Source organism: Podarcis raffonei, chromosome 16 (assembly GCF_027172205.1).
Source record: "Podarcis raffonei isolate rPodRaf1 chromosome 16, rPodRaf1.pri, whole genome shotgun sequence".
Lineage (NCBI taxonomy): Eukaryota > Metazoa > Chordata > Lepidosauria > Squamata > Lacertidae > Podarcis > Podarcis raffonei.
The window spans coordinates 23,554,831-23,839,042 of record NC_070617.1 but is presented as its reverse complement, the minus strand read 5'-3'; the positions used below and the strand labels follow the sequence as shown (position 1 = coordinate 23,839,042).

General features: G+C 48.5%; 7 protein-coding genes and 2 non-coding genes across 23 annotated transcripts in view; 4 read left to right on the top strand and 5 right to left on the bottom strand.

Annotated features, from left to right (window-relative positions):
• Positions 1–44,378, top strand: part of LOC128403545 (EMI domain-containing protein 1-like) — a 70,494-nt gene extending 26,116 nt beyond the window's left edge. For 2 of the 6 annotated variants that reach the window (XM_053368396.1, XM_053368399.1), the window contains exons 4-16: positions 2,608–2,694; positions 5,008–5,069; positions 5,728–5,872; positions 10,629–10,682; positions 11,400–11,507; positions 16,515–16,652; positions 19,371–19,451; positions 28,012–28,055; positions 28,495–28,557; positions 29,873–29,917; positions 31,371–31,415; positions 41,513–41,603; positions 43,063–44,378. In XM_053368396.1, coding sequence (XP_053224371.1) covers positions 2,608–2,694; positions 5,008–5,069; positions 5,728–5,872; positions 10,629–10,682; positions 11,400–11,507; positions 16,515–16,652; positions 19,371–19,451; positions 28,012–28,055; positions 28,495–28,557; positions 29,873–29,917; positions 31,371–31,415; positions 41,513–41,603; positions 43,063–43,202 — 1,103 coding nt within the window. In that variant the 3' untranslated portion in view covers positions 43,203–44,378. Of the gene's footprint in view, positions 1–2,607; positions 2,695–5,007; positions 5,070–5,727; positions 5,873–10,628; positions 10,683–11,399; positions 11,508–16,514; positions 16,653–19,370; positions 19,452–28,011; positions 28,056–28,494; positions 28,558–29,872; positions 29,918–31,370; positions 31,416–36,648; positions 36,734–41,512; positions 41,604–43,062 lie in introns of those variants that run through there. The other 4 variants (XM_053368397.1, XM_053368398.1, XM_053368401.1 and 1 more) reach the window with 4 other exon arrangements.
• Positions 44,379–44,655: 277 nt separating this feature from the next.
• On the bottom strand, positions 44,656–53,833 carry RHBDD3 (rhomboid domain containing 3). 4 transcript variants are annotated; one of them, XM_053368403.1, is made up of 6 exons: positions 53,411–53,646; positions 51,531–51,691; positions 48,787–49,179; positions 48,466–48,640; positions 46,955–47,237; positions 44,656–45,830 (listed from the first exon to the last, which is right to left on the bottom strand). In XM_053368403.1, exons 2-6 carry the CDS (start codon positions 51,685–51,687, stop codon positions 45,576–45,578), a joined length of 1,263 nt encoding a protein of 420 aa, XP_053224378.1. In that variant the 5' UTR covers positions 51,688–51,691; positions 53,411–53,646; the 3' UTR covers positions 44,656–45,575. The 4 variants fall into 4 exon arrangements, with proteins under 4 accessions (XP_053224378.1, XP_053224377.1, XP_053224380.1 ...); XM_053368402.1 differs by lacking the exon at positions 53,411–53,646 and adding an exon at positions 52,707–52,981; XM_053368405.1 differs by lacking the exon at positions 53,411–53,646 and adding an exon at positions 53,671–53,833 and having other exon boundaries at positions 45,566–45,830; positions 46,920–47,237.
• A 3,414-nt stretch (positions 53,834–57,247) lies between these two features.
• On the top strand, positions 57,248–82,065 carry EWSR1 (EWS RNA binding protein 1). Of its 5 annotated transcripts, none has more exons than XM_053368390.1 (18): positions 57,249–57,370; positions 63,205–63,241; positions 63,459–63,510; positions 64,475–64,601; positions 67,984–68,170; positions 68,907–69,071; positions 70,374–70,585; positions 71,443–71,626; positions 74,457–74,491; positions 75,046–75,078; positions 75,616–75,734; positions 76,507–76,636; positions 77,603–77,725; positions 77,813–77,984; positions 78,551–78,648; positions 78,727–78,789; positions 81,183–81,435; positions 81,635–82,065. In XM_053368390.1, exons 1-18 carry the CDS (start codon positions 57,358–57,360, stop codon positions 81,672–81,674), a joined length of 2,043 nt encoding a protein of 680 aa, XP_053224365.1. In that variant the 5' UTR covers positions 57,249–57,357; the 3' UTR covers positions 81,675–82,065. The 5 variants fall into 5 exon arrangements, with proteins under 5 accessions (XP_053224368.1, XP_053224365.1, XP_053224364.1 ...); XM_053368389.1 differs by having other exon boundaries at positions 74,454–74,491; XM_053368392.1 differs by lacking the exon at positions 78,727–78,789 and having other exon boundaries at positions 57,250–57,370.
• A 19,360-nt stretch (positions 82,066–101,425) lies between these two features.
• Positions 101,426–151,320, top strand: GAS2L1 (growth arrest specific 2 like 1). The gene is made up of 6 exons (XM_053368381.1): positions 101,426–101,687; positions 108,979–109,653; positions 137,385–137,492; positions 140,906–141,002; positions 144,973–145,351; positions 149,181–151,320. Exons 2-6 carry the CDS (start codon positions 109,003–109,005, stop codon positions 150,850–150,852), a joined length of 2,907 nt encoding a protein of 968 aa, XP_053224356.1. The 5' UTR covers positions 101,426–101,687; positions 108,979–109,002; the 3' UTR covers positions 150,853–151,320.
• Positions 151,321–153,081: 1,761 nt separating this feature from the next.
• Positions 153,082–166,593, bottom strand: RASL10A (RAS like family 10 member A). 2 transcript variants are annotated; one of them, XM_053368379.1, is made up of 3 exons: positions 165,259–166,593; positions 155,938–156,092; positions 153,082–154,865 (listed from the first exon to the last, which is right to left on the bottom strand). In XM_053368379.1, the coding sequence occupies exons 1-3, from the start codon at positions 165,472–165,474 to the stop codon at positions 154,595–154,597; spliced, it is 642 nt and encodes a 213-aa protein (XP_053224354.1). In that variant the 5' UTR covers positions 165,475–166,593; the 3' UTR covers positions 153,082–154,594. The 2 variants fall into 2 exon arrangements, with proteins under 2 accessions (XP_053224354.1, XP_053224355.1); XM_053368380.1 differs by having other exon boundaries at positions 155,938–156,062.
• An 11,869-nt stretch (positions 166,594–178,462) lies between these two features.
• Positions 178,463–231,726, bottom strand: AP1B1 (adaptor related protein complex 1 subunit beta 1). Of its 2 annotated transcripts, XM_053368287.1 has the most exons (22): positions 231,623–231,726; positions 219,736–219,797; positions 216,420–216,525; positions 211,338–211,473; positions 208,516–208,761; positions 206,982–207,172; positions 205,103–205,324; positions 202,819–202,939; positions 202,031–202,126; positions 200,924–201,039; positions 199,618–199,783; positions 198,478–198,576; positions 196,864–197,123; positions 194,412–194,613; positions 192,595–192,615; positions 191,724–191,864; positions 189,628–189,773; positions 187,092–187,221; positions 184,964–185,048; positions 183,115–183,201; positions 181,672–181,826; positions 178,463–179,215 (listed from the first exon to the last, which is right to left on the bottom strand). In XM_053368287.1, the coding sequence occupies exons 2-22, from the start codon at positions 219,770–219,772 to the stop codon at positions 179,141–179,143; spliced, it is 2,838 nt and encodes a 945-aa protein (XP_053224262.1). In that variant the 5' UTR covers positions 219,773–219,797; positions 231,623–231,726; the 3' UTR covers positions 178,463–179,140. The 2 variants fall into 2 exon arrangements, with proteins under 2 accessions (XP_053224262.1, XP_053224263.1); XM_053368288.1 differs by lacking the exon at positions 192,595–192,615.
• Positions 189,430–189,531, bottom strand: LOC128404539 (small nucleolar RNA SNORD125). Its single transcript, XR_008328136.1, has one exon. It is a non-coding gene; the product is annotated as a small nucleolar RNA SNORD125 (small nucleolar RNA).
• A 10,494-nt stretch (positions 231,727–242,220) lies between the features above and the next one.
• TRNAA-UGC (transfer RNA alanine (anticodon UGC)) lies at positions 242,221–242,289 on the bottom strand. Its single transcript has one exon. It is a non-coding gene; the product is annotated as a tRNA-Ala (tRNA).
• Positions 242,290–257,457: 15,168 nt separating this feature from the next.
• On the top strand, positions 257,458–276,771 carry NEFH (neurofilament heavy chain). Its single transcript, XM_053369546.1, has 4 exons — positions 257,458–258,402; positions 269,173–269,372; positions 272,870–272,994; positions 274,146–276,771. Exons 1-4 carry the CDS (start codon positions 257,517–257,519, stop codon positions 275,806–275,808), a joined length of 2,874 nt encoding a protein of 957 aa, XP_053225521.1. The 5' UTR covers positions 257,458–257,516; the 3' UTR covers positions 275,809–276,771.
• Positions 276,772–284,212: the final 7,441 nt, after the last annotated feature.

Genomic DNA, 284,212 nt, shown 5'->3' with positions numbered 1-284,212 from the left:
GCATTCTAAATAAAGGGTTGCATTAAATAGGAACATAAGAAGCAGCCTTGTACCAAATCAGACTATGGGCCCATCTAGCTCAGTGCTGTCTACACTGACTGGCAGCAGCTCTGCCCCTAAGCAACGGCCCTTCTACTGTGGCAGGTGGCACTGTGGTCTAAACCACTGCGCCCATTGGGCTTGCCAATCAAAAGGTTGGCGGTTCGAATCCCCACGACGGAGCGAGCTCCCATTGCTCTGCCCCACCTTCTGCTTACCTAGCAATTTGAAAGCACACCAGTGCAAATAGAAAAATAGGTACTGCTGTGGTGGGAAGGTAAACGGCATTTCTGTGTACTCTGGTTTCCGTTACGGTGTCCCATTGCACCAGAAACGGTTTAGTCATGCTGGCCACATGACCTGGAAAGCTGTCCGTGGACAAACACCAGCTCCCTCGGCCTGAAAGCGAGATGAGCACCCCATAGTCGCTTTTGACTGGACTTAACCGTCCAGGGGTCCTTTACCTTTTACCTTCCACTGTGTGATCAGGGTTTGGGGGAATTTGCAAATTCCCTGGCCGGGCTAACTTCACGGAAACCACCCTAGGAATTCTTTTCCTCCTGGGGATCTCAAACGGCAAAAAGGCTTTGTTACCAAGCAGAGTTGGAGATACAAGTTTGGCTCAGAGAGACAAACCAGACGGCAATCTCGGGCAATCTCGTTCCTTTCCCACCCCATCCCAGCATGGGAAGCCAGCCCTCCGGACCCGTGTAGGAGACAGACCCCCATCTGGAGGAAGCCAACTGCAGTTCCAAGTGATTCAGACAGCGGATTTCCTCAATGACTCCCCATGCCAACAGGAACCTCATTCAGAGAGCCATACAGCTGCTGTCCTAACCCCATCTTCCCTTGGAATAAGCCCCACTGAATCCAACAGGGCTTACTTCTGAGCAACTGTGGTTAGGATTGCGCTATAAACTGTCTCTGATAGTGGCATGCAACAGCCCTATGGCTACATCTACACTGTATTTATTTATTTACTCATGTTTCATTTTTGTTTATGATTTTCGATTTTATACATTACAATAATTTTACCATCGTTTTAACATTTCGAAGCACGACGTCCTTCCCCGCCCTCTTTCTGCGCTTCCTTAAATTTATTTTTTTACATATTTTCTGCATGTTCCAAATTAACTTACTCATTTATTCATCTGCTTTAAATATATACTCTTATAAAACTGCAGGTTATTAAAATAATCCTGCCAATGTTCTTATCTGTTTACAGTTTGTTTGTTTCTTTGGTAAATATTTAATAAACCATTTCCATGCTTTTATAAAAAGTTTGCTATCTTGATTTCTTATATTTCCAGTAAGTTTTGCCATTTCAGCATATTCTGTAAGTTTTTTGTATCTGTTCTTCTTTCGCTTGGACTTCTTCTTCTTTCCATTTTTGGGCAAGTAACATTCTTGCCGCCGTAGTCGCATACATGAATAAATTTCTATTCAGTTTGGGTAATTCTGTTCCTATAATTCTTCCCACACAATATTTAAAGCAACCAGGATACCTCCTTAAACAGCTGTGGCTTCCCTCAAAGGATTCTGGGAACTGTAGCATGTTAAGGGTGCTGAGAGTTGATTGGAGACTCCTGCTCCCCTCACAGAACTACAATTCCCAGAGTGGTTAAGCAGAGATCTGGGAACTATAGCTCTGGGGGAGGAACTTGTGACCTCCAGACTACTCCCACAGCCCTTAACAACATCTCCCAGGTTTCTTTGGCAAAAGCCACAATTGTTTAAATTCATGGTGGGAATGTGGGAAGAATAATGCCTAGCTTAGGGTCAAACGACTCAATGATGTGGTGTGTGTATTTTTTAAGTGTGCTTAAGTTTGGGTGGCATGGGACATGGATGGTGCTGTGGGTTAAACCACAGAGCCGAGGACTTGCTGATAAGAAGGTCGGCGGTTCGAATCCCCGCGACGGGGTGAGCTCCCATTGCTCTGTCCCTGCTCCTGCCAACCTAGCAGCTCGAAAGTACATCAAAGTGCAAGTAGATAAATAGGTACCGCTCTAGTGGGAAGGTAAACAGTGTTTCTGTGCGCTGCTCTGGTTCGCTCTGGTTTGCCAGAAGCGGCTTAGTCATGCTGGCCGCATGATCCGGAAGCTGTATGCCGGCTCCCTTGGCGAATAAAGCAAGATGAGCAGCGCAACCCCAGAGTCGGCCACGACTGGACCTAATGAGAGCCAGTGTGGTGTAGTGGTTAGGAGCAGTAGACTCGTAATCTGGGGAACTGGGTTCGCGTCTCCGCTCCTCCACATGCAGCAGCTGGGTGACCTTGGGCTAGTCACACTTTTTTGAAGTCTCTCAGCCCCACTCACCTCACAGAGTGTTTGTTGTGGGGGAGGAAGGGAAAGGAGAATGTTAGCCGCTTTGAGATTCCTTCGGGTAGTGATAAAGCGGGATATCAAATCCAAACTCTTCTTCTTCTTCTTCTTCTTCTTCTAATGGTCAGTGGTCCCTTTACCTTTACCTTTAAGTTTGGGTGAGCTCTGATCTGGCCCTCAGGCTGAAATAGGTTCCTTGCCACAACCCTGAACAATTCTCCCCTATCTTTTTCTTCCTTTTCAGAGACTGCTGGCTACCAGAATCCTCAGGACGCTGCTCATGGGGCTGCCCCTTTACGCAGACTGCCAGCCCGGCCTGCAGCTTATTCTGGTGAGGGTTGAGGACCTAAGACGAGTCAGGCCAATGGCTCAGCATCCTGTGCTCATGGCAGCCTCCTCAATGGGAAACCATCAAGCAGCACCCAAGCCCTAGAGCAACCCTCTTCCCTCCTCTGGCTTTTAGCAACCGGTATTCAGAAGCATTGGGATGCAGGTGGTGCTGTGGGCTAAACCACAGAGCCTAGGACTTGCCGATCAGAAGGTCGGCGGTTCGAATCCCCGCGACGGGGTGAGCTCCCGTTGCTCGATCCCTGCTCCTGCCAACCTAGCAGTTTGAAAGCACATCAAAGTGCAAGTAGATAAATAGGTAACGCTCCGGCGGGAAGGTAAACGGCGTTTCCGTGCGCTGCTCTGGTTCGCCAGAAGCGGCTTAGTCATGCTGGCCACATGACCCGGAAGCTGTATGCCGGCTCCCTCGGCCAATAAAGCGAGATGAGCGCCGCAACCCCAGAATTGGCCACGACTGGACCTAATGGTTAGGGGTCCCTTTACCTTTACCTTTATTCAGAAGCATCACTGCCTCCTACCGTGGAGGCACAGCATAGCCGTTGTGCCTAGTAGCCGCCGAGAGCTTTTTCCTTCAGGAGACCCTCCCCAAGGGTTTCTAAGCAGAGCGCCCTTGCCCTTGGGCTGGTGTATGTTGTCCTACCCAAACTGCACCGTTGCTTTCCTCCCCTTCACTCTTGGCATTTTGGGCAGACAGCCAAAATGGCAGATCCTAGCACATCTTTGACTTGAGCTGAAGGCTGGGGTACATCTTTCTCACCTTATTCAGTCCCCACAACAACCGTGCGAGGGAGGTTAGGCTGAGAGGCAGCGACTGGCCTGAGAGCACACAGTGAGCTTCGTGGCCGAGCGGGTGATTTGAACTCCAGTCTCCCAGCTCCTACCAGGGATGCGGGTGGCGCTGTGGGTTAAACCACAGAGCCTAGGGCTTGCCGATCAGAAGGTTGGCGGTTCAAATCCCTGCTACGGGGTGAGCTCCCGTTGCTCGGTCCCTGCTCCTGCCAACCTAACAGTCTGAAAGCACATCAAAGTGCAAGTAGATAAATAGGTACCACTCCGGCGGGAAGGTAGATGGCGTTTCCGTGCACTGCTCTGGTTCGCCAGAAGTGGCTTAGTCATGCTGGCCACATGACCCAGAAGCTGTACGCCGGCTCCCTCAGCTAGTAAAGCGAGATGAGCGCCGCAACCCCAGAGTCGTCCGCAACTGGACCTAACGATCCCTTTACCTTTACCTTTACCTCCCAGCTCCTAGTTCAATACTCTAACCACTACGCTGGCACGGGTATAGAGTGTTTGAGATCTCTTTCATGGCTTTCAACTCTTATTTGCTTGTCAGTTCCAAAGTCACGTTTCAAAGTACCTTCTGTGTCTCTCTGTGTATGCGCTCAGTTCTGATTCCCATTAGTTGGATCTCAGCGATGAGTGAAAAATCCTTCTCTTTCCACTCCCCTCCAATAAGGACAGCAGGGATATTTGTCATGGCTGCAGCACCTCACCAGGGAGCTAATAGAATTGGTTCTACAATGCAAGGCACTAATCTGCTCTGTGTGGGAATTGGCTGAGCTGGCTTGGCAGAGCGCTGGCAGCCCTTTGCAGGCTGAGAAATTCCTGGTTGTCCCTCTGGCACTGCTTTCGCAGTAGTGTGAATTTGCCTTCCCCAACCTGGTGGCCACTCAGATATCATCATCATCAATAATTGTTAATAATCATCTTCCACACAATGGCCTCAAGGCAACATGTGAAAAAAACAGTGGGAAACAGTGGAAAGCACAAAAGAACAGCCTCTATATTTGAGACAAAACTTAAACAATACAAAATAGACACTCTGCACAAAGACCCATTTATCCAGCTGGGAAAGCATTAATACAGTCGTATACCGGAAGTCGAATGCCTTGCGACTCGAACGTTTTGGCTCCTGAACGCCACAAACCCAGAAGTGAGTGTTCCGGTTTGTGAACGTTCTTTGGAACCTGAACTTCCGACACGACTTCCGTGGTTTCCGATTGGCTGCAGGAGCTTCTTTTTACCCAGTAAAAAGCCTTTTACCCAGTCAGACCATTGGTCCATCTAGCTTAGCATTGCCTGCACTGACTGGCAGTGGCTTTCCAGGGTTTCAGAGAGAGGATGCTTGCCGGTCTGACCTGGAGATGCAGGGGTGTGTGAGAGTGGGGTGGCCACGCCCACTGATGGCATGTGGTCCTTAGAGAATTAACCAAGGGCGAATGTGGCCTCCAGGCCAATAAATAAATAAATGTTAGCTGCCCATTTTAACTACTCCCTGTCTCACCTGATTCCCCAGGTTGTTTAAACTGCAGCAAACTCTCAGAGCTGCTGGAGAGGGTCAACTTCTTAGAAGCAAAGGTCAGTCTCTTTCAATATAATTTTATATACTCTTGAAGGGGCAGTGGGGTTGGGGGGGTCTCAGCTGGGCTGCTTTATCCAATACCTCTCCTCCACCTCTCCAGCCTTGTCAGAAATCATTATTTCAATGTGGCAAGTTTGGAACTCCCTGCCTATTGATATCAGACAGGCGCCTTCATTGTATTTTTTCCTCCCGGTACCTGCTTATTTTGTTTTCATTTAGGCAAGCCTCTCCAGAAACATGAATGTTAATGTTGTTCGCCGTTAATTATTTTTTTCAGATGCTTTTACTTGTTTTTAACTGTTTTTTAATTGATAATTTTAATATTTCTTGTAAACTGCTTAGAGGTCTTAGTTCAATCAAGTGGCATGTAAATGTTAAAAAAAAAAAAGATATGCAATTTCATCAAAGACCAACAGCATCAGAAGGGAAACAGCTCTGCATGCGGAGGACACAGAGTAGAATGAAAAGGATGCCTTCTTGCCTTTCTAATCACATATGGTAGTCAATATAGCTAGCATACTGATCTGAACACACAACCCTCACATACTCAACCCCAACCACGCTACTTCTGGAGCCGCGCCTCCCTGCCTGTGCATGTGTCAGGGGTGAAGACCTTTTGCCTCCTTTGCTGGAGATGTTTCCCCTTGTCTTCAGGTAGCGACCCTCTCTGCGGCTGAATCTGTGGACTCTCTGGTGCCCGGCAGACGACTTCCTCCTAAGGGAGGCGACTCTCCTGATTCCGTGGCCCTGTGGGGCTCTATGGCTGCTCAGGGGAGCCCTGGGGATGAAAGCGCAAAAGGTAAGCAGGGAGGGAGGCAGTGGATCTTCGGTGGTCATCTGGGGTGTGGCAGGGTGGGCACAGGAGATGTGGCCTTTTCAGTGGTGGCTCCGCCTGTGAATTCCTTGCCTGGTTAGCTCCCGCACTTCCTTCATGCCTTTCGACTTTGGCAGGGAGTGGGAGCTTCCTCATTAGGGCTGATGGGGCAATGCCCCATGAACCTCAGTCTGGCCTTGGCCAGCTCTCACCTGCCTGCCTTCTTACATACAAGCAGTCCAGGGGGTGGCCCTGCCTAGCGGCTTCCTCCCTGCCAGGGAACGAGCCAGCACTAAATCACACGGAGTAAACGAAACAAGACCTGCTCCAGGGAGTGAGGCCTAATCAGCACAGCAACTCTTCTGGGTAGGCAGTTGTGGAGGCTGAAGGTCCCTGCCTTCCCACAGATGCCTAAATCTCCTCCATCCCCAGGTCCTTCCCAAGCAATCTGAGACTACGCTGACGTGCTTGTCTCTGCTCCTCCCTGAACATACCTCTTCTGGTTCTGGGAGTCCAGGGGGAGTGGGGATTGTCACAGCAGGAGGGGGAGACACCAGCCTGACTTGTCTCTGCCTCTTGGCCCCCCTCCCCTCCTGCTTCAACATCTGCCTCTGATTCTGGACTTCTCTCTGACCTAGACTCCCCCAGCTCACTAAACCTTGTAACCTTTTTAGCTTCTGGCAGTTCCTCTTCCCATTCTGCTCCTTCTTCTCCCTCTGACCACCCATCCTCTGTGTCCAGCCAATCTGTGATGCTCCTCCAGCTCAATCTCAGTGGTTGCCCTGATAGGGTGCAAAACTAGGATTAGTTGGCTCCATGTAGAATTGTACAGTTGGGACTCAATAGAGTCACCTAGTCCAGTGGTTCTCAAAGTGGGTGGTACTGCCCACTGGGAGTCAGTGGGTTTACCTAGGAGGCAGGGGGCGCAGAAGGTGTAAATGACCACCAGACTTTGAAAAGCTGCTGGATCAAGTTCATCACCTTTGTTGAATTAATTAAACTAAATAGTTTTAATTGGATTTTGAACAAATGTGTAATTAATTGTTACTCTTTTAAATTTTATTATACTATTATCTTCTGTAGTGGGTTGTCAAAACTGCTAAAGAGAGGGCTATAGCTCGAAAAACTTTAGGAACCACTGGTCTAGTCCAATATAGATATAATCTCTGGCGCCCCCTGCTGTTAGCCTCCCTACTTTCCACTCTACCAGTCCTATCAGCTACCATTTTGGCGCCAGGTTAAGACGCTGCTGTCTGGATGTCCTAACAGATGACAGTGTAGGTGTGCATTTTGTGTGGGTGGCCATTGAGAAGCCTCAGCTTCTTTGTTTGCCTTGTCTGTCCTTTTCTGGGACCTGAGTTTGGGGCTTGTTTTGATGGTGACTAGCCACACTGTTGGCAAATGTTTTAATAAATAAAAGCAAGATGGAGCAAGAAGCCAGTTTGCTCGGAGACGGTGTGTGTGTGTGTGTGTGTGTGTGTACGGAGCCTAAACTCAAGGAAAGTCTGAGAGAGTATCCTTTTACCCTTTGCTTCTTCTTCCCTGAATGAACCGAAGTGGATCAGTTGAGGCCAGGGCCTTGCCTACAGGCCCTCACTAGTTCAAGGCAACTGTCCTTGACATTTAACAATGCCCCCCAAAAGAACATTTTCTCTCAAGAGGGGTGAGCAACCCAATTGCCTGCTTGGCCTCATTTCATGTGTGTAGGAAGCAGGCAGGAAAGGGATGCAGGAGAAGAGAAGAGATGAGAGAGAAAAGGTATTAAGTTGTGGGTGAACATATCAGACAACACAGCGATTCTCCAAACAGCTCTTGTTTATTCACAGGCCAGAACAGAACTGAACTGAAGGGTTCAGCCAGCCTGCTTATATAGAGCTCCACTACAATGCAACAGTAACCACTTTCTGTAACTATCCAATCACTGAAGGTCACTTTCAATCCCTTATTTGCCTATGTGAAACTATCTACCGTATCCCCCTGCTGGCCCAGGGTGAAAACTTCAGTACATAACCAAAGGGAGTGGGAAGAGAGAGAAGGAGACAAAGGGGTGTGGCAGAAAAGAGGAGAGAAAAGGGGAGGCTGTCCTTTTTGACTCCAGCACTGCCAGGGGGACGAAGCACTTCAATAGCGCACACCGAAATTTCTGGGATGCACTTCCATCGCTTCTGCAAATTACTTGACAGTCTGGAGGTGACCAAAGTCTGGAGGCTACTTTGCCTCTGCAAAGACACCATGCATTGGCTTTAGCAAAGGGATCACATGTTGCCTTTTCAAGCACACGCTATTTATTTTATTTATTGCATTCATATTCCACCTTTTCCTCCGGGGAGCTCAAAGTGGTGTGCGCAGTTCTCCCCCTGGTCCTCTCAATTAATCCCCACAACAACCCTGTGAGGCAGGTTGGGCTGAGAGGCAGGGACTGACCCCCGAGGTCACCCTAGTGTGAGCTTCATAGCCGAGTGGGGTTTTGAACCCTGGTCACCTGGATTCTAGGCTGACACTCTTAACCACTAAATGATGCATTCGATTTTGATTTTAAAGTAGGACAGTGTGGGGGAAGCTGAGATTCTTTGAAAGCAGAATTCTGCGTGGATTTTCTGTGGAATCGTAACTGACCTGCAGCAATTCGGTTTGGGCTGGCTGGCAAAACTGGCTGAAGTTTTCACAAACTGGGCAGCAGCATCCTCAGACTGGCCCTGCCTTCTCCAGGATTGAAGCAGGGACAATGGAGTTTTGCTTCTGATTATCAGCTCCAGCCTCTTCTCTTCCCTCTCCTCCTACCACCCGCCATCTCCTTCCTCCCAAGTCCGCTGCCAGCATTGCATCGGAGCTGGTGAGAAGCACACCAGGCAAGGGGGCCAAAATTGAAAGCAGCTGGCTGACGGGGACTGTCCCGGGGCCTGGCGAAGCTTCCTGGCTTTGGCTGGAGCTCTCTGCAGCTGGAAAGGTTTAGTGGTCCTTCCCTCGCTCTGACAGAACATGTGTTTCTGGTTTGGGCGAAGAGAGGGGAGGAGAAGACGGGAATAATTAATGATGGAATATTTCTCTCCCCTCTTTGCACAAGTTGCAAAAGGACAATGGGCAGAAAGGGTGGCGAGATGTTCTTTCCTGGCAGGGACGTGCAAGGGCTTCCCTCGTCGCTTGGTCATTCATTACACCCAACAGGAAAGGTGTGCTGAACCCTGAACATGATGCGCCGTGAGCAACTGCTGTTGTTCCTCTGTTGCGTTTCTGCTTTGCAGAGAATGTCCCACATTGACATATGCAGGGTTTTCGGTGCCTCAGAGATGGGTCTTTGGCCTGATTCAGCAGAGCTCTTCTTAGGGGACACGGGCGGTGCTGTGGTCTAAACCACTGAGCCTCTTGGGCTTGCTGATCGGAAGGTTGGCGGTTTGAATCCCCACAACGGGGTGAGCTCCCATTGCTCTGTCCCAGCTCCTGCCAACCTAGCAGTTCGAAAGCATGCCAGCACAAGTAGATAAATAGGTACTGCTGCGGCGGGAAGATAAACATGATGGGGGACCTCAGAGTCACTTCAAGATTGTTGTGTGGCAAAGGGGTCCTTGTTCTAGCGCAGTTGTAACTTGTGGCATTGCAGCCCTAAGAGGTAAAAAAGAGTAAAGAACCCCAGGTTACATACGCTTCAGGTTACAGACTCCGCTAACCCAGAAATAGTACCTTGGGTTAAGAACTTTGCTTTAGGATGAGAACAGAAATTGTGCTCCGGTGGCATGGCGGGAGCAGGAGGCCCCATTAGCTAAAGTGGTGCTTCAGGTTAAGAACAGTTTCAGGTTAAGTACGTACCTCCGGAACAAATTAAGTACTTAACCCAAGGTACCACTGTATTATTATTATTATTATTATTATTATTATTATTATTATTATTATTATTTTGAATTTATATACTGCCCTACACCCTAGGGGTGACTGAATCTCCCACTTCCTTCTTGGTGGTCCAGTCATGCCCTCATGGGAGCACTGAGTTCAAATTAGAAGGAGTCATCATTCAAAGGGTTGCTGTGTGTTAGATTTTCCAAAACTTCTGGATCACAGAGGGTGGGATGGGGAAGAGAATGCCCCATGCCTTTGTGTGCAAATGGCGTCTGGCTTAGTTTTCTCTCTCTGTCTCTGTGTGTCTTGTCTGTCTGTCTGTCTGTCTGTCTGTCTGTCTGTCTCTCTCTCTCTCTCTCTCTCTCTGTGTCTCCAGGCTTTTCATCTCAGGGGTCAGTTCTGCCCTTGATTTAATCCATGTCTAGGGTTTAAAGTCCTTGTGTCTCCTTGCAGCTGGTAGCAGGGTCACTTAAATACCACAGATGGAGTACAGAGAGAAAAGCAATCCTGATAACAACTTACTGAGCAGAGAGCAGTGTATGATCTGAGGAGAAAGGAACAGGGAGGTTTCTTCTTACTTACGTCAGGCCTTGTACATAGCAGAAAGAGATTTGAGCAAACATACAGAGCAAAACTTCCTCAGAACTACACGGCCAATCGGAGCACATGCTGCCTCAGTAAAGATCATGTCACTTTGCCTAGTTGCTAAGCAACACTCTTGGCCACTTGACTTTAACACGAGCAGAATTAACCCTTACATTACAAATTGAATGATCTCTGCTGCTGCACTTTCAACAGCAGCATTCCACAGATCCTGAAAGAAGGAAGACCAGGGACACTGTGTGTTACACTTTTAACATAGCCTTGCTTGTAGGAGCTCCAGGTAACGTCTTGCCCCCTCGGTATTCAGCAGGTTCTCCAGGCCCCAGAGAGAGGCTGAGGACCACCATACCTGGACGGGATGGTATGTACTCAAGCAACTTACAATATTTTAAGGGGAAAAAGAAAACGTACATATACATTAAAAGCAGCATTAAAAATAAATTATGAAAGACTCTTCTGTTTTTTAAAAAGCAAACAAACTACATCGAAACATCCCACCCATGCAGAAAGGCCATAGGTGGCTTAAAAAAGAATGTTTTTGCCTGGGACCAAAATATATGTAACTAGTGTCAGGTGAGTCTCCCTGGGGAGGGTGTTGCATAAGTTGGGGAACCACTTCTGGAAAAGGCCGTTTTCATTTTGAGGAGGGGCCGCGTGAAGAAGGGTCTTGGATGACGATTGATAAAAGGAGACTGTGAATTTCTGTGTGAAATGTTCATTTTACATTCATCTTTTCTTTTCCTGCTGTAATTCGACGTCTTCAAGCATTTCCCTTTACTTTTGCTTTCTCAAGGACTGAAATTCTCGCTGCAACACACCATTCGCCGTGAATCTCAGTCTCAACACATCCCTTTTTAGCTATGGCCGCTCCATATATCTGAAGCAGCAAAAGAATCCTGGCAACTGTAGTTTCTCCCCACCACAGAGCTACAATTCCCAGCACCCTTAAACTGTTTGTTAACTACAGTTCCCAAGCTTCTTGGGAGGAGGCTGTGTGCTTTCAGTGTATGTTGTGATCTTGTGAATGCGCATCTTCCTCGACTGTTACCGCCTTCCCATTCCAAACCTTTTGTTTCAGGGAGGCTGGCCCCGCAGGGACCCCCAGGCCCTGTGGGTCCCAAAGGAGACATTGGCATCCGTGGCCCGTCAGGCGTACCTGGCGTCAAAGGCCCTGCTGGACCACAAGGTAAGCCCCCGCTGCTCTACAGGTGCAACTCTGCCTTCTCCTTGCATGGTTCAATCCTCTGCATTTCCAGCTAAAAACAACTTACCGTATTTTTCGCTCTATAAGACTCACTTTTTCCCTCCTAAAAAGTAAGGGGGAATGTGTGTGCGTCTTATGGAGCGAATGCAGGCTGCGCAGCTATCCCAGAAGCCAGAACAGCAAAAGGGATCGCTGCTTTCGCTGCGCAGCGATCCCTCTTGTTGTTCTGGCTACTGACATTCAGAATATTTTTTTTCTTGTTTTCCTCCTCCAAAAACTAGGTGCGTCTTATGGTCTGGTGCGTCTTATAGAGTGAAAAATACGGTAGTTTGGTGTTTCGGACTACAAATCCCATCAGACCCAGTTCAGGGGTGGGGAACCTTTAGCCCTCCAGATGTTGCTGAACTACATCATCCCCTCTGGCCATTGGCCCTGCTTTCTGGGGTTGATGGGAGATGTAGGTCAACAACATCTCAGCAGCATCTGGAAGGCCAAAGGTTCCCCACACCTGACAGTCCAAAACACCTGGAGGGTTTAAGGGGTATTGCTTGGGTTAGTTCTGGGGGTGCATCCTCTAGATTAGCTTCATGCATTTTATTGTTAGACCTTATTATGCATTGGCAATGATTTGTTTAATCGTATTCTTGATCCCTGTGAGATGTTCTCATCAGCCCATCCGTTTATCTGGCTGTTTAAACTTCCTTTAGATCTTGCAGTTGTTAGCGAATAATGAAAGAAAGCTTTCTGATGTTGTTGCAAGTTGCTTTGAGCTTGCCTTGCCTTGCAAAGAAACGGCAAGACTAGGCCAGGGGCTCCCAATTAGCTAAGTACCATATTTTTTGCTCTATAAGACTCACTTTTTCCCTCTTAAAAAGTAAGGGGGCATGTGTGTGCGTCTTATGGAGCGAATGCAGGCTGCGCAGCTATCCCAGAAGCCAGAACAGCAAGAGGGATTGCTGCTTTCGCTGCGCAGTGATCCCTCTTGTTGTTCTGGCTTCTGAGATTCAGAATATTATTTTTCTTGTTTTCCTCCTCCAAAAACTAGGTGCGTCTTATGGTCTGGTGCGTCTTATAGGGCGAAAAAATGTGGTGCTTTTGAAAATGTTAATATCTCGCCATTAGTTTTTGTTATGTAAATGGTGGCACACAAACCCTGGGGTCCACGGAAAACCAATAATATATTACTACGTTTATATACTGAATTCTTCCTCCAAGGAGCTCAACATGGCCTACATGATTCTCCCCCTCCTCATCTAATCCTCACAACATCCCTGCAAAGTAGGCTAGGCTAGGCGGCAGTGACTGGCCCAGGGTCACACCCCAAGGTGAGCTTCATGTGGCTGAGTGGGGTTTTGAACCCTGGTATCTCCCACGTTGTACTCTCATGCTCTACCCACTGCACCACACTGTCTCTCATTCCAGTGACTTGGTGGTGTGCGCCATGGGTTCCTCTGCAGGACGAATGTTTGTTCTCTCTCCTGGTCTAAAACCTCTTTTTTTGGGGGGGGGGGGACACGAGAGTGAAGCGTGTCTCCGATGTTAAATCGGGGAGGGGATGGTTTGGAAGTTGGCCTCCATGATCAGAAATCTGAGGAAAACACAATCATTGTAGGATATCTTGAAGTCTCTCGTAGTGGGTTTTTTTGTGGGGGGGATTTGCTGGGGTGGAAGCACCCTCCCTGGGCAAGCAAGGCTGGGGATCTGAGCTCACGTGGAGCTGTGGTCGTACTTGGCCGTCTCTCTGGGTCTGCTTAATGTTTATTGGGTTTGGAAAGCGTCCCAGAGAAAGTTGCCTCTGGCCGTTTGGAGTTAAAACATTAACCAGCCAGCCCAACCCCACACAGACCCCATTCACCACCCTCTCCCCCCTCCCACTCCTAGGCCTAACTCTCCTCTGTAAATCCCACTTCTTTGTTCTGGACCTCCCTGAGCTATTTTTTTTTTTAGGGGGGGGAGCAGGGAGTGAGTGGGAAGGGGTTGCCTTTGCCAAATCCAGTCTCCCCCTTCGCTTCCTCCGCTCCCGTCTCTGCACGCTCCCGGTCTTCAGCTGCAAGCCACTCGGAGCCAAAAACCTGCCTCTGAACTCCTTAGCGATGGGATGGGGAAGCCTGTGGCACCCCAGATATTGTCAAACTCCAGCTCCCATCGTCTGACCTTTTGGACGTGCTTGCTGGGGCTGAGGAGAATTGGAGTTTCATCTGAAGGGCCACAGGTTCCCCATTTGCGCCTTATAACAAGAAGATCACCTCTAATCAGGAGAAGGAGTGGTGTCACCTTTTTTCAGACGCCAGCTATTTAGTTCCCATGGCAACATATTGTCCAAGGTTACATGGCAAACAGGAGTTCTCAATAAAGCTGGCTAGGGCCTATTGACTTAGCGAAAGGAATTGGGTTGACTATTTATTTATTTATTTATTTATTTTATTTAGAATTCAACAATAACAAAGGAAAAAACCACAGTAATTGCTACATCAGTTGGCTAAGCAGTTGGCTCCTTATCTCTCTCGCCCTGACCTAGCCACTGTGATCCACGCGACGGTCACCTCCAGACTGGATTATTGTAACTCACTCTACGTGGGGCTGCCCTTGAGACTGACCCAGAAACTCCAGCGGGTGCAGAATGCTGCGGCGAGACTCCTTATGGGGTCTTCGCTGCGAGATCATATTCATCCGGTACTATACCAGCTGCAGGGACGCGGGTGGCGCTGTGGGTAAAAGCCTCAGTGCCTAGGGCTTGCCGATCGAAAGGTCGGCGGTTCGAATCCCCGCGGCAGGGTACGCTCCCATCATTCGGTCCCAGCGCCTGCCAACCTAGCAGTTCGAAAGCACCGCCAGGTGCAAGTAGATAAATAGGGACCACTTACTGGCGGGAAGGTAAACGGCGTTTCCGTGTGTGGCTCTGGCTCGCCAGATGCAGCTTTGTCACGCTGGCCACGTGACCCGGAAGTGTCTGCGGACAGCACTGGCCCCTGGCCTCTTAAGTGAGATGGGCGCACAACCCCAGAGTCTGTCAAGACTGGCCCGTACGGGCAGGGGTACCTTTACCTTTACCTTTATACCAGCTGCACTGGCTCCCGGTGGAGTACAGGATCAGGTTTAAGGTGCTGGTTTTAACCTTTAAAGCCCTATACGGCCTAGGACCTTCGTACCTACGGGACCGCCTCTCCTGGTATGTCCCACAGAGAAATTTACGGTCTGCAAATAAAAGCATCCTGAAGATCCCAGGCCACAGAGAGGTTAGGCTGGCCTCAACTAGAGCCAGGGCTTTCTCGGCTGCGGCTCCAATCTGGTGGAACGCTCTGTCACAAGAGACTAGGGCCCTGCAGGACCTGACATCTTTCCGCAGGGCCTGCAAAACAGAGCTGTTCCACCAGGCCTTTGATCAGGGCGCAGCCTGACCCCCTCCTCTGGCAATCTGCACAGAATGTTGCTTAATGGTTGCCATTAATTTGATTTTAATTAATTTTATAATGAATGTTTTTAGAGCTTCGGCTGGGGAGGGCGGGATATAAATAAAAATTTATTATTATTATTTATTATCAATTCATTACAATTAACCAATTTTAACAATATATAAATAATAATAGAAAAATTACACAACATCACTTTTAACTTACTGAAGTTTTCAGATTACACTTTGATATCATTATCTCTTTCTTAAGAAATCAAAAAGAAAAAGACCAAGAAAGGAGGCACAAAGAAGAAAAGCAAAGAGGAAGAAGAAGGGGGGGAGGGGGTAAAGGAAAAAAGAAAAACAAAACAAAATAAACACATTTGACTTCCGATTAGACTCATTGTATTATTATTTCTACTATTTTTTCACACACAGTTCCAGATTATTGCATTTCTTTCTTTGTTTTCGTCAGATATCGAAAAACATTATATTTGTTGTTTTACAAGGATCATTCTATTTCTGCCAGGAGGTATTTGTTACTGGGTTGACAGTTTTAGCAGCCGCCCTCTTCTGCAGACCCCAGTCTTACAGCTACAGAATCCCACGGTTGCAGGGGATCCCCAGAGGACATCCATCCCAACCCTAATCCTCCTTAACAACATAACGACGACGTGGAGTTTGCCACATGAAGCAGAGCCTTCTCAGTGGTGGCGCCCTGGTTAAGGCATTTCCTCTTTATTGAAACCGGACTGTCTGCCCATGTTCTTTTCGTTCAAAATTTCCCACAGGCCTTTGCAGCATTATACCTAATTTGTGTTTGTATCATTTACTGCTGACCTATCTGTGATTTTACTTGGGAGCTGACTGCAGTGCTAGTGCTAATCAGAGTAAGCCCATTGAAGTTAATGGATACCACTAACTTAGGTTCGTGCACGCATTTCAACCCTTTGTTTTGGGGCATCAAAAGAAAGGGCATCATATGGGAAATGTCACAATAATTTATCATCATCGTAATTGATAACGATAGATGTGCTGATAAATTAAATCAAGCAGGCCGAATTGTGCCCAGTTGCTGATTCAGGAGTAGCAACACAAGAGGCGAAACTTGCTTCCATTTTTAAATGAAAGCTGAGGTTTTCCAGAAGCTGGATTTGGTGCTGCCCTTGTGCACAGTTCTGACAACCATGCAAATCCCTGCTTGTACAGCTCACATTCTGCTGTTCCTCATGCTCAGCATGAGAGCCAGTGTGGCATAATAGTGTCGGACTCGAATCTGTGAGAGACCAGGGTTCGAATCCCCGCTCTGTTCTGAAACTCACTGGGCGGTGTGACCTGGGACTGCCCACCGTCTCTCAGCCTGACCTACCTCACAAGGTTGTTGTGAGGACGAAATGGGAAGAATGGGGAACCGTGTGCACCATGCTTGAGCTCCTTGACAGAAAAAAGTAGCGTATAGATGTGATAAATAACTAAAAAGGTGGCACCCTGAGCTTTTGCCCACAGGTGCTGGAAGAAACCCACCTTTCCTGGCTCAGCTCTCGTTGTTCACCGTTGTGTTGTTTTGTTTTGTTTTCCCCTCCCACCATTTCATCCAGGGCCTCCGGGGCCTCCTGGTCCCCCCGGGCGGGACGGCGCAAGAGGTTTCCCTGGAGAGAAGGGCCTTCCAGGACCTCCTGGACCACCAGGTCCACCAGCCCCTGTGGGACCAAAGATATCACCCATTCCAGATCAAAGTGAGTACCCTCCCAGGCAAGGGAAGTGTCTTGTCCACAGGGGTAGGGAACCTCAGGCCTGTGAGCTGGATACGGCCCTCCCGGCCTCACTATCTGGCCCTTGGAACTCTCCTCAGGCCACGCCCCCTTGGCCTCACCCTCTCTGAGTGCTTTGCCCTGAGGGGAATGTCTCCTTGAACTCGGATCATGCTGCCCTAGATGGAGGACTAAGAGGGCTGTGGCAGTGTAGAAGCTTGCCTACTGCACAAAGGTTAAATTATTTCAATTTCAACTAAAGTGTGGTGCGCTGCCCTAAAACATTGGCTCAGGATTTCAGTGTTTGATCTAGGGAAGGGTTTGTACCAACACGTGACCAATGAGGAATTTGTCAGCAAATGGCAGAAAACCATGGCTAAAAAAGCCACCTCTATTGGTCTGTCACCCTCCCCCCAACTGTATTACCTGGGTTATGAAGGCGCCCTAAAGACGTTAAAGCAAAGATTATGGGATAATGCACACAGTGACTTGCGATCTTGATCACACGCAGTCTGTAGTCCGCTGGCAGTAGGAGTACAATATGGGCATGTCTTTAAGTTAACATCTTACATTAAAAACCTGACAGTACCAAATTATTGAAGGCTTTTCACCAAAGCCAGACTAAACGTCTTTCCTTCTGCAGTGTTGGATGGCAGGTTGAGAGGAGTTCCCTACCAGGACACACTTCGCTCATGTGTTCAAGACATCAATTCCATAAAACATATTTTGTTGCACTGTGCAAAATATGAGCAAGCCAGGGCTGAACTTATATTACCCTTGCTGGTACCTTTCCCGGGCAAATCAGAGGCTCACTATGTCAGGTTCCTATTGGAAGACCGGACAAACACTAGAACATTAGCAGTGGCAAAGTTTTTATCGGTGGTTGCAAGAACTAATGATCCCTATATTCTGAACAAAATGCTTGTTTAACTTGGAGGTAGGATGTATGAATTGTGTATTGCTTTGTAACGATTTGTTGGGTCTCTGGACCGTAATAAAGGTTGATGATGATATAAATTATTTAGATTCGTTGCCCTGCCCACTTTTGCCTCTGGCCCCGCCCACCACTGGCGTGTGGCCTTTGAGAGGTTGCCCGGAAGGGAATGTGGCCTTTGAGCTGAGAAAGGTCCCCTGCATTAGCTGCTCATTTCCTGGTCTGTTTTTGTGAGGTGAAAGATGCTTAATTCTCTTGGTCCAGGATGGTTTTGCCCATTCGCTCTCCCCTTGATCTCTCTACTGCAGTCTCCTGTTCAAACTGCTGTTTTCTTTTAAGGCAGCCTTGGCCAAACTGGCACCATCCAGATGTTTGGGACTCTATATCTCCCATCAGCCCCAGCTAAATCTTTGTTTAGAAAATGCCTTTGGGGCTCTTCAGTTCCAAGAAATATCTCCGCAAAAAATGCAAATACGGATAAAAGACGGAGGATTTGGGATCCCAGACTTAGAATTGTATCACCAAGCATATTTACTGTCAGGTATACAATTCTGGAGACCCATAACTGAAAACAACTGTCCAAATTGAGCTACTTTGCAATATTCCTATGTAGCACCTTTAGAAAGATGGGCTGCACTTGGGTTCTTAATACATTAATGCTCAAGATGCTATTGAAACAATAACATCAGTTCGAACAATGTGACACCACATGTCCAAAAAAATATAAATTCGACCTTTTCTCCCACAACAAAATGACTTTGTGGGGAAACCCGTCTTTAAAAATCAGGAAAGAAATGGTCGTATGGAAGAGGTGGGTGAATTTTGGTATACAGTGGTACCTCGATTTAAGCACAGCTTAGTTTAGGAACAACTTGGATTAAGAATGCCGCAAACCCGGAAGTAGGTGTTTTGGTTTGTGATCTTTGCCTTGGAATAAGAACATGTTCCGCTTCCGCTTCATTTGTAAATTGAGTCCCCCGCTGCTATGGGAAAGCACGCCTCGGTTTAAGAACGCTTTGGTTTAAGAAAGGACTTCCGGAACAGATTAAGTTCATAAACCAAGGTACCACTGTATTAACGTTAGACCAGTTGATAAATGAAGAGGATGAATTTTATACATATTCCGTCTTAAGAGTCAGATTACCTAGAAATGCTCAATGGCAATATCTCCAGATAAAACACTTGCTAACCACCATCTATGGAGCAGCAGCTTTTACAGCCTCAGAGACCCCCAGAGATATTGAAGCAGTTGATTAGTTCTTACGCAACAACAACAAAAAATGGTCATCAACATATATAAATCTTTGTTACTAGCTAACTAAGGGAGGATTGGAATAAAGAATTAAGAGATCACATCTGGAGGGTGCCAATTTACCAAGGCTGTTTCATGGGGGATGGTTTGACTGCCTATTATAATAGCGGAGGTTTTATATTTTGAGGGATTTTAAAGCTTTGCAAACTGCTCAGAGGCTTATTTTGGCATTAACTGGTACAGAGGATGGTCTGCGCATGCACGGGTCACGATTCGGCGCTTCTGTGCATGCACAAAGCGTGATTTAGCGCTTCTGCACAAGTGCAAGCACCGAAACCTGGAAGTAACCTGTTCTGGTACTTCCAGGTTTGGCGTGGTGCGCAACCCGAAAATGCACAACCTGAAACGTCTGTAACTCAAGGTATGACTGTATAGAAATCAATACTTTGAATAACCAGCCTGGTTTCCAAAGGAGAGACACCCATTCCCTGGTCTTTCTCTGCTTGTGTGATTTCAGGGGACCCACTTCTGTCAAACACCTTCATTGAAACGGGGGTCACTGGGCCAGCTGGGCCGCCTGGCCTTCCGGGACCAATGGGTAAGTCTCTTTTTGGCGCTGTATCTTCATCCAGGGATGGGGGAATGACAGGCAGCAGCTCTATGGGGTTTCAGGCGGCATTGTCTGCCAGCCCTACCTGGAAACTCTTTTGGGGATTGAAACTGGGACTTTATTTTTATTTTTTAAATAAATTTTTATTTGATTTTACATTTTCCCCCAGTCATATTACAACATATCTGTCAGGGAACTGCCATCTGAGACTAAGGAGGTGAAAGGGCTCATGGAGGGTGAGAGAGACCATTCAGCGGAGGAGGGGACCAGCAGGGGGAGAAGTGGAGTTCCAAGGGAAAGTGAGACGGAGGGAGGGCTCAGAGACACTTCAAGCGGGAGCAGCGGGGAGATTTCAGGACCTCCTGTAGGGACACCCACTCCTCGCCGGAAACTGTCACGCCGAGAGTCCAGAAGATGCGTTTCCGTTAAGGAGCTTTTATGCTGGAAGAAGTTCCGTAAACGCCCACTGTCCGATTCAACGAGCGATTGATGGAGTCATGTTTAAGGAGCTCCATCACAGACAGAGGTTTGGGGACTTAGCCAAACTCTGAGGGATTAGGATTTTACGCACAAGCAGCTCATCATCCCATCACAGCAATCGGACAGTCCCTGAAAGCAGCTTGTGCAGAGAGGCATCATGAGTAACCCAGCCGGAGCCGGAGGAGCAGCAGGAGCTGGAGAGGGTCCAAGCCTGGAAGAAAGGTACAGAGTGTTGGAACTCCAGCTAGCAATGCAAACGGCGAGGCTAGAAGAAAGGAGGGCGCAGGATGCAGAAAAGGCAAAAGGCGCTACACTAGCAAGAAAGATGCCAGGAATGGTGCAGAAGTTTGGGGGGGACCCCAGGAACTACCAAGCCTTTAGGACAGAGATGCAGTATGCTCTCGAACTGCAGTTTAATGACTTTCCCGACGAGGCATCGAGAGTGGCGTTTGTGATTGGCCATCTCGAAGGAGGGGCGAGAGATTGGGTCAGACCCCTGATGGCAGGGAATAGTGACATGCTGAAGGACGCGAGGAAGTTTTTTCGCGCCATGGATTTGATGTTTTCCAGCGAGATTGAACAGGGGCTGGTGCGCAGACAATTGATGGCGTGCAAACAGGGGAGCCGATCGGTTCGTGAGTACTGGACTGAGTTTACAATGTTGATACATAGATTGGGGTGGGACCTTTCGGCGGAACCCATTCAAATGCTCTTTGAAGAGGGGCTTTCTTCGGCGGTGAAAGATGAACTTTCCCGGGCGCCCAGGGCGGAGTCTATGGACCAGCTGACCAAATCAGCGCTGACCATTGGAGCACGCCAGGAGGCAAGAGCCTTGGAGAAGCGGGAGGGGAAAGGAGAGCGTTGGAGGGATTTCCGCATTCCAGAGATTCCAGAACCAAGTTTCCCGCCAGGAGAGCCGATGGAAGTTGGAACAGCGCGCGCGCGCGCAGTTTCAAATCCCAGTGAAGGGAGGAAGAAGGAGGGAAAGAGCGCCAAGAAATGTTATCTCTGCCAGCAGCCAGGTCACTTTGCCAGAGTCTGCCCGCAAAGAAAGGAATGGCAAGGGATGGCGGGAGCTGTTGGGGGGAAGGAGGAGGAAGTCCAGGAGCCAGTAAAAGCCAACGCCTGTCTGCCTCTGTCAGGGCACTGCAGACAGGCCAAGGAGCAGTAAAAGTGCCCACTCCGGAACCTCCAAGACCAGCCCTAGTAATAGAGGTGTTGCTAGAGCTGGCAAACGGATACCCACTAAAGACTAAGGCGCTGCTGGACTCAGGCAGCTCCTGTAATTTTATGAGCAAGGAGTTTGCAGCTGAACACCAGATACAGACACTCCCTTTAAGCAACCCCCTGCAGGTCACCACGATCGATGGGAGGGAGCTGCTGGGAGGAGAAGTCAGCCTACAAACCGTCCCAATGGTTATGAGGGTGGCCAGGCACACTGAGAGGATAGCGTTCAATGTGGCCACCCTGGGAGGGGCTCCAGTCATTTTGGGAATGAGCTGGCTAGCGTTGCATGACCCGCTAGTGGGCTGGCATCAGAGAGTGGTCTCCTTTGGGTCAGCACATTGTCTGGAACACTGCAGAGAGGGAAAGGTGCCAGAAGGGGCAAAAGCCTCTCTAGCAGGGACGGAAGTGGCGGACAAAGGGAAGGTGCCCAAACAATACGCTGACCTGAGCAAGGTCTTCAGTGAAAGGGAAGCAGATAAATTACCACCGCACAGAGACTTTGACTGCCAAATTAATCTGGTCCCTGGGGCCCAGCTCCCCGTGGGCAAGCTGTACGCCATGTCAGACAGGGAAATGCAGGAGTTAAGGGAGTTTATTGATAAAAACCTGAAGAGGGGCTTCATCAGAGAGTCCAGAGCGGTGGGGGGGAGCCCAGTGTTTTTTGTGGACAAAAAAAACACGGATAAACCGAGATTGGTCGTGGACTACCGGGCCCTAAATGCCGTGTCAGAACCAGTGACTTTCCCCATGCCCAGGATTGATGACATTTTGACCAGGGTGAGGAAGGGAAAGATATTCACGAAACTGGACCTGAGAGGAGCATACAACCTGATACGAATAAAGAAGGGGGATGAATGGAAAACCACCATGTTCACCCCTTTGGGGGCGTTTGAATATCTCGTTATGCCATTCGGATTACAATCAGGCTCCGCCTGTTTTCAATCGCTCATGAACCACGTACTGGGACCTTTGCTCTACAAGAATTGCGTGGCCTTCCTCGATGACGTGCTGATATATTCAGAGAATGAGGAGCAGCATGTAAAGGATGTCAGGGAAGTGCTGAGCCAGCTGCAAGCAAACCAGTTGTGGGTGAAATTGGAGAAGTGTCAGTTCCACACCAAGGAGGTGGAATTCCTGGGGTACCGCTTATCAGACAAGGGATTAGCCATGGATCCAGGCAAGGTCCAGGCGGTGCTGGAATGGAAGACACCGAAAACGAAAAAAGATGTGCAAAGGTTCTTAGGGTTTGGGAACTTTTACCGTAAATTCATCAAGAACTTTGCCCACTTAACGGCTCCCATCACGGACTGTCTAAGCAGCAAGAAGAAATTCGTTTGGACGGCGGAGGCGGAGCATGCTTTTGAGGAATTGAAAAGGGCATTCGCTTCGGAAGAACAGCTCCTGCATGTGGATTTACAAAAACCCATGAGAGTGGAAACTGATGCCTCAGACCGGGCGGTGGGGGCGGTGCTGCTTCAGCCAGGGAGCAATAAGTCGGAATGGAGACCGTGTGCCTTCTTTTCGCGTAAGCTGAACAAATCCGAGAGGAACTACACGGTATATGACCGAGAACTACTCGCCATTCACGAAGCGTTCCGGAGATGGAGACACTTACTAATTGGCGCACAACATAAGGTGCAAGTGTGTACGGACCACAAGAATTTGGAGTATTGGAGAACGGCACGGGTGCTCAACCAACGACAAGTGAGATGGGCCCAGGAGTTCTCCAAATTCCATTTTGAAATTTGCTATGTGCCAGGTCCAGAAAACATCAGAGCGGACGCTCTCTCTCGCAAACCTGAATATTTGGAGGGGGAGGGAGCGCCGGAAGAGAGACATATTATCCCAGAGGACCACTGGGTGTGTGGTGCGGCCTGGGTGGGGCAAAGAGAACTGGTAGAGGGAACGGTAAATGATGAGTACGCCCAGGACAAGCTCAGAGGTCTAAGGAGAGAGGGAGAAGACCCCGGGGGTTTTGAAGAAAGAAACGGGGCATTGTATTACAGAGGGGCGCTATATATACCCGAAGGGGAATTGAGGGGGAGAGTACTCAAACAGCTGCACGACAATCCCACAGCGGGGCATTTTGGGCAACACAAGACCATGTGGTTGGTGACCAGGGAGTTTTGGTGGCCCAAGGTGAGGGAGGATGTACGGGAGTATGTGAGAAGGTGTGACCAATGCCAGAGAGCCAAAGGAGAAAGGCGGGCACCAGCGGGGTTATTAGAACCGTTACCCACACCAGAACGACCGTGGGAGGCGGTGTCGATAGATTTTATGACTGATCTGCCCAAATCCCAGGGGAAAACCGCCATACTAGTCGTAGTAGACCTGTTAACTAAGATGGGTCACTTTGTAGCTTGCTCACATGCAGTCACGGCGGAAGAAACAGCGAAATTGTTTGTAGAACATATTTTCAGACTGCATGGCGCCCCCTTGAGGGTGGTTTCCGACAGAGGGAAACAGTTCACGTCCAGATTCTGGAGGAAACTTATGAGCTTATTGCACGTAGAGGTCAACTTTTCGACTGCCAGGCACCCTGAGACCAATGGGCAGGCGGAGAGAGCAAACGGTATTCTCCAACAATACCTGAGGTGTTATGTCAATGACAGAGAGAACGATTGGGTCAAAAAGTTGGCACTAGCGGAATTTGCTTACAATAATGCTGAGAATGTGTCCACCGGGATGAGCCCCTTTTTGGCTAATTATGGGTGCCACCCCAGGGCGTTTCCAGGGGAAGGAGGGGAAAGATGGAGTGTTCCGGCCGCGGAACTTTTTGTAGAAGAAATGGAAGCGATCCATCGTCAACTCCAACTCAACTTAGAAAGGGCCAAGGAAGAATATAAGAGGCAGGCAGACAAGAGCAGAAGGGAAGGTGAAACAATTAGGGTGGGAAGTCGGGTCTGGCTATCAACCCAAGGGTTGCCGTTCAAGGGGGGTTGCAAGAAATTGAGACCCAAAAGATTGGGACCATTTGAGGTCATCCAACAGGTCAACCCAGTGGCGTTCAGACTCCGGTTACCGAACCACATGAAACTGCACCCAGTATTCCACAGGTCATTACTGTCACCATACAGGGGGGAAGGTGAAGGGGTATCCACACGGGGGCCAGCCATAGAAGAAAGGGAAAGCCGCAACCATGTGGCGGAAATCATCGACTCCAGGTGGAAGGGTAATCAGGTGGAGTATTTGGTCGCGTGGGAAGGGGAACCGGAGTCGGAAAACACCTGGGTGAAGGCAGAGGAGGTCCGTGACGAGATCTTGATCGAAACGTTCCACCAAAGGTTCCCCAGGAAACCTCAGCCAGTAGCGAGGTTTCGGAGGGAGTACTTTGGCACCACCGACGATGAGGAGGAACTGGAGGGATTCAGGGAATCGGAGTTGGAAGGAGGAACAGACTCCGATGAGGAGGAGTACTTGGAAACCGGAGACAGCAAAAGGTGGAGGGAAGTGTTCGAAACTTCGGAAGATGAGGGAGGTTCCTTCAGGGGTTTTGCTCCCTCGCCTCCCGCAGAGGAGGGGAGGGAAGGGGGTGAAGGGGGCCCTGGAGGGGAGGTGGATGTCAGGGAACTGCCATCTGAGACTAAGGAGGTGAAAGGGCTCATGGAGGGTGAGAGAGACCATTCAGCGGAGGAGGGGACCAGCAGGGGGAGAAGTGGAGTTCCAAGGGAAAGTGAGTCGGAGGGAGGGCTCAGAGACACTTCAAGCGGGAGCAGCGGGGAGATTTCAGGACCTCCTGTAGGGACACCCACTCCTCGGCGGAAACTGTCACGCCGAGAGTCCAGAAGACGCGTTTCCGTTAAGGAGCTTTTATGCTGGAAGAAGTTCCGTAAACGCCCACTGTCCGATTCAACGAGCGATTGATGGAGTCATGTTTAAGGAGCTCCATCACAGACAGAGGTTTGGGGACTTAGCCAAACTCTGAGGGATTAGGATTTTACGCACAAGCAGCTCATCATCCCATCACAATATCAAATCGTCAAATAGAAACAATACATTCCCCAAAATTCCCCCTCCCTGCCAGCTTTCCTCAACTTCCTCCTCTGGTTTTGAACATATTGGCTTCCCCTGCTTGCTATATTACATCACACCTAAATTTTCTATATTAATTGTTATTATCTCTTATCATTTTAACATCACCTTTCTAATTCTTTGTACTTATTTTTGTTGCTTGTAAGTGTTTACTCAAACCCTGCTAGTGAGTCTGTTTCTTTACATTGTTTCTGTAGATACAGCATATATGGTTCCCAATCTTTTAAAAAATCTCTATTGTCTTTATCTCTGAGTCTTTCTGTTAGTTTCGCCATTTCAGCATATTCCATCAGTTTTTGAAGCCATTCTTCTTGTTGGTATTTCTTCGCTTTTCCATCTTTGGGCTAGTAATATCCTAGCCGCCGTCGTAGCACACATAAAGAGTTTATTCTTTTCTCTTGGCAGTTCTTGACCTGTAATGCCTAATAGAAAAGCTTCAGGTTTTTAAATAAAAGTTAGTTTGAACATTTTTGAACCTGGGACTTTAGATGCTCTGAGCTCTGGGCCTTCCTACAGAAATAGCAAAATGTGAATCTTCCTCAGGCAGACCATTGTTCCATCTACCGCATTTTTCGCTCTATGGGACACACCCGACCATAGGACACACCTTGTTTTAGAGGGGGAGAACAAGAAAAGAAATTCTCCTCCTCTCTGCTCAGCGCCCCTTCAGCGAAGTGGCAGGAGAAACGGGGCCCCTTCCATAACTCCTCCCGCTTGGCTGAAGGGGCGCTGCGCAGCTCTCCCTCTCTGCTGAAGCCAGGAGAGTCTTGCTCTCCCGGCTTCAGTGAAAGGAACCTGAAGCCTCCGGGGCGCAGCGGGAACTTGTGCTGCGCTCCGAAGGCTTCAGGCGGCTATCCCTGAAGCCTGGAGAGCGAGAGGGGTCGGTGCGCACTGACCCCTCTTGCTCTCCAAGCTTCAGCGAAAGCAACGCGACGCCTCCGGAACGCGGAGGGAGCACTCCCTCTGCGCTTCGGAGGCTTTGCGTTGCTATCGCTGAAGCCAAGGAGCCTGCATTCGCTCCATAGGACACACACACATTTCCCCTTAATTTTTGGAGGGGAAAAGGTGCGTCTTATAGAGCGAAAAATACGGTAACTCAATATTGTTCACACGGACCGGCAGCAGCTCTCCAGGGTTTCAGGCAGAGGGCATTCCCAGCTGTACCTGGGGAGATGCCATCAGGGACTGAATCTGGGACCTTCTGCCTGCAAGGCGGATACATGCCCTACCTCCATGTTCGGCCCTTCTCCAAAGGGAGTCTAGGAAGAGACAGGAGAACCACAGGAGATATTCCAGATGGTGTCGCCATGCACATACCTGTCAAAAGCCGGGTCTGTGAAATGTGGCCATTCCACCCTGAACACTTGAAGTGCCCCTCACCATAGTATCTGACTGCTGAAATGAAATTTGTGGCTTGCCAACGATCCAGAGACCATGAGAGCTGTGTGGAGTCAATTTGCCCTCTGAATGTTTTGGACTTCCACCAAGCCACAGCCGGTCTTTGCAGACCTGCCATTTCCAACCAGCACAACAGCTTTCTCGTGCTTTTTTCAGCCTTTTCTGTGAGTGTCCTGGTAGAACCTGCAACCTGTTGCCATCCATGGCTGATGGTTCACTCAACTTTAGGAAGGATTTGATAGCTGGCGTTCTATTGGCCTCTGGTGGCAGGTTTGATTATTGCACTTTCCGTTCCAGGAAAGTTGTTGGAAGTTTTCTGACCGTGGTAGGAATTGTTTTCCTCTGCCTAGACTAGAGCACGAGTCTGCTAGGCCCAGCTGGGAAAGGGAGTTGCACAGTATTGTTGTAAACAAAAATTGCCCTTTTCCCTTATGGGGTATCCAAGAGCCCATATAGAGTCCTTACATAGGTTCCCTATTGGTAGGAGAAAATAACAGAGGCCAACCAGAGACTAATGAGAAGCAATGCAGCTAGTAAGCTTGAACTTTATTGATCTGTTGCAACAGGGTGCTCCCCTCACCTGCAGGAGAGAGGAGGAACCCAGAAAAATGGCATGCAGGGCCTTATAAAGACTTTTGAAATTGCCACCCTGTAGATCAAGACTGGACCTAATGGTCAGGGGCCCCTTTACCTTTAGATCAAGACCACCCCCAGAAACATCATACATACATCACAGAAGGGGTGTAACCTAACCTAAGACCACCCCTCAGACCTACATCACAGAAAAGGCGGTCTAAATCTAAGGCGGTCTAAATTTGAATGTTGTTTTTCTCCTGTCGTTGTTTATCTCCTGTCTTGCAGGTTACTTGATTGGATTTCCTGGGGAGCCTGGCTAGTCTTTTGTAATGATAAATACTTAGTTCCTGGGCCAGGTCACAGGATCACACCCTATTCATATCTTAAATGTGCCCTTAAGACAGGATTTGTGAGGAAAGAGACAATGGGGAGGTTTCCCACTTTGACCTTGCAGAGAAAACATTTGCTCAGTTTAGGAATCAAAATGGCTTCAGGTCGGTCTTCCTGTGCTGATCTATGTACGTGCTTGGTTGGTACACTTATGAACACTACCATATATCTAAGACCTCAAAATTCCTGTCACAGTATTAAGTGGGAGTTGCAACAGATCAGGGCCAAATCCTGCCCCCTGGGGGTGGGAAGCAACAGCCACAACAAAATTCAGGGTGGGGTGGGAAGGTTGTAGTTACAGCGGCAGCCTTGTGGGTGCTGCTGGTTGGCCAATTTGGAAAAGGAGGTTGGGGGGGGGCTTTTGCCCCTCCCTCCAGCTCCTCCCTTCTCAAAGCAGCAAAAACTAGTTGCTGACCAGGGGTGTGAAACCTCTTTCTCCCTGTAGGTCCTCCAGGGCCAGCTGGAACCCCAGGTCAGCCGGGACGTGATGTAAGTACCCCTAATCTTTGACGGGAGGAGGCAAGGGTTTCTGGGAGGGGCAGCACTTTTGCTGCGGAAGCAGCCCAATTGCATTTTGAGCTGATGATTTGAATAGGAGGTGGTGTTTTTCCAGGGCCTGGAACCTCCCAGTATTTTGGGACTAAACTGTAGGTAACACTTAGCTGCCACCGTATTTGGGGTGGGGAGAGATCCCTTGCAACCGACTTGGAATAATTTTTATTAAAGATTTTCTTGAATTGCAAAAGAAGGGTCCCTTGCAACTGAGATCCATTGTTATATTATTAATATTATTATTATTATTATTATTATTATTAATCGCGTCTTATGCAAGTTGTGTTATGTTGCTGTTTATTTGTACATCGCCTTTCATCCAAACAGGCTTATTATTGTTGTTGTTGTTTGAAGCTACAATGGTTCTTTCTTTCAGGGGAGCCCCGGAACCCCAGGTGCCGACGGGGCAGCTGGTACCCCTGGAGAGAGAGGAGAAAGAGTGAGTACTGCCCTCCAGCATCACGTGCTCTCAGGCTTACATCCAAGTTTTATTGCATCAGAGAATTCTGTGGTTGGATACATGCAGGAATCACAGCTAAGAATCAGCTTCCAGCTTGGTCGATCTCCTTAAACTGCGGTGTCCTTAACTCGACCAACCAAACTGGTTTGACTTGCAGCCGCCAGCAAGAAATTCCTCTCCACAAGATATACAGTCATACCTTGGGTTGAAGTAGCTTCGGGATGAATATTTTCAGGTTGTGTTCTGCAGCGACCTGGAAGTAATGGAGTGCGTTACTTCCGGGTTTCGCCGCTCGCGCATGCACAGGCATTCAAAATGACGGCACGTGCATGCGCGGAAGCGACGAATTGCGACCCGCGCACGTGCGGACGCAGGTTGCGTTCACTTCAGGATGCGAATGGGGCTCCGGAACAGATCCTGTTTGCATCCAGAGGTACCACTGTAGAGCTGTTATTACCCCTGCTGACATCTGCACATCAAGCAGCTTTCGAAAGCGTATCTACATTGGCTGGCTGGAAGATGGCAACCCTCCATCTGCCAGAACAGGAAACCCAGTGGAGCGCTCAGAGCTCTTAAAGCACTGTGGGACTGGAGGAACTACCCCTGTGGGATTTCACCCTGAGCCAGAGACATATAAAGAAGCAGGCGCCTCGCTCCAGGTCAGGATCGGGCATGGGGGTGGGCTCTCGTGTTCGTATACTTGCCCGGAGGATCTGGGTTCAAATCCTGCCCTCTTGCTTTAGCACTGTGGGGAACCATTGGCCCTCCGTATGTTGCTGATCTACAACTCCTTCCAGCCCCAGCAAGGGGTTGATGGGAGTTGGAGTTTAGCAAATTCTGGAAGGCCAGAGGTTCCCTGCATTTGCTTTAACCAGGGCCTTCTTGGTGGTGGCGCCTGCCCTGTGGAACGCCCTCCCCTCAGATGTCAAGGAAATAAACAACTATATGACTTTCAGAAGAGATCTGAAGGCAGCCCTGTTTAGGGAAGTTTTAAATATTTGATGTTTTATTCTGTTTTTAATCTGTTGGGAGCTGCCCAGAGTGGCTGGGGAAACCCAGCCGGATGGGCATGGTGTAAAGTAATTATTATTATTATTGGCAGAGGATGAAGACCAAAAAGGGGTTTTAGGCAGGTCCCTGGAGGGCTGGTGGGGCAGGAGAACTGAAGCATATAGCCATGGACTGCATTTTCAGGGGGTTGGACTAGATGACTCTTGAGGTCCCTCTCAACTCTACAGTTCTATGATTCTGTGACTCAGGTTTTCTTTTTTCTACTCCTTCGTCTCTCTTGTAGGGACCGCAAGGATATCCTGGCCGCCAAGGTCTCGATGGAGAACGCGTAAGTGTGGCAGAGTGGAGGAGGAGAGAATACCCTGCTAGGGTGGGTGTGAGAAATTTGGGTGGCTAGTGGCAAACTCCAGCAACCAGGGAAGTTCTGCACATTCTGAGAAATGTCTCTTACACTACATGAGAACTTCCTCGGTCACCATTCTCTATGGGACTTTCATTCATTTGCTTGTTCATTCATTGATTCGTTTGAAGCAGGGCTGGGGAACCTGAGTTCCTCTGGAGAGTTGTTGGAGTCCATCTCCCATCAGACCCAGCCAGCAAGGTCAACGGTTGGGGATGATGGGAGTTGAGTCCAGTGACATGTGAGGCCTGCACAGGTTCACCATCCTCGATTCAAAAGCATTTATACCCAGCTCTTCAGTTCCCAGTTCTAATAATCCCTTATACTTCTCCCAAACTTTAAAAATTGCTTTCCTTATAATATGATTTCAAAAACTTTGATGTACTCTTGCCTTTTCGTACCACAAGCATGCATGCCAGCCAAATCTATTGTCATATCCTTCCAAATCTAATAGATCTGTATTTTTTAGTTTTATCCATTCCCGGATCCAGCAAATACAGGAGGCTTCAAAATATAATTTCAAGTCTGGCAGGGAGAGGCCTCCTCTAGGTACTGGATTCTTAACATTACACAGTTATTATAATGGCTTGTCTCCATGCCCAAGACAGCATCCATAATCTGCCTTTCCCAGTGGGCCAAGCCTACCCCCTCCCCTCCCTGCACCACCCTAACCCTTGGAAAGAAAAAAGCTTTGGTTTTCCCTGACACCCGTATGAAGCTTTTTATTGTATTACATACGTCTTACATCTAAGGTCACTAATACGGGTTCTGTGAGCTCATAAGCCTCTGTGGAGTCCTTCCCATTCTCACTGAAATTTGGTTTTTGCCTGAGGTTGCAAATTCTTTATGCTGGGTTGGTTACTAATTTCCAACCGCTTCCAGCTTACGGAAACCTTTCTCCATCTCTAATCATGACAATGAGATGTTGCGATTCTCAAATGCTCCCAGAGTTATCTTAATAAATCCATCTTATTAGGTTCCCCGTGTGCTTTTCCAAAATGTTGCATGTAAGATTCTCCCTGCTGTTACAGTACGTGGCTCTTGAATTTGGTACTTCGGCGTTATATGCTGTTTTACACAATTCAGCAAGGGGGCAAGTGCAGTATCTGGAGCATCTATCTGCCTTGCATGCAGAAGGCTCAATTCCCAGCAGCTCCAGGTAGGTCTGGCAATGTCCCCATGTGACTGCTGCTGCCAGTCAGTGTGGGCAATACTGTGCTAGATGGACCACTGGCCTTACACTCTGTGTAAGGCAGCTTCCTAGTTTCCAACAACAGCAGAAGAGGGTCTAATGCAATTTCCTATTTGAAGATTTCTTTTGCAATAACCACGGACTCCCCCAAACCTTTGTTTTCTCATGCCTTTTCTCCTTCCGCTTCAGGGTGAGCCGGGGCCCAAAGGTGAACCAGGCGAGAAAGGCACCTGGGTAAGCTTGTGGGGTGGGGCGGTGGGGACCCTCCTTTTCTCTCCTCTTCCCCCACCCCAGACACTCACTATCTCAACCAAGGGACACTGAGTCTTGGGAACCAGCTAGACCTGCAAAAATCTGCCCCGATGCCCAGCTCTCTGCCCCCATTGTACCCTCATCAACAGAAGCCCATTTCCACTACTCAGACGTGAGCCAAGCTGGCAGGCTTCTAGGGGTGTGCAAGGGATATAAGGGGTACTGAAATGAAGTCACTTTCCTATTGAGACCTCCCAGGGTATGCAAAACAGCCAAGAGCCTCGCTGCGCCTTGAAAGCAGCTTCCCCATCAGCACCCACTGATTTTGGACCGCAATTCCCATCAGCCTCAGCCAGCACATCCTTTTTCCCATCAACCCCAGCAACACGAGACTGAGGCTGATGGGAGTTGAAGTCCAGAACCATCTGCAGGGAGGCCACATTGGGGAAGGAAGGCTACCCTAAAGGTTTATTGTGTGACACGAGCCATCGTGAGCCAAAAGCTGCTCCACCAGACATTTTATTTCTCAGAGATCTGCGTATTCTGCATGAACAGACCATTTTTGTTGTTGTTCCCCAAAATAATCAAAGTTCTTTGCCAAGAAAAACCACATGATGATCTATATGGACTGTGTAAATCTTTTGTGTCCACATTTTTGTGGGCTTTTAAGCCTATTTCCACAGCCTTAAGAACTAGAAACTTGGTTTTTTGTTTTAAAAAAGAGAGCTTCCCACCTTGGAGATGCTGAATTCTTCCTTTGCATGATACAGTGGGAGCAATAAGCTCAGCTTTCTTGCCGCTGGCCAACGCAATCTGAAACCAGGACTGGACGTGTGAGGCTGCCTTTCTCCTCCCATAGGCAAGAGAACGGGAAAACTCTGGCACGATCCCAACTAGGATTGCCAACTCTTCAACCAGCTGCTGCAGCTCTGCCTTTTAGGAGCAGCTTGGTGTGCAGATGTTGGCAACCGATTGTGGCTCCATACTGCGAAAAGTGTTGTTGGCTGATTTCTGCAGATCGGAGTTTTTTTGAAAGAACAGAGTGGGTGGGTCCATATTTTCTTCTTCCTCATTTCTAGCCGTTTGGCAACCCTAATCCCAGTCTCCCCCCCCCCCCCCGCAAAAGTCTCCAGGAGCTTTTTTGCATTGTGCTCTGTTTCATTGCTGCCCCTTGAAATAACATCTGCTCCAATCATCAAAACGCTCAGGTCATCACCCATCCCATCCATTTAAAGCAGTATCATATCACTCTTAACAATCCTGGCTTGCCCCCAAAGAATCTTGTGAGCTGTAGTTTGTTACGGGTGCTGAGGGTTTTTTTAGGACCACCCCCAAATTCCCCATTCCCAAAGCTACAATTGCTAGAGTGGCTAAGCAATCACAGAGTTGTAGAGTTGGAAGACTCCCAAAGGTTCACTAGTCCTACCTTCTGCAGTGCAGGAATCACACCTAAAATAAACCCTTGTTCCCAGACAATTCTGGGAATTGTAGCTCTGTGAGGGAGAATAGAGGGTCTTAACTCTCTGCATTTTAAAGGCGAACCTACCATGATTTGCATTTTTCAAAACAAGACATGAAAACAAAAATGCAGCCCCCCCCAAAAAACTTTCACATATCCAAATTTTGCAATGCAAAATTTTCTTCCTGGAGAGTGAGCCCAAATGAATGCTAAGGAACTGGGGGGTGGGAATTGGTTTGGTTTGGTTTGCATATATCTGGGGTAAGTGTCCAGAAAAAAGTGGAGGAAAGCATAAAAAAAAGCCTAAGTATTACTACTGTTATTAAATTTGCCATGCCAAAATAGTCTTCTGAGAAATACGTCAGGGAGAATTGAATGTAAAACTCTGCACATGTAAGGAAAAAAATGAGTGCAAAACTCTGCACGTTAGGTGAAAGCGAGTCTCAGATTGCTGTGGACTTAAAAATTAAATTGTAGAATGACAGGGAAAGTGAAATTAAGTTTGAAGAAACACGAAATGGAGGGAATTTGCCCATGCCTCATGAACGATCTGGGATTGTATTGCGAGCTCAGCCAGGCCAGAAGCAAAGGCCATAAAATGAAGCATGGAGACCAGTTTTGGGGGCACCTTGCGCCCTCTGGATGTTGCTGCTGGACTACAACTCCAATCAACCTCGGCAAACGTAGCTAACGGACAGGGATGATGATGATGGGAGTTGTAGTTTAGCAACATCTGGATGGCTCAAAGTTCCCCACTCCTGACTTGGAATATGGCTCAAATTCTAGAGATGGGGGGAAATATCCGGGGATCCTTGTCTGAGGGCTCTCTCCTGCCTGTCTCTTTCCCTGGCCGCCACCCCCACTGAACCCCCCCTCACCCCACTCTACCCAGGGGCTTGGTGTGCTGGTGCCAGAACTCCTGTGTTCCGTCTGTTCCTCTGAGGCACAGAATTGGGACCCTTTTCTGCTCTAGGGGACCACATACTAGTGGTGGGTGTGGCCAGAGGCGGGGCAACACATGTAAATTCCACCTTTGTACAATAGGCCAGTTTCTCCCCCGTCCCCCCACTCCATCCTGGGAAGCCAGAGACCTGGTCAGATTTCAACGGTACATTTTCAGCCAGGCAGAAACTACGCTTGTTCTGGGAGGAGGGCAGATCTTAGCCCTCTGCTCTGTTTGTTGTTACATGTGGTGCAAAATTGTGAGGGGGGGAAGTCCGCTTTGCATTACCTTTGTCACTGGCCGGGGCTGATGGAAATTGTAGTCCAAAAGATCTGGAGGGCACTCAAGTCTGAGTTAAATGGGGAAGACTTGGGAAGGGCTGCAGCTCACTGGTAGAGCATCTGGTTCACTCTCCACCTGTGGATGGGAAAGACCGCCTGTCTAAAAAAACAACCCCAAAGAGTTGCTGCTGGTCAGTGCAGACCGGGCTTCTCAACCCCCTGACTTCATGGACCCCTTTCGTGAGCTTAGGAAGTCGTCACCGACCCCCAACCCAAGTTCTTAGGAACATGAACGAGATAAAGTCAAGAAAAATCAATCTGTAATGGACATTTATTAATCCCCATTGTTAGGAATCACAAACTGAAGGATAAGGAGTATTGTTGCATTGTGGAATCGTCTTATTAGATGCAAAGGTTCCTCATTGGCACTCTGTACATGCTCGTGCCCTTGATTTCTGAGACTCCTAATTCCCACTACAGTCATTCCTTGCTTTTCGAACAGCTTAGTTCTCGAACGTTTTGGATTCCGAACATCACAACCGTGGAAGTGACTGTTCCGGTCTGCAAACTATTTTTTGAAGCAGAACGTCCAACAGGGCTTCTGATTGGCTGCAGGAGCTTTCTGCAGCCAATCAGAAGCCGCAATTTGGTTTCCAAATGTTCTGAAAGTCGAACGACTTCCGGAACAGATTATGTTTGACTTCCAAGGTACGACTGTACCCCCTCTGAGAGAACCCCCTCTGCAGACAGCGCTGAGTGAGATGGACGGATGCTCTGATTTGCCGGCAAGCAGCTTCCACTGTGCCTTTGCTTGTAACTGGAAAGATGTTCCTGCTTTTAGGTTCAGCTGTCTCGCTCGCCCCAACTTGGGACGTTGCTTTCCTAGCTCTCCCTGGGATAGTTTCCCCTCAAGGACTGTTCTCCCCTCGCCCCAAACATTTAAATCAGCGTCATTCCCGTTCACACAGTCGCGGCTTCCCCCAAAGGATTCTGGGAGCTGTAGTTAGTTAAGGATGCTGAGACCCCTCTCCCCCTCCTAGAGCTGCAGTTCTCAGAGTGATTTAACAGTCATTGAAGAACTCTGGGGACTAAGCGGAAATAGGGGGTCTCGCTTTTGCTTAGCCGCCATAACAAACTACAGCTCCCAAAAGGCTTTGCGGGAAGCCCTGACTGTTCCGAACGGCATCAAAGCACTTTAAAAAGGATGGTGGGAATGTGGCCTCAGGGATATAGCTCTGGGAATCTGGTTACTGCATCTGTCTCTCTCTCCACCTCCATGCCACTCTCAAGGTTGCTGCATTTGGGGCCGCCCCTGCTACTAACCACCCATGCATGTGCTTCTGCTGTCCTCATGCCCACACACCTGACTTCCTGAGCAAGGAGGCAAAGCTCATGTCTTCTCAACACCAAGCCCAGGGGGCCCTATCTGGGGCTCTGTGCCATTGTGGTTCTTCCGTTCATTTTCTTTGCTTTGGTTTGGCATCCTTCCTGCGGGAGCTTCTGGTTGGACCCAGCAGCCTGCTTCTCTATAACCCAGCTTTCTACATTTGCAAAAGCAGCACAGAAGGTCTCCCGCGGCTTTATCTATTTTGCATTTAAAGCCCACCTTTCTCCTCCAAGCAGCTACAGGGTCCTCCCCCTCTTCATTCAACAACAACCCTGCGAGGTAGGTTAGGCTGAGAAGGAGGGACTGGCCCGAGGTGAGCTTCACTGATTTGATCTCTCTCAGGTCCTAGTCCGACACTAACCACTGCACAGCGCTGCCTGACAGTGGGTTAACCCTCTGCTTGCTGGAGCTTCTGGATCTGTTGGGCAGTCCACCAGCGCTGCTTCCTGGGGGTTACGTCTTCCCAAGCCATTTGCCGGCCTGCAACGATGCAGAAGGTGGCATCCAGCTGCCACTGATGCCAAGACAGCATCTTCTGTTGCACCTGAGGGCAGCTGGCTAGCTTAGCGGGCAGAGGGCGGGCACCTGGAGTGAGGGCAGGGAATCTTGGGTGCCAACACAGCCCTGGCTCAGGAAGATTTCTGATGGTGTAATCCAGGGGTGAGAAACCTTTCTCCAGCCTGAGAACCACATTCCCGCTTTTTTTGGGGGTGGGGGAAATGCCTGGGGTGGGCAGGGCCACAGGCAAAATCAGCGACAAGGCAGCTGGTCCAGGGTGCGAGGTGAAGCTGCCTTAGTTTCAGGACGAAACACACTTTCCCTCTGATTATATCTTTCTCTCCCTGCGAGCTGCGCCAACTGAATGATACTGTTTGCTCAAACTCCTTAAAGGACTGCACATGCATGATAGATACTTGATAGATGCTCTGTTTGCATTTGTGCCCCTTGGGTGTGTGGGTGTGTTGTTGTCATTTCTGATGGCTGAAACAAATGCGGACGGGAGGGAGGGTTAGGCATGCCAAGCCTCAGCTCACACCCCCCCACCTCCCTCTCCTTTTTGCACGTATTTGTGCGCATGCACACACACACACACCCCTGCACGTGCGTCCCCTTCACGGCCGTGTCTGTCTCTCTTTCGTCCGCAGGGGGAGGGTTTGCACCAGCTGCGAGAGGCTTTGAAGATTTTAGCTGAGAGGGTTTTAATCTTGGAAACAATGATTGGGCTGCATGGTGAGTAGAGACAGACAGGAGGACAAAATCCCCCCCCGCGGCCCCCCCAAGGCCAGGAGGGGTCAGGGAAAAGGGGCCCACCATGGGGGAGGCCCCGCCCAGGTCTGTATGGTGATCTGCTTAGGGCGGTTTGACCGGTTCTTGCAGCCTTTTGCAAAATCCAGGGGTTCAATTGCGCCCTTGGCTGGCTACCGGACTGACACTCTGGGTCCTATGGGGAGCAGGCCTGGCACAATGCGTTGAGGGTGGCTCAGCCATGGCACAGTCTCCATGGCAACGAGCCACTGTATAAGCATGGGGACACCAGGAAGTGGTTGCACAGGGTCTGCTGGCAGAAGCAGATTCCACCCCCCCAAAAAAACCCCAATTGTTTTTGTTGGCATCTGTCTGTCTCAAGAGACAATGGAGTGCACCTCCAGAGGTGAACCTGAACTTCTGTGTTAGCAGCACCTAAGTGACCTCCCCGGGGCGCAAGCCTGGGCAGTGTGTAGGGAGGTCCTGGGCTGCCCAAATGACAAGACCCCCCCTCTGGGCTTCTCTGATGTGGTCCAAAGGAAAACAGAGCAAGACGTTTGGTACCACCTCGGCTGCAGCAGTTGCCAGGAGGAGGCACGCAAGGCACCCTCCAGCCGTCTTAGGGACTCCATTCTGGATTTGTGTAGGGTTTACTCCATAGCCTTTTCTTCTCCCAAAGATATCCCCCAAGGCAGCGGAGGTTTAGGACCAGAGCTATCCTTCTCCTGAATGGGATACCTTCCCAGATAGACAAACCTCATCTCCCCTCACTTGCCTCTACAGCACATATAGAAACTGTCTTGGCGCCGTTGAGTTACGGACTTCTAAACCTACTGTCCTTCAAAACATTACAGTAGTACCTTGGTTCTCAAACTTAATCCATTCCAAAACCAAAGCGTTCCAAAACCAAGGCAGCTTTCCCATAGAAAGTAATGCAAAATGGATTAATCTGTTCTAGACTTTTAAAAGTAACCCCTAAAACAGCAATTTAACCCCCCCAGCAATTTAACATGAATCTTACTATCTAACGAGACCATTGATCCATAAAATTAAAGCAATAATCAATGTACTATAAAATAAATAAGTATTGCAGATGATAAAAATTAAAAATATTTTTTTTTCTTACCTGCACTGATGATAGTCATTGTTTGGATGGGGGTTTTTTTATCCATTTCCCCAGTCACACAATCAATCAATCAATCAATCAATCAGTAGCTGAACTGGGTTCCACACAGTCACAAAAACAAATTGACCTAAAAAGCCTCAAAAACAAAAACGCAAAATAAATAGCAAAAACAAAAGCGCCAAACTTAATCCATTCCGGAAGTCCGCTTGACTTCCAAAATGTTCGAAAACCAAGGTGCAGCTTCTGATTGGTGCAGGTGCCCCAGAAACAATAGACAACAGTCACATCGGACATTCAGCTTCCGAAAAACATTTGAAAACTGGACTTCTAGGTTTTCGTTTGAGAACCAAGGCGTTTGAGTACCAAGGAGCCACTGTACTACTTTTTGTCATATGTTGAAGTTTTACTAGTCACAATGGTAAAGAAAGTAAAGGACCCCTGGACAGTTAAGTCCAGTCAAAGGCGGCTATGGGGTTATGGCGCTCATCTCACTTTTAGGCTGAGGGAGCCGGTGTTTGTCCACAGACATCTTTCCTGGTCTTGTGGCCAGCAGGACTAAACTGCTTCTGGTGCAATGGAACACCGTGACAGAAACCAGAGTGCACAGAAACGCAGTTTACTAGTCACTTGCTATATAGAGAGGCTCTAAACAACTCAACAAAACTTGTAGAGTGTCATGGATTTCAAAACACATGCAGAGAAAGATTTCTCAGCCTGGTGTTAGTTTTATTTGTGCTCGTACAATCAGTGGTCATGGGAGAAGAATAGAAAAGGAACTCTCCAAACAGGGGATCCTTATAGAAAAATGTACTCTTACAGCATCAGGCTCAGATAAAACTTAGTCAAATTGCCCTCCTTCCTTGTACAGGGATGAACTTTTCTGCTTCTGAGCATGGTTACGAGACAGATAGATAGATATGGACTGCAGATCTCAGGAAGACCAGTTCTTCTTACGCTTGGTTCAAGGCAGAGAGAGGAGGCCTTTGGGGAACACATTGGAGTGGGACATATTTTCCCCTCAAGCATAGCATAAAATCAGGGGGGATATACAATAAAAAACAATTCAAAGAATATTGCTGACCAAAAGCGATTTTCCAATCAAAGCACTCAAACAAGGCAGGTGGGGAATCAGGACCAGGGTGGGGCTGGTGTTTTTAGGATGGGGTGTTGGTGTGAACGCAGATGAACCCAGTCTGGGCCAGACTCGGAGCGATCCTCTGCTCAAGGCCACACAAACGACCCAAAGAAAGGAGAATATGCAGAGTCCCTAAGTTTACACCTGAGGCAGACAATCCCATAAGCACCACCCTCCTTTTCCTGGCAGCAGAAATACAGTACAGTGGTACCTCTGGATGCGAACAGGATCCGTTCTGGAGCCCTGTTCGCATCCAGAAGGAAACACAACCCGCGTCCGTGGCTCGCGATTTGCCACTTCTGCACATGCGCGTGATGTCATTTTGAGCGCATGCGCGAGCGGCGACACCCAGAAGTAACGCGTTCTGTTACTTCTGGGTCGCCGCAGCGCGCAACCTGAAAATACTTATCTTGAAGCTACTTCAACCCGAGGTATGACTGTACAGAGAACGACCATATTGCTCACAAACTAGGACTGTTGATGGAGTGGAGTGGAGTGGAATTAGAGACACACACGAGGCAGATTTTCCCTCCAGGGTTTTTTTCTGTCAAAAAACGCCCACCTCTCTGAATTTCCTACTGCAGAGTAGCATCTTTTCTTCTTGTTGTTTGACCGAGAATCAAGGCTGTGAGATCCAAGTCTGCTTTCCCTGACCTGGTTCCCTCCCCAGATGGTTTGGACTACAACTCCCATCGGCCCCAGCCAGGGATGGGGTGGGGGAAGAAATATGATTCAGTCTGCATTTCAAGGCAAGCCTCCCTAATTTGCAGTGTCCACATCAATGTGTGAACCGAAACACAGCCCTCCTGTGAAATTTGCATTCCTCTGAATTTTGCGGTGCAGTTCTGCTGCCGAATGATGCGTTCAAAAACACATATATTAGAGTGTATATAAACCATTACATTAGTGAAAAAAATTCTGCTATGGTGTATGGACTAAATGCTGTCCTCGTGAAAAGACTATTTGAAGCTGCATTATATTGGGGGAAATTGCTTTGTTTTATAATAATAAAACAGAGCAGTCAAAGCAGTTTGATTTCCCCGGGTCTCCTATGTAGTCTTGTATTGAACTGTGCAATTTTCAAAGTGTGGGCAGAGGGCTTCAGTTGCTACTACTGAGCATGTGCAGTAGTTTGAGCATGCTCAGTGTGGGGAAACGGAGGTGGTGGGCTTCTGGTGGCTGCACCTCCAATAAGGTAGGAGCTCAGTGCCCTCTGGTGGCGGCAGCAGGAGAGAACAGCCACTTGCGCTCCCTTTCAATGGAGAGCGCAACTTTCTGAGCAATCTTAGGCTCATTTACTCAGAAGTAATTGCCACCCCGTTCAGCTGAGTTTACTCACAGGCAAATGTGAAATAAGACTGCAACTTAAATGCTAATAACAACCCTGGATCAGTATAGCTGATATTTTAATGCAACCATCAATTTATTAGGGTCAGTTTGCGACAAAAAGGGCTTTTACCAGACCTCAAACCTCCTTGCATTAATTCATTTCCCCACCTTTTCACTCCAGGGGTATTCCAGGATGTGTGCTAGAGGTGAGAAGGATGCAGAAAGGTGGAAACAGGGCCGTTTCCTGGATTGGGATCCATCATTTTTCCAATGAAAATAGGGGCATCCTATTCCATTATTAGTATTAGTATTAGTATTATTTATTATTATGCCCCAGCCACTGTGGGTGGCTTCCAATGTATATAAAAACATAACAAAAGATTAAACATTAAAAAACTTCCCTATACAAGGTTGTCTTCGGATGTCTTCTAAAGGTTGCATAGTTACCTCCTTAGCTCAGGGGTCGCATAACTCCATACCCTCCAGCATTTCTCCAATGAAAAGTGGGACATTCTAAGGAAAAGAGGGACATTCTGGGATCAAATCAGAAACTGGCAAAGCTTCTGTAAATCTGGAGCCATTGAGCTAATCAGTATGTGCCTTAGTGATTCTGGAGGTGCCTGTTCCAATAATAATAATAATAATAATAAATAATAATAATAATACTTGTACCCCACCCATCTGACTGTGTTGCCCCAGCCACTACAGAGAACAGAGGTCTACCAATGGGAAGCTTTATTATATCATATTTATTATATTTTATTATTTTATTTCCTTCCAAGAAAAAACCTCTTCCTGCATTGCAGGGCATTGGGCTAGATGACCCTTTAAGATTCTACAGTTCGATAGTGAAGTTAGCTACCAGCACACAGCTCCTTTTCTGCGTGAAACTTTGAGAAACAGAACCACCCCTCCTTTTTAAAAAGGCACAGGCTTTTACATGACCCCGAACCCTTTAAGTAAGAAGTGGGAAACCCTGTATCATGTCCTTCCAGGACTGGGGGAATTATCACCTTTATATCTTCTGAGCCCCCTGCCCAAATTCTCCACCCGCAGTCACACACCCCTCCAAGGATTCCCGACTCAGACCCCTTTCCCTCTCCCCTCCTATCCACCCTTGCCCCATAACGAGGGTGAATGAATTTCCGCTCTGCTCTTCTCAATCTCCCATCAGGCCATTAGCTTACGAAGCTTCCTAGAGCAGCAGGCCCAGCTGAAGCTCTTGTCTAGGAGGGTCACCTTGCTGGAAGCTATCATCTGGCCAGGTAACAACAGAGGGGGAGCTCCCCCTCTCTCCCTCTCCCTTTTTCCCTAGCATGCTGCATTCACCAATGCAGAGAGCCCATGGCCAGGAGACACCCCCCCCCACGTTGCTTGCAGACATGGGCTTTCTTTCCTTCCCCATCATCCCAAACTCTGCATGCCACTAGTCCACAATGTCCAGGTTTTTAATACCCCCTCTCCATAGCCCTGCTGCAGTCAGAGCTGCTTTTATGTGGGATTTTGCCTTTCCTGACCCATAGCCACTGGGGTGGGGTGGAGGGAGACTTAAGGGGGATACATCTGGTGATGGCTGAGGTGGGGAGGGACTGCTCCTCTTCCTCCCCACCCCTCCAAGCATGAGCTCAGAAGTTAAAAAAAATTGCTTGCCTTGCACCAAAAGTTAACGCCAGCTTGAGGGTGTATTGGATTTGTCAGACTGCTGGGTATCCAACAGCATGGGGCGGGCCTGCCTTTCCGATGGAAGTCTGTGCATGCTCAGTGGCAGTCTCCTCTCAAGTCAGCTTGCATCTTGTAGCTTAAGCCTGCCTGGAGGAGGTCGGCTCAGCACTGATCTGCCTCTTCACCCACCTGGGAATGCACCAGCCAATCCGAGAACGATGTTAGCAAGGAACCAGTGCAGAGGTTTGAGTAGGGGAGTCCGCTGGCTAACTGCAGCTAAGAGACTGACTTTGCAGCATTCTGTTTGTAGCAGGAACTCCAAATCAGGACATACGATGGGGGCAGCTTCTCCCCTGCTTCTTGTTCCCCGTCATTCAGATACACTGCCCCTGCAGGTGAGGGTTCCACCTGCCTGCTGCGGTCAGGCGATGTTGCCAGATACCCAGTTAGGCAGCTTTCCCCCACCCATGTGTCCTCGGATGTCACAACTCCCATCAGCACCGGCCAGCGTGAATCAAAGGTGGCTGGGAGTTGTAGCACAACAATGTTTGGGGAACCCAAGGCTGAGATAGGCTCATTCTAAGGTGAGATTCCTTCTGTAGTTTCTCCACTTCAGATTCATTTGGAACAGCAGTTAGTTTAGTTTACATTAAGGAAATCAAGTCTTTTGCTCTTGGAAGACACTGGATCTTGCAGTCAACTTTGAATACAGGCATGGCGGGAGGGACCCCCAGAATCCCTAAGGAGCACCCACACCTTGTTTGTTCTCCTTGAGCAGGGATAGGGAACCTGCAGGCACTCCAGAAGTTGCTGCACTATAAATCCCTTCCTCCTTGACTGCAGGCCATGCATGGGACTCCAGCAACATCTGGGCAGCTGTGGGTTCTCCGCTTGAGTCACCTAGACATTTTCCACACCTCTGGAACCATGAGGACCAGAAACTTGTTTTCTCTTTTAAAAAGATCACAAAATGACAACCGAGGTTCTTGGGTTGCCAAATTCGGCAGCGGACGAAAAGCAGCTCAGCTCTGACTCTTGCTTGTCCTTCCTCTCCGTTGACAGAACCGGAACCGGGATCCGGACTGGGCCTTTCCTCCACCAGCATGCCTGGCTACGACCGGGGGAAGCGCGACGAGAGCTTGGCAGCCTACAAGATGATCTCCCACCACCTCTCTCAGAGGAGCGAGGAGGAGAGGAAATGAGGAGGGGGCCGTTGGCCTGCCCGTTGGCAGGTGCAGACGAAGAGCATCCTTTTTGAGGAGGGCACGAGAGGCCTCTTTCGGGGTGCGCCCCCAAGACCCAGCCCTCTTCCTCCCACTTTGGACTGCCCCCCCCCACGGAGAAGCAGTGGAGAGGCGTGTGTTGAGGAGGGCGCTTGCTTGCCCACAGCCTGCTTCCGTATTTATTTCGCACAAAGGGTTTTGTATGTGTGTGTGTGTCTCTGTAACGGTTGCTGCGATGCACCCCACGCCTTCACCCCACAAACTGTTGCCACAATTAAGCCGCTAAGCATTCTTTGCGGCCGCCTGATTGTCTCGTAGGGAAAGCTGTTTATCCCTTGGTGCTATTTAACGGGGATATTTCCCCCCTGCACAGCACAACTGCAGCCTCTCCTGTAACTTGCTGTTTTTCTGCCGCTTGGGACTTTGACCTGGAAATTTAACTAGTTTTTCTACTAAATTTCTCCCGATCCCTGAATCGCCCCTTTCCCCCCATAGCCTGGCCCGGGCAAAGATAACCGAGGAGAGAAACTGGGCTTTTCTGGACTACTGTTTTCAACCGCAGTTGTGGCAGACGTCATGATATCTTTGCTGGGAAAACAAAAGTTCCCCACTCACTTTCTAAGAATGGGGAGCCCTGGTAGGGTCAGGTCAAGGGGATTCCTAGGGCTTCTCTTTCGCTCGGGATGCCCAGCAGTGTGTGTTTGTGGAGAGAGGACAAACATTTCCCCTTCACTGGTAGAAGTTGCCAGCGCTGAACTGTGCGGACGTTGTAAGAACTACGTCAGTGGCTGTCCCAACAAAGGATTTGCGTGCATAAGTCCTTTGTGACTGGATCCCCGGGTGCAATTTTAGCGACCGGATCAGATCCGGCACGCAAGTAGTGTATCCCAAGTTGTCAAGTGGGCTGCGAAGGTGATTCAAAGGGAGGTTGGATGTTGGAACAGGTGGGGAGGTGCTGCTGGTGCTGCCATGAAGACTCAAGCACCTGGGAGACGATCAGACTACTCTTAATGCAGAGTCTTGTGGGCAAAGCAGATCAGGGAGAGAGAAGGATGTGTGTGTGTGTGTGTTTATGTGTGTCTGCCTCCATATAATGTATGTACTCTCTGGGATTTTGGCTGATAACAGGGACCAGGTCAATAAAGCTTCACTGAACAGGAGCCTCTGCCTGAATTGAAGGGAGTGTGGAGGGCCTTACCTCAAACCTGAGCTAAGATGATGCTCTCTGTACGGATCCTTTGCTGCATTTTGTTAAATGTCCATCAGGCATCAGCTTGGCAAAGGTGACTTTTTGAAGTCCTCTCCTACTGCTTTAAGAGTCATGCCCCCCCCCCAGAAAATCCTGGCACCTGTAGCTTGTGAACAGCCCTGAAAGCTGTTAGGAACACCCAGGGCTCCCCCTCCTTAAAAAAAACGTTTAGGGGTAGTCTCATTTTGACTCAAGAAAATCACCATTTTATAGTTCAAATTGGGGAAAATAAATACAGTAAATGGACAAAAGTACAAAGATTCACAAAATGTTTAGGGGTATGCGTCCCCCCCAGAAAAAAAGCACTGGGAACACCTTAGCGGACAACAGTTCCTAGGATTATTTGGGGGACATTGTGGCTCCCACCCCCAACACATGAATCCTGGGAACTGTTATAGAATCACAGAATTGGATGGGACCCAACAGGTCATCCAGCCCAACCCCCTTGCAATGCAGAATTCGCAGTCATCTGCTAGTCCTTTGAACGTTTTAAGAGTACTTTAAACATACAGTGCAGACATGACTCTGTTCTGCATGTGGTGAGAATGCCCTGCTCCACCCCTTCAAAGTGGCTGTATGAGAAAGGCCCAGATTTGAGTTCTGGATGCTTTAGGTCAAACTCGGAACCCCGGAACTGAGATCCCTGCTACAACTCCCAGGTGAGTGGCGGAGCTCACAGGCACAGAGAGAGGTCCCTTTTTCACGAACGCCTAATGCATGGCAGCCCAGACGGAATGGCCGCTGGGGGCGGCCTTTGCCCATGTTCCCACCACCTCCTGACACGTCTCGGGAGATGGTTTCCACAAACACCCATGGAACACGTGGAAAAATGACTGCAATCAGGTGAAACCTCTGGCTTTGTTATTCCAAGAATCCCCAGGATGGGATGGAAGAAGCCACTGGGTCTCCCCTTTTGGAGGATTTCCCAAGTGACTTGCAGCCCTTGATATATGTGCATTGTCTCTCACTCTTGCCCTTGTGATGCACCAGCCTGGCTGGGCTGTACGGCAGCCACCCCATAGCAGCAGGATGGCCTTGGCTTCAATGGTGGGTCTCGCTTTCCTTCCTTCCCAGTTGAGTCCACAGTGAATCGCCGCTCAACTTCACCGGCCGTGGCTGGTTTTCTGGCCCGGACGCTGGCACCGTTTGGGCTGGCTTGTCAACCTCTGTCTACTTGCTGGCTGGTGCCTGGAGGAGGTCGCTAGCGATGAGCAGAGCGGCTCTCTGCCGTCACCACGGCTTGGTCTCCGACGTGGCCTCCGATCAGCAGTGAGACGGCACCCTCCACGTGGCCTGTGGCTGCCAGTGCAACAACTGCCCGCTCGGTTGGGAAGCCCATTTTCTGGAGCTGCTGGAGCCTGAAAGGGCAGGGGGCGGAAAGTTAGATAGTTGTTTATTTCTTTGACATCTGATGGGAGGGCATTCCACAGGGTGGGTGCCACTACCGAGAAGGCCCTCTGCCTGGTTCCCTATAACTTTGCTTCTTGCAGGGAGGGAACGGCCAGAAGGACCTCAGAGCTGGACCTCAGTGTCCAGGCTGAACGATGGGGGTGGAGACGCTCCTTCAGGTATACTGGGCCGAGGCTATTTAGGGCTTTAAAGGTCAGCGCCAACACTTTGAATTGTGCTTGGAAACGTACTGTTGTCTGCCTGGGGCGAAAAGAGCTTTTAAGCTCTGCTTCACTCGGGGGGCAAGGCCTGCTAAGCATGCCAGCTCTGGAATGCTCATGTGAAACCTCACGGAGCCATCCAAGATCCCAGAAAGTCTCGCGTGAGATCTCTAGCCTCCTGGAGTTGGTGTGCTGAGCAGGCCTTGCCTTCCAAAGCAAGGCAGAGTGTTTCAAAGCTCTGTTTTTGTCTGGTCCCCTTGGGGTTAAAGGTAAAGGTAAAGGTACCCCTGCCCGTACGGGCCAGTCTTGACAGACTCTGGGGTTGTGCGCCCATCTCACTTAAGAGGCCAGGGGCCAGCGCTGTCCAGAGACACTTCCGGGTCACGTGGCCAGCGTGACATCGCTGCTCTGGCAAGCCAGAGCCACACACGGAAACGCCGTTTACCTTCCTGCTAGAAAGCGGTCCCTATTTATCTACTTGCACCCGGGAGTGCTTTCGAACTGCTAGGTTGGCAGGCGCTGGGACCGAGCGACAAGAGCGCACCCCGCCGCGGGGATTCGAACCGCCGACCTTTGGATCGGCAAGTGCTAGGCGCTGAGGCTTTTACCCACAGCGCCACCCGCGTCCCCCCTTGGGGTTACCTGCTACCAAATGTCCCCCTACCCCTGCTAGCCACAGGGTTGGCTTTAAGGGTTTGGGGACCTGCAATCAGAGACACGCAGAACTCTTTGAACCAAAGCCCCATGCAAGATGCGATTGCACTGTATCCATCTCTCTGATGCCCCACCAAACCCCATCAGGAAGGAAGCTTTAGCTTTCCCCCGGGAAACGCTTACCGGAGAGAAGAAACCGAAGATTTGGAAAGTTTCACCTCTTCCTCCGCCATATCCTGCAGAGAAGCCTGGATCCCGGCTTGGAGCAGCTCTTCATCCATCAGGGATCCTTGGAGGGCCGAGAAAGGAGCACCTAAAGCCCCATGGTGGATGGGGAAGGGAGGCAGGGAACCAGCAGCAACTGACTGCCTGCATGCCTGCTCCAGCGCTGCAGTTTCTCCACTCCAGTAAGAGGCAGGTGGCGAAGCCAGAAAGAGAGGCTGCATAGGGAAATCTGCTGGGGGAAACGCTTGGGTTGGCGACTCCGGGGAATGAGGAATCCTGGGAGAGAGAAAAAGATAGGCAAGTCTGTGATCTTGAGCCGAAGAAGACTGAAGCTCAGTGGTGGGCCACTTGCCTGCAGAAGGTTCCCAACTCCCCACCCCCCAAATATTTACTTATTATATTTTCAGGTATACATTTCCCCACAATTAAATATAGAACAATACAGCCAACGACTTCCCTTCTTCTCCTTCCATAGTTTTTTGTACTTCCAAAATTAACTGAGTACAGTCATACCTCGAAAGTCGAACGGAATCCGTTCTGGAAGTCCGTTCTGAGTTCCAAAATGTTCAGAAACCAAAGTGTGGCTTCTGATCGGCTGCAGGAAGCTCCTGAAGCCAATCGGAAGCCCCATCAGAGGTTCGAGTTCCAAAGAACGTTCGCAAACTGGAACACTCCCGGGTTTGCGGCGTTCAGGAGCTAAGGTACGACTGTATTATATTTCCTTTGTTCTGGTTTCCCCCTTTCTGTTATATCTTAATCCAAACTATACCGTTGAATTTACAATGATCCTGCTAGTGTTTTCATTTGCTTACAATGGTTTTTCTGCAAATGTTCTCCATTCCTCTTTATATACCCATTCTTCTTGTTCTGCTGCCCTGCTGGTTAGGCCTGCTAGCTCTGCGTATTCCATCATTTTCCAGCTGCCATTCTTCCCTCTTTGGAGCCTCTCCCACCTTCCATTTCTGAGCTAACAAAATCCAAGCTGCAGTCGTTGCGTACATAAATAGCTTTTTTCGCCCCCTGGCTACCTCTGTCTGTATCGTACCCAGAAGAAACGCCTCTGGGCCTTTGGAGGGGGGATATTCTTTTAAACAATTTTTTCATTTCATTACAAATCATTCCCCAATACAGTGCTACCTTGGAAGTCAAACGGAGTCCGTTCTGGAAGTCCATTCGACTTCCAAAACGTTCAGAAACCAAGGTATTGGAAGCTCCTGCAGCCAATCGGAAGCTGCGCCGGATGTTTGGGTTCCAAAGAATGTTCGCAAACTGGAACACTTCCAGGTTTGCGGCATTCGGGAGCCAAAACGTTCGACTCGCAAGGTGTTTGGGATCCAAGGTACGACTGTAATCTGAAGTTTCCTAGGTTCGATCCCCGGCGTCTCCAAACAGGGCAGGGAATGTCCCCTGGCTGAAATCTGCTGCTCATCTTCCTTATTAAGTCCCAAACGACGACCCCTTCGCCCGCCCAGCCCTACGAAGAAAGCCTGGGTTCCCAATTCACCTGTCCCTCCTGGCGGCTGGGTCGGCGGTGGGGAGGATTTCAGCAGGTTCTGCCGGGGGCGGGACGAATTGGAGGAAAGAGCCTCTCCCCAGGAGGGTCTTAAAGATGATTCCGCCGTGCAGCTTTTCCAGGCGTCTCTCTGATAATTCCAGCGGGGAGAAGACCCCGGCCCAGACTACGGCGTCAAGGGAAATGAGAGCCTAAGCAGACCCTGGTTGCTGGACCCACCCAGTCCAGCCTCCTGCTCTCACAAAGACCAACAAGATGCACCATAAACCAGCAGTTAACCCCCCCCCGAACCCACCTTTTTGGAAAGGATACAGGCCAGGCCCGTGAGCAGCCCACTCAGATGCAGGAGGAAAGGAGAGCTGGGGGAGAGAATCCAGCTCAGGCCCAGCAGCAGCACAGCCAGCAGAGGAGGGGAAGCCCACCTCTGGGACCCCCCCTGTTTCCGACGCCCCTGGGGGCACCCCAGCAAGGCCAAGTGCACGGGGGTGTAGCCCCCAACAGCAGAGCTGGCCTGAGCACCCTGCAGCCATGCTAGGAGGAGGTAGAGGAGGGCCGAGGCGAAAGCGCCAAGTGCCGAAGAGTGGAGGTAGCGCAGAGTGCCCTGGCGTCGCTCCTGATGCCAACTCAGCAGTGGAAAGAGGAGCAGGTTGAGGAAGAACAAGGGCGCCTCCGTGAGGCACAGGCAGTAGGTCACGAGGCGATACGCTGCAGGGAGGAAAGGCAGGGGGTGGTTAACAACATGCCATTATTATTATTATTATTATTATTATTATTATTATTATTATTATATTCGCCCTATTGAAAATTTTCGGTCAGGAAATAAAGTGGAAAAAAGTCAAAACAAGGACAAAAGGACGGGGGAGTGCTTGAAACTGTGGTAAAATACAATATATGAATACAGAATTGTAGAGTTGGAAGGGACCCCAAGGTTCACCTATTTATTTATATATATAATTTTTATTAAATTTTCTGTTTTACAATTTAAAATACAGTGGTACCTCTGGTTACGAACTTAATTCGTTCCCAAGGTCCGTTCTTAACCTGAGGTACTACTTTAGCTAATGGGGCCTCCTGCTGCCACCGCGGTGCAATATTTGTTCTCATCCTGAGGTAAAGTTATTAACCCGAGGTACTACTTCTGGGTTAGCGGAGTCTGTAACCCGAAGTGTTTGTAACCTGAGGTGTTTGTAACCCAAGGTACCACTGTACTCATTTAAACAGCCTTAAAATATCAATGACTTCCCTTCTCTCTCCATGGTTCATTTTGCATCATATTACAAATCCCTGCATATTTTACATAAACTAAACCATTCCATTATGACAGCCATCAAAACTTATTTGCACTGTTGAATTTATCTTAACGCTGCCAACGTTTTCAAGTGTACACAATTTACCCCCATGTATTCAATAAACATTTTCCAATCTTCTCTAAACGTACGTTCTTCTTGTTCTCTTATTCTATATGGTAAGACCACAAGCTGCACATGTTCTGTCAGCTTAAGTTGCCATTCTTCTTTCGTTGGGACCTGGCTCGTTTTCCATTTTGGGACAAATAAAACATGGGCCGCAGTAGTGGCACACATAAATAACATTTTCTGACACCTGGGAATTTCCATCTGAATTATTCCCAACAAAAAGGACTCTGTGGTTGTTGTTTTTTGAAAAGTATTTTAAAATGTTTTTTTCCAATTCATTATGGATTATTTCCCAATTCTCTTTACTCTTTTACAAGTCCACCACATGTGAAAGAACGTTCCCTTCAAGGTTCATCCAGTACAACCGCCTGAAATGCAGGAATCTCAGCTGAAGCACCCGCGATGGGCCGCCGTGCACAATTATTCTAACAAGTATAAAATTATTAACTAGCCCTAGTGATTTTTTTTTACATAAAGGCATTCCAAATATCACTATATTTGCCCATACACAAATCTAAAAGCAATCCATTTCTATGTTGCAAGAGCAGTTGTGTCTTCTAGCAATTGTTCAAGGGGGGGGGCATTTTATTATCTTCCCAGTGAATCAATATCCATATTTTAGCAGAAGCAAGTTTACATCGCAATGGCCAAGAATTCTGTAACCAAGAAACAGGGACGAATGCTCTCTCTCCCCACCCCCACCCAATCCCTTTTCCTGTCAAGTCTTGAAAATCGTAACCCAGAGAGCAGGGACTGACTGGTTATTGGCAGCTGTCAGCTGCCCTGGAATCCTGTTGGAAGGGACCCTAAGTATCATCTAGTCCAACCCCCTGCAAAGCAGCCGTCTCATGTGGGGATCGAACCTGCAACTTTGCCGTTATCAGCATGGGAGCCTTTTTTTGCTTCAAGGGGGCAGGATAAAAACAGTTTGTACTGTGGTACCTCGGGTTAAGAACTTAATTCGTTCCAGAGGTCCGTTCTTAACCTGAAACTGTTATTAACCTGAGGTACCACTTTAATGGGACGCGGGTGGCGCTGTGGGTAAAAGCCTCAGCGCCTAGGGCTTGCCGATCGAAAGGTCGGCGGTTCGAATCCCCGCGGCGGGGTGCGCTCCCGTTGCTCGATCCCAGCGCCTGCCAACCTAGCAGTTTGAAAGCACCCCCGGGTGCAAGTAGATAAATAGGGACCGCTTACTAGCGGGAAGGTAAACGGCGTTTCCGTGTGCGGCTCTGGCTCGCCAGAGCAGCGATGTCACACTGGCCACGTGAGCCGGAAGTGTCTCCGGACAGCGCTGGCCCCCGGCCTCTTGAGTGAGATGGGTGCACAACCCTAGAGTCTGTCAAGACTGGCCCGTACGGGCAGGGGTACCTTTACCTTTACCTTACCACTTTAATGGGGCTGCCGCGCGATTTCTGTTCTCATCCTGAAGCAAAGTTCTTAACCCGAGGTACTATTTCTGGGTTAGCAGAGTCTGTAACCTGAAGCATCTGTAACCTGAGGTACTACTGTATCAATAAATACCCACATGGGATTTTGGGGGGTGGGGGTGGGATGAGAGTGGTGTGCTGGACCCAAGGAGTCCAGAACGGTTAGGGAGGCAACACGCAACACGCCAGGGGGCAGGAGCCTCAGGTAGCATACCTTGGAAAGGGCTGGTGAGCAGGAGGTTAGGCGATAACGCCAAGCTTTTGTCTACGCCCGTCAACCAGAACAGGCAGAGAAGCACCATGAGGGTGAACGATGCAACTGGGGGGCGCCATAACCCCCATGGCCTGGTCCAAAGGCTCTTCATCAGCATGCCCCTAAGGGGAAGGAAAAGACAAGGGAGAAAGTGGCAGGGTTATATTAAAACCAGAAGGCGAAAAGCCATCCATTTGCTAAAGCTTTTAATCACTGGTTATTCAGAAGTTATTCAGAGGACCATAAAGAAGGCTGATCGCCGAAGAATTGATGCTTTTGAATTATGGTGCTGGAGGAGACTCTTGAGAGTCCCATAGACTGCAAGAAGATCAAACCTATCCATTCTGAAGGAAATCAGCCCTGAGTGCTCACTGGAAGGACAGATCGTGAAGCTGAGGCTCCAATACTTTGGCCACCTCATGAGAAGAGAAGACTCCCCGGAAAAGACCCTGATGTTGGGAAAGATGGAGGGCACAAGGAGAAGGGGACGACAGAGGACGAGATGGTTGGACAGTGTTCTCGAAGCTACGAACACGAGTTTGACCAAACTGCGGGAGGCGGTGGAAGACAGGAGTGTCTGGCGTGCTCTGGTCCATGGGGTCACGAAGAGTCGGACACGACAACAACATTCAAGAGGAGCATACACCTAGTAAAGACTCTGGGATTTGTGGGGCTTCCACATTTACGGCACTTTAAGAGTCAGGCCTACAACCCCAAAGAATCCTGAGTTTACTCCTGACGGAGCTACAATTCCCAACACCCTTAACAAACTACAGTTCCCGGGATTATGCCTGGTGTGCGGGGAGCGACGGGGGGGGGGGAACCTCAGGTTTGTAGCTCCTAACTAATGGCTCCTGCTGACTGCCCAGATTAACCTGTCAGATTATGAATTTGGCCACAGGGCAACTGAGCTGTGGCAAGTTGCTCTGGCCTGATCCTGAGTCAGCCCTCACCAACCGAGCTCAGCGGCTGAGCGTCTGCTTTGCATGCAGAAGTTCCCAGCTTCAATCCCCCCAGCAGCAACTCCTGGTCAGGCTGGCAGCATTCTCTGCCTGAAACCCCGGAGAGCTGCAGCCAGTCAGTGTAGACAATACTGAGCTAGATGGACCTATGCTCAGTCCAAGGCTGCCTCCTCACATTTTTTGGACCACAACTGATTGATGGGAGCTGCCAAAAGATCAGGAAGGCCCTGGGTTGTCAAACTGCATGCCCAACTCTGCATTCGATTGCTTTGGGTGCCTCACAATCCCACGATTAAAGGTCTTATAGGTGAGAGGATTGTCTCTCATCAACGCTGGAACACAGTTTTTCTTCCCATGTAGAGTGAAACCCCAGGGACGCGGGTGGCGCTATGGGTTAAACTACAAAGCCTAGGACTTGCTGATCAGAAGGTCAGCGGTTCGAATCCCCGCGACGGGGTGAGCTGCCGTTGCTCGGTCCCTGCTCCTGCCAACCTAGCAGTTCGAAAGCACGTCAAAGTGCAAGTAGATAAATAGGTACCGCTCCGGCGGGAAGGTAAACGGTGTTTCCGTGCGCTGCTCTGGTTCGCCAGAAGCGGCTTAGTCATGCTGGCCACATGACCCTCGGCCAGTAAAGCGAGATGAGCGCCGCAACCCCAGAGTCGGTCCCGACTGGACCTAATGGTCAGGGGTCCCTTTACCTTTTAGAGTGAAACCCAGCTGGTTCAGAAGAGCCCCCAAAAAGCATGCACGATGCACAAGTCACTTATGGAACTCACTGCTGCAGGATGCAACTAGATGACATTTTGAAAAAGCTGCAACTGGTTTTGAGCACAAATGAAATAAGTTAAGGGGGGCATATGCAAAAGAGGATCCCTGCACCTTTCACGATTGTGCAGGAGATAATTTCTGGGAGCAAAGCTTGCATGCCTGAGCTGATCCAAGATTTTTTACAAGATCCACCGGACCAGCATCTCACGACGGGGATGAAGGCAGCCAGATCCTTCTTTCCTTTTTGATCTGCAGCCTCTCACCCTCAATCTCGGCTGTTTGCAATTCTTTCCCACTGGGCAAGAACATTGCTTGGAGAAAACTGGGGAACACTCCCCCCCCGTCCTGCCCCCTATTCCTTTTTCTTTTACCAAGCGCAAGGCTGGCGGCGTGCATGGGATTGCACCGGCCGGTTGGGCAACTCGTCAGCCGGGAGAAAAGGACCAGCGCGCAGCCATTTTGGACATGGCAGTTTGGGATCTGCGAGGCCGGTCGGCGCTGATCCTCTACGACTTGCACATGTTTTAGCAACGAGGCAAGGGAGCGTCGCTAAAGAGGAACCAGAAACGAAGGAGCTCCGGGGGGGGGCAAGATTAGAACTCAGATCCCATCTGATTCTGCAAAGTCATTAGTGGTGTTTCTTTGTTTGAGGGTAGGGGGTAGGAATGAGTTTCAGTTCTCTGTTCTTTTTGCCTGTCTGTGCAGAGTTGGTTTACTCAGTCCTTCCTTTTCGGCACTGCTTACTCAGCAGTGAGGCCGCCAACGTGGCTGGCTTTAAAAGAGGACAATTTTACAACTAGCCACAATGCCTATGTTCTCTTGTTTCCACAGGCAGAGGCAGCAATGCCAGTCGCTGCAAACCGCAGCAGGGGAGAATGGCTTTACTCTTGATTGCGGGTTTCCACTATTGAGAACAGGGTGCTGGACAGGGTGGGCCGACCTGGACCAGTAGCAGGTTCCTATGTCTACTTAGAAGTAAGCACCTTTCGTTCTGTGGGCTTTTTGCCCTGGAAATGGGTTAAGGAATTAAGCAACTAAACAGTGCAGTCACTCAGTTCTTAATCACCTTATTTCAATTTCTCAGCAATGGGCTTAAAAAACAAACAAACAAAACCCCTATGCTTGCATCACTTTTCCAGACTCCAGGCTGCATTTGGATTGCAAGCCTCAAAGAGCAGATAATGGTGGGGTTGCAACTTTTTTGTTGTTGTTCCCAAAATGGAGCACGATGCCAGTGCAAAACCGATTTCCGTGTGGGGAGCTCCTGTTATGCGTCCTCTGACTGCCCTATGCGCCATGTGTTCTAAATTTGCTTGCAAGATCATCACCTTGTCATGGTGAGATGGACTCATTGTTAAGACAGTGTTCATGGAAGACAATCTTACTCGGCTACCAAGTGATCGCCAAAGAAGAAGAATATATGTTAGCATGTGGCTCCACCCTCAAAGAATCCTGGGAACTGTGGTTCATTAAGGGTGCTGAGCATTGACAGGATGCCCTTAACAAACTACAGCTCCCAGGATTCTTTGGAGAAAGACATATACTTTTAGTATAAGTAGCATGTACACAGCTCCTGTCTCCTAAGAGAAAACAACACACCCCGAAAGTTGTTGGGCTTTTTTTTTAGAAAACCCCCACAGTTATTTAGCTGCCCTAATGCTAGACCTCAGAGTGGACCCACTGAAATTAATGGGCATGCCTAACCTGGGTCCATTTTTAATGCGTCTATTCTGAATAGAACTAGCATGGAGTGCAAGCCAATGAAAACAACTCCATTCTGCGCACACACTAGAAATCTGCATCTGTATTGGAAAAGTTTTTAGATGTCTTCATTGTTTTGTCAAATAAGAGTTCCCTTTCCAAACACATTCCAGAAAATGAAAGGCCAGTCCCAATAGTATAGTTGTTAGCATAACACATAATCATCTATATTTTATTTTGGTGTTGGTTTTTTTTTTAAAAATGTCATAAAGAAATATGCTAGCATCACATTGGGGTCTCCAAAACGGAAGTTGTGGGGGATGTTTCGTTGTGAAAAACCTGTGTCCAAACTGTGTTGTATAGGACTGTATGTAGGCCCTGAGTTCCTGGGAAATGACAATATTTTTAAAAAACACTTCCCTTTCTAATTGTTCTGAAACTACATAGAAAGAGGTGTGCAAGGAGGGGAACACTTTAAAAAGTCAGGAAATAAGGAGAGGAACAGGACAGAAGAAACTCGAGATGGAAGAAGAGGGCGGCTTCGAGAGGTATTGGGAGGGAAGTGTTGCTGGATGACACCCAATGGGTGCCATCAGGGTTTCCAGGTGGTTAGAGACTTAGAACTCGGGTGCAGTGGGAGAGATAGCTCAGGTTTTCAAAACTTTGGGAACCAGTGGGCACATCTGGAATTTTGAGACAGCCGCAAAATGGCTGCCATGAGGTATGTGGCACAATTCAAAATGGCTGCCATGGGACCATGTTGGGGACCCAGCCAACATGGTCCTGTGTATAAGACACCCCCATGTATAAGACGTCCCCTATTTTTAGGGATTCCAATTTAAGAAAATAGGGGGGAGATTGCCCCGTGTATAAGGCGACCCACAGTTTTTCACATAACTTTAAAGTAAAAAAAACCTAGTCTTATACACGGAAAAGTACGGTTATTTAAAATTATGCAAGATCAAGCTCCAGTGTATTGCAATGCTCACAACAGGAAGAGAAATGGTTTAGGGGTCCGCCAATACCTCCAGCAATTTTCAAGTGGTCCATAGGAGGGAAAGGTGGGAACTACTGATGTAATCCAGAGGGGAAACCAGTGGCCCTCCAGATGTTGTTGTACTCCCAAGTTCATCACGCTTGACCACTGGCTATGCAGGCAGGGGTCATTGGGAATTGTATTATTTATTGTATTCCTATCCCACCCAAGAAGGGACGCGGGTGGCGCTGTGGTTAAACCACAGAGCCTAGGACTTGCTGATCAGAAGGTCAGCAGTTCGAATCCCTGCGATGGGGTGAGCTCCCGTTGCTCGGTCCCAGCTCCTGCCAACCTAGCAGTTCGAAAGCACGTCAAAGTGCAAGTAGATAAATAGGTACTGCTCTGGCGGGAAGGTAAAGGGCGTTTCCGTGCGCTGCTCTGGTTCACCAGAATCGGCTTAGTCATGCTGGCCACATAACCCAGAAGCTGTACGCCGGGTCCCTCGGCCAATAAAGCGAGATGAGCGCCGCAACCCCAGAGACGGTCACGACTGGACCTAATGGTCAGGGCTACCTTTACCTTATCCCACCCAACGTATAGTTCCCCTCCTCTCAATGTTATCCTCACAACGTCCCTGAGAGGTAGGTTAGGCTGAGAGGCAGTGATTGCCAAGGTCAGCACCCAGTGAGCTTCATGGCGGACGGGAAATGGAGCCCTGGCCTCCCAGGGACTAGTTCACCTGGCATGTCAAACACGGTTGGTGGCTTGAGGGGTCAGAGACTGCCTCCTAGCCTAGCCTACCTCGCAGGGTTGTTGTGAGGATAAAGTAGGGAGTGGGGTGGGGAACCCATGTTGAGCAAAGAAGAGAAACGAAGGCATTTTCTCTACTTTCAAAGGGGCTTACTCCCCCCCCCCCCGTTAATCACCTTCTGGGCCAATCCTCCCAGAGAGCCCGCCCCCTTCCCTAATGTCACTCAAAGGCACACCCGCCCGACGTTTTTCAATCGCTCTGCCTCTTGGACGAAGATCCCTAAAGCCTCCCGGACGGAACCATCCGCTCAACAGGAGGGGGTTGCGAGCGTCCGACGCTATTCCATGCGCAAAAAGCCTCTACCGCTCCCCTCCTCCGCATCTTTCCCCTAGCTCTCTTTTTGACTTCTTTGACTCCAACCTGAATTTAGGATAAATACAAAGAGGAGAGGAAGAAAAGAAGTGGCGCCTTCCCGCTCCACCACCCCCCGCTTTAACATCGCACAGTGGTGCCGACCTGAGTGGAAAACCTCGCGCCTGCGCAGTACGCGGCGGCAGAAAGACCGGGAGGACGTTAGTGAGGGAGGAGGAGGCGGCGGCGGAGGAGGAGGAAGAAAGAGAGAGAAAGAAAATGGCGTCGACGGGTGAGGAGAGCCGGGCGAGGCCTAATCTTAACCAGGGGCGGCGGGAGAGACCTTGGGAGCGGGGAGGGAAGGATAAAGGGGATCCCTCCGTGAGGGGGGGAATTAGGCGGGGGCACGGGGCGGGAGGCCGGGAAGTCGCGGCCTTTTGTGGAAAGTTCTCATTCTCTGTGTGTGGGGGGGAGGGGAATGGTTGCCGGGCGGCCGTTAAGTGGGGGGAGGGGCGGCGGCGGCGGGAAGCGCGTGCGACTTTGTGATTGGCTGGGGGGGTCAGTAGGAAGAGGGAGGGGAGGGCCCCCCCGCGCGCCTTCTTCTTGGTAGCGCCAGGCCTCGTTTAACCTTATGGGAGGGAGGGAGAAAAAGGAGGTGTGGGGGTGGGAGGAAGTGGCTGCTGGTGTTGCCCCCGGTGCAAGCCTCAATGCACGCTTCCTCTCCTCTTTCCCCCCTCAATTAGAATTTTTTTTTTAAAAAAATTATTTTGTAAATCGACGGATTGCAAGAGAGCCCGCCCAGGGCGCCCGCCCTCCCCCGCTAAATAATTAACTTGATTCAATTTATAAATTAACGAGTGGAAAGAAGGGAGCCGCGTGAGGTAGGGAGGGCCTTGAGGGCAAACAGTTAATTTTATTTAGAAACCAATTACTCAGCCTCAAGACCCTTTCTTTCTGTCATCCCATTAAATTATAAATCGACAAATTCTCGTCTTTTATTTTACTCTGCTCTTCAGCCGAGGGGGAGAGAGAAGAGAGGTGCTCACGCACACCCCACACCCCCGAGTGACATGATTCTCCTGTCCTCTTTCACAAGAACAGTGATGACGTTGTTTACTGTAATAATTATAAATTAACAATGATGATAAAAATGTCTGGTGCACAGGGAGAATTGAAAAGAAAAGAATACAAGAGATGCGGTATTATCACTAAGCTGCTCTGATTATTATTAGGAATTCATTTTCACTGCTGCACCCTGCTTTTCAGATAATGGGGAAGGAGGGCAAAGTATTTATTGCAAACGTTTCTGCCCCTTGCCTTTTCACCACTCTTCGTTCTCAGTTTCTTTTTCCTTTGTATGCTTCTGATGAAGGTGGACTGTGTTCCACAAATAAAATAACTTCATTAGTCTTAAGGTATCACAAGATTTGCGATGGGTGTTACACAGCAGATCCAACACAGCTGCCCTGCTAGAAATTGCTGTGTGTGGACTGCATGTGTTTCGTTAATGCATAAGGATGCATGCATGCATATACCCACCCACATGTGCATGAATGGGGCTGGGGAAGCAGGCCTCTTTTCTCCAAAGATAGCATTTTGGGTTTATTACAGACAGAATTAAGCACATTAAAATGCTGCCGACAGTTTTTATGTTTGGGGAATAATTCCATTGGATTTCCTTCTGAGGGAAGATGCATAAGATTTAGCTACATGGCCTGTGGATTCCAGGGGGAAAGTTGAACACATGCTTTTCGCCTCCATCTCCCAAAATGAAATCAGTGGGATTCGTAAATCAAATCAGCTACCTATAAATAGTTTAAAGAATTGTATGTAGTCCTGGTCGAAATGTGTATTGTTATGCACACAAAACATAAATAATGCATTACAATGTATACATTTTTTGTCAGGGTGGTGTCCTTAAAAGTAGCTTACAGTAAAATCAACTGAGGATGCATCTTTCATTGCAGTCTGTACCGAAGTAGGCTTCCATTCTGTTAGAATAATTTTTTTGCAACAAAACTGATCCAGAGAAGCAATGAAATGCCTATACAGATCAGTCTCTGAAAACCACAGGGACAAAAAAATGTCATGAGAGATTACCAACTGATTCTGGTGCAAAGACTGATCCAGGGAAGAAGAATTCCTTTCTTTTGATAGAACATTCAGCAACAGCCTGCAACTTAAACAAATTTATCTTGTGTGCTTTCAGCTTTAAAGTAAGCTGGTGGGGTTCCAGGAAAAATGAGTTTAGCAATCCCACTTGCCATTGAATACAATGTGTTTTGACTATACATTATTTTGGCTGGATCCTAACCCAAAGTAAGTTGCAGGCTTACGGTATATGGAGAATTTGGCTTGGGGTAGTGAAATTTCTTTGGTGATGCTCATTTTTCTTTTTTTGGTCTGTGTTGAATATTAAAATAAGGTGCAAGTAACATTTTAACATTTAAGCTATGTTAAACCGCATAAAATACAAAAAAACCAACAGGAGAGATGGAAAAAGATATGTGTTTACTGTTTGTCTTACTATGATTTTGTTAGTCTCACATGTTTTGTCTATAAAGCAGATGGGGGATAAGTTATATCTGTGGGAGAGGTTGTGTACTCTGATGAAAGTACAGAAATACATTTTTTGCTGCTACAACAGTAGCAGCACCAGAACAAGAAGAAAAAAAGAAAAGCAATCACCAGTTTCTCATCTTAGTACAGTGGTACCTCGGTTTAAGAACAGCCCTGATTACAAACGATTCGGTTTACGAACTCTGCAAAACCGGAAGTAGTGTCCCAGTTTGGGAACTTTACCTCAGTCTAAGAACGGAATCTGAACGGTGGAAGGGCACCGGCGGCGGGAGGCCTCATTAGGGAAAGTGCACCTCGGTTTAAGAATGGATTCGGTTTAAGAATGGACTTCAGGAACGGATTAAGTTCGTAAACCAAGGTACCACTGTACTCATTCCCCCACTACATACAATCCAGAAAACCTCATTGCTGTTCCCTGCTCTAGTAGAATTTTGGGTTTTTTGTTTTAAAATAAACTTTAATGCCATTAATACTTTAAAACAAAACCTCACCTCCCATTGCTGCAGATGTAAAATATGCAAAATTTAAAAGGACTAGTTTAGACAAGGTGCTCTCTCTCTGGGTATGAGTGAGGAGAGCTAGAGGTCAAACAGGAGGATCCAAGGGGAGGGGAGAGTATTGGAAGGAGACTTTGCAATACTACTGGGCCTTCCAGTTCTGCTGCTGTTTACATTCTTTGTGTGGCATCATTTGTACCCAAAGTGTGTTGAACTGGAAATATGGCACCCTTGGCTATCCAAATATTGGCCTACCTTATTTAACAGATTTGATCAAGTCTGTTGCTATTTCATGGTCATCTAATATAATAATTATACGTTAACAAGTGCTGGTTACTTTAGGGATCCTTTGGGAGAAATGGTGGGATATAAATTTAAAAAATACGTAGAGTAGTGTAGTGAAAGAGTAGACTTTTTGCTTTTTAAGCCTTGAATAGTTTTGTGCATTTGTATGTGCATATTCCAGGTGGCTTAGTGTTGTCCCATTTAGGGTCTGGCCATTAAAGACAGTTATATGTAATTGTGAAATCAGCCACTCAGTGGCGGAGGTTCATGCTCTGGCACGGGGGGGGGGCAAGTGCAGGGGGGGGCAGCCTTGATGGCACCCTGCTGGGATCACGCAGCCGGGGGGGGGCACTACCCCTGCACTCCTCTTCCTCTGCCAGTGCAGCCACTTAATCTTAAAAGTGGAACAACCTGGCAAGAGCTAGGACAATTAGTGTCTCATCCTAAATATGTTTACTGCAAAGTCCTGCCCAATAATGATGCCCTATTACTCATACAACAGATCTATTGTTAGCACATTAGAAAATTACACACCATTCTTGACTAGGGTAGTTGGAAATTGTGCCTTCTGGCATGTGACTGCTGCATCAGTCATTTAAGTAGTAATTGTAAAATTTGTGCCATGATTGCAGCTGTGTAAATGCTTTTAGGAGATAGATCGCAGAATGGTAATTGTAATGGGTAAAGCACAATGCAGATTGTGTTTTAAACTTACAGGCGTGTTTGGTGGTATTGGTGGTGCTTGATTTGGGAGTATGTCCAAACAGAATCCCCAGTCTTCATTAGTTCAATAGTGCAATGATTTATTTAATAAAGATGACTTACTGTGAAAACAAGCTTTTTAAATAGTGCAGTTTGGTGGAATAGGTAGCTTACACATCCACGGTGCCACTGAAATTGGATGTGTATCAAAAGCTTTTTCAATTTTTCAATAAGAGTATCACATGAAAACCAGCTGTTTTAACACGTTGAAATGTTTTTTTCATTCCTACTGGAAGCCATATTCTCTTAATTTGTGGCACAAACCGTGTACTCTTCTTGGTTCCTGAGGATAAGTGCTATGGGTTTATGAATGCCCTACGTGGCATTCTTAAGTAATGTTTGCTGTTCTGTTCCCTTGTGTAATGATGAAGAGTAGGCTTCAGTTTTATCAGATTATGCTATTTTGCATAATTTTTACAAATCATAGTTGTGACCACTTTGAAATCTCAGTCTGCTGGGAGTATGATTGGAATAGTAAGCTCCTGCCTGAAGGTCAGTAACTGCCCACAGAGTTCCTCATTTTCATAAGTGACAGAGTTACATCGTGGCTTTTAAAGTAGAACTCATTGTGCATAGCTGAATTGATGAACTCTTAAGTCAGTTTTGGACAGGACAGAAGGTTGCAGCTTTTAGGTTTTCTTTATTTTGAATTTCATTCAAGTGTGATCATGCAATTCTCCCTCTTCCTAGTTCTGAGAGCTATTTTAAGAAAGTCTGTGGTCCCTGCCCCCATTGGATTGGGCCTTCTTGGTCCCATTTTAACTAAGTACAAAATAAATTTTATAACTTATGTCACTAAAGCTCTTCTGCAAATATTAGCTTTTAAAATGGTGTGTCACAATCTTTAATCGTAATATTTGTGCAGTTTGAATTACAAGACAGGGAATAAAGGCATGGATAGAGGAAAAAACAGTTATAGACTTGAATTGTGTTAATTGATATGCAGTTAAATTAAAAGGTACAAAATGGATCTTCTCATAGACCTTGGTTGTTGAGTGAAGAGTTTTGCAAATTCTCTTACTTTCCTATAGTAATACAACTTTAGACTTTGTGCACGTTAGAAAGGTCAGAAGTGTTCATTTACTATATCAGTAGGAATACATAGCAAGATATAGTATGCTTTGCCATGCTTCTGTTTTCAACACTGTATAGTAAAATTTGCTGCTTGTGTTGGAGAAAGATCTTAGGACAAATTTCAGGAAAAGCTTGGTCAATTTGAATAATCTCAATGTTGACAACCTGGCTTGGCAGCAAAATAAATACCGTATTTTTTGCTCTATAAGACTCACTTTTTCCCTCCTAAAAAGTAAGGGGAAATGTTTGTGCGTCTTATGGAGTGAATGCAGGCTGCGCAGCTATCCCAGAAGCCAAAACAGCAAGAGGGATTGCTGCTTTCACTGTGCAGCGATCCCTCTTGCTGTTCTGGCTTCTGAGATTCAGAATATTTTTTTTCTTGTTTTCCTCCTCCCAAAACTAGGTGCGTCTTGTGGTCTGGTGCGTCTTATAGAGCAAAAAATACGGTAAATGAAAGTAGACTCTTCGCCTATTGGAGTTGAGAATATTAAGTGACGTTTGGCTGTAAATAAGCAAAGACATTGTCTCTTCACATTGAGTAGGACTAAGAAATTGTAACTTCCAAAATGGAATTTGAGGTCATAGATGATTTTGAGGTGGGGAAGGGTTAGGTTGAAAAAGCTGTAGAAGTGGTGCCAATCTTGGATTTTAATACACAACAGATTTCAGACTTCCATTGGGAAACCACACGGTAACAACAGCTACAGTACTTGTGTTTGTGTCTGCAATAGTGTTGCTTTTAATTGGTCCAGCTTCTCTTGGTGAAAGGAAATCACAAGCTGATGCATCTCAGGGGAGTTTTTAATATGACAAACATAAGGGGGTGGGTGTATGCTTAGATTCTGAGCTTCTGTTTAGAGGTGTTGAGTGATTCCTCCCCCACCCATCTCCTCTTATGCTTGATTTTATGTCTCCTTACCACCTGCAGATTATAGTACCTACAGCCAAGCAGCAGCCCAGCAGGGGTAAGTTAAGTTTCTTTGAAGATAAATATAGTCTATTCTTGAAAGAAGACTTGGTTTAGAATTCCTATAATGTATTTTATGTTTTAAGGACATTGCAGAGTTTTAATAACAAACTGTTTTAGTACTGCTGTTCTGAAGGTTATACATGAAGGCATTGCCTTCATTAGTCATTGTATTCTCCAACTTAAGCTTTCTTTCTTTCTTTCCCTCCCTTCAGCTACACTGCATATGCTGCTCAGCCAGCTCAAGGATATGCGCAGACCACCCAGGTAATAAAGAACCAAGAAGCCACTTCCCCTCTAAATGCAAATGAAACCCCAACCTTTTTGCAAAAAAAAAAAAAAAAAGTTGCTAAATGGCATTGCATCTACTCCCATATTTTCTCTTGGGGCTTTTAAAACTAGCTGCTAGAAAGTATATTTCTATTACTGCAAGTATTCATTCAGGGTGTGCACTCATTCAGTGAGTAGCCATAGCCTTGGGCGCAAGCAGTGGAAAGCTGGCTGTTTGCTGCTCTTGCTCCCCTGTTAATGCATTTTGCTCCTGCCTGTCTGTATACACAGCCCTTGGAAGACAAATGCAGCAAAGCCCTGTGGGAGGTGACAGCCTATAAGGGCAGCCCCCATCGTGTTGAGCCATGGAAACAAAACACGGGGCTGCTGTGTGATGGCTGCCAGACCCGACTTAATTGCAACATGCTAGTTGCCATGCAAGATTAAAGTATTAAGGGACTTAGCACAGACATGAAATTTTAAAAGGGGCTGTGTCATATCCTGAAAACAAGAGAGAATAATATAACCTTATGTAAAGGAACTGAGAAGCAGCAGTTGATGGCTTCAAGGCCTTTAATTTTGTTAACTTCTAGCTAGGTGCTAGAGGTGTCTCAATGAACTTTTGTTGTCCTTCAGCTAGCTCTTCTTATGTCATGTTGCTTGGGTGCTGGTCAGTACACAGCATAGATGACAAAACAGGGTGAATTAGACCCATGGGATGGCCAATAATACTAGCTGTTAACTGACAATTCTACTATACACCTGTCTCCACTTTCCCTTGGCACCTTGTGGGTTTGTGAATCTGCTTTGCCTGAACAGGAAAACATTTGATATAGGACGTGGGGTTTCACCCGTCTCATTTCTGTTGCATGTGATTACAGACTTTTTCTGTCCAAATCAAATTGTTAAAATCTCTTGTGTAGAGCCCAAAAGTTAAAATAAACCATTTCCCTCTTTGTAGCAGGCCTATGGGCAACAAAGCTATGGAACCTATGGGCAACCCACAGATGCCAGCTATACCCAGCCTCAGACAACTGCTACTTATGGGCAAACCGCATATGCAAGTTCTTATGGGCAGCCTCCAACTGGTAAGTGCCTATGTCTATTCCCACCTAGTCTCTCCTTATTTTTTCATTGTGCTTTGGAGACTTTAAATTAATGTGAGGGTGGGAATTTTTTGTAAAGCAAATTGTACTTTGATATTACGGATCACTTTGGGTACTGGTTCACATGGAGATTGAGACATTGCTGAAGAATGCTGCTAGCAAGATGCTAACATACCTGGGGAATGAGGCACTCTACCTTTTGTGACAGTACTAAGACTCTCTTAAACCTTTCTATTGCTCAAGGATGAGTAGTTCACAAGACTGCTTGCCTGTTCTGATAGTCTGCCCTCTACTTCTTGTCTTGTGCTTTCCACAGTAGAAGGGACCAGTACAGGTTTGAATATCCTGCTCAATTTTGCATGGGAAATGCTGTTCATTTGGTCTAAATTTATGGTGTTAACCCTTTAGGTGGTTTTATTCTAGCAGCAAAACTTGCAATATGGTTGGCACAGGCCCATTCAGTGTTTGCTGCTCATTTTACTTTGCAGCAGCATATCTGCTGTAGAAAGGGTGCCATTCATAAGCTCTTTTTGACTACTGTGTTGTATGGATAAAGCTTATGTATTAAAATGACAGCTATGAACAAAGATGATTCAAGCTAACCAAACTCAGCTGTCTTCCCGGTGTCCTAAAGGGTGAACAGCATGATTAGACACATTCAGCTGTTGCAGCCACCATCTCTGCATGTTCCATGTTATTGGTTCCTCTTTCAGACATTTACCTCAGTGTTGTCATAAATGCTCTGTAAATTATTTTGCTTGTGCTAAACTGTGTTAAAACTGAAGTTCTGTTCATCCTGATGCTTTATTTTGATGTCTGAAAAATAGACCTACCTTTTGAAGGTTGTACAGCAACCACTTGATCTATGGCCTGAATTTAAAGTGCATGCAAAAACACCCCAAACAGCATCCTGGCTACAGTTTTAAGTAGCATGTTTTTTCCTTGTGCTTAAAACTAATAACTACTGCGTTGGCCGATAGAGGTTTTAAATAACAAAATGTTATTGGGTTGAAACTGTTTTGGGTTGTACATTTAGCCAGTAAAAATAACTGTGTAGTTAATGATGCACATGTTTTAGAATGTTTCCAATTTGGCATATATTTATGAGACCTATATGTTGCCCAAACAGTTCAGTACTTATTGCAGTAATACATTTGCCCAAGTAAGAGGTAGGGATGGAGGAAAGGTGTTGCCTGGAGGCACTGCATTTGAGCATGCAAAGTAGATACCTGATATATAAAGTAGGCTCTCTAAATTCTCTCAGGCATAGCAGGAAGAGGATCTAATTCTTCCTTGCATGCCAAGATGACTGAATGCTTATGCAGGTATATCAAATACACAGTTGGAAGATTTGCTTTACTTTTCTCAAATCAGCAATTTACTGGCCCAGCTCTGTTTTTAATGATGAAGTTGGTAGCGTAACAATGGAGGAGTCAGTTGTTTAATCTAGTTCTGAGTTTACAGATAGATTTGAAGACCCTGCAAGGAAATGGAAACATTTGAAAAAAGCTTTGTTCAGAAACACAAGCAGGGGGGGAAATTGGGGGTGGGTGGAACTATATTAATGCTGGGAATAGCTAGGTTTGTCTGTTAAATACACCACTGGTTACACAAAGATGAAGTGCATCAGTACTAGAACATACCACTCCTTTCCTCTGTGACTATTGTATAGGTCGTGAATATTCAGATGCACAAGGGGGATGGGATTCTAGCAGTCTTGGGGAAAACAAATATTGTAAGAAAGTAAACAAAGTTGAGAGGAGAGAACCCTAAACCATCAACATGAATAATGAGTATGTTCAGTGAGCATGGATCACAGTCTAACTGGGGATAAAGCAGAATAATGTAGTGACTAAAATTCTGAGTAGCAGCACATTGCTACACTGCAACATGTTGTGGTTGGTCCAACTTTTTTTACACCTTAATTGTCCCACAGGAATTTTAGTGTCATTAGCTTTTTCATTACAAATGTTGGGTCTGCATGATTATTTTTTAGGTTCATATATTGGACAGGGTCCAAGGAGCTCCCTTCAGGCATCCCCAAGGGTTTGAGCAGTGCCCAGTGGGATTTCTGATTGTTAAAAATTGTTATTGATTGCACAAAGCTTGCTACTCTGTTTACAATCCTTACCCATGTTTTGCCAGTTCGTTTTTTGGTTCTTTTGTGTTCCACTTCACCAGGAGCTTTTGAAGAATGCTTCATAAGAGTTTTGAGACAGTACCTTTCAGTACAGTTCGGTGCCAGTTGCTTGAAATATGCTTCTAAAGGCTGAATGTTAGAATCATTACAATAGTCACTGTGGAGGGAGTGTCACCATGATGGTTATCTAGTACTGCTGTCTTTTCAAAGCAGCAGAGAAGGAGAATAGAGCCTTGTAGCATTATATTATTTTGTCAGAGAACCTTGTGCATTATGACCACATATGGGCATGTGATTTGGCTGCTGTCAAACTCCTTCACTTTCAGGCCACAGTGATTGCAGCAGTGTGTGTAAAGTGGCTGTATTTTTTTAATCCCGCCCCAGCTCCCTGCATGTCTTAAGACAGCTTATCAGAAATGGGAGCTATTCTAAATCTTTCTCCTTGATTTGGTTGGTTTTGTTGTTTATCTGGAGGGTTCAAAAGAGTGGCCCAAATCGGAAGTGATTCGGAAGTGATAGTAGCACATCATATTAGATAATGTGCAATATGGTTCTGCTTCAAGTATCACAGTAACATTTGAGAATTAGTTCTCAAAACTATTATCCACCTGTACAAATGTGGAAATTTTCAAGAGCTCTAAGTATACTCTTTGATTTACATTTGAAATGAGGCTGAAAAATCCAGTCAGTCTGCCATTCCCCCACTTAGCTGATAGATTTAAATTTATAGTTATAATGGCTAACCAAGAGTAGCTGTCCAATCTGTAATTCTGGGAACCATCTTGTGTCATGGAATGGTTGAAAAATGTGAAAGCTTCAATCTTTGTACACTGACAGTGGCTTGTGATGGTTTCCTTTTGCGTTATTTCTCCCGTGAAGTGCAAGGGCTCTAGTTTTATCGGAATCATCCTAGTACTTTGACATTTCCTTTAGTCTTTTAACTATATTTTGGATTTAGAGATGGCTTCTGGATATTTGGTTTTTTCCTGAAAGTAGCTCTCTTTAAGCTGATAATAAAAAAATCATTACTTTACCCCCTTCTCTGTTGGTATTTTTAATGAGGATGAGGCACTACCCTCCCACAAAGCATTTTTGTTTACAGGTTTCCTTGACTTCATAGAGCATTTCACTAGGGTCCTTAGTATAAATGCTTAGACAGAGTAATCAAAAGTGATGAGAAGCACAAGTGTGTAAGCTTCTCAATAAGGTTTCTTTTTGTTGCAGGCTATACCGCCCCAACTGCTCCCCAGGCTTATAGCCAGCCTGTCCAAGGTTACGGCACTGCTGCTTATGATACAACCACCGCCACAGTTACCACCACCCAGGCTTCTTATGCTGCCCCATCTGCTTATGGCACCCAGCCTGCCTACCCCACCTATGGGCAGCAGCCAGCAACAACTGCACCTGCAAGGTAACATACAAATGAAATGTGATGCATCAACATATACATTCTTGTACTTTGGGGTCAGGGAAAGAACTCTATTTGAGAACACCATCCTCTTGTCTGGCTTCTGCCCTACAGCTTTGATAATTCTGTGGTTTGTAGGCACATTCCCCTCCTCTCCACCTAATGCTTGAATGAAACAGAACTCGCACGAAGTTCTTTCTGTGAAGCGCCATGTGGAATAATAGCCATGTATTCTTCTTTCACTCTGGATAAAAAGACAAAACTTACTCAGGCACTATCACCTTAAAACACATCTGGTGTACTTTGCTGTTGGTGCTTTGATTGGCAATACATTTAAATGGCACTCAGAGTAGGATTCTTTCCCCTCTGTTAATGAAGCACCGTTGTGGCTTCTGTGGCAGTCAATGGATGGATTGTACTAAATGTTTGAATCATACATCGATAATAATTTTAATAGGTTTAGTGCATTTAAAATGGTGACCTGCCCTGTGTGATGAAGGGGAGGGGATATAAATAAAATTAAAATGGTTTTTATATTTGTTATCAAAACTCAAATCTTAGCCTAGGGTTTAAGGCAAATCCTGAAGGCAAAATGCCTGAATAATCTTCTGAGATGTAATTTCCACCTGCAGTTAAGTGTTAACATGCAGAGGCAGTACATAAGGTTGCCAGTGCCTGACATGAAAGGCAGGCAGGGGCTTCTAAAAGATTTATCCTCATGGGTGGATTTAATTTTTAGAGCCCAGGATGGCACGAAGCCTGCAGAGACTACCCAGCCTCAGTCAAGTACATCAGGCTACAGCCAGCCCAGTCTAGGATATGGACAGAGTAACTACAGCTACCAGGTCCCTGGCAGTTATCCTATGCAGCCGGTTACTGCACCTCCATCCTATCCTCCCACCAGGTGAGTTTACTGGAATTCTCAGTATATATGTTATGTATATGCTATCTGACTGGATGATGTTTTGTGTGGTGATGGTGGGGGGACCTCAGGCTCAGGTGCTGATTGCAGCTCCTCAGACTGTGCCCCTCACCTGCCCTGCACCCTCCTTGAGTGCATTTTGCATCCTTGAGCCGTGTATGCCCTTAAACCACGATTAATGCTCTTGTTTGCATGGATGGAGGGAATGTATGCATGTGTGGAAGCTTCTGACTTTTGTGTGCCTATGGTGCAGAGTTGAGTCACATACGTTCTGCCCACCTTTGCCTCTGGCCCTGCCCACCACTGGTAGGCGGCCCCCACAAAAGGTTGTCTGTGAGGGAATGTGGTCCTCGGGCGGAAAATTCTCCTCCCCTACTTTAGAGGATGGTTAGAAACGTCAACTCCTTTTTGCGACTTACATCACCTTGGAATGCAGAGGAGCAACAGTTACAATTCTTAATATCTATTGGCATACCATAGTTAATGATTTACCTTGGTGACCTGCTCCTCAGAGTGACATTGAAAGCATTAGGCAGACCGTCCAGTCATAGCAGCACTACAGTGATCAGTGCCACCAACTTGGTCTGCTTCTCTTTGTTGCCTTTTTCCCGCCAGCCATCTGGTTAGTTGTACTGCCATTTACCATGGCAAAAGACTTAAGCAGTCTCCAGCAGATATGGGCATCAGAGAAAAACAATAGTGGGGCTGTATCCGTGGCCACAGCAAAAAAACAAAAGACTAATAGTGTTTTGATCAGGGGTAGGCAACCTAAGTCCTGGGGGCCGAATGCGGCCCAGTCGCCTTCTCAATCCCCCCCACGGACGGTCCGGGAATCAGCATGTTTTTACATGAGTAGAATGTGTGCTTTTATTTAAAATGAATCTCTGTGTTATTTGTGGGGCATAGGAATTCGTTCAGCCCTGCCCCCAAATATAGTCCGGCCCACCACATGGTCTGAGGGATGGTGGACTGGCCAACGGCTGAAAAAGGTTGCTGACCCCCGGTTGATTTCCCACATTGTTGCAACCTGGTGGCAAAGTACTAATAGTATGCATCATTCTAGTCTGCAAATGTGCAGGTATTAGGGTTTTGGGTGGGGGGTTGCTCACAGCTTTGTCAATTTTATTGCGGCCAGTGGTGTGTACTGGTCCGGTTTTCTGTAGTTATAGATCAGCCTGGGCAAGGGCAAATTATGCATGTTTGCTTAGGCTTTTGCACATGTATGAATGGAAATAGACTGTTTTACTAAGAGCCGTTTTCCTGTCCTTTGACATATCTTTTCAGCTATTCTTCTTCGCAGCCCAGTAGTTATGATCAGAGCACTTACTCTCAGCAGAGTAGCTATGGTCAGCAGGGCAGCTATGGACAACAGAGCACCTATGGGCAACAAAGTAGCTACGGGCAGCAGCCCCCCACCAGCTACCCACCTCCGACTGGATCCTATAGCCAGACTCCCAGCCAGTACAGTCAGCAGAGCAGCAGCTACGGGCAACCAAGTGAGTGTTAATAGGGGGCGGGGTGTGTGTGTTCAGATAAACCTTTTCAACCCCAAGGTGGCAATTGGGACTTTTGAATCAAGGTGTTCTGATCTTAAGGGTGGCGTTGGGAAGCTTTCAGATGTTAAAAAAATAATAATTCAACAGCCTCAAAACCTGTGCTGTGTTTCTGCTTTTCAGCTAGCCTGTCTTTCATATTTGTCCTTTAAAAAAAAAAAAATACACTGCTGAGGAGCCATTGGCCCTCCAGGTGTTGTTGTCCCATCACCCCCACTGATGGCCATCTTTGCTGGGGGTGATGAGAGTTGGCGACCCAAGAACATCTGCAGGGGCACAGTTCCCCCAGATTCCTTTTTCTTCTGTTTTAATATTTTTCAATGCTTTCATTTTATGTTATATTGAAACAATATAAAGCAACATATTACAGTACAGTGTTGGTCACACAGTTTTCTATCATATTTCTTTTCACTAGTTTGGTCAATGTTTTGTTGTCAATTTAGATTTATTCTTGCTAAAAACAGATCAAGCCCTTTTGGGGCACCTTACAAATAATATATAACACATGGTTGGATTTCTGCCAGAATATATGTGAAAAATCTGCCCCCATGAAGCAGGTAGAAAAGATGCCTCTGTGTGCTTTGCTGGTTGGACCTGTTGGGGTGGAAAGAGTAAAGTAAAGTGTAAAAGCCAGCTGGGGGGAAAAACAAGTATTTTCCAGCTGATATTTTGCACACCTGTGACTATCGTAATGAATGCTTCAGTACACCATTGAGGGTCACTGCATGTTAACTTTCTAGAGGAAGGAAATGAATGCTGTTTGCCACTTTGCTAAAATTGCCATGTTGACTATTCCTTAGGTTCATTCCGTCAAGACCACCCCAGCAGCATGGGGGTGTATGGCCAGGACTCGGGAGGCTTTTCGGGCCCAGGAGAAAGCCGAAGCTTGAGCGGCCCTGATAGCCGGGGCAGGGGAAGAGGGGGATTTGACCGTGCAGGCGTGAGCAGAGGTGGGCGGGGAGGAGGAGGCCGCGGTGGAATGGGGTAAGAGCAAACCTTTTCTTCCTCTCACCTAATTTGGTTTTACCCCATAGGGTGTGCAATGGAAAGAAGGGCTGAAAGATGTCGATGCAAACCACTTTTCCATGGAGATAATCTAATTAACAGCGAGTAATCTATACGACTAATTAATTCATGGAAACATTTTCTTAATGGGGACTAGGGGCAGGATACATTTTACCTGCAGTTAATTGAGGGTTGGAGGCAAGAGAGTGCTGGGTGTTCAAATTGTGAAACTTTCAGCTCCCTTCCACAATGAACAGAGATGAAACTCTCTGTGGGTTTAAGAACTGTTGGGTTGAACACACACACCCCTTCTGAGAGGTCCGCATGTCATTCATTCCTCCTTGCTGGTGTTTGATATCACAGGTATGTACCATGGTGTCTGCTGCTCTTGTAAAGCATTTTCTTGCCCTAGCTGTGTGTTCTCTTGGCAGTAGCTCTCTGAGCTCGTGTCAAAGCTGAATAGGCTGTGTCAAGATGCTCTTTGAAGCCCAGAGCTGTCTAGCGTAGCTGTCACGTGTGTTCAGGTTGGTTTGGAATTTGAGGAGAGACCCTACATGGTGCAATAATAATCATAATCATAATAATTAAAAATCGCTTACAATTCTGGACGCAGCTCCATGCTGGAGCTTTCAGGTGTCCCGAACCAGTTCAGCCATTTTAACTGATGGTGGAATTTGGTTTGGGAAGCCTGTTTAGTCAGTACTTGTTTTCCATTACTGGTTTATCTAAGGTGGAAGAGATGGTGGTCAACTGAGAGGCTCAATAATGAAGGGTGTCCTTGTGTGTGTTCTACCCATGTGTATATAGAGCTATGCAGAGTGCTACCCACAAAACCAAAATGGTCACAAATTTGGACTAGGAGGATGGGAGGGCAGAAAAAGATGTCATGGGGTCCAGTTGACGGATCAGTTGCCTTCCAGTCCCACTGCACGTAAACAGTCTTGACTGGCAAAAGAGACACTCTGCATAGCTTTACTAAAATGAATCCAGATGGTTTGAAATCTTTATTGAAGTCCAACTGCTTTTATTGCTTCAAAAGCTGTTCAGTTAATGACCAAGCCATTTTAACATTGAAGAGTAACCCTTTCAAATTGGCTTGAATGGAAAAGGGCTCCTTAGTTCTATTATAAAGATTTCATCTGTTAGGTGTTCCTAGATGTGTTTTAAAGTAGACGCAGACACTTGAAATTGCTATCACCACATCTTTTTTCTTTTCTAAAGACCTCCCTAAAAAGTAGGGCAATTTCACACCCATAATCAAAAGTTCGTGTGTAGTGGTCTTGGCCTTGGGGGAGTGGGAGGGAATGTAACTGCTATAGGCCTTAGGCAGACCCCATTCCCAGGGTGGCCCTATGAAACACTTACTTGGCCACCAAGGGCCAGGGTAGGGGAACTATGTCCCCTTCCATGGTGTGGTGATGCATTTCAGTGTCTGTCCTGCAGGTAAGGAGCCCAATGTTCTTAACGTGCCCTCTTTCATTGCCTCAATATTTTTTTATATTTTCACTGGCTGTTAAACATGGAAACTTTTTAACATGCTTTGTCGCATTTATATGCTACAGGTTACAAAGTGAGAGCCTTGTATACACTTCAATACTTAAAAAGTACCCGTACTCAGTACTCAGCCGGCAGCATAATGAAAAGTGGGACTAGACACGGTGTCCATATGGAGAGGAAAAAATATACATAGAATATTTTTAACCAAATGTGTTCATTGTATAAATGGAAACCTTCTGTAACTTTGGTAACTGCATATAGTACTTCATGTTTGGTATTGAAACGAGAGGGGAGGTGTAATAACTTTAGAATTGTGTAAAATTAAAGTGTAAAAACATGTGTTAAAAAGGGAAACATTACATATATGGTATATATACTTTGGGAAAAGAGACAAAGCTGCATGCAACAGCTTGGAATTGTGTATATTAAATCTTTTATGGGTTAAAGGTGCAATACTTGCTAACAGTTAGTGGTCCTTCTCCCTCCTTTCTTACTTCCATCCAAACGATTCTTCCACATGCACCCAAAAAGCCATTTTTAGTGGCACTTTATTAATTGGGCACATTTTTGCCCATAAATTATGTTTTGTGGCTTCTCTCCATCCGGCTCCCCCCCCCCCCATGTTAAAAGCTAAAGCACTGGTTTGTTGTGTTGTGTTGCATTGTATCCACAAAGCTGCACCCTTAGGCCTTTGTACCCTGGTATATTCTGTAAGTTCTCCTTCCACAGAGACTGTTAAATCCAGTAGTGACCTGAATGTATGGCTTTAGTGACTTGTCATCTGAACTGTGTTCTAGGGATTGCTGTATCTTCTTTTTCTCCTTTTCCCCCTCAACTGTTAATGTTAAAGGTCCTCCGCCCAGGAGCTTGGCTTGCTGGCCTCACTCGCAGGAGGCTGAGGGTGCAGTTTTATGTATGCAAAATTAGGAGGGAGTTGGCCAGTGAACATAAAAACTTTGTGTGTTTTGATAAGCGAATAGATAAATGGAAAAGTTCCATTTTTCCTTCTCGGGGGCCAAGTATTGCATTGTTAATACCATTAGCCGTGAAAAAGGGTCCAACTGCCACCGTGGGGCATCCAAACTCAGGCAAGCAAAGGTTGCGTGTGTGTAAAGGAGATTTGAACAAGCTGCCCTGAAGAAAGGCCTAGTGACGAGATGAGAGAGAGAGAAAGAAAGAAAGACAGACAGACAGATGCATTGTTTGGATATGTTTAGCCAGTGCCCTTCTTCCCAGTGAGCCCCAGAGGCTCCGAGCGGTACTGGCTTTTTAAAGGGAAAGGCCTTCATTTCTTCGTTTATCCCCCCAGCAGCGCTGGAGAGCGAGGTGGCTTCAATAAGCCTGGTGGTAAGTTTTTGAGCATTACAATGGGATAGTGTTTTAAAAAAAATGCAACCAGAAAATAAAAAGCCCATAATATTTGTTAGTTTCATAAGTCGTTAAAATTCCATATGCAACAAGACTTTTAATGGGTACTGCCGGCAATGCCTAGGGGTCTATAAGGTTTTAACCTACGGTTACAGAACGAAGGGTAAACAAAGGGTGATGATGAGAGGAACTACTCCTTTAATTTGGGGAAGGAAATCATTTTAAGCGGCTTTGGTTTTTTAAAAAATAAAGTAACTGGTGGTAAACAAGCACTGATTGGCCCAAGAAAGCCCCCTTTAACCAAGTGTAATACCAGGTGATGGTTTAGAAAGCTGCTAAAATAGCAAGCTGATCTCGGCAGCAAATGCATAAAGGGTGTGCATTGCAAGTTTTTTTGCAGTGCGGTCAATTTGAGTTTTAACACATGCCATCAAATGGCGGTTGTAAATAGGTAGTTGTGTGTGTGTCAGTAGCGTAGCTTGCAAGGCGTGCACTAACAATCTCTTCTATGATTTCTCTTTCCTGGACGGCAGGACACATGGATGAAGGGCCAGATCTCGATTTAGGTAATTTCAGATAATTCTTTAAATCTGTGGAATGGGTCCCATGTCATTAGTCACCCTCAGCAGAATGCAGTCTTCTCTCGCTTAAAGTAAAATGTTGCTTGTTCATCTTAATGTTGGAGATTGACAGAGTCAGACACTTCTCAGGGCTTCTGGAAAACTGATCAGCCCCTTGCTAGTTTTGCCTTCATTGTGGACAGTAGTTATTAAGGGTGCGTCCTTTTGCTGAGGGCCACCCTACACAGTCCTGGAGCTGGTCATGCCTTTTCTGTGTTTTATTGAGCCTGCATTTTTAAACCGGCTGAAGCTCAATTAAATGGCATTCTTTGAGACTGGAAGTCCAGAAGTATTGGCCAGTCTTGGTAGCCAGCTGTTATTTGTGGTTGCCTCTGATGCCTCTCCTCACTTGGATCCTCTGACCTCCTGCCCTTGGGGAAGATGGGTAGTAACCCTGTTGGAGGGAGGAATTAGGCCATGTTTGCTTCCAGTAGCTGTTGGGGTGGCCTGTACTTGGTGACACATTTTTCTCTCTCTCCCCAGGCCCACCCATAGACCTAGATGATGATGCTGACAACAGTTCAGTGTATGTCCAGGGGTTGACTGACAATGTGACCCTAGAGGATCTGACAGACTTCTTCAAACAGTGTGGCGTTGTCAAGGTAAGTAGCACGATTTGTAAGGTGCAGCCTGTCCTGCTACTTGATGGAGTTGTGGGGGAGGTGATACAAATCCCCCTTGCGATTTGGCTTTTAAGTTTTCCCATGTGTCTTTCATTGTCCCAAGAATACCTTCTATTCTCCTCCCCCTGAAAGGAGAGGAGAGATTCCAGACCATCCCTGGAAGACACTGGACACACTAACCACTGATATTAACCACTGGCCTTGACACCAGAGTTCTGGGTGGGGAAGTTAAAGGGGGGAAATTGTTGGTTTGATCTGAATGATTTTTGGACTAGGGAGGCGTGGTTTGAGGTTTTGCTTAATTGCTAATTAGTGGGTCAAAGTATTGCCTTGTTTATCATTTCAGTATTGTTAATATTGTTCACTATTATTTATATGGGTGGTGTGTTCTTTTTTGGGGGGGTTTTCATAAATGTTAGGTTATATGAAATATTAATGTATTATTTCCCCTTATGGTATTTTTTATTGCATATTTTTCTTTGCTGTAAGTTACTTGAATACCTGTAGGTGACAAGTGACTAATAAGATTAATTAATTAATTAATTAATATAAATAAATGTGTGGCATGACCACCTAAGCCTTAGTAAAGCACAGTGTGAGATTTTTTTTTTAGTGAAATTCGATGTTGATTAGTCACATAACGTTTTCCTTTCTAGCATATTCTTTGAAGCATCTTACTGAATAGTACTTTGGGGTGGGGTGGAATTTACTCCTGTCCAGAGCATGATTGTCTTCTCTCATCGCCCCTTAGATGAACAAAAGAACTGGACAACCCATGATAACAATCTACCTTGACAAGGACACAGGGAAGCCAAAAGGAGATGCTACTGTGTGCTATGATGACCCACCGACTGCCAAAGCAGCTGTAGAATGGCTTGATGGTGAGTGAATTAGAATATTACCGTTACTGCTGCAGCTGCTGCAATTTATTACCCGTCCTTCATCTTAAGGTCCCAGGGTGGGTTACAACTATTAAAGCACAATATTAATATTAAAACACAATATTGATCAATATTAAAAGCTTAAAATTACAGAAAGGTGGGTCCTAAAAATACACATCTCAAGTGTCAAAAGCCAGGGTAAAGAGTTGCATCTTGAGCATTCGCCATATAATGAAGGTACCAGAGGCACCTCTGTGGGAAAGGAGTTACACAACTTAGGGGCTACCACTGAGTAGGGAAGAAGGTGGTCTTTCAGTTATTTGGGGCCTTGGTTCTTTGGGTCTTTAAACACTAACACAGAGCTTTCCAAACTTTTCATGTTGGTGACACACTTTTTAGGCATGCATCATTTCGTGATACAATAATTCAGTTTTACTTGCAAACCAGAGGTTAAACTAACCCCTTTCCAGCCCCGAGAGAAGTGTGGGGAGCATTTGCGCAACACACCTACACTTCAGCCAACACAAATGTGTCTCGACACACAGTTTGGAAAGCTCTGCACTGATATATTAGATGCTCAGTAGCTCAAAAGGTTAGAAAATGTCAACCTAATGTATATGTAGTTAAAACAAATGCAGTGCGCCTTATTACATCAAGTTTGATTGCAAGTAGGGTATACTGGGGTGTGTGCCATGATTTCCACAGGAGTGCAGCATGGCTGGGCCAGTGGGGGACACACAAGTGTGTGAACAATGCCTACTGAAATTTCAGAAGCTGGAGGAGCGGTTGAGTGTTGCATACTCCTCTCTTTACGTTAGCCTCAGTTATGGAAGCGGCAAAGTTTGTAACTTCCTTCCAGGGGCCTTGGCAGTGTGACTTAGATCTACTTGCCCAGTTGTAGGTGGCTCATTCTCTGCAGCAGTGAAGCTCTTGTTCACAGAGAGACTTCTGCTTTGTGTGTTTCAGGCAAAGACTTCCAGGGCAGCAAGCTCAAAGTCTCTCTCACCCGGAAGAAGCTGCCACTGAACAGCATGCGTGGAGGGATGCCCCCGCGTGAGCCACGTGGCATGCCTCCCCCACTCCGTGGAGGTAATCTTTGGCTAATGCTGGCCAGCATTGTTAAGCCCCCAAGGGCTCTGTGGTGTGCTCATGAACTCACCAAGTGTATTCTTTCAGGCCCAGGTCCTGGGGGCCCAGGCGGTCCTGGTGGTCCCATGGGCCGCATGGGAGGCCGAGGTGGCGACAGGGGTGGCGGTTTTGCTCCAAGAGGACCACGAGGATCGAGAGGAAACCCTTCTGGTGGAGGAAATGTCCAGCACAGAGCAGGAGACTGGCAGTGCCCCAACCCGTAAGTCGCTGTGTTTCATTCTCTGCTCTCACCAAGTTTCTGTGCATATGAGAGTCAACATAGATCTTGGCTGTTCTGTGCATATGAGAGTCAACATAGATCTTGGCTGGGCTGCCCTGGTGGACTCCTGCATGGTAGTTACCCCAGGATGCAGTTATGCAATTCATTTAGGGTAATATCTTGGGTGTGGACATAGTTCCAAGGCCCTTTTGTTGGGTACAAGCCACCACCTCAGTAATTCACTTACCAGCTCACCTAGAATATTGCTAGGTTCCTTGTAAGCATGTGCTCCTGCTCGGCCCGATCAGTTGTGTGGCCCAAAAGGCTAGGCAGCCTGTTTCCACTGACTTGCCTTTCCTTAGTTATTCATGGGAAAGCATCCTCAAAAGATGGTCCAAATGAATTTGCCTCTGGGTAGAGGCTTTCCTTGTGCTCCCCACCCAGCTGTGAATGAAATTGTGATCAGCTGGCTCTCCCCCGCCCCAGTTCCCCAGCCTTGGTTGTTTTTTCATGTTCAGCCAAGAAATGCACTTGGCATCTCTCACTAAACACTGGTCCTTTTCCAGGGGGTGTGGAAACCAGAATTTTGCCTGGCGAACAGAATGCAACCAGTGCAAGGCTCCTAAACCGGAAGGCTTCCTCCCTCCACCTTTCCCACCTCCAGGTATGTTCCTCTTGTCCGCGAGCTGGGGTGGGAGTCGGAATATGTGACACTGACCTCTGCTTATGTGATGTTCACAAGGTCCTGGATTCTTGCTTGGAAAACCGCTGCCACTTAGAGGGCTCATATACGGGACAAATAGTGGTAAGGGAACTGTACAGGTGGTATATTTTTCCTTCGTTTGTGTATACACTTCCAGCAGAGTGAAATGGGGAGGTGACGCTGCGCCATTCACAGTCGCCATAAAATGGCCACTGTTGGTTCTTGGAAGCACTGACTGTGGACGCATTGACCTGGCCAAGGTTTACGCTGGAGGTGGGGTGGCGCCACATTTGGTGGAGGAGCTGCTCTGATCAGACCCGGCTCCAGCTTTTCATGGGACCTTGGGCAGGGATCACTCGGCACGATCTCTGGGAGCGGGGTGGCTGATGGGGAGTGGTGTGCCCAAAATGGGGGGGGGGAGCCCAAGAGTCTCCAGGGGGTGCGCCTATGGCTCATGGGGGGCTGGCCAGACCAAAAGCCAGGCACATGGTTTCTGGCTTGGCCATGCAAAGGGGAGTGTGGTGCAATGTTGGTAGCCCATTGCAACCAAGTTCTTGAGCTACTTGCTGGTGGGGACAAGTTAATTTTTTATACTGGTAATATTCCTCCCATATCCTGCAGCAGTCGTAGTCTGCCCAGGAGAGCACATGGTGTTGAATGCTCAGAGCCATGTATGTGCAAGCTGCATGTGGAGATCGGGGGGAGGGAATGTTAAGGGTTGTTTAAATCAGGCACACTCTCCCCTTCCCCTGACTCCCATCACCAATCTCTTTTGCATGGCTTCAGTTTCACTCACCTTCCCAAGCTGGACAAAATGGGTAATGAGGCTGGCAGGTTGCTGGACGTGGGGGCATACAATGGCTTGTCTGTTGAAATCACTTGTATGCGTCTCTTTTTGCCCCTGCTCAGAGTGGTCCATATATATATGAGAGAGAACATTTTGAAACACTACACTGAAACAACAAGCAGGAAAGCATCACTTTCTGTTAAATTTAATCACAAAATTATGGAGGGCCTCTCGGCTATGAGGAGCCATCCATCACAATTTGAACCCCTAGCACTTTACGGAGTAGCCATGAAGAGAAGCTATTGATTTGATTCATCAGTTGGCTTAATGGGGACGAGTTTCAAGCTTGCAGGATGAGGAAGTTGGGGAGGGGACTTTGCCCAATGCCATGCAACTCCAAATGGCGGGCCCTGGGCAGTTTCAGGAAAGGTATGGTGCCATGTTGCATTGAGTCAGTAATTGAGCAGGGGCAAATGGTGTCGTCTTGATTGGTGCTCCTCTACGGATGTGTTTGAGTTGCAACTTTAATTCCCCTGTAGGCACTGTTGTCCTTATGCGCTGATCTTGAAAACAAACTGCACCTGCCTGCCCTTAGAAGTGGCTGTTTGAAAAATCATTTATAGCCAGGGTTGTAGCCCTCCAAACTGCAATTACCATCAATTCTGACTAGGTCCCACTGGCTGAGACTGATGAGAATTGGAGTCCTGCAACATCCACACCATACCCACCCCTGATCTATAGAATCTGGTGCGAAGTGGCCTAGCTGCTCTCTGCTCTGTTTACTCTGTCTCAATGGAGGTGCTTATGGATGTTTTCCTACACTCTCGTGCTGAGTTGCGCAAACTGATTCTCCTTTTCTTGTCATCACAGCCTACCTTCTCACATGCTTCCACCAGGCTTCAAGCCTGACTTGGAAGCTGATTACAGGTGGAAGGAGGGTTGCATGTGTTGGAACCTTAAAGTGTTTTGACCCCAAAGCTGTTTTTTCTCTGCTAACTTGTACACAGCCCATGAGCAGTAACTTCAGTTTAAGAATCGCCAGCCTGTTTTAAAGCCCAACGTTAAGTTGCATTAGGAGAAGCAGCTCAGTCTTCCTCTATGGTTGGTGTGTGAATCTAGGTCAGTGTTTCCCAAACTTGGGTCTTCAGCTGTTTTTTTCAGACTACAGCTCCCATCAGCTGTGACCACTGGTCTTGCTAGCTAGGGATGATGGTAGTTGTAGTCCAAAGACAGCTGGAGACCCAGTTTTGGGAAACACCGATCTGGGTCTTTTCTTGTATTGACCCTCTTCCTGCAGTTGCTTCCAGTAGGAATTATCAGCTGTTAGGGCAGGTTATGAGGAACCACATTAAAATGAGGATATCCTTCCTTACGGTGACTTGCAGAAAGGGTGAGAAGGATACGGGAAGTGGGCATTTGTGGTACGGTATTTTGCTTGCAGCTTTTCTTGTGGCTGCTGCTGCTGCTGTCACATGTTATAAGAACAGGTGCCATATTTTAAAGCAGTAGGGACTCCCTAAGGTGGTAGCACACACATTCACACCTATGCAACACAGACATGTGCCATCATTTGGTCACTTTTGTGGGCCTCGGCATGTCTGGGTCCTGCTGCCTGCGCTTCCGAGGCAAGCCTTCAGCTGCCTGTCTGGTGTTGCCACCTTCCCAGCAACCCTTTGCTCGATTGAGTGGTGCTGTCTTTCTGCACTAGGTGGTGATCGTGGCAGGGGCGGCCCCGGTGGCATGAGAGGAGGTCGAGGGGGCCTGATGGATCGTGGCGGCCCTGGAGGGATGTTCCGAGGGGGCCGAGGTGGAGACAGAGGCGGATTCCGAGGAGGCCGGGGCATGGATCGAGGGGGCTTCGGAGGAGGTCGGCGAGGAGGACCTGGGGGCCCACCTGGACCTCTTATGGAGCAAATGGGAGGCAGAGGCGGCAGGCGTGGAGGACCAGGAAAGATGGACAAGTAAGGCCTGGGGAGGGGGAAGTGAGTGGTGTTGACAAAGGGGAGGGAAGAGGTCTGGGCTGCAAAAACTGGAGGAGGGGGCTGTTAGTTGCAGCCACAGGCTCTTATTTGAAACCTTCTCTCCCTGTGATGCAATAGCCTTTGGGTATGTGATTGTGAGTCTGACCCCCACCCCCTTTTCCTCTCTTTCCTTTGCCAGGGGAGAACATCGTCAAGACCGCAGAGACCGGCCTTACTAGTGGCGAGCCACCCCCTCTCCCTTGCAGGACTGCATTTACTACCAGATTTATTTTTTAAACCAGAAAATGTTTTAAATTTATAATTCCATATTTATAATGTTGACCACAACATTATGATGATTCCTCGTCTGTACTTAGTATTTTTCACCATTTGTGGAGAAACATTAAAACAAAGTTAAATGGTAGTGTGCTGAGTTATTCTTTTTCTCTCTCTCTTACTTTTTCCTTTTAAAAAATGGTTGTTTAAACTAAAACCCATAAGAAAACCATTGTTGTGAGCATGCTCAGTAAATCTGTGTGGAAGACCCAGGAGGAAGGAAACTTAAAATCTGTAACAATGTTAATGGTTGTGATGTTTTTTAAATAAACTTCCAAATGTTTATAAATGCAACACCTCTTAGCATGTCTTCGCAACAGCAGTGACTCCAGTAGGAGGGCAAGCATCCTTCAGGTTTCCCTGGTGTGTGGAGGCCATTGGGTTCACCAAGGAGCTCTGTGTCACACTGTGGTTTGCAAAGTCCCAGGGCCACTGCCAGTGGAGAAGGACTGGAGCAGGCCTAAGAAGTGCACTTGCTAAGATACAGCCTGCACCTGCATGGTGAACGGTTGGGGAAACTTCAGGCCCCTTCGTTCTCTGCCCAGCCCTTGGGTCTTCCTCAAGTATCCTGCAACTGTGTTGAAGCTTCTTTCCTGCCTTCACAATCTCCTGATGTTTTGCATGGGTGGAGCATAGTCTATGCAGGTAAGGGTCACATCCATTGCCCCACCCCTCTTCCTCTGGCTCTGTGAACCCCAGGTTGAAAAGGGTTCTTCACCCATTGTAGGTACATGGTTTCCTGTATTTAGAGGCAGCGATTGCTTCAAAAGCTCCTTCGTCCTTACTAGCTCAAAGCTGTATAAAAGCACACCGCTGGGCTCCTTAGATGCATTTTAATTTCACCTTCACACTGGATTGTACCAGACCTGCTACAGTTCTGTTCTGGAGTGTTGTGCTCCCTGCAGAAAATCAGCTGCCCAGGCTGACTGCCAGAAGGTTTTATCAGAAACTACTTTATCTGATCTCTACAATGCTTAGCAGGTAAGACCTCTGCAAAGCTGGACAGCAAATAGCACAAGCATGCTAAAGGTGTTGATTAGAGGAGCCTGTGCTTAGTGCAGTGTCAATTATACATGCATTTGTTGTCTCTGTTCCTTGACTGGTGTAGACACAAGCTAGTAGAATGTATTCAGGTCTCCTGGCTTTTTTGAATTTGAAATTCTGTCACTTCTGCAATAAGTATACAATAAGTTTTTACAACCCTTCATCCTTACATTTAGCAGCCTTGAAAGACTACCAATCTGCGAGGCTGCCTACCTTTCAATGTGCTCTCCTATGGTTCCTGTGTAGTGGGAAGAAGAAATTAAGCTGCAAATCTATTGCATCTTCCAGGAGCAGAGGAGGAATGGGGTGGGCGCTGATGGTAATTGCACTTTGGATTATATCTTGAGAGTGTCTCAGCAAAAATCAGTCCAACTCACACCACTGGGAGAGATTTTTTTAAAAAACAATCTTATAAAACAAGATCTGCAAGGCAACTCAGTTCTGTGCTATGGGATCAAACCTATTACGAAAGCATAGTCAGAATCCTTATGCATACATGAAGGAAACATTTGGTGTCTATTGACCTTTTGTTTTGTGATTCTGGGGCTGCTTATATCATGGAACCTATGCAATACAGTGGTACCTTGGGTTACATACGCTTCAGTTTACAGACTCCGTTAACCCAGAAATACTGCCTCGGGTTAAGAACTTTGCTTCAGGATGAGAACAGAAATCATGCTGCGGTGGCAGCAGGAGGCCCCATTAGCTAAAGTGGTGCTTCAGGTTAAGAACAGTTTCAGGTTAAGAACGGACCTCTGGGACGAATTAAGTACGTAACCTGAGGTACCACTGTAAATCGGATTTGCCATTGTGTTTTACTTATTTATGAAAGTGTTCATACTTCCACAAAATACCAAAGTGGTACCCAGAAATACAGAAATATAGAAAGGACTAAAACATTTTTAACAATACAAATCTAATAATACTGTAAACAACCCATCAGTTTACAGCTGCCCTTGTTGCATCAAGTCCCAAAATAAAATTGCCTGTTATTCAGTACCAGGGCACCTGTTTTGCAAGCAGAATGTCACGGGTACAACCACTGGCATTTCCAGGTAGGGCTGGTAAAAGGACTCTGCCTTCCAATCCATAGATATCTAGATGAAAGATCTTTGTACTTCCAGATGTTGCTGAACCACAACTCCCATCAGCCCCTGCAAGAACAGCCAATGGGCAGGGATGGTGAGAGTTGCAGTTACTGTGATAGGTATCCATGGCCTGATTGGGTATGAAATAGTTTCTTGTCCTCCAATTAAAGGCAGCCAACTTCTAAGAGCCAGTGACGCTTGCTCTTCAAGAACTACCTTGGATTCTAGCTTGTTTGCTTTTAAATCTTGGTTTTGTTTTTTAATTGATGCTGGTGGAGGGAAAACCTGGGACTAGTGGCTTTTGGTGGTATGACCACCAGGTGGCAGTCTGTCATTTGGAAATGCAGCATTATTTTTGAGCTATGTCAGAATAAGCTTCCTTCGTGGGCTTTGATTTTCTGGTGTGCCTGAAAGGCTGGACCTTAGGCGGTAGACATCTGCTTTGTATGCAGAAGCTCCCAAGATCCACCCGCAGCATCTCCCAAGCAGGTCTGGGAAGGTTACTTGCTGAGAACCCCAGAGAACTGTTGTCATTCGGTTTGGGCAAAACTGGGCTAGGTCTATCAAGAGAGTGAAGGACCATAGTTCAGTGGCAGGTATTTGTCATGAATGCAGAAGGTCTCCGTTTCAATCCCTGGCATTTCACGGTAGGATTGGGGATGTTCACTTGCCTACCAGTCATTGTGGGCAGTCCCTAAAGGATCCTATGGTTTCTCCTTTAAATGATCCATTCAGAATCATGAGGACTAGATTCCTGCTTCATTTTTAGCAGAAGGGTCATAGTTTAGCTGTGGAGCATCTAGTTTGTACTCAAAAGGTCCCAGGTTCAATCTTTGGCATCTCCAAGCAGGGCTGGGAAAGACCCCTGTCTTGAACCCTGGAGAGCTGCTGCCAGTCAGTGTAGGCAGTACTAAACTGGGTGGACCGATCTGTATAAAGTAGCTGCCTGCAACTGCCTGTTTTTGCCCTGCCCTGTGTGTCTAAGAATCCATAGACGATTGTCAGGAGTGGCTGACTAAGGAAACCTTTCCCCTTCAGCTCTGTCCTTCAGATGACTTAATCGGGTCGGGCACTCGTTCCCTGGAACCTGATGGGATGTGACAGAACTGTACTACAGCTGAGAAATCCCGACAAGCAGATGCCCAAGAATATTGTTTGCAAATACAGTGGTACCTCGGGTTACATACGCTTCAGGTTACAGACACTTCAGGTTACAGACTCCGCTAACCCAGAAATAGTGCTTCAGGTTAAGAACTTTGCTTCAGGATGAGAACAGAAATCGTGCTCTGGCAGTGCAGCGGCAGCAGGAGGCCCCATTAGCTAAAGTGGTGCTTCAGGTTAAGAACAGTTTCAGGTTAAGTACAGATCTCCAGAACGAATTAAGTACTTAACCCGAGGTACCACTGTACATAAATGCTCAGGTCCTGCTGGGGCTCCCAACTTGGGGTGGCTGAGAACCTTAATATGATGGGGAACTTCTTTATTGGAAACTTTTGCAGGTGTGTGGGTGTGTGTCACATACCAGTGGTGGGTGGGGCCAGAGGCCAAACTGGGCGGAGCAATGCATGTAAATACCCCCACCCCACCCCACCCTGGTCGAACAATAAGCTAGTTTCTACACCTTTTTTCTATCCTCCTTTCAAGCAAACCAAGAACGGTATTTTCACAGTTCAATATCACCTTTGAGGGTGCTTTAAAAAAAACCCCAAATGGTATATAAATGTTATGAAAGGGGGGAAATATTACTAAATCAGGGACTTGCCTGGCAGGTGGGTGGGGGTCCAAAGCCACCATTGCCCCCCAGGCCTGGATTTCCGCACCCAGACCTCTAATGTTAAAAAAGAGAGAGCTAAGAATACTGCAGGTGCACAATAAACAAAGCAGGCACCATTTCTGTTTCATCTAAATTTGGTGCAAGCTGTTCTCCATCAAAAGAAGCACAAAAGCAGCTTGTTAGTTTTAGAAGTACCATCCGTGCTAGATCAGAGATACACCACCCTCATTATGTAAGCTTTGCCTTCCCGGAGCAGCTTACAGAAACGTTCCGTAGCTGAAAACCATCTAAAGCAAAATTATTTCAAGCTCTGGTCACACGTGGACACACTTAAACCTTCCTGCTCTAACTTCCGGAAAATATCCTTTCTTAAAGAGATTTTCATCTCACTAGTATTATATGTTGACTATCTCATGTCAAACAATTAAGCCCTGAGCCTCTAAAGTTTGGCTGGCAACATCATGAGAAGTCCTGCACAATGATAGATGATGTTGCCATGACATCATCACTTCCCACCCAGAAAGCTGCCATGTCATGCTTTGGGGGGGTGTCATGTGACCTCTCTATAATGATGGCAGGCCAGCACGGACCAACAGGCAAAGGTTTTGGAGCCCTTGGTCAATCAAGGGAAGGGTGAACCAAATTAAAGAGAGGCTGAGAAGTGCTTTGGACACAAAATGCTATAGAATTTGAAATTAATCGTTATTTTGTTCCTGCTGTGGCATTCACCCCTGGCATCTCCAGGCAGAGCTGGGCCTGGAACTATGGAGAGCTGCTGCCAGTCAGTGTCAAGAAAGCTAGCTGTACAGATTGTCTGCCCCATTTATAAGGCAGATTCCTATATTCCTATCTCCTCCCAGTTCTGTTTGCAAAGTCATTGGATGATGGTGGTCCCAGGACGTCCATAGATGGGCTACCTGGGGCTGCGGCAGGAGGGCAGTGACATAGGGAAGGAAGCTGCATGGGTTAGGCCTCTGCTCTCCTTCCATACAACGCTGCATTTCTAAGGCAGTTTCCTGGTGCTGTTCCTCCACACATTCAGAGCGAAGGACCATGGCTCCGTAGCAGAGCACCTGCTTTGCATCCAGAAGGTCCCAGGTTCAATCCCCGGCATCTCCAGGCAGGACTGGAAGAGACCCCCACCAAGCACCCAGAAGAGCTGCTGCCAGTCAGTGTAGACAATATTTAGCTAGATGGAGCGATGGGAACGACTGTAGCTTAGTAATAAATCATCTGCTTTGCATGCAGAAGGTCTCCAGTTCGATCTCCAGGTAGCACAGGAAACATCCCCTGTGGGCTTGATGGACCAAAGACAGCTGCTTATGTTCCTGTTCTTCATGTGTCTGGGTTTCTAATGGGTCCCCCGTTTTTCCTCCTCCACTGTTTTGAATTCACCTTTTAAGCTACGTGCAGAAGAGACCTGTTTTCTGCACCTTTTGCTCTGTAATGTTCTTTATCCACTTACCCTAACTATGGCCAGAGTCTCAAATGTGCATGCCGCATTGGTCGTGTGCCCCATGCGCTTTAATTGCAGAGGGCGTTTCCTACCATTGCTTTTGTCTGCGAGGAACCTGGCTTGGGTACATTGAAAGGGCTCGGTTGCTGCTTAATAATTGAAGCGCTGTACTCTGTTCTTTCATGTGTTGCTCTTTTTCCAGTAAATGATACAGAGGAGGCAGGAACAGATCCCTCCCTAACTTAGCTGAACGTCTGGTTAGAGCTAAGGAAGCTTTTTATTATTATGATCACATCTAAGGTAAAGGTAAAGGGACCCCTGACATTAGGTCCAGTCGTGGCCGACTCTGGGGTTGCGGCGCTCATCTTGCTTTACAGGCCGAGGGAGCCGGCGTACAGCTTCCGGTTCATGTGGCCAACATGACTAAGCCGCTTCTGGCGAACCAGAGCAGCGCACGGAAACGCCGTTTACCTTCCCGCCAGAGTGGTACCTATTTATCTGCTTGCACTTTGACATGCTTTCGAATTGCTAGGTTGGCAGGAGCAGGGACCGAGCAACGGGAGCTCACCCCGTCATGGGGATTCGAACCGCCGACCTTCTGATCGGCAAGTCCTAGGCTCTGTGGTTTAACCCACAGCACCACCCGCATCCCTTATGATCACATCTACTGGGCTTTTAATGACAGATTAAAACATGGCTTTGTATTCTACAAACCAACCATAGCTACTTGTGGCTTAGGAACAAACCACAGTTAATGAAGCCCAATAAACTGTGGCTTAAGACAAGAGTTTTCAACCGAGTCCCAAGTTTCAAGGAATAAAATTAGTCCCGGGAGAGAGGAGTGTGAGATCACAACGTGTGTGTGTTCAGTTGTGAAACCACACTGATTGGGAATAGGCCCTGGCAGGCCAGCAACCCACAAGTCCATTTGTACAACACGATAAATGTGTTGAAGGTACAACCCAACCATAGCTCCCTAATACTTTCTGCGTGCAAAGCAGATACTCTGCCCCCTGAGCTACCACTCTTCCCCTAAAGAGAAATTAAGATTCTAGTCCTTACTGTTATTTTTCAAAATTGAGTGGAATTAAATAGGAAGCATACTGTCAGACCTATTGCTTCAGCCAACTCAGTATTGCCTGCACCAACTGGCAGCAGCTCTCCAGGGTTTACAGGCAGCAATCTCTTTTCCAGCCCTGCCTGGAGATGCTGGGGATTGAACGCGGGACCTTCTGCATGCAAAGCAGATGCTCTACCAATGAGCTACAGCCCTTCCCTTCTGCGCAGAGGCATCTCAACAGCAGGTGGTAGCATTTTACAGGATACAGTTCCACTCTGTTGGGTTTTCCCTCTCCTTTGAAAAATAATAGATCTGAGTGCTTTGCCAGCCAGAAGTGTAGCCGCAAAGGAGATGGGGGGGGGCTTCCTTTGCCAAGGTGCAAGCCGTTGCCAGATGTTACATTAGAAGGAGAACATAATGGGAGAAGATGGAAGCAGCGAGGGGGAGGGGAGAGATGAAGGGCTCAGAGAAGTTGCTTCAAATGAATAGAATTGGGTGCCTCTGGGGTGGGGGGTTGGCAGTTTAGGGCAGCCACGAAGGCCCCCATCCCCACAGGGGGGGCTCTCCATCACCACACACAGTCTTGTCTTAAATGAGACCCATTTTACAGATGGAAAACTGACCAGAAGCACTCCCCCCCAAAAAAACCTTTATTAAAATCCTGTCTCCCACATCCCCTCCACTAATGCACTACTGTGAGCAGGCAATAATGCTATTAAGAGGAGGAGGAACGGACTGGAAGTCTCTGCCACTTCTCTGTCCATCAGACTTGATAGTTAAATAATAATAAATGATGTAAAACTTGTGAATTAGTACCACCAAGTACAACAAATGTGCTTGCAATATTTCCCCCCGTTTTGCTTTTTGGCTTGATAGATTTGTTTTCCTGTGCTATCAGTGCTTTTTTTCAGGGGGTACGCAATGGCATGCAGTACCAGCACCGTTTTTTTTCATGTGGCACTTCCTGTAACAACTTCATGGTGAGTAAAGATAAAGGTAAAGGGACCCTGACCATTAGGTCCAGTTGCGGACGACTCTGGGGTTGCGGCGCTCATCACGCTTTATTGGCCAAGGGAGCCGGTGTACAGCTTACGGGTCATGTGGCCAGCATGACTAACCCATTTCTGGCGAACCAGAGCAGAGCACGGAAACGCCGTTTACCTTCCCGCCAGAGCGGTACCTATTTATCTACTTGCACTTGACGTGCTTTTGAACTGCTAGGTTGGCAGGAGCAGGGACCGAGCAACGGGAGCTCACCCCGTCACGGGGATTTGAACCACCAACCTTCTGATCCGCAAGTCCTAGGCTCTGTGGTTTAACCCACAGCGCCACCCGCGTCCTGTCTCATGGTGAGTACTGGCACCTATTTTTCTAGGGGAAAAGCGCTGCATATATTCATGTTGTGAACTGCCCCAAGATCTATGGATGAAAGCTGGTAAGCTAAGCAGGGTCCAGTATGGTTTCAAATTGGATGGGGGACCAAGTGTTGAGATTCCTGCATTGCAGGGAGTTGGACTAGATGACCCAGGGATCCCATCAAACTCTGCAATTCTGTACAAATAAACAAACAAATAAATAAACAAGGAAATTTATTTATAACATTTATATCTCACCTTTCCTCCAAGGAGCTCAAGGTGATATACAATTCACCCCGCCTCACAGACATTGTATCCTCACAACAACCCTGTGAGGTAGGTTAGGATGAGACTCTGAATGTGAACTTCATGGCTGGGTGGGAGGATTCGAACTCTGGTCTCCCTGGCCCTAGTCTGACACTAACCACTATACCACCACTGGCTCTGTCAGTTATGGCATTTTAAGGGAATAAAAAGCTGAGATTCTAACAACACTGGTTTCTATGCCCTGGGCCGCATTTGGCTGTGCCATGATGAAATGGACACAGCCCTGTCTTCATGGTCTGGGAAACTACGTCCTGGACTCCATCTCCCATCAGCCCCAGCCAGCCTTAATACCCCATGGCTGCGCTAGCTGGGGACTGATGGGAGTTGTAGTCCAAAGCATGGAGGGAGGGCGGCAGGTTGGGGAAGGCTGCTTGTGACTTGCCGGAAGGGCAGGGGAGGACGCCAGCTGATGTCTTGCTTCCTAGTATCCGGGCCTCATATTCCTCTGGCTTTGTTCAGCTGGGGTTTGTTTTGTTTCAAACCTTCAGACTGAGCCAATGAGGTCATGACTCAGCCGCTGACAAATCCCGGGCCAACTCTGCTGTGCAACAGGCAGGATGAGGTCACCACCTGTTTGTCTGAAGCTGGAGACAGAGAGTGGAAAGCAGTTGGAAAGAGGAGGGCCTGCCGCTCCCCCCCTCGCCATGTTATCCCCACAACAACTCTGCTGGACTACAACTTCCATCATCCCTGAAATAAAAAAATGAAGATTATACAATGGTACCTCGGTTTAAGTACTTAATTTGTTCTGTAGGTCCGTTCTTAACCTGAAACTGTTCTTAACCTGAAGCACCACTTTAGCTAATGGGACCCCCTGCTGCCGCCGCTGCACCGCTGGAACACGATTTCTGTTCTCATCCTGAAGCAAAGTTCTTAACCTGAAGCACTATTTCTGGGTTAGCGGAGTCTGTAACCTGAAGCATCTGTAACCCGAGGTACCACTGTATAAGGTAAAGGGAAAGGGACCCCTGACCGTTAGGTCCAGTCGTGACCGACTCTGGGGTTGCAGCGCTCATCTCGCTTGACTGGCCGAGGGAGCCGGCATACAGCTTCCGGGTCATGTGGCCAGCATGACTAAGCCGCTTCTGGCGAACCAGAGTAGCGCACGGAAACGCTGTTTACCTTCCCGCCGGAGCGGTACGTGTTTATCTACTTGCACTTTGACGTGCTTTCGAACTGCTAGGTTGGCAGGAGCAGGGACCAAGCAACTGGAGCTCACCGTGTTGCGGGGATTCGAATCGCCAACCTTCTGATCAGCAAGTCCTAGGCTCTGTGGTTTAACCCACAGCGCGCATGTGTGTGTGTATGTGTGTGTGTGTGTATGATGTTCATAAATGTACCAACCAAGCACGTACATGGATATGTGGACCACATGTCTGGAGCAGCACAGGAAGACCACCCTGAAACCATTTTGATTCCCAAACTGACCAAATGTTTTCTCTGCAAGGAGGGAGGGGGGTGAGGGAACCTTCCCATTGTCTCAGGAATTGGGTAATCACCATCTCAAAGGAATGGCCCAGCTACCAGGAAAGGCAATCAGATAAGGCATTATCAGATAACCTGGCAGACAGGGAAAACAAAATCATTCAAACTTCTGTTGTAGATCACCTTTTCTGTGATGTAGGTATGATGTATCTGGGGGGTGGTCTTGGGCTACACCCCTTTGGTGATCTATGTATGATGTATGGTGGGGGGGTCTTGAGCTCCAGGGCAGGGAATTTAAAATGTCTATACAAGGGCAGGCACACCTTGGTTCTGGGTCCTCCTCCTTTCCTGCGTGTGAGGGGGGCACCCTGTTGCAACAGTTCAATAAAGATAAGGCTTACGAGCTGCTTTGCTTCTCAATATTCTCTGGTTGGCCTATGTTGTTTTCTCCTACAGATGGAGAACCTACAAAAGGACTCCATAAGGGCTCTTGTGTCCCCCATAAGGGAATAAGGGCAGATTTTGCTTATTACATCCCTGACCTTTGCTGAGACTGGTTGGGGCTGATGGGAGTTGTATTCCAGCAACTTCTGGTGGGCACTGTGTTGGCTACCCACAGAGGTGTAGTGGCCTAGGATCTCCAGGTACCTAGAGGCATCCAATCAGGATGCAAGAGAAGCATTTAAGCCACAAAGCCTTATCACCCTTTGCGCTGATTGGAACAACCAGAGCAAAAGGGGGTGAGTCAGCTCTTGAGGATACATTCCTAGGGTCAATCTGGAGAAAGTGAGCAGGACTGATAATTAATTTTGAAACACTCAAAACACAGGCTTCTCTAGATTCATGACAACGGGGTGCAAGTTCTGTTGTGTACAATGGAAGTTCAAGAAAAACACAACCCGAGTCACTCTGAAAGAAGACATTGGAACACTCCAAATCATTTGCCAAATCTACATGCACAGAAAATAGTGGATGTAGCCAAAAGGCAATACAGTGGTACCTCGGGTTACATATGCTTCAGGTTACATACGCTTCAGGTTACAGACTTGGCTAACTCATAAATAGTACCTTGGGTTAAGAACTTTGCTTCAGGATGAGAACAGAAATTGTGCTCCGGCGGCGCGGCGGCAACAGGAGGCCCCATTAGCTAAAGTGGTGCTTCAGGTTAAGAACAGTTTCAGGTTAAGAACGGACCTCCAGAACGAATTAAGTACTTAACCCGAGGTACCACTGTACAGTCGTACCTTGGATCTCAAATGACTTAGTTGCCGAATGTTTCGGCTCCCGAACAATTGAAAACCAGAAGTGAGTGTTCCGGTTTCCAAAATATTTGTTTTGGAAGCCGAACCTCCATCCTTTTTTTGGAAGCCAAACTTCCTTCCGTGGCTTCCGATTGGCTGCAGGAGCTTCCTGCAATTGGAAGCCGCACTTTGGTTTCCGAATGTTTTGGAAGTCGAACGGACCTCCAGAATGGATTTCATTTGACTTCCAAGGTACGTCTGTACATGAATTGATAGTTGCAATGCCACCCTAATTATTATGATTGAACAGATTATATTATTATTTTACAATCTTAGGTAGTATAATCTTAGAAGGCAGTGTGGTTATGATTATCACAAAAGGAATCCTGCATTTCTTTATTTGCCACTATACTCACAGCTATTCTTGAATTATAGATTATTATTATTTTTTAAAAAGCATTTATATTCCACCTTTTTCTCCAAGCTCAAGGTACATGGTTCTCCCTCTCCTTGTTTAACAACAACCCTGTGAGGTAGGTCAGGTTGAGAGGCAGTGACTGGCCCCAGATCACACAGTGAGCTTCATGACTGAGTGGAAATTTGAACCCTGGTCTCCCAGGTCCTAGTCCCACACTCTAACCGCTAGGCTACACTGGCTTTACAGGACTGGATTTACAGATACTGAGAAGGTACCCAGATGTTACTCAATTTCTTCGGGCCCTTTTGGCACAAGGGTCGAGAATCATTGCATTAGTGAACAGCAGCATCACTGGTTCATAGAGATCGCCTCCTTTCCTCCCTGAAAGATGAAGCACCCTGTGTGAACTCGAAAGCTTACCCATTCTTCCGTCAACACGGAGCTTCTGGAAAAGATTGGCTTACCTCTCCATGCAGCTTCCATTACAGGTTGCACTAAATTATTAAAGGACTGTAGACGATGTGAAAGAAATATATTAAAGCAGCTTAAATTATTTAGTATTTATTTTGGCACTGAGGAGAACATGTTTCTGTTTGTCTGTCTGCTGCGGGACAGTGTGTGCAGGATCCTTCCCTCTCTCTCGGAAGGACGGCTCCCCAGGCTCCCGCAGGGCTCCCCAGGCTGCGGATATCTTTCCAAAGCGCGGGGCGCTCTGGGAAGCAGGCTGCTATCCACAGCCTAGGGAGCTCTGCGGGAGTTCCCGCGGGCTCCCCAGGCTTGCTGATAGCTTCCTGAAGCCTGGAGAGTGAGAGGGGTCGGTGCGCACCGACGCCTCTCGCTCTCCAGGCTTCAGCGAAAGCCTGCATTCGCCCCATAGGACGCACACAGATTTCCCCTTCATTTTTGGAGGGGGAAAAGTGCGTCCTATGGGGCGAAAAATACGGTAATAAAATTGTATTGTCCCCATCCTCCTCTTACCTGTTGAATTCTACAAAGGACAAAATAAGACAAAGGAGCAGGAAGAAACTGACAGCCACTATCACCTCCTGGACTGGGTGTAAGCAGGAAGACAGGTAAGTGAGGGCTGATCGAGGTTCACAACAATAACAACAACAACTTATTATTATTTATACTCTGCCCATCTGGCTGGGTTTCCCCAGCCACTCCGGGCGGCTTACAGCACATAAAAAATTGTGAACTATCAGACATTAAGAACTTCCCTGAGGAAATGGCCAGAAGGCCCTTGGAGCTGGACCTCAGTGTCCGGGCTGAATGATGGGGGTGGAGATGCTCCTTCAGGTATACTAGGCGGAGGCCATTTAGGGCTTTCAAGGTCAGCACCAACATTTTGGATTGTGCTTGGAAATGTACTGAGAGCCAACGTAGGTCTTTCAGGGGGGGGTGTTATATGGTCTTGCTAAGAGTAAGAGGAGACATGATAGTAGCTTACAAACTGAGGCACGACATGGAGGAAGTGGACAGAGGAATGTTTTCCTCCCTCTCATAACACTGGAACATGGGAGCATCCAAGGAAGCTGAATGTGGGAAGATTCAGGGGAGCGAGAACTGCGGAACTCACTGCCACAGGAGGCAGGGATGGCCACTAACTTGGCCAAAAGTGGGCTTGACAAATTCATAGAGGGGAAGGCTATCAGTGGGTGCTACCAGCCAAGATGGCTGTGCTCTGCCTCCATAGTCAGAGGCAGTAGTGCTTCTGAATACCAGTTGCTGGAAGCTACAGGAGGGGAGAGGGTTATTGTGCTTAGGGGTCCTGCTTGCAGGTTTCCCCACAGGCATCTGGTTAACCACCATGAGAACAGGACACTGGACTAGATGGGTCATTGGCTGGATCCAGGAGGGCTCTTTTATTCTTACAATGTTCTGCCCGGACACTGAGGTCCAGCTCCGAGGGCCTCCTGGTGGTTCCCTCTCTGTGAGAAGTGAGGTTACAGGGAACCAGGCAGAGGGCCTTCTCGGTAGTGGCACCTGCCCTGTGGAACGCCCTCCCACCAGATGTCAAAGAGAGAAATAACTACCAAACTTTTAGAAGACATCTGAAGGCAGCCCTGTTTAGGGAAGCTTTTAATGTTTAATAGGTTATTGTATTTTAGTGTTTTGTTGGAAGTTGCCCAGAGTGGCTGGGGGGACCCAGCCAGATGGGTGGGGTATAAATAATAAATTATTATTATTATTATTATTATTATTATTATTATTATTATTATTATTATTACAACAGAAAGCTGGGATAGCTGAGTCAGTAGAGCATGAGACTCTTAAAATCAGGGTTGGGGGTTTGAGCCCCACATTGGGCAAATGATTCCCGCATTGCAGGAGGTTGAACTAGATGACCTACGTGGTTCCTTCCAATTCACAATTCTGTGACTCTGGCTGCTAATAGGGAGGCGTCGCTGCCTTGTTTCCTTTCCAGAGAAAGCCAGCTCATGCCCACTGCCCCAGGCCACACCCTTAATCTCTCCTGTCTGATCAACCAGAAAGGTCAAGGTCCTCTCTCCACCTAGCTTGGGGGTGTCCTTTATTTGAACCTTCTCTTTACCACAGATGGCAAGCGTGCTGAATTGACACCACCACCCCTCTCCAACCTTCAGTAACCAACACACCTTGTGATCCTGGGCCTGTGTACTCAGCAGCAGCAGCTGGTGCAAATGTGGCACAGCCTCGGCCCAGTATACCTGAAGGAGTGTCTCCATCCCCATTGTTCAGCCCGGACACTGAGGTCCAGCTCCGAGGGCCTTCTGGCAGTTCCCTCACTGCCAGAGGTGAGGTTACAGGGAGCCAGGCAGAGGGCCTTCTCGGTGGTGGCACCCGCCCTGTGGAACGCCCTCCCGTTCAGATGTCAAGGAAATAAACTACTATCTGATTTTAGAAGACATCTGAAGGCAGCCCTGTTCAGGGAAGTTTTTAAATGATTGATGTTTTGTCGGCTTTTTAATATTGTTGGTTGCCGTCCAGAGTGGTTGGGGAAACCCACCCAGATGGGCGGGGTATAAATAATAATAATAATAATAATAATAATAATAATAATAATAATAATAATAATTCAACTTTTCTCCAAACTAAAAAATCCTAAACGCTGCAACCTTTTCTCAGAGTCTCTCCATTCCCTTGATCGTTTGGGTTGCCCCTGTCTGAACCTTTTCCAAATCTTCCCCCTGGAGGAGGGTTATTGGTTTGTGCTTTTTTTGTTCATATATTTTGTAACTTTACATTGCATTTTTATGTTGTGAGATCTGCAGGCGAAATGTGGCCGCGCCATAAATTCGTACAACGGCATCATGATGGCAGCATTTATTCTTTAGCATAGAGACGGGCTTCTTTGCCTGTGTGAGAAATCCAGAAGGGCATCTTTGGCAGAGATGGTGGTGGCACAGTTCATGTTGGCAGGTGAGCGAGCCCCCTGGCATTGTGTGTGACATTCTTGGGTCCTGTGAGTGTGTTGCTTGAGCAACTATGGACTTCCCCTAACCTAAATCAGCTTTTAATGAGCAGCGAAAAGGCCACGTGTTGCTCATCTCTTACCCTTCCAGATTCAAAGATGTTGCATTGCTACACAAAGCCTTGAACAACTTGGGTTCAGGATACCTTAAGGACTGCCTGAGACCTCATGTCTCGGTTCCATCACTGAGATCCTCTGGAGAAGCACAGTTAGTTGGCCTCCCCCATGTTACCGTATTTTTCGCTCTATAAGACACACTTTTTCCCTCCTAAAAAGTAAGGGGAAATGTGTGTGCGTCTTATGGAGTGAATGCAGGCTGCGCAGCTAAGCGAGAAGCCAGAACAGGGAGCGAGAGCGCTGCGCAGCACTCCGTCTCGCTATTCTAGCATCTGGCTTAGCTGCGCGAAGCTTCCGCAGGGCAGCGGGGTGCCTTCATCCCGCTGCCCTGCAGAGGCTTCACGGGCTGCCCCAGAAGCCTCCACAGGACATGGGGATGAAGGCTCCCTGTGCCCGGTGGAGGCTTCACGCAAAGATAGACCAGCTAGAGGGAGCGCGGGACGAAGGCTCCTCACTGCCCTGTGGAGGCTTCGCGTGGCTCTTGTGGCAAGTGGGGGGCTCTGTCCCTTCCCCCACCTCCCAGAAAAGCCCCCAAGAACCGCACTCCCTTTAAAGAGTGTGCGGTTCTTGTGGGAGATGGGGGAAGGTACAGAGGGCAGCTTACCTGCGCACAGCCTCTTCCAGGCAGGGGGAGCCTTCATCCCGCTGCCCGGGAGAGGCTTCAGCGGCTATCCCAGAAGCCAGAACAGCAAGAGATTATCCCAGAAGCCAGATCCTTCTTGCTGTTCTGGCTTCTGGGATTCAGAATTTTTTTTTTCTTGTTTCCACCCCCGCAAACTAGGTGCGTCTTATCGTCTGGTGCGTCCTATAGAGCGGAAAATACGGTAAGAGATGCTCAGCAGGCCTCATCCAGGAATCCGGCACACTGCGGTAACCAGTCCCATGCTGTGGAAGACTCTTCCAGCAGAGATGCTTCAGGTAGAGTTGCCACCTTTGGTTGGGCAAAATACGGGACAGGTCAAGCAAAATAAAAGGGGTGGAAATTTGGGGCCTTTAAATGACATTCCCTGGTGTGGAAATGACTTCAAAGCAATCCATTCTTACAATGATCAAATGGAAGCTATCAGCAACCGCAAACATTCCCACAACATCATTAAAAGGAAATCCTCCCCACCTGCTGAATATCTGCCTGCCAGGAAGATGATAAATGCAGAAACCCAACCAGAAAAAAAGAAAGGAAAGAAAGTTTTCTTTATTCCAACAGGCCTCTCTGCATTCAAAAACCTCCTTGAACAGCCAGTCATTTTAATGATTGTTCTGTACTGCTCTTAATGATTTTTAAAAAATGTTCTCGTGCCGCCCTGCCGTTTTCTAAAAGGGTGATCTATAAATACTTTTATTAGAAATAAATAAATAGGAGCAGAGGAGGCTGCCGGACACTGAGTCTGGCCATTGGTCCACCTAGCTCAGCACTGCCTGCACTCATTGACAGAGGCTCTCCAGGGTTTCAAGGAAGAGCTTCTCAGACCTACATGGGATTGAACCTGCGACCTTCTGCATGCCAAGCATATGTTCTACCACTGAGCTATGATCCTTAAAGTAAGATTCTAGTCCTCGGAATTCAGAATATGGGCTGATTCAGCAGAAACATTTTGTTGTTTTGAGATTGCATCCCAGTACACCTTTTGCCACTCTTTTGTTGACTGTGAGGGCCACTCAATTTCTTTTACGGGATTCTTGCCCACAGTAGTAGATATGATGGTCATCCGAACTGAATTCGCCCATTCCCGTCCATTTTAGTTCACTGATGCCCAGGATGTCAATATTTATTCTTCCCATCTCATTTTTGACCACATCCAACTTACCCAGGTTCATGGTTCTTACATTCCAGGTTCCTATCCTAAGTATTTTTCTTTACAGCATTGGACTTTCCTTTCGCTTCCAGGCATATCCGCAACTGAGCGTCCTTTCGGCTTTGACCCAGCCGCTTCATCAGCTCTGGATCTACTTGTACTTGCCCTCCGCTCTTCCCCAGTAGCATGTTGGACGCCTTCCGACCTGAGGGGCTCATCTTCCAGCGTCATAACTTTTATATGCCTGTTGCCTTTGTCCATGGAGTTTTCTTGGCAGGGATACTGGAGTGGCTTGCCGGTTCCTGCTCCAGGTGGATCATGTTTAGTCAAAACTCTCCACTATGACCTGTTCATCTTGGGTGCCCTGCTCGGCATAGTTCATAGCATCTCTGAGTTATTCAAGCCCCTTCGCCATGGCAAGGCAGTGATCCATGAAGGGGAGCAGAAGCATAGGAAGCTTCAATATAATGACTCAGACCCTTGGTCCACCTGCCTCTGTATTGCTTCCTTGGATTGGGGTTTTTTTTGGTCCTTCTCCCCCAGCTGCACCTACAGATGCTGGGAATTGAAACTGTGCCCTTCTGCACACAGAGCAGGTGTTCTACCATCAAGCTAGGACCCTTCCCTTAAAAATAAAGGAAGACTTTAGTCCTCAGGATTCGGAACATGGAACTGATTTCGGCAGGATGCCTGAGTCTTTCCCAGACCTCCCAAGAGGCTCCGGGGATTGAACCTGTGACCTTCTGCATGCAAAACAGATGCTCAAACCACGGAGCTACAGGCATCCCCTCCAAGAAGAATGCAGGGCACCCTTTACACATGTCAACCAGGCCGTTGGCAGCGAAATAAAAGGTTGCTGTCTCTTTAACACCCGGCGCAGTGGCTTTCGAGGCCTATTTGGGTCTTTTCCAAATTCCAAGCAGAAAATAAAAGAGGATGTATGTTTTTCTTATCCCCGCCACCCCCACCCCGCTTAGCAACCCTTGTTTCTCTTTCTTCCGCCTGTGTGTTTCTCAGAGGGCGAGGGGAAAAAACCCAGGGAGTTCCCATAGCAATTGGGAAGCACAAGAGCCCTCCACCCCCTTCCTGATTCAAAGAGGAACAGAGAACCCGGCACAGAGCCCTGCAGACTTGCGCCATTGAACCAGGCCTCAGCTGGGAGGACAATCTGCAATGCTAGGTTGCTGCAGTGGAGCACACTTAAATCAGGATTCCTCATTTCTGGGGGCCTCCAGCACAGCTGGGAAGTGATGGGAGCCTGTCTCTGAAGCATTTGGAGGGCACCAGGTTGGCAAGGCTGATTTAAGCCATAAAAGCAGAAATTTCACGGGAGCAGCAATCCTCTCATTTAAAGCAGGAGTTGGCTGCATCAATGAAGATGATTTATCAGTTGCATTTTTGCACTCAAGGATAGCTTTGCTGGATCAGGCCAATGGCCTATCTAGTCCAGTGTCCTGTTCTCACAGTGGTCCGACAGATGCCTGTGGGAAACCTGCAAGCGGGATCCAAGCACAAGAGCCCTCTCTCCTCCTGCGGTTTCCAGCTCAGAAGGATTACTGACTCTAACTGTGGAGGCAGAACACACCATTGATAGCCTTCCTGCCCATCAATCTGCCTAATCCTCTTTCAAAGCCATCTAAGTTGGTGGCTTCAGAGTGACTTACCCAGTAAAACAAAACAAGGAAAAGCATAAAGATCAGATAAGAACTCCAATGCTCGACTGTATTTAAAAGAAATAATGGTAATGCCATAACCACTGGGCATGTGCAGAGTGCTCTTCCCTCAACCTCTTCCCCTTCGTGAATCTTCTGTTCTAGAAATTCAAAGCGCAATGTTGGGAAAACAGAAAACGCCCAGCCATTTAAAGCAACCTCCCCCACTGCAGATCCAAACCAGGATACCATCCCTTCAACTCTCAGCTAGGGCTTCTGAGTTTGCACAGAGTGCTTTTCCTCCCCATGGGCAGAGCCAGCCTGCTCCTACATACCTGAGCTCTATGGTTAGAGACCCACCATTTCCCCAGTTGGCTTGGGCCCCAATTTCTCTTACTACAGAATTTGGGGCTGGTGGTGGAGAAAATCATTATTATTCCCCCTTGCTCCCCCGCCAAAAAAAACCAAGAACGTAAGAGAGGGACTCCCAAGAAGGTGAAGCGGGACTTCACCCCAGGGTATCTCGGAAGCCCTCGAGGCAGCGACGCTCCCCCCCCCCCCGAAACAGCAGGAGGGGAGAGCGCTCTTGTGCCCCGGTCCTGCTTTGAGTGCTTCTCATTGACGCATCTGCTTGGCCACTCTAGATGGGCCGTTGTGGCTTTGATCCAGTAGCCGGGTCCTTCTTAGGAAAAAGCGAGCGCTTCCTAAGCATGTGCAGAGCGCCTCCGTCCGCCCCCGCCACGCGGAGCTCAGCCTGCGCGTGGGCAGGCCCTTTGCGTCACGCGCGCTTGGCAATCCCCGGCACCTCTCCTCTCCTCTCTCTCTCCCTGGAGAAATGAAGCAGTGACCCGACGAGGAGCAGCAGTAGCGAAGGATGGGCGTGTTTCGTCCCTGATCCGGATGAGATCAAGGCGCCGGCAACGGGAAGGAGGCGGCGGAGAAGCAGGAGCAGGCCAGCCGGGGCTGCTCCAGACCCCCCCATCTCTCCCATCGCCGCTGGAGGGGTCATGGAGGCACTGAGCCCCGGAGTCGGGTAGCCAGCCAGGGCGCACCTACCCAACCTCGCCGCGCCCAGGCGCGCTCCTCTCTGCAGCTTCCTCCCGGCCGGGCCAGCGGCTCCACCTCTTCCTTTGCCTCTTTGAGCCGCTTAATTCCCAGCAAGCGATTAGCAGGCTCGGATCGGATCCTGCGGCAGGCGGCGCCTCCACCTCCTCCTCCCGGCTTTGCTGCTGCTGCGCGGCTCTTTTCCCTCCACCTACGGCGCGCTGCGCCTTGGAGAGGTTCCCGCTTCCTCGAGGGGGGCCGGCCAAACGGAGACGACGACCCCCCACCCCAACCAAGCCTCGATTGCTTGTCCCTTCCCTCTGGAGACAGGTCGCCGAGGCTGCTGCTGCTTCCCTCTCTTCTCTTCGCCCCCCCGAGGGGGTCTTTGAATTCTCTCCGTGCGCCCTTGGCCGCGCGCGCAAAAACGGGAAAAAAAGTTCCCGGCGAGGAAAAGGCGCACGTGGGAAAGGGAAACGAGAGAACCCGGGTGCGATGACGCGTGGCTGGTGTTGTTTGAAGGACGGGGAGGGGTGAACGACGCCCTTCCTTCTCTCTCCCTCCCCCGGGGAAAAAAAAGTCCACATTGGGTTTGTGTATCCGCGCGGGGAGTGTCTTCCCGCCCAGATCCGGGGAGAGAAGCAAGACTCCGGCCCGTCATGGTGATCCGGGTGAGTTTAAATGATAGGATATGGTTTCTTTGCGGGGTTGGGGGGGCAAGCTGTTGGACGCGCGGACGGCATCTGCACGGATTAGGATGGCTGGCCCTGGTTCAGACGTGCGGGCCGCGCAGTGGAAGGCTGCCGCATCAAGTGATGACTTGCATGTGTGAACAGGATGGGGGTGGGGCGGCGGCTTCACCCTCGCCTGTCATACTTTCTTCGCTCTGCTTGAACGCGGTGGCTTTTTTTCCTCGAGGGCTCTGCGCATTCGGTTGCCCTGCGCTGAGCCGTCGTGATCCGTGTGGAAGCCCCCGAGCCCGTGAACAGGTTCCGCTGGAAAGCGTCGCGTGGGTGGGAGGGGTGTAGAAGTTTGCCTGGGATGGTGTCCCATTCACGCGCTCAAGCCCTCCGTGGATGCTCGACTGATAAGCTTGCACGTGTGAACCCCCAGAAGCGTGGCATGGGGTGGGGTTGAGGAGATGGGTATTCAAGGTTTGTCTGTGGTGGCTCATCCAGCACTTGATGAATGAAATATGAAATTGTGTGTCTCAACCCAAATGGCTAAGCTGTGTGAGTGTGATCGCACACACACACACACTCACAAAATTCCTCCCACCCCCAATTGTATCTCATTTGTTCTCACCTTATCATGAGTCCTCAGGTTCCATCTCAGACTCCTCCCCAGAGTGGTATTGTTTTTCCGTCTCATATGACAGGTTTGAGAACTTAATACTGCCATTGTGTCTCTCATGTGATGCAGGGTCATCGCACCTGCCCACCCACTCAATTAAGTCGTGATGGGGCAAGAGACAGGTAGCTCAGTGGTTAGAGCATCTATCCGCCTTGCAGCCAGAAGGTTTAATCCCCAATGGCATCTCCCGTTTGGGCTGGGAGAGGTTTGATACCAAAAACCCAGGAGAGCTGCTGTCAGTCAGTGTAGATAATACTGAGCTATGTGGACCAGTGGCCTGACTGGCAGCTTCCTATTTAATTCAGCTCCACTTTTAGAATCATGAGGACTAGCTTCTTAATAATAAGGTCTAGCATTTATCTTGTTTTGAGGTGGTACAGACAATACTGAACTGGATGGGCCAGCTGTCTGACTTTGTACAAGGCAGCCTTTAACGTTCTAACCAGTTTCATTCAAAAGGTGTTAGAACGTGGCTCTGATTTTTAGGGTGAAAGTGCCCTATCCCCCCAGTTTATCTATCTGTGCTCCTCCTCCTCTTAAGTTCCAAGCTGCAGTGGAGAAAAAAATGGTTGCGGGAAATGAAACACACCTGTTTTGATCTCAGTCTGACTTCTGCAGTCTAATTGGAGCAGTCCAAGTTTTCAGCATATAGGTCTGTTACCCACCTGACTGTCTTAGAGGGCTGTAAAGGTATCTAATCACAGTTACTCTAGGGACACAGTGATGTTTATTGCACCGGTGTGATGTAATGGTTAGAGTGTCGAACTAGGACCTGGAAGACCAGGGTTCGAATCCACTCAGCCATGAAGCTCGCTGGGTGACCTTGGACCAGTCACACCATCTCTTAGCCTAACCTACCTCACAGGGTTGTTGTAAGAATGAAATGGGGAGGAGGAAAACCATGTACACCACCTTGAGATCCTTGTAAGATAAGGATAATAAATAATGATGCCAAGTCAGTCCTTTGGTCTATCTAGCTCAGTATTGTCTACAATGATTGGCAGCGACTGTCCAGGCTTTCAGGCAAGAGGCATTCCCAAGCTCCACCTGGAGAAGCTGGAGAATGAACCTGGGACCTTCCCCACGCAAGACAGATGCTCTGCCCCTGTCCTTGTCTTCCTTACCTTCAGAGCCAATACCTGGGTTCCCCTTTAGGCTACATCACTGATAGTTACCGTATTTACACGAGTCTAATGCACCATCGAATCTTAATGCGCACATCGATTTTCAGAACCTTGAAACCAAAAAAAGTATTTGCTGGCTAATAATAATTAGCCGCAGCGGGTGGCACTGTGGGTAAAACCTCAGCGCCTAGGACTTGCCGATCGCAAGGTCGGTGGTTCGAATCCCCGTGGCAGGGTGCGTTCCCGTCGTTCGGTACCAGCACCTGCCAACCTAGCAGTTCGAAAGCACCTCCGGGTGCAAGTAGATAAATAGGGACTGCTTACCAGCGGGAAGGTAAACGGCGTTCCGTGTGCTGCGCTGGCTCGCCAGATGCAGCTTGTCATGCTGGCCACGTGACCCGGAAGTGTCTGCGGACAGCGCTGGCTCCCGGCCTATAGAGTGAGATGAGCGCACAACCCTAGAGTCTGGCAAGACTGCCCCGAACGGGCAGGGGTACCTTTACCTTTACTAATAATAATAATAATAATAATAATAATAATAATAATAATAATTTATTTATACCCCGCCCATCTGGCTGGGTTTCCCCAGCCACTCTGGGCAGCTTCCAACAGAATATTAAAATACAATAATCTATTAAACATTAAAAGCTTCCCTAAACAGGGCTGCCTTCAGATGTCTTCTAAAAGTCTGGTAGTTGTTTTCCTCTTTGACATCTGGAGGGAGGGAGTTCCACAGGGCGGGTGCCACCACCGAGAATGTATGGTAAATGTGCCATTGAATCTAACGTGCAACTTAAATTTCTCCCCCCCCCAAAGGTCGGCATTAAATTCGAGTAAATACGGTAATAAATCTAACACATAGAATTCTGTGCCATGGGATGTGGGAGCTTGAGAAAGGGATTGGGCAAATTGATAGAGGGCAAGTCTATTGATCACTTTCAGCTACTGCAGTTAAGACTTTCAACCCCAGTGAACTATTTATCTGCATGCCAGCTTTGTTGTAGGGAAGATCTGGGCTCCCAGAGGCATCTGGCTAACCGCTGTCGGAAGCAGGAGGCTGGGCCAGGTGGACCTTGAGCTATTCCAGCAGCTACTTCTTACAGCCTTATTTCCGTTGTAAGTTTGGCCCCACCTGCTCTCTGTACATCTCAGTATCATACGACTTTAAATAGTCACGGCTTCCCCCAAAGAATGTTGGGAATCCTTCCCATGGAACTCTGGGAATTGTAGCTCTGAGAGCGGGTCTCTCCTGACTCTCAGCACCCTCAAGGAACTACACTTCCCAGGATACTTTGGGGGAGGGGAAGCCATGGCTGTTTAAAGCGATATGACATTGTTTTAAATGTTATATCGCAGGTGGGGGCCTTTGTTCTTTTCCCCAAAGACCTCAGAGGCTTCTCCCCATTTTATCCTCTCAACGATTGGTTGAGAGAGAGGCCATGGGGTTCAGGTGGTGATCTGAACCCAGATCCCTGTGTGCTGTTGAACCTGATTCACTAGCCAGGGTATAAATAATACCATGATTGATTGATTGATTGATTGATTGATTGCATTTTTATCCCACTTTCTCTTTAAGGAGCTCAAGGTGGTGCACAAACTTCTCCCCATTTCATCTTCAAAACAACCCTGCAGTGTAGGTTAGCTTGAGAGGTGGTGACTGGCTCAAGGTCACCCCTGGTGAGCTTGACGTGGCCGAGTGGGGATTTGAACCCGGGTCTCCCGGGTCCCCCTAGCCCAGCGCTCTAACCACTGTGCCACACCGTCTCACAGTGCCAAAACAGTGCCTTTCATTCTGCATTGCGAGCTCCCCAGCAGTGGCCTTTTCAACTTGGCACCCTGCAGAATCTGTCGGACTACACCTCCCATCAGCTGGCTGGCTGGGACTGATGGGAGTTGTAGTCCAACCATATCTAGAAGCCACCAGGTTGACAACAGCTGCATGGCTCCCTTTCCAAGTTGAAGGCATCCCAGCTGCATCCCGTGGAGGGAAACCACTGATGAACGAGTTGGGACTGGATGTAAACTTGGGGATAGATAGTAGAATCATAGAATTTGAACATAGCTGTCAACTTTCCCCTTTTTTAAAGGGAAATTCCCTTATTCCGAATAGGATTCCTCCACAGAAAAGGGAAAAGTTGACAGCTATGAATTGGAGCGTTTGAAGGGTCATCTATGCCAACCCTCTGCAATTCAGGAATCACAGCTAAATCACCGGGCTTTCGACCACTTGCAACCAAGAGAAGATACCTTGGAGCCAGGATGGCATCTGATATCTTCCTCATCTGGGGATCTTTGGATCTGGACTGTTTTCACACACTAATACCCCATCCTGTAGAATTCGACCAGTTCTATTTTATCTCTTCAGTCAGAATGAATTTCTGCACCAAATTGCTTTCTCTGAGCATCCTGAGCAGGAACACTCACCATTAAGAAAAAGAGGTCAGGATAGGCCAGTATATATATGTGGACTGTCCCTGGATCAAGTGACTTTTCTTCTTTAAGTTCTCAAAGCTCTTAACCTAGCTCAAGATTGTCATCTGAACTAACCAGATGTTTAACTGAGAATCAATCACAGCCACTCCTTTAGAGCCACAGTCTTGCCCCCCCAATGGCAACTAGACATCCCTCTTTGCCAACTGCAACCTCGTTAAATTTCAAGCACACCTGCCAACGGTACCCTCCCTCTGCCAAATGCCTGGGAGCTGTTTGTGGAAGGGCACTTTGCATATACTCTGATGCACCCATTCTTTTGCTCCCTCCGATCGCAGGGCTGAGCCGCCCTGAGCTGCCGTTAACGGCAGAAAACTAAACTCTTGGGTTGCTAGTCAAACTGAAGCCCACTTAATGGGTGGGTCAGGTTCTGTACTGTGACTCCCCACCCCCCACAGGATTAGGCCACTGTGAATAATAAGAGAGAGAGTGTGAGAGGAGATGAGTACAAAGAGATTCCCTGCCTCCCTGTCCCTCCCTGAAGTTCACAGGCTCTGAATGGGAACTTTGCCCCTGAATACGTGGGATGAGTCATCCTTACCAGCAGATGGACTTGAGCCAGAAAGAAGTTTGTTTAGGCACCTGAAAAGCACTGAGCGAGGAGGTGGCTCAGTGCCCAGTTGGTTGGTTGGCACCTGAACCAGCAACACCCCCCTCCAGGGCCTCCATGGAAACCTCCCTGACCCCCCAACTCCTATTTGTGCAGACTGACCCACCCCCACAACAACTCAGCTGAGAGGTTTTCAACCAGATTGCGGACCACAATACTTGAAGCTCTCCAGTGGCTCCCCATTTGTGGAATGCTCTGCCCAGGGAGTTTCAACTGGTGCCTTCATTATACATCTTTAGGCGCCAGATGGAAAGGTTCCTTTTCAGCCAGGCCTTGGGCTGACAGAACATCCAATGCCCTTTGAAATGTGTTGTTTGTAGGGGGAATTATTGGTTTTTGTCCTTTTTTATTTTTTATTTTTTTTAATATACAGTGGTACCTCGGGTTAAGTACTTAATTCATTCCGGAGGTCTGTTCTTAACCTGAAACTGTTCTTAACCTGAGGTACCACTTTTGCTAATGGGGCCTCCCGCTGCCGCTGCACGATTTCTGTTCTCATCCTGAGGTAAAGTTCTTAACCCGAGGTACTATTTCTGGGTTAGCAGAGTCTGTAACCTGAAGCGTCTGTAACCCGAGGTACCACTGTATTGTAATTTTATGTTGTGAACCGCCCGGAGATCTTACAGATGAAGGGCAGCATACAGATTTAATAACAAAAATTTTGAAAAGCTGCGCCACCAATTGGGGCGGCTTTAAAGGCTTATGCTAATCTGTGTAGGTTAAGGCTACTGTGTGTGTGTGTTGAGTTTTGCAGTGTGCCTCTGATTGCCAGTTGCTGGAAATCGCAGGTGGGGAGAGGGCTGTTATGCTCAGGTCCTGCTTGTGGACTTCCCAGAAGAGGCATCTATTTGGCCAGTATGAGATCAGGTTGCTGGACTAGATGGGCCACTGACTTGATCCAGCAGGACTGTTCTGATGTCCCTATGCAGTGTTAGAAATTCCCCAGGTGTGTTTTGCTACTGGTGCAGGTCCAATTGCAACTACGCTGAGATTTACAGTAGTAGCGCGGGTTACAGACGCTTCAGGTTACGGATGCTTCGGGTTACAGACTCCGCTAACCCAGAAATACTACCTCGGGTTAAGAACTTTACCTCAGGATGAGAACAGAAATCGTGTGGCGGCGGCAGGAGGCCCCATTAGCTAAAGTAGAACCTTGGGTTAAGAACAGTTTCAGGTTAAGAACGGACCTCCAGAACGAATTAAGTTATTAACCTGAGGTACTACTGTATCTGCCTTAAAAGTAAAGGGAGCCCTGACCTTTAGGTCCAGTTGCAGATGACTCTGGGGTTGCAGCGCTCATCTCGCTTTACTGGCCGAGGGAGCCAGCGTACAGCTTCCAGGTCGTGTGGCCAGCATGACTAAGCCACTTCTGGCGAACCAGAGCAGCGCACGGATCATAGAACTGTAGTGTTGAAAGGGATCCCTGAGGGTCATTTGGTCCAACCCCCTAGCGAATTGACAGTCCGTTGTGGCGACTGTAACCTAGGTTTATGGTGCCATTTGGCACCCAGCTTATATATCTGAGTTTCTAACACTGTTCCTAGCTCCACTGTCAGAGACAATGTGCCTCTGGATATCAGTGGTTGGGAATAATCAGTGCTTTTTTCTAAAAAAATGTTTAGGGGTACTCTCATTTTCCTACTCATTATTGAAATACTGCCCTTCAATGAGGCCAAACTTAGATTCACAAAATATTTAGGGGTATTCATACCCCTGCGTCTCCCCAGAAAAAAAAGCACTGGGAATTATTATTATTATTATTATTTATTTATACCCCTCCCATCTAGTTGGGTTTCCCCAGCCACTCTGGGCAGCTGCCAATAGAATATTAAAAACACCATCAAACATTAAAATCTTCCCTAAGCAGGGTTGCCTTCAGATTTCATCTAAGAGTCAGATAGTTGTTTATTTCCTTGACATCTGATTGGCGGGTGTTCCACAGGGCGGGTGCCACTACCAAGAAGGCCCTCTGCCTGGTTCTCTGTAACTTCGCTTCTCGCAGTGAGGGAACTGCCAGAAGGCCCTCGGTGCTGGACCTCAGTGTCTGGGCTGAACGATGGGGGTGGAGACACTCCCAGAGGTATACTGGGCTTTAAAGATCAGCACCAACACTTTGAATTGTGCTCAGAAACCGCAAGCAGGGAGAGAATGGTGTCGCACTCAGGTCCTGCTTACAGGTTTCGCAACAAGGATAGATTCCAGTTATGTCAGCATCTGGCAACACTTGTTCCTGCCTTGCAGCAGGTTGGCCCTCGGGCTCCCTTCTAGTGGCAATTCTGTGAATGTAAAGTGGGTGATTTAAGGCCCTGCCCCTGCTGTCAAGGGTCAGTTTCTCTCTGTGTGTGCTGTAAATTGTGGTATCTCCTGATTTTTCTCCCCTGCCAGTGATGAGCTGTGGGAATATGCAAGATGGCTGACCAGAGCAACATCCAATCGGCGGCTTCCAAGAGCATCCGCCCCTTCCGCTCCAGCGAGGAGTATCTCTACGCCATGAAGGAGGACCTGGCCGAGTGGCTCAACACGCTCTATGACCTCGATGTCCAAGTGGAGAACTTCATGGATGTCCTGGAAACCGGCTACGACCTCTGCCAGCACGCCAACAATGTCAACCGCATTGCATTGGAGTTCCAGCAGCTGCACCCGGAGGCGGCATCTCGCATGAGGATCCCGCAGAAGGAGGTGGTCTTCCAGGCCAAGAACGTCATGCCGGGCTCCTTCATCGCCAGGGACAACATCTCCAACTTCATCCAGTGGTGCCGCCAGGAGCTGGGCATCCAGGATGTCGTGATGTTTGAGACCAACGACCTGGTGCTGAAGAAGAACGAGAAGAACTTCGTCCTGTGTCTCCTGGAGGTGGCCAGGAAGGGCTCCAAATTTGGGATGCTGGCTCCCATGCTCATCCAAATGGAGGAGGAGATCGAGGAGGAGATGAGAGACCAGGTGGCCTATGGTGAGCTGGAGACGGAGGAGGCGAGCGAAGTCCTGGGGCCCAAGTCTCCTGTTTACCCGAGCAGAAGCCAGAGGATAACTTTGTGTGACCTCAAGAACCTGGATGAGCTGGTGAGTCTCTTCTGTCCTGCTGGCATCCTCTTTATTTATTTAAAATGTGTCTCCTTTTACAGACTGAACCCTTCTCCTGGCTATAATTCTGGAGGGCTGGCTAGCAATTGCATCAGCATATTTATTAAGTCATGTAAATGTTTGTTTATGTCGTTATTTTAAAATATTTCCATCCCAGCGGGTAACAAACAGCCACAACACAGATATAACCCTCTTCTGGGGAAAAAAGTTAATAAATGAACAGCATCCAACCTGGATAAGAAATTTCCAGCATTACAGAAGAAACAGAACTGAGCCAGCATAGCGTTCAAAATTCCCCAGGCAATTTTTGCTATTGGTGCAGGTCCAGTTACAACTATGTTGAGATTTCTGGGCGCCAGGGTTGGCAACCACCGTTTAAGAACCTCTGCCTTAGTCCCTCGTTAATGCCATGTCCATTTCCATTGTGTGTGTTTCTCCTTTCTGCAAGTGACTTCTTGTACAGCCAAGCAATGTAGATCATAGAACTGTTGCAATGGAAGGTGAAAAGACATTCCGTTGTGGCGAGTATAACTGAGAATTAATATGTCATTTGGCACCTAGCTTATGCATCTGGGTTTTCTAACACTGAGCCAGAAGTTTCCTCCTCCAACTTGGTGCCCTCCATATGTTTTGCACCGTCAGCTTCCATCACCAGTCACCACTAGTCATGCTAGCTGGGGCTCATGGGAGCTATGGTCTAAAACATCTGGAGGGCACCAGGTTGGGGAAAGCTGCTCTGTCCACTGGGTTTCAGGATTGTGTGCTTAAGTGGAGGTTTCAGTCTAAATTCTGCGCTAGGTAGAACAGAATTCTGCAACCTGGGTACGTTACACATTTGCATGGCATCGTTCTGCAGAATTTAATTCTGCTTTGATAGTCATGGTGAAGGGCAAAGGCACAGAAGCTACTACACTTCATGACCAGGATCAGTCTCATTCTGCAGCTCCTTCAGTTACTACATCTTTGGCAGGCGCCTGCTTTCAAGCACATTTTTGCAGCCATGAGGTCTAGAATCTTGTTGGTTTGCTTTTAAAGTAAAGCTGAGCTTTTTCATTCAGCGGAATCCTGTGGCTGGAGCTGCATCTTGCATCCTTTCTGTGTTCTGCAAAGTCGAAGCTCAGTGATTAGTGTGTTTGCTTTGCACAGAAGGACTGAGGTTCATTTCCCAGAACTACCAGGAAGGATAAGGAATGTCCCCTGTTGGAAACCCAGGCAAGCTGCTGCCGGTCAGTGCAGACAATACTGAGCTAGATGGATCAATGGTTCAGTGGCAAAGCATTTGCTTTGCATAGAAGAAATCCTACAATCGCTGGTGGCATCTCTAGGTAGGGCTGGGAGAGGCTCCTTGCCCGAAACCCTGGAGAGCTGCTGCCAGTCAGTGTAGGCAGCCCTGAGCAGAATACACAAATTGTCTGACTCGTTTTAAGGCAGCTTCCTATGTATGCACAGCCCTCAGTATTCTCGGTCTACATTTGAGGGGGGTGTCTGGGATGTTAGAGGAGGGGTAGTACCTCTGGTGGGGGACACATCATGCTCCTTCTGGGGTCCTTTGTCCACAGCTCTCAGCTGCGGCTCCTAGAAGCTGTCAGCTTGCAGCAGCCGCCACACCCTAGAAAAGGGGTTTGACTGCTGGCTAAACCAAAATAAAAAAATTCCTTCCAGTAGCACCTTAAAGGTAAAGGTACCCTTGACCATTAGGTCCAGTCATGGACAACTGGGGTTGCTGCGCTCATCTCGCTCTATAGGCCGAGGAAGCCGACGTTTGTCCGCAGCTTCCGGATCATGTAGCCAACATGACTAAGCTGCTTCTGGTGAACCAGAGCAGCCACACGGAAACACTGTTTACCTTCCCGCCGGAGTGGTACCTATTTATCTATTTGCACTTGATGTGATTTCGAACTGCTAGGTTGGCAGGAACTGGGACCGAATAATGGGTGCTCACCCCATCGCAGGGATTCGAACCGCCGACCTTCCGATCGGCAAGCCCTAGGCTCTGTGGTTTAGACCACAGCGCCACCTGCATCCCTTCAGTAGCACCTTAGAGACCAACTAAGTTTGTTATTGGTATGAGCTTTCGTGTGCATGCACACTTCTTCAGATACTTCAGCACACAAAAGCTACTGGAAGGAATTTTTTTATTTTGTTTCAACTACGGCAGACCAACACGGCTACCTACCTGTAACTGCGGCCAAACCAAGTGAGGGTTGCCAATGGGTCTCAAACCCTCGGTGAGTTAGGGATTTCCGGACGAGACCAATACTGGGTCCAATGGTCAAGAAGGCACTCTCTGCGCATGCTGTAGAGAGAAGTGAGGGGCAGATGGGGCTTATCAACTTGGAGAGGGAGCCCATTTAGGAGAAGGAAAACTCTGGTCTTAAATCTCCCCTGCCTTGTGGGATATCTTCGGGAGAAGAAAAGGCTAAGCCTAAGGAGTAAACGGGACGCAGGTGGCGCTGTGGGTAAAACCTCAGCTCCTAGGACTTGCCGATCGCATGGTTGGCGGTTCGAATCCCCACGGCGGGGTGCGCTCCCGTTGCTCGGTCCCAGCGCCTGCCAACCTAGCAGTTCAAAAGCACCCCCGGGTGCAAGTAGATAAATAGGGACCGCTTACTAGCGGGAAGGTAAACGGCGTTTCCGTGTGCGGCTCTGCCTCGCCAGGGTAGCTTCGTCACGCTGGCCACGTGACCCGGAAGTGTCTGCGGACAGCGCTGGCTCCCGGCCTATAGAGTGAGATGGGCGCACAACCCTAGAGTCTGTCAAGACTGGCCCGTACGGGCAGGGGTACCTTTACCTTTAAGGAGTAAACATTGCACAAATCCAGAGTGGAGTCCCTAAGACGGTTGGAGAATGCCTTGCTGCCAAGCTGGATCACATCAGCGAGGCTGAGAGGCGGGTCTTGTCGTCTGGGCAGCCCAGGACCTCCATACACGCTGCCCAGGCTCGCGCCCAGGGATGTGACTTTGGTCTCCACCACAGCGGTTTGACTTCACCCCTGAAGGCACACTCCATTGTCTCTCTAGTTAGGACGATGCCGACCTTTGAGGGACAGCAAGAAATGGTCCGATTAATTGACAGCTGATCAGGCTGAAGGTGTTTATGAAGTGAGCCAATGAAGGGAAGACAGCGCAGGGCTGTTTGCTATGTTTGGGCTTAGCATTGCTGTCCTCTTTGAACTGAAATGCCCAATTGAGGATTAACCAAGCTGCCCTGCTTGGCAAGCTTAGGCTTCGGGCTGTTGTGTGATTTAGATCTGCAGGCTATTTGCGGTTTGCTTCAGTGGATATGGGAAAATTCCTCTTGTTGTTTCAACCCTCCTTTTAAAAATATTTGGCAGCTGTCAATACGGGATTCTCCTTTGCATGCCGTTTCCCTAATCAGAACACTGTTTATTCATTTGCTTTCGGTCTCCCTTTGCACACAACTCATCTTCAGAGTTCCTTTATCAGATCTACAGATTTCCTCCTAACCATCTTTCCCGCCACCGGTTGGCATCGTAATCAAGTCGATGTGGTCTAGTGGTTAGAGTGTCAGACAAGAGCTGTGGTGCCGGGAAATCCCCACTAAGGATCTGAAACCCATCTTCAAGAAAAGCTAAGCTTTCCCCACCTCCTCTCTCCGCATTAGGCATTCAACATTTTTACGGAATCGCATAACTGTAAAGCCAGAAAGGACCACAAGGAGATCATCTGGTCCATCTCTCTGCAATGCAGGGATTTTTTTTTATTTTAAGAAAAATATAATTTATTTTATTTTATTTAATAATATTTATGCACTGTTTGGTTTTGGGAAAACTTCTAGGCAGTTTGCAGGAAATATTAAAAGTATCAATAAAACTAAGCAAGTATTAGACTTCACCCCAGAATTGGCCCTACGAAACATCTTCCAAGACAACAATGCCCATTTTCACCACAAAGAACTCATAACCCACCTACTTTCAGCAGCCAGAAACACCATAACCAGACACTGGAGAGACCTGTCAGGAGTAAGCATGGACCAATGGTACCAAATAGTATGGGAAACAGCCCTACTAGAAAAATTAACCAATAAACTGGAACTGACACAGGGACAAATAGAAGAAGACGCCTTTACGGTATGGCTCCCCTTTATCACATATACAGCCCAACAAGACAATGACAATAATCCACTAACAGCATACAAATCAATATGGCTAACCTGATCCAAAACACCCACCCACCCCACTCACACACAAAAACAAAGATCACCACAGCCAATCACAAACAAACAACCACACCCTAGGCCAACCCCAACCTCTCTCACCACCAAAGGAACACAAATGAACAGCACAAGCAACGCTGACACCAAACCCTACATACATTAAGCATAATAGAAACATCGTCACCTGACCCCCCCATCTTCCCCCCTCCACCCCCTTCCCCCCACCAATGTCTCAACAAATGAAACTGATTTGTAAAAATGTTACATGGAAAAAATACGAGAGACATTACACATACTTCTGTAAAACAAGAAAATCTTTAATAAAAAAACAACAACAAAAAAGTATCAATAAAACAATTTAAGATAAAATTATTAGTAAAAAGAGATTAAAACATGTCAACGCTGATGTGCCTTGAATAGGCTTGCCTAAACGTTTTGAGTGGGCACCAAAAAAATAATAATACAGTGAACATGCCTGCCTGATTTCAGTAGGCAAGGAGTTCCAAAGTGCTGCCACATTAAAAGAACAATTTCCTACCTATGTGGAACAGGTATTGCTTGGCACTTGGCACAGTACTAGTTCCACAGATCGAAGAGGTTTAGTGGACATATATGTGGAAAGACCATCCCGCAGGAGACTCCTGCCTCTATTATACTTTTTATTTACAAATACAGTTGTACCCTGGAAGTCAAACGGAATCCGTTCCAGAAGTCCGTTCGACTTCCAAAACGTTTGAAAACCAAAGCACAGCTTCTGATTGGCTGCAGGAGCTTCCTGCACTCAATTGGAAGCTGCGGAAGCCCCGTCAGACGTTTGACTTCCAAAAATAGTTCGCAAACCAGAGCAGTCACTTCTGGGTTTGCAGCGTTCAAGAGCCAAAACGTTCGGAAACTAAGCTGTTTGGAAACCAAGATACAACTGTATAGTTTATGTGTTCATCAATACAGTTGTCATAAAATTTCAAGTAAATACATGCACACACATGTAAACACACACATCTTGCAGATAATTTTAAAAATTCAACATTCCAAAAATATTACAGTATATAAACATACTGGAAATTTTGAATAGATCTATTGCAAAACTATATGTAAGTACATAAACATATATTTTTTTTCCTTAAAGGAGATGCAGGCAACCTCAGGCCAGGAGTGAAACAGTCCTGTCTATCTGGCCCCTGAAATTCTCCCCAGACCACACCTTTTCCTGACCCTGCTTCATGCCCCAGGTGTGTCTTTACCTGCCTGGAAAGTGCCCTCAAAAACCCACCTTGTCTCTTGTTTGCCTGGCTGGAGGGACACAGGAGGAGTGTGTGAGCTTGTGAACAAGATAATCTAGCCCACATCCATTGCTCCACCTACCTTTGTCTCTGGTCACGCCCACCAGTAGCACGTGGCTCCTGGAAGGCTTCCCAGAAGGGAATGTGGCCCCCAGTCTGAGAAAAAATTCCTGGGGGGAGTGAAAGACTAGAGCAGGCATGGCCAAACTTGGCTGTCCAGCTGTTTGGGGACTACAATTCCCATCATCCCTGACCACTGGTTCTGTTGGCTAGGGATGATGGGAGTTGTAGTCCCAAGACAGCTGGAGGGCCAAGTTTGGCCATGCCAGGACTAGAGGTTCTGCAGTCCCAGCTCCTGTGGCCTGATGGCCTGTTGGAGACCAATTTTGCTCTTTGCCCATCCTGCAAAATATGCCTCTCTGAGCCTCTGCAGATCTGCTCAGCAGAATCCTCGGAAACACAGAGATCCCCTTCTCTGGGCTGTTGTAAACTGCAGAAAACCTGGGCAAAGAGATCTTACGGCACGCTGAGCTTTGGTGCATGAAAATAACTGGCTTCCATTCCAAAGTTCAGCGTGACGTGAGCTTTTTCTCCCAGGCTCACAGATATGCTCGACAGATTCGGTGAGGAGTGAGAAGATCTCTGTGTTACACTGAGCTCTGATATGGGTAGAACCCTCTCCCCAAGAGATTTGTGGGATCTGTGTGGCTGCAGGGACCCCCGCTTCCATAAATCCTATGATATAAGTGCAGAGGACCTGGAGAAGGGTTAGCAAGGACCACAATAATGTCTGGCTGCTCAGGCAAGCCAGTATCTGTGGACCGCTGCACTTCCATGTTAAATTGGCTTTTCACCTGCTGAAACAATCCATCAGAGTACGAGTCTCTGTGCAGTGAAGCGCATTCGATAGCCTCCTATAGAAACGATTGGCGGGTTGCTGTCAGGTGAATTGCTCTGATTCACTCTCATGCTGTTAACTCTGAGACCTCTTAATGTTTCTTGAGCCGGGAGCATTAAAGGAGCATTCTGGAAGGTGAGAACCATCGTCCTCATCACTTTGAAAACTGGCCGAGTTCTAAACACTACAGTGTGCAATTAATTGGCCAAAAACATTTTTATAAAAAATGGTTTAGTGAGTTTATCCTGCTTTGTTGACTTTGAATCTTAAGGAAAGTTGCTGCTTTGAAAGCGTGAAATATTACGTGCCTTAACAGTGAAGCTGTGTTTTGTTACTGTTGACACTTCGGCTTTTTAATAAACACCCTCCCAAATCATTGACGCAGGAAAACACCTCGCTAATAGTTTGGCACATAACCTTGGGAATAACAGCGCCATTCATTTTGCTGCAGGGTTATTTCTGAGGTGGACAAATATTATGACTCTGCGTCTCAAAGGAGCACAGAGGATGCTCTATCGAGGCAGCGCTCTTTGAACGAACGAGAGAGTTCAGGAAAGTCAGGAAGCCTACGAGGGCTTGTCAGTAGATGACAGAAGGCCCTTCTCTCAGAATCCCTCAAATCTGGTTTCTGTGGAGGGATCCCCTGGCTGAGGAGGGTTTACCGTATTTTTCACTCTATAAGACGCACCAGACCACAAGATGCACCTAGTTTTTGGAGGAGGAAAACAAGAAAAAAAAATATATTCTGAATCTCAGAAGCCAGAACAGAAAGAGGGATCGCTGCGCAGTGAAAGCAGCGATCCCTCTTGCTGTTCTGGCTTCTGGGATAGCTGCGCAGCCTGTATTCGCTCCATAAGACACACACACATTTCCCCTTACTTTTTAGGAGGGAAAAAGTGAGTCTTATAGAGCAAGAAATATGGTATTTCCAAGGCGGCCCTCCATAATTTATGGAACAACATCATCCTTATCCAGTAGCCATGCTGGCTTGGGCTGATAGGAGCTGGACTCCCAAGAACATCTCCTTCCACCCCTGATTTTCGACAGGGACCAACTCTGTGCCCAGAAGCTTATCCATTGCTATAACCCCTCCCCACCGAAAACCTGTGTACAGTTCTGGCTGCCTCGCCTCAAAATGGATATTGTAGAGGTGGAAAAGATTCAGAAAAAGCAGCCCAAAGGATGAAGGGGGTGGAGCAACTCCCTCACAAGGAAAGGTGGCAGCGTATGGGGCTTTTTAGCTTAAGAGAAAAGGCGAGTAAGAGGCAACAAGATAGAACTTTGTAAAATCATGGATGGCATGGAGAAAGTGGGGAGGGGAAAGCAATTTTCTCCTTCTCTCCTGTCCCTGGAACCGATGCACATCCAATGAAGCTGAACGTTGGAAGATTCGGGACTGTTAAACTACGGAACTCTCTGCCACAGGAGGCATCGGTTGCCACCAACTTGACAAGCCATGATGGCTGCGCTCTGCCTCCACGGTTGGAGGCAGCAATGCTTTCGAATATCTGTTGCTGCAGGAGAGGGCTCTCGTCCCCGGGTCCTGCTTATTGGTGCCCCCCGGCCTCTGTGAGAGCAAGATGCTGGACTAGATGGGCCATTGGCTTAATCCAGCAGGCTCCTTTATGTTCTTACTGGTGTTTATGGTTGGGATGACAAAAAGCAGCTCTCACCATAGTGGTCCATGTGGGGTGGGGGTGGGGAATAAAATCCCAAGCTCTGCTGTAGGGCCAATGCCTTTATTAGGAGCGGCTCAAATGTCACAAAATAGTGAGCATGTCTTAGAAGTTTTCCGGAACCCTTAATCAGGCTAAGATGCTAAACAAAATGAGACGAAGGCATAACCCTGGCATGACGTCAAAGCCTGGGGTGTTCTGCATATTGTAACGGGATCTGGAGGGATCTGGAGACGTGAGCCTCCACTAGGTGCTAAAAAGATGATGGGTCAACTGTTTGACGGAGACCACAGTCACACCATCCGTTTAAAGTAACATGAGACCACCCCAAGGAATTCTGGGAGCTGTAGTTTTGTCAAGGGATGCAGAGCATAGCTGTCAACTTTCAGATTTGAAAATAAGGGATCAGCATCCTTGAAAATAAGGGATCAGCAACCTCACCTGTCCCGGGGACAGTCTATGGGATATCTAACAATCCAGGATAGCAGTGGGAAACAGCGCTGGAATAAGGGAATTTCCTGCAAGAAAAGGGAAGGTTGACAGCTATGATGCAGAGCACTGTTAGGAGTTCAGTGCTGCAGTTGTTGATGTTGTACGGTTATAATAAAGGTAAAGGGACCCCTAACCATTAGGTCCAGTTGTGACCGACTCTGGGGTTGCGGCGCTCATCTCGCTTTATTGGCCGAGGGAGCTGGCGTACAGCTTCCGGGTCATGTGGCCAGCATGACTAAGCCGCTTCTGGCGAACCAGAGCAGCGCACGGAAACGCCCTTTACCTTCCCGCCGGAGCGGTACCTATTTATCTACTTGCACTTTGACGTGCTTTTGAACTGCTAGGTTGGCAGGAGCAGGGGCCGAGCAACGGGAGCTCACGCCGTCGTGGGGATTTGAACCGCCGACCTTCTGATTGGCAAGTCCTAGGCTCTGTGGTTTAACCCACAGTGCCACAGCTATGATGCAGAGCACTGTTAGGAGTTCAGTGTTGCAATTGTTGTTGTTGTACGTTTATATACCAACCTTTATCTTTCAAGGATCAAAAGGTGGTGCAATTTTACCTTCACAACGACCCTGTGAGGTAGGTTAGGCAAAGAGATGGTGACTGGCCCAAGGTCACGCAGTCAGGTTCAGGGCCGAGTGGGGATTCGAACCCTGGTCTCCCAGGTCATAGTCCAACACTCTTAACCATTACGCCACAATTCTCAGAGTTCCCTATCAAGATCGTGAAACCACCCTGGGAACTGTAGTTCTGTGAGGGGCATGGGGTCTCTTAACAATACTCTTAACAAACTACAGCTCCAAGGATTATTGGGTGGGGAACCATGCCTTTCTAAAGTGGTATTGTGGATGGTGTGAATGTGGCCAAAAAGTGATGCGTCTCAGCCTCTGGTTTTCCTACAGTGCCTGGCCCCAGTGGTAGACTGCCCTGACTCAGGAGGTTCTATCCAGCAGATTGTGTTTTCCATTCCTTTGCATGCACAAACATGTGCTGCTCCTGCTTCATCTTTGATTGTAGTAACTGAAAGGTGTGCAGGGCGCAGGGGAATGTTGAAGGGAAAAGAAAGCGTCCGTGGCAGACGTGTGACTCTTTCTTGGATCAAACGGATGATCAGCGGATTAATATTTGAATCAGGGCCAGCCCTGCCTGCACACGGGAGCCTCCAGTGACCTGAGAAAGCTCCCCTTGGCTGTCCTGCTTTGCACCACTGCAAAGCGTCTTTTGAGCAGAAAATACTTTGGAATTGGCCGCGCTTGCGGTTCTGTCCAGGTCTCTCATTCTGCGACCAGGTCTCTCATTTATAACATTACAGGAGCCGTGGATTAGCCAGGCTATAATTTTCTGGTGGGGTTCGGATTCGGTAGAGAAGCTTTGCACTTTCTCTCCTTTCCATTCCCTCTCCCTGCAGTCTGAAATGAATGCCTTTGGATAAATTGCTGACTTTATTCTTAGACGCAGCGTCCTTGTTTTTTTGCGGCTCCTCAAGTGGAAACTTGCAGCAATGTCTGCTTGCTGCAAGGTGTGAGCCGCCCACTTTGCAAAGGCAGGGTAGCCTCCAAATTCCATGAAGGGGGGGGACTCTCTTGTCCGTCTGAGGGGGAGCCTCTTGGGGCGGGTTGCCGCTTGCATACTGATGACTCCAACCTGACAGGCTCCCTTTGACTAGAAAAACACTGAATAATGAACTCCAAACTGGTGCTCTGGGTGTGTGTGTAGGTTTTGTCCCCTGTCCTATTTACTCTGCAACTGGAAAGTTAGAGAAGATAGTGCTTTGTTTGCACCCTGCTTTTGGGCGGAAAGAGCCAAGCTGATGGGCCAACATCCCTCTTGGGTTGAGGCAAACTCATTCTTTCTTTTCTCAGCTGTGGTTTTGAAGCCAGCTCAAGATGGGGGCCTCAAGATGGCATACGTCGTCCTTCACCCTCCATAACCCTATGAGGTAGGCTAGGCTGAGAGTGACTGGATAACATAGGCGCCAACTACTGGGGGCCTAGGCACTCACAATTTTTTTTTTGGGGGGGTGCTCAGCACCCGCAGTGCAGACTCCGATGTGACTTCCAGTTTCTACCAAAAGTCGCGTCAGAGGCACGACACAACCACTGAGGAGATGTTGGAGGCCCTGCTAGGCTCCATGAGGCCTCAGAGATCATGTCTGAGGCCCTGTCAGGCCTCAGAAGCGCCACTGTGGAGCGTCACTGTAACATCATGATGTCCCATTATGTCGCAGGTGCCATTGGGCACCCAAAGCCCAAGTCCCAAGTTGCCGCCCCTGCTGGATAGCTCAGTTGGTTAGAGTGCGGTGCAGGTAACACCAAGGTTGCAGGTTCGATTCCTGTTGGGAACAGCTGCATATTCCTGCTTCGTAGGGGTCAGCAAACTTTTTCAGCAGGTGGCCGGTCCACTGTCCCTCAGACCTTGTGGGGGGCCAGACTATATGGGGGTGGGGCGGGAATGAACTAATTCCTTTGCCCCACAAATAACCCAGAGATGCATTTTAAATAAAAGGGCACATTCTACTCATGTAAAAACACACTGATTCCTGGACCGTCCGCGGGCCGGATTTAGAAGGTGATTGGGCTGGATCTGGCCCCCAGGCCTTAGTTTGCCTACCCATGGACTAGATAATCCTCAGAGAGGGTCCCTTTCAACTTCACAATCCTATAATTCTATGAATGGCCCAGGGTCATCCAGTGAGCTTCATGCCTGAGTGGGGATTTGAACCCTGATCTGCCAGCTCTTCGTCCAACACTCTAACCACTACACCTCACCGCCTCTCACCCTGGATCCCAGTTGGAAAAATACGCAGCTGGACTTAAAATATCTGTGGTTTTCCTTTGGGCAAAGTTTTCTGCTGCTGTATCTCTGGATATGCATATAGACATCTTCTCCCCTGCCAAATCACCTCCTTCCTCAACTAGAGAGCCTTAGGGCCTCCCTGCATTTGACTTTATAATGAGGTGATTAGCAATTAGATTATGTGTTTTTTAAAAGTAAACACCAGGTGCCTAGAGGCAGGAGGAGGAGCGGTTATCAAGAATTCTGGCACGAGGAAGGGAGTTTTAAGTCTTCCCTCCCAATCTGTAATCTCCGTGAAATAGCTCCCCACCAACAATTAGCATTGGGGTTAAGCTTCCCATTGGCGCCCAGGGAGTGCTTGCTGTGCAGTGTTGATAGCGAAATTGCTTGCTCCTGGTATTTAATATAAGTCGTGTTTGCTAATCTCATCATTAACAGGATGATGTTCGATTCAGGTAGTCGGGCCTTAAGGGAGGTCAGGATGGTCAAGAACCAGCAATTTTCTCTCTGCACAACCAGGGTTGTCTGCAAGGGGAAGAAGCTGTTGACTCTACAGCGCCACCACTGCAGCTGGTAGGATGGTGTACTGCAGCTTGCAGGAATTAATAACATTCCACCTAGTGTTATTTAACCCCTGACATGCCTGGTCTCTCTGCTGTAGGCTGGCATGCTCGCAGGCTCCTACTTGGAGCTTTACTGAACCACCCGCATTCCTTCCTTCCTCTGAGTCACAGCTGGGACACCTAGTCCTCATAGTTCTTGGCATCTGTCTGTCTGGAGAGACAATGGAGTATCCCTCCAGGGGTGAAGGCAAACCGCTGCATCTGCAGTGCTGAGTTGACCTCCCCGGGGTGCTAGCCTGGGCACTATGTATGGAGGTCCTGGGCTACCTAGACGGCCTCGCTGGACTAGAACTCCCATAGATTCACTGCCCATGCTGGTTGAGGCTGATGGGATTTGTAATCCTAAATATTTGGAGGGCATCAGAGCAGGGAGTCTGGCCTGTGTTAGGCGAGAGATGGGAATGTCTGAGCAGCATCCAGCCGCTGCGATGGTGGCATTTTGTTTATTAAATCTTTGGCCAGAGGAAGGCAAAGGATCTTGTGGCCAGCAGGGGGCGGGGGGCGGGGGGGGGGATGGCTGAAGAGGACAGAGAGAACACGAGAGACTGCTGGCCTTCCCCACTTAGCAGATCACTGGGGCCTCTGTTCTCGCTTCACAATGGACGCCTGCCACAATCGAAGCTCTTCAGCCAAAGAGCCGGTTGGTCTCTCCTAGCCAAGACTTCATAGGCAGAAACTCTGGTCCCATCTATACATTTATAGCAGTGTGATACCACTTTAAGTAGCCATGGCTCTCTGTCCCCCGTCCCCAAAGTATCCTGGGAAGTGTAGTTCGTTGAGAGTGCTGAGAGTTATTAAGAAACCTTCACAGAGCTGCGATTCCTAGAGTGGCTTAACAATCAATCCTTCCTCCCAAGGAACTCTGGGAATTTTATCTCTGGGAGGGGAATAGGAGCCCCCTCACAACTCTTAGTTCCCTTGATAAACTACAGCTCCCAGAATTCCCTGGGGGAAAGCCATGACTTTTTAAAGTGGTGTGGATGTATGGCGTGCTGATGGGACCAAACTTAAAGGAAATGAAGGACAATTGCTGGAACAGATCAAGGTTTACCTAGCCCAGTCTCCTGCTTCTGACAGTGGCAGAAGCAGCCTTTCCCTGTGCCCTTTAATCTGATAATAGTTGAGAGTCATCAATAGACCTGCCCTCCACTCATCTGAGGGGAATAGGGGTCTCTCCTATCAACTCTCAGTGCCCTAAACAAATCACAGCTCCCAGAATTCTCTGGGGGAAGCCATGATTGTGTAAAGTTCTATGATACTGCTTTTAAGTGCATATAATCTTCTTGTTAGCTTTTTCTTTTCATGTCAGCAGGATTCCTTGCATGTTGTTGACCCCTGTATCAGTCCCAGGTTTCCTTTTTGTCATTAATGTTGACTGTTTTTAATTTAGAGAGCAGAATCAGTCCTCACGGCGGCTTTCAGAGTAGAATTCTCTGCCCCGAGGAACTTACAAACTCTGGGTTGTATCCAGGGTTGGTTCCTACCCCAGAGCATTCCCGGCGAAATGAATGGATGTGACGGAGCGATGCTCATTAATTTCAACAGCTTCGTTAATTTCACTCGGTCTGCCCTGAGCCAAACTTAGTTGGAGTCGACCTTATATGCAGTTCGATGCAGAAGCAGATGTGTGCTTGCTGCGGCAAACTGTTTCTCGGGGCCTGGTTGCAGCCTTGACTTATTTCCAAACAACTCGTTAATTTGAACCTGATTTGTTTGCACAGAGTTTGCAGGGAAGCACGTCCGGTGTTCAGCAAGACTTTGTTCTGATTTGTTTGAGGAGAGGTTTTACGATCTTGTGTCAAGTGACTGTTTTTCCGCACTTTTCTGTGTATTTCCCCCATCCCCTTGCTGGCAGTCTTTTGGGGGCAGGGAGTCACATGCCAGGGGTGGGTGGGACTATAAAAAGTGAGTGGAGCAACAGATGCTAATTTACTTGCCTGCCCCGCCTCCTGCATCCAAGCAAGCAAGAGGCATTCTCTGAGTTCGAAGGACACATTCTGCCCATGCAAAAACACTCAAGGAGGGTGCAAAGCAGAACCGGTGGGGGGTGGGGTCTGGAGAGAGTCCCTAGGGCCAGATAGAGAGGTCTGGAGGGCTACATTTGATGCCCTGGCCTGCACTCCCCCCACTTTTCTGCTCCTTTACAAGACCCCTGTAAAATCGAGCACCTTTGTGGCTCAAGGTCTAAAGGTAAACGGACCCCTGACCATTAGGTCCAGTTGTGGCCGACTCTGGGGTAAAGCTCATCTCGCTTTACTGGCTGAGGGAGCCGGCGTACAGCTTCCAGGTCATGTGGCCAGCATGACTAAGCAGCTTCTGGCGAACCAGAGCAGCGCACGGAAACACCATTTACCTTCCCGCTGAAGCGGTACCTATTTATCTACTTGCACTGGTGTGCTTTCAAACTGCTAGGTTGGCAGGAGCAGGGACCGAGCAATGGGAGCTCATCCTGTTGCGGGGATTTGAACCGCCGACCATCTGATTGGCAAGTCCTAGGCTCTGTGGTTTAACCCACAGTGCCACCCGCGTCCCGGCTCAAGCTCTAGGGTTGCCATATTTCAAAAAGTGAAAATCTGGACACAAAAATCTGTTGAGCTTTTTTTGGCCTTGTTGAGCAATTTTTGGGGAGATTCTTCAAATTTCCCCAGACATTTCAGCGATTTCCACCCAGACACTGTTACCAGCTGCTGTATTCCAGCTATGTTAAGGAAATTCCAGGTGTATGGCAACCCTAAAAGTGGCAAATTTGCCCCTACAAAACTATGGCCAACACGCTGCTGCTTTCCTTTGAAGTTTCAAAAATAGCTTACAGCTCATGTGCTGGGCATTCACACCTGCAAGCTGTCAGCTTTTCTGAGCTGCCTCCAGCTATGGTGCGGAGGCTGTGGGCTGAACTGATGTGAGTCAGGAGTCACCAACGCAGATTTGTCTGTTCTAGACGGGCTTTGCTGAAAGAAGACAAGGATGGATTTGTATTGCAATCCACTCTGCGGCCTTGGAATGCGGAAGCTAAAATAAAGGATATGCAAGAACATTAGGAAATCTGCTGTGTCAGTTGCCCTTCTAATCCAGCGTGCTGTTCTTACAGTGGACGAGAGTCCTGTGGGAAATGAGCCAACACTTTGCACATGGCCAGAGAGACTCTTACCTTTGTGCAACAAAACAAAGCAATAAATAAATTAGTTTATTGATTTTGACTGACTTTCAGAGCCCCCAGCCACTTAAACATCTGTGACCTCCCCACCCGCATTACTGGATTCCCAACTCGTATCAGCAGAAGCCAGCCTGGCCACTGACTAAGGAGGATAGCAGTCAGAGCCCAGCAGCATCTAGGAACATAATAAGTTCAGTATTGCTGACACTGACTGGCAGCGGCTCTCCAGGACTTAGTATCATAGTTGGATGGGACCACGAGGGTTATCTAGGAAAATCTTTCGCCCCACATGGGACTCAAACCCACAACCCTGAGATTAAGAGTCTCATGGTTTACCGACTGAGCTCCCCAGTAGCTACCCAGCTTGGTTCTTTCCCAGCTTTTACCTGGAGATGCCGATTGGGGAATTGAACCTGGGACCTTTGATGTGCAAGGCAGATGCTCTACCTCTGAGCCACAGCCCTATTCAAATCTCCCTATTCAAAGGGAAAGAAGGCAATGCTTGTTCTGATTGGCCAGCTGCTCCCCAGAGCAGGTTTGCTGCTTCCTCTTGCATTGCCTGACTTTACCTACCAGCTAGTAGAGATAAGTAAGGGAGGCAGCAGGCAGGTGACCCCAAGAGAGTCCCAACGTGTGGTTGTGGTTGTTGTTTTCACCCTCTTTTCATTATCTAGAGATCCTGAATCGCATCTGGATTACTCCCTGTGATAAGAGCCTTTCAGGAAGGGGGGGCGGGGAGCTGAGAGACTGACCTCTCCTGACTCTATAATCTCAAAGCCCTTTTTAATTTAAAACTCCTTCCTGGCCCGATTCCTTGTTAAGTCCCCTGATGACAGGGAGGGAGACCTCTTTGTAGCGTGCCTGGTTGGGGGGGGCAGGCAGGGGGCGGGCAGAGCCGGTTGCCGCAGCTGCTGCCTCTTCAATGGCACTACTGTTGGGTGCCAGGGCAGATTTGGCACTGGGTTTTGCAGTAGGAGGGCAAACGGCTGGCTTTTTACAGGCCGGGCATCCCTTCCATGGGTTGTGTGGTCTCGGAGATGACACAGCTCTGTACAAAGGGCTATTGACTCACTGGGCCAAGACGGTCCCGAAAGAAACGAGTGCAAATTCTGGGCTTGGAGACGTAAGCTGGGTTCCCTGTTATAGCCAGTGCTCTCCAGAACAGGGAGAGGGTTTTTCCCTCCTCACTCTCTCATAATCCTACAACTCGGGGCTATCAGATGAAGCTGATTGTTGGAAGATTTGGGGCAGACAAAAAGAAGAAGAGCTGTGTTGGATCAGGCCAGCGGCCCATCTAGTCCAGCATCCTGTTCTCGCACAGTACATATTTATTTACTTATTGCCCACCCTTCACCCTAAGGTGCCATGAAAACACAATTTGAGCCATGGGATAGCTCAGTCGGTAGAGCATGAGACTCTTAAATCTCGGGTTTGTGGGTTCGAGCCCCACGTTGGGCAAAAGATTCCTGCATTGCAGGGGGTTGGACGAGATGACCCTCGTGGTCCCTTCCAACTCTATGATTCTAAGTCCTGGGGAGCTGCTGCCAGTCAGTGTAGGCAATACTGAGCTAGGTCTGACTTGGTATAGCAAAACAACAACAAACCTATGGTTACATGAGACATACTCAATAAACACACAAGACGTAACCGGCTGTACTTTTAAGTAAATGAGGTATACTTCATTGTATCAAATTGTAGATTTCAACGGAAGTTCATTCATAAGGTCCACACATGTATAAGTGTCTATTCCACCTGGCTGTTCATAGAGTCCAATAATCCACATGAAGGGTTGTTACAGTTCCACAGAATCCTTTCACAGAGTCTAAGACAAGGATTTCCGGAATATTAGCCTTGTTTCGCCATTCTAAGCCTTACGCATGAACTGACTAGAGAATGAACTGATCCACTGGGTCTTCTGCTTTTTTCGTAGAACTTTATGAGACTTCTGTTGAAATCTACAATTTGATACAAGGAAGTATACCTTATTTACTTAAAAGTACAGCCGGTTACGTCTTGTGTGTTTACTGACTTGGTATAAGGCAGCTTATTATGTTCCTAGATGCTGCTGGGCTCTGACTGCCATCCTCCTTAGTCAGTGGCCAGGCTGGCTTCTGCTGAGTCCAGTAATACGGGGGGGGGGGGGTCACAGATGTTAAACAACAGTTTCAAACAAGTAAGCGTCTCAGAAATAAGGTGGGTCCATGGTGAAAACCCATGGACTGCAAGAAGATCAAACCTCTCCATTCTGAAGGAAATCAGCCCTGAGTGCTCACTGGAAGGACAGATCCTGAAGCTGAGGCTCCAATACTTTGGCCACCTCATGAGAAGAGAAGACTCCCTGGAAAAGACCCTGATGTTGGGAAAGATGGAGGGCACAAGGAGAAGGGGACGACAGAGGACGAGATGGTTGGACAGTGTTCTCGAAGCTACCAGCATGAGTCTGACCAAACTGCGGGAGGCAGTGGAAGACAGGAGTGCCTGGCGTGCTCTGGTCCATGGGGTCACGAAGAGTCGGACACGACTAAACAACTAAACAACAACAACATAGTGAAAACTATGGAGTTTGCTCGCACAGCAAGGTAGTGGTGGTCACCAACTTCGAAAGGGATGTGAACACATTTGTGATCCGTGCGGGATGCACGTTCGCAACCCGCAGTGTTTGCAACCCGCAGCGACGCGTCTGCACGCGTGGGTTGCGATTCGGCGCTTCTGCACATGTGCAAAGTGCGATTTAGTGCTTCTTCGCATGCGTGATCGCCGAAACCCGGAAGTACAGTGGTACCTCAGGTTACATACGCTTCAGGTTACAGACTCCGCTAACCCAGAAATAGTGCTTCAGGTTAAGAACTTTGCTTCAGGATGAGAACAGAAATCGTGGTGCGGCAGCAGCTGGAGACCCCATTAGCTAAAGTGGTGCTCCAGGTTAAGAACAGTTTCAGGTTAAGTACGGACCTCCGGAACGAATTAAGTACTTAACCTGAGGTACCACTGTAACCCCTTCCAGTACTTCCGGGTTTCAGCGGGTGTGTAACCCGAAAAAACGCAACCTGAAGCGGCCGTAACTTAAGGTATGACTGTAGATCTGAGTTTCTAACACTGCTTCTTATGCACTTAAGAAAAGCACAGGTCCAGATTTTGGCTCCCTCCCTCCCTCCATTTTCTGCCCAGAGAGAGATGGGTGCTTGTATGTTAGTAGGTTGGTTGACGTACCCAGCCCCCCATCTCTCCTCGGAGGTCCCAGGGAGCATTTTTTTCTGCTTCGTAATGTCCAGGCTCCATGCCCAGCCCTCGGCTTTTATGGACATTGTCCGAGTGGAGGAGGAGGAGGAGGAGGAGGAGGCAGTTGAGAACAGACTCTCTCCTGCTTTCCTTTCTCTTTTGAAGCCACCAGCCCTGAGGCAAGAAGCCTTGGTGGAAATAAAATGCCAACAATCTTGGACTGTTCAGCTTTTCACAGATGAAAATAAACTCGCTGCAAGGGTAACTTGGCCCGCACATAAACAAACATGCATGCACTGTATGTGCCTGCATTATTACTCTAACTACAGCTAGAAATAGAGACAGTTGGGGGGGGAATGAATGAACTGGTTCTATTATCATAGTTTTGTTTCAACATCTTCTTGTCCCATTTCTGCTCTCCCAGTCAGAACAAACGCCGCATGCTCAAACCACCCGCCTCCTGTGATCTCCGCTGTGGTTTTGACTCTGTTCCACTATTTCCTCTGTAATTGCTGTTGGTTTCTAAGAGCAGAATAATTGTATTATTAGTGTAAACAGAGGCTCATCTTATTCCGCCTTCTTCCCATTTCCTATAGAGACCAGGAGTCAGGTGGCTGCAAGCAATCTTCCTTCCCACCCAGACATCTGATATGTAGAGGTATACACTGCAGCTGCATATGGAGGTTCCTCTTAGCAGTTTAGGCCATTTATTTAGGAGGTTTCTTACTCGCCCATAAGGTCCTAAGGTAGGTTACGGCAGTAGAATATACAGTTATAAAAAGGAGACAAAGCCATTACAGGGATACAACTGTTAGCAAAGCCACTTCAGTGATGATGCAGGTGGAGTCCAAAGTAGAAAGAAACCCTTAGACACACTTTCCTGAAGAAAACTGAACAAAGCAGCTTATAATTTGATGAGAAGTTTTGTCTTTTCTCTCAGGCCCTGCACACAGAAGGAGGTCTTTCAAGCAAGCATACAGAGGGGAAACTCCCTCACAACTGCATAGCCAATCAGAGCATGCACCACCTCAGCGGGCATCGTGCCGCCTGCCTGGTTGCTAAGCAACGCTTCCACTTGGCCCCCTCTTGGCTAGCTGACCTTCACGCTAACTCTGTTAATCCTTAGGGTTGCACACAGAACGATCCCCGTGATTGCACTTCCAAGAAAGATGAGTAAAAGAGTTCCAAATGGAACAGAACACTATAAAGCTTGATAAACAGTACAAAAAGGCACAAAGCAAAACAAAAATACATTAATTGTCAGAAAGCCTGGATCAAGAGGTATATGGCTAAAAAACCCCTACAACGAAGATGCTCTGGGGGGAGGGAGTTCCTCACTTTTGGGGCTGCCACAGAGAAAACCCTAAATCATAGCATCATAGGGTTGGAAGGGACCACAAGGGTCATCGAATCCAGCCCTCTGCAATGCAGGAATCTTTTTGCCCAAGGTGATCCTCGAACCCAGAACCCTGAGATGAAGAGTCTCATGCGTTACTGATTGAGCTACAAATGGTTCACTACACTGACTAGAACCCACAATGCTATACAGTGGTACCTCAGGTTACAGACGCTGCAGGTTTGACTCCGCTAACCCAGAAATAGTACCTTGGGTTAAGAACTTTGCTTCAGGATGAGAACAGAAATCACGCAGCAGCGGGAGGCCCCATTAGCTAAAGTGGTGCTTCAGGTTAAGAACAGTTTCAGGTTAAGAAATTAAGTTCTTAACCTGAGGTACCACTGTATACATAAATGACAGTATTGACATAGGGAAGAAGAGGTTTGAACCTCGCTGGGTCTCTGAAGGCGGCTGAATCGGCAGTAAGGCTGGTGAACTCTCCCATATCTGGATTACTTGGATTTCTGCATTGGGTGTGTGTATGTTTAATTATGTTGTTAGAGAGAGAGAGAGAAAACCCTGGGTTCTTGAATGGCTGCTGCGTAATGTGCGATGAGCTAATCTTTGTCCCAGATCTCTTGAGGTTTCCCAAATATAGTCACCTCTTGGCATCTGCCCGAGGAAAGCAGAACGGGGAAGTCATGGGTGGGCGGCTGGACGGCTGTGTTTTATGGGCAGCTGATTACATTACGCCAGGGCATGACTAGACAGGCGTACAAAGATGCTAATCTATTTGCAGGGTGTGTCAGGCGACAGGCAGAGGAATCTGATCAGGGCTGAGCCTCCTCTGTTTTCTTGAAAAGCCCATTAACATTTTGCATCCAGGTAACCCATATTGATTCTTACCCATCTCTACACATTGCTGTTACTTGGTTTTTGTTTGTTCAAGGCACTTAATATCTCAGAAGCCAGGGAGGTGGGTGGAATAAAATCCCTATTCCTTCCTTCTCCCTCGGATGACCGAAACCGGAATCATATAAGCAAAAGGGGAAACGTTGCAGAATGAGTGGTGCAAACGAGAACATTTTATTTATTCAGTTTTCCATGCATTTATTAAATGTGCACAAATGACGTGTTTGTTAAGAGAGAGGGAGCACTGGAAACGGCATTTGGGCAAGTTCCGCAAAATGAAAAGAAATAGCTTGCAAGGCAGGCTCCTGTGCTGATCCCAGATTTATGGTGTGTGCAAGCAGGACTTTCAGAGTCTTCTGAGACTCAGTGGAAAGGCAAGACTGCTTGCTCCCTACCTAGATGCATAGCTGTCAAGCGTCCCTTATTTGGTGGGACAGTCCCTTATCCCAGCGCCATGTCCCGCTGCTGTCCCTTATTGATGATCTCCCTTAAATAAGCTACTGAAGGTAATGGGGCCCTTTCTATGTCCAGCTGTCCTTTGTCAACAACAAATCGTTGCTGTTTTTTTGTGTTGAATATATGCTATATGGTAATTTATGGACCTAATAGGTATCTAAAGCCATTTGCATGCAACAAAATATGCATTTTACGAAAGTAATTGTTGATCCCTTATTTTGGCTGCTGATCCCTTATTTTTGAGGCTGCTGGTCCCTTATTTTCAAATGTGTAAGTTGACAGCTATGCCTAGATGTCTCTGGGGTGGGGATTCCTGGGTGGCCAGGCCTAATTCATCCGCATCTGCGTCTTAAACCCAAGAGTTGCCGCCGGCAACTTCCTGGCTCTGCACAGCAGAGTGTAGAGTCTTGCCTTGCCTCTTCCAACCTCCCTGTTTTCCCGGCAAATCTGGAAACATTTGCGGCTGGGAGGGTTTAGGGTGCAGAAGTCGGCCTGGGTGGTGGGGGCGAACGATCTGCTCTCCGTCTTAAGTGTTCCCAGCTCTTCCTCGCTTCCACTCCAGATGGGAGAGAGGTCGAGACCAGAAGCGCCCATTTGCAGCTAACTAAAAATACCAGTTTTGCTTCTCTCCCCTCCCCGACCCCCACGACTGTCTCCAGCTTTCGGCTGGCACGGTGCCAACAGCTGTTGAGATCTGGTTGCTGTGGCGATGGCCGTCCACATGTGTTCTGGAAGGCCGGCCGGCTGTGCCACATGTGCAAAAGATCTCTTGAGCCGGTTGCAAAATAATTGCGGCCGGCTTGCTGCCTCATCTCCAGCCTGTTTGGCAGATTAGACCCCGGAGCGTGACGAGGGATTTTGGACGTTAATTTCTCCTGCGCTGCTGAAGATGTTTCTGTCAATGGGGCTATATAAATAGTAACACCCCCCACCCCACCCGTGCTCCAATTCTCAGCATCTGCTGGTCTCCCAAAAACATTTCATAACAGCTGCAGGAGGAATTAATGTGTCCTCATCTGCTTGGAAGCGACACGGAGCGGCATGCACATTTAGAATTTTTTTTTGGGGGGGTGACTCTCTGGCTTGGCAGGGGGGGTGGATGGGAAATGGTGTCCATCTAGAAGTGCCGCAGCTCAAAGCTGGCGTAGTGCGGCAGACTTTTTTGGATGTGGGATGCTGGGCTGGAATCCTTGCCTCCGCCACAAAACCTGCGACGTGGCTTTGGGCGAGTTACCCATCTCTCAAAATAAAACATTTGCAGCAGGCGTCAAGAGAGGGATATGAGACCTGTGTGTGCACGAACTTTTAAAAAAGAGAAATATGCATTCAGGCCGTGCAGTCTTGCAAATCCAGGGACATTCTGCTCTCCCTCTGCATGATTTATGGATTTGTGCACATTAAACACATTTACACAAAGTTAATAAAAGGAAATGAATAAATGTTCTCATTTGCACAAGTTATTCTACGGCGTTTACCATTTGGCTCAATGGATTCTGGTTTCGGTCATTAGAGAGAGAAGGGAGGCGTTCTCCCTGCCTCACCACCTCCCTGGCTTCTGAGATTTCGGCAGGCATTGCCCAGGGCAAGCTTAAGACTAGAAACTTGATTTTAAAAAGAGACGGATGGGAAGCTGATGTCAGGTCGGGCGTTGCATTTTGGATAACCCAACATGGCAGGCGGTCACCATAGACAGTTTGATCTGCATTCAAAGGGCACTCACAACTCAAACACCCCAGAGTGTCTGTCAGTGCTGAATGCATGTGTGCATGAGGTGAGGAATGAGTCCAAAGGCCCTTGGTACTTGTGTCGAACCCAAGCAAAGTTTTCCTGCTATATACAGTGGTACCTCAGGTTACATACGCTTCAGGTTACAGACTCCGCTAACCCAGAAATAGTACCTCGGGTTAAGAACTTTGCTTCAGGATGAGAACAGAAATCGTGCAGCAGCGGCAGCAGGAGGCCCCATTAGCTAAAGTGGTGTTCCAGGTTAAGAACAGTTTCAGGTTAAGAACGGACCTCCGGAATGAATTAAGTACTTAACCCGAGGTACCACTGTATTTACATTTTACAAGCTGCTGTGGGAGAGTTTTGCTCTGCAAGGTGGCATCTGAAGGGCTTTTGAACAAAACAGGCAAGCAAGCCTCATTGGGACTGTCCCACGTCAGAACACCTGGAGTGGAGAGGCCCCATGTCAGAATTGTGAAACACTTGACACCGCCTCCCTGCCTGTAGAAATCTAGCATGTGGCAGGGAGCAGTTCTAAACCCAGCACCACCTCTCTGCTTGTAGAAAGCTAGCATATGACGGGCGGCAGTTCCACCCTGGCCCCCTCTTCCCTGAGAATTGCGGCGAGGCACTTCTGCTGGAGAACGAGCAGTCAGGAAGACTCGGCTAATCCATCAAGGGCAGCTTTTGGAAATGGACTCCCTGGACCTATTACAGCTTGTCCATTTTCTGCCCTCGCCTCCCTGTTGGCTTCATTCCCTGTGTTGTGCTGCCGATGCTTTTTGTAGTTGCTTTGGCTGGGCCACAGCCTCTTCTCTCTGCACTTTAGCACAAGAGGTTAGTTTCTTCCCCGGCCAGTTGCTTCATCTCAGCTCCTTGCATTGCTACATTGGCTCCCAGTACGTTTCCGAGCACAATTCAAAGTGTTGGTGCTGACCTTTAAAGCCCTAAACGGCCTCGGTCCAGTATACCTGAAGGAGCGTCTCCACCCCCATCATTCTGCCCGGACGCTGAGGTCCAGCGCCGAGGGCCTTCTGGCGGTTCCCTCATTGCGAGAAGCAAAGCTACAGGGAAACAGGCAGAGGGCCTTCTCGGTAGTGGCGCCTGCCCTGTGGAATGCCCTTCCAGCAGATGTCAAAGAGATAAACAACTACCTGACATTTAGAAGACATCTTAAGGCAGCCCTGTTCAGGGAAGTTTTTAACGTGTGATATTTTACTGTATTTTTGGTTTTTATGGAAGCCGCCCAGAGTGGCTGGGGAGGCCCAGCCAGATGGGCGGGGTATAAATAATAAATTATTATTATATTATTATTATTATTGCATCTCTTCCTGGCTTCTCTTAGAAAAGCGAGAGGCAGCCTAAACCAGCCTTTCTCAACCTGGTGCCCTCCAGATCTTTTAAGCAAGGGGTGGGCCAAGGTTTTCAGCTGGCTGTCTGCCAACTTCCTGGCCCTCCCCTCCGCCACTGTTGGGTTCCCCTCCCCAAGGTCAAAAAGGAGTAGTCTTCTACATTGGCTCCCAGTACATTTCCAAGCACAATTCAGAATGTTGGTGCTGACCTTTAAAGCCCTAAATGACCACGGCCCAGTCAGTATACCTGAAGGAGCATCTCCACCTCCATCGTTCAGCCCGGACATTGAGGTCCAGCTCTGAGGGCCTTCTGGCAGCTCCATCACTGTGAGAAGTGAGGTTACATGGGCCTTAGGCTGCTGACCCCTGGACTAGACCATGTGAAAATGAACATAATATTTTAGCTGCAGTTCTTTCATTTTCAGCTTTGTATTCTTGCTTTTGAAAGAAAGCATGCCTAGACATTCCGTTGTGGTGCCCATAACCTAGGTTTAAGACGCCATTTAGCGCCTAACTTGTCCTTGATGCCCATCAAGGGGTCCCTCCCAATGTTACAATTCTATGATGGTATGATCTCAACTATATTGCTTGTTCCAGAATGCAAGAAGGAGAAACACGCATGGTGGAAATGGAAAATGTATTCATTATGGAGTAAGGAAGAGGTTTTTCCACTGGGGTTGCCAACCTTTGGCGCCCGGAAATCTCCACGCAGTCGCCATTGGACCTGCGCCAGTAGCAAAACGAGTCTGGGGAATTTTGAACACTGCCCAGATGTTGTCGGACTACAACTCCCATCATCCCTGGCGAGCTCAGCCAATGCACAGGGATTGTGGTATTCAAAGTCCAACGACACCCAGGGTTGAAGACTTGACTGGCAGCGGCTCTCCAGAGTTTCCTTCCCAGCCCTACCTGCAGACGCCAGGGATTGAACCTGGGACCTTCTACAAGCAGAGAAGAAGCTCTGCCAAAGAGCTGCAGATTTCCCTTTAACACCTAGGAGAGCAGGAAGCTGACTCATACCAAGAAATGCCATAAGTCTTATCAAACTCAATGTTGTCTGCAAAACCAGAGGCAGGGAATCTTCTTAGGCCCAGAGAGTCAGGTCTTTATCTGTGGGCCTGCCCACCTGCCATTTGCCTGATAATGTGAGTCACCACAGTGGCCCATCTAGCTCAGTATTGTCAACACTGACTGGCAGCAGCTCTCCAGGGTTTTAGGCAGGGTCTATCTGCTTAAAAAGCAGAGACATCACCTTGCCAACAAAGGTCCTTATAGTTAAAGCTATGGCTTTCCCAATAGTGATGTATGGAAGTGAGAGCTGGACCATAAAGAAGGCTGATCGCCGAAGAATTGATGCTTTTGAATTATGGTGCTGGAGGAGACTCTTGAGAGTCCCATGGACTGCAAGAAGATCAAACCTATCCATTCTTAAGGAAATTAGCCCTGAGTGCTCACTGGAAGGACAGATCCTGAAGCTGAGACTCCAATACTTTGGCCATCTCATGAGAAGAGAAGACTCCCTGGAAAAGACCCTGATGTTGGGGAAGATGGAGGGCACAAGGAGAAGGGGACGACAGAGGACGAGATGGTTGGATAGTGTTCTCGAAGCTACCAGCATGAGTTTGACCAAACTGCGGGAGGCAGTGGAAGACAGGAGTGCCTGCCGTGCTCTGGTCCATGGGGTCACGAAGAGTCGGACACGACTAAACGACTAAAGAACAACAACAATCTCTCTCTCTCTCTCTCCCCAGCCCTGCCTAGAGATGCCAAGGACTGAACCTAGGAACTTATGTGTGCAAACTACTGAGTTTTGGCACTTCCTTAACACAAGAGGGCTGGAAACTAACTCATACTACATCCAGCTCAGTATTCCCTTCACTGACTGGCAGCAGCTTTCCAGAGTTTCAGATATGAGATGTTCTCCAACCCTATTTTGAGATGCTGAGGATTGTGGCTGAACCATTTTGCAGGCAAAGCAGACGGTCTACCGCTGATCTATGACCTTGCGCTATACAGAGCCAGGCTACTGGTCCATCTCGCTCAGCTTTCTCTACACTGGCGGGCAGTGGCTTCCTAGGGGTTCAGGAGGGGTCTTGTCCCAGCCTTACCTGCTGGGGACTGAACCTGGGACCTTCTGCATGCAAAGCAGGTGCTCTGTTGTCGAGCTATGGTTCTTCAGCTGAAATGGCTCTGCTCTCAAATAAAACTGCTAACAGATGTTGTGTCAGAGGTCTCTGTCCTTGCTTTCAGGAGCCCAACCAAATGTGGAAAAGTTGCAGTCATTTTTGCTGTTTTTCCTAAGTGCAGGAAAAATCCACTTTTCCGCTCCCACAACCCCACCCCACCCCTTTCAGCAAGAGAGCTATTCTATACAGGCTTGTAAAATTCCATGCATTAAATTTTGTTCCATCAAGGGAAAATAAAAACTCATACTCTTCCCCGTCCGCCGCCTTTTTAAAAGCCATTTATTTACCTCTTTTCAGAATCATTAACTCACTTTTCCCAGGGATCACAGTGGATCAGAAAACCAGAAAAACAGATTATTCATTGCTGAAGGTGGATAATCCCCGGAAGATAAGACTAGGATAAAACACTGTGAATGGTCATTGTGGCAGCTTTGAAGCTGGTTACTCTAACACTGTCCGAAATAAATACGCACTGCATTCAGCGTTAGCTCAGTGTAGACCCTTCACAACTAATAGGCATGACTAAGCAACCCTTCAGGCTTCTGTCTGGCCCTCCTGGCATGTGGCCCCCAGAAGCTTTCTCAGAAGGCAATGTGGCCCTCGGGCAGAAAATTGCTCTCCCCCCTTGATTAAGGGGGAGTGTCTTCCTGCCCCTGGAAAGGAGGGGAAGGGGCATCCCTCAGCCTCGGGGCCACTCTAGTAAGAGACCTGATCCATCGGAACAGGAGAGGCTATCTTGTACCAAATCAGATCATCTGTCCATCTAGCTCAGTACTGTCAACACTGACCGGCAGCAGCTCTTTCGTAGGCCTACCTGGAGTGCTGGTGGGAGTTGCAGGTCAACATATCTGGAAGGCACAGGTGGAAGAAGGCTGTGCCTGGGTTTACTGCATTTGCCTTGCTGTTTTCAATATGTCTCCCTGAGCTGGGAGGGCATAAATCACAGCACCTGGGAGCAGCTTTTGGCTCAGGGCATCACCTCCTGCATCACCTCCTCTGGCTACAGACAGGGTGGGCCCCTTCCTTGTTTTGAACTGGTTGCCAAGGCGGGAGGCCCAAACATCCCCCAACTTTCAGTCTGTGGCTAGATGCACTTTCATCGACAGTCTGCAAGCATGGGGGTGGAGTTATTCTCCCTGGTTCCTTCAGGGCCATAGATGTGCTGGCTAGGGGCTGGTTTATTAGGGTCCCCAAGGGCCACCTTATCCAACCCCCCAGCAATGCAGGAATTGCAACTGGAAAAGGAGATTGCCCCCGTTTGACCCTCACTGCAATCCTGCGAGGTAGGCTTTGCACGGGGACTTGAATCAATTTTATTTTGTTGTGGGCTGCAAAGGAGCAGCGTGTTGGAATGTTTGTGATGGGTTGGTTGCTAATCAGTGACTTTTCTTTTTCTCTCCACCCTCTCTTTCCCCTTCCCCCTTAGGTAAGAGAGATCCTGGGCCATTGTACCTGCCCATCCCAGTTCCCCATGGTCAAAGTCTCAGAGGGTAAATATAAAGTGGGAGACTCCAACGCCCTGATCTTTGTTCGAGTAAGATCTTCTACAAATACCTCTCTTTCCCTCCCCTCCTAGCTTTCCCGTCCCCTCCCCCCCAAAAAGAATAATCTCTCTGCTGGGCTCTAAACCAGTTGTTTGCAAACTGGGGTGTACACCACCACCTAGAGGGCTGTGGGATTACCTATCATGGTGCTAAGAGGCAAGGGGGCAGCAGATGTGGGGCGGCGGGGGGGCTGGAGGTGTAAATGTCTAACAGACTTTGAAATGCCCTGGATCAAGCCCGTCAACTTTGTTAAATTAATTAAATCACATAGTTTTAATTGGATTTTGAATAAAACGTGCAATTAATTGTTACTGTTTCGGATTTTATCGTGTTATTCCTTAGTGGGATGTACAAACCACAATCCTGAATAATGCTTTTGTAGGGTAGGGAGCACTGGGGATGAGTTTATGGAACCAAGGGGGGGGTGGTCTCCCCTTCCACCCCCCCCCCAAGTTTGGGGACCACTGCTCTAGACTCTGTGAGATCAGATTATTATTATTACTATTATCATTGATTGCATCTATCGGTAGCTTTATACAAAGCGTCAAAGTACAATGAGGAAAATTTAATACAGTGAGCAAGGCAAAATCCCTTAGATGCTCATCCAGTGATGTATAAGGTGATGTATAACCTTGTTACGAGACAAGCACCCTCCTAAGTAAAGGGACCCCTGACCATTAGGTCCAGTCGTGGCCGACTCTGGGGTTGCAGCACTCATCTCGCTTTATTGGCCGAGGGAGCCGGCGTACAGCTTCCGGGTCATGTGGCCAGCATGACTAAGCCGCTTCTGGCAAACCAGAGCAGCACACGCAAACGCCGTTTACCTTCCCGCCGGAGCGGTACCTATTTATCTACTTGCACTTTGACGTGCTTTCGAACTGCTGGGTTGGCAGGAGCAGGGACCGAGCAACGGGAGCTCACCTCGTTGCGGGGATTCGAACCGCCGACCTTCTGATCGGCGAGTCCTAGGCTCTGTGGTTTAACCCACAGCACCACCCGCGTCAGCCAAAACAGATGAGTACCAAGGCGTTTTCGTACGACTGTACTAAAAAACAGATCAAGGTTGAGTGATATCTGGTTTTCAACATTGTGATATATAAAGGTAAAGGTAAAGGGACCCCTGACCATTAGGTCCAGTCGTGACCAACTCTGGGGTTGCGGCGCTCATCTCGCTTTATTGGCCGAGGGAGCCGGCGCACAACTTCCGGGTCATGTGGCCAGCATGACTAAGCTGCTTCTGGCGAACCAGAGCAGTGCACAGAAACGCCGTTTACCTTCCCGCCGGAGCGGTACCTATTTATCTACTTGCACTTTGATGTGCTTTCGAACTGCTAGGTTGGCAGGAGCAGGGACCGAGCAACGGGAGCTCACCCCGTCGCGGGGATTCGAACTGCCGACCTTCTGATCGGCGAGTCCTAGGCTCTGTGGTTTAACCCACAGCACCACCCGCGTCCCAAGCACCCTCCTAGGGGGCAATTAAATCATAGAATTGGAAGCTTCTCTGAGGGTCACCTGGTCCAGCCCCCTGCAATGCAGGAATCTCAGCTAAAGCATCCATGACAGATGGCCACCCAACCTCTGCTTGAGGAATGCAAAAGACCTGATTGAAGGAAACGGTCTTAGCTTGGGACCTCAAGCCTGGCAAGGATGGCTCCAGGCCCACCTCCCTGGAAAACACCCCTGAACAGACCTGTTCTCATGTCTCCCTCCCAACCCTGTTCCAGCAGCTCACTTTGGGTCGGGTGCAAGGACCTCTGATGGACACCGCAGGGTCTGGGCTGTTTTATATTGGAGAGCCGGTCCTTGACGTTCTTTTAGTAATTTAAGGGCAATAATCTAAAACAGTGTTTCCCAATTAGGGGTCTGCAGAATGCACCCAGAGAGCCCCACCCCTTGCCTCCCCACCCCCAAACTATTTTTTTGCAATTTTTATGGCAATATCACAAAATTTATGGTCTGTTTTAGCACACCCTGATTTTTCAATACATTGGCCAATATTGGTTTTGAAATCGCACCGCCATAATGTTTTTGACCTGGCAATTCGCATCAATATAAGCAGGGCAGCCAATTTCAAGACACTGCGGATGACACTGCCGATCTGAGCTGCTTTCCCTGATGCTGAGGGGAAACAGGGCAGCTGATCGCCCTCACTTCAAGGCACCGTGGCACTGCTTTCTCCTGGCACTGAGGCGGGGCAGCTTTTCTCAGTCAGCAGGAAAGCAGCAGTCGCCACAGTGGGCATGCATCTTTGCTGGTTGCCAGTGCTGGCTGCCCCACTGACGGTGTCTTGATGGCACCCCTCATTCCATCCCACTCAAACCATTCGGTGAAGATGACTGCGCTTCCTCTCCTCCCTCCATCCCCCGGATCTCTGCGGCTGCCCCATCCCTCATCCCCACGCCCGATCTCCAATTCCAGGCATCATGATATATCTGAGTATCATGATGTTTAGCTGCTGATATATGGGACGCGGGTGGCGCTGTGGGTTAAACCACAGAGCCTAGGACTTGCCAATCAGAAGGTCAGTGGTTTGAATCCCTGTGACGGGGTGAGCTCCCATTGCTCGGTCCCTGCTCCTGCCAACTTCGAAAGCACGTCAAAGTGCAAGTAGATCAATAGGTACCACTCCGGCGGGAAGGTAAACGGTGTTTCCGTGCGCTGCTCTGGTTTGCCAGAAGCGGCTTAGTCATGCTGGCCACATGACCTGGAAGCTGTGCGCCGGCTCCCTCAGCCAATAAAGTGAGATGAGCGCCGCAACCCCAGAGTCAGCTATGACTGGACCTAATGGTCAGGGGTCCCTTTACCTTTTCCTTTATATATCACGATGTTGAAAAGCAGATATCGCTCAGCCTTGGTCTGTTTTTTAGTACAGTTGTACCTTGGATCCCAAACGCCTTGGTACTCGTCCGTTTTGGCTCCCGAACACCGCAAACCCGAAAGTGAGTGTTCCAGTTTGCGAACATTCTTTGGAAGCCGAACATACGACGCAGCTTCCGATTGGCTGCAGGAGGTTCCTGCAGCCAATCAGAAGCTGCACCTTGGTTGTCGAACGTTTTCAGAAGTCAAACGGACTTCCAGAACGGATTCCATCTGACAACTAAAGTACGACTGTATAGCTAAAATCCTTTGTTTATTAGGGCCTTCCCCCACATTTTGTTCAAAAAATTGCTTTGCAGAGGTATCAAAATTTGCAAAAGTAGGGGGTTCCATGCCTTGGCTTTTGAAAAACAGGTGGTCCTCAGTAATTAGCTAATTGGGAACCACTGATCTAAAACGCAATTACACCTGTTGCACCCCACCCAGCAATCTCCCCTCCCCTCTCCCCATGTGAGGACGCACCCTATTGATCCCACCGGCAAAACCTGCTCACCTGATGTGGGGTTTTTTTGGGTTGCCCACACAGGTGCTGAGGAACCATGTGATGGTGCGGGTCGGCGGGGGCTGGGACACCCTGGAACACTACCTGGACAAGCACGATCCGTGCCGCTGCGCCTCTTTCTGTGAGTATGGAGGACTCCGGGGACTTGTACTGACCTTTTCCAAGCAATCTGCACAAAAGTCTGATCTGGGACGCTTTAACAACATCTCTGCACAGAGTGGTACCCTGTGTGTGTGTATTGGCATGAGTTGGTATTACAAAGATCCTCAGCATCTCTAGATGTCAGGCGGCAGAGGATCCAACCGCCACGGCAGGTTGCCAGGAATGGATAAGACAAGGAAAAGAACCATGGGAGCTGTCGTTTGCCCCCACAGAGCTGCAGTTCCCAGCGCACTTAACAAGCCATACTTCCCAGGATTCTTGAAAGCTGCGTGCTTTCAATGTGTGTGTGTTTGTGTGTGTGTACATCATGAAACACCCAGCAGAGCTTTCCAAGGGAGTCATGCTTCTGAATACAGTGGTACCTTGGTTCTCAAACTTAATCTGTTCCGGAAGTCAGTTCCAAAACCAAAGCGTTCCGAAACCAAGGTGCGCTTTCCCATAGAAAGTATCGCAAAACGGATTAATCCGTTCCAGACATTCAAAAACAACCCCCAAAACAGCAATTTTACATGAATTTTACTATCTAGCGAGACCATTGATCCATGAAATGAAAGCAATAATCAATGTACTGCGCTATAAAATAAATAAGATGGTATTGTAGATGATAAAAATTAAAATTAACGTTTTTTTCTTACCTGCACTGATGATAGTCATTGTTTGGATGGGGGGCTTTTATCCGCTTCTGCAGTCACACAATCAATCAGTAGCTGAACTGGGGTCCACACAGTCAGAAAAACAAAAACTGAAAAAGCCTCAAAAACAAAAGCACAAAATAAATAGCAAGAACAAAAGCACCAAACTTAATCTGTTCCGGAAGTCCATTTAACTTCTGAAATGTTCGAAAACCAAGGTGCGGCTTCGGATTGGTGCAGGTGCCCCGGAAACAATAGCCAACGACCACATCCGACGTTTGGCTTCTGAAAAACGTTCGAAAACCGGAACACTTACTTCTGGGTTTCTGGCATTTGAGAACCAAGGCGTTTGAGAACCAAGGTACCACTACCAGTCCCTGGAAACCACGGAGGAGGGACAGAGTGCTCTTGTGCCCGGATCCTGCTCTGGGCTTCTGATTGTCCATTGTGGGGAGAGGGTGACAGGCTGAATGGGCCATGGGCCTGATCTGGCAGAAAGGCTCTTCTGATATTCGTACAGAACTTCCAGGTGCAGAGGCAGCCTAACTTGGTTCTTTGGGGCCTTTGGCCACTGTGAGGAAAGGATGGCGGACTATATCTATCAGCAGCCTCATCCTGCAGACTGCTTTTTTATGCCATCTTGGGGAACGTGTTTGCGCATAAAGATAAGCCAAGATTTCTGGATCTTTCCCAATTGGGAACCTGACTTGGCACGATCCTTGGAGGGGCTGCCTTGTTTACAAAGGCCATCCCTTGCTCTCCTGCATTGTAGCTCAGCAAGTCATGCTGTGAGCCTTCTGTTTTCCTTCCCAGGAAACTGACCCCATAGCAGCTGACTCTGAGTCTTCCTGTTGTTCAGGGAAGCGGAGAGCATGAAACTATATTAACCTCAAAACGGCTACATAATCAAGCCTGGGAACTTTCGACTTCTGAAGGTGGGGGTTTGCTGCATTCTCGCAGTGCCCCCTTGTGGCTCGTGGCCATCATAGCTTCCTTCCACACGGGTTCATTGCGCTTTGCACAAAACAGTGACCTGGAGTTACCCTGCTTGCTGTTTTTTTCTCTGCCTTCTGATTGCCTTGGATGCTGAGCCTTGCAACCCTATAGCCTAGAAACTTGACTTAAAAAAAAAAATTAAAAACAGACATTCCACTATGTTCAGTTGAAAGTACATCAGTCCAACTATAAAGGTAAAGGTAAAGGGACCCCTAACCATTAGGTCCAATTGTGGCCGACTCTGGGGTTTCGGCGCTCATCTCGCTCTATAGGCCAAGGGAGCCAGCGTACAGCTTCTGGGTCATGTGGCCAGCATGATTAAGCCGCTTCTGGTGAACCAGAGCAGCACACGGAAACACCAGAGACCGGTACCTATTTATCTACTTGCACTTTGACGTGCTTTTGAACTGCTAGGTGGGCAGGAGCAGGGATTGAGCAACGGGAGCTCACCCCATCGCAGGGATTCGAACCTCTGACCTTCTGATCGGCAAGCTCTGTGGGCTCTGTAGGCTCTGTAGTTTAACCCACAGCGCCACCCGCGTCCCTCAGTCCAACTATGTATTGGGATAAATACCTTGTGCAAGGACAGCTTGTTATCTCCCCAGTAGCATTGGTGCAAAAGCTTGTGTTCCAGATGAGATAACGGAATGGAGCAATGAGGGGTTGGGCTAGGGAGAGTCTGGTGAGACAGCCTTGTAGATCAATTAGCAAAATCTGCTAGTCCACAAGAATGTGCACAGCTGACATTAGCCGTTAGTGAGCTTTGAGAAACAAAAGACATGAGTTCACTCTCCAGGTAGCCAGGTAGTATCACAGAACTGTAGAGTTGCAAGGGACCTTAAGTTTCATCTAGTCCAAACCCCTACAATGCAGGAATCACAGCTAAAGAATCCCTGGCAGAAATTTGTATTAAATTTGTTTTAATGTGGCTGATTTGGTAAAAATATATATGGGGAAAAAATAAATAAAAATGGTTTTAGAATCCCTGACAGATCCTTGCTTGCAACCACAGAGCAGGGGAAGCTAACTTAGGAGACACAGCCAGAAATAAGCTTCCCCCCCCCCCTGTTAAGAAGGTTCACCAAATATTGGCTTGGCTAACCAGCCAGCCATTATTTGTCACCCCAGCCTGTGTTCACTGAGAGTTTGGGAGAGGGTCTTCCCTCATTGGTTCAGGGTGAGAAGAAGGTAAGAAACCTAGAGTCCTCCTGGTGCTTGGCTGGGGCAATTCCTCTTCTGTACTTGCTTGAAAACCGCAATGGACGTGAGGTAGAGATCTCACTCGCCACAGGTCTGGGAGAACTCGCCCCAGGCGATGTGGCTGTTGGCATGCATCCAAGGAAATGGGGGCAATTGGCAGGCCAGCAGCTGGCTCCAGCCCACTGACCAGCAGCCGGGCGATCTCCAGCCTTGGATCAGCATACACCATATTTTTCACTCTATTAGACGCACCGGACCATAAGATGCTCCTAGTTTTTAGGGGAGGAAAACAAGAAATAAGAAAGCAACGCAAAGCCTCCTGAGCGAAGAGGAAGCACTCCTCCCTCTTCGCTCAGGAAGCTTTGCAGGGCTATCCCTTAAGCCAGGAGAGCAAGCGGGATCAGTGTGCACCGATCCCTCTTGCCCTCCTGGCTTCAGCGAAAGCAAGCCTCCTGGCTTTCCCCCCACCTCCCGCAAGAGCCGTGCGCTCTTTAAAGGGAGCGTGGCTCTTGGGGAGTTTTCTGGGAGGTGGGGGAAGGGACAGAGCCACCTCCCGCAAAAGCCGGGGATAGTGGCGTGAAGCCTCCACAGGGCAGCGGGATGAAGGCTCCCCGCTGCCCTGCATTCACTCCGTAAGACGCACACACATTTCCCCTTACTTTTTAGGAGGGAAAAAGTGTGTCTTATAGAGTGAAAAATACGGTAACTGCGACTCGAGCCTCAGAAACCTTCAGAAACTGAGCACGCAAGCCAGCAGAGAAAATAACTCTCCACAACAGAAGGGCGGATAGAGGCTGTGTAAAGAGTATTTACAGGCATTTTATTCAGCATCAGGACAAAGGGAAAAACATGTCTTCTCTCCTTTGTGTCCAAGCAAGCAGCATAAGCAAAAGCTATACACAAACGGAAGTTCCCAGCAAGCTGTTTTCTGTGCTGGAGTGTAAACAGGCATGTGACATACAACAGTCATGCCTGTTCCTCTTCAGGTGGAAGGGAATATCTTAAGAGTGGCTTGTGGATGCTTTTCTATCCTGGGGATGGAAGACCGTTTTTGTTTCATTTTCCTCACTCGTCCTGATGTCCTCTCTCTCTCTGTTGCAGCCCACCGCCTGAACCAGACTCGGGGGCTCGGATTCTCCCCCCAGAAGACAGTGACTCCAGGCAGCCCCCAGACAGGCAGCCCCAGTGCCCAGCGCCGGGCTGAAGCCATGAGCCAGCACAAGCTCTCCGAACCCCTCCGTGGCGGGGATAAGCGGCTCTCCGCTGGAGGGGACCCGAGCCACACGAAAGGGACCCGTCCCGGACACCCGGCCAAGGGGCCTGGAGGAGACCACACCCCTCCGCGGCAGCTGCCAGGGGGTCCTTTGACCGCGAAGCACGACGGGCCGCCCTCAAGGTCCGGCCAGAGCTCTGCCAGCCCACTGAGGGGGCCCACGGTTCAGCGGGACACCAGTGACTCGCGGCTGTCCAACACCCTCAGGTAATGTAGGTTGTTTTCTGGATGGAGGAAGTTGCCTTATCCCGAGTTGTTCCCTGGGTCCAGTTAACTGGTCTACACAGACCAGCAGCAGTTCTGCAGCTTTGCCAGCCTTACCTAGTGTCAGCGGCTGGGCAGAGGAGGAATGGTGGAGACTGCCTCCCTAGACTGATTAATAATAATAATAATAATAATAATAATAATAATAATAATAATGATAATTTATTTATACCCCGCCCATCTGGCTGGACTTCCCCAGCCACTCTGGGTGGCTTCCAACCGACACCTCCCTTTCCATGGAGGTGCAGATTGCAGCTATAACAAAGGCGGCATTTTCCCATCTCCGCCAAGCTAAGCAGTTGGCTCCTTACCTCTCTCGCCCTGACCTAGCCACTGTGATCCACGCGACGGTCACCTCCAGACTGGATTATTGTAACTCGCTCTACGTGGGGCTGCCCTTAAGACTGACCCAGAAACTCCAGCGGGTGCAGAATGCTGCAACGAGACTCCTTACGGGGTCTTCGCTGCGAGATCACATTCATCCGGTGCTATATCAACTGCACTGGCTCCCGGTGGAGTACAGGATCAGGTTTAAGGTGCTGGTTTTAACCTTTAAAGCCCTATATGGCCTAGGACCCTCGTACCTACGGGACCGCCTCTCCTGGTACGCCCCACAGAGAAACTTACGGTCTTCAAATAAAAACATCTTGAAGGTCCCAGGCCACAGAGAAGTTAGGCTGGCCTCAACTAGAGCCAGGGCTTTTTCGGCTGTGGCTCCGACCTGGTGGAACACTCTGTCACAAGAGACTAGGGCCCTGCGGGACTTGACATCTTTCCGCAGGGCCTGCAAGACAGAGCTGTTCCGCCAGGCCTTTGGCCAGGGCACAGCCTGACTCCCTCCCTCGGCAATCTTCACGGAGCTCTGGCCCAATGGTGGCCAGTGGCTTGAATTTAATTAATTTTATAATGAATGATTTTAGAGTGTTGTTTGTGTTGTACTTTTGTATTTTTTATTGTTGTTAGCCGCCCTGAGCCCGGCTTCGGCTGGGGAGGGCGGGATATAAATAAAATTTTTTATTATTATTATTATTATTATTATTATTATTATTATTAAAACACAGTAATACATTAAACATTAAAAGCTTCCCTAAACAGGGATGCCTTCAGATGTCTTCTAAAAGTTTGGTAGTTGTTCTCTTTGATATCTGGTGGGAGGGCGTTCCACAGGGAGGGTGCCACTACCGAGAAGGCCCTCTGCCTGGTTCCCTGTAACTTGGCTTCTCGCAGTGAGGGAACTGCCAGAAGGCCCTCGGCGCTGGACCTCAGTGTCCGGGTAGAACGATTTATTATTTATACCCCGCCCATCTGGCTGGGTTTCCCCAGCCACTCTGGTTGGCTCCCAACCGCATATTAAAAAACATCAAACATCAAAGACTACCCTAAGCAGGGCTGCCTTCAGATAGCTTTTAAAAGTCAGGTAGTTGTTTATTTCCTTGGCATCTGATGGGAGGGCGTTCCACAGGGCGGGCGCCACTACCAAGAAGGCCCTTCCAGAGAAGAAGACAGTTCAGAATTGCAACAGGGGTTTGAGGGAGGTCGCAGCTCAGAGGCAAATGAGGGGGAAAGTTGGGAAATAATGGGAGAGGAGGAGGAGGAAGAGGAAGAACCAGGAGAGCAACAGCTGAAGGACACAGTGTCTTTAGAAAGCATTCCAGACCCACTCCCTTCTCCCAGAACCCAGCGAGCCTTGAAAGTAGGAGATCAAAGGGCTCAGAAGCAAAGGGCCCTCAGCCTCACCTGTATAACAGATGATGAATAAGGAAGTGGGAGAAAAAGGGGGTGGAGACTCACTCAAGACAACACCATTATTCCAAGAGGCTGCCTTCCCAAGCCTCTCTCTGTGAATATTGAATAAAAAGTAGGTGGTAAGAACTTTTCCTTGTCTTATCCATTCCTGGCAAACCTGCTAGTTGGTTTCTCTCCTCTAGAGATGCTGAGGATCTTTGTAATACCAACTTATGCCAATACACACACAGGGTACCACTCTGTGGTCCTGTGCAGAGATGTTGTTAGAGCATCCCAGATCAGACTTTTGTGCAGATTGCTTGGAAAAGGTCAGTACAGTCACCTGAGCCTTGGGAAGCCCATAGAGCTTTCCAAGAGTGTCGCTCGTTTGACTTCCTCCTTCGGCTCTATGCCATTCCGAAGGGAGAAGACCACCAGGCAGGAAACTGCTTTTAGTATCTCCTGGGTAAAGGGCAGCTTGGGAGCAGGACCGGGTGCAACATCACTTTCTCCACTGCTGCCCCCCTGGCAGTGGAAGGGGAACATAGCCATCATGACAGCTGTCCCCTCCGTGAACTTGCCTAGTTGTTTTTTCAAGCCATCCAACTTGGCAAGCATTGCTGTATCCAACAGCTAAACAGATGCACAAAGGCACAGAGAGCCTTAAGGTTCCTCCTCAGGGCAGCTGCAATGGAAGTCCTCTACCCTTAGGCTCCAGCTTCACTGTCATAATGATGGAAAACATAAACTGTACAACTGTTGTGGGAAAGAGCCAGCCCATGGGCCTGGGGTAGCTCAGTCAGTAGAGCATGAGACTCTTAATCTCAGGGTCGAGGGTTCAAGCCCCGTGTTGGGCAAAAGATTTCTGCATTGCAGGGGATTGGAATAGATGGCCCTTCCCACTATATAATTATATGATTCATTACAAATTATCTAATCAGACCACCTTGCCCACTAGGATGTTGTTGTTTTCTTGGAAGATGCCACCTCCTCAACCTTTCCCCAGCCTGATGCCATTTGACACCTTTCCACAATACTGAGCTGATTTCCAATTTCCAATTTTTAATATATTTTTTTAATTTAAAAATGTGGTTTCATGTATAATTGTTGTAAGCCGCTCTGACATTTATTAACTTATTTATTCATAAAAATATTTGCGTGTTGTTGTTGTTTTAAAAAAATCAAAGCGGTTTATAGCAATGAAACATAAAAACCATACAGTAAAACTATTTAAAAGGTTTAAGACAGCCACCAGTTTACCCTTGCGGAAGGATATATTCCTAATCGTAGGCCAGGGGGAATAGAAAAGCTTTCAGCAGGAGTTTAAAAGTTGCCTGCTGAATCTCTAGTGGCAGAATGTTCCACAGGACTGGGCTGATGACACTATTTGTTTTTAAATTTATTAAATTTATATTCCGCCCTTCATCAAGAGATCCCAGGGTGGTTCACAGAATGAAATACAAGCTAAAACACAAGTAAATAATTAAACTGAAACATCAAAACAATAACCACCGCCCTTGTTGTTGTCAAACGATCCTCACCAATTCAGGGAACAAACCACAACTCTTTGGCAGATGACCTCAATGCTTGAACTGGGATACAGTGGTACCTCGGGTTAAGTACTTAATTCATTCCGGAGGTCCGTTCTTAACCTGAAACTGATCTTAACCTGAAGCACCACTGTAGCTAATGGGGCCTCCTGCTGCAGCCACGCCACCGGAGCACGATTTCTATTCTCATCCTGAAGCAAAGTTCTTAACCTGAAGCACTATTTCTGGGTTAGCGGAGTCTGTAACCTGAAGCGTATGTAACCCGAGGTGCCACTGTATAAGGATTCAGCCTTTGTAAATTAGCACAAGAAACTTGAACCTGGCTTGGTCGTAGATGGGCAGCTTTTTTAAGAATGGTGTCACGGCAAGAAACTCCAGTCAACAGTCCGGCTGCCGCATTCTGCACCGTTATTGTGAATGGCATTATGGAAATCTTTTTGTATGGATAAATGCTAACGCTTCTAACCACCACAATTGCCTTTTCCCCTCCTCTCTAGGCCCCCCAGAGCCCGGCGTCTTTCTGGAGACAGCGATTCCTCCGCGTCCTCCGCGCAGAGTGGCACTTTGGGGAGGAGGCACAACGAAGATGGCGGCAGCAGCGGCCCAGCACTCAGGAAGGAGCCCGGGCGGCGGCTGGGTGAAGGGACCAGCCCTCAGGCCCACGCCAGCCCCAAGAGGCAGCCGGCCAGCCGCAGCCAGTCACGAGACCGGGTGGACTTGCCAAGGTCATCTCTGGCGCCCCGGAGGACTGAGGCGGAAGAACGCGGCCGCCCCCGGATGGCCAATGGGCACCTCAAGCCGTCCGTGCAGCAGAGCCCTCGCCCACGGGCACGAAGCCAGGGGAGGCCCAGCGGGGAGCCCACCGTTCTGGTCATCAGCCGAGGTAAGGATGGGCAGCACTCTTGGGCGCGGGCCGAAGACCCCAAGGAGAGGCCCGGGGGCTCTGGAAGAAGCACCCCCAGGACCAAGAGCCCAGCCAGGTGGGCGCCAGGGACGCCGGTGGGGTCTCGGAGCCCGGCGCTCGCCAACCGCAGGGGGTCTCTCCCCTCCACGAAAACGACAGACCCCCGGCCGCGGACGCCGCCTCCCTCGGCCTGCGGGACTCTGAGGCAGAAGCAGCCAGCTTTGGGGGGATCCCGCGGGGCCACGAGGCAGCAGCCCCGGCCTGCCGGGAGCGGGCACTCACGGCAGCCCTCAGACAGTTTAGGACGGGAGTTGGAAGAGCTGGCTCACACCTTCCGGACCCCTCTGCGCCTGGACCCCTGCCAGGAGCAGCAGCTGTTCCAGCGACTGGAGGAAGAGTTCCTGGCCAATTCCCAAATGATGGGCCTGGTGGTGGATGGGGAGCCAGAGCAGTTAGAGCCCCTGGGCCGGGCCTGCGACGGCCCCCGCCTCCTGCAAACCACCCCAGATCAAGGAGCCGCCGACTCGGCCTACTGCTCCTCCAGCTCCTCCTCGTCGTCCCTCAACTTTTTCAGCAAGTACGGCCTCCCGGGCGAGGCGAAAGACGAGCCCAAGAGGAACGCCGCCTCCCAGAGGCCGGGGGTCCCCGAAGCGGGCACTGCGGTGCCCCCCGACTTCCACAACGGCTCGGCCGACACCTGCGAGCTGTGGGACTCACCGGTGCCTCTGGAGCGAGCCACACGCTGGAGGAAGCCAGCTCTGTCCAGCTCCTCGGACGAGAGCAACTGCTACGTCTGCCTGAACGACCTGCAGGAGGTCCAGGAAGGGGCGGAGCTTCCCGAGCCTCTGACGGACAGCCCGTGGGGCGTCACGGAGGCAGCCGATACGGACCTGGACTCTCCGCTCCGCGAGGCCGCCGGGGGGTCCGCTCCCTCTGAGGAAGTTGTGCTGCGCCCGAAGTCGTCCCTCAAGAAGCCAGACCGTGTGCCTTCCATCTACAAACTCAAACTGCGCCCCATGATCAAGCCTCGCACCGACTCCCAGCCGGACAAGACCCCTTCGAAAATCCCCACGCCCCTCAGCTACAAGGCGGTGGGGGTGGGCAAGTCTCCAGCAGGGGGCGCCTCGCCCAAGGGCAGCCCTTCCAAGCGCCCTCCAGAGCAGTACCGACCCTGGGCAGCCTTCCACAACGTCTTCGCCTCCCTTGTGGAGCCTTCCCACGGCCCGGCGGAGTCCGGGGTGGCCGACGAGGGCGCCTGGGCATGAGGGGTGCCAGAGGGCAACCGGCTGCCTCCTCTCTCCTTCCTGGCTGCTTCAGTTGCCCAGCCTTCCTTCCCCCGTCCCTCGGGCACTGTTCCTTCGGTGACCTCAATATTGCTGCTGTTCTGAAAGGATTGTGTGGGTGGAGATGCCTTTAATTTCTAAGGTGGTTCTTCCATTGGGGTTTGGTTTTGAATTGTGGCTGGAGAGTGGCATGGCTTCGTAGCAAATTTGTGTGTATGTGTGTGTGTGTGAGAGAGAAGCTTTCAGGGGAAAGTCTTTGGACACTGGATAACACAGCGAGGAGCTTCTGACGTGCTCCAATATTCGCTCGCATCGGCCGTTGTAAAATTCTTTTGAGTCGGCTTTGATCGCCTTCCACTCCCCTCCCCAGTCTTCCAATTCGAGTAGCACTTTTGACCTCTAAACCTCTTGCTCCCTTCTCATTTAACCCATGCCTCAGCTTTGACCCCCTTGGGGGTGTTTTACAAAGGCGCCTTCCCAGCCGAGTGGACGCTATAGACCCTTGGGAGTCTTGCAGATAGTGGTGACTCAAAGTGGGAAGGTGTTTAATGTGCACAGGATGGGGGAGACCCCCGCACAGAGACTGGGGGAGCCTCTCCCCACTAGGCAAGCTGACAGCGTTTTCTGCAGATTATCTATTTTTTAAATGAGTTGCGCTTTTGGAGAGAGAGGGTCTCGCTGAAGTCTTGCACATGAATTCCTCTTCAGACAGACCCTCTCGGCGTCCTGGGATCTGGGCCGTTAAGACTCCTTCCCCCTCAACCAGACCAACCCCCTGCCCCCCCCAAATGTAGTGTAGGTGTGTTTAAATAATCTATGCATATTTATATAAATACAACCGAGTGTGTCCGCTCGCCTCCTGAGCGCTGCCTCCCGTCTAGTGCCCGCCTTCCGACCCCACGAATGTAGCTAATTGAACTGACCCGCGAGCTCTCGGAACCCAGAAAGTAAAAAAAAGAGGACAAATCATGTGTTTTGACTCTGTGCCTTTATTGCAGAAGTGTGAAGATGGGTGGATGTGAACCAGTCCCAGGTGTGTGTCCCCCCCCCCACTAGAGGTAGGCAACATGTTGCCCTCCAGATGTTGCGGAACTGTCCCTAACCATTGGGCATGCTGCCCGCTGAAGTTGATTTATTTAATTTTGTAAAATTTACTGCTTAGTTGTTCAGCCACCCAAGAAACCTCAACATGGTTTACAAAAACGATAAAAATAGTCATACAGACTTAACGACAATGATTTAAGGCTTTCGAAAAGTTAAAAAGCAATAGACTAAAAGCAGATTAAAACTCTCGCCAGCTTTCTAAATGGCTGGGTGGGGTTGTCTAAAGGAGAACATTTTTTTAGCAGGTGGCGAAAAGAATACAATGAACAGCCACTGCCTGAAATCAAGAGGCTGGGAGTTCCCAAGGTGCACTTTCTTACAGATACAGAACGGGTATTCTGTGGCGCCTGTAAGAGTGCCAGTCCCAATGGGACTTGGAGTACAACTACCTCTGGGTGGTAGATCAAGCATTGCCATTGGCTGAGATCCATTGCTCAGGAGCATTTGAGAGGACGTTATCACCTACTGCCCTGCCAGTCCCCGCCCAAAAACCCCGGCACCACAATTTGCAAGCAAGACATAACAAGGGACCTGGTTGAGGATGCTTTATAGATGGTCCAGTATTGCACGGCTGGAATGGGGAGCCCTTCCTTGGAGACTGTGTTAAACAGATGATCAGTGTCTTGTAAAAGAAAGGGGAGGCTGGTGTAGGAGACCCTTGTGTGCTGTAGCCTCTGGCCCAGAGATGATGGTGGCAGCTTTGGAGAAAGGGGACAAGGGGTCCCTGAAACTCTTGAGCCCCCCCACCCTGCAACACATTTTTTTTGGGGGGGAAATCAAAAGCAAGCCAAACACTTGATCCCAGCCAACAAGAGTTTGATGGGGTGATGGGGAGAATTGTGGCTTTTAACAAACAAGACCTTTTCTCCTCCCACTTGCCCTCGACTCCCGTTTTGTTTTCGCAACACACTAGTCCACATTAGTCACAGCTGAGTGCAAAAGCAGCATCGGCCGTTGTCCCAGATTATGAATGAATGTGGCGTCGGCAATTGTGCTATTGGGGGTGGGGGTGGCTGTGGACCACCTTGTGATGAATTCCTGAGAAGGCAGGCAGACGTTGTGAAACTGGTTCCCTGGTCTTAGAAAGAGGACCCTCCCAGTCGCGCGTGCGTGTGTTTTCACAGACCTCATTGAAGCCTCTTGAATCCGCAGCACGTCTGAGGCTTCCGAGGAGCAAGCAGCTCCTTCAAGCGTTTTGCATGCAGAGATTTCATACAGGGAAAGAGGGCGCTTATTTCCTTGCAGCAAATCAAACCGTGGGCAGCCCCTAGCCCAGTAATGCCCACCCTGGCTGGCAGCAGCTCTCCAAGGTTTCAGGCAAGGTTTGTCTCTCTCTTTCCCAGCCATACCTGGAGAAGCAGGGGGTTGAACCTGCAGCCTTCTGCATGCAAAGCAGATGCTCTACCACTGAGCTACGGCCCAGCAGATGCCTCTGGAGCGTCACATGGGACCACACAAAGGACTGGATCTCATCTATGAGGGCAGAAAGAGTCACCCAGCTAGCTGAGGTCAGGCCTGAGATGCTGAAAATCCACACGGCTGCTTCTCTGATGCTAAAAGTGGGCATGCAACTGGGCCCCTCTGTGCAAGAGCCCCAAGCCGAAGAATCGATCGGTAGGCTTACAGGACTTGGCCAGTTGCCTGAATGTTGTCCACACTGACCAGCAGTGGCTTTCCAGAGCTTGCAGGTTGGAGAAGCAGATGCTCTACAACTCTTGCTCTTGCTTCCTCCCTAAAAATAAATTAAGATTCTAGTCCTTCCTGTTCTTTGAAAGGGGTGGTGGCGAATTAATTAGAAACTGCCTTCTGCTTGGCCAACCCAGTGGTCCACCTAGCTCAGTGTTGTCAACACTGACTGGCAGCATCTCTCCAGGGTTTCAGGCAGGGGAGTTTTCCCCAGCGATCCTGCCAGGGATGGAACATGGGGGCAGGTGCTTTGCGCCAGAGCCACAACCTTGGAAATTAGAGGGTCTGGCCTGTGCATTTTAAGCGACGAGTGCCTGCTGCTTATTTCTGGACGCTATACTGGGACCTACAGCCATCAAGCCTTCAGCTGCCCACTGGGTCAAGGCTGGCTCCAGGTCAATGGCCCCACCCTCTGCTGGGCTTGCTCCTGAGTCAGTGATTCCCCCAGCAGCTTGGCTCCCTCCTCCCCACAACTGATTACCTGCCTGCAGTAACTGAGTCTGGGGATCCACCTGCTATCTAAAATTTCCCATCGTGTCTAAAGCCTTCCCAAGCCAATGGCTGCCCCGGGGCATTGTGGGAAAATCAAAATGGCAGAGGGGCTTCTCAGCCACAGGCACCCGCCACCCATGACAGAAAACTGGGCTACGTGGATTTTGACTCAATGGCACCCCAAAACTCCACTCCCCCCTTCCAAGGTGTTCATTGCACCAAGCAGAAAAGCCCAGGTATTTCAAGGGATTACTCCTGCAAACACGGCCCTAGTGGCCGAGATGTGGCCCTCAGCTTCCCACTACTGCTCCAATGTCCGAACCTCTTGGAAAGGTGTTTTTTTGGGGGGCACCCCATTGCAGAGGGTTGGGCTAGATGACCCTCCCGACTCTGCAATTCCATTGTTCCGTGAGCACGCCCCCTTGTGGCCGGCAGGGTCTCCTCACATGAGGCTGCACCTGTTCCTGTGCAGCGCCCCCTGGAGGCGCATGGCAGAGTGGTTGTTCCTGCAGCCTCGGGCCAAGACGCTGCAGAGGAGCTCCTTGAAGAGGAGGACGATGTGCCAGTTGAACTTGGCCGAGCACTCCATGTAGCCGCACTTCCAGCTCTTCTTGACCAGCAGCGAGAGGGCCCGGCGGGGGGAGAAGCGCTGGCGCTGCAGGTCCCGCTTGTTCCCCACCACAATGATGGGGGCTTCGCCACTGCTGCTCGCCCTAGGAGAGGAAGAGGAACTCCAAGTTCATAGAGTAGAGAAAGAAGGTCAGAGCGATGCACAGACCCCGAACCTCCAGGCTCTCCCCAGCCTGGGGCCCTCCAGAAATTTTGGACCATAACTCCCAACAGCCCCAGCCAAGTGGTAGTCCAAAATGGCCCTGCTGGCTGGGGCTGTTGGGAATGGTAGTCTAAAGTAGCCATGATGGCTAGGGATGATGGGAATTGTAGTCCATAGTGGCTATACTGCCTAGGGATGATGGGAATTGTAGTCCATAGTGGCTCTGCTGCCTAGGGATGATGGGAATTGTAGTCCATAGTGGCTCTGCTGCCTAGGGATGATGGGAATTGTAGCCCAAGGTGGCCTTTCTGCCTAGGGATGATGGGAATTGTAGTCCCAAGTGGCCTTTCTGCCTAGGGATGATGGGAATTGTAGTCCAAAGTGGCCATTCTGCCTAGGGATGATGGGAATTGTGGTCCAAAGTGGCCATGCTACCTAGGGATGATTGGAATTGTAGTCCATAGTGGCCATGCTGCCTAGGGATGATGGGAATTATAGTTCAAAGTGGCCCTTCTGTCTAGGGATGATGAGAATTGTAGTCCAAAGTGGCCATGCTGCCTAGGGATGATGGGAATTGTAGTCCATAGTGGCCTTTCTGCCTAGGGATGATGGGAATTGTAGTCCAAAGTGGCCATTCTGCCTAGGGATGATGGGAGTTGTGGTTCAAAATGGCCATGTTAGCTGGGGCTTATTTCTCCCCATGCAAATAGCTGTGTTTCATTGGATATTTGAAAGTGGGACTGGGCTTCTTTAAGGCTGCAATCCTAACCCCATTTACCTGTGAATAAAACCCACGTTGAGTTCAATAGTAGGACTTCTGAGTAGTCATGTTGCGCCACCAGATGGGTGGTGGTGTGTTTACTCAGAAGTAAATCCCACTGAATTCCCCGAGACTGATCCATACGAGAGGTGGGTTGAGGACTGCAGCCTCACTCTGGAGGGAAAAGCAGTTTTCCTGGTTCTGTGCTCCCCCCACCCAATCCACCCCCTCCTCTCCCATCCCTCCTGCTCACCTGTTCTCCTGGATCTGCTGACGGATCATTTTCACATACTCAAAGCTTTCTGGGCTGCAGATATCATACACCAGGACGTAGGCATCAGTGTTCCTCAGCCCTCGGGATTTCAGGTCTGACCACTCCTGGTGGGCGAGAGGAAAAGATGGGGAAAGCTGGTGCAACGAAAAAGGGACATTGTCACTCAGCTGCATTGTGCGGAGCCAGGCCCATGGGTCCATCCAGCTCAGTACTGTCAACACTGACTGGCAGTAGCTCTCCAGGGTTTCAGGCAAGGACCTTTTCCCAGCCCTATTTGGAGATGGTGGGGATTGAACCTGCCAGCAAAGCAGATGCTCTGTCACCGAGGTACATCCCTGTCAAATTTGTATCCAGATATAGAACAGGTAGGGAACCATTTTCATCCTGATGCCAACCTTCTCAAAGTTAATGATAACAAAAATAACTATAATAACTACTTATATTACTACCACTATTAATTACATTTATTCATTACTTGCCCCACTTTATTTTGTCTTCTATGGAGCAAGTTCATAAATTTTGTTGTTGTTGTTGTTGTTGTTGTTGTTGTTAATTGAATTTATATACCGCCCTATACCCAGAGGTCTCAGGGCGGTTCACAGAAAAGATCAACATAAAACTACAATATGTATTGTCAGCGCTGCCCAAGGTCCCAGCTCACACAAGACCAACGCTGCTTCTTTCTCTAGTATAAAAGTCTTTATTGAAGTTCAGTTTCACTTCCACACGCGCAGCGTGCAACGCTACGTCTGTACCTTAGACCGCCGAAGCTCCATCTGAATCTCCTCCCCCTTGACACCAGTTTAAGATTCTAGCCTTACTCCACCTCTTCCTCTGTTCCTTCCTTCTCTGGGTCCGCCTGCTAGTCGGAGTCTCACCCTTCCTAGACTCCTCTGACGCTGAGTCCCCTGACTCTTCTCCCCCCCTCCTTCGGGCTTTAGGACCTGGCTCCCAATCCGGGTTTTCTGCTGTCCCGCGCTCCTGCACATTTGAACTTGGCGCGCGCGCGCAGCCTCCCACTTTCCTTCTGACCGTTACACTTGTGTCACTGCTCCCTCTTTCGGGGAGGCTAGCTGGACCTGGCCTTCCCTCCGTTTCCCCACTTTCCGATGGGGGCGTGGTTATCCCTGACTCATCTTCTCTCCCCGCTGGAGGAGAGGCTGGTCCTGACTCATGTGACTCTTCCCCCCCACTGTGCTCTGGTGGGGGAACTGGTCCTGATCCTCCGCTGCTCCCTTGGGAGTTTCCGCTGGCCCCTTGCTTCTGGTGCGTCCCCCCTGGGACCCCCCTTGCCCTTACCATAGGCGCCCCCTTCTGGGAATCTTCTGATTCGCTGGAGAAGCTCATGGAATCTCTCGGGTCACTGTCATATTCCCCTACGCTCCCCTCGGATTCCTCTCCTCCGCTCTCTATTTGCTCTCTCCCCTGCGCTTCTGCTCCTGAGCCTCTGACATCCATATATATAATCAAAATAAAAACAACAACCCAATAACACCAACCCCCCAAGAGCTGCATTTTAAAAGGGTATAGGGTGTCAAACAGATCAACCAAAGGCCTGCTTAAAAAGGAATATTTTTGCCTGGCGCCTAAATATAATGAAGGCGCCAGGCGAACTTCCCTGGGGAGAGCATTCCACAGACGGGGAGCCACTGCAGAGAAGGCCCCGTTCTCATGCTGCCACCCTCTAGACCTCTCAAGAAGGAGGCACATGAAGGAGGACCTCAGAAGATGATCTCAGGGTCCAGGTTGGTTCATATGGAAAGAGGCGGTCCTTGAGATAATTGGTCCTGAGCCATTTAAGGCTCTATAGGTCAAAACCATCGCTTTGAATTGGGCCTGGAAACTAATTGGTAGCCAGTGCAGTCAGACCAGGATCGGTGTAATATGCTCAAACTGTCTTGCTCCAGTGAGCAACCTGGCTCCTGAATTCTGCACTAGCTGCAGTTTCCAAACCATCTTCAGAGGCAGCCGTACATATAATGCATTTCAGTAATCTAACCTTGAAGTTACCAGAGCATAGACAACAGTGGCTAAGCTATCCCTGTCCAGATAGGGGCGTAGTGGGGCCAGCAGCCAAAGCTGATGGAAGGCACTCCGGGCCACTGAGGCCACCTGAGCCTCGAGCGATAGCAAAGGATATAGGATATGAACCTGCTCCTTCAGAGGAAACGTAACCCCATCAAGAGCAGGTGACTTCCCAGCCATCTGGTATAGATATAAATGTCTTAAAGCAACTTACGATCCTGAAAGCATACTGGAAAAGTTTCAAACAACATTGAAAGAATAAAACCACATTATTTACGTTAAGTGCTCATCCAGCAATATGATAGAAAAGGGCAAATCCTGCCCCACCCTGCTAAAGATGAACACAACAGGCTACAGGTAGGTAGCCGTGTTGGTCTGCTGTAGTCGAAACAAAATTTTAAAATTCCTTCCAGTAGCACCTTAAAGGTAAAGGGACCCCTGACTGTTAGGTCCAGTTGCGGACGACTCTGGAGTTGCGGCGCTCATCTCACTTTATTGGCCGAGGGGGCCGGCGTACAGCTTCCGGGTCATGTGGCCTGCATGACTAAGCTGCTTCTGGCGAACCAGAGCAGCACACGGAAACGCCGTTTACCTTCCCGCCGGAGCAGTACCTATTTATCTACTTGCACTTTCGAACTGCTAGGTTGGCAGGAGCAGGGACTGAGCAACTGGCAGGAGCAGGGACTGAACAACGGAAGCTCATCCCGTCGCGGGGATTCGAACCGCTGACCTTCTGATCGGCAAGTCCTAGGCTCTGTGGCTTAACCCACAGCACCACCCGCGTTCCTAAGGTGCTACTGGAAGAAATTTTTAAATTTTGTTTCAACAACAGGCTATGGTGTTATTGCATTGTATCATCCCAATTAAGAACCAACTGCCCAGTGCCTAAAATTTGATGATGGCAATGCCAGGCAGGCACATTTCTGTGGGGAGAGTGTTCTGCAGCCAGGTGGCTACCACCCTCCCCATCTCCACCTGCATGTGTCAGTGGTAGGTGAAGCCAGAAGCAAAAGTGGGCGGGGCAATATCTTGCACACACACATCCCTAACTTAAGTCCATCTCCATCTTTAGATCTCCCTTTGGTCTCACCTCCTGCAAAACGCAGGCAGGGCCTCCACATCAACTGAAGTCAACTGTGAAATGCAATTAGCAGCTCGCTGAAGCTCAGAGGATGGGATGAAAACCAAAGCGTTTATTTTTAACCCAGATAGTAATAATGAAACACCATGAAACTGGGGAGCAGGAGCGCTGGGGGCCGATCACAATCATGTCATCTTTTCCTGAGGCTGCCACTCATTTCTGGAACCTAAACATTTATTTCCAGTCAAGGAGATCATCTCCTGAAGCGTCCCTGCCCTGCACTCCTCAGATGAATGTGTCATGGAATTCTACTCAGTAGTGATCCAGAGCAGATTCCAATGTGTAGTTAGCAGAGTAAAAAGTTAAACATGTGGCACGATTCCCAAAAAATAGCCCAGAGGGAATTGTATTTCATCCAGCAGCGCTTTAATGCTAATGAAGGAAATGAGCATAATGGTCACAATTATTATTATTTATTATTATATTTGTACCCCACCCATCTGGCTGGGTTTTAGGATTGGCACTCGCCACAAGAAATCCAGTTGCGGCAGACTTAACTTAAACTTACAATAACTTATAAGAAGTCTAAACCTTAACACTAAGCATACTATGTACAGACCACCACACCAGAAGGAAAAGAGATAGAAAGAAAGAGAAACCCAGGCTCCTTCTGGCCTTACTTTTATAGTCAGTGTGACTTTGACAGAAAGGATGAGAGAACCAGTTTCAGCCAGCTGTACTCAGCTTCTCTGAAGGTATAACCCAAACATTATGAACCTTCTGTTTGCTTCTTTCACACAAAGAAGCCTCCAGAACCCTCTTGAACTAATTAGAATAGGAAAGATCACGTCAGATCAATGCTTTCTGCACTAAGAAATGCAAATTGTCAAAACGGATGTCAGGGAACGTGGAGCCCCTGCTTTTGGAAGAAGGGTTTATTTTATTTCTTTATTTCATCTACATCCCACCTTTTCCTCCAAGGAGCTCAAGGTGCTATACATGGTCATCCACCTCCTTTAATCCCCACAACAAGCCTGTGAGGTAGGTTTGACTGAAAGGCAGTGATTGGCCCAAGGTCACCCAGTGAGCTTTATGGCTAAGTGGAGATTTGAACCCCAATCTCCCAGGTCCTGGTTTAACATCACACAGGCTCTTGTTCAGGACTATATATTTTTCAGACCTGGGTGTGTGTGTGGGTGCTCATTCCCCTCCAGGAAACTTTCCAGCGGCCACCCAGTGGGTGGGCAGAGCAACGGGGGTGAATTTTACCTTCGTACAGAAGGCTAGTTTCTACGAACACTCGCCCACCCGCCTCTCTGCCCTCCATCTAGGCAAGCAAAAGCCATCATCAGAACTCAAGGGCACATTCCAGCCTTGCAGAAACTCTCAAGGAGGGTGCAAAGCAGGGCTGGTGAAGGGGCGTGGCCTGGAGAGAGCAGGTGTGGCCTGGTAAGAGTCCCAAGGTCCAGATGCAGAGGTCTGAAGGTCCGCATTTGGCCTCTGCCCCTAAAGTCCCCCATGCCTGCATTAGATCAGTATCATAGTGTTACACACCACACCCATCTCCATGAGCAGTGTGAAACCCCAGGGGCTGCAGACACACTTAACAGGGTCTGTATTCCCTTTTGGGACAATGAGGCACAACAAAGGCTGTGGTGTCTTTAAGATATATGGTTTGATATGTGCATACATATACATATACATGAAGGTAAAAAAGGGGGGGTGGACCCCTGCACAGTCAAAGGCAACTATGGGGTTGTAACGCTCATCTCGCTTTCAGGCCAAGGGAGCTGGTGTTTGTCCACAGACAGCTTTCCAGATCATGTGGCCAGCATGACTAAACCGCTTCTAGTGCACAGAGGACTGTGACAAGTGCCAGAGCGAACGGAAATGCCATTTACCTTCCTGCCGCAGTGGTACCTATTTATCTACTTGCACTGGTATGCTTTCAAACTGCTAGGTTGGCAGAAGCTGGGACAGAGCAATGGGAGCTCACTCCGTCGCAGGGATTCGAACCGCCAACCTTCTAATTGCCAGGCCCAAGAGGCTCAGTGGTTTAGACCACAGTGCCACCTGCATAGACATGCACACACAAAGTGCTATTTTTCTAGAAAAAGAGGTGCTGGAGCTCACCACCAACTTCTCCCATGTTCCCCACCTGAAAGGAGCTGGAGCTGAGCTCCAGTGAGCTGCAGCTGGCGGGCGGGCGGGGGGGGGGAGCTCTGCACATATACAACCTGCACCTAGATGAGGGGATTTGCAGAGCATTCACATCCTATGAGGGTCTGGCTTCCCCCATAAGGGCAGCAATGGATTCAAAGGACAGCAAGAAGCCTCCTTCTGTACCTCTGATCTAGGGGTTCCTGAACCTTGCTTCTGCCAGGCCTGATCCAAAGGTACAGTCTCCCTACAGTTCCACCTCCTTTTGTCCACTTAGAATTTAATTCCCACTTCCAAAACCCCTCTCCCTTCTCTCTCACTGAAACAGCCACCTGCTCCTCTGGAACCAATGACCGACCTTTGTCACACTGTGGCCAAAACATCTGTAGAGCACGTCACAAAAGAAGCTTGCTTGCAATAGGGTGTTGCACATGCCTCATAAGTACACAATAAGAGCCTTGCTGGATCAGGCCAATGGCCCATCTAGTCCAGCATCCTGTTCTCACAGTACTTAGCCAGATGCCCCAAATGGAAAACTTTCAAGCAGGACCTGAGCCCAAGAGCAACTCTCCTCTCCTGTGGCTTCCAGCAGCTGGTATTCAGAAGCATCACTGTCTCCTATCATCTTTTAAAGCCTTTGTGACATGTGGCCACCACTGCTCCTGTGGCAGTGAGTTCCATAGTTTAACTAGGCAGGGGTTGGACTAGATGACTCTTGGGGTCCCTTCCAACTCTACCATTCTAAGGACTTTTTAAAATCTGTCTAGCATCTTCCAAAATTCAGCTTCATTGTATGTCCACCAGTTCTAGCATTACAAGAGAGGGGGGAAACTTCCCCAGTATCCACTTTCTTTAGGCCAACTTGCCTCTGATGGGGAGAGGGAAAATAGGCATGAGGACTAGTTCCATCTTTCGCCTGCATCTCATCTGCGATGCTTTAAATGTGGCTGACCCTAAAGAAAGCTTTCCAGTTTTTGTTCTCATCTCCCATCTCCCTTATTTTTCTGTCTTCTTTCGATTCCACCCACCCTCTGCCTTCCTGCCATCCAACAGAACTCGCATCTCGCCCCTAAGTGAAGATGGGTCATCTGCAGGGTGGGTGTGGCCGAGGAGGTTAGCCTACATTTTCATCAGCAGCCAACACAAACTCTTCCCTTTGGCTTACTATTTAAGGATTCTTAAAAGCCAGAGCGGGGAGATGGGAAGCTTTGGGAAACAGCTTGAGTGTTGGAGGAGAGTGCCAAAAATTGAAGAACCACGTTAACTCCACCCCCACCCCCCTTTCTATTACTTTATTTTTGGACCAGCAGTCAAATCTCACAGACATGAACAGAACTGTCGTTACTATTTCCGCTCAATTTTGCCTCATTCTGCTAGCTATGGGGGAGATGCAATGTGGGCATTGTAAGTCCCACTTGGAAGCAACTCTGGCTGTCTCCATCAGCTGCACATCTGGGTTCCAAGATTTCACCAGACTAAACTGGCACACTTTCAAGCAGGAAAGGGCTGCAGCTCAGAGGCAGAGCATTTGGTTTGAGTGTAGAAGGCGCCAGGTTCGATCCCTGATGGCATCTCCAGGCAGGGTTGAAAAAGCACCCTGCTTGAAACCCTAGAGAGCTGCTGCCAGTCAGTGTAGACAACACTGAGCTACATGAACCAATGGTCTGACTTGGTATAAGACTGCTTCCTACGTATATATCTCTCTACTGTTATTATAATTACCGTACTTTGATTTATTACCTGCCCTAATGGTCAGGGGTCCCTTTACACCCTAAGGTCTCAGGGTAGATCACAACCAGTGGCATGCAGTGAAGTTTTTCACAGGGAAACAGGGTCAGAGGTGCCAGATTGCAAGGGCAGTGGGGACTGGGGAGATGTTGTGCCTGTGAGCATCATGCCTCCCTGCCTAAGCCAGGCAGAAGGGTGGCGCTGTGGTCTAAACCACTGAGCCTCTTGGGCTTGCCAGTTAGAAGGTCGGTGGTTCGAATCCCCACATCGGATTGAGCTCCTGTTGCTCTGTCCCAGCTCCTGCCAATCTAGCAGTTCAAAAGCACACCAGTGCAAGTAGATAAATAGGTACCACTGTGGTGGGAAGGCAAACAGCATTTCCATGCTCTCTGGTTTCTGTCACGGTGTTCTGTTGCACCAGAAGCAGTTTGGTCATGCTGGCCACATGACCCAGAAAGCTGCCTGTGGACAAACACCGGCTGCCTTGGCCTGAAAGCAGAGATGAGTGCCGCAACCCCATAGTCACCTTTGACTGGATTTAACCATCCAGGGGTCCTTTACCTTTACTTTTTTCCCCATGGGCTTTAGGAAGGAGGCACCAGGCTTTAATTCTTTAATACTCTAATTTTCCAGGAGCATTTAAGGGACTAGCCTAATCCTCCTGGTCCATGACAGCACACCACTGGTTGCAACAAATTAAAATAATAAAACCAATTGCAATCAGAAGAATAAGGTGGGTCCTGCACTTCAGGTGTCAAAGGCCTGGGTAAAAGAGATGCATTTTCAGCATATGGAGAAAACTGTACTGTGCAGGTGCCAAGACACCTTCTGCGGAGAGGGAATTCCACCTCTTAGGAGCTCCCACAGAAAATGCATAAGGACTAGAGGCATTCATTGTTGTTTGAAAATGTGAAATGTGAGATAGTCAAAAATCATAATGGACAAGTCTATCAACAATCTTCATTAGCCTGGGTCCCTGGAGTGGAATATCCATGTTCGGAGGCAATGTGAGTTGGGTTCCAGAAGATGGTGACCAATGGCATCCTGCCATTTCCCGCTTCACTCCAGTGGAACTGCTGGATATGCACTGTTCTAAATATGGACCTGACTTACATACAGCAGAGCACAGGGCCTTGGTGTAAAATCAGACCTAATGCCTTGCAAGGAGAGTGGAGTTCTCCAGGCTTGCCTGCCAACTCACCCAGCCAGCTAAGCAAGCACATTTTACTCCTGCCCTGTGCTGCCTCGCAGGAGAGTTTAGGAAAATGCTTACAGCAAACCTTTCCTGACCTAGTGCAATCCAGGTGTTCCAATCAGCCCTGGCCAGGCATGAAGGAACATGCTACTTAACAACATCTGGTGGGGCTGAGTTTGCCACTCCTGGGAAAGAACACAGTGTTAAGTAACAAAATGAAACAAGCTCGGGTATGCTGTCCCAATGGTAGAGGTAGAATATAGCCATGGTAGCTGGTGGTACCTTATGCCCCCATGAATTTCTCTAATCCCCTTTTAAAGCCATCCAGGTTGGTGGTCATCACTACCTGAAAGACTGCCTTCTTCCCTGCGGACCCTCTTAGGTGCTAAGACTGGCAGAGGGAGCTCTCTTGGTTGTTGAACTGCCCTCCGGAGCTGTGATGGGGGGCCCAGGAGAGGGAATTCTATGGGGGCCTCAAAACTGTGAAATTCCCTCTTCCCCACAGGGGTGCCACTGGCACCTTCAGTAGACACTTTTTGGTGAATGCTGAAGACACACCTCTTCACCCTGGCTTTGGGTACTTGAGGTGTATCTTTCTATGGTCTGCCTTATTTCTGCAAGTGGTTTCAAATGGTTTTCAACATTGAGCTTTGGTTATTAGGGTGAAGGGCAGGTAATTAATTAATAATCATATGGTGCAGATCACTGGGCTGCTGTCAAGGCAAACTGGATTCTAAATGCCCTCTGATGCACTTTGATTATTGTTTTTCACTAGTCTGGTTTTATTACTTAGTATTTTATAATGGTGTTTTAAAATGTGTAAGCCACCTTGAACCCTAGCTTGGGAGAAGGGTGGGATATATAATATAATAGTAAATAATAATAATAATACGTAGAGTGAATCCCCTAGTTGAACAACCCACACCATATTTCCATCCTACCTAACAGGAGGGCCCCAATCCAATTAGAAAACGAACCAATCTGGCCTCAGCACAGCCACACTATCCCACAAGTGATCTGTTGTTCACTTGTAGAATTCACAAGCATAGCCAAATATATTCGGGGGGATGAATTTGGGTTGAGTTGTGGGAGGGTTTTAATAAAAGCCCACCTGAGAGCTGTTTGCTGGGAACGCCGTCAGGTAAGGAACATCCATAATCTTCATGTCGTACATGTTCCCGTTGAAAATGACCGAAGGCCGGTAGGTACGGCGGCGCTCCGTCGGGCTGTAAGTCTCTGTAAAGTCGTGGTACAAGAACTGACGGATAATGGCCGTTTTGCCCACCTTCGGGGCTCCCAGGACAGCCACCGACAGAGTCTCCACCATCGTCTTCTTTCAGGACCTTGGATAGTTCCCAAACTTCCGTCCCCCGCAAGCGATCGGAGGAGAGAAGTGTATTAATCCACGGAGACCTCTGAGGGCGTGGGGGCTGTCTCGGAAGGCGCCCACGGTTTAAGACTTTAGGGCAGAGGCCCGGGGCCCCACGCAGCAGCACTAGTAGAAGCCCTCCACCCCTCCACGCAGCGCTTTAAAGTAAGTGAAGTAATACCAATTGCCCATTAAAGTAGGGGGGAGGCGGTGACACCATGAAGTCCAGAGTCTAAAATTAGTTCTCTGCACCACTGAGTTGACTTGATGTTGACTTCAGTCTCTCCTCACAGTAAGACATCAGATCCGTGCCGTTGCTTTGAGCCGCAACCCCGCTCACTTCCTTAACGGACCGATTACTATTAATTCCTTATGACTGTTGTTTTGCTACTCCGAAAGTCCCCCGGGTCTACAGTCGCTCAGCTGGGTTCTCCTAAGCTCACCTCGTTGAGGGTGGCTCCTCCTCAGCCCGCCTCATCTAGTCTCCCCCCCCCAAGATCAAAAAGTCTTCCCCCCCCAACCCTTCCAAGCTCTTCTCAAGTTTGCGTCAATCGAGCTGCTGTCCCGGGAACGCAGGCTGCCGGCTGAGCCGCCCTCAGGTAAAGAGATTTCACGATTCACTGGAGAGATGAACTCACCGAGTCGAGAAAGGGAGAAAGAGGCGACCGGAGCTTGAAGGACAGCCGCTCCGGGATGCCTGGTTGGCGAGCCTGGTCCCCCAACTCCATCCGAATCGAGCTGCTTTGAAGGGCAGCGCGTGTGCCAGCAGCGAGCTGGTCCTCCCCACTTTTTCTGCTCTTCTAATCCAATTGAAAAGGAAGGCGAGAAGTTCCCCCAAATATTGGAGGAGGCTGGGAGACTGAGACGGACAGCTGTCACTCCAGATCCAGACCCGCCCGGCTCAAGATCCTCGCTCCGAAACGGCGCTCAACCTTGAGGAACGGGACGCCAAGCCAGCCTCTGCCCCGCTGGCGCGCAGCCGGCCGGGCATCGCTGCTGCTGCTGCTGCCTGCCCGGCTCCAGCGGCGCCCTCCCGGCCCCGTCCTCATGCTGGACCCTCGCCTCGCCTGCGGATCCCGCCCGGAGGAGTGCTCGCGGCTGCTACCTCTCCCTTCCCGGGCGCCGAAGATGGAGCGGAGCGCATCGCTCGTCTTTCAGCACCCTGGACAGAGCACTGCGGTGCTGCGCGCCCGCCTTTCCCCGCCGCTGCCCGGAGTTCCAAGCTGCGGCAGAAGCAGAAACCCGCTCTATGCCTACTCGGAGAGAGAGGTCAAGCACGTGAGAAGGGCGAGGCGGGGAAGGAAACGCGCGGGTTGCGTGTGTGTGGTAGGGGGGGAGAGCGAGCAGGGGAGGCGCCTCTGCCTGGTGGAGGCTGGAAATCTGTCGGTTAAGCAATCCAGCGCGGGAGAGGGAAGGGTAGGAGGACGAGCTATGTGGGAAGAGCGAGAAGGAGCGGGGGTTTGCGTTGCATCTTCTCTCTCTCTCTCTCCATCCCGCCCCCCTCCTCACTTCCCAGGGATGCAGAAAATGTGACTTCATAGTTCGCCGCTACAATGCAGCCTTTCCTTATCCAGACGCGCAGCAGAGTTCAACCGAGGAGCAATCTCAAGGCATCCGAGTCTCTTTTGTGGAGCTGCCCGGGTCCTGGGGCGTCCCTTCTAGTAAGGAACGGAAGGGAACGTATAAAAAGTTGGCTTTGTCTTCCGAACTTAAGTGTACGAAATGGTGAGTCATCCGGCACTTCCCGGAAAAGGCTCGAGGTCTTGGCGAGCTGCAAATGTATTTACACTTAATGTGACTACGAGGCAGGCAATTTGAAGAGGGAAAGATGTGTAATTGATTGACGGGCCTCATTCACATTCCAGCTTGGGGGGGGGGTGTTTTCACAAGCAATGAGTATTATGATTAAAATGAACAATAAACATTTGTTTGTTTGTTTGCTGTTGTTAATGACCCGCCCTTCACCTCAAGGTTCCGGGGCAGGTTGCAACAATCAAAACACAATACAATGGTACCTCGGGTTAAGTACTTAATTCGTTCCGGAGGTCTGTTCTTAACCTGAAACTGTTCTTAACCTGAAGCACCACTTTAGCTAATGGGGCCTCCTGCTGCTGCCGCTCCGCCGGAGCACGATTTCTGTTCTCACCCTGAAGCAAAGTTCTTAACCCGAGGTACTATTTCTGGGTTAGCAGAGAACCTGAAGCGTATGTAGCCTAAAGTGTATGTAACCCGAGGTACCACTGTAGTGAAAACAGCTTAGAATCACAGGAATAAGCTGTGTCTCGAAGAAAGCCAGGGTGGTGTAGTGGTTAGAACGTCGGACTAGGACCTGGGAGATCAGGGTTCGAAATTCCACTCAACCATGAAGCTCACTGGGCGACCTTGCGGGCCAGTCACTGCCTCTCAGCCTAACCTGCTGCCTCGTAGGGCTGTTGTGGGGGTTAAAGGAGGAGAGGGAGAACTATGTACATTACATTGAGCTCCTTGGAGAAAAGTTGTGCTATACTGTGAATGAAATAAATGTACATCAGAAATGTCAAATTGTCTAAAATGCATCCCTTAGTGAAGGTTGTAAATATGAGGAGGCAATTGATCATGATTCATTTTCACCTGAAGTGTCCCAGCCAATGCAAGCACTGCACTTGAATTTATTTTAACATTTCTTTTTACTAAAAGAGGAACACTGCCCCTCCCCCGTTTTAAAGAGGTGCATCTGCCAGGGAAATTGGGAATTCTAAGTTTGTTTATGCTGTCATTATTTGGGCCTAAGTGAATTTCTCCTAATCTTATTTTTCTACTGTTAAACTTCAATTTCCTGATGGTTAGATCCATAGAGGGACTATGAGCCTTGGCACTTGCCTTAGTACACAGGAGCACAGGAAGATGCCTTAATCTCAAGTCATACCATTGAGCCATTTAGCTCAGCATTGTCTACACTGACTGGCAGCAGCTCGCACGTTTTTAAGTTAATAAGTAATTAGCAAGTGCCAACTGGGACATTAAAAAAAAAAAAAGACTTCCAGCTATGCTGGAGGCAGGTGTGTATGTCTTCATTCTAACCTCAGGGGGGCAGTGAAGATATAAACCTCACAGTTCTGCAGTCTTTACTATGAGAATTGGGCTTCTCTGCACCTCTGATGGAGGAAGCTTCCAGACTGTCACTATTTGAGGGGTGAGATTAAGTCACATACTGGCAAATCCAGGTTGAGCCATGGAAATAGATTTGGAGCTCTTGGGGAAATGCACCCCAACTCAAAGAGTGTAGGCAGAGCATAACTATCATGGCTAGTAGCCATCGATGGACCTCACCTCCATTAATTTGTCTAATCCTCTTTCAAAGGTTGGTGGCTATTTCTTGTGGAGGTGAGTTCCACAGTTTAACTATGCACTGCATGAACAAGTCCTTCCTTTTAACTGCCCAGAATCTTCCAACATTCAGCTTTCATTGGATGTGCATTAGTTCTAGCGAAGCAAATCAGAGTGAATGCTTGTTATACAAGCCAGGGCCATCTAATCACCCTTCATTGAATGCTCAGTAAACAGGTTGTCTCAAGGTGCCCTTGGTTAAAGGAGAGCACAGGAACCTAGGAACCCTGCCTTATATTGAGTCGGATCACTGGTCCATTTAGCTCAGGATTGTCTGCAGTGATTGACAGCGGCTCTCCAGGGTTTCAGGCAGGAGACATTCCCAGTTTTATCTGGAGATGTTGTGTCTTGAACCTGGGACTATCTGCATGCAAATCATGTTCTCTGCCTGTGAGCTATGATCCTACTGCTTTAAAAGAAAATGAAGGTACTAGTCCACATGATTCTAATTAAGGGTAAGTGGAAAAACAGGGGGCTGCCTTATATCAGCTCAGTATTGTTGACACTGACTGGCAGTGAGTCTCCAAGGTTTCAGGCAAGCACTCTTTCCCAGCCCTTTCTGGAGATGCCATTGGAGATCAAACCTGGGATCTTCTACATGCAAGGCAGATGCTCTATCACTGAGCTAAGAAAAATAGTTCAACAAGAAAAAGTCCCCAAGATAATTATTTTAACGAGGAACGTGCATGACGGCTTGGCCTTGAGTTGATTTAACAGCACAGTTCACTCTGAGATAAGTCTTTAATTTCCCAGCTACGTGTTCATAGGACTATAGAAACCAAAGTATATTTGGCTTTCCCACCGCCCGTGAAAATTGTTGTGAGAAAAATAATAGAGTACCCACATCCCCACCGCCAACCAGCTGTTTCTAACAGGAAATCACGACAACTTTCCAGCATTCCCAAGTCTGCTCTGGAGACCCAGCGCAGTGGAATGTGTAGGAGAACAGCTCCCTGCCTTAAGCCTGCTGCTAACGAAATGATTTAATTACCGCAGCTATAAAAAGAAATATCAGCCTTGCACTCAAAACACCCGACTCAGCCTGATTGAGAAATGAGGAGTCTGGCAGGAAGGTGAAGGTCTTAATGAACCATCAAGAACATCACAACTCTCCCCAGACTTACTGTTTAATATTTGCAAATGTCAGAACATGAGGAGAGCCTGATGGATCAGCCCAGTGGCCCATCCCATCCAGAATCGTGTTCTCAAAGTAGCCAACCAGATGCCCCCAATAGGAAACCCTCCAGAAAGACCTGAACACAAGAGCACTCCCCATGCTTACAGTTTCCAGCAACTGGTATTCAGAAGCATTGCTGTGGAGGCAGATCATAACCATCATAGCTAGTAGCCATCAATAGCCCTCTCCTCCGTGAATCTGTCTGATCCTCTTTCAGAGCTGTCCAAGCTGGTGGCCACCCCTGCCTACTGTGGGAGGGAGTTCCATAGTTTAATTAGGCACGGTGGGAGGAAACCCTCCCTTTTACCTGTCCTGAATCTTTCCAACATGCAAGTGAGAGAAGGGCAGTAGCTCATTGGTAGAACATACAGAAGGTCACAGGTTTGATCTGCCACATCTCCTGGTGGGGCTGGGAAGGTCCCATGCCTGAAACCCTGGAGAGCTGCTGCCAGTCAGTGCAGACAATACTGAAGAGAACTGGATGAATGGGAGACTGTTCTACTCCTGTTCCTGCAGGGTAGGGGGTTTAGAGATTCTCACTGACCCCCGTTTTCCAGGTGAGGGTGCATGAAAGAGAAGATTAGAGCAGCTCTGCTGGATCAGTATCCTGTATCCCACAGTGGCCCTTCCGACGGCTCCAGGAAACTTACAGGTGGGGCATGAAGGCAACAGTGCTCCTTTACTGTTACTCAGAAGAACATAAGAAAAATCTGGCTGTTGGATCAGGTTCAGACATCTGGTACAGCATCCTGTTCTCACAGCGGCCAATCAAATGCGGGACATGAACTCAACAGCCCTCCTTCTGCTTTTGATTCCTCCCAGCAAAGGGCATTCAGAGACACACTGCCTCTGTTGGTGGAGGTAGAACTTAACTGTTGTGGCTAGTAGCCTTTGAGAGCCTCTATAAATTGGAACTGGACACTGGGCTTACAGAAGGCAAGGCAAAGGTGTTCAAAAGTTGCAGATCGAGTTCCGTCCAAGTCACTTTTTAGGGTGGGCCAGAACTGTACATACTCACGGACTTCCAGCAAGCTACTGCCCAGCACCAGCAGACGCTGCCAAATTAGCCAGCCTCTGAATGTTACCTGGAGGCAAGGGAACAAGCAGCCTCATCCAACTTAGCAACCCCAAGTGGGATACAATATCTCCGAATAGGAAAAGACCCTCTGCTGTAGACCCTGGATAGTCATTGCAGTCAGGGCATAGCCAACTCACAAACTCAGCTTAAAGCTCTTTTTTTGCCCATGATCTTAATCTCCTGGTCTTCATGCAGACACATAGCAATGTGTGTGTTTAATATATTTATTGCCCTCCACACATATGCGTCGAGGTGATGCAGAAACCTCAATAAAACAGCTAAAGGACAGTTAAAAGCTGCAGAAAATGATGTCAGATAAATAATTAAGAAAATTCAAAACAGATACCCATGGAGACATTCACCCAGCTGGGAATGCTTGCAGAAATGTCTTCAGTTGTTCCCAGAAAGTGCAGAGAGGGGACACCTGTTATATCTCAACAGGCATGCTGTTCCATAGCACAAGGCTGCCAGTCTGAAATCTCTGCTCTGGGTTACACTGGAATTCGCAAAACAAGCTCTCCTGCAAGCCACAGTGATTTACTGGTATGTAAGCAATTCTCATTTCCCCCTCTCTTGTGTGTGTGAGAGGGAGGGGGGAGAGGGAGGGAAGGATCTTGATTGTCTTGGACAGGCAGAACTCCAAGTTCTACAGAGAAACACAGTGACCTCTGAATGACCCAAGAACACCCCCAGGTGCCTGTGCAGCTGAAACAACCTTGAATCCCTTTGTTTCTGCAACAAGATTTAGTTGCTCACAGTCTGTACATCTTCCTGCCTAGAATGTAGACCACAAGACAATGTTTAAGGTTGACGGCCAGTCTCTGCCTGGTGTTTCCATGATTGCAAGCCTTAAGTCAGGCCCCTTTTGTTCAACGAACTCCATCCGTTGGCTTGTGCGAGGGGAAGAAAGCCTGTCCGCCTGAGTTCCTGGAGAATGCTGTTCCTTCCAGAATGTTGAAATCACTTGATTGTCCTGAGCTGAAAGGAGCAGAGAGGGGGTTGCTCGCTGCAAGGAGGCTGTCAGCTTCCACTTGGCACAAAAGCTCATCAGGAGGAGGAATTTCTGATTGCGGCAAAAAGCGTAGCCTGCTCTCGCCAGAGGACGGGCTCTCATCATTGTCTGCACTGTGGCAAATCGATGTGGGAATGCGATTAAGAGGGCAGACAAAGAGGGGCTTAGCAGACCCTCATGGGATGCCAGTCAAAAACACCCTCCGTGGGGGGAATGTCATGTGAGAAAGATAATCGCATCGTCAGACTTCCCCAAGCTGGTGCCCTCCAAGTGTTTTGGACTACAACTCCCATCATCCCCAGCTGGGTACAATAGCTTTAAATCCCCACTCCACTCATTTTTTCATCTCCGCCAAGCTAAGCAGTTAGCTCCTTACCTCTCTCGCCCCGACCTAGCCACTGTGATCCACGCAACGGTCACCTCCAGACTAGATTATTGTAACTCGCTCTACATGGGGCTGCCCTTGAGACTGACCCAGAAACTCCTGCAGGCGCAGAATGCCGTGGCAAGACACCATACAGGGTCCTCGCTGTGAGATCACAGTCACCCAGTGCTATACCAGCTGCACTGGCTCCCGGTGGGGTACAGGATCAGGTTTAAGGTGCTGGTTTTAACCTTTAAAGTCCTATACAGCCTAGGACCCTCGTACCTACGGGACTGCCTCTCCTGGTATGTCCCACAGAGGAACTTACGGTCTTCAAACAAAAACATCTTGGAGGTCCCAGGCCACAGAGAGGTTAGGCTGGCCTCAACCAGAGCCAGGGCTTTTTTGGCTGTGGCTCCGATCTGGTGGAACGAGAGACTAGGGCCCTGCGGGACTTGACATCTGTCCACAGGGCCTGCAAGACAGAGCTGTTCCACCAGGCCTTTGGCCAAGGCACAGCCTGACTCCCTCCTTTGGCAATCTTCACAGAACTCTAGCCCAATGGTTGCCATTAATTTGATTTGAATTAATTTTATAATGAAATGATTTTAGAATATTGTATTATTTTATTGTTGTTAGCCTCCCTGAGCTCGGCTTCAGCTGGGGAGGGCGGGATATAAATAAATTATTATTATTATTATTATTATTATTATTATTATTATTATTATTATGCATGTTACATGCCACCCCAATCACAGAGCAGTCAAGAAATTCCAGGCACCTCAGGCCTAGGGTTCTGTTTCCTTGGAACGAGGCTCAGCAAAGATTGTGGTGCCTTTAAGATATATACGCATGTATGCAACCTGAGCACAGGATGGAGCGGCTCACATCATTAACATCCCAGCAGATCTTGCTTCTCGCTTAGCCACAGCCTGATTCCAGCTTCCCCACCACAGTGGCTGTTCTTCCACTGAGCAGCTAGGTAAGGGGGTGTGAAGAAAAGACCCACCCATTAGCCTGGAGCTCACCATCACTTATTGGTAGTCACTTATTGGGACACGTATGGCACTGTGGTCTAAACCACTGAGCCTCTTGGGCTTGCCGATCAGAAGGTCAGCGGTTTGAATCCCTGTGATGGGGTGAGCTCCCGTTGCTCTGTCCCAGCTCCTGGCAACCTAGCAGTTCGAAAGCAAACCAGTGCAAGTAGATAAATAGGTACCGCTCTGGCGGGAAGGTGAACGACATTTTCCTGCGCTGCTCTGGTTCGTCAGAAGTGACTTAGTCATGCTGGCCACATGACCCGGAAGCAACCTCTTCTTGTCCTATTTTAACCTCACTGGGCACAGGACCTCAGCAGTTAGAAGGGGCTTAGGGCATGGGTAGGCAAACTAAGGCCCAGGGGCCAGATCCAGCCCAATCACCTTCTAAATCCGGCCCGCAGACGGTCCGGGAATCAGCGTGTTTTTACATGAGTAGAATGTGCCCTTTTATTTAAAATGCACCTCTGGGTTATTTGTGGGGCCTGCCTGGTGTTTTTACATGAGTAGAATGTGTGCTTTTATTTAAAACGTATCTCTGGGTTATTTGTGGGGCATAAAAATTCATTCATTTCCCCCCCAAAATATAGTCCGGCCCCCAGAAGGTCTGAGGGACAGTGGACAGGCCCCCTGCTGAAAAGTTTGCTGACCCCTGACTTAGGGGATCATCAAGAACAAGCATAGGCAAACTTGGCCCTCCAGATGTTTTGGGACTACAATTCCCATCATCCCTGACCATCCTGTTAGCTAGGGATGATGGGAGTTGTAGTCTCAAAACATCTGGACGGCTAAGTTTGCCTATGCCTGATCCAGAAGGATCTCCTAATCCTACAACAACATTTTTTTTTAGCCTGAATAAGTGCAAGAAGCACTGTGTTAAGAGTATACCATCACTGTGTAGCTGTGAAGGCAGCAAAGGTAGCTTTCCTGCTTGCGTCACACCCTTTGGTTTCACAGGTGTTAGATGCTGACAAGGCCAAGCTCCCGCCAGCAATCATGTCGCAGCATTTTGCAGCAGCCGCAGCTTCTGGATCAAGCACAAGGGAAGCCCCACACATCGTTGGCGTTGTGTTCGCTTTCCACACACCGCATAGAGATAAGGTTTATATCCGAAGCAGTGCAGAAATGGCGTGTGTAAACAATACGGCACTTTCAGCTTTCATCCCGGTTTATAAAGGCCAGATAAACTGGGTTGAGGCTGCAAGGAGCTTCCTAGAGGAGCAGGAAACGGACAGGGCTCCTTTGGGGTTTGTGGAGGCATGAGGCACACCTCTTGCGCCAAGAGAGCAGCTGTTTCAGATGGAAAAGCTGAACGTGTAGCTGGAAGGAATTAGCACATTTAAGGAGCAGATGGGCAAACCTTGCGGAGAGGAATAAGCAGACCATGTGACTGTTCAGAGTGGAGGCGGCCTGGCAGTATAAAAGAGGCATGGGGAAAGAGTATTTTAGGAACAAGGTTTGAGGAACGGGGAGAGTGAGACGTCAGGTTTGGCAAAAAGGAAAACAAAAACCCAAGCCTACTATCAGGGCTGAGGAACATTTTCTTTTTCTGCTCCAGGGGCTGCATTCCTTTCTGGGGGACCTGCTGGGGGCCACATGCCAGTGGTGGGTGGGGGTAGAGACCCTGGGTTCAAATACTGACCCAGCCATGGGTGAGTCACTGTGTTCTTTTTTGTGCCATTTTTTTTACAAAAGAAAAGTTTGCAAGTCGAGGTGGAAATGTGGAAAAACAAGAGAGTGCCCCCAAACTGGCAGATCAGTCCTTCCCTACTGGATGCGGCTGGAAGCAGAATCCTAGAATCAGGAAGCGCAGTTTGGCAGGGCTTTGTTTACATCCTCAGGCTTGCAACTGGACCTCTGGTGGACTCCCAAGGCTCTGCCACAGTGCCTGGTTCTCCTTGGCCAAACTGCTGCGATAGAACAGCACACAGAGAGAGCTCTTGCCCACAAATCCGTGCAGCTCGCTCAGCAAAAATTTTAAAAAATTGGGCCAGTGGACAAGCATCCCAGCACATTGAGAGCTTTGATGCCAGTCTGAGAGGCAGGAGGCTTTTGAGAGCTTTAATAGGATGGGGACAATACCCAGGAGCCAGGATGAGTGGCGGTGGGAGAGGAGCAAAAGCAATGGCTTTTTAGCACTATGCAAAGAGAGGCAGGGGAGAGATGCCCTTGCGGAAGGAGCCAACAGAAAAGGCCACATTTTAAGTATTCTTCACCAAGCCTGCAAATAAGGACTCTGGAAAGTGATGCAAAAGATATATATATCGAACCAGCTGATTGTTGTACTTGAGCAGTAGTGCAGTTTGATAAATGTGTAGTCTGCTGGAATATGACTCCAGTCAGGCCCCACAGCCGCCATAGCCAATAATCAGGGATGATGGGAGTTGTAGTTTGGGGTGGGTGGGTCATGGGTTCCTCTCCCTTGTTTTAGGCCAGCCTCCCCGAACCTGGTATGCTCCAGGTCTTTCGGGTTCCTATCATCTCCCCAGCCAGAATGTCTAGAATGTGAAGCGCACTCAGAGCAGGAATGAGAATATAAGAGCCTGCCAGATCAGGGCAACGGCCCATCTAGACTGGCATCCTGGTCTCACAGTAGCCAAACAGCCAAACCCACAAACAGGATTTGAACACAAGAACCTTCTCCCCTCCTGCAATTTCCAGCAACTGGTGTTCAGAAGCAGGGCTGCCTCCAATAGCCACCGTGGCTAGCATCCATCAATAGTCCTCCCCTTCGCAAATTTGTCAAATCCACTTTTAAAGCCATCTATGTTGATAGACATCACCATCTCCTGAGTGAGTTCCATAGTTTTAACTCTCTGCTGTGTGATGAAATCCTGTCCTGAATCTTCCAACATTCAGCTTCACAAGTCCAAATCCTGCTCACTTTCTCCATGTCATACTCGCGTTTTATAAACTCCTATCATGTCACCTATTATGAGCATTTCCCTTTTCACTCTGCTGACCTCCTGCCTAGACTATTGTATTGCACTGAACATGGGACAACCCTTGAAGACAGTCCAGAGGTCGCAGCTTCAAGCTGTTGCTGTGCTAAAACTCCCACCATCCGTGATTGTCAATGGCTGATACTTATGGGGTACTGGAGCCCGACATCACCCAGAAGGACCCCATTGCCGCTCTATAGAGTTTGGAGCAATTTAAGGTCAACACAAACATCTATGGGGATTCACTGGAGCTCAGGCGTTCTCTTCCTAAGTTAGAGTTCACATTTATTGGGTTGCTGAGCATTCTTTATGAATTCCATGGGTGTGAACACCTGCCTGCTAGGAGGCAGCCGCGATGGTTGGCACAAGCTGCCTGTGGGCACATTCACACAACATCCTCACACATTCGTTGCGACAGACAGCCAAGCCTTTGCCTACACAACACATAAGGAAAACAGACGTTTTCCTCCTTTGAGGCAGCTGCTGAACATTTGGGACAGACTCAACTGTTCCCATTTTTTCATGGAGGCCAACACCAGCAGGAGAGAAATCTCACTCCCCACTCCAACCCCAAATATAGAAAATTGCCTAATCCCAGGCCAATCTGGTTCAGGCATCGTATGCTTCACCACTGATGCAATACTGACAGCTGTCTGAGTCCTCCCATAGGACCATTAAACCCAGAGTCTAAATTCACCTAGATGCCCAGAATCTGCAATCAGATCTTTTAAAGTAAAATTGAAATGTCAGCTATTGAACTTATTAACCTTAATGGCTGCATTCTATTACCACTGTCAGAGGCAACAAAACTTATGAATTCCAGCTGCTGAAAACCACATGAAGAGAGAATGCTCTTGGGCTCAGATTTCGTTTGCAAGCTTCCCATTCGGGCATCTGGTTGGCCACTGTGAGAACTGGATGCTGAATAGATGGGGCACCGGCCTGAACACATGAAGAGCCGTGCAGGATCAGGCCTGTGGCCCATCTAGTCCAGCATATCCCGCTCTCACAGTAGCCAACCAGATGCCCGAATAGGAAGTCCACAAACAGGACTTGAACACATCACTCCCCTCTTGCCATTTCCAGAATCTGGTACTCAGAAGCATTGCTGCCTCAGACTGTGGAGACAGGAGCATAGCCATTGTGGCTGGTAACCGTGGATTTGTCGTCTCCTCCTCCATGAATTTGCCCTGCCCTCTTTTTAAAGCCACACACGAGTCAGTGGCTCCTGCAGGAGTGAGTTCCGCAGATTAACCAATCGCTGAAGACAATACCGAGCCAACGGTTTGACTCAGTATAAGGCAGCACCCTCTGTTCCTACAAACCTGTTGGCATAAATGACAGGCAGCAACATCTGCAGGGTCACCAATCCCCCCTCCCTTGCTTTATAAGCAAGTGATCACCCACCATATTAACTGAGGACCCTCGTATCTATGGGACCGCCTCTCCCGGTATGCCCCACGGAGAGCCTCAAGGTCCATAAATAGCAACCCCCTTGTGGTCCCGGGCCCTAAGGAAGTTAGATTAGCTTCAACCAGAGCCAGGGCCTTTTCAACTCTGGCTCCGGCCTGGTGGAACGCTCTGCCTCATGAGACCAGGGCCCTGCAGGATCAGATTTCTTTCCGCAGGGCCTGTAAGACAGAGTTGTTCCGCCTGGCTTTTGGCTTGGAGTCAATTTGATGCCTCCCTCTCTTTTTTCCCTTTCTCCTCCTGTGATGAGGCTACATTTTAATATTTTAATGTTGTATTTTAATGTTGTTTTTAAGTTGTATTCATTCAACTTGTTTTTATTACTGCTTGTTAGCCACCCTGAGCCCGGCCTTGGCTGGGGAGGGCGGGGAATAAATAAAAATTATTATTATTGTTATTAATTTCCCCACCCCCGACATGCACAGAGATCTTTTTGGTGTTTTTTTTTTTTTTTAAGGCTGGGCAAAGAAAGCACAAACCACTTTGCTTTTGTTTTCAGCACTAGGAGCCTTTGATTGTTTATTCAGATGAGAGACTAGCAAGACGGCAAAGGGTGGGGTGGGGGTGGGGAGACGCTAAAAAGGTGCATGGGCATCACCATCACCACCACCTCCCTGACTCGCATAGCCACAGCATGGTGCGCGTGATCTCACGCTGCTCGCCGAACTTCTGCACATGTACAAAGGGCAAAAAGAGAGAGCTGAGTGCAGGGCTCTCAAGAAGAGGCAGAACGTCAGCCGAGGGGAACAGGGAGGCAGGAATTCTGAAGTTGACATGCAACACACACGCACACAGAAAAATCTCCCATCCCCTCTGCAGAGATCTTCTTCCCAGCACCTCTACGTTTCCCCCAAAGCTGAAGACTGGGTCCCGGTTGCTCTCCAACATCCCCCCACCTCACCCCACCCCTGCCCTCCTTGCCGGTTCCCAATTTCTAGGCGATTAATGCCGTCGTTTCAGAAGCATTGAAAACACAGCTTGGGTCAGGAGGGGTTTGATCCCACAAAGAGAGGGGCAGGCCTGGAGGGGTTTGGGGTGTTTTTTGTTTCTTTGTTGGTCCCAATGAAATCTCACCACCGCTTCTGGGATGGGGGGCGGGGAGGAGGAGGTGGGTTCGGGAGGGAAGGGGCAGAAAAGAGACGGGAGGATGGCAGCAGCAGCAGCGCATGGAGGAGACTTCAGTTCTTCAGGATGGTTTCGTAGGCCTGGAAAACGTGCTGGGCCACTTCAGGAGCCCGACACTTCAGAGACAGCTGCAGGAGAAAAGGAGGAAGAGGGAAATATATGTATTTATTTATGTATCCCTCTCTTTCTCTCCCTCTGAACGCAGAAGTGCAGAGTTTCTTACTAGGCCAGCAGTGTTAGTAAACTGGAGCATATTTAATCCAGGAGACGGGGGGAGAGGAAAAAAATAAAAGACGACATGCTCAGAGATTAAAAGGAGGACGGTTATGCCAAGTTATCAGTGGGTGGAAAAGAGAGCGGCAGCTGCAGTTTTAGCTCAAGGCGGCCTTTTCCAGATTGGAAGTTTCCCCTCCTGTCCTTCCCCTGAAACAAATGTCACAACTGCACCGTATAATCAAAGCACCGCTTTACCGCTTTAAACAGTCATGGCTCCACCCACCCGAGGATCCTGGGAGTTGTAGTTCATTAAGAGATGTTAGGAGAGAGCTTTACAGTTCCCCTCGCAGTGCTACAATCCCCAGAGTGGTCAACCCCTCTTTCCAGGCATCTCTGTAAATTGTAGCTCCGTGAGCAGAACTAAAGGGCTCTCTCCTATTAACTCTCGGTGCCCTTAACCAACTACAACTCCCAGGATTCTGCGGGGCTTGGGGGGGGAAGAGCCATTGCTGTTAAAAGTGGTACCGCAGTGCTTTAAATGAATATTGTGGGCACAGCCAATCCCTCCCTCTATCAAAGGTGCTGATGTCAGCAAGGGACTCAGTCAGGGATGATGGGACTTGCAAGTCCAGTGTCATTGGGAAGCTGCCAGGTCGGTGGAACTGCTCTAACCACTACACCAGCTTGTCTCTCTAGGGTTTTTAGAGACAGCACTGGTCCAGCTTGTGTTAATAACCTGGGAAAGGGAGGGGTACCCATTAGGGAGGTTCATAAAAAACTTGTTTTAAAATGCCTGCTCCAAAGGTCTTATCTTACTACACTAGGGATTCTATAGCTATAGCAGTTAGTATCTTGACCCTGCTCCACTGTGTTGAAATTTGAGCCTTCACGACACAGGAAAACAGCCAAGTAAACAGCTGTTTTTGTGGAGGAGGGTCAAGATATTAACTGATGTGCATGAAATTTCAGATATAGCTATATAATGCCTCGTGTAGTAAGATAAGACCTTTGGAGCAGGCATTTTCAAAAAAGTTTTTTATGAACCGCCCTAGTACCCACTGAAAGGGCAGGTTAGCCTTGCCACCCAAGGTGAAAGGAGAAACTCTGGTTTTGAGCAAGGTATTATTTCAGTGACAGTGAAACCTGCAGCCATCTGCTGAACTACAACTCCCATCATCCCTGACCATTGTGGACATGGTTGCTGATGGGAGTCCCACAACATCTGGATTAACACCCATTCTCCCCCCCCCCCGTCACCGGTGTCGTTGCTCTTCTGAAGTCTTCCCCCCCCCCCACCGCTGGCATGATCTGTTATTTGTTAGAATGGTGCTTGCTTGGTGGTGCAGCACTGCCAAAAAGAACATCAGGCGCAAGCTGGCAGGGGGAGGGGCTGGAATAAAATGGCAGGGGGTGAAGTGGAGAGTAAGCAGCTGGATTCAGAAGATTTCTTTTTTTAATAAAATAAAATGAAAATGAAAAGCACACAAATATTCTGCTAACCTCCAAATCCTGAAAGATCAGGGAGGGGCGGGCCCATGGGGAGGGCGGATGGACATGGAAAAACAAAAACACACACATACAAATAGATTAAATTGTCACCCCAAATGTGGGGGGGAAGAATGTTTCATAACCAAAGCAGGAAGGAAAAACAAGAGCACGCCACCAGTTCTATTCGATGGGGCAGGGAAGCAGGTGGATATGTTTTTGGTAATCATGTCTCATTTCAGACGTACGGAAAGGGTGGGGCTTCAACTACAGGCCCTTCTCCAATGGGGGGGGGACCAGAGAGACTTCTTGGTGGCAGCACCCTGACTAGGGAATGCTCTCCCCAATGAGGTTGGAGTTTTAAGAAATTCACAAGCTTTTTAACCTGGCCAATTCCTCCTCTCTCACCTGTTTTTGTTTTGTTTTTTTGGAGGCTGCTTTCTTAGGCACTGTGCAAAAATTAGAAATTCCACAGGCCTGATACCAGCAGCCAGCCAGATCAGGCACTTGTGGGCCCTGGTGGCATGTGTTTGATAAGTAGTGGTGTGGCCGGGTCAGGATGGAGAGGGACACTTGGCCAGGACTGGGGTATGGCTTATCTTACTATAGAATAAAACTACAAGGTTTTCATCACTTTGTCTTTGTTGGCTGTTTTCCAATGTTCTAAAGGGGGGCGGAAAGGTCACTCTGTGAAAACGGAGTTTCATAAGGTGGGAAGGGAAGATCTAAGGTGCTATCTGTGGGGTGAGCAGATTTTTGCACCATACGCAGCAAATTTTAAATGCACCTGTTATTATCATCGATTCACCTATGCCTAAAACAATGATAGAACTATACAGAGAACCTCTGCAAAGAGCAGGGAGGTGCACAAGAAGGGCCATACCGTGAAGTTATTGCTCCCAGGTTGGATCCGCAGCTCTGCCAGGACCCAGATGCCATTGGTCAGCTTGAGGGACTGGTACAGCATGTCTTGGCCTTCAACATTCCTCTTTGCAATGGTGAAGATGTTGCTTCCTTGAAGCTTGCTGCTAACTGCATCTGTGGGACCAGATACACACACGCAAATAAATCGTGGCGCTATTGCACATGCACACAAAACGGAATGGGCGCCAGCTTCAGTTTGCCTGAGACTTCCAGCTCTTGGATGAAAAGAAAGAATCAAGTTCTTATGTTTGCAGAAGAACACTGCTGCTGGCTGTCAGTGTAGATAATACTGAGCGATATGGACCAATGAGTCTGACTCAGTATAAAGAGCTTCCTAGGAAAATTAAATTTATTCAGTGCATTTCCACCCTGCTTTTCCCCCCTCTAAGGAGCTCAAGGTGATACACATTCTTCTCCTCCCCTTCTTTAATCCACACAACGATCCTGCGAGGGAGGTTAGGCTAAGAGGTAGTGACTGGCTCAAGCTAACCCAAGTGAGATCCATGGCCAAGTGGGGATTTGAACCCTGGCCTCCCGGGTCCTAGTCTGGCACTCTAACCGCTACACCACAATAGGTAATGTAACGGCACTGCCCCACCAAACTCAGTCAGCCCCCACCTGCAAGCCTTCCTACTTAACCACCAGTCAAGGGCATGGGAGTGTCCAATCAGCTTCTTACTCCTCCTAAGTCTCAATGCTGTCCCTATAGAACTCAGAAAGGAGGAGGACAGAGGAGAAACTAAGAATGAGTTGGCTCTGCATGTTACTGGCTTTGGCGCCACCTACTATGCGGGTGGCGCTGTGGTCTAAACCGCAGAGCCTAGGGCCTGCTGATCAGAAGGTTGGCGGTTCGAATCCCCGCAACGGGGTGAGCTCCCGTTGCTCAGTCCCAGGTCCTGCCAACCTAGCAGTTTGAAAGCAAGTCCAAGTTCAAGTAGATAAACAGGTACTGCTCCGGCGGGAAGGTAAATGGCGTCTCTGTGCGCTGCTTTGGTTCGCTAGAAGCGGCTTAGTCATGCTGGCCAAATGACCTGGAAGCTGTACGCCGGCTCCCTCGTCCAATAAAGCGAGATGAGCGCCGCAACCCCAGAGTCGTCCACAACCGGACCTAACGGTCAGGGGTCCCTTTACCTTTTACTGTTGGGGTCCCTGCCTTCTGCCCTACCGGTCCCAAAGGGCACCGGTTGTCACAGGTCAAAAGGCTCTCTACTGGAGGGTCTCTACTGTTGGGTCCATACGAGTGGAAGTGGCAACCTGCCCTAGCTCCTTAGTACAACAGCACACCAGTTTACGAATTCCAGCTTGCCGTCGCCGTTATGTGCCTAGGAACCACAGCGAAGAACAGGAGGGCATATAAGCAAACAGTCAGCAGCTATTCTAGATTAGACAGCTCTCTTCTCACCTGCACCAAGAGGGCAGTCTTTGATCTGGAACTGTGCTTCATTCTCGTTGGGGATGTCCTTCCAGGTAGCCAGGAACATCTGTCGCTCTGGAGGAGGAAGAAGCAGCAGAAGAAGAAGAGTTTGGATTTGATATCCTGCTTTATCACTACCCTAAGGTGTCTCAAAGCAGCTAACAATCTCCTTTCCCTTCCTCCCCCGCAACAAACACTCTGTGAGGTGAGTGAGGCTGAGAGACTTCAGAGAAGTGTGACTGGCCCAAGGTCACCCAGCAGCTGCATGTGGAGGAGCAGAGATGCGAACCCGGTTCACCAGATTACAAGTCTACCGCTCTTAACCACTACACCACACTGGCTCTCCAGTGTGGGTTGGATGTGGGGGGAAGAGGGGGAAGCCTTTCCAGAAAAGGGTCCCTCCTTTAAAGCGACACAGGAGCCACCTCTCCTAAGAAACCTGGGTCCGCAACTGCTTTTATCACTGAGCTACCAGCCTCTTCCCCAGGTCTAGTACTCCAAAGAGTGTAGAATGGCAGGTGCTTCTATCTTTATGGTGGTCTTCAAGTCTCACTTGGGGTCCAGCATAAGGAAGGTGTTGGAAGACTCGGGGCAGACGAACGGAAGCACTTCCTCCACCCAGCACCAAGTTAAAACTATGGAATTTGCCCCCAGAAGTGGTGCAACCAACTCTCTGACGGCTTTCAAGGGGGATTAGTCAAATTCATGGAGGGTAGGAGCTGTCTATGGTTATGTTCATGCCTCTGCTGTCAAGAGGCAGTGCAGGGAAACACAAGAGGAGGGTGTGTGGATGTTGCACATGGGTCCTGCTTGTGGGGTTCTCATTGAGGCATCCAGTTGGGTCACTGTGAGAACAGGATGCTGGACTGGATAGGCCCCCTTTGGTCAGATCCAGCCACTAGGTTCTTGCTGGGTTCTTATGGAACCCCAGGCTCAGACTGTCACTCTGCTCTGAAGCTCGTTGATCTGATCTAGGGGAGTCAACCCCACTCTCTGTGGCTCATGAAGGCTTGGGCCACCTTCACACCACAACATTTAAAGCCCAATCTGAACAGTCATGGCCTCCCCCTGCCCCCGAGAAACCTGGGAGTTGTAGTTTGTTAAGGGTGATGAGAGTTGATAGGAGGCCCCTGTTCCCCTCCCAGAGCTACGATTCTCAGAGTGATTTAACCATCCACAGCCTGGTTTCAACCAGGGCTAGGGCCTTTTCAGCACTGGCCCTGATGTGAACGCTCTGTCACAAGAGACTAGGGCCCTGAGGGACTTGACATCTTTCTGCAGGGCCTGCAAGACAGAGCTGCTCCACCTAGGCTTTGGTTTGGACTCGGTCTGACCCTTATGTTTCCCTCCCCTTATGGTCTTGATTTATCAGCTACTTTAAAATGAGGCTGCATTTTAAATTGCACTTTAACCTGTATTTTAAATTGGGTTTTTTGTTTTTTTCTCCCCCCCCCCCTCTTTTCCCCCTATTATGTTTTTACTGTGATTTTATTGGTGTTAGCTGCCCTGAGCCTGGCTATGGCTGGGGAGGGCGGGGTATGAATAAAATTTATTATTATTATTATTATTATTATTATTATTATTATTATTCCTGAGGAACTCTGGGAAGTGTAGTTCTGGGAGGGGAATAGGGAGTCTCTCCTAACAACACCAAACTACAGCTCCCAGAATTCTCTGGGGCAATCCCATGAGGGTATAAAGTGGTATTGCAGTGCTTAAAACACATGGTGTGGATGCGGCCGAAAATGCTACTCCTGGAGGAGGCACCCAAGTCTTTTTCATCCTTCCAGCTTCAGGGTCTTCCCGTCTTCTGCATCCCAGACTCTCACCAACCTACCCATTTTCCCGTCTTCCACAAAGAGGATGTGCAGAGGGTAGAGGGTGCTGAAGTAGAACACATCTATGTTGTTCTTCACGGCCACCTGGAACCAAACAGAGAAGCAGGGTGGGGAAGAAGAAGATAAGATTCTCTGGCTAGGCTGGGACCCACCAACAGACATTCCAGAACTGGGCTAGGAACGCAAGCCACAATTCTGCAGGAGCACAGAGCACGGGACAGAACTTTGTTTCAGAATACTACTCAAGTTTCTAGCCCTTAAGATGTGTTCCAAAGCGTTACAGAGCCTGCTGAAACAGAAGCTGGTGCCTTGCAAAGGCTTGCGTAAACGTGCACGCACGTGCGTGTGTAAAAGCTTCCACTGATTTTCCATAGAACTGTACAGAACCACAAAAATAAATACTTGCTAAATTGCAAGTATATCACCTACAATTCTGGGCATCTGCTTGGCCACTGTGAGAAGAAGATGCTGGGCTAGACAGGCCCCTAAAAGATCCAGCCGGCTTTCCTTACGTTCTTGCAATAAGTAAGTCGCATGTGGATCACCCTGCCACATTGTTGTGTGGGTTGATGATGGGCAAACGGGGGTAGGGGGTGGGGTTCCTTTTATTTATCAATGTGACTGGTGCATGGCTCTCCAGAGCTCCAGGCAAGAGCGTTTCCCTCGGGCCACTCACAATGTCTCAGCCTAACCTACATGACAGTGTTGTTGTGAGTATAAAATGGGGAGAAAGAGAACCACACACACCACCTTGAGCTCGCTGGAGGGAAAGGTGTGATACAAATGGCCAGATCTAAAAATACTAGAAGAAATGTATTATTTCTCTACCAGATTTCTTCCTCTTTGGTTTTTGCCGAGGGCCTTCTGGCGGTTCCCTCATTGCGAGAAGTGAGGTTACAGGGAACCAGGCAGAGGGCCTTCTCAGTAGTGGCGCCCGCCCTGTGGAACGCCCTCCCTTCAGATGTGAAGGAAATAAGCAGCTATCTTCTCTTTTAAAGACATCTGAAGGCAGCCCTGTTCAGAGAAGTTTTTAATATTTAACGCTGTACTGTTTTTAACACTTGATTGGGAGCCGCCCAGAGTGGCTGGGGAAACTCAGCCAGATGGGCGGGGTATAAATAATAAATTATTATTATTATTATCATCATCATTATTATTATTACTACTACTATTATTATTATTACTATTATTATTATTATAGGAGAACAAATTGTCCTGAGCTCTGTCTTCATTATTTCCTTGCCCCATTTTGTCCTGAGATTGTTTCTGATATCTTATGGACAGAAGCCCTCAAGTGACAAACAAAAGCTGTGTTGTTGTTTCAGTTTCTGGAGTCCCCGACGATCCTTAGATGTTGGACCACTCCAGGTTTGCCACCGTTAATGGTTTTTCTTTTTAACACTGTTAACTGCCTTGAATGACCTTTTGTGCAACAGGCAGGAATTTTAATTTTTTAAAAATATTTCCCCTTGGGATTAAAATGAGGATACAGAGATGACTTTTTTAAAGTTTAATTCTGCTGACGTTTAATTGTGTGTTTTTAAAAATGATTGCTTTCCCCCCCCCCAATGTTTTTCGCTGTTTCTATTTTAGTTGCAAAGCTGCCTTGAATCCCTGTGACGGAAAAGGCAAGATATAAGTAAACAGAATAGAATAGAAATGATAAATAGATACCCAATGATAAATAGATGTCCAGCTCAGCATTGTCTACACCAACAGCCAGGGAGTTCAGGCAGGGGTCTCTCTCACAGTCCTACCTGGAAATGCCATTGGGGGTTGGCATTTTCTATAGGCATAGCAGATGCTCTTCCACTAAGCTACAGACCACATTAAGTTTCTAGTCCATGTGGTTAAAAACAAACAAACTACAGCTGAGTTAAACAGCTACCCAATATTGAATTGGACCATGGGTCCGTCCAGTTCAGTATTGTTTGCACTGACTGCCAGCAGCTCTCTCCTGGGTTTCACACAGGGAGGTCTCTCTCCCAGCCCAGGCTGCAGATGCCGGGGACTGAAGCTGGCACACAACCTGGGACTTCCTTCTGCATGCAGAGCAGGGGCTCTGCCACTGAACTACGGCCTCTGCACCACATGACCTGCTGCTGGCCCCTTGCCACCTTGGCTCACCTGGAGGTTGTTCAGGGGGTCCATCTTCATGACTGAGCCAACCGTGTTGAGGGGAAGGGAGATCTCCACGCTCTGGTTCGGAGCAAGAGGGGCGTGGACCTGGAGGGGTGCGGCGGGGGCCAGGCCGAAGCTGAAAGGGAAGAACCAGTGAGAAGGGAAGGGCCCCCGGTGTGGCAAGACCAGCTGGAAGAATTTTACCTTTATGATTGCTATATAATCATATATCCATATATAACCATATATCCTAATGATGATTTTTATATATCCATGTATCCTAATGATGTTCAAATCACTAAGGCTTCAGCAGAGCTAAAAGTGCTTAAATCTTAAAAATCCAAAAGTTGCCCTCTGCCCTATTTCTCTCTCTGCCCTGCTATTGTGCTTGAAGGAAACAATAAATCTGATGTGTTGGCATTTTCTATAGGGAACCTTCTCCAGACAGCTTCTCAGGCTCTCGAGATGGGGCTGAGTTAGGGAACAGGAAAAAGTAGTCAGCCACAATGCAATGTTCTAAGTAGATAACAGGTGGTGGGGCTTATTCAGGTTTCAACAGCCAAATAGGTTTCTTTTCCTCTTTATTGCTGAAAATTAGGGTAAAGGGCAAATTGACGCACCATCTGAGAAAAGCAGAAGTATTCTTTACATGGGCAGAGGAAGAGCTGGTGCGCGCTCATTGGTTTGATTTTTGCTGCAACATACGAATATGTCATGTTTTACGCTGTTTGTACTCAGGTATAAAAACCCAATGCACAGGGGCTTCGGAGCACAGGCTCTGGAAACTATTCCACTGGGTCTTTATTGCTCAGCAATAAATTTTGCCTTCTTTTTCTCCACTGCTGCACCTGTCGATTCTTGGACACATTTTGAGTGGGCAACAGGTATTCCTTATTTACTTGCAACACCGGGGGTTGCAAGGGATACGGACGAGGAAAGACAGAAAGATGTAACCAGCGGCAGCAGCAGCAGCAGCAGCAGCAACAGGCTTTCTTTTCTTTTCATTTTTTCACATCATAAAAATAAAAACCTTTATTGATAGTATGAACGTTTAAGGTTTAATGCTGCTAGCTACAAAAACGGTAAAAAGACTTCTGCTTCAGACATTTTGACTTTACAAATATACAGATGTTAATGACAATTAATACTAGATTATGCAGTCTGAACTTCATTAAATTCCCATTAGCCAATGACAAACCTCTCTAGCAACACATGATTCAGAGGAGATTAAACATTATATTCCCATACACACAAGTCTATAGAGAACTTAAAATGCTAACCCTAGAAGTCTCACTGGATTAGCTGGAACCATTTCAATAGTTGTGCTTTGTTTAATCTCAGAAGATAGGCTACTAGCAAAAATACATCTTTCCTCTTGCATTCTCCCTTCCTATAATCCATTGTTGAATACAGTGCTCAGTGCATTTCCTAATAAAATTATTGTATATAAATCTCTATCATATCGTAAAGAAAGGATACAAGTTAGTGTAAACACAAGGAAATATTTAAAGGGCTGCTACAAAACCCTCCTGTTTAAGATTAGAAGAGACACTGTAAAGAAACCAGCAACAGGCTTTCTTTGGCAAAGGAGTTTAGATGCCGGGTCACGCTCCGTCAGGGAGGCAGGAAGCTGGCAAGAGTGTGAGGGGTACATAAGAAGCTGTCGTATAGACTGGGTCAGATGCATTGGTCCATATCACTCAGTACTGCCTACACTGACTGGTAGCAGCTCTCCAGGGCTCCAGGCAAGGGACACTTCCAGCCCTGCCTGGAGTTGCTGGGGTCTGAACCTGGGAACTTCTGCTCGCCAAGCACATGCTCTGCAACTAAGCTGCGTCTCTTCCAAACCGGCCGGCACAGGAATTAGTAAATGGCACAGACACAGCATACAACCGAACGCAATAGGCAAGAAACAATAAGGATCCAATTCAATATCCTATCGCCTTTAGCACAGGGCATTACAAAAGGCGAAAATAATAAATAAACTCCCCCTTAAGTCAGTGTTTCCCAAACTTGGGTCTTCACCTGGGTTTTTTTGGACTACAATTCCCATTATTCCTGACCACTGGGTCCCGGTAGCTAGGGATGATGGGAGTTGTAGTCCAAAAAAATAGCTGGGGGCCCAAGTTTGGGAATTGCTACCTTAAGTGGTCTGCCAAGAACTTCAGCAATTTTCAAATGTTCCATCAGGGACTGCTATCCCTGGCCATGCTATTGCTGGGTGCAGTTCAATCTGTGGCCCTGCCCAGTTTTGGCCCCGCCCACCACTGCCAGGTGGCCCCCGGAAGGTGGTATATGAGGGTATGCGGCTCTCAGGCTGGAAAGAATATTCCCTGCCCTGTCCTAGCTGGTTAAGCCTCTTCAGTCAACTTCTTAGAGGGCGAGGTTGGTTCATCAAACCAGCCATTCAGCGACACAAGGATCATCACAAGAGGCTCCCTGGCTATGGCACCCCCTCTGTATGGGAGAACTCCTTGGGGGGGTGGGGAGAGAAGGCCACACTGAGACACACCACAGGAAGGGAAGAGGCGGCAGCTTCTACCTGTTCCGGTTGAACTGGATGGCGAAGTCAGACATGACTTGCAGGGCCTTGTTGGAGAGCACAAGGTCCATGGAGATGGAGCCCACTTGCCGGCTGAAGGTACCCGAAATCTCCAAACCCTTGGCCTTCACGGCCGGGAGCCAGACCTGAAATGGTACAAGGCGACATTAGTTGATGCACTGGGGGTAGATTCCTTCATTGCACACACAGCAGGGCCATCGTTTGCAATGAAACCACCATCACAAGCCTGGAAAATCTGGAACTCTACTTGACAATCAAGGAACAGGTAAAGGTAAAAGGATCCCTGACCATTAGGTCCAGTCGTGGCCGACTCTGGGGTTGCGGCGCTCATCTCGCTTTATTGGCCAAGGGAGCCGGCATACAGCTTCCAGGTCATGTGGCCAGCATGACTAAGCCGCTTCTGGCGAACCAGAGAAGCGCACAGAAACACTGTTTACCTTCCTGCCGGAGTGGTACCTATTTATCTACTTGCACTTTGACGTGCTTTCGAACTGCTAGGTTGGCAGGAGCAGGGACCGAGCAATGGGAGCTCACCCCGTCATGGGGATTCGAACCGCCAACCTTCTGATTGGCATGTCCTAGGCTCAGTGGTTTAACCCACAGCGCCACCCGCGTCTCAATCAAGCAATACTTAATATTATTTATCTATGAAAATACAACTTTTATTCCCACTTTTTTCCTTTCATTACCTCTGTTATTTAACCCGTATGTGACTTGTTTTACGGGTTTTTTTCTCTTCTTTTTATTTTCATCTGTTGTTATAATTGCTCTCTTTTATATACAGTCGTACCTTGGAAGCCGAACGCCTTAGAACTCGAACATTTTGGCTCCCAAACGTCACAAACCCAGAAGTGAGTGTTCTGGTTTGCGAATTTTCTTTGGAACCCAATCGTCTGGTGCGGCTTCCAATTGGCTGCGGGAGCTTCCTGAAGCCAATCGGAAATGGCGCCTTGGTTTCCGAATGTTTTGGAGGTCGAAAAGATTTGCGGAACGGATTCTGCTCGACTTCTGAGGTACGACTGTATGTTATAAAATGAAAAACAAAAAAATCCTAAAAGAACCTGTCCCCCTACCCAAACGTTGGAATTCGATCTGGACTAAGTCAGTTGCACTTTGAAATCATGTGAATTTCAACTGGAACAATGTCAAGACTAAGGGCAGCGTTCAGTTTTACACAGAAAAGACCCGCTGAAACTAATGAACATGATGGTGTTAATTGCAATGGGTCTACTGTGAGTAAAATTAAGTTGTACAAGCACTCTTTAATTTTTCCCACCGATTCCAATGGGACACCCCAAGTTCAGCAAACTTAGCCTGGGCTCAATCCATTCTTTTTATAGCTTACACTTCTACAGGATGGGTCCTCAACATTGAGGAGCTTGCAATTTTTAATTGGGGACTAGTAACACAACCCCACTGACTGCTCGGAGTATGGCTGACATTGGATAGCACCTCATCCCTCTCAACTGTAAGTCTACTCAGCAGGGCCTGGTTTTTTTAAAACTACTTTTGACGCAATAAATAATAACAATAATCTGTGGATTTTGCTGCTCCTGCTGGGGGAACTAGTGGATGCAGAAGTTACATAACCCCACACTAGTCTAGGGATGGGAAATGTGTAGTTCCCATCAGCTCCAACCACCATGGTCAATAATCAGGGATGATGATCAAATGGTAGGGCCGGCCCCAACAGGGTATGAGAGAACCTGATACTCGCTGGGAGCTCCAGGAGACCATCAGACCAGGTCTGGGATGGGGAATATCTGTGGCTTCCAGAAGCTGTTGGACTACAGCTCCCATTATTCTTCACCACGGGTCATGCTGCTTGGGGGAGCTGATGGGAAGTGGAGTCCAACAACATCTGGAGGATCACAGACATTCCCCATCCCTTCTCTAGACCAATGCACTCATGGAGCACCTAGGGAGCTCAGGCCCTTTCGTTCCCTGTTGGGGCCGGCCCTACCATTGGGTCTAGCCAAAGCAAAGAAGCCACAGAGAGGTGCCAGGCATCTTACAAGCAATGGTATCGAGAGCCACTTGGCCCCCGGCACTCCTCGGGGGCCAGTGCTACTCACCGTTTTGGGAGCTACGTAGGACCCGGACAATGTCCCCACGCCGCCGGCCAAGTCGAAGAGGTCTCCCAAGCCCCCGCCCAGGGGCGCTCCCAAGTTGGAGGGCATGACCGCGCTGGGCGCTGCGAAACTGGGGCCTCCCATCTGCAGGGAGACAAAGACACCAAGGTGTTACAAGTTCACAGAGGCAACTCCAAAGGCAGTGGGGTGGGCAGAGACATGGTTGCCTACAGGAGGTGGCTTAAGAGTAAGGAGCAGAGGAGCAGGAGACATTACACAGAGCTGCAGCGGTTGGCACCCTTTGGGAAGGGCCACTTTGTGACTTACAAGAAGAGGCAAATGCACAAGCATTTATAGAAATCTGCCTAATATTGCATCAGACCATTGGTCCATCTGCCTCCAGCCTTGTCTATATAGACAGACAGTGGCTCTCCGAGGTTTCAGGTAGGACAAATTCTGAGCCCTACCTGGAGTCGAACCAGGAGTTGAATTTGGGAGCTTGTGCAGCCATAAGCTTTAGACCTTCTCTGCATTTACGCACACACACGGGATGAATAAACCCACACATGGGGGGGACTGGGAGGGGGGATTCTCCCAAGAACATGCCATTAACACACACAGAGACACACACACACATGCCTGTTGGATCAGACTAATTTATGTATTTAGATAGATCTGGTTTGTTGCATTTTTAGTGTGCTTCACACTTTGAGATGATCAGGTAGAAGGCAATTTATGAAGAGTAGCATCCACCTTGTCCTCCCCCCCCGCCCCCCCCAGCCCCGGTTTCCCAGCAGGAAAGAGTGGGAGGGAAGGGTGGGGAGGAAGGGGGTGGCTCACTGAAGGGAAAGCTAGTAAGAGGGCTGGACCATACCCCTTCAGCTTCGTCCCCCATCTCCAAGAAGCAGCAGGCAAGTTGGAAGAGAAGAGACAGCCACATGCAGAGAGAGAGAGAGAGAGAGAGAGAGAGAGAGAGAGAGAGAGAGAGAGAGAAAATAGCCAAGATTTGGGGGAGTGGGGAGGAGGGAAAGAGACAAAACAAGAAGGGGTGAAAGAGAGGTTAGTCGCTCAAGACTACAACACACAGATGCTATCAGCCACAGCGCTACAAGACGGCTCCCCACAAGAAGAACGCAGCACCCCCTCTGCCCTGCCTGTTCAATAATAATAATAATAATAATAATAATAATAATAATAATAATAATAATAATAATAATAATTTATTATTTATACCCCGCCCATCTGGTTGGGTTTCCCCAGCCACTCTGGGCGGCTCCCAACAGAGTATTAAAAATACGATAAAAGATCAAACATTAAAAACTTCCCTAAACAGGGCTGCCTTCAGATGTCTTCTAAAAGTCAGATAGTTGTTTATTTTCTTGACATCTGATGGGAAGGCGTTCCACAGGGTGGGTGCCACCACCGAGAAGGCCCTCTGCCTGGTTCCCTGTAGCTTCGCTTCTTGCAGTGAGGGAACCGCCAGAAAGCCCTCGGAGCTGGACCTCAGTGGCTGAACAATGGGGGCGGAGACACTCCTTCAGCTATACTGGGAATCGTTCGCGCTGAACAGTTTCGCCTCTGCCAACTCCCAGCGGAGCTTTGAGTTCGTGTCCTTGCCAGCCTTGCGAAAAGGGGCTCATCCTCCACTGCCCATGCAAGCCTAACCATTTATGTCCTAAAGTGGAGGGTGGCCAACATGACGCCCTCCAGATAAGAGGACAGTTCCCATCATCCCTGACCACTGGGATATGTTGCCTGGGGGTGTGAAGGGACCCCGGCAAAATCTAGCGGGCACCTTTTGGCCGCCCTGATCCAAAAAAGGTGTGAGAAAGGACAGATTCCTCAGCTGTCTCTGTGCAAAACGGGACCAAAGATTAATGGATTGTGTCCAGTTGTTTTATTCAGAGTAGGAAAATGAAAGGACACAGCTAAGCCCACATTCACACTGCACATTACTTATTTTTATTCTTACTGTTAACTAAGACTGTTGTTGCTGTTGCTGCTGAGGCTGCTGCTGCTGTTATCTATTACCTGCCCTACACCCTAATGTCCCAGAGCAGGTTACTGAATTAAAACACGATTTGAAACAACGGACAATAACAAAAAACAAGGCGGCTCCTGCAACATACACATCGTGCCGAAAAGGCATGAGCAAAGAGGTTATGTCTTCAGCCCTTCGGTGCCACTTTAAACAGTCATGGGTTCCCCCAAAGAATTAATGGCGTTTTTAGGAGAGACTCCTCCGTTCCTCACACAGAGCTACAATTCCCAGAGTTTCCAGGGAAGAAAGACTGGCCGCTAAACCACCCTGGAAACCGTGGCTACGGGAGGGGAATAGAAGGGCTTAGTAATAACTCTCAAGGAGAATTCCCAGAATCCTTTGCGGGGAAGCCATGGCTGTTTAAAGTGGCATCCCAAAGCTTTAAATGTATGAACGCGGCCCAACTTGGGTCCATTAATTTCAGTGGGCCTACTCAGTATAACTTAAGCTGGACACTTAAGCTTATATCTACACACAGTCTTAAAACACACAGGCAGCGTGAAACATGTGCAGACAGGGAACCAACAGCAACAGAGCATAATGTCAGTGGCCACACTTAACGCTGCTGTTTTCAAGGATTCAAAGTCCTCCAATGAAAACTCCGTGCCCTCTTCGTTGCAAATCCTTGAGAGGGCAGGATTAGGACTTACCAGGCTGTCCAAGCCACCGCCGAGAAGGTCAACAGCGCCCATCTGCACTGACGAGGTGGCGACGGGAGGGCCGCTCACGGGGGGTCCCAGGTCAAGGTTCAGCAAGTCACCCAGAAGGTCTCCTTGTGTCGGGATGACCGCTGGCTGCTCAGCCTGGGGGGCGCCCGCTGGAGCAACATCAGGGCTCTCTGCGCTTTCGCTCCTGTGTTCGTAGTGTAGGGTGGGGTGGGGAGGAAGAGACGAAGAAGACAATTTAAAAATGGCCTGCTTGCTTCCTTCCTCAAAAAAGAGACATAGATCAGGAGTACCCAAACTCTGGCACATGTTCCACCAGCGGTTTGCATGCTTCGTGTGTGTGTGTGTGTGTGTGTGTGTGTGTGTGTGTGTGTGTTCATTGCATACCTGCATAAAATATTCATATATAATCAGTGAATTTTCTGTCTGCCGTAGTGATTATAATACACTGGGCGAGATGCTGCATGATGGTTAATTGCATTTTTATCGCTTCTTTCATTTCTCAGAATGCATTTTATTGTATCCCGATCCAAATTCAATGGAATAAAAATAAAAATCAGCAGTAAAAACCCAATTATGTACCATACAGGATCTCATCCAGGACAAGGCTTAATGATTATTCTGCCTGCTGTAGCAACTGCAGTCTGTGGAGACCATCAGCAATTTCCAAGTGGCCTGGGGTGGGGGGCGGAGGGGTGTTTGGGAATCACTGACTCAAGAGTGTGTCTTTCTCTGGATCTCTGGACTCAAAGAGAAGGTTTGTGAAAAGGTAAAGGGACCCCTGACCATTAGGTCCAGTCGTGGCCGACTCTGGGGTTGCGGCGCTCATCTCGCTTTACTGACCGAGGGAGCCGGCATACAGCTTCCAGGTCATGTGGCCAGCATGACTATGCTGCTTCTGGTGAACCAGAGCAGTGCACGGAAACGCCGTTTACCTTCCCGCTGGAGCGGTACTTATTTATCTACTTGCACTTTGACGTGCTTTCGAACTGCTAGGTTGGCAGGAGCAGGGACTGAGCAACAGGAGATCACCCCATCGCGGGGATTTGAACCGCTGACCTTCTGATCAGCAAGCCCTAGGCTCTGTGGTTTAACCCACAGTGCCACCTGTGTCCCATCTGTGAAAAGATACTTGTATAAATTTAGATTTCGTAGAAATGTGAGTTAATTACTGTTTTCATTTGTGAAAATGTAGCTTGAAAAATTAATTAAAAATTATTTACCCCCCCCCCCCAAGAAAAAGTGTGTGTCTATTTCTGCCACCCAGCCACCCTACCCCAGGGTCCCTTGCACCAGCAGACGGGTGGAATCCAATGCAGAAGTTGTGGCTAGCGGAAACCGGTTATGCAACAGATTGTGAAATCTACTGTGCAGCGAAGTTTCCAGCAATCTGGCACAGTGATGTTTTGCTGGCACAGCACATTGCGCCAGTGGAACATGTGGACTGCTAAGTGATTTCAGCTTTGTGCTACATTGGCTATAACCACGGTAGTCAATGTATTGGTAACCTTGAGGCTAATCACTGCAACATGCTCTATGCGGGGCTGCCCTTGGGCCTGGTTTGGATGCTCCAGCTGATGCAGAATGCGGAGGCCAGACTGCTGCTGATGGGGGCATCTGGCAAGCAACACAAGACACGGCTCTTAAAGCACCTGCACCAGTTGCCCCTCTACTACTCAAGGCATTCATTTGTAAAGTCCCGAACGACTTAGGTCCAGGGTGCCTCCGGGACCACCCAAACCCTTGTATCCCAAGCTTGATCAGTGGGATTATCTGGCCATTCCTCGAGTTGGCAAGACAACAGCGGGAAACTGAACCTTTTCTGTGTTGTTGGCCCGGCCCTGTGGAACTCTCTGCCACTAGAAATCCAGCAGGCGCCATCTGTGCCAACACCTGCCGAAAACCCTTCCTATTCTGCAGGGAATGCTGAACGCGCCTTTCCCTAACAGCGCGCTGGTTTCTTTTTTTATATGCTTTCTCTTGTATGGCGTTATGTATAATCATTGCAAACCACTGTAGGTTTTTTAGTTTTTTTTTAATGCATGGCGGTATGTAAGCATGTCCATGGCTACAGCCTGCACCAAAACAATCACACATCCACTGTTTCCTAGGGCTGCAATGGTGCAAAAATGTGGTTACAAAGCACGGATCCACATGGATCCTCAGGATTTTTGCATTGGGTCACCCCAAATTCACCATCAGATCACATGTCTGTGGCCACAACATGAACCACAAAAATCATACATCCACTGTTTCATTCAGAATATTTTTTTTTCTTGTTTCCTCTAAAAACTAGGTGCGTCTTATGGAGCGAAAAATACGGTATTTTTTATAAATAGAATGAAAAAAAGAGAGCCAAAGACCAAGTGGACTGTAGAGAGGAGCAACAGAACCACCTCGCCCTGCAGTACCACCACTGCCTCCAAAGGGTACTCACGATCCTGTCCGTGGAGGGAGGCTCTTATGGACGATGCCTCTGCTCCCCTCCACGAAGGCGGTGGGGGGCTTGTGGTAGACGGAGGCCAGTGTGCCGATGTAGCAGATCAGCTCGTCCAGCAGAGTTGGCTCAATCAGGTCCGTCTCTTCAGAGATGAGTGGCTTCTCTGCCAGAACCACCTCCTTGGCTGCCACAGGATCGGTAGAGAGCAGGCGCCAATAGATGTAGCCACGGTCCCTCAAGTCGGGGTTATCCGAATCCTAAGTGGTGGGAGCCACAGAGGGGGGACGGGGAAGGGAGACAAAGAAAGGAGCCTGTGAGTGTGTTTGTGTGTTTTCACACCAGGGGCTCTTCAAACCTGCCCAGAGGTCAGTTAACACACTGGATGTCTTAATAGATGCAGGCCACTCTGCCTCACTCTTTCTCGTCCTGTGCAGAGGCCAGATGGCAGAGTGCTGACACTTCTTGTTTAAAAAGAAAGCAAAGTTTCTAGTCCTTGTGACTGCCAAAAAAAAAAAAGGCCTGAAAGCATTTAAAGCAATGAACATAAATCCAGGGCAAGTTGAAAACTGTTTAATCATTTGCTTGTGTTTTATCTTGTGCAGTACGTACCTTGGATCTCAAACGCTTTGGCTCCCAAACAAATCAGCTCTCGAACAATCGAAACCCGGAAGTGATTGTTCCAATTTTTGAATGGTTTTTGGAAGCTGAACGTCCAGCGCGGCTTCCGATTGGCTGCGGGAGCTTCCTGCAGCCAATTGGAAGCCGCCTTTTGGTTTTGGAAGTCAAACAGACTTCCGGAATGGATTCTGTTTGACTTCCGAGGTACGGCTGTAATTCATTCTGTGAATCACCCTTGGTATATAAATGTAATAAATAAATAAGTCTGGATCTTAAGACACTCTTCAGGTCACACCCCCTTCCTTGGAGTGTTTCCTCCTGGCTTGGAAGTGTCCCTGACCTCCAGTCGTGCCTCTTGCTTGCCCTGGATGAAGGGGGGAAAGGAGCGCGTAAGTGTTACGTAGAAACTAGCCTCTTGTATAATGTAAAGGGACGCCTGACCATTAGGTCCAGTCGTGGCCGACTCTAGGGTTGCGGCGCTCATCTTGCTTTATTGGCTGAGGGAGCCGGCGTACAGCTTCCGGGTCATGTGGCCAGCATGACTAAGCCGCTTCTGGTGAACCAGAGCAGCACACAGAAATGCCGTTTACCTTCCCGCCGGAGTGGTACCTATTTATCTACTTGCACTTTGATGTGCTTTCGAACTGCTAGGTTGGCAGGAGCAGGGACCGAGCAACGGGAGCTCACCCCGTCACGGGGATTCGAACCGCCGAGCTTCTGATCGGCAAGTCCTAGGCTCTGTGGTTTAACCCACAGCGCCACCTGCGTCCTTCTTGTGTACAGAGCCTCTTGTGTACAGAGGGTAAAATCTGCATCCGTAGCTCCGCCCACTTTTGTTTCTGGTCCCTCCTACCCCTGGCATGTGGTTCTCAGGAGGTCGTCCAGACCGACAAAGCTTCCGCACCCCTGGCTACCTTGCAGAACCCCTGCAAGGACATAAAGGGGGCCTCCAGGTTTATAAAGGCAAGGCGAGGCCATCTCTTCTTCCCCTACCTGTGTAGCCAGGCTGAGGACCTGCTGGACCAGCTCCTGGGTCTCGGTGGGCTTCTTCAGGAAGAGCTTCACAATGGCCGTCAGCAGCTGCAGCTGCACCTGCGGCGGACAAAAGGAAAAAAGGTGGACTGAACCTGGGATCTTCTGCATGCAACAGCTGGCGTTCTACTGCTACCATCCTGGAAGAAATTGGCACAAGCAGTTCGAACGGGAAGCTGCAGGAGGGGAAGGGGGCATCTAGGAGGAAGATGGCTGCCAAATGCTTGAAGCAGGGTTTTGAGCTCTAAGGCTAACTCTAAGGCAAGTTTCTGCTCTATAACCAACCCTTAGCATTTGTTTTTATCCTCCATTTTATTTCTTAACTCCTTTTAGTACTTCGTTTTGTTGTTTTCATTTATTGTTTTATCTCATTGTTTTATTGTTCTAACTCCCCTAAACTGGGAGGCAGCATGAAGTTGGGCTGGGCTGAGCACTCCCGTCTTCCACTGCCTCCCGCAGTTTGGTCAGACTCATGCTGGTAGCTTCTATAACACTGTCCAACCACCTCGTCCTCTGTCGTCCCCTTCTCCTTGTGCCCTCCATCTTTCCCAACATCAGGGTCTTTTCCAGGGAGTCTTCTCTTCTCATGAGGTGGCCAAAATATTGGAGCCTCAGCTTCAGGATCTGTCCTTCCAGTGAGCACTCAGGGCTGATTTCCTTCAGAATGGATAGGTTTGACCTTCTTGCAGTCCATGGGACTCTCAAGAGTCTCCTCCAGCACCATAATTCAAAAACATCCATTCTTGGGTGATCAAAGTGCCAAATGCAAGGTTGAGCCAAGGTTGGCTAGGCAGTGCCAAATGCAAGGTTGAGTCAAAGTTTACAAGATACTAGTTATAAATTAAGGGAACAGAAACATCTTGATTATCAGAACTGTTGACGGGCATCTACAGGAGGTTCCAATGAAGTTACCATGCAACCTGAGAGGTGCATCTCCCAAGACACAACCTCTAGGGTTCCTGGAGGGGTGCAAGATCTTCATGGGTTGGCTGCTTGGGGGAGGCAAGGCACCGTGGGGGGAAATCTGGAGGGAATCGTTGCAGCCTTTGCTGCCTAATCCTCAGCCCCCCCCCCCACCTGGGAGACTCTGCCCCATCTCACCTGGGTGCTTTCATCGTGGAAGCCTTCGAGGAAGCTCTCCAGAAGCTCGTCTGCGTTGTCTATGCGCTCTGCGTATTCGCCCACGATCCAGATCATGGCCGCCCGAGCCTCGGGTTCGTCGAGGGAGTCCAGGTTCTCGCACAGGGTGGCGATCACGCTCTCGTACCTGCGTGTCGGGAGGACAGGAGGGGTGGGAGGAGCTTAGAGACAGCAGACAACCAAGTGCGGTGCAGTGGTTAGAGAAGCATCAGATTACGACCCGGGAGAGGACCAAGGTTCAAATCCTACCATTTGGCCAACTGCCCCTCCTCAGCCTGACCTACCTCACAGGGCTGTGCTGGGGGATTAAATAAGGAGAGAGGGGGAGAAAGAACCATGTAAGGGTCCTTGGTGGAAAAAGAATGCCTCTGCACAACAGGATAGATCCTTTCAAAGGCCACAAACTAGCTCTGCATGCGCTGGGCATCCCATGTCATCAAGAGCCAGTTCTAATGCAAAAAATAAATAAAAGAAAAATCGAAGGCTCTATATTTCTGGATAGCTTTCATTGTAGCATTATCATTGCTCATGTATCACGGCTTAGGACCCTCGTACCTACGGGACCGCCTCTCCCGGTATGCCCCATGGAGGACCTTAAGGTCCATAAATAGCAACACCCTAGAGGTCCCGGGCCCTAAGGAAGATTAGCTTCAGCCAGAGCCAGGGCCTTTTCAACTCTGGCTCTGGCTTGGTGGAACGCTCTGTCTCATGAGACCAGGGCCCTGCGGGATCAGATTTCTTTCCATAGGGCCTGTAAGACAGAGTTGTTCCGCCTGGCCTTTGGCTTGGAGTCAATTTGATTCCCTCCCCCTCTTTTGTTTTCCTTTCTCTTCCTGTGATGAGGCTGCATTTTAACGTTTCAATATTTTAATGTTGTATTTTAATCTTGTTTTTAAGTTGCATTCATTCAAATTGTTTTTATTATTGCTTGTTAGCCACCCTGAGCCCGGCCTTGGCTGGGGAGGGCGGGGTATAAATAAAAATTATTATTATTATTATTATTATTATTATTATTATTATTATTGCCTTCTCACAGAATCATGGAATGGACACCCAAGGGTCATCTAGTCCAACCCCCCTGCATCGCGGGAATCTTTTGCCCAATGTGGGGCTCGAACCCGCAACCTTGAGATTAAGAGCCTTGTGCTCTACCGACCTGAGCTATCCCAAACCACCAGTTTTAAAAACAGCAACGAATAAGTGTAATAAATAATAAAATGTTCCCATGTGTTATCAAAATGGTAACTTTTCGAGGAGGGCTTCTTACTTGTTGGGGTACTTGCGGAAGATGTCCTTGATGACGACAATGGCTTCCTGGACCACATAGTTGACCTTGGTCTGGATGAGGTCAAGCAAGGTGCTTACACAACGTTCTGCCGATTGCTGGGCAGGAAGAAAGAGAAAGGGGGTTGGGGCTGCGTGGAGAGGAACTGGGGTTTAGCCAAGAGGCTTAGGAGAAACTACGGATGCTTGCTTTTAAACAGGGAAGTTAAAGGACACCTAGGTTATCTCCCAGCAAGGGTGGGATGTCAGCAGCAGGAAAGCCAGGAATTTCCTGGCTGTAACAAAACAAGAGTCACATGCAGCCTTCTGCACACTAGAGAAGACCAAATGGGAAGGGGGGGGCAGGATCCCCATTCTATGAGGGATGCCTTCAATGCTGTTACAGTCATACCTTGGGTTACAGACGCTTCAGGTTGCGTTTTTTCGGGTTACGGATGTGCCGTAACCTGGAAGTACTGGAATGGATTACTTCTGGGTTTCGACAGTCGCGCATGCACAGAAGCGTCAAATCGCAACCCGTGCGTGCACAGATGCAGCACTGCGGGTTGCGAACGTGCCTCCCGCACGGATCATGTTAGCAACCCGAGCATCCACTGTATTTTAAAAAACCTGGCTCCCTACGCAAAGACGTGTTGATCTCCAGCACTACGGACACCGCTTGCCTCGAAAAACGAATGTCAATGTTGGAAGGCTCTGTAAAGGTCAAACCCCCTTTTCCAAAGAGCCAAGATCGACCGGATGTCAGAAAAACGTGCTGGATCTGGCCAGTGAATCCAGCATCCTGTTTTCATAGGGGCCTACCAGGTGCCCCAAAGCCAAGTCTGCACGGACGATTCGAGTGCAAGAGCACTCTCTGTTCCTCTCCCTAATGTCTTCAGCCCCCACCCTCCCCAAAAAGAGAAAGGGGGGGGAGGTTCACAACACATAATGCAAAATTCATTTGTGCTCTGCTACTTGCAGCCTCTAAATGCTTGGAAAGCCAAGTATGTTTGAAGTGAAGCCTTTTGCAGAATCAGGCCACTCTCCTGGATAGATGCCAGCCTCCCCAAACTGGTGCCCGCCAGATGTTCTGGACCACACCTTAGCTCACCTCAACCTTAATGGCACACCGGCCAATCGCCCGGACGGCTTTCCGCACGAAGTCCACATCGACTTCCGTTGCGTACTCCTTTAACTCGGCAAGCACCTATAATAATAATAATAATAATAATAATAATAATAATAATAATAATAATTTATTATTTATTATTTATACCCCGCCCATCTGATTAGGTCTCCCCAGCCACTCTGGGCGGCTTCCAATCAAATATCAAAAACAATACAGCATCAGACATTAAAAACTTCCCTAAACAGGGCCGCCTTCAGGTGTCTTCTAAAAGTAAAATAGTTGTTTATTGCCTTGACATCTGCTGGGAGGGCGTTCCACAGGGCGGGCGCCACTACCAAGAAGGCCCTCTGCCTGGTTCCCTGTAACCTCACTTCTCACAGGGAGGGAACTGCCAGAAGGCCCTCGGTGCTGAATCTCAGTGTCCGGGCTAGATGATGGGGGTGGAGACGCTCCTTCAGGTATACAGGACCGAGGCCGTTTTATCAGAAGACGTGGGGCAGAAAGCAAGCCCAGGACAGAGCATGCTCAGTAACTTTGGAATGCTGAGTGGCAGCTAGAAAATGCACACGCTGAAAAATTGGGGCAGGAAGGAAAAGAAGAGTGGAATGCATTCTTTAGAGGCAATAGCTGGCTTCAGCCTTCCCCAACAGTGGGTGCCTTCCAGATCTTGCGGGATTGCAATTCCTTTCAGTCCTCATCCTTGCAGGGCAGTGGAGACTCCGAAGCAAATTTTGGGGATGGGGAGGAAGAGAGAAAAGAGGAGGATTTACCTGTGCAATGTTGGCCTGCGAGGCCAGGCGGATCATGATATCCAGCTTCTCCAGTTTGACGTAGATGGGGTCGTTGTACTTCACAAAGAAGACTTTCATCTCGTGCTTGAGGATTTCAGGTCTGGGAGAAGAGGAAAAGATGCGATCAAGAGATCCGGAGAAGAAACATACCCAGCTGTGAAACTTATACATTGCAAAGTAAAATAAATAAATCAGATGCTTTCATTTAGTAATACAGTGGTATCTCAGGTTACATACGCTTCAGGTTGCATACGCTTCAGGCTACAGACTCCACTAACCCAGAAATAGTGCTTCAGGTTAAGAACTTTGATTCAGGATGAGAACAGAAATTGTGCTCCGGCGGCGCGGCAGCAGGAGGCCCCATTAGCTAAAGTGGTGCTTCAGGTTAAGAACAGTTTCAGGTTAAGAACGGACCTCCGGAACGAATTAAGTACTTAACCCGAGGTACAACTGTATCATAGAATGGTAGAGTTGGAAGGGACCGCGGTGGTCATCTAGCCCAACCCCCTGCAATGCAGGAATCTTTTGTCCAACGTGGGGCTCAAACCCACAACCTTGAGATTAAGAGTCTCGTGTTCTATCGACTGAGCTATTAGGCAACATTGCTCTCGGAAGTGCCATTTTAGGATGAATCGTGTGCCTCGTTAGCACTGGTACAGTAATTATATTGTAAATCAAAAGTGAAACTGTAAAAGTAGGTCCCATGTTGCAGGTTAGGAGTCAGTTCTGGACCGTTGAAAGATCTACCTCTATACAAACATATTTACATGCCCATAGGTCTTATATATGATCTTGGCAGCTCGCATAGCAATTGCAACTCAATGGAAAATAGCCCCCAAATCTTACACCGGTTGCTTGATACACTCACTCTGAAATATAGCTATAATGGAAAAAACTACAGTGGTACCTCAGGTTACATACGCTTCAGGTTACAGACTCCGCTAACCCAGAAATAGTGCTTCAGGTTAAGAACTTTGCTTCAGGATGAGAACAGAAATCGTGCCCCGGCGGCGCGGCAGCAGCAGGAAGCTCCATTGGCTAAAGTGGTGCTTCAGGTTAAGAACAGTTTCGGGTTAAGAGTGGACCTCGGAACGAATTAAGTACTTAACTCGAGGTGCCACTGTATGCATAATTTGAGATTTCGACAAGGTCTAGAACTTCCAGACACTTTTCATTTGATCTGGCATTCCTTTAATTATGTTTTGTAATGGAACCATCATTTTCAAGTCAGCCCTTGTTACAAGCCTGGCAAATCTCAAACTATACTTGACATTTTTACCGTATTTTTTGCTCTGTAAGACTCACTTTTTCCCTCCTAAAAAGTAAGGGGAAATGTGTGTGCGTCTTATGGAGCGAATGCAGGCTGCGCAGCTATCCCAGAAGCCAGAACAGCAAGAGGGATTGCTGCTTTCACTGCGCAGCGATCCCTCTTGCTGTTCTGGCTTCTGAGATTCAGAATAGTTTTTTTCTTGCTTTCCTCCTCCAAAAACTAGGTGCGTCTTGTGGTCTGGTGCGGCTTATAGAGGGGAAAATACGGTACATCCTTAAGATATCAATGACTTCCCTTCTTCTCTTTCCATGGTTCATTTTACATATCATAAATCCCTGCATATTTTACAGAAACTATACCATTCAGTATTCCATTATTACATCCATCATAACTTATTTACACTGTTGAATTTAATGCTGCCAGCGTTTTCAGCTGTACACAGTTATTTCCAGTATATTCAATAAAAGTCTTCCAATCTTCTCTAAACGTATGTTCTTCTTGTTTTCTTATTCAATATGTTAAGTCTGCAAGCTGCGCATATTCTGTCAACTTAAGTTGCCATTCTTCTTTGGTTAGGACCTCACTCGTTTTCCATTTTTGGGCTAACAAAACATGGGCTGCAAGTAGTGGCACACATAAATAACCTTTTTTGACACCTGGGAATTTCAGTCTGAATTATCCCCAACAGAAAGGACTGGGTTTTTTAGGAAAGTACTTTTAAACATTTTTTTCAATTCATTGTGGATCATTTCCCATGGACTTTGGTATTTTAACCCACGTGCCTGTTTTATAGTTTTGCTTCTCATCTTCTGGTTTTTCACCTGTTGCTACAACAGCTTCTCTGTTTTATATTTGTTATAAAAGGAAATCTCTTTAGCACAAAAAACCCAACAAACCCAGTTACATGCCTGAGAGCATCTCGTTGTATCCCTGGAAGCAGTGCTACTGCCAACCACCCTGCCAACCTGTAGCCAACAGAGCATCCATCATCACCTTTTCTGCACAATGAGGTTGATGTTTCGGAGAGCCACGTATTGCAGCTCCGGCTCAGCAGACAGCAGGGTGACGAGCGGGGGAGCCAGCTTCTTCAGCAAAGTGCCGTAATAATCCAAGTCCTTCGACAGCATCTCCATGAACTTCATCAGCACTTTCACAGCCGAGAGTACCACGGCGGAGTTAGCGTGGGACAGCCGGGGTGTCACTCGCTCACAGATGCTGCAGGGGGGGGAAGAGAAGGAAAAGGAAGATGCAGTAGACAAATGCCAGAGGAGATTTTTCACAAGTGCGTAGCCCAGCCAGCCCAGACTCACCAGCCCAGACTCCTAGGTGCAACCAACAAAACCCTGTTTCTGTGGTGCTGCACTGCAGCCTCTGGGGAAATGGCAGAAAAGGAAGCGTTGTGCTCTGTGCTAGCCCTGCTCAGGAAACCACAAGCAGGAGCTGAATTTTCCAGCTGCTATTTCATTAAAATAAAATAAAATAAAATATAAAACTGTTTAACATACAATACAATAAAAAACAAACTAATCCAAATAAAAATACTCTCCGTACCCTTACCACAGCAAAAAGACTGATACTGATGGAGAAATAAAAATGTGTCTCCCTTCTATGATTGGATTGAAGACTTATACAAACTCGCAACATATGAACAACCTGCATATAAACACAGGCTTGCCACGGATAAATTCAATGATATTTGGAATCCATTCTTACAAATACTGTAGTAGGTTAAGATCTGGTGAAGTACAATAACAACCTTGTAAAGTACACAGTTTTGGGTTTCCTCCCTCCCCCCTTTATTTTCCCTTCCACGCAGGTGCTGTTTCTCTTTTTCTCTCTTTTATTTATGTCTCTCCATGTTTAGCGCACGTATGTACTTTTTGAACTTTCAATAAAAATATTTAAATTAATAATATAAAAAAATAAAAAACACAATACAATAAAAATAAAATACAAAAAGGAAAAGAAAATAAAAACAATAAAAAAGAAAGAGAAAGAGGAGGAAGAAAAATACAAAGCTTCCATCAGTTACTGGTATTCAGAAGCATGCAGCCTCCGACTGGGGAAGCCAAGAATAGCCATTGTGGGTAGGAGCTATTGATAGACTTGCCCTCCCTGACTTTCTCTCATCCTCTTTTAACATCATTCGAGTCTGTAGCTATTCCTGGGGCAGTGAATTCCATAGTTTAAAATAAATCTTCTCTTTCATCTTCCCTGATGTTCCAATGTCCAGGAGTTCTAGTAAAGGTAAAGGGACCCCTGACCATTAGGTCCAGTCGTGACCGACTCTGGGGTTGCGGCGCTCATCTCGCTTTACTGGCCGAGGGAGCCGGTGTACAGCTTCTGGGTCATGTGGCCAGCATGATTAAGCCGCTTCTGGTGAACCGGAGCAGCGCACGGAAACGCCGTTTACCTTCCCGCCCGAGCGGTACCTATTTATCTACTTGCACTTCGACGTGCTTTCGAACTTCTAGGTTGGCAGGAGCAGGGACCGAGCAACGGGAGCTCACCCCGTCACGGGGATTCGAACCGCGGGGATTTAACCCACAGCGCCACCCGCGTCCCTTTCCAGGAGTTCTAGAGAAGGATAAAAACACTTTCTCCATATCTCCTCTTACTCGCTTTTCCTCTAAACATGATGCCCTTTCTCACAAAAATCTGTATAGTCTTCCGAAGCGCAGAGTGCTACAGTAAAGAATTTGGCTCTGTTGATAACAAAAACAGAGGCATGGGATGGACAGACAGACACACACACAAATTGCACACAGACTGGGCTGTCTCTGAGCAAGGAAGGGCATCTCGCACAACAGTGCCTGCAAAGCAGCATGGTCGACACGGAGCTCGAGTAAGTGAGCCAACCCGCAGCTCTCACCTCTGGGCCTCGCGGTCATCCTTGGGCATGTAGTTGGCCAGGCAGTCGAGGATGAAGATCTGGCCCCATTCCGTACACTCGTTCAGGGCAGTCAGCAGCTTGTTGATGGACTGTGGGTTCAAATCCAGCAGGTTGCTGCTGGGGTGAGATTCCGCTATCTCTGAGAGGGCTGCTACAGCATTAGCTACCACCTGGGGGAAAAACAAGAGAGAGTCTGTGAAAATAGGAACATTGGAAGCTGCCTTATCCTGAGTCAAATCGTTAGTCCATCTAGCTCAGTACTGCCTACTCTAACTGGCAGCAGCTCTCCAGGGTTTCAGGTGGCAGTCCTGCCGAGCCCACTGAGATACTGAGGGCTGAACTGGGACCTTCTGCATACCAAGGAAATGTTCTGCCACCTGAGCTACAGCTGCAGGTCTGTCTAGCTCAGTATAATTCCCAGAGTGCTCCAACAGTCAATCTCTCTTTCCCAGGGAACTCTGGGAATTGTAGCTCCATGAGGGGAATGGAGGCTTCCTCTATAACAGGCATGGCCAAACTTGGCCCTCCAGCTGCTTTGGGACTACAACTCCCATCATCCCTAGCTAACAGGACCAGTGGTCAGGGATGAGGGCCAAGTTTGGCCATGCCTGCTCTATAACAAACCAGAGTTCCCAGAATCCTTTGCAGGAAGCCATGGCTGTTTAAAGTGGTACCATACTGCTTTAAATGTAGGGTGTGAATGTGGCCTAAGTCTTGTAGGCCTCACCAGGCAAATAGTTCTCGGCAGCTCTTGCCTCTTAAAAAAAAAAAAAATCTCCACAGAAAATGCTCCTGGGGGCGCCGGGGGTACAGAGATGTGTGGAAAAGAACACACCCCTACCCAAAAAGAAAGAAAATTAAACCGAATGTTATTGTTGCATGAAGCAAGGCTTCCTAGCAAGACCGCTATTTCTCTCAGCAACCCAGAGGCCCAAGGAGCATTCGAGGCCATTTGGCCTAAATTAAAAATTCATTTGGAACTTGGTTTGCAGAGGCAGCCGATAGTTCTCTCATTACGTTCCTTTTAAAAATGTAGGAAGCGTGGAGCGGGGTGGGGGGAAGAAAAGGAGCAGCGCTCGGGTTGGGCATTTCTCCAACGCTGGTTAAACGTGCAAGACAGCAGGCAGCACTTTGCCGCTCAACTGCTTCCATTTCAAAGATGCAAGTTTGGCTCCAGGCCAGATGCTGCAGACAGAAAGAGAGCCGATCAGGGGGACGCATTCCTGACCTGCTATCTTTCCTTGTTTTGGGTAATCATCACGGACGCTAGCAATTCCTGACGGCCCTCACACATTTGAGCTAACCATGTAAGGGAACAGAGAAGAACTCTTTGCAGCTGGTTCCTTTACTACAAACTTAGCGAAGGCTGGGAGTAGTAGCTCCTCCCTTTGACTACCTGGGAATCCCTCCGGACCCAAAGCCTTTAGCAGAGCTTGGTTCAGCTGGGGCAGGGGAGTAGCAGCCTGGACAGCCCCCCTCCCTCCCTGCCCCCAGGCAAGAAGGGGTCCATCACCATAGGATTGGAGTCCGAGATGAGGTCCTTCAAGGTGTCCAGGAAGCCCTGGTCCTCCACCAGCTGCGCGTTGATGTCATGAAGCTTCGCCACGCAAACAGCCGCCGTCTTGCGCACGTAAGGGTCCTCATCCTTCAGGCACTTCCTCAGCGGCTCACAGAGGTACTCGGTGATCTTATCGACCCGGATACAGCCCATCGTGCGCACTGCCAGGGCCCGGATGAGGGGGTTGGGATCTTCGCAGTCCTGTAGGGTATGGAAAAGGCATTGCAGAGTTGGGAAAAGGTTAAGAATAGGGCAACCCAAACGGTCAAGGTGTGGAGAGACTCGCCTATGAGGAATAGTCTTGATTTCTTTCCATACATTCCATACAATAGTTCTTGATTTCTTTCCATACATTCTCATAATTGTCTCTAAACAGGTTTATATTTTTCGATGTCAGCCAAATTCCCAGGTATTTCACCTTTTTAGCTACCATAAAAAAGTTTTTATTTATACTTTTCAAATTTATACATTTCATTAGTTATACAATCAATTTAACAAATCTGACTTCCTTCCCACTCTTTCTGCAGTTCCTTAAATTTATTTTTTAGTATCTTCTGCATATCCAAATTCATTTAATTTACTCATTTAGTCATCTATTTTAAATATATACTCTTATGAAACTGCAGGTTATTACAATAATCCTGCCAAAGGTTGTTATCTTGATTTCTTATTCTTCCGGAAAGTTTCGCCATTTCTGCTTATTCCATATGTTTCTGTATCCATTCTTCCTTTACTGGGACTTCTGCTTCTTTCCACTTTGGGGCAAGTAGCATTCTTGCCGCTGTAGTAGCATACATAAGTAAATTTCTATACAATTTAGGTAGTTCTGTCCCTATAATTTCCAAAAGAAAAGTTTCTGGTTGTTGTTGTTTTATTTTACAAAAGTTATTTTGAACATCCTTTTCAATTCATTGTATATCATTTCCCAGTAAGCTTTTAACCTTACGACAAGGCCACCACATATGCGTTTGGGACTTCTTGGTTCAGAGAAAAGATGAGCAAAGGGGGACGTGACAGAAGCTTATAAAATTATGCATGGCGCACATAGAGAAAAGTTGTTCTCCCTCTCTCGTAACACCAGAAACTTCTGGACGTCCAATGAAGCTGAATGCTGGAACATTCAGGACATACAGGTAAAAGAAAGGACAGTTTGTAGTTAAACTATGGAACTCTCTTCCACAGGAGACAGCGATGTCCACTTGAACTCAAAGCCAAGTGTGGGAAATTTCAGGGCAGATAGAAGTGTGGAACTCACCGCTACAGGAGCCAACGGTGGCCACCAATCCGGATGGCTTTGAAAGAGGATTGGACAAATTCGTAAGAGGAGGAGAGGGCTATCGACGGCCGCTAGCCATGATGGCTCTGCCCTGCCTCCACGTGGGGGTGGGTGGGCACAGCAATGCCTCTGAATCCCAGTTGCTGGGAATCGCAAGTGGGAAGAGTCCTGACGCGCTCAGGTCCTGCTTGCGGTCTTCCCGGCTGACGACTGAGAGAACAGTCTGCATCATCACTCTTTAGAAAAAGGTAAAGGGACCCCTGACCATTAGGTCCAGTCGTGACCGACTCTGGGGTTGTGGTGCTCATCTCGCTTTATTGGGCGAGGGAGCCGGCATACAGCTTCCAGGTCATGTGGCCAGCATGACTAAGCCGCTTCTGGCGAACCAGAGCAGCGCACGGAAACGCCGCTTACCTTCCCGCCCGAGCGGTACCTATTTCTCTACTTGCACTTTGACGTGCTTTCAAACTGCTAGGTTGGCAGGAGCAGGGACCGAGCAACGGGAGCTCACCCCGTCGCGGGGATTCGAACCGCCGACCTTCTGATCGGCAAGTCCTAGGCTCTGTGGTTTATAGACCACAGCGCCACCCACGTCCTGATCACTCTTTAGCTTTGCCTTAAAGCTGAGATTTTGTATGGGATAGCCATAGAGAAATAGCATTACTCTATGCCCAAGCTGGCCGTTTTGATCAGCAGAACTGGCGCAATTACATAGTACACATTTGTAAGAAATTGACTTTTTTTTTTAGTGTGGCAGCGGCACCCCCCTCTTTGGAACTCCTTGCCTATTGACATCATATAGGCAACTCTGCTGGACTCTTTCTGGCGCCTGCTGAAAAATATTTTCATATATACGGACATGGCAGAATACTGACCTGCATTCAAAGCTGGGGGGTTTTGTTTGCTTTTTAGCTTCTCGTTGATTTTAATTCACTTTCAAATGTTTTAAAATAGTTGACTCAGTTCATTGTTCTATTCTTTTTGTAAACCGCTTTGAGGTTGTTGTTGTTTTACAATCAGGCAGCTTTCAAATTTTGTGAAATAAATAAATAATGCTTAGGAAACGCCCACACACTCAAAGAAAGATCGAAATGCTCTTCCACTGGGGAAAATGGGCACTTCCATTTTTAAAACTTTAGAGCAGGGGTCAGCAAACTTTTTCAGTAGGGGGCCGATCCACTGTCCCTCAGACCTTGTGGGGGCCGGACTATATTTTTTTGGGGGGAAATGAATGAATTCCTATGCCCCACAAACAACCCAGCAATGCATTTTAAATAAAAGGACACATTCTACTCATGTAAAAACACCAGGCAGGCCCTACAAATAACCCAGAGGTACATTTTAAATAAAAGGGCACATTCTACTCATGTAAAAACACACTAATTCCCGGACCATCCGTGGGCCGGATTGAGAAGGCGATTTGGCTGGATCTGGCCCCCGGGCCTTAGTTTGCCTACCTATGCTTTAGAGAGCAGGTGCTGCTCCTGCTCCTATAACTCACCTTGACAAAGGTGTTGACAGCCATGATGGCCATGTCTGGCTGGCTCTTGGCATAGTTCATCAGGTACAGGTAAACCAGCTTCTTGAGTTCCAGATTGTCCGTCTGCATGCAGTTCACGACGTCAGGGAAGAGAGCGCTGGAAACGGAGAACAGGCAGGCGGCGTGAGGAACCAGGATACAGATGGGGAGACACACATACACACATACACACTTGTGCTGTTTTAGAGCAGCTGGTCAATGGGCCAGGAAAAACGTAAGCCTTGGAAATAATAGTAATAACGGTGATGATTTCATTATTTATACCCTGCCCATCTGGCTCAGTTGCCTCGGCCACTCTGGGAGGCTTCCAAAACACATATAAAAACATAATAAAATGTCAAACATTTTAAAAAAAACTTCCCGATACAGGGCAGCCTTCAGATGTCTATAGCAGGAAGACAACAGGCAACCACGTTGGTGGCAGCGTGTCTCTGAATTCCAGCTGTTGGGAGTAGAGAGGGGGCTGCTTTCGCACCCAGGTCCCGCTTCTGGACTTTCCAGGGGTGTCAAGTGCTGTGGCTTGGTGGTAGACCATCTGCTTTTCATGCAGAAGGTCCTAAGGTTCAATTGCCAGTGGCATATCCAGTAAGGGCTGGGAACACCTAGAAAGCTGCCGAGGACAGTGTGGTTCCCCTTGGGTCCCCAGCTGTCTTTGGACTACAGTTCCCATCATGCTAGCTAGGGATGATGGTAGTTGTAGTCCAACAACAGCTGGAGACCCATGTTTGGGAAGCCCTGGTATAGACCGTACTGAGAGAGATGGACCAATGGCCTGACTCAGTGTAAGGCAGTCTCCCACACGCCTGTTTCATTCAGCTTTTTATTTAGAACCTTGAGGACTAGAATCTTAAAGTCGAAGCTAGATGGACCAACAGCCTGGCTCTGCATACAGCAGCACCCTGTGTCCCTACCTGGTTGGCCACTGCAAGAACAGGATGTTGGGCCAGCTGGGTCTGTGGTCCCATCCAGAGGGAACTTTCCCGCCTTCTTAAGAACCGGGCAGCTAACTATGACACCAGATTGCCCTCTTGGTTTAAAAGCAAATCAAAAACCAATACAGTGCGGACCTGCTGCTCCCCAGACCAAATTTAAAAGAGATTTCTCCTCCCATCGCCCCACCGGAGAAAGACAAGGAATCCCTAAATCTACCAGGCCAGCTAGAAAAATATCGTATTTTTTGCTCTATAAGACTCACTTTTTCCCTCCTAAAAAGTAAGGGGAAATGTGTGTGTGTGTTATGGAACGAATGCAGGCTGCGCAGCTATCCCAGAAGCTAGAACAGCAAGAGGGATCGCTGCTTTCACTGCACAGCGATCCCTCTTGTTGTTCTGGCTTCTGAGATTCAGAATATTTTTCTTCTTGTTTACCTCCTCCAAAAACTAGGTGCGTCTTATAGGGCGAAAAATGTGGTATCTTAACTTTTCCCTGGTTGCCGTGCCAGATTTGGACTATCTGCCTGAAGGCTTCGCAACTGTTAGCTATCTTAAGTCTGTCCAGACAGCTTGTTGCTTGGTTACAATATTCCTGCACAGAACTACCACTGGACAATCACACCGCTGAATGCTTCCTACTGCACTCCTGACGTTCATAACCAAAATTCCCTGCACAAAGAAATCCAGCCAGAGAGCTGTGCTAACAGAGGCTGATAGGATTTCTAGCCCAGAACAGATGGAGGGCTGTAGGCTGGAGAAAGCAGAGTTAAATGTTATTTTTTCATCCTCATTTTTTAAATCAGAACCTGTGTTGAAATTCACTGCTCTGGCTTCACCATTCAGATGCCTCTCCTCCTGGCCCCGGCTACTATGTTTTCCCTCCCTTCTTGTTATTGTGCATTGGCTCCTTCAAGGTGGGATTGCTGCAATATGCTCTACGTGGGGCTTCCCTTAGGCAATTGCTGGCAGGAGCAAGACCTTGTCAGCATACAGCTCCTCTGCTCAAGAGAGCTGCACTGGTTGCTCACCTGCTCCTGGGCCAAGTTCAAGGTTGTGACTTTTAGTATATGAAAGCTTGGGACCAAGTTTACCTGTGAGGTCATCTTACCCCATTGATACCCCACTAGATCTACAGAACTGGCAAAGTTACACGTGCCACAAAATACACATGTAAGAAAATTGTAAGAACTTGTAAGAAAATGATATACCGTATTTTTTGCTCTATAGGACACACTTTTTCCCCTCCAAAAATTAAGGGGAAATGTTTGTGCGTCCTATGGAGCGAATGCAGGCTCCTTGGCTTCAGCGAAAGCAACACGAAACCTCCAAAGCACAGAGGGAGCGCTCCCTCCGCGCTCCGGAGGCTATGCGTTGCTTTCGCTGAAGCCTGGAAATGCGTTGCTTTCGCTGAAGCCTCTCCAGGCTTCACTGCACTCCAAAGGCTTTGGGTTCTTTTTGCTGAAGCCGGGAGAGCAAGACTCTCCTGGCTTCAGCAGAGAGGGAGAGCTGCGCAGCGCCCCTTCAGCCAAGCGGGAGGAGAAATGGAAGGGGCTCCGTTTCTCCTGCTGCTTTGCTGAAGGGGCGCTGAGCAGAGAGGGGGAGAATTTTTTTTCTTGTTCTCCCCCTCTAAAACAAGGTGCATCCTATGGTCGGGTGCGTCCTATAGAGCAAAAAATACGGTATTTAGTGCAGCAATGCTGACACTTCGGAACTCCCTGCTGATTGATATCAGACAGACGCCTTTGCTGTGCACTTTCCAGTGCCTGCTAAAAACATTTCTGGTCAGGCAAGCCAATCCAGGCATGTAGACATGTGTTTTAATTTCGGTGCGGGCTTCCCACCCAGCCCTCCTTATCCTAGAGTTTAATTAATTTTTGAATGTAGTATTGTAGAGTTGGAAGGGACCCCGAGGGTCATCTAGTCCAACCCCCTGTAGTGCAGGAATTCTGCCCACAACCATCCCCGAGTGGGATCAAACCACCAACCTTCTGGTTAACAGCCAGACGCGCTGACCCCATGGCACCGCAGGAGGGCTCTATAAATAGTTGCTTTCAACCGTTTCAGGGTTCTATTTCTAAATCGCTTCGAGGTTTTGCCATGACCAAGTGGTATACAGGCCTTGTCAAATAAATAAAAACGAACGGAATTGCGCCCTGCTCCAATTTCTAAGCCGCAAAATGCTCGGCATGTGCGAAGAGTCCTGCTCCCTGAAGGTCAAAGACGCAGCCGACCTCCTTAATCCGAACAGAGAAGCCTGGAATCCGGATTATTCCTACGCCACACATCTTTAACTAGAAGCGAGGCTGATGGCTTGAAGCTCTGGTGCGCAGAAGCATAGCTGTCAACTTACAGATTTGAAAATAAGGGACCAGCAGCTTCGAAAATAAGGGATCAGCAGCCAAAATAAGGGATTTTCCAAGCATAGTTGTGTTCGACTTCTGAGGCCCTCCAAGCCAAAGGCAAAAAGCCCAGCCAGCAGCCAAACAAAGCCTCAAGCGGTGGTTCCCACAGCGCAGCAACCCGGCAAAGGGGATGCAGAAAGAAAACCACCGTCACCTCTCTGCTGGGAAGCGCTGAGCAAAGGCGAGTCCCCAGGCAACGCGGCCGATTTGCTTAGCACAAGGCATGCAAGCTCCACCCCCCCAGTCGTTCTTAGACTCCTTATTGGGTGAGCAACGCAGCCAAGCAACACAGTTGGAGCCTCCCTTCTCCCTGGCCGGCAGGGAGGGAGGGAGAGGAGCTGCTTCCTTTGAAACCTGGGAAATTTAAGGGACATCATCAATAAGGGACAGGGCAATGGGATAAGGAAGTTTCCCGCCAAATAAGGGACGGTTGACAGCTATGCACAGAAGGCCAGAGACCAAGTCAATGAAACCAGGCAGAGGGCCTTGTGAGAACCACCACTTGTTCCACCTCTCTCTCATTTCCAAAATGATCATCCTGGGAACGGCGTCAGCGAGCCGAGAGCCAGGAATCTCTCAGCTTGGCTCTTGTGACAACGGAACTTGTGGATGGAACTCACGTTAGAAGATTCAGGGCAGGCAAAAGAAAGGACTTCTTCACGCAGCGTATAGTGGAAATGTGGAACTCCCTCCCACAGGAATCAGGAGTGCGCTCTTGTGTTCGGGTCCTGCTTGCAGGCTTCTGATTGGGGAATCAAGGTGGCCACTGGGTGGCCCAGATGGACCAGTGGCCTGATTCAGCAGACCCTTCTTATGTTCTCAGAAATCACAGCCATGCTTAAAACTACCCAGCCTAATAATAATAATGATAATAATTTTATTATTCATACTCCACCCATCTGGCTGGGTTTCCCAAGCCACTCTGGGTGGCTTACAGCACATAAAAAATGACATTGAAAACTTCCCGATACAGGGCTGCCTTCAGATGTCTTCTAAAAGTCAGTTGTTTATTTCCTTCACGTCTGATGGGAGGGCGTTCCACAGGGCGGGTGCCATTACCGGTAAGGCCCTCTGCCTGATTCCCTGTAACCTCACTTCTCGCAGGAAGGGAACCGCCAGAAGGCCCTCGGACCTGGACCTCAGTGTCCGCACTGAACAATGGGGGTGGAGACACTCCTTCAGGTATACTGGGCTGAGGCTGTTTAGGGCTTTAAAAGTCAGCACCAACACTTTGAATTGTGCTCGGAATTGTACTGGGAGCCAATGGAGGTCTTTCAAGACCGGTGTTATGTGGTCTCGGTGGCCACTCCCAGTCACCAGTCTAGCTGCCGCATTCTGGATTAGCTGTAGTTTCCGGGTCACCTTCAAAGGTAGCCCCAAGTAGAGCGCATTGCAGTGGTCCAAGTGGGAGATAACCAGAGCATGCACCAATCTGGCAAACAAGACAGTCTGCAGGCAGTCAAGACTGCCTGGGGAAGAGAAACAGTTGCTGGGGCTTCACCGTGAAGCATAATCTACCATGTAACCCATGGGGAAGGCAATAGGCTCAGTGGGAGAGCACTTGCAGTGGGGCAGAGCATCAGCCAGCACAGCCACTGAGCCCCAGTTGCGCTGACTGGGGCTGATGGGAGCTATAGCCCAACACCGTATTTTGAGACCCCAGATTGGCTCAGATGTTGGACCAACGCATCTCCAGAACGGCAACGTACCTGACATCTTTCCCCACTGTCATGGATGCGATCACCTTTTTCACAGCTTCCTTTTTCTTCTCCTTTTTGTCGCTGTTGAGCTCAGCCTTCAGCTCAAATATCTCCCCTGGAGAGGGGGAAAAAACCATGGAAGTTTAAATCAAGGTGGCAGGATGTCCCGTTCAACACCTAGAGAAAGCACCCCAACAGGCAGAACGACAGCACTCAGGAGCAGCAGCTTACACAGGAAGCCCAGTCTAGCTCAGTACTGCTAGCACAGACTGGCAGCAGCTCTCTAAGGTGCCAGTCTTTCCCAGCCCCACCTGGAGATGCCCCTGGGGGTTGAATCTGGGACCTTCCGCAGACAAGGCAGGTGCTCTACATTTAAGCTATGAACACCCAAAAAATTAGATAATGCCAGGTGGCCAATGGCACATCTAACCCAGTATCACCCAGAGTGATCCATGCAATGGTGACCTCCAGGCTTGACTACTGTAATTCGCTCTACGCGGGGCTGCCCTTGAAGCTGTCTCTGAAACTCCAGTGGGTGCAGAATGCTGCAGCGAGGCTCCTCACGGGGTCTCTGCCATGGGAGCATATTCACCCAGTGCTTTTCCAGCTGCACTGGCTCCCGGTGGAGTACAGGGTCAGATTTAAGGTGCTGGTTTTGACCTTTAAAGCCCTTCGCGGCTTAGGACCCTCATATCTACGGGACCGCCTCTCCCGGTATGCCCCACGGAGAGCCTCAAGGTCCATAAATAGCAACACCCTTGTGGTCCCGGGCCCTAAGGAAGTTAGATTAGCCTCAACCAGAGCCAGGGCCTTTTCAACTCTGGCTCCGGCCTGGTGGAACGCTCTGCCTCATGAGACCAGGGCCCTGCAGCATCTGATTTCTTTCCGCAAGGTCTGTAAGACAGAGTTGTTCCGCCTGGCTTTTGGCTTGGAGCCAATTTGATTCCCTCCCCCTCTTTCTTTTTCCTTTCTCCTCCTGCGATGAGGCTGCATTTTAATATTTTAATGTTTCAATATTTTAATTGTTGTATTTTAATCTTGTTTTTAAGTTGTATTCATTCAACTTGTTTTTATTATTGCTTGTTAGCCGCCCTGAGCCCAGCCTTGGGAGGGCAGGGTATAAATAAAAATTATTATTATTACTATTATCATTATTATTGTCTACACTGACAGGCAGCTGCTCTCCCAGCTTTCAGGCTCTCCCGGCCCTGCCAGGAGATGCTGGGCAGATGGCTCTACCACGGAGCCACCACTCGCTCATGCGTTCTGCCTCCACGATTCAGGTTTTCAGAGTCTGCTTTGGCAAGGGGGGGTGGGCAAAGCGACGTGGGAAATGAATCAATATTCTGCTTCCTATGCTCTCCAACCAGCTTATGAATTATTTTGCAGGTTTCTGAATTGCCGCTCATCCGAACAAATCCCAGCGGCAGCAGACAAAATGCAGGATGTAATAATCCTTCAATTTAAAAAAAGATTAAGAACAACGAAAAACTAAAATAATAATCATCATCCTCCTCCTTCAGCGCAGCTGCCCCGGTTTCATGGAACAGCATCCCTGTTGACATATGGCATGCTCCCATCCTGCGGAAACAAGGTGAAGGCATTTTTCTGTTTTGGCCGGCTTTTCAAGCTGGAAAAAAGGTTTCTGCCTTAGGTTTAAAAACAATGCAAAAGGAACAGCTACCTTCAGTTGCTTTTCGTATACCCTTTAAAAACTATTTTGAGTTGCTTTGCACAGTTGTGAAGTTGGCTTGTTTCAAGAGGCAGCAGTTAAGATTAACCACAGTTTAGGGGAGGAGTAGGCAACCTAAGGGGGCCGGATGTGGCCCAATCGCCTTCTCAATCCGGCCCGTGGATGGTCTGGGAATCAGCGTGTTTTTACATGAGTAGAATGTGTGCTTTTATTTAAAATGCATCTCTGGGTTATTTGTGGGGCCTGCCTGGTGTTTTTACATGAGTAGAATGTGTGCTTTTATTTAAAATGCATCTCTGGGTTATTTGTGGGACATAGGAATTTGTTCATTCCACACACACCCCAAAATAGTCCGGCCCCCCACATGGTCTGAGGGACATGGCTGAAAAAGGTTGCTGACCCCTGGTTTAGGGTTTCAGCCTGGGTCATGGGGGAACTATGCCCTGTCTCTGAATGCACTGCAACAAGCCCATAGGCATCACTTCACTTTTAACATTTTACTTCTGGTATTTTGATGCTGCGTGCTTAGATTTTGCTTGTGGTTTCATGGCTGTTAACTTATATGAGCTGCTTAGAGATACCAATGCTCGATGGTATGCAAGTTATTAAAATAAATGGGGGGGAGCCTATAAGTTGCCTTGAGATATATGCAAAAGGCGATTCATATAAATTCATAAATAAAAATATTAGAACTTCCAGAAACTTGTTATATGTTTTGCCATTCCTTTAATTACATGCACAACAGAACCGAACTAGACTTGACAACCAAGTAACACTAATATTATTCATGTGAAGGAAACATTTATTCTCACTTTCTTCTTTCGCCTTTGCTATTTTAACCCATCTGCAACTGTACTTATTCTGCGTGCCTATTTTATTGTTTTGTTCTTCAAATTATATTTTTCATCTGTCTTTATAGCTTTTTTTATACATTACCAAAAATATAAAATAACTAACTAAAAATCATGTTTCTTTAAGCTCTCCCGCGTGGTTGAGAGTTTTCTCCCTTTTTTCGAAGGGGGAGGGGGAGAGAAAGAGATTTATGCATATTGAAAAATAGCATTTCAGGAAGGAGGCAGGCATAGAAAATAATGATGACTGGGAACCTCGAGGGGGTGACTGGAAGTCACAACGGAAGTTATGCTGTAAGGATTTAATTTATCCTTTGTAAATCGTAGTATTCTTTGGTTCTTTTTGGTTGATTGTAATTTTTCTTGTTAAAACTAATAAAGAAACAAACAATAAAAAAAGGAAAGAAAAGAATGATGATGATAACAATAATACCACCATTCTGGGCAGCTTACAGCATATATTAAAATCTATATTACTCTGGGTGGCTTGCAGCATATATTAAAATATTAAAAAACACATCAAACGTGTCTCCCTGATATGTTTTCTATGTGCAAGGAATGGCTTCTCCTCCTATGATTAGGGAGAGTCTAACCTGCCACTCTGACATTGAAAGAGCCCTGGAACAATTTTATAGCCTTGATTGGATTGCCGTTTGTAGAAATCAGGCTCTAGCCACACTTCTCTCTCTCTCTCTCTCTCTCTCTCTCTCTCTCTCTCTCTCTCTCTCTCACACACACACACACACACACACACACGCGATCTAAAAGCAACCAATATTACCTTTCTTGGTGGTGGTGAAATACTTGGAGTCTGACATCTTGGTTCCTGGTTTGTTGCTGCTTCTGAAAGAGGAAAAAAAGAAGAATAAAAATATAGCAGGCGGCAGAAGAAGAGGTTTTAACGTCCAACGAACCCTGAAGGATAAACAGAGAGGGAGGAAGGACACAAAGGGAGAGAAAGGACAAATTCAGAAATTTAAAAAGGAGAGGGGAAGAGAAACCAGCATTTGGAGAAGAGGCTCTTATCTGGGACTTTCAGAGATGCCTTAACAAGGTTTGCCAGAGGCTGCTAAGTCCCAGGAAGGAGCCTTTGGCAGGGCGTGGAAGGGGAATTCTCAGAAGAGCAACGGTGGGTGGTCAGACCCACAGATCAGGTTTTAAAAACACTACGCGCAGAGAGACACCACCAGGTTTGCTGGATAACCCCCCCCCAAAAAAAACCCCAACCAGCTGGGGAGATGCCATGAACAAGAAACAACCAGCATATTCAGTGCCAATGAAAGGATCAGCAAGAGAAGGGCCACACACGCACAAACTGCAAACACCCAGTTCACATCAGGAATCCACTGTCATAATGGGATGCTCTTAGTGGGTTTCAGGCTAAGTGGCTTCCAAGGAGAACAGAGGAAGGTGCCTTCTACTGAGTCAGATCATTAGTCGACCGACCTACAATGGCTGGAAGCAGGTCTCTCCAGGGTTTCAGCCGAGAGTCTTTCCCCAACCAGACCTGGAGATGTCCAGGATTGGACCTAGGACCTTGCATGCACGAAGCACATGGCCTTTGAAAGAGGGTTTCAGTTAGGGCAGGCATCCCCAAACTCGGCCCTCCAGCTCTTTTGGGACTACAGTTCCCACCATCCCCAACCACTGGTCCTTTTAGCTAGGGATGGGAGCTGTAGTCCCTAAACAGCTGGAGGGCCGAGTTTGGGGGTACCTGAATTAAGAGAAGGAGCATGGTTCAGCGATATAAGCACCTGCCCTGCATGCAGAAGGTCCCAGGTTTGATTCCTGGCGTTTCGAGGGTTGGAAATCTCCCCTACCCAAAACCCCGGAAAGCCACTGCCAGTGCGAGTAGACAATGCTGAGCTAGATGGAGCAACCTCTTTCCTCCAACCAAGCATAATCTGTCCTTCTCTAAAGCATGAAGGAGACCAGATATAGCACCGTGGGTCTATTGCTCTCCATAAACCTGGGTCCCTGCAGGCCTGTTCCTGGAAGCTAAGGATTGTCCCTGCGTTATATAAACGCCAACATCAACTTACAGAGAGACACTGCATTCAAAGAGGGACTGCTAAAGACAGTCAATGCTTGGATGTTTTTGGTTCAGAAAGAAGTCTTCCTTCAAAACTAGCCTCCGGGAGAATTCTGAGCTCCAGAGCAGAAGAAAAGGTCGAAGCTTCAGCAAAGCAATTGGATCCCTGAAGGAGGAGCACAGTACACAGCTGGTCCTTTGAAGCCACTGTCCGAGCCAGACTAAGCACTGTTGAACTGCTTTTCCTGACACTTAAGGACTGGTTCAGACATTCATTAAGGCCGATCTAAGGACTGGTTCAGACATTCATTGAGGCCGATCTAAGGACTGGTTCAGACATTCATTGAGGCCGATCTAAGGACTGGTTCAGACATTCATTGAGGCCGATCTAAGGACTGGTTCAGACATTCATTGAGGCCGATCTAAGGACTGGTTCAGACATTCATTGAGGCCGATCTACAGCTTGGTACTTTGCTCATCATAGGAAGCTGCCTGAAGTCCTTACTCCATCTGGCACAGTACTGTCTGCACTGACGGGCAGCAGCTCTTGATGGCTTGGGGAAAGGGCTTTTCCCAGCCCTAACTGGAGACCCTTGGTATTGAACCCAGGACCACCTGCATGCAAGGTGGCTGCTCTACCATCGAGCTACAGCCAAATGGCTCACTCACTGCCGTTTTCCCTTTCCTGGTTTATGAGGCAAACCACAGCTTTTGAGAAATCATCTGAATGCAGGGAAAAAACATGCTTTGCATTTTATTGCAAATCTGCACTGCATGCAACTGGTTTCCAGTCCTGGGTCTGCAAGCAAGCAAAAAATATTCCGCTCGTGCAGACCAAAACCAGCAGAAAGAGGGAGGAGGGAATTACGATATGATGTCAAAGAAACCCCAACGTGATATTCAAGGCTTGCTCACGTTTCACCAAAATGTGGCTGGCTGTGACATGTGAGCCAGCCTCAGGTTTTTGGAAACCACAGTTTGAAACCTAAGAAAAGAAGAGCAGCCTTGCTGGATCAGGCCAATGGCCCATCTATTCCAACATCCTGCTCTCACACTGGCCACTCAGATGCCTGTGGAAGACCTGCAAGCAGGAGCTGAACACAACCCCAGCATTGTCCCCTCCTGAAGTTTCCAGCAACTGGTATTCAGAAGTGCTATTGCCCCAGCATATACGGAGGCAGCATATAGCCATCATGTTCGTGTATTTTCATTATTGCATTTTATTGTGTTGTAAATTGCTTTGGAACATTGCTACGAGAAGCGATTTGCAAATTTACCGTATTTTCCACTCTATATGACGCGCTTTTTCCCCTCCAAAAATGAAGGGGAAATGTGTGTGCGTCCTATGGAGCGAATGCAGGCTTTCGCTGAAGCCTGAAGAGCGAGAGGGGTCGGTGCACACCGACTCCTCTCGCTCTCCAGGCTTCAGGCAGCTATCCGCAAGCCTTCTGAGTGCGGTGGGAGTTCCTGCTGCGCTCCCCGGGCTTCAGGTAGCTATCCGCAAGCCTTCGGGCTCCGAAGGCTTGCGGATAGCAGCCTGTTCTGGGGGCTGGGGAAGCTCGGGCTTCCCCCGTCCCCAGCCCCGCAAGCTCTGGGAGCAGCGGCGAGGTTGCATGCAATCTTGCTGCCGCTCCTGGACCTGTTCTGGGGGCTGGGGTTGGGGGAAGCTTGGGCTTCCCCCGCCCCAGCCCCACGGCTGGGGGGGGGAGGAAATAATTTTTTCCCCTTTATTTCCCCCCCTAAAAACTAGGTGTGCCCTATGGTCCGGTGCGCCCTATGGAGCGAAAAATACAGTAATAAAACTACACTCACACTGTTTTCGCCTGTTTCTCCTCGCCCAGCAGCAGGGAGGGTCAGACTGTAAGCTGCTTGGGGCAAAGACCTGTCTTACTCATGGGTTGATTGCATTTAGATCCCACCAAGCAGTTCAAGGTGGTGTGTGCGTGCAGCTCTGCTCCTCTCCTCAATGAATCCTCACAACAACCCTGCGAGGCAGGTTAGGCTGAGAGGCAGCGACTGGCCCAAGGTCACCCAACCCATGGCCAAGTGGGGATTCGAACCCTGGTCTCTCAGGTCCTAGCCTGACACTCTAACCCAGTGGTTCTCAACCTGTGGGTCCCCAGATGTTGTTGGACTACAACTCCCATCATCCCTAGCTAGCAAGGCCAGAGCTCGGGGATGATGGGAGTTGTAGTCCAACAACATCTGGGGGCCCACAGGTTGAGAACCGCTGCTCTAACCGCTACCCCACGCTGGATACAGAAACCACCACTTTCCAGGAGGACTTGAAATTCAGGAGGCATCACATTACATCACTTGTTTATCTGCTATTCCCTTTCCACTGTCTTCAGGAAACAATGTGGTAATCAAGTAAGTTCAAGGTCTCCGGAGTGAGATTTTCACAGCGCAAAGCCAACCCAGATGTCCAGCCTGACCCAAAGCCACCCTCCTTAATTACTGGTACTCCGAGTCCTCACTGTTGCAACTTAGAAGGACGCAGCTGGTCGCTGCAATCTCAGAAGACCAAATCAGCATATTTTTGATAATCCGAAAGGGGAGCTACGAGAAGGAAGCTCGGATTTGTTCAGCGACTTTCACTCCTGCGTAGGGGTGGGTGAAATCCACATCGCTCCAATGGAAAAGCCTTAGAAGCAATGACCTCACTGGAGAAACCCCTTCCAGGAAACTGCCATGTCCCAGCCAAAGTCTTTCTGTAGCAGCTAGTTGACGATCTCTGCTTTTTAGATTTCTTAAGCGGTTTTTATTGTGTATAGGTATTGTTGCAAACCAGCTTTGATTTTGTGTATGTGTGTGTGTGTCATGTTGTCATTTAGTCGTGTCCGACTCTTCATGACCTCATGGACCAGAGCACGCCAGGCACTCCTGTCTTCCACTGCCTCCCGCAGTTTGGTCAGACTCATGCTGGTAGCTTCGAGAACACTGTCCAACCATCTCGTCCTCTGTTGTCCCCTTCTCCTTGTGCCCTCCATCTTTCCCAACATCAGGGTCTTTTCCAGGGAGTCTTCTCTTCTCGTGAGGTGGCCAAAGTATTGGAGCCTCAGCTTCAGGATCTGTCCTTCCAGTGAGCACTCAGGGCTGGGTTCCTTAAGAATGGATAGGTTTGATCTTCTTGCAGTCCACGTGACATAGTGGTATATAAATGTTTCGATTATTTAATTAAGATCACACAGCATGTCCATGGCTACAGCCTGCTCCAAAAAAATCACGCATCCACTGTTTTGTGGGGCCACAATGGCACAAAAATGTGATTACAAAGCACAGATCCACATGGATCCTCAGGATTTTTGCATTGGGCTACCCCAAACTCACCGTCAAATCACATGTCTGTGGCCACAGCATGAACCACAAAAATCATACATCCACTGTTTCGTTCAGAATATTTTTTTTCTTGTTTTCCTCCTCTAAAAACTAAGTGCGTCTTATGGTCAGGTACTTACTATGGAGTGGGAAAATGTGGTATTTCATTTTATTTTATAAATAAATACAATATCTCTCGCTTTCCCTGTTTTAAAAACATGTTCTCTTAACAGCAGGTCTGCAAATAACATCTTCTAGTCTCCAGGATGACTAGATGATTCACAAGCGGAGTGTGCGTGGGGGGTGGGGAACATGGATCAATTGTGTCAGAATATAGCCTGCAGCACACTTGCTAGTCACCTTTTCTGTGTCTTCGAGGACTAAAGGAGATCATAAGGAGGCCAATATCTTAACGCTCTTCTAAGAAATCTATGGTGCGGCCGCATTTGGAACACTGCGAGTACAGTTCTGGTTGCTACACCGCAAAAAGGATATTTTAAGAGTTGGAAAAGGTTCAGAAAATGGCTAGCGAAGTGATAAAAGTGATCAAGGGGATCACTAAGGAAATGCTGCTGTCTTTGGGACTTTTCAGTTTGGGGAAAATGTGAGTTAAGAAGAGACACGATAGGAAAATGATGCACGGCACAGAGAAAGTAGAGAGAGGAATGTTTCCCCCCCCTCATAACACTGGAAGTCGGGCACATCCAAGGAAGCTGAATGTGGGAAGATTCAGGGAAGACAGATCTGCGGAACTCACTGCCACAGGAGGCAGCGATGGCCACCAACTTGGGTGGCTTTAGAAGAGTTTGTTTAAAAGTTAAATTCATGGAGAAGTAAGGCTCTCAGTGGTTACTAGTCCTGATGGCTATGCTCTGCCCTATGCAGCCTAGAACCCACATACATAAGGGACTGCCTCTCCTGGAGGACCTTAAGGTCCACAAATAACAACACTTTGGAGGTCCCAAGCCTCAAGGAGGTTAGATTGGTTTCAACTAGGGCCAGGGCCTTTTCAGCACTGGCCCTGACTTGGTGGAACGCTCTGTCACAAGAGACTAGGGCCCTGCGGGACTTGACATCTTTCCGCAGGGCCTGCAAGACAGAGCTGTTCCGCCTGGCCTTTGGTTTGGGCTCGGTCTGACCCTTATGTTTCCCTCCCCTTATGGTCTTGATTTATCAGCTACTTTAAAATGAGGCTGCATTTTAAATTGCATTTTAACCTGTATTTTAAATTGTGGGTCCCCCCCCCTTTCCCCCTATTATGTTTTTACTGTGACTTTATTGGTGTTAGCCGCCCGGAGCCCGGCTCTGGCCGGGGAGGGCGGGGTATAAATAAAATTTATTATTATTACTATTATTATTATTATTATTATTAAAGGCAGCGATACAGGGGAGGAGAGTGCTCTTGTGCAGAGAGTCACCTGATTGTCTACTGTGAGAACCGGATGCTGGACCAGATGGACCTGATTCATCCAGCACTTGTTATCTTCTAAAAGTGATAGAGCCCTTGACTTAAGGCGGGGGTTCAGGAGACATGTAGGGGCAGCCAGAAGTTGTTAGACTACAACTCTTATTACCCCAACTCGGACTGATGATGCCTGGAGGGCACAACGTTGGCTATCCTTGCTGCAGATGCCGTACTAAAACTCTGACGGCCCCCTGTCCCTGGTCAAGCTGGCTGCTGTGGCTAATGGGAGTCCACCAAATCTGGAGAGTTACAAGGTTAGCCACTTCTGGCTGCAGGTGCCATTCACAGGTTCTTCAACAGCAGGTCTGGGGGAAAGGAAATCTCCCTCTCAGGCCTTCTGGGCTCAAGGGGCAAATGGTTCATGGTAGCTTCTGCAACCTGGTGCCCTTGAGATCAAGAGTTCTTCAGCCTATGACACATTGATTGGCTCAAAGGGCAGCTACAGCCCAAAACCTCTGGAAGGCACCAAGTCGGGGATGTCAGACTCTCTTTGCTACCCATTTCCACTCAAAAGGGAAGTTGGCATTGCCAACAAAGGTCCGTATAGTTAAAGCTATGGTCTTCCCAGTAGTGATGTATGGAAGTGAGAGCTGGACCATAAAGAAGGCTGATCGCTGAAGAATTGATGCTTTTGAATTATGGTGCTGGAGGAGACTCTTGAGAGTCCCATGGACTGCAAGAAGATCAAACCTATCCATTCTGAAGGAAATCAGCCCTGAGCGCTCACTGGAAGGGCAGATCGTGAAGTTGAGGCTCCAATACTTTGGCCACCTCATGAGAAGAGAAAACTCCCTGGAAACTCCCTGATGTTGGGAAAGATGGAGGGCACAAGGAGAAGGGGACGGCAGAGGACGAGATGGTTGGATAGTGTTCTCGAAGCTACCAGCATGAGTCTGACCAAACTGCGGGAGGCAGTGGAAGACAGGAGTGCCTGGCGGGCTCTGGTCCATGGGGTCACGAAGAGTCGGACACGACTAAACGACTAAACAACAACAAGTTGAGAATTCACAAAATGGTAGTCTCCAGAAGTTTGAGACTGCAACTCTCATCGGCCCCACGCTGGCTGGGTTTGATGGGCATCACAGCCCAAAAACATCTGGAGGGTGTCAGGTTGGCGAGGGCTGGCTTAACGCTTTTATCTAAGTTTAGTGCTGGGAGAGCAGCGAGTCACGAGGCGGAGGTTGTTTTGTAATTATGAGGAAGGGAACAGAGAAGTCAGAGAAAGGAGAACCTCCAGAGGAAGCAGCTTTCCTCGAAGCCTGAAAATAGGCAAGCATCTCCCTTGAGTCATCTGCAAGCCCAGCTGCAAAGCAGCAACTCAGGGTGTTGGGAAACCAAAAAGTAGCTTTCCCTCAACGTTCTTCAGAGCTGGCCTAGGCAAGCAGAAACATCAGGTGGTAGAGGCCCAAGATGCCACAGCAGACTATGCCCTTTCCAAAACTGGAGGTGGAGAATCACATTTTTGGAAGTTCCTGCCATGTGGAGGAGGAATTCCTTGCAAGTAGAAATCTAGCGCAGAAGGCTAGTTTTCCACCTGCAGGCTGATTTTTTATTTGTTTACAAGGGAGAGTCTATGTAACAGTCTGCATTTACCCCCTTTAGGGGGCTTCTCCTATCCCCTTTTTTCTTTTTAAAAAAAGTTATTTGCTTTTTCAAACCTTGGGATTCAAGCCTGCCAATACTTCCCTCTTCAACAAGGAAAGTGCCATTTGGGTTATGTGAGCAACGGCACAGACCAGGGAAGTTCAGAAACAGAGGGAGATAACCAAATAATTGGTTAAGCAGATCTCACACAACTGGGCTCTTACAAAGATGAATGGGGGCAGAGAGTTATCAGTGGCTTGCAATTCCTAAAAACATAAATAAGCAGAGTTTACCCGACCGGTCAGTTGCCTTTGCAGCAAATTCTTAAACAACTCCCCACTACCTGTGTGAGGGAGTTGAAAGTCCACTAGCTAGAACTACAGGCTTAGAGACCAACAATCCCCAAAACAGGCAAGAATTGACATCAAACATGCGATACGAAGCAGAGGGATTTCTTCCACAGAACTGCTTTTTGCGAACACAGGACTAAGATGAACAGCCGCATAATATATAGCTCAATGATTCCCTTTGAGTAACTTTGAGCAGACACACAAAGGACTGCAACACGAGTGCCTCGACAATGTTTAAAACAATCTTCTCCCAACCTGAGGCCCTTCAATTGTTTGGGACTACAACACCCATCAGGGATACAGGTGGTGCTGTGGTCTAAACCACTGAGCCCTGGGCTTGCCGATCAGAAGGTCGGCGGCTCGAATCCCTGCGACGGGGTGAGCTCCCGTTGCTCGGTCCTTGCTCCTGCCAACCTAGCAGTTCGAAAGCACGTCAAAGTGTAAGTAGATAAATAGGTACCACTCCAGCGGGAAGGTAAACGGCGTTTCCGTGTGCTGCTCTGATTCGCCAGAAGCAGCTCAGTCATGCTAGCCACATGACCCGGAAGCTGTATGCCGGCTCCCTCGGCCAATAAAGCGAGATGAGCACCACAACCCCAGAGTCATCCGCTACTGGACATAACGGTCAGCGGTCCCTTTACCTTTACAACACCCATCATCCACAGAAAGCACATTCTGGTTGTGGATGATGGAAGTTGTAGTCTAAAAACATCTGGAGGGCTCCAGGTTGGGGGAATGACTATTTAGTGTTAAGGTGAAGAATTTGACTAACAGGCATGCATTATTGCCCTCACACCTACAAAAGGAGTGGGATGAAATATAACCAGAAAATCAAGCACAGTGGTTCAAACAAAAGAGAGAGAGAAAAAACCAGATCTCAGGGAGAAAACAGCGCTGTAAATTTAGTCCACAACTCTTTACCTTGTTTGCCTGCTCACCTACATATTCTCAAGTTAGTTACTTGTGGCTTAAGGGGTAATGGTTGGGGGGGGGGTAAATCCAGGAAAACTTGGCTGCCTGTTCATTTCAATGTGATTCTTATTGCAGCAACCGAACCAAGTGAGTGTCCATCCACACACATCCAATTAATGGAAGCAGCAGGAAGATCTAGCGACCACTTGGAAGTACTGCGACAATGACCTAAAGCACTCCAACGCCACTTCCTCCCCCCAGAAAGAATCCTGGGAACTGTAGTTTGTTCAGGTTGCTGAGAGCTCCCACAGAGCTACAATCTCTAGCAAACGACAGAGGTGAGATTTGCACCAGGAACTTCCCTGCCTCTATATTCTTTGCAGCACTGAACACGTTACATCACAACAGGCCAGGACTGGGAAGAGCATCTGCTTTGCAGGCAGGTTCAACTCCTGGCATCTCCAGGTAGGGCTGGGGGAAAGACCCCACCTTAAACTCTGGACAGCCACTGCCTGTCAGTGTTGGCAATACTGAGCTAGTTGGACCAAAGGTCTGACTAATAAGGCAGCTTCCTATTTTCCTATACCACCAAGGGTGTGCTTGATAGACAACTGCATGGCACTAATCATAGCTCAGCTGAGTGTACCCCCCCCCAAAAAAAAGGAGGAAAAAAGAACATTGTTATGTTCCAGTTCATGGATTGTATCTTATGTGCTGCGATTCCTGCATTGCAGGGGGTTGGATGACCCTTGGAGTCCCTCTCAACTCTGCAATTCTACGTGTGCTCTTAATAGTCAATAGCGTTTCCCCCCTAAAACACACACATGCACTATGTGTGCAGATACCCCTTTAAAGGGGTAGTAAATTGCCAGGTACTACTAGACTCCTGGGACGCAGGTGGCACTGTGAGTTAAACCACAGAGCCTAGGACTTGCCAATCAGAAGCTCGGCGGTTCGAATCCCCGCGGCAAGTAGATAAATAGGTATAGCTCTGGTGGGAAATAGGTATAGTGCAAGTAGATAAATAGGTATAGCTCTGGTGGGAAGGTAAACGGCGTTTCCATGCGCTGCTCTGGTTCGCCAGAAGCGGCTTAGTCATGCTGGCCACATGACCTGGAAGCTGTAAGCCCGCTCCCTCAGCCAATAAAATGAGATGAGCGCCGCAACCCCAGAGTCGGCCACGACTGGACCTAATGGTCAGGGGTCCCCTTTACCTTTACTGGACTCCCATCAGCCTAGGCCAGAATGGCCAATGGTCAGAGACCATGGGAGCTATAACCCAGTGAAATCTATAGGGCCTAGATTCCCCCTCCCACACACACAAAATGCTGCCACAACACAAATGCATTACACAACCTTGGATGTTTTAAAAAGAAGCAGAGTCCCTGACCCAGGAACATGTCAGAGGTTGAGGAGGGAGCCTATTGCCCTTTGCACTGTAAGACCAGAAAAACACACTAGCTTGTTGGTCATTTGTTGCCCAACTGACCAAGCCAGACCATTCCCAGCAACTAAGGTATTTCTAGGGAAAGGAAAACAAGACTCAAGCCTTGACTGGAGACTGGTAATATCTTCCAAAATCATGAAACCCATTTTTCTCTTCATCAAATGCACTTTGTGCATGCTCAGGGATCACTGGCTTGTAGTCTTTTTTGAAAAGAAGCACAAACCAGTGATTAGAAACGGATGCAGTGGCTGGACCAGAGCCCAAATCACACTCCCCACCACCCAAAAACTTAATATTGTAAAGCTCACAGAAACACACACACAAACAAGAGGTAGGAGAATCGACCCATGACTATTAAAAGGCTTTCACGGGCGGGGTGTCTATGTGTGTGTGCGGGGGGAGTTTTAGACATGACCCGGACTGTGAGGGCATGGGGGGGGGAGCAAATAGTTGTGCAATGGGGCTCTCCAGACATCACTTAGGAAGTGGGGACCCCCCTCGGCAGGGCAGCCAATCTCCTATTCTCCTCCTTTCCCATAAGGAGGTTGGCTCCCCACCTCCATGCACAAACACAGGTACAGCGTCTTTTACAGCCCCTTCCCCTCTGAGGGGCAAGCCAGGCTTCCTACTGCCCCCTCCCCATAGATATAATATAGGCAGGCAAGTACAGTAAAGGTCTATCCCTGTTGCCCCCAATGCATAGAGATAAGCAATTTTTTGGGGGGTGTCTCTTACAGTCCCCTCCTCAAGGGCAGATGGACAGGCAGGGTCTCCTATTGCCCCCCTCCCCATAAGCAGGCAGGCAATTAGGCAAGTGGCAGCAGGGGAGTAATCTCCTATATTCCTTAATCTCCAAGAACAGACTGAGAGGGTGGCGGCGGCGGCGGGGAGGGAGGTGTTTCTTACAGGCCCCTCCAAGGGGTAGACAGCAAGCAAGGAGGAAGGTCTCCTAATAGCCCCTCTCCCCATAAGCAGGCAGACGTGGGGGGGGAAGCAATCTCCTCTAGCCTGAAGATTATGTACGGATAGGTAAGAGAGGCAGGCAGACGGACCCCCCTCCTCAAGGGCAGACGGACAGGTCTCCTACTGCCCCATCCCACCCCCCATAAGCGGACAGGCCGATGGGTGGGGAGTGGATATCCCCTATTGCCCCCCAGGCAGGCAGTCTGTCACGGGCCCCCAAGGGAGGGCAGAGAGAGAGAGCTTCTTACAACCTGCCCACCCCATAGCTGAGCAAGCCGGCCGGGTCTCCTACACGACCCTCCTCCCCATAAGCAGGCGAGGTGGGGTAGAGAGATCTGCCCTCCAACCTCCAAGTACAGCCAGGCAAGGGGGGTCTTTCATAGACTCCCCTCCCCAAAGGGCGGGCAAAGCGAGCTCCATATAGCCCTCCCTGCCCCATAAGCAAGGTAAGCAAGCTGGCAGGGTCTCCCATGACCCTCCTCCCCACAAGCTCTGACCCCCCTCCTCTAGAGCACGCAAGCATTTAACCCTTCAGGGGTAGTGGGGTCACTCGGGGCTCGTCGAGCAGGCAGCCCCGGCGGGCCCTTCCCTGCCTACCTCCGGGGCCGCTGGCGCTGAGCTCCTCTCCGGCTGCAGCCGCTTCGCCCTCTCTTGGCTCTGGCCCCAGCGGAAGTGACGACGGGAGGAGGAGGAGGAGGAGCAGCAGCCGTGGATGGCGGGGGGGGCCAAGAAAACGCCACGCAGAAGCACTGCCGGGGTGGGAGGAGGGACGGACCGGAAGGAGGGCGGGGGAAGAGAAAAAGAGAGGCGCCGGCTTCATCCGCCCGGGCTCTCGGATTCTGGCCTGCTGAGGGTTCTTTTGGTTAGCGAGAGGTTCTTTCTCTCCCTCTTTCCTTCCTTCCCCGCACAAGGCGGCAGGCATAACGGGCAAGGGCAGGGCCCTGCCCCGAAGGGCCTGCAATAATGGTTATTAAGATAATAATAATAATAATAATAATAATAATAATAATAATAATAATGATGATGATGTTTTCACACCTGGCTGCCAGCCCACGCTGTCCTTCCAGAGGACTACAGTGGTACCTCAGGTTACATACGCTAACCCAGAAATATTACCTCGGGTTAAGAACTTTGCTTCAGGATGAGAACAGAAATCCTGCTCCGGTGGCGCAGCGGCAGCGAGAGGCCCCATTAGCTAAAGTGGTGCTTCAGGTTAAGAACGGACCTCAAGAATGAATTAAGTACTTAACCCGAGGTACCACTGCAGTAGTGTTATAAGAAAAACAACCTCTTAATTCCCTTACAGGGGTGCCCAAACTTTATTCCATCAGGCATTTTAAGTTAATGTTCAGGTTTCTGGTTTTGTGGTTAATTTTTATAGTTTTATTCTCTATGTGGTTTATCTTTATGCAAACTGCTTAGATCTGCTAATGATTAAAGTAGCATAAAAATGTGATGAATGAATGAATGTGTCTGCAGCTGCTCCTTCATTCTTGTGAATAAACCAGCCCTTAAAGAAGAGGAGGCTTGGCAGTGGAGAGGACTGTCCACTTCGTGTAGCTGTTTCTTGCTCTGCTCTGTTTCCCATTTCCCGTTTGGGATAGAAAACTCAAGATGGTGGGCAACTCAGCATCGCTACTGTTTTAACAGTGAGTCCATAAGTGACTGTGGAGGCCAATTTTGGACCCACACGTTCTTCCACAGTGGGGACATAGGTTTCTGGATGGGAGTTGACCACGGTGAGGGTTTGCCAAGTGTGCCTTCCTCTTAGCGCATTTCTCCCTTTCATCCTGAGTTTGAGCGTCTTCAAAGCCCATGGCATCTTTGGTAAAGGCTGTTCTCCAATTGGAGCGCTTGCAGTTCAGTGTTTCCCAGCTGTCGGTGTTTATACTACATTTTTAAAGATTTGCCTTGAGAGAGTCTTTAAACTTCTTTTGTTGACCGCCAGCATTACGCTGTCCATTTTAAAGTTTGGAATAGAGTAGTTGCTTTGGAAGACAATAATCAGGCATCCAAATAACATGACCAGTCCAACAAAGTTGATGTTGAAGAATCATCGCTTCAACACTGGTGATCTTTGCTTCTTCCAGTACACTGGCATTAGTTCGCCTGTCTTCCCAAGAGTAGCAATGGCCCGCTCCTTCCTGAATTTGTCCGATTCTCTTTTAAAGCCATCCAAGTTGGTGGATCATGGTCTCCTGTGGGAGCAAGGTTCACAGTTTAATTATGTGCACCGCCTCACTATATGCACATCATTGGTTCTGGTTACCACCTACTGTTCGTCTGTCCCCCCAATTTCTGGTCCACCAGTCCTAAATGGCACCAGCCACCACTGCTTACAGCCACCCCCAAATGCAACACACACAGTGCACCCTTCTAGGACATGCCCTGAATATATCTTTTGTGAAAGGTCTTGCACCTACTGTAATGAATCTTGGACCTGTGAAAACTCTCACCCAGCTAGCAAGCTGGCAATGGACCACAGCAGGCTTTCCATAAGCCAATTCTGGACATAATGCAATTGGCAGCTTCGTCGCCATGGAAGCAATTATGAGATAAAGAGCCAAAGCGAGCAATTTCTGTGGCTATTCGCAGATGGACGTGTGTGTCATAGCCATTTGTGTCCTTCCAAGTGCACATTTTGAACCCTTCAGACTGTTTCGGAGCCAGGACAATGAGCCCTTTGGAATGATACAGCAACAATGTTTGGATTTAGCTCCCTCTAGTGACAAGAGTATATTTATTTCTATACAGTCATACCTTCGAGTTACAGACGCTTCAGGTTGCGCTTTTTCAGGTTACGGATGCGCCAAAACCTGAAAGTACCGGAAAGGGTTACTTCCAAGTTTTGGCTGTTGCACATGCGCAGAAGTGCTAAATTGCGTTTTGCGCATGCACAGAAGCGCCAAATTGCACAGACGCCGGGTTGCAGGGTGTGAACGCTGCGGGTTGCGAACGTGCCACCCGCAAGGATCACGTTCACAACCTGAGCGTTCACTGTACCTAGAAGAAAAGGCACGGGTGGTATGTATTTTTGTATTTTTAGTATTGTAAACTTTTCTGCAGCCTTCGGGTGAAGGGTAGTATACAAATTGAAGAAGGAGAAGAAGGAGAAGAAGGAGAAGAAGAAGACAACAAGATACTGGTTTGGGTTTCAAATAGATAAAACCTTTATTGATGAATGCTTAAAGATCTGGAGCTGACTAAAACCACTAACTGCTAAACTTCATCCCACTGAAATAGGGAGGTTGCGGGTATTAATCTGAAATGACACTGGAGCATTTTCTCAGCTCTTTTGGGCCTACTCCCTTAGCAAAGGGAAGCTGGGGGGGGGGCTCCTGCTCCTAGCTAAAACTTAAAAGTGTGCAAAGGATACCTGCCCACCTCAGCAACCTTTCAGCCACACAGCTTTGGAGGGGAAAGTCAGACAGGCCTCAAGAGAAACTTGAGAAAGAAGGTTCTTTTTATCACATGTGGTGTTGTAGTAAGGTTAAAGTTTACTGGGAAATGATATATTAGGAATTAAAAAGGATGTTTAAAATAACATTTGTAAAAAACAACAACCCAGAAGCTTTCCTTTTGGGAATTATAGGGCCAGAGCTACCCAAACTGTATAGAAATTTATTCATGTATGCGACTACAGCGGCAAGAATGTTATTTGTTCAAAAATAGAAAGAAGAAGAAGTCCCGCCGAAAGAAGAATGGATACAAAAACTTTGCAGAAATGGTGAAACTTCCCGGAAATCAAGATAACAAACTTTTAATAAAAGAATGGAAATGATTTATTGAATATCTGCAAACAAACTGTAAACAGATAAGAACATTGCCAGGATTATTGTAATAACCTGCAGTTTTATAAAAGTATACATTTAAAGTAGATGAATAAATGCTTAAGTTAATTTGTAATATGTAGAAAATATAAAAAATAAATTTAAGGAAACCGCAGATGGAGGGGGAAGGAAGCTGAGTTTCGAAATGTTAAAATGATTGTTATATATATATATATATATATATATATATATATATATATATACACATACACACACACAGAGTATATTTAAAAAAGAGAAACTTGTCCACTCTATTATCCCATGATGGGCAGAACTTTGAAGGCATCCACTGTGTTCTTCTTAATTCCACCCCCACCTGCCTCTACCGTTCATTTAAGAACCTGCCTACCTCTGGCCCCAGTCGGAAAGAAAACACTCTCAGGTCCCAGACCAATATGGACCTTTTAAGCGGGGGAGGAGGAATTCCTACGAGGCCCCAAAATATTGGCGATGGGAAACACTGTACTGATCGGAGACCTTTACTTCCGACGGCCAACACAAACCTCCGCTGCCTACCCTGGGGCTGCCTCGCTTTTGCTGCTGGTAACTGGGGGAGCCGGGCTGCTCCGCCCACGCGGCCGCCCGCTCTATGAATGAATGGAAGAACGGATCAATGAACGCGCAGCCAGCAGCAAGCGCCGAAGGAACGAATGAATGAAAGCGCCGCAACGAGAGCGCCCAGTCAATCAACGAAGGCGCGGCGCCAAAGGCGACAGCAAAAGCCTATCCCTCGGCGGAACAAAAACGCGAGTGGGAGGAAAAGAGGAAACGGGAGGGCAGGGTCTGCCCTTTAGGAGGCGGTTCTCCAAACTTCCTCGATGCTTCTCCTAACTGCACTTTCTCTGCTGGGATTGGGAAAGGATTGGACACTATAGGAACAGGATGCTGGACTAGGTGGACCTCTGGCCTGATCCAGAAAAGCTCTTCTGATGTTCTTGGACAAGACATCCATTCATAAAGTAGGCTGTCCTCTGAAAAAAACTGGAACCCCTGGTCACTCAGAGTTCAGAGCTCCGTAGGATAAAATCAGGATAGTAAACTGGAAGAACTGGAAGAACTTGTGGACATCTGATTAAGCTGAATGTTGGTTAGACTATGGAACTCTCTGCCACAGGAAGCAGTGATGGCCACCAACCTGGACGGCTTTAAAAGAGGATGAAACAAATTCATGGAGGGGAGGGCTGTCAATGGTTACTGGCCATGAGAGCTATCCACAGTTGGAGGCAGCAATGCTTCTGAATACCAGTTGCTGGAAGCCACAGGAAGGGAGAGGGCTCTTGTTCCCTAGTTCTGCTTGAGGGTTTCCCCTTGGGGGCATCTGGTTGGCCACTGTGACAGCAGAATGCTGGACTAGATCATGGGTAGGCAAACTAAGGCCTGGGGGCCAGATCCGGCCCAATTGCCTTCTAAATCTGACCCGCGGATGGTCTGGGAATCAGCGTGTTTTTACATGAGTAGAATGTGTCCTTTTATTTAAAATGCATCTCTGGGTTATTTATGGGGCATAGGAATCCGTTCATTCCCCCCCCCAAAATATAGTCCGCCCCCCCACAAGGTCTGAGGGACAATGGACTGGCCCCCTGCCGAAAAGGTTTGCTGACCCCTGGACTAGATGAGGGTCTGATCCAGCAAACTCTTCCTACAATGTGGATCCACCTTATGCTACCTCAGCTCACCTTGGCTCTCTTGAAATTTCAGTGAATTCTACAGAAAAACAGTGTGCTCAGTCTAAAGGTCTCCCCCCCATTAATGGTTTGCAAACTCCCCTGAAGTAGCTGAACCCAGATTTTACTTTCTTGCTTGGAATGGGGGGCTTCCTCCATGGGCCAAGCTTCCTACGAACGTGCTGCCGTGTCAATATCCATACAGAATTCACCCATAAAAGTAAGGTAGGCTAACTCATTGTTGAATTGTCTGCAATAAGCTCTCCTGCCTGCTGAGACAGGAAGCTGCAGACAATTGCTGGCAAGATCCCAAGAGCTATGCAACAAATTTTTGCAAATGCAGCAATCCCCCTTAGTGTGTGGCAGGTTTCCAGGGGGGGGAAGGGGGAAAGGCAGTAGACCTTTTCTTTTTTGTCTCCTGAGATCTTTGGAAGAGTGCTGGTAATAGGAGGGTGCCTCATCACCAAGTATATAGATAAGCCTTTCTGCAAGCATAAAATAGTTTCCTGGTGGTTCTAGGCAGCGGCTTGCGAAGACTGCAGAGCTGGATTTTACAAGGCCATTAAAAACTCTGCCTAGCGACTGCCTCTGCTGTTGTTTGGAAAAGGAAGCAGACACCGTTCCCTGTTCAGTGCTAGACGCATCAACTGCAGGAATCATCTTATGTTCTTCGGCATAATTTCCAGAAATGTACATAGGCTTATTCTGAGCCCAGTATTGTATACACTGACTGGCAACGGCTAGCCAGGGTTTCAAGATAGGGGGCATTCCCAGACCCACCTGGAGATGCTGGTGATTGAAACACTGATTTACGGCCAGTCAGTCAGTTTTATTGCACATAGCCAAAGGCTGCTGCAATGTACACAGAATTATTTGACAATTAAAAGAAAATATACTGAATTGATTAAAAAAAAGACTTACAACATTTATATTATTAAAACATTATGTACTCTAAACAAAGCTATAAAAACACCCCAATGTACAAATAAAAACATTAAACGATAAAATTCATAAGCTAAAATCTTCACATGGTCACTAATGTTAAAAACAATATCAATTAATACAGTGTGCAATTTATACTCAGAGTTTGGTGACAAAGATAGAGCATAGCCTGAGGTAGATAGATAGGATCAAATAAATTCATCTCCTTTACAATTAATGGCTACCTCGGCTATATAATTTGCTCTAATTTTCCTAGCAGCAGTTGCAAAAAGTGCTACCCACCAGGTCACATACTTATCTGTGTCTGCAAGGAGATATAAAATCATGTCAAGGGGGTTCTGGCCAGGGGACCCTGTCATTATAGGTACCAAAAAAATTTTTCTTGCATCATTATATACACTGATTTATGGCTTTTCCCTTAACGAAATGTGAGCATAGCATGTGCCTTATAAAGTGTCAGACCATTAGTCCACCTACCACATGCAAAGCAGATGCTCAGCTTCTAGACTATGATCCCTTTTTTAAAAAAACGTTAAGATTCTAGTCCTTATGGTTCTAAAGAAGGGACTGAATGAAATAGACACACAGGACTGCCTTGTACTGAGTCAGAACACTGGTCCATCTAGCTCAGCATTGTCAACACTGACTGGCAGCGGCTCTCCCGGGTTTCAGGCAGGGGTATCTCCCAGTCCCACCTGGAGATGCTGGGCGTTGAGCCTGGGGGCTTCTGCATGCAGAGTAGATGCTCTGCCTCTGAGCTTCTATGCAACGTAGAAAATGTAATGTCAAAGAGAACTTTTAGTTCATGAGGCTGTATGAGTTGAGATAGGATTACGGCATGGGTGTGGGAGGAGGCCCATGCTATAAGTTTTCAGTGCCCCCTCCCAATAATGTGTGGGTCCTGTCCGCATGACAGACCCTTTCAATATCTGTTGACTGCTATCATCCTTCCCATTAACCTCCTTCTCCTCCGTGACTTTGTTGAATCCTCTTTTAAAGCCGCCAAAATTGGTGGCCGTCCAAACATCTTGTAGGAGCGAGTTCCATAGTTTAACTGTGCTTTGCTGTTCCTCTGATGGTGCCTTCAATCTTCACAAAAGGAATTTTGCATGTCACCTGGAACAAAGAACAAAAACTGGTGGTCTGCGCATATGTGTGTGTGTGTATAATGCTGAGAGAGAGAGACTTTGCTGTTTGCTCACCTGGACCACAGGGACGCGGGTGGCGCTGTGGGTTAAACCACAGAGCCTAGGGCTTGCTGATCAGAAGGTCGGCGGTTCGAATCCCCGCGATGGGGTGAGCTCCTGTTGCTCGGTCCCTGCTCCTGCCAACCTAGCAGTTTGAAAGCATGTCAAAGTGCAAGTAGATAAATAGGTACTGCTCCGGCAGGAAGGTAAACGGTGTTTCCGTGCGCTGCTTTGGTTCACCAGAAGGGGCTTAGTCATGCTGGCCACATGACCCAGAAGCTGTACGCTGGCTCTCTCAGCCAATAAAGCAAGATGAGCGCCGCAACCCCAGAGTCGGCCACGGCTGGATCTAAAGGTCAGGGGTCCCTTTACCTTTACACCTGGACCACACACCTATTCCAGCATCCTTTCCTCTCAGTGGCCAGCCTAGGGGAAGCCTGCAAGGACTTCCACTCTGTTTATCGTCATGCCACCCCCAGTGCAGCTTGATGCATGTATCAAAGAAGAAGCGCAAGCAGGCAAAAAAAAGGAAGTAGAGATCTATTCCCCAAAGCTACCCACTCAGCAGCCAGAAAGAGCCACTAGGGCTGTTCCAAAGGGCACTTTCCAAAGGATGCTGGTCGACATAAGAACACCTTGTTCTAAGTGTACAAGGATCCTGATCCAAAGGCAGCTGCAGTCGACGTGCAATATGTAGTAAAATGAGGTGAGAGGGAGAGGAATTTAGGACTGGCCTAGAAGTTATTTTTATAAAGAAAAAATAAAAGAATGCACATGGATGGGGCTGAATCTAGGGACATCCCTCCGTCCATTCTTAACCACAAAATTGTGCCCCAGTTAACATCCAAGATTGGTTGTGGGATCTCAGTGCCAAAGTTAAGCCACATCCTGCCAGCATTTACCAGTAGATGGAGTTGAGGAAGAGCTGTAACCCAGTGCTGTAGCTTCTAGTTTGCACACAGCAGGTTCCAGGTTCAAATCCCTGGCATCTCTAGGTCTGTCAGGGCAAGGTTTCTTCTCTGAAAACCCGGCAGGACAAATCAGAGACTGTTGGGAGCTGTAGCCCGAAGCATCTGGAGGGGCACCCGGTTGGAGAAGGCTGGAATGTGTCTACTGCAATACTATGCCTAGGTGTGATCTGGTTACATCAGCTAAGCAGGTTCAAGCCAGGCCAGTCAGATGCAGGAGCCTTCAGGGAAAAGCCCTGAGGATACAGAGATGTGATGCTGTTGCATCTCTGGACCAGGAGATGGTGCTCCTTTCCCTCAATGACAAATCTGTCCAGAATAGGGAGAGATGGAAGATGAAGGATGAGGCTGCCTTCTTGTTAGGGGTGGGGGGGGTTTGCATAAATATGCATGATTATAACCTGATCTTGTCTGAGAGGCTTGAGTTAGGGAACCATGGATGCAAATGCTGCAATTAGATGACAAGTGTAAGTCACTGCATTCAAATCCAGTTATCAGAATTGCACGACATCTCCCATTTCCCCTGTCTGCCCTTAAGTTGCAGACATGGGAATCTATGTTATATTCAATGGGCGGAGAGAATTCGGTGTGGTAGCACTGCTGGACCTGAACTGCGCCTGGAAGGGAGACTGTCTTAGTAGCCATGCAAAGGTCAGAGGCTTCTGTGCACACGACTCTGGGTTCAACCTGGGACTTTCTGCACAGAAAGCAGATACTCTGCCTCTGAGCTATGGCCTTTCCCCTTATAACGTTAAAATCCTAGTCCCCATTGTTCTCAATGAAGGGCTGGATTCAATAGGAGTCTAGGGAGCTGCCTTATACCAAGCCAGTCCGTTGAGCCATCTAGCTCATTATTGTCTACACTGACTGGCAGCATGGCTCTCTGGAGCTTGAGGCAGTTTTCCCCAACACTACCTGGGATTGAGCCTGCCTCCTAAGCAGATGATCTATACCTCTGAGCTGTGGCTGTTCCCCTTACAGTCCTGATAGTCTAAAATTGCTTCTCGTGCAGGTAGCTGCTCGCCCAAGCCGTTAGCTTGCCAGTCCTGCCTCTAAAAGTCTCTGCAATCAAAGTGGGTGTCCCAAAAGCCAGGGTGCCACCTATTGCTGCTCAGTGCTAATGATTCAGCACTCTGGCTCTTGAAGGAGATGCAGAGAGCAATGCGGGTGTGTGTGTGTGTGTGTGTGTGTGTGTGTGTGTGTGTGTGTGTGCCACTCCTGCAGCCCAAACACCCAAGCCCTCCAGATGCAGATGAAGCGGGGGGTATCGGCAGGGCTGGGGGCGGGGGGCGGAGAGAGGCTTGATGGACCTCTAAGATCACCTTTCCTCAGGAACAGTTCCAGACGCCAAGGCTGTTAAAAGCCACAGAGCGTTTTTGCATGGATGGTGAGAGGCAGGAAAGAGCGAAGGAGCTGGCGGGTGGGTTTGAGGTCAGAAGGCGAGGTGGGGAGATGCGGGGGGGGGGGGGCCGGTTGGCAGGGAGAGGGAGAGAGAGCCCAGGAGGAAATGTTGTGCTAGGTCAGAGGAGACATTTCTGCACTGTGTTGGTCTGCAGAGCGTCCTGGGGTGAAAATGGCTGTGTGTTGGATAGAGAGATGTTTTGCTGCAGTGCTACAATTTGTTAGTTATGCTCAGTGTGCTGAGAAGCTCCTTAAAGATGCTGTTTGAGCCGGATGCTGTGACCAGAGCAGTGCTTTCAGCAGCAGCTTGGCCAGACGACATATCACAGGTAGACAATTTGGTGTTCTCCAGCTGCTGGAAACCGAAAGGAGGGGGAGAGTAGCTGTTGTGCTCAGTTCATGCTTGCGGGCTTCCCACAGACGTCTGGTTGGCTGCTGTGAGAACAGAGATGCTGGACTAGATGATCCAATGGTCTGATCCAGCAGGGCTCACCTATGCTGTGGACTACAATTCCCATCAACCCCAGCCGGTCAACAGCTGGGAGCAATAGCCTTTTGCCCCCAGGCTTAAAACTGGAAAGACCTGACACACAAGGAAAAAGGCATGAGGAGGGCAGAGGAGAAAAGCAAGCTCAGGCACTGGTCCTTCAATGTGCAGCTTTTTGCAGCAACCAGCTGGGATGGAAACCGTTCAGGAGGCCTTGAGGAAGGTCTGCTGTTAGGTGACAGTTGGGGAGATACAAAAGCAGCTAGCTTTTCAGCAGAGGTGACGGAATTGCCCTGCCTTCCTCTTGTGTCTGCAGTCTGATATGGGAGGAGGGCATGGCTACAATTACTGTGAGGCACGGTAAAGACACTCTGCATATTTTTAGTAACACTATTTTTAATTTTACTTCCTGCCTTCTAAATCTGAGTCCTGACACTGAAAAGCTGAGCTGGGGGTCAAATTAAGGCACACGACTGACATGACATATGGAAGGCAAGGTGAGACCTTCAGCTGGACTCACCTTTGGTACCACAGAGAGCAGGTGTGGGGAACCTCTGGCCGGTGGGCCAATGGCCTCCCCAGCCCTCTCTATCTGGAAGGTCACATCCCTCACCTTTGAGGAACTGGCTGTGGGTTATATTATTTGTTAATAGGGAGATAGGAAGCTGCCTCTGTCCTGACTGGCTGCATCTCCCCAGGCCTTTCACAGCCCCAGCTGGAGATGTTGGGGATCGAACCCAGGGCATTCTGCATGCAAAGCAGATGCTCTACCACTGAGCTACAGCTCTTCGCTATAGTGATTCTAGAACCACTGGTCCATTTAGGTCAGTACTGTCTGCACTGACTTGCAGGGTCTCAAGACGGAGTCTTTCCCAGACCTTCCTGGAGAAGCCGGGGATCGAACCTGCGACCTTCTGCATGCAAAACAGATGTTCTAACCACTGCACTACAACCCTTCCCCTTCTGCCTGACTGCCCTGGAACATTTGATCACATCTGACTCTGGTTTATATATTTCAAACACGTAATATCCATCGATATGTCTTTATATCATTGGCATTGCCTAACTCGTAATTGATTTAAAATGGTATAATGTTAGCCTCATCAATATGAGTTTTCTTTATTTGGAATGTCATATTATATTTTGAAATGAATTTGTATTGGACATATTATAGAGATGTGTGGGTTTATAAACTGGATTATTATTATTATTATTACTTTCAGCCAGACATTTAAAAATAATGGGGAATATGAAGAAGGGTCATTGCTCAGTAGCAGAGTATCTGCTTTGCATGCAGAATGGTCTGGTTCAATCCTTTACATCTCCAGGTAGGACTAGGAGATCTGGAAATCCTGGAGAGCTTCTGCCAGTCAGTGTAGACAGTACTGACCTGTATGGACCAATGTTCTGATTCAGTATAAGGCAGCTTCCTATGTTCCTGTTTCTTTGCTGCTTAGTACACTTTGGGTTTTATTTAGCCATTATTTTAATCATTGCATTGAGCTTAATTATTGTTGTTTCATTGATTCACCATCGTAGCCACATTTAAGTTGCTGCAATTTCATTGCAGTGTTGGACGAGTCAGTGGGGGAAGTTTGCCATTTAAAAATCCTTACTGGTTATCCCATTTGAAAAGCTTATTCAGACCCCAATGACTTTGCAGAAGGAGATTAGCTTATCTGGATACAGAACAATTTACTGTAGCCCCAGCTGGTTTTAAGTCACGCCAATCAGCCTCAACCCGGAGAAATGCCCCCGATGCAATTTGCAGAAATATGGATTTGTGGAATCTCCAGCCCTGGCATTTGCAGGGGCACGGACGGCCACTCTCCCAGGACACAATTCAATTTGCACCTGAGTCCAAAGCCAGCATCACTTTTCACAGCAGAGTGTCTCAGCTATTTTAGGCTGCAGATGAAAGGCAGACAAAAAGGAGGCATTAGACAAACTCACAGGAGAATCCTACCCCAAATGGCCTCGGTCCTGTCTACCTGAAGGAGCGTCTCCACCCCCATTGTTCTGCCCGAACACTGAGGTCCAGCGCCAAGGGCCTGCTGGCCGTTTCCTTGCTGCGAGAAGCCAAGTTACAGGGAACCAGGCAGAGGGCCTTCTTGGTAGTGGCACCCGCCCTGTGGAACACCCTCCAACCAGATGTAAAGGCAATAAGCAACTATTTTACTTTTAAAAGACAACTGAAGGTGGCCCTGTTTAGGGAAGTTTTTAATGTTTGATGCTGTATTGTGTTTTTGATATTAGGTTGGAGGCTGCCCAGAGTGGCTGGGGAAGCCCAGCCAGATGGGCGGGGTATAAATAATTTCTTCTTCTTCTTTTCTTCCTCTTCCTCCTCCTCTTCTTCTTCTTCTTCTTCTTCTTCTTCTTCTTCTTCTTCTTCTTCCAGTGGTACCTCGGGTTACATACGCTTCAGGTTACATACGCTTCAGGTTACAGACTCCGCTAACCCAGAAATAGTACCTTGGGTTAAGAACTTTGCTTCAGGATGAGAACAGAAATCGTGCTCCAGCGGCGCAGCAGCAGCGGGAGGCCCCATTAGCTAAAGTGGTGCTTCAGGTTAAGAACAGTTTCAGGTTAAGAACGGACCTCTGGAATTAATTAAGTACTTACCCGAGGTACCACTGTATTATTATTATTATTATTATTATTATTATTATTACTACTACTACTACTACCAATGGTGACTAGCCCTTGGAGGCTGGTCCATCAGTGTGAATGGGGGCACTGCTGCAACAACCTCAGCAAGAGACTCACAGGACTTGACATACCTTAGACACATGGACTCTTAGGAGCCAAGGAGAGGAGCTGCCTGTCCCTGGCTGGCACCTTTTTCAGTGGCTGAGTGATGCAATCTTGGAGTCCTGGCACAACCCTTCCCTGTGACACTGTGCCAATTGACTGGGGACATCTTGCAGGTTTGGGACTCCAAGCAGCCCTTCATCTTTTTCCCATCCTGCCTGACAACAGCAAACTTGAGAGAAGGCACTGCAGGGGAGGAAGGTGGGGGGAGGGGAGGGGAGGGGGGACGACAACATTTTGCATCAGCAGCAACAAAAGGGATCCCTGAAGCCTGTGAGATGCACAATTGCCGTTTGTCCTGAGATGATCCGGGAGAGCAGAAGAGGAGCCGATTTTGCTCAGGAGCAGAGAAAGGAGAGAATATCTGTAGCAAGGCAGGTCCACAACGGCAGGGGCCTAAGGAGGGAAGAGGATGTGAGATCCTGTTAGGACAAAGGTGTTATGATACACTCTTACTGCGAGAGAGCAGCTCTCCTGTAGCAGTTAGCATCTAGGGTTAGCATTCTCCACTTTAAGCATGGCTTCCACTGAGCGCCCCTCCAGAAGTCCTTTTTATTCTGCGTTCAGGATGTTCTGTGCTGAGGATGCTCTTTCTTTCAAAAAGAAAGAACCTTTTCACGCAGCACAAACTATGGAACTTGCTCCCACAGGAGGCATTGGTGCCACCAATGGCTTTAAAAGAGAACTGGACAAATTTATGGAGGAGAAGGCTTTTGATGGCTATTAGTTAGGATGGCTATGCTCTGCCTCCAAAGTCAGCAGTAGCAATGCTTCTGAATATTGTGTTGGTGCTGACCTTCAAAGCCCTAAACGGCCTTGGCCCAGTATACCTGAAGGAGCATCTCCACCCCCAGCGTTCTGCCCGGACACTGAGGTCCAGTTCCGAGGGCCTTCTGGCAGTTCCCTCCCTGCAAGAAGTGAGGTTACAGGAAACCAGGAAGAGGGCCTTCTTGATGGTGGCGCCCACCCTGTGGAACGCCCTCCCATCAGATGTCAAGGAAATAAAGAACTACAGCGGTACCTCGGGTTACAGGCGCTTCAGGTTACAGACTCCGCTAACTCAGAAATAGTACCTTGGGTTAACAACTTTGCTTCAGGATGAGAACAGAAATTGAGTGGTGGCGGCACGGCGGCAGCGGGAGGCCCCATTAGCTAAAGTGGTACCTCAGGTTAAGAACAGTTTCAGGTTAAGAACGGACCTCAAGAATAAATTAAGTTCTTAACCTGAGGTACCACTGTATCTGATTTTAGAAGACATCTGTTTAGGGAAGTTTTTAATGTTTGATGTTTTATTGTGTTTTTAATATCCTGTTGGAAGCCGCCCAGAGTGGCTGGAGAGGCCCAGCCAGATGGGCGGGGTATAAGTAATAAACTGTTGCTGTTGCTGTTGCTGCTGCTGCTGTTGTTACAGTTGCTGGAAATCACAGAAGGTGACTTTGCTCTTGTGTGTGGGTCCTGCCAGCAGTTTTCCACACAGGTATCTGAGTGGCTTCTATGAGAACAGGATGCTGGATTAGATGGGTCATTGGCATGATCCAGTACTTAATGCTGTTTGTGCCTGGATAAGTTTATGGGCGAACATACTACTTCACTTCCCATCTGTGCAAGTTCTGTAACTACCTGCAGAAAGCCTGTAGTTTTTCATGCCACAAATATCTCAGGGTTGCTGCTGTCGTTTTGGACTCGCTTTTGCTGGATGAGTGCCCCTCCAGATGGCAACAATATGTTATCATTCAGGAAGCATCGCGGAATGGCTGTTAAAGTGGAATGATTTGTAGACGGTCTAGAATAGAGCCCCGCACTCATGCAGTCCTGTTGCAAAATGTCCTGGGCTGGTTTTGCTGCTAAGTGTCAAATCTTCAGCTTCTTTAAGAACGTAAGTGCCCCACTGGATCTGGCCAAAGGGGCCCAATCTAATCTGGCATCTCATTCACACAATGGCCAACCAGATGTCTCTTTAGGAAGCCTTCAGGCAGGACCTGAGTTTAAAAGCAGCACTCTCTCTCCCCACTTGAGATTTGAGCAAATGGTTCTCAGAGGCATACAGCCTCCATCAGTGGGGGGAGAACATAGCCATCATGGCTCTTGGGGTCGGTGAGGGGCAGAAGGCATGGAGATCAATTGCAGTTCATGGACCATAGCTCAGCGGCAAGGTGTCTGTTTTGCATGCAGAAGGTCCTGGGTTCAATCCCCGATGGCATTTCCAAGCAGAACTTGAAGAAGCTCTTTGTCTGAACTCCTAGAGAGCTGCTGACAGTGTAGACAGCTTTGGCAGTGTCAAACGAGATGGACCAATGGTTTTGACTCAGTATAAGGCAGCTTAAGGGACGCGGGTGGCGCTGTGGGTTAAACCACAGAGCCTAGGACTTGCTGATCAGAAGATTGGCGGTTCAAATCCCCACGACGGGGTGAGCTCCCATTGCTCGGTCCCAGCTCCTGCCAACCTAGCAGTTTGAAAGTATGTCCAGCGGGAAGGTAAACGGTGTTTCCGTGTGCTGCTCTGGTTCGCCAGAAGCGGCTTAGTCATGCTGGCCACATGACCCGGAAGCTGTACGCCGGCTCCCTCGGCCAGTAAAGCGAGATGAGCGCCGCAACCTCAGAGTCGGTCACGACTGGACCTAAATGGTCATGGGTCCCTTTACCTTTACCTAAGGCAGCTTAAGGGGTGGCTGAGCCCATGCAGAAGGCCCCAGGTTCAATCTCTGGCAATTTCGGGTAGGGCTGGTTAGAGAGATTCCCGCTTGGAGACCCTGAAGAGCTGCTGCCAGTCAGTGTAGACAATACTGAGCAAGATGGTCTGACTGGGTATTTGTTATTTCTTACATTTCCATCCCGTATTTTCCTCCAAGGAGCTCAAGGTGGTGTCCATGTTTCGCTGCCTCCCCGTTTTACCCTCACAACAACCCTGTGGGGTGGTTAGGCTGAGAGACTGTGACTGGCCCAAGGTCACCCAGGGAATTTCATGACTGATTCAGAATTTGAACTCAGGTCTCCCAGGCCCTAGTCCAGTACTCTAACCATTACTGCACCACTGGCTCTTCCTATGTCCCTATGCAGAGATGTTCTGTACAGAGAAAGGAGCTAAGTTTTCTTTTTTTAAAAAACATGCTGCCTATTAATTTCCCTGTGTCCATTAACATCTCACTTAGGAGCAGTTTTCAGTGTGGGGATAATAAATGAGGCCCATTGCCTAATGAAATGCATCCAACTGGCTTTCAGCAGCCTCCTCGCAGCGCTGTGAAGGGCACCCAGAATCTGGATGGCGCAAAAGGAATTGGCAGCCCCATTAAATGGCTAATGCAAAGAGATGTGTGATTCGATTAGCTCCTCTTTATCCTTCCCATCATGCCGACATCGCCACAGAGAGCTCTGCAGACACTGTGCAGCTGTCCCAAAGAGGCTCTTCTCCATTCAACAAGGGATGCCTCGCGGAAGTCTGGTTCCATCGGGTACGAAGCCCTTAGCAGCAAATGAGGGGAATCATGAAGGTGCAAGTCCCACTGGCAAAAGTGGCTGCTGTAACCATTGTGAATGGTAGGGCAGAAGGCAAGGAGCCCAACAGTAGGTGGCGCCAGAGCCAGCATTGGGCGGAGGCAACTACAGTGGTACCTCGGGTTACATAGGCTTCAGGTTACAGACTCCGCTAACCCAGAAATAGTACCTCGGGTTAAGAATTTTGCTTCAGGATGAGAACATAAATCGTGTGCCAGCAGCGCAGGGGCAGCAGGAGGCCCCATTAGCTAAAGTGGTGCTTCAGGTTAAGATCAGTTTCAGGATAAGAACGGACTTCCAGAACGAATTAAGTACTTAACCCGAGGCACCACTGTACATGAAAAAGACGGTACTCTCTCACTCTGTCCCTTACCTATACCCCTTAGGGGGGTGTGCTGAAAGGAGGTCAACCTCTCTTCCTCTGCTTAGCTTATTCAGTGGGATTCTCTCTCTGGTGCCCCGTTTTCAACCACGCTCGGCTTTAAAGGTTCCTGGAGGGCCCCCCACCCCGCCCCCGCTCCCTCCTCTCAATGTCACACTGATCTCTCTTCCCTCTCTCGCATCCTGCCAAGATGCTCGGCTGTATTGCCTCTTCCAGCATTTCCCCGCGATTGTTGACGAGGTCAAAGCACACGGCAGCATTTTCTCCCTTGTGCGTATTGGCTGGAAGGGGAGCAGATTCCCCAGATGTGCTGAGGCAGGCCAGCTCTCCTTGGCTTCCATTGAAGCTGGAATGCTCAGCGTTTGGGATGTGTGTGTGTGTGATTATATCTAACCCTGGCTGACGAACAGCAGCCTCTGAGCCAGGAAGCGGCTGCCTCTTTAAAGGAGGAGGAGGAGGGAAAATGCTCTATCATATTCAGCAGCTGATGGGTTTCCTGCTGCCCAGGGAAATAGATTTCTCTGAGCATTTTGCTCCTGGGAGGTCAGAGGAAGCCTTCGCCTTTTAGAAATGTCCTCTGGATGACAGAGCAAATAGACAGGGAGCATCCTTTCAGGGAGGGATTGCTATGAAATGCCGGGATGAGCTTCCAGAAAGAGGAGCGCCAAAACAGTATTCTAGAATAACGTCCCAAATCTGTCAGTCCAGCGATCTCAGTCTCCTGAGTCTTTCCCAGCCTGGGTGAGAGGGGTACCCGGTGCAAGCTACGATGCAGGTCCTCAGTGAATAGGTTGGCACAGCAGACCTGCCACCATACAAAAAAGGAACATGGGATACCCTCCTTGCTTGAGCCTCTGGCACATGGTTAGCTGTGATTCCTGCATTGCAGTGAGTTAGACGAGATGACCTTTGGGGTCACTTTCAATTTTCCAATTCTACTGTTCTATTATTCAGTGACTAAGTATTTCCTTTTCCAGCAGGCATTTGGCGGCAGCCTTCCATTTTGTGATAGTCTTCCATTTTTGTCATTTTATCTCCCCATTTCCTGTTGGTTGGCATCCCGTCTGTCTCGGGAGACAATGGAGGAGTGTGCCTTTGGGGACGAAGTCAAACTTTTGGACGGTTGCAGCGCCTGCTGTGGCTGTCAAGACCAATATGGGAGAGTCTTGTTTTGTTGCTGCTGGGGCAGATGAAGGTGCCTGGTTGTGCTGCTGCAGATGCACCGTGACATTTCTTGTAGGATGTGATACATAAGTAGCAGTAAAGTACAACATTCCTTGTTTTCCTAGAGTGGACATGCAGGGGAATGTTTGGTCCAGCCAGTCGAAAACTTCCTGTTTCCTCCTGGCTGGGACATCCTTCCTTTGCATGTGACTAGAGGTGGGCGTGACCTTACCTGCTCAGGTAACAAAAGGGCAAGGAATGCTTGCCATACTCTCTCTTGACTTCCTCCGTCATTGGAGTAGATCCACATGTAACTAATTTGTAACTAATTCTGCCTTCAGGGATGCAACTGTGAACTGATGATGTGAGTAAACTTATTTTATATACTTTACACAAGATTGTTGTTTGTTTATTCTTTTAAGAAGGATATGTGAACTTACCAGGAACCTAATATTGAGAGGCTTAAACAAGCCTGCAACCAGCTATCCGCTGTAAACTCTGCTACAGGGTGGCGCTGTGGTCTCTACAGGGATGTGGGTGGCACTGAGCCTCTTGGGCTTGCCGATCAGAAGGTCAGCGGTTCGAATCCCCGCGACGGGGTGAGCTCCCGTTGCTCAGTCCCAGCTCTTGCCAATCTAGCAGTTTGAAAGCATGCCCAAAAAGTGCAAGTAGATAAATAGGTACCGCTCTGGTGGGAAGGTAAACGGTGTTTCTGTGCGCTGCTCTGGTTTCGCCAGAAGCGGGTCAGTCATGCTGGCCACATGACCTGGAAAAACTGTCTGTGGACAAACGCTGGCTCCCTAGGCCTGTAAAGCGAGATGAGCGACGCAACCCCAGAGTCATCTGCGACTGGACTTAACTGTCAGGGGTCCTTTACCTTTTAAAAACTCTGCTAAGTAAGGAACTTGCTAGTGCAAGTTAGGAAGGATATTAATAAACAAAATATCCTCTTCTGCCTTCCTGAACATCCCCACATTTCTTCTCTCTGCACTCCTCCCAGCAGCCATTGCTCCTCTGGTCACTTGCTCTGGCTACACAACCTGACTGTCTGTTTCCAGGCACTGAGGTCAGCGTCATCTGCAGGGTTGATGTTGTCAGCGTTCATGTCACGTTTGCAAACATCTTTGCTTTTTAAAAAATATATATTTTTTTTACAAACAACCAAAACACAAACAGTGAAAACAAACAGTGAAACCCCCCAGGTGGCTGATACATTAGGTATACATAATCAATAATAACATATTCAAATCAACCATATGTACAATTCTATATACCTTAACACTCCTCCCTCCACAAGGTTTATTTAACTTTTAACATTTTAATTGCCCCAAATTGTTGAAACCTGCCCAAATAATTCAATATCTTCTCAGACCAACCCTCCTCCTTCTCACTGACGTAAAACCCTTTCATTTTATGTATCTTCACAGTTAGATATTCTAAGATTATAATATTTTTCAATTTTCCCCTCCATTGGTTCACCCTCAGCTCTTCTGCATTTTTCCAGTTATTCACTATAACCTGTCAGGCTGCAATTACCATCAATTTCACCCATTTACATTCCTCTTTTGTTTCTTTGTAACACAGAGGTGGTCTGCCAAGGGGCCTGAAGGCATCTCCCCATAGAACACATCCTTGGGATGCTGCCATCTTCCATTTCAAGGAAGGACCTGACCAAGCCAGCTTAGATGTTGCTAAGACAGGAGTGCGAACATGCTAGGAATGTGCGCTTGGGAGAGCACATCTTTGTTTGAAACTCTGTCCTGCCATGTGATAAGCAAGATCTCCCTGTCGCAGTGCATTGAGGTGTTGATCCTGGTGGTTGCCCACCTCAAGCAGCCCATGCAAGCCTGGTAGACATTCACTTTGGTATTGCACATTAATATTGTGTTCTTGCCAATAAAGGTCCGTATAGTTAAAGCTATGGTTTTCCCAGTAGTGATGTATGGAAGTGAGAGCTGGACCATAAAGAAGGCTGATCGCTGAAGAATTGATGCTTTTGAATTATGGTGCTGGAGGAGACTCTTGAGAGTCCCATGGACTGCAAGAAGATCAAACATCTCCATTCTGAAGGAAATCAGCCCTGAGTGCTCACTGGAAGGACAGATCGTGAAGCTGAGGCTCTAATACTTCGGCCACCTCATGAGAAGAGAAGACTCCCTGGAAAAGACCCTGATGTTGGGAAAGATGGAGGGCACAAGGAGAAGGGGACGACAGAGGAAGAGATGGTTGGACAGTGTTCTCGAAGCTACCAGCATGAGTTTGACCAAACTGTGGGAGGCAGTGGCAGACAGGAGTGCCTGGCGTGCTCTGGTCCATGGGGTCATGAAGAGTCAGACATGACTAAATGACTAAACAACAACAACAATTGTGTTCTCCCATGCCCTTTAGGAGAGGTGAGCCTTTGCAATTCCTGTAGAAAAACAACAGTGCACAATTTAAAAATGAAGCAACCCCACCTCCCCAGAAATGGAAGGGAAGGTCCCAACGAAGGAAGAATAGATAACCAAGTTGATGGACTATGCCGAAATAGCGAAGATGACCATGAAGATCGGACACCAAGATGATAAGAAATTTTGTAAAGGGTGGGGAAAATTTATAGCGTACCTTAAAGACCACTGTAGATACATAAAAACGTTAGCAGAATTGTTATAACACTTATAATGTAATGAGATTAAAGTTTTTAAAAAGGATATAAATTGAATTTGGAAAATGTAATTAGATGCAATAGAAGAATAGGGGGAAAATGGAAACCAGGGGGGAGGGGGAGGAAGTCCAGGGATTCAAATAATCTCAGATGTGTCAAGATTGGAAATGTATATGAATATTTCTTTTAAAAACATGAAAATAAAATATTTTTTTAAATAAATGAAAATGAAGCAAAACCATTCTAACATAGTTTAAAACATTCAAAAACATTTACAATTAAAAACTTCTCAAATTGGTTACGGTGAAAAACATTTTAAAAGCATTTGCCATTTAAAACATCCCTCTATCCAATGATTACAGGGTAGCCAAGAGCAGTAAATAAAGGTAAAGGGACCCCTGACCATTAGGTCCAGTTGTAGCCAACTCTGGGGTTGCGGCGCTCATCTCGCTTTGTTGGCTGAGGGAGCCGGCGTACAGCTTCTGGGTCATGTGGCCAGCATGACTAAGCCGCTTCTGGCGAACCAGAGCAGCACCCGGAAACGCCGTTTACCTTCCCACCGGAGTGGTACCTATTTATCTACTTGCACTTTGATGTGCTTTCGAACTGCTAGGTGGGCAGGAGCTGGGACCGAGCAACGGGAGCTCACCCCGTTGCGGGAATTCGAACTGCCGACCTTCCGATCGGCAAGTCCTAGGCTCTGTGGTTTAACCCACAGCGCCACCCGCGTCCCTGTAGCCAGGAGCAGAACACCCACTGAAATAAAGGGCCATGATGACTAACTAACACTCATTCATTTCAATGGGTCCACTCCTTTTTGCAGCATGGGTCTCCTCTGTTGCACAGGAACATAGGAAAAACAAGGGGTGGTGCAGTGGTTAGATTGCAGGGCTGGGACCTGGGAGACTTTGGCAAATCATTGCCTCTCAGCCTAACCTACCTCACAGGGCTGTTGTGCACAGAGGGTGGGAGAACACTTTAATATACTCCACCTTGAGCTCCTGGGAGAAAAATGGGGAAACAAAACTTTTGGTGACTACATCCCAACTGTTGTTGTTGTTGATGTTGTTGTTAAACCACACACACACACACACACACACACACGCACACACACACACACACACACACACACACACACACACACGTTGCTTTTAAAAAAAGAAACTTTGGAAGCAAGGATGGATGGGGATGAGTGGAGAGATCAAGGTTGTCTGCTCTCCCTCCGCCCCCTCCTGGACGGAAACTACACTCTCCCACTTGGAGTTATCTCAACCCGCCCCTTCCGTGGCGCGACATGCGGATCTGCCCAGCCGCACGTATGAATTGGGCCAGAAATAGGACCGGACTGGCATGACCTGGCCCTCTGCAGCAGCGGAGGCGGCCCCTCCCTCCTGTTCCCGCACCTGGATTGCGGCAGAAGCCCCGGGAGCGAAGGAATTGTCAATACCAGCAGCCCAGCAGCAGCAGCAGGCGCCCACCCCTCTCTTGCGCACTCCGGGGTAGTCCCTGCTGCTTGCTCCAGCCACGTGTCACAAATAGCGTCTGAAAGGGAGCGGAGGGGATCGTCTGCGGCGTGGAGAAGTGGGTGGATCGAGGCGGATTTGGGTACAGGAAGGAAGGAGTCATGAAAACGAGCGAGCAGAGCGTCAGAGGAAGCTGGAATGAGTTCTGCAAAGAAGATACACGGTTCCTTTTGTCTTCTGGGCAGGGAGTGAAATTGACCACTCCTGCCGCTTTATGCTGAGTCAGACTCATTCGCCCACCTAGTTCAGTATTGCCTACACTGACTGGCAGCAGCAATCTCTTTTTTAAAAAAGATTTTTATTGATACAACAAGAAAAAAGAAAAAAAACACACAAATACCAAATTACACACAAGAATAACCATAGACACATAATTTTCTTAGCAAACAATAAAACATCTATTGGTCTTAACACTAAAGACCCAACCTCCCGTCTATTCCATATTTCAAATTCATATTATTTATTGCCAATACACGCTTTTTATCATAATTAAACGTATTCTTAATAAATCTAATTTCTTATATCTACCTTGCAACTATTACTGAAGTTCCTCGAATGCTGCAACAGAATTTAAACTACTATATTTATTTTTCAGATATTCTTTGAAAACCTCCCATTTTGAAACAAATTCCTGTTTTGATTTATTCTTTATTTTTTCTGATAGACCATCTAATTCGGCATATTCTGACAGCTTTTGGATCCAATCTTGTATAGAGAGGATTTCATTACTCTTCCATTTTGCTGTGATCAAAGCTCTTGCTGCCGAACTGGCAGCAGCTCTCAAGGGTTTCAGGCAGGGGTGATTCCCTGGGGATGCCAGGGAATTGAACTTGGGACCTTGTAAATGCAGAGCAGATGTTCTACCACTGAGCTATGGGCTCCTTCTTGAGATAACCCCACAAGGTTCAACACAAGTCCTGGGAGAAGCTAGCTGGAAACAGGATGCTGAACTAGAGGAGCCATTGACCTGATCCAGCAGGGCCACCCCAGCTCTGAGATTGCAATAATAATACTTGTAATGCCACTTCGTTGGAACACTCAGTTCCAACCTGAACAGTCTCTAGCTGTGGCTGGTGCCCCTTGAGACATGGAATAGGATGGAAGGGAGGGAGCCCAACAGTAGGTGGCGCCAGATTCAAGGACAGGCAGAGCCAACTACTTCTAGCTTTCCCACCATCCCTGCTGAGTTATAGAGAGAGAGATTAAGGAGAAGGAAGCTGACAGGCAACGCCACCCCCTGGACTGGTTAGAAGTTAGGAAAGCAGGCTGGAGGGGACTTGCTGAGATTGGCACCCCGTTCATCAAAATGGGGCAACCTCCCCTGCCTGCCATTTCCAATAACCTACTGAATCCACCCTCTCCGCCTCATTTATTTATTTAGGGATGGAAAAGACACTCCCCGTCTGAAGCCCTGGAAAGCCTCTGCCGGTCAGTGAAGACAGTTCTGAGCTAGATGGAGCAATGGTCTGATTCGATATTAGGTAGCTTCTTATTTCTTGCAGCTTCTTCGTTTTAGAACCATAAGAAATCGTATCTTAACTTGTGGTTAGGGGAAGGGCTGTAACTCAGTGGCAAAGCACCTGCTTTGCATGCAGAACGTCCCAGGTCCAAACCCCAGCATCTTCAGGTAAGGCTAGGAGAGACCCTTGTTTGAAATTTTGGTGAGCCACCGCCAGGCTGTGTAGATAATACTGAGCCAGATGGTCTGACTGGATATTTATTTATTTCATTGCACTTATATTGGGGTGTATAGGGTGTTAGGGGAGGGGTATTAACCCCAGAGTCGGCCACGACTGGACCTAATGGTCAGGGGTCCCTTTACCTTTACCTAAACCAGGCATAGGCAAACTCGGCCCTCCACATGTTTTTGGGACTACAACTCCCTTCATCCCTGACCACTGGTCTGGAGGGCCGAGTTTGCCTATGCCTGGAGTAAACTCTACAGAAATCCAGAGTGGAGTTCCTAAGACGGTTCTTCTATGCCTCCTGCCAACTCCTGCAACCAAGCTGGTGCCAAACATATTGCTCTGCCTTCCTTTGGACCACATCAGCCAGGCTGAGAGGGGAGTCTTGTTGTCTGAGCAGCCCAAGGACCTCCATGCACACTGCCCAGGTTTGCACCCCAGGGAGGTCACTTTGATGCTGTTATCACAGTGGCTTGACTCCCCCTGCCCCGAGGCACACTCCATTGTCTCTTGAGGGATGCCAACAATTCTTATATCCCACCTTTTTCTTCTAGGAGCTGAAGGCTATATCCATGGTTCTCCCCCTCCTCACTGAATCCCCACAACAACCCTGTGAGGTAGGTTAGGCTGAGAGACAGTGGCTGGCCACCAAGGTCAACCAGTGAGCTTCATAGCCAAGTGGGGATTTGAAGCCCAATCTCCCAGGTCCTAGTCCAACACTCTTCTCCTGCCTTCACTTTAAAGAAGAACCACAGTCTCAGGTGTGGGAGACAAATGCAGCCTTCCAAGCCTCTAGTACAGTGGATGCTCAGGTTGCGAACGTGATCCATGTGGGAAGCACATTCGCAACCCGCAGTGTCCGCAACCCGCAGCGCTGCGTCTGCACACGCATGGGTTGCGATTCGGTGCTTCTGCGCATGCGCAAAGCGCGATTTAGTGCTTCAGTGCATGTGCAAGCGCCAAAACCTGTTCTGGTACTTCTTGGTTTGGCACGGTGCGCAACCTGAAATCACGCAACCCAAAGCATCTGTAACCCGAGGTATGACTGTATCTGGCCCTCGGGACTTTCCTCAGGCCACGCCCCTCGCTGACTCTGCTCCACCCCCCTTCCCTTGTGCTTTCGCTCCTCTGGGATGTGCCACTTCTGGCTTCCTTGGATGGAGAGAGGCTGTTTGGTACAAACTTCTGAAATGTGCCTGGTTTAATTGTAGCCTACAAAACCGTCGCATCTGTTACTCCGCCCATTTTTGCCTCTTGCCACGCCCCCATTGATATGCAGCCCCTGAAGGTTGCTCATGAAAGAATTCGTGGGCGTGAGCCCCCGAGACCCTTTAAGTAAAATTAGCCACCACATACTTCCAGCGGAAGGAGCCCCAGAACCTCTTAACAATGAAATGTGGATGTAATTAATGGGTTCATTTGTTCTGATTACAGGTTATAAAATACAATGAATGCTGTAAAGGAAAAATTAGTATGATATAGTAGCTCGAATATTATATTAAACAGAAGATGGTTAATCCTATTTGTAATATATTGTACGTTAAAGAAATGTAATCTGAATCCTGAAATATTGTTTAATGGGCTAATTTATATTTATACTTTCAGCAATGTTACTTTTGTAACACAGTTTGGTATGGGAATTTTTTTTTAAGTGTCAGAATCTGGAAAAAGAAAAAGAAATCAATAAAACCATCACACACCTTGAGTTGGGGGAGGGGGAGACATGAGCCCCAGGACCTTTTCAATTACACTAAACCATCATATGCTGTACCTCAAGCTGGGGGCTCCCGAACCCCAGTCCCAGATCCTTTCAAACAATTAAACCATCACATATTTCAGGCCGGGAGGTGGAGGAAAGACGCGAGCTCCGGGACCTCTTAAACAATACCGCCCCACCCCCCAAAATAATATATCTCACGTTAGGGGCAAGACACATAATTTGAGCTCCGGGACATCTTTTCAAACGAGGAACCCTTCTCCGTGTCTCAGGTTAGGAAGGCGGGGTACTACTTTGAGCCCCGGTACCTACTGAAAAGCTCTGCAGAGATTTCCTTTGGCAGGAGGGGGTGGGATGCGGGCACAGGTATATGTGTGAGAGAGGGGGGAGGGGGGAAGAAGCCGTTTCATCTCCTCCTCTACCACCCCGTCTCTTTCTCTCTCCCTCCCTCCTTCCCTGCTCGCAGAAGGGGCGGCCCCGGGATGCTCGGCGGCCGCCGGCGTGCGGTATATAAGAACCGCGGCGCTCCCTTCTGCCGCAGTGGCCTCTCTGGCGTGTCGCTCCGACGGCAGCGGCGCCCTCCCCGCCACCACCATGATGAGCTACGGCATGGACACGCTTTATAGCGGCCCCTCGTACCGCAAGGAGCCCGGCTTCGGCGGCGGGCGCTACTCGACGGCAGCCGCGCGCTCCGCAGGCGGCAGCGGCTCGTTGGCGTCGAGCGGCTTCCACTCGCAGTCGTGGTCGCGGGGCTCGGCGGTCTCCGTCTCCAGCTACCGGCGCCTGGGGGCGTCGTCGGCGTCCGGGGCCGCGGGGGTCTTGAGCCAGCTGGGCTCGTCGACTGAGAGCCTGGAGTCGTCGCTGAACGGCGACCTGCGCGGGCGCAACGAAAAGGAGGTGCTGCAGGCGCTCAACGACCGCTTCGCCGGCTACATCGACAAGGTGCGGGCGCTGGAGGAGCAGAACCGGCAGCTGGAGGCCGAGGCAGCGGCGCTGCGGCAGCAGCAGGCCGGGCGCTCAGCCATCGGGGAGCTGTACGAGCGCGAGATCCGCGACATGCGCGGCACGCTGGTGGTGCTGAGCGCCGAGAAGGGGCAGCTGCAGCTGGAGCAGGAGCACCTGGAAGAGGATCTGGCGCACCTCAAGCAGCGCCTGGACGACGAGAGCCGGCAGCGCGAGGAGGTGGAGGCGGCCATCCGGGCGCTGGGCAAGTTCGCCGACGACTCTCAGCTAGCCAAGGGCGAACTGGAGAAGAAGCTTCAGGCGCTGCGCGAGGAGAGCCTTTTCCTGCGCCGCAGCCACGACGACGAGGTGGCCGAGCTGCTGCTCCAGATCCAAGGCAGCAGCGCCCTCCAGGTGGCCGTCGAGGCTCGCGACGCAGCAGCCCGCTCCGACGTCACCTCTGCGCTCAAGGAGATCCGCGCCCAGCTGGAGGGACACACCGTCAAGAGCTCCATCCAGTCCGAAGAATGGTTCCGAGGTGAGACTATAGACGGGACGGGCCATCCCGGAAAGGAGGAGGGGGCGTCAGGGAGCCCCCCGACGGTGGGATAAGAGAGCTGCGCGCGCGGAGGGGGCAGCTTTGTCCAAAGGAGGGAGGGAGAGGTCACCCCACCCGCAACCCTTCCAAGGACATGGAGAGGGCCGTCGGGGAACCACTGGAGGGCCCCCAGTAGCTGGGCTGGGCGGGGGCGGCAGCTTTGTCCAAAGGAAGGAGGAGGCGGCCACTCGGGAACCGCCCCAGGAATAGGAAGGAAGGAAGGGGACGCCGGGGAGCCACCGGAGAGCCGGCAGGGAAGTAGGGCTGCGGGGGGAGACGCCTTAGTCTAGAGGGGGTCGGTCGGAGAACCATCCTGCAGTTAGGAAGGAAGGAAGGCGTGCCGGAGAACCACCTCAGCGGCAGCAGAGGGAGAAAGTGCTGTCTCCTAGCAGCCGCTTCATCAAAGGAGCGGCGAGGAATGGAGGGGGTGTCCCCCTCGCTTCATAATCCAAGAGTGGACCCAGCCCCCGCAACTATTTGGAAGTTTCAAAGCTGGGAGCGCGCCTACGTTGGGCAGGGTCAGCGGATGGGGGCTGGTGGGTTTCATTTAAGGTCCCCTTTCTCCCCCGACCCCAGATAGCAGGGCGCAAAGAACCAGATATGATTCATTCTTCTCCAGGACTATTATTTTTCTGGTTATTATTTTAATTAATGTACCGTCTCGTTATAGTCAAGCATAATAATATGTCATCATAATTGCAAATTAAATAAGTGGTCGTTGTTAGGCTTGAAAAGGAGCGCTTGCGAAATTATCTGTTGATTTTTCTTCTTTTTGGATAAAGAGCCATTTCATCTTGGATATATTCAAGGGCAGGCTGCGAAAACTCCCTGTGAATCTTCACACACAAACACACCGGGCGAAACCTCTCTTTCTCTCTCTTCTCTCCCCCCTCTCACATTCGCCTCTCTCCCCATCCCTGAAATCGCGCTCCTACCCCAAGGCAAGAGGGGAACAAGTCGCCTGGAGCGGAGGAATTTCCAAATGTTTTTTTTTTCGGGGGGGGGTGTTGTTCTTTGCGTGCCGGGGTGGGGAGCGGTATCCCTTGACTAGCCATTACTCTGCAAAAATGGAGACCTTGTCATGGAAGTCTCCACGCAAAGGAAGGCGTTGCAATGGGGGCGTGTCCCTATCTCAGTGCCCCCCCCCAGTACGTCTAAATAGCTTCAACTGGGAAACCTATGATAGTAACACTTACAGGTAAAGCGAAATTCCACCCCCCCCCCTCCCCAAGTGAAGCCGACGAACCATGTGGAATTGCTTGTATAAGATAGGCCAATGCAGTGGACAAGATACTTCTGCGGGGGCGGTGGGGGCGGGGGCGGGGATACTGGTCATTGCCCCACCCCAGCTGCTGAGTTGGGGGAAGATGTCCTGCCATGGAGGTCAGGCCCGCTAGCCTAGATAGAAAAAGATTAAGAAATGCGTTGGGAGGGGGAGAAATGTTGGGGGGGGAGGTGGATTGCCGATTAAAGGAGTTGGGAGGTGGATGAAAGACTCTCTTTCCAGAGTCTATAGCGAGGGAAGAAAGACTCCAAAAGGGGCGGGGGGGCGGGGAGAGAATGCATTCAGGAGCTCAGGGGGTAGTGGTGAACTTTGGGGATACCTGGACTGTGAGCGCGTTGCTCCATTGCACCAATACGAGGAGGGAGGGAGACTGATTCAGCACTGTGGACAGCGGTGGAAGGAAAGTAGAGTAGTACCTCGGGTTACATACACTTCAGGTTACAGACTCCGCTAACCCAGAAATAGTACCTCGGGTTAAGAACTTTGCTTCAGGATGAGAACAAAAATCGTGCTCCGGCGGCGCGGCAGCAGCAGGAGGCCCCATTGGCTAAAGTGGTGCTTCAGGTTAAGAACAGTTTCAGGTTAAGAACGAACCTCCGGAACGAATTAAGTATTTAATGCGAGGTATTACTGTATTGCGCCGTCACTCTTGGGGGACAGAGGGTGCCCTTTCATTCATTTGCTGGGGGTGCAGTTTCTATAGGGGAAAAAGATGAATCTATGCCTCTCCTTGGTGCAAAAGGCTGCTACATTTCCCGCCCCCCCTCCGGGGGGAGAACTGAATCTGTCACCAGTCCTATCCGTACTGCGGAGGTACCTAAGGAAAAGGGGTCGATCCGCCTTGCTGCAGAGAGTGGGGAGAGAAAATGGTGGGGGTAACCATGTGTGGGACGAGGTTGGAGGGAGGGGGGACGCGCGCTGTGTCTGGGCGCCGCTCCGCAGTCTCTGCTGAGTCAGTCCTCGCCTCCTGCAGTAACTTGAAGCCAAAGTCAGCTGCACGCGGGGAGGGGGGTTGTGGGGCGGAGGCGGCTGCCAGGCTGGCGCAGGGTGTCTGACTTCTCTTCTTACAGCCCCTCCCCTCCCCAGGGCCCCGATCCTATCACGCCGCCCCATTTCTCCTCCTCCTCTGGGCCATTTCCCAGTTCCCATGGGATCCACCCACACACCTACCTATTGAAGCGAGAGAGGCGCGCTGAAGTGGGGGCGGGGCGGGGGCGCCCCGGAAAGGCTGGTAACGTCGGGATCGAATGCAGTTCGGGCGGTCCGTGCAAGCGATCGCGCCTCCCAAAATGAGTTAGGTGGGAGGGAACCTAAGCTGTTTTACACCGAGTCAGACCATTGGTCTGTCTGTGTAGCTCAGAGGCTGCCCCAGAGATCCTGGATGGGGACATTCCTAGCCCTACCTGGAGACGCCGAGGATAGAACCTGGGACCTTCTGCATGCAAAGCAGGTGCTTAACCTTTTTGCTACTGCCTTTCCCCTCCAAACGGAGCCCTTTCGACTCCCAAGCACAGGCGGATTTCAGGGACTGCAGCAAAAGCAAGTTCTCAGAAGCAGCCGGAAAGTTGGACAGCTCGAGTCACCGTCTCTACCATCTAGCCGCTCTTTCCGTCTCCACGCGCCCCCTTGGCCGTGCTAACCCGCATTCAGGGCCCCTGGGGGGTGGAATGACGCTGTCCAGGGTCCTGACCCAGCAAGGTTTTCCAGGACGCTTGCTTTATCATTATGACAGGCGCAGGCGCTGTCCGCGGTGCTGATCCTGCTTCTTCGTGCCGTTGTCGGCGGGGGTTCTGATCCTGCTGTTCGATTGATTGGTTGCATATATATATCCCACCGTTTCCCCCCAAGGAGCTCAAGGCACTGTACATGGTGCTCCCCCTCTTCATTTAATCCCTGCAACAACCCTGTGAGGTAGGTTAGGCTGAGAGGCAGTGACTGGCCCAAGGTCACCCACTAAATTCCATGGCTGAATGGCGATTTGAACCCTGGGTTCCCAGGTCCTAGTCTGCACCACTTTAGACCGTGCAGCAGGGGTTCAGTTGCTCTGTTCCTCACGAAGACTGGCGCAGAGTGTTACTAGTGGAGAGAGTCTCCGATCTCAATACCGCAATTTATTCCTGGGATTGGTGAGGGGAGTCACATATAACTTCTCCCTAAATATACCTCCTTCTTCTTAGCATTGTAAGGGGAATCCGTGTTGTTGGAAGTTAGCTGGAGGGACATATTTTTACTTCCTACAGTTTGGGAAATCCCTGTTGTTGTTGCTGCAGTCCAGCTTTAACAGCTCTCTTGTCTTTCCTTAGCCATTCCTGTTTGGTAGCCACCAGCAATACTTTCATAAAGGCTGGCAGAAGCCTGGAGGGCAGCTGCAGGAATGTGAGCCAAATATCTAAGCTGGTTTTCCCACAGGCATCTGGGTGGCAGCTGTGAGAACAAGACAGTAGACTGGATGGGCCATTTGCCTGCTCCAACAGCCAAACTCTGTTTATGTTATTGTGGGGAAATGAAAAGCCTAGCTTATGGTGGCACCAGGTTATTAATATTTATTAAATTAAATGTTTCACATAGCACTTTCATTGTGCAAAAAGCAGAATATCTCTTTCCTTTGGGGGTGCAAACTGCAACCCGCCCCCCCCCAGCTTCTAGAATTATCTGTCCCACAAGCCCTTTTAAAGTATGTTGCTTGACAGCTCTTCAGCATGCCTGCATTGTGAAAATGGCACAGGCTTAAGAGTGAGTGGGATGTGACCTAATGGCTCTATTATAGTCCTGTCAGGCAGGTTCCCGTACTGAGAGGCAGTGTCAGATGAGATCGTCAGGTTGGCCCTGCAAAAGCAGTTTGATCTGCCTAAAGAGAACCACCCACAGAAAGTACCGTAATTGAGATGCACAGCTGAAGGTCACTTAATGCAGACAGGTCAATTTTAACACACACGCCCCCTGCTCACAATACGAGGTGCTAAAAGGATGGTTCTTCTCCCCAATGCCCCATTGTATGGTCATTTGTAGAGGCTTTTTGAGTCCATTTTCACTACTGATTTTGGCTCCTGCCTTTGTTCTAGAATGAAACCATCCAGACATCATAATGTATTGCCACTTCCTTAATTTCCCAATGGAGTAGTTAGCGATGGTCACTAAGCGAAAATGTCACCACCCACATACAAGAGGCAGGTTATTGGCAAATGTGGGGGAGATATAAGGCTTGCAGGAATAAAAAAAGAGAAAGGAAAGGGGTCATGAAGTCCCCCAAATGCAGGTGGGGGGGACTGTTTGATCACATACAGCTAGAGTTTGTGAGGGGTGTTTTTATGGCTATGTTTATTTAATCTATTCATCTTGCCTTTTTACAAAAAACATTGCAACCTTTTAAAACATTATTAAAAAACACAGTAATAAGAACAAACCGGCTAAAGGCAATAATTAAAATACACCAGAACAGATTTAGAACCTGCAGTTAAGATTCATTTCCCTCTGACCATAGCCCAGTGATCAGCATCGTCTGCACCTTAGTTTTCAAAGGTGTGTCTGAATAAGAAGGTCTTAGGCTGTCAGCAGAAATATGACAAAGAGGAAGCCAGTCTAACCTCTCCTTGGGAAGAAATGCTACTGGATGGGAGCAGCCGCAGAAGGGGCACTCTTGTGGATAACCACCTGCCGTGATTCAGATGCCGGTGGGATTGAAAGAAGTTCTAATTTGGCAGCACAACTGCAATAGTGACTGATGGTAAACTAATCCCCCTGCCCCCTGCCCTAGGCTTCCTGTCCTTGATCCCACAGTTGCTATGCTCTCCCCCAAAAGAGCGCTGTGGCAGAGGCCTTTCCTCAACAAGAATGGCTGCCTTCAGGCCCAGACATCACCAAGGCCAGCCTATCCAGCAAAGTGTGTGTCGAGGTTGTTGAGACCAGCTCTCCCTTTCTGAGAGGGGCACCTCCTATCTGGAGGTCTGGAGTGGGGTTGTGTGAGCTTTGAAGGTGTAGATCAGTGAGGGCAAGTGTCAGCTAATCTGTGTCTTCTAAGGCTGTTACTCTTCAGACACAGTACAGTCTCTCCACCAAGAAGGGGGAGATTTGAAGTCTCAAAAGACAATGTTGATTCTCTCTCTCTCTCTCTCTCTCTCTCTCTCTCTCTCTCTCACACACACACACACACAGAGAGAGAGAGAGAGAGAGAGAGAGAGAGAGAGAGAGAGAAAGAGAGAGAAAATCAACATTGTCTTTTGAGGCTCTTTGTGCTCCCTCTAATACTGAGTTCAGGTGGTTGAGTGTCGACAGGATTTCAGCTCAAATTTGGCCAATGAGAAATATATATAACCATGCTTTGGTGAATCCTGAAGTCTGCAGTAGTACAAAATACTTGCAGAAAAATTAAATTAGGGGACTTCCTCCCCACCCCCCAAAACCCCCAACAACCAGCAGCCAAAATCAGCAGCCCCAGGAACTACGGAATAATGAATGTCAATTGGTGATGGAACAGGCAGAAAACCAGGAAAGGGGGCAGGGGAGAGAATAACTGGTTTGCTTGAGCCATTTAGAGTAGGGCAGGCTTGAAATCTGAAAAGGAGCACTCTTAACCAAGGGTGGGGAGACACTGCAAAATTTTGTTGCGGATCCTATGATGAAGAGCTCAGTTGTGTATGCAGATGGTTTGAACAGATGGTTTGGGCCGTGCTCTGGGTCAGAGGGAGGTGGGGCAGGAGTTGATTCTGCCACTCTAGAAAGTAATCTCTGTAGATGGCTGGTCCTTCTCCTTGCTTGGAGAGACTGAGCACCACCACCTCCAAACCAGAATGTGTCCTCCTCAGCACCAACTGTTTAAATCATAATTCCTATGCAGTTCTTAAAAGACCAGGTGTTTTGCAATATCAGCGTTCATCTGCACACTAACCCTGCGAGGTAGGTCATCATCACCCACATTCTATAAATGGGGCTCTGGGGAGGCAGGCACAGGAGCTAGATTCTAATCACAGCCTTATTTTCATATATATATATGATTGGTTTTGGCACATGTTTTCCAAACATAACATCTCATCTTATACAATATAACAAACCTTTGGCTATCACAGCCTAGGACTTCTGTCAATCTCGCTTAATGGTTTTCTAACTTTCTTTCTGATTTTGCATTTTATTTTAATAGTTATTGCTATAAAATCCAAATCCTAAATAAACTCCTTCTTAGTCCTTTTTTTTTTTGCAATAATTCATATAGTTCTCCTTACAAAACTTCTTGCAACCCTAGAAAGCACAGCCTTATTTTCAAGATGCAGGAAAATCTGTTAGTCTATGTTAGTTTCCATTCCTCAGGATCCGTTCATTTATGGCCATGAAGACATAGGTGTTTCCTTCTCCCTGCCCTTCATTTCTGATATCACTTAAAGCAAACAGCCTTTTTCTGACCTACCTCATCTATTTTTTGCTCTTCCTGCCCACTGCTTGCCCATATCATTTTTCTATGGTCCCCTAGCTGGAAATGATCCTGGGAAAAGTTTATTCTGTGGCGGCCATAGCTCAGTGGGGAACAGTCCGAGCTCAGTTGCAGATCATCTGCTTTGCATGCACAAGGTCCCAGATTCAATCCCTGGCATCCCCAAGTGATTTCAGAAAAGACTCCTGTCTGAAGCCCTGGAGAGCTGCTGCCGGTCAGTGCAGACAATACTGAAGTAGATGGACCAACAATTGGGCTCAGTATTAAGCACAGAGCCTAGGACTTGCCGATCAGAAGGTCGGCGGTTCGAATGCCCGCGACGGGGTGAGCTCCTGATGCTCGGTCCCAGCTCCTGCCAACCTAGCAGTTCGAAAGCACATCAAAGTGCAAGTAGATAAATAGGTACCGCTCTGGCGGGAAGGTAAACGGTGTTTCCGTGTGCTGCTCTGGTTCGCCAGAAGCGGCTTAGTCATGCTGGCCACATGACCCAGAAGCTGTACACCGGCTCCCTCGGCCAATAAAGTGAGATGAGCACCACAACCCCAGAATCTGTCACGACTGAATCTAATGGTCAGGGGTCCATTTACCTTTACCTATGTTCCTCTATGTATTCAGAGGTTAACTGCCTTTGAATGCAGAGCTGCCCAGAGCAATCATGACATTTCCCAGCCACTGGTGTGTGTGTGTGTGTGTGTGTGTGTGTGGAGACATCCTGCATTTATCTCAATCCCTTTAAAAATATTATAGAGTGCCATATGTTAACTACACATTAGAGAGGCAGTGTGGTTCAGTGGTTAAAGTGCCAGGCTTAGGACCTGGGAGGCCAGGGCTCAAATTCTCACCCAGCCATGAAGCTCACTGGGGGGACAGGACTTGGGGGACAATCACTGCCTCTCAATTTATCCTGCCCACAGGGTTCTTGCCGGGATTAAATGAAGAGGGGGGGAATGCCATACACGCCACCTTGAGTTCCTTTGAGTGTAAAAAAGTGCAATAAAATAAATCAAATAAAATAAATACATATTTATGCACCATGGCAAATACAGCGTTCGTTTAGGCTCCATTCCATTTGCCACCTTTACTGCTGCTGATCCTTTCTGGAGAATCAGAAGTACAAACACATTAAGGTTTGTTTTTCAGGATGCTGCAGTCAGCAATATGTGAATGCTGCGCGAGCCCTTCTGAAAGAGACAAATGATGTATGAGCAGAGATCAGAAGAGCTCACAGCTATTTAACAATAGCATTCAACTGATTTGGGTTTTGTTTTTTAAGTTGCGTTTTTTCTTTTTCAATTTTAGCAGATCATTAATGAACCCAATTAAAAGGAAAAACCCTTCACCACCATCGCAGCGCGGGTGACTGGAAAGCAGAGAGCGAGAAAGGGCTCACATTCATTCTCTGCATCCATTTCCTGCATATGTGGCAAGGCAGTAACACGAAGTATTATCCCTCCACAGGATGCCACCTGAAAATCAAATTCCCCTCCCGTTCCCCTTGCATCTGGGAGCTATGAAACCCCTGCTGAATCTAGTGGGTGATCAGGATCAAACCCTCCTTTATATCCAAGGCTGTATACCTTACGATGCTGGAAACAACACACAGCAAGCCAGCAGCTTAAATAATATAAAACAGACAAGAAGTATAAAAATCAGTTTTGTGGTTTTTTTGTAGAGGGCATATTGAGGCAAGACTATATACATTTGGGAGCAAGATTCATTCCACTTTTAAACCTGAACATCCTTAAACGAGTGCAAAACCAGTATATTGTATTTTTAAAAAATCCGTTCAGAATGTTTTAATAATGCACAGTTCATTCCCCCCCCCCCCGGAACTTGCCTAGTTCCGGATGGTGATGCTGAATCATGTTGCAGATCCCAGCAGAGGGGGCTGGGCTGCCCTTTCGTCTCAGGAAGCGAAGTGATGGAGGCTTGGAGGTTCCCATCAGGGGTTGGCCAAAGCGGCTGAATTGTCTTAAGCCTGTTATTATCCCTTCCTCCTCTCTTTCCCCCATCTCTCCGCAGCTGTGCTAGCTAGGGCTGCTGGGATCTGTAGTCCAAAAGAGTTGGAGGGGGTTGGGGCAAGCGGGCCGGCATTGCAGCGATGGGCGTGGCCAGTGGCAAAAGTGGGCGGAGCAACAGGCTTCACTGCCGCCTGAGTACCGTAGGCTACATTTAAGCCATGCACAATTCAGAGCTGCATACGGGCATCTCTCTCTCTAGCCAGGGAAGTAGGAGGCACGACCACAAGAAAGCAAGTGGCCCATCTAATCCAGCATTCTCACAGTGGTCACCCAGATGCCCCAAAGGGAAGCCCAGAAGCAGGACCCCAGAACAAGAGCCTTCTCCCCTCCTGTCGTTTCCAGGAACTGGTGTTCATGACTGCCCTCCAACCAGTGCCATATAAGCTAAACAATCTATAGCTTAGGGCCCCACTCTCTTGGAGCCCCCCCAAAAAAATCAAAGGAAAAAACCCGGATGTACATTTCCAAAATATAAGATAAAAAACAAATAAAATAAAACCTACATACAGCAACAGTGTTTTGTGTTGTGTAAGTAATGGGCCCCGCCTGCTAGCCTGCTCTCTAAAATATCACTGGTTTGCTCATATTCAGTGGTACCTCGGATTACATACGCTTCAGGTTACAGACTCCGCTAACCCAGAAATAGTACCTCGGGTTAAGAACTTTGCTTCAGGATAAGAACAGAAATCGGGCGGCGGCGGCATGGCAGCAGCGGGAGGCCCCATTAGCTAAAGTGGTGCTTCAGGTTAAGAACAGTTTCAGGTTAAGAACAGACCTCCAGAATGAATTAAGTACTTAACCCAAGGTACCACTGTATAGGGTGCCTACATTCTGCATGGACTGGTTGCATGGTAACATGTGCAAATGGCTTTCGATACCTATTAGGTCCATAAATTACCATATAGCATATATTCAACTCAACACAAAAAACAGTGACAATTTGTTGTTGACAAAGGACAGCTGGACATACAAAGGGCCCCATTACCTTCAGTAGCTTAGGGCCTCATCAAACCTAAATCCAGCCTTGCTTCCAACCACGGAGGCAAAGCGCAGCCATCATGTCTAGCAGCCATTGATAGCTTGGTCCTCAATGAATTAGTCCAGACTATGAACTCGTCCAATCACATTTCAGGGGCACATTCCAGTATGGCAAAATCACTAAGTAAGGGGATAGCAGAGAGCCTGTCACTGAGGTCTGTCACATGGGAAGGGGCACAGCATGTGGAGAGTCCCAAAGGCCAAATCGAGAGCCTGGGGGGGGGCGCATTTGGCCTCTGGGACTGGAGTTCATTCCTGTTTTGGACCATTGTGGATGGAGTAGGAATGGCCTGTACTTGGCAATCTTTCCTTGACGATATATTTTGGCATGCTTTGCGACTGGATAGATGCTTTTTCTTTTTCTTTTCCCCCAATAATATTTATTGACTTTCATACAAACACATAACTTCAATAAAACAAAAATAAGAAAAACAACAATAAAAGAAAAGAGAAAGAAATAAAATATTACAAACCTCACAAATAATACCCAAGAATACCACCACAAACAAAATACAAGAAAACTTAATTAATTAATTTAACTTTCAACTTCATAAACATATTACTTGACTTCATCTAATCTCTTCCATCTGAATTTCCTTGTAATTGAATGTAGCAGTTTCCAATATCATTATTCCCAAAAAAAACAAAACAAACAATATTCCGGTTATAATCAAATTTCCTAACTTTTCTTATCGTTCTGTTTCTCATTTATTTATTTAATCCAAATTTAATCCTAGGCCTAATTAGTTCTTTCAAGTAGTCACAAATCTTTAATATTACAATATTTATTCAAATAGGTTTTAAATTTCTTCCAGTCTTCTTGATATTCCTCTTCTTTCTGGTCGTGGATTCTCCCAGTGAGATCAGCCAGCTCCATAAAGTCCATCATCTTCATCTGCCAATGACTGGATATATACTTTTCCTTTTCCTTCCCCACATTACAGTGAGGCTGGACAAGCTGTCAGAAGCTGCCAAGGTGAATACCGATGCCATCCGTACAGCACAGGAGGAGATTTCCGAATATCGCCATCAGCTGCAGTCTAAAACCACCGAGCTCGAAGCTCTCAAGGGGACAAAGGAATCCCTGGAGAGGCAGAGGGCCGACATTGAAGACCGCCATCATGTTGATGTCCTCTCCTATCAGGTAATGTGTGGGCCAATGGCAGCTGCCTACTACAGACTCCCCCAACCAGGTGCCCTTCAAATATCAGGTCTCATCAGCCCCCCATGTGGGACAGCCAATGGGGAGGAAGGATGGGGCCATAGTCCAGTGATATCTGGATTTAAATCCACCAGTCTTAGCTGTATAACCCAAGGGTAGCCCAGGATAAGCCAAGCTCTCTTAGGCTGAAAACAGACAAGAATGTTTAAGAAAAGAAGTGTTGAAGCTTCTCCCACTGCCAGCACTGAAGGAAGATCTAGCTACCACCCTTATCAACCTCTGTCTGTGGATTGAAGAAGGTGCCATCTTGTCTTTTGCCCAGTGCAGAAAAATGGGTGATAGTCAATGGCAGTCCTCCTCAAAGTTGGAGTTAATAGGCATGGCCAACTTTGGTTTGATAATTTCAATGGAGGTACTCTGAGTAGGGCTTAGGTGTAGTTTGTTAAGAAGTCTTAGCACCCTTAGGAGTCCCCTGTTTCCCTCTCAGAACTACAGTTTCCCAAACGATTTAATAATGAATCCCTCTTCACTGGGAACTCTGGGAATTGTTGCTCTAAGAGCGGATAAGGGGTCTCTCCCAGCAACTCTCAGCACTCTTAACAAACAACACTTCCCAAGATTCTTTGGGGGAAGCCATGACTGTATAAAGTGGTAAAATACTGCGTCTAGATGAGACCTAAGGCATTCAGCTACTAAAAACAAAAAACAGACCTTAGGTGGATCTACACACAGGAAAAAAACCACTATAAAGAAGTTAGAAATGAAATCATTATAAAAGAAGAAAAAAACACTATGTAAAAATCGCACAGAATTTTATATATATTTTTTGCTCTCCGGCGCCATCCCGTGTTGCATGTTTATAACGCATTCAAAATGTTGGTTGGTTTTTTTTTATCAATGTAGCTGAGTCCCTTGTCTGGTTGGCTTGAAGACAACCTCCCTCCCTTATACACACATGCAGATAAACACCAAACAAAAAATGCTCCACAAAGCAACCTTATTATTACAGTGGTACCTCTGGTTACGTACTTAATTTGTTCCGGAGGCCCGTTCTTAACCTGAAACTGTTCTTAACCTGAGGGGTTACCACTTTAGCTAATGGGGCCTCCTGATGCTGCTGCACCACCGTGGTGCAATTTCTGTTCTCATCCTGAGGTAAAGTTCTTAACCCGAGGTACTACGTACTTCCAGGTTAGTGGAGTCTGTAACCCGAAGTGTTTGTAACCTGAGATGTTTGTAACCCGAGGTACCACTGTAGTGGTGTTTTGTTGATGTTCCTAACCAAAATGTTTAGGGCTATGCGTCCCCCCAGGAAAAAAGCACTGGTTATCGTTATTGTTGTATTACAATTGGAGTGTGTGCCTTTTTGACTAAGCTCTAATTGGTGTGTCTCAGGCCCCTGCCAGTGGCAGTTAATGCCCATTGGGGCTGCTTGGGCAGAAGGCAGGGAGCCCAACACTAGGGGGCGCCAGAGCTGATGGCAGGCAGAGCCAACTAATTCTTTGTTTTGTCTCTGTCCTCCTCCCTGCCAAGTTCTACAAGGGGCAACAATGAGATGAAAGAGGAGGAAGTTGGCAGCCGGGGTCACTTCCTTGGACTCATAAGAAGGAAGGCCGGTGGTGGGCTGGCTGAGGGCAGGCAGAGATTGGTGGCACCTCTGATCAGCCTATGATGCCTTCCAGGAACTAGCAAAGTAGATCCCAGAAGCCTGAAATCTGCCTGCATTTGATCTAGCCAAAACCCAAGCACTTTCAAGCCCCATTCAGTTCAAGGGGAGGGCTAAGCATGCACCGAAACCAGTGCAGTCCCGCTTGAACTGCATCCAGGTCAAAGATGTTGAAGTCGTAAGGGGGAGAAAGAGATTTCACTCTTAAATATTCTTTCTGTGTGTGTGTGTGTTTATTTAATTATTTAAAGGTAGTTTTAAGCCACCCTTCACCACAAAAGTAATCCCAGCGCAGTAAAAGGATTGAAACCACAAATACCAATTACAAATAATAGAAAACCAAGGGCAGATAAAACAAACAAGCAAACTGCTGCAGAAGCACTAACAGCAACATGTCAAGCATAAATATCCTGTGGCAGCCTGTAGTACTGAAAACTCATTAAGAGTGGGCACCTGCCGCTTTTTGGGAGTGTGGTGTAGTGGTTAGAGTGTTGGACTAGGACCTGGGAGACCAGCGTTCATGAGGAAACTGACTGGGTGTCCTTGGGCCAGTGGCTGCTTCTGAGCCTGGCCTACCTCTCAGGGTCGTCGTGGGGGATTAAATGGGGGACAGGGGTGAACCAGAAACACCACCTTGAGCTCCTTGGGGGCGGGGAGGTGGGATTTAAACACAATCAATAAACAAAACAAATAATAGGACGGAACAGCAGCACGGAGCCTCAGATCTCAACTCTGGCAGTGGGGGGAAATCCCTGAGGATTTGCTGCCAGCCAAGAGGACCATTGCAGTCCCAGACGTGCGCTTGGTAATAGACACACTAGATTAAACACCTCTGATGTTTCGGTACAGCTGTCCTGTGCCAGTATTAAACCCTGCTTACTATCGTGTCTGGGGCACGGGTGGCGCTGTGGGTTAAACCACAGAGCCTAGGGCTTGCTGGTCAGAAGGTCGGCGGTTCGAATCCCTGTGATGGGGTGAGCGCCCATTGCTTGGTCCCTGCTCCTGCCAAACTAGCAGTTCAAAAGCACGTCAAAATGCAAGTAGATAAATAGGTACCACTCTGGCGGGAAGGTAAACGGCGTTTCCGTGTGCTGCTCTGGTTCGCCAGAAGCGGCTTAGTCATGCTGGCCACATGACCCGGAAGCTGTACGCCGGCTCCCTCAGCCAATAAAGCGAGATGAGCGCCACAACCCCAGAGGTGGCCACGACTGGACCTAATGGTCAGGGGTCCCTTTACCTTCACCTTTACTATTGTGTCACATCTCGCTTGTGGCCCTCTCAGCCTGACCAACCTCACAGGACTGTTGTGAGTAGGGGGAAGAGCCATATGTACATCTCCTTCCGTTCCTGGGATGCAAATGCAATAAATCCAAACAAAAATAACAATAAGTAAATGGGCTCAGCATTTTTTTTTAAAATAACAATCATTTCCCACATTCTCTTCAAATCTTTATATGTCTTTTCCCAGGCCTTTTAAATAATTTTACATTGCCACTACATATGGTAGCCTCTTCTACTTTTTGCCCTCCTTTCCTGTTTCTTCTCTATCTCAGTCAAAGGCTTTGACTGTGAAAGAGCGAAACAACTTCATGCTGATTGGGCAGATCTAGGATGCCGGTGGCTACAAAAATAGCAATAGGTCTTTGATTCCTCCATGACCCTGGACCTGACCAGTACCCCCACACTGGTCACTGTGGCCCTTCAGCATCAGTCACCTCACACTCTGCCTAGTGCTAGGGCCAGCTTTGACCCTGCCGTTCACTCATTGGCCCCCTGAAGATGATCCACACTCTACTCTGCCTCTCTTTCATAGGAGAGCATCGCCCAGCTGGACAATGAGCTGAGGAATACCAAGTGGGAGATGGCCGCCCAGCTGAGGGAATACCAAGACTTGCTGAATGTCAAGATGGCTCTGGATATAGAGATTGCAGCTTACAGGTAAGTGTCGCTTCATATCCCTACTCTGACAGGCTCACAGGCGTAAGCCCTTCCTCCTCCAGACACGGCATCATTTCCTTTCATGCTGTCATGCACAGGCGCATCCCTGTGCATGCCCAGCCTTGTTTTCTTCACCTCGGTCCTTCAATTCCACTCCTCCACAACCCATTCTTTCCTTGGGTTTATTTATTTATTAAAATATATATATTTCATTTTAAAATGTATACCCTGCTTTTCACCATTTAGCATACAAGGATTTTTTTTTAATGTACAAGATTTAAAACAAATGAAATCTCCAACATGTAAAAACTTCAGAAATTTATAAAGTCTCAGAAATTTAAACAAAGAACACCTGAAATATTTTAAAACATTGGAGGAACACTCGGGACACAAAAGCCTCCTGGAATAAAATGGTTTTAATCAGGCACCTGAAACTCAGCAGGGAGATTTCCTATGCCTGACTTCTAGTGGGAGGGAGTTCCACAGAGTTGGGCCCACACAACTGAAGGTGCAGCTTTGTGTTGAGATGAGTTGTGCTTCTGGTCCCTGGGAGACCATTAACATTGCTTCCCTGGGTGAGTTTTTAATTAAAACTGTGGAGTGTCTATTTAGACATAGATCTAGCCATTATTTTCCAGGCACTTTCCTGGCAATGAGGCCAAGGGAATAAACATTATGCACCAGCCAAAGTAAAACAAATAGATACTGGCCAACTTCACACCATACATTCAAAGCTCTATGGTACCACTTTAAACATGGCTTCCCCCAAAGTATTCTGGGAGCAGTAGTTCAGTAAGGCTGCTGAGATTTGTTAGGAGACCCTTATTTCCCTCCCCAGAGCTACAATTCTCAGAGTGGTTTAACAATCAATCCCTCTTGCCAGGGAACTCTGGGAACTGTAGCTCTGGGAGGGGAATATAGGGGTCTCCTAACAACTCTCAGCACCCTTACTGAACTACTGCTCCCAGAATCCTTTGGGGGAAGCCATGACTATTTAAAGTGATATCATAGAGCTATAAATGTACGGTGTGGATGTGGCCATTGCTGTATGCCCTCCTGGTTTTCTGCATGGCGATTGGTACTCACAGCCAATTGGTTTAGCAGACTCTGACTTCTTTTGCTTTCTCCCACCCACCTTTTCTTGGAAACAGGAAGCTCCTGGAAGGCGAGGAATGCCGCATGGGAGCTGGGCTGGGCCTCTTTCCTTTCCCTGAATCCGTCCCCAAAGGCCCCAGCATTTCCACCCACATCAAGTTCAAGAGTGAGGAGAAGATCAAAGTGGTGGAGAAGTCTGAGAAGGAGACGGTGATTGTGGAGGAGCAGACTGAGGAAGTTCAAGTGACTGAAGAAGTCACGGAGGAAGAGGGAGGTGAGAAAAAGGAAGAGGAGGAGGAGGGAGAGGAAGAGGGAGAGGGAGAAGAGGAAGGAGAGGAGGGAGGAGAGGAAGAAGGAGATGCAAAAGAGGAAGAGGAACAGGGAGAATCTGAAGGAGGAGAGGGTGGTGAAGAAGAAGAAGAAGAAGAAGAGGGAGAGGCAAAAGAGAAGGAATCTCCATCAGCGGAAGAAGCTCCAGAAAAAGCACCAACACCTCCAGAAAAAGAGGTCAAATCTCCAGACAAGATTCAGTTGCCAGTGAAGGATGATGCCAAATCTCCAGCTCCTAAGTCTCCAGCTCCCAAATCTCCAGCTCCCAAATCTCCAGCTCCCAAATCTCCAGCTCCCAAGTCTCCAGCTCCCAAATCTCCAGCTTCCAAGTCTCCGGCGGTTGCCTCCCCGACGCAAGAGGAATCCAAATCCCCGGCCAAAGCGAAGTCTCCAACAAAGGAAGAGGCCAAGGCTCAGGCAACAAAATCTCCCGAAAAGCCCGCATCCCCTACCAAAGAAGACTCCAAGTCTCCAGCAAAAGCGCCATCTCCCACCAAGGAGGAGAGCAAGTCTCCAGATAAGGTCAAGTCTCCGGCAAAGTCTCCGGCAGCAAAATCTCCGGAGAAAGGGGCCACCCCGACAAAGGAGGAGTCCAAATCTCCAGGGAAGGTCAAATCCCCCACAAAGGAGGAGGTGAAGTCCCCAGAGAAAGCCAAGACCCCGCCAAAGGCCAAGTCACCTGAGAAGGAGAAGCCCCCACCAAAGGAACCAGCCAAGCCACCTGCGAAGGAGGCCAAGGCCCCTGCAAAAGAGGAGGAGAAAGCCCAGGTGATGCCAAAAGCAGAGGAGAAGAAAGAGAGCAAGAAAGAAGAGGAGCCCAAGAAGGAGAGCCCGGCCAAGGATGTGCCAAAACAAGAAGCCAAGGTGGAGGAGAAGAAGGGGAAGGAGGAAGACCAGAAGAAAGCCACCAAGCCAGAGAAGGAGGAGGAGGCACCTTCCAAGGCAGAGGATAAAGTGAAGGAAAAGGAGCCCACCAAAGCGGCAGTGAAGGCCAAGCCAGAGGCAGAGAAGGAAGCGGAGAAAGCCAGCAAGAAGGAGCCCGAGCCAAAGGCACCAGCCAAAGAAGCGAAGGCCAAGGAGCCAAGCAAGCCGGCCGAGAAGGAGCCTGAGAAACCCAAGGTAGAAGAGAAGAAAGAGGAACCCAAGAAGGAGAAAGCAGAGCCCAAGAAGGAGCCGGAGGAGAAGCCCAAAGCCGAAGCCAAGCCCAAAGAACCAGCCAAGGCGGAGGTCAAGGAGACCCCCAAGGCCGAGCCGGCAAAGGAGCCAGCCAAAGCCACCAAGCCCAAGGCTGAGAAAGTGGAGAAGTCGTCCAGCACAGACCCCAAAGACAGCAAAGCCGCAGAGAAGGCGTCCGCGGCAGAGGAGAAAGCGAAGAAGAGCGAGAAGTGAGAGGGAGGAAGCTGGAGGCACCGGCGGATGTCGGAGGAGCTGTTCAAGGGCCCTCGCTGCCTCAGGACGGGCTCCAATTTTTGCCCTTTTGAAGGCTGGACCTTTTCTGCTTAGGCGAGTGGTGACTCTCGCTCACCTGCCGAGGCATGGAGCTCATGTTAGCAATATGTTTATGTGAAAGAAAAATAAACAAGACACCCCAAATAAGCAATGAACCGAGCCGCCGCCACCCCCCGAAAAAGGTGGTTCAATAATGTTATGATAGCTTCCGTAGCAGAATGTGATATACGCAGAATGCCACATTTAAACACTTGAATTTATTTAAGGAACGGGGAGAGGGAGGAGGGGAGGGGAATATCCAGAGCAAAACTTGACTGCCCTTTTCAAATAAGTGCATTTATTTCCAAGTATGGGCAATGATGGGTCGAATGCAATAAATGAATGTATGCCGTTAGAGCTGGGATTTATGCTTTGGGAGATGTATAGTAGGCTAGAGAATTCCAAAACGATCTAGAAAAAAATGCCTTGTCTTCATTTTCACACTGTCGAGAGCTTCATCCGTAGCTGGTCTCAGGAGGAAGGTCATTCAGGGCGCGTTTTATACCGGAAACCTAAACGGGTTTCAAAACTGGTTCCATTGCTTTGGTTCCTCGCTTCCATTCTTAAGGGACCCTGGGAAATACAAGTTTACTATGGATACCGAAAAGGGATTTCTCAGCAGAATCCCTTTGCAGGGGAACAGCAGTTCCCGATGTTTTCTGGGAGGGAGCCAGGCCGGTCAAAACTGGTTGAAAACCTGGCTTAGGTTTGACGTATAGATGTGCCCTCTGTCGTTAAAAAACAAAAAAACCATGCACACACATGCACACACTCACCCACTGGAAAAAAGAAGTGCACTACAGCAAGTCAAACGTTCACTTCCAGTTGCTTCTGTGCAATAAAAGCAAACGAAAATGCTTACAAGAGCTGACTCTCTCCTCTATGTTGTGGTGTCCTTACTGGGGTGTCAAGAGGGAAGGTTTGGCAGGTGGAGCTCAGTGGTGAACGATGTGCTTTGCATGCAGAAGGTCCCCGGTTCAGTCCCCTAGCATCACCACAAAAAGGGATCAGGAAGTAATGGCAAAAATCCTGGGGAGTCATTGCTGGAGTGAAATCCTGGGCTCAATGAGCAAATACTATTATTATTATTATTATTATTATTATTATTATTATTATTATTATTATTATTATTTGTGGTACACTGGTTTGACATCGTCTGATAGGAAGTGCCTACAGAGGGTGGTGAATACAGCACAATATATTATGGGCTGTCCCGTGAATCCACTGGATGAAATAGCAGAAGAACGTTGCCTCAGGAGAGTGAGGGAAATTCTCAGGGATGATTCACACCCTGGCCGGCTCCTGCCCTCAGGCAGAAGATATAGAAGCATGATTAGTCGCACCAACAGGGTAAAGAACAGCTTCTATCCATGGGCTGTTAGGCGGCTGAATGAAATATAACAACAGGGCAACTGACTTTTGGGTTTGGTGGGTGTGCGTCAGTAAACGAGGGGAATGAAGACTAAGAGAGCTGAGTGGGGGGTGCTCATGGAATCTCACTGTATACAAGTTGTACAAGTGACAATAAAGTATTTCAAATTTCAATAATAATAATAATAATAATAATAATAATAATAATAATAATAATAATTTATTATTTATACCCCTTCCATATGGCTGGGTTTCCCCAACCACTCTTGGTAGCTCCCAACAGAACACTAAAAACAGAATAAAACTTCAAACATAAAAACTTCCCTAAACAGGGCTGACTTCAGATGTCTTTTAAACGTCAGATAGTTGTTTATTTCCTTGACACCTGATGGGAGGGCGTTCCACAGGGCAGGCGCCACTACCGAGAAGGCTCTCTGCCTGGTTCCCTGTAACCTCACTACTTGCAGGGAGGGAACCGCCAGAAGGCCCTCGGAGCTGGACCTCAGTGTCCGGGCTGAACGATGGGGGTGGAGATGCTTCTTCAGGTATACAGGACCGAATGCTCTGACCTCAGCTTCCTTGCTCCTTTAACTAGGCTGTTAGAAACCCTGAGCATTAGGGACTGAGATGCACTTGCCTAGGCAGCTCATCCCAGTCTAAAGCTTCCAGGATGAGTTGGGCCGCAACTCAGAGCAACTGGCTTGCATGCAGAAGGTCCCAAGGCAGCTGCTGCCAGTTGGATTGAGCTAGAAGGACCAGATGCTATATAAAGCCGCTTCCTGTGTTCCTGCGTCTTAAGGGAAGGCCCGAAATTCAATGGCAGAGCATCTGCTTTTCATGCAGAAGGCTACTGGCCACAACCCTGTCCTGCGGTGCTGAATTCTATGTGCTAAAAAATACATTTATTCTCAACCAGCAATGTAGAACACCTGTGCATGCAGAAGGTCCCAGGTTCATTCCCCAGCATCTCCTGGCAGGACAGAGAATGCCCCCTGCCTGAAACCCTGAAGAGCTGCTGCCGGTCAGAGTAGACAAAACTGAGCTGGGTGGACCAGCGGTCTGCAAAAGGCAGCTTCCTCTGTATCCCTTGGCATTAACACACTGTCTATCGGCTTCCTGCCTAACGTGACCTGGTTTCCAAGCTTACTCATGTAATATATATGAGCATCCTACTGTCCTCATAAGTAGCCTGTACTACTTAAAACCAATGGATCCACTGCCCTTCTTAATGGATCTTCTTTTCCGCCTTTGGTTTGGCCCCAGCTGTGCTTCTGCTACAAGTCCAGCCTATACCCAAGTGGCTTTCCCATTTTGCAGCAGTATTTTTGATTTGGCACTGCAACCCACACCCTTCTTTTGCACCTGGCTCAGGGCTGTCCTAGATCCTACAAGCATGCAAGCTGCCTGGCTTCACTCTAAGACGCCTCACCGATTGAGTAATTGTCCTGATCTGCAGCTTGCAGAGTTATATGACACCTGCAGACAATCAAGCGTTTGTTCCTATTTGTCTGCAGGGACGTGACGTCGAGCACAAACTTCCCAGTGCATATTCCCGTCAACTTTCTATGCTGCGAAAAGTCCGGCTTCTTTGGGAGGGGAGGGAGAGATCTTGTTGCACAAGAGCATCAAGCCCACTTAATTGCTTAAATATACTCAGAGTCAAGAGTGGATTTCATGCTCTTTATTCAGCCCATAGTGGTGAGGAGGAATGGAAGTTTCCCCAGAATGTCTGCTTTATATACATTATTTAAACAATGGGACCCACATGATTGGCTAATTGCGGGATTCTCCTGTAGGCCAATCAGGTTGCGGATTCACTTCCACCTGGAGCTGGATTGGGTGGCTCCTGTGGACCAATCAGACTGCTGCATTCTGGATCCTATTGTTCTAGGACCAATCAGACTGCTGCATTCTTGATCCTACATAACAATTGCGTACTGTGAATTTGCTGGTATGTGATTAAATCCCATTCACAAAACAGCAAAGCCCTGGAATCAGCTTTTGTTTGTTTCATTCTCCTCCCAGCCCCAAATACAGGGATAATCACACATGGGGTGGGGTGTGTATGTTACACTGATCCTTCGTGTACTTGAATCAGCTTTGCTGGGGGTTTCCAAAAGCAGTTATGAGATGCATCTCAGATTGCAGAATTCAAGCTGTATTTACCAGTGCAGTAATAAAAGCCAGACAAGTGTCTACATGGAGGAGCGAGATTTGCACAGGTCTTTGTCCAGTTGCCTGCTGCGCCTTTGGCTCTGCATGCTGATAGACCTCTTTCCACCCATACATTAGGTTTCTTGGATTTCTGTATTGCTTCCCAACTACAAAAAGTTGGGAAGTGAATTACAATGAGTGAATTACAAAGTGAATTACAACGAGTGAATTACAAAAGAAGTGAATTACAATGAGAATGAAGCACAGCAATAGCTATATATAAACATATTAAAAACACAGGACAAAGAACATCGAATTATTATTGGTGCCGCACTGGGAAACCAAAACGTCTTTGCCTGGCATCCAAACAATGACAAATTTGGGGCCAGGTGGGCCTCCCTGGGAAGAGCATTCTAAGGACGGAGAGCCACTATGAAAAAGGCCCCGTTCTCTTGTCGCCATCCTCCAGACCCCCATTGGTGGTGGTTCTCTGAGAAGAAGCTCAGGTGAAAATTTCAGTGTCCAGAAAGGTTCATTTTAGGGGTAGGGGCCCTGGGCTTTAATGGTCAAAACCAGCATTTTGAAATGGGTTGGAAACAAATTGGCAGCCAGTATGGATACAGATAAATATGCCGGCCCAAGACATTTGCCATCTGAAGCGAAGGCCAAGATGGTGTCCCTATTCCACCTACAGAGGATGATCAGATGAATCCCATTGCAATAGGACAAGTGTCCTCCTGAAGTCAGCAGGATAAGTTATTGGGTGCAGAGCAGGCCACTCAGCCCACACAGCACCTGCCGCCTTAGGCACCTGCCTCATTTTGCCTAATGGTAGAGCCAGCCCTCAGCCCTAGGGGCGCAGGTGGCGCTGTGGGTTAAACCACAGAGCCTAGGACTTGCCGATCAGAAGGTTGGCGGTTCGAATCCCCGCAATGGGGAGAGCTCCTGTTGCTCGGTCCCTGCTCCTGCCAACCTAGCAGTTCGAAAGCACGTCAAAGTGCAAGTAGATAAATGGGTACCACTCTGGCGGGAAGGTAAACGGTGTTTCTGTGCGCTGCTCTGGTTCGCCAGAAGCGGCTTAGTCATGCTGGCCACATAACCCGGAAGCTGTACGCCGGCTCCCTCGGCCAGTAAAGCGAGATGAGCGCTGCAACCCGAGTCGTCCATGACTGGACCTAATGGTCAGGGGTCCCTTTACCTTTACCTAGAGCCAGCCCTGCCCACTGAGTCTTCCAGGCAGGTCTTCTTGCTTGCAGAATGTGGGTTTCTGAAGCAGAGAGAGCCAGACTCATCCCAGCAGAGAGAGAACTGGGCCTGGCTGAGGCCGATGGAAATGTAGTTCAAAGCTTCTGGTGGACACCAGAGTTTTGGGCGGCTGTTCCAGATTCAATCTATTCCTGTGTACACCACTTCACAGCTGCTTGGCTTCTCAGTCTCGAATGATAGGAGCTGTATCTTGTGGGCACCACTATGAAGAAGAGTTTGGATTTGATATCCCGCTTTATCGCTACCCGAAGGAGTCTCAAAGCGGCTAACATTCTCCTTTCCCTTCCTCCCCCACAACAAACACTCTGTGAGGTGAGTGGGGCTGAGAGACTTCAGAGAAGTATGACTAGCCCAAGGTCACCCAGCAGCTGCATGTGGAGGAGCGGGGAAGCGAACCCAGTTCACCAGATTACGATACTACCGCTCTTAACCACTACACCACACTGGCTCTCACCACATTGCTTACCCCTGCTTTAGTGGAAGGATTTCCCTTCCCTTTATTCCTGGAGAAAAAGAGCTCAGTTGCTCTAGATGGAAGACCCATTCCAAGGTGAAAAAGACTATGGCACTTTTGTGACGAAATCCCAGCAGGGGGAAAAAAAGAGAAAATATCTGCACAGTTGCTTTACATTAATTAGCGAGAGCCAATTCAAAACAATTCTTGGCGGCGGCAGGAATTGGAAAGGCGTCTGAAGACCAAACATCAGAAAGGAAAGCTAATTGGATATACATAGGAGTCATCAGGAGAGAGAGATGCAAAGCGTTCTCCTTGTTCCCGAGTGCCCTCTGCCAATGTCATTTCATAACACAACGTCTGACTGAGTGGCTCTGGTGGTTTGCATGCAGAAGGGCCGCTGGTCCAAGCCTCCAGCTAAAAGGATCAGGCAATGGGGAGAGACTAGCCTCTGCCCAATACCCTGGAGAGCCACTGCTGTCAGAAAGCAGAAAGATCAAAAGTAGGCACAGCCAGAGCCAATGATAGGCAGCGCCACCCTCTGCCTGCCTGGAGACAGGTAGCTTTGGTCAGATTGCTGCAGTGCTTCCCTTTCTAGCCCATCTTACCTCCAGGGAATTCAAGGTGACTTGTGGTTCTCCCCTTCCCCATTTAAACCTCACAACAACCCTGTGAGGTAGGTTAGGCTGAGAGATTGTGACAGGCCCAAGGTCACTCAGCAGAGTTCTTGAATGGGTTGTTGTTGTTGTTTGTATACCACCCTATACCCGCAGGTCTCAGGGCAGTTACAACATAAAATCACAATATAAAAACAAAAGATACATAATACAAATAAAAACAAAAACAACACAATTACCCCCCCACCCCGCCCACTTTTAAAAAAGGCATTGGATGTCAATCAGCCAAAGGCCTGGTTAAAGAGGAACCTTTTTATCCTGGAAACTAAAGGTGTATAGTGAAGGTGCCAGCCGAATCTCCCTGGGGAGAGCATTCCCCAAATGGGGAGCCACTGCAGAAAAGGCCTGGAGGCGGCGCACAAAGAAGGGCCTCAGAAAGATGACCTGAGTCTATGTAGGTTTATATGGAAAGAGGCATGAGGGCACTGACAGGGTCCTAGAGCAGGGATCAGCAACCTAAGGCCCATGGGCCAGAAGTGGCCCGCAGAGGTAATTTGACCAGCCCCCAAGCCGCCCCTGAACTGAGCTGCCTGTTTGCGTGCTGTGCTAAACCGGCACGGGGATTCACTTCCACGGCCCCGAAAATTGCATCTGAACATGCGTAGACACCGAAAATCCCAGGCAAGATAAACCTTGCTGACCCCTGTCCTAGAGAATTCCTATCTCCTTCTCAAAGCCTAGTTAGCACTTTCTCAGCTTTAGGAAGGAGGTGGGAAGGCTCCAGGACTCTGCCAGAGCTTTGTGCCACCTTCTCAAAACCTGGCTTTGGGAAGACAGTCCGAGGGCCATAGGAGGTGTCAGATTTTGGTCTCGCTCCCCGCACTCCACATGATAAGGCAGTGTGCAGCGTTCTGTGTGAAGTACTTTTGCAGCCTACTTGGTATAAACAGCTGGACCACCCTGAGCCAGAGAGAAAACTGAGCTAAAAGTGAATTATTGCACCCGAGTAATGCTTTGGGTGTACAGGGGCCCTACTTGCTTCCAAGATTTAGGCAAATCCTCCACTGTTAACAGCCAGAAGTGGACCCCCAGAGGGCATATCTGATACAGGTGTGCTTGCCCAACAGTGACCCATTGGGGGCTGAAGTCTGCACCAAAATAAGCATGGTCTTTAGTTGCTGAACTACATCTGTAGTTCCAGCAACATCTGGAAAACCAAAGGTTCCCCACATCTAGTTTAGACAGTTCAGGGTATCCAAGGCATGTTTGGTTGAATGCCAACTTACGAGGCCCATATGCCTAGCCAGAGGATTGGCTCATGAGGGCATGCTCAATCGCTAAACTCTCTTACAGAGAGTAAGAAGTCCCCATTGATCCACAGAAGATGGCTACCACAAGCAGCTTCATGGGGATCAACAAACAGGAAGGTGAAGCAACCTAGAAAAATCTGAGCGTGTCTAGGATGGGCTTTTGATGCTGCAATCCAAAATGACACGTGGGTACCAGCTTGGGGAGGGCTGGTTCTCTCCCAGGTCCTTTGATAAAGGCTGGGGTGGGGGGAACCAGGAACAGAGACAGAAATGGGATTTGTGTCTCCCTGGAAAACTTTTGCTGAAACTGTTATTTGCCCACCTTGCAGGACTGTTGTAAAGAAGCACTTTGAGAGAGAAAACACTCTACTAATACTGGATGTAGTTATGGAGTATATTAACTGCTGCAGGCCCCCTCTGAAGAGAGAGACACTGTGGGTGAATTCCTGTTTTTATTTTCCAGTGAAAGTGAGCACAGCAATGTAGCAAACATGCCAGCCTTTTCACAGCATCTGGACCGTGGATGGAGGCCTGGCTCCAGCACTCTCCCTTCCCCATATCTCTCTCCCCCTTATGGTTTCCTGCAGCTCCTTCTTCCTAGCTATGTGCCCACATCCCATCCTCCAGAGCTCCCTTTTCTGCGGGTAAAGAAGCAAGTCAGACGCCGAGGCTAAAAATAGGCACCTAATGGAAGCTGCAATGCAGTCCTCTCTTCTCGGCATCCTTGCGTTCGGGCGGCAGGGAGCCAGCTGACTTGGCAGAAAGATGAAGCCAGGAAGGCAGTTTTCTGAAGGTGGAAACGGAGACCAACCTGCCCCAGGCCCCGTCAGCTTCCCCCAAGGAAGCCGGGGAAGATTTGAACAAGAGGTCCTTGCGCTTGCCAACAGTAGTTTTGGCCTCAGCGAACCCAATTACATCTCTCCCTGCAGCAGGGACCCAGCTTTTCAGCCCCAATCAAGCCAGGCTATCTGCTCTGAGTCTCGGCTGCAACTGCAACTTGGTGCAAGCCAGTCTCTGGCACGGATCCTGGCAACTTCAAAGCTCTGTGTTCCGTTTTCAAAAAGTGCAGCAGGGATCCGAGCAGCGTGGGAGGCCAGGAGTCATTTTGTACAAGACACCTTTCCTATGCAGGT

Coding starts and splice junctions, on each gene's coding strand:
- RHBDD3 (XM_053368402.1), bottom strand. Junction 49,180..51,530: donor GCTCACCAGCCCTTTCCAAG/GTATGCTACCTG, acceptor TCCTCCCTGCAG/CGTATCGCCTCGTGACCTAC. Junction 45,831..46,954: donor AGGATATGGCGGAGGAAGAG/GTGAAACTTTCC, acceptor CTGCCCTTTCAG/GCTCCAGCAGCTCCAGAAAA.
- AP1B1 (XM_053368287.1), bottom strand. CDS start 219,772: ATGTCAGACTCCAAGTATTTCACCACCACCAAGAAAG. Junction 199,784..200,923: donor TTCCGCAAGTACCCCAACAA/GTAAGAAGCCCT, acceptor CCCGACACGCAG/GTACGAGAGCGTGATCGCCA. Junction 194,614..196,863: donor CTCCCTCCACGGACAGGATC/GTGAGTACCCTT, acceptor CTACGAACACAG/GAGCGAAAGCGCAGAGAGCC.
- RASL10A (XM_053368379.1), bottom strand. CDS start 165,474: ATGGTGGAGACTCTGTCGGTGGCTGTCCTGGGAGCCCCGAAGGTGGGC. Junction 156,093..165,258: donor TCCCAGCAAACAGCTCTCAG/GTGGGCTTTTAT, acceptor TCGTTGCACCAG/CTTTCCCCATCTTTTCCTCT. Junction 154,866..155,937: donor CAGCAGATCCAGGAGAACAG/GTGAGCAGGAGG, acceptor TTCCTCTCCTAG/GGCGAGCAGCAGTGGCGAAG.
- GAS2L1 (XM_053368381.1), top strand. CDS start 109,003: ATGGCTGACCAGAGCAACATCCAATCGGCGGCTTCCAAGAGCATCCGC. Junction 137,493..140,905: donor ACGCCCTGATCTTTGTTCGA/GTAAGATCTTCT, acceptor TTGCCCACACAG/GTGCTGAGGAACCATGTGAT. Junction 145,352..149,180: donor CGGCTGTCCAACACCCTCAG/GTAATGTAGGTT, acceptor CCTCCTCTCTAG/GCCCCCCAGAGCCCGGCGTC.
- EWSR1 (XM_053368389.1), top strand. Junction 77,726..77,812: donor GCCTCCCCCACTCCGTGGAG/GTAATCTTTGGC, acceptor GTATTCTTTCAG/GCCCAGGTCCTGGGGGCCCA. Junction 78,790..81,182: donor CATATACGGGACAAATAGTG/GTAAGGGAACTG, acceptor TTTCTGCACTAG/GTGGTGATCGTGGCAGGGGC.
- NEFH (XM_053369546.1), top strand. CDS start 257,517: ATGATGAGCTACGGCATGGACACGCTTTATAGCGGCCCCTCGTACCGC. Junction 269,373..272,869: donor TTGATGTCCTCTCCTATCAG/GTAATGTGTGGG, acceptor TCTCTTTCATAG/GAGAGCATCGCCCAGCTGGA. Junction 272,995..274,145: donor ATAGAGATTGCAGCTTACAG/GTAAGTGTCGCT, acceptor TCTTGGAAACAG/GAAGCTCCTGGAAGGCGAGG.